Genomic DNA, 285,573 nt, shown 5'->3' with positions numbered 1-285,573 from the left:
CAGCAGTTTGTGTTTTGTCAAGCGTCAAGTGTTTCTGGTTCACATGCTGCGAAAAACTCTTTATGCACGAGTGCCTCAACTGTTTATTAAATGATCTGACCTCAGATCTGCTGACTATCTGCTAATTCATCACTTGTACAGACACCAGTGACAGAAGAGGACACAAGCAGTGTCTTCTGATGCGCATCGGGGTCAACAAGTTATGGATTTTAAACATCCTAAGAAGTCACATGAACCCCTCTATTACTGCTGAGCCTCCCCCCTAAAAATACATGTTGACAAACACCAGAGTCCTGCAATTAAAAGGCCTCTGAGACACCGTGACTGCTGCAGACGAGGTTCAGTAATTGTTCCCCTGTCATATAAACCTTGTAATTACCTCATTGAGATGGAGGCATCTTCTCTCCACAAGGATGTCAGCACTGTGCAGAAATAGTCCTTCCTCCTCCTCCTCCTCCTCCTCCTCCTCCTCCTCCTCCTCCAACAGCTGCAGCTCTCCAGAGAAACACCGGAGTCATGATCCTGCTCTGCGGCTGGAGCCCTTTTCCTGACACTTTGTCTCAAATGTAAACAGGAAGTAGGAGCTGCGTGGCAGAAATTGTGCCAGGAAGTATGCTGTGAAGGTTAAGGGGAAATGTCGAGGCGACCTTGATGTGGTTGGGATCAGAGGATGTGGCTGCTCTACATGGTGGATAAGTGGATAATAGAGATGTTGTAATAGTCTTTTTATTCTTTGAACATCATCTAAAGAGACATGGATTGTTATAAAAAATGGCCTCTGCATTGGCCTGATTGATAATTGTTGCCGCAGTAGGTTACAGAGTAGATTTTTATGTCTGGAGGGTTGCCAGTTTGGATGTACTGAAAGATCCTGGCAGCAAAGGCGTTTTTGAGTTAATTAGTGTACCTAATACTTTCACATTTAACAAGATGAGTCTTGTGCATGGACTCTTTCATTGTGTACCGCTCTTTTACGCAACGCATCGACATGATACTGTCAGATCAGTGTAATCTGTTAAAGTTGAAGGTTGACTAACAAAAGCGTCATGCTAATCAAAGGTGTGTTCAGCCAGGTGTGTTCTGATCCTCTTCTAGCCACAGCATAGTTTTCAGCTTGTGCTACTGACACAAATTTGACAACTGGACTATATGTGCAGTCTGTGTTTATTCCCCCCAAAACAGTCAACGGAGCAACTGTACAGACATTAGCTGTAACTAGCTAGCAAAAGTACACATTAGCCAGGTTTGCATCCACATTTTAAACCAATTTCCAGAAAATCTGCAAAAGAAAATGGGAATTTTGCCAAAGTATAAACTGCTTCACAAAAGAGACATATGTAGTTATGAGATAGAAGTACAAATACGTCTTTTAATTAAAATATGAATAGCTAGTTAGCTTTCTTTTTAACTTGGTTAACAGTTGGTGACTGTTAGCAAGCTCACTTGCTCAAAGACATTATGTACAATTGAATGGAGACAAAATGTCAGGGGGAAGTCAAAAGCACAGTTCAAATAAAAAGAAGCAAAGGGACGCTAATGTAACTAGCGCTAACATGTTAGTGGCTGCTAGTGTGTTAGCAACTAGCAACTAGGGACTTTAAGTCAGGATATCTCAGTTTCTGCTTCATGGATTCTTGTTTTGTTCTTTTACCACAACTTTATGTTCACTAAATCACTAATGTACTCATTTAAGCTAATATATATATATATATATATATATATATATATATATATATATATATATATATGTCCTGATGGTTGGCCGCTTCTCAATAACTGTAGATATTAACCTAAGAACAGCATACCTGACGTGTTTCAGATCTGGACTTTGATTTGTCCGTTTTAATTAATTTACTAGGATATTCCCAGCCATGATTGGAGGGACTTTATTGGAGAATTCAGACTTTTTCTGTAATGACATTGTGTTTTTGGTGGGGATTTTTATGCTAAAGGTTTAAAAACTTGATGATGTCTTAGACTTCAGCGTTTTGTCGCTCGTATTCATGTTAAAGTAGAAGTAATGTTACCGGCTAAAGGCCAAAACAACCTGTCAGAACTGGTTGGAGAAAAACGCTTTGATGCCACATCTGACTGTGCAAACATAATAACACCACACGCATGCCGATTATGCAAAGCGCTTAGGGGCAACGCTACTAGTCCCCCATCATTATGTAACCGCTGTAACTGGTGCTCATAAATAACATATCCATTCTATGGCATTTTGTTTCTGCAGCAGTTGAGCAAATTTGTTTTGATTACCATATAATGATCTTCTACACGCAGCCTTATTCATATGAGCTCAACCTGAAGTGACTCATGTTAACCCTGACTAGCAGAAGAGACTTAACCTTCACAGAGACATGAAGGCTCGTTGCTCCATACTCTGACCCGGCTGTAATCTGGCTGTAATCTGGCTGTTATCTGGCTGTTATCTGGCTGTTTGTAGTGAGCTTCTGTTCTTCAAGAGCCTCAGATATCAGCTCTTATGGGTAGGACATACAATTCTGTCAAACTCACACAATGTCAATCTCTTAATCAGCTTTGAAGACTCTCAGAGACCTGACAGGACCTCACCAGAGATGGATATTTATTCCATCGCTGTACTTAAGTAAAAGTATTCCACTTCACTTCATGTAAAAAGGTAAATATTGTATTTATTTTTGTAGAGGACTCCAATACATGTATCTGAGAGCTTTATTTACTAGATACTTTGCAAATGAAGATGTTACTGACAAAGGATATGATACAATAAGCTTATCAAATATAATATATTGTTAAAGAGATTAAACCAGTGGTCACAAAAATTGGATCATTTAAATAGCTGTTGGAGCCAGAAAGAGGTAAAATTTGCCAAATTTTCACAACAAAACTAAAGAAAAATAAAGAAATACAGTTTAACCAGAACTTCGTTTTTTTCTTTCCTTCCCCATAAATCATTTTATAACCCTTTTTTATACATTTAAGAAAGTAAATATTGTTACTTTTACACCTTGGAGCTAACAACATGACAGACAAACTAAGGATGGACACAAGGATTAATTTGCAGCATAAAGTTATCACTCGTCACATTTTAGGCTCAGACAAACGCCAAACGCCTAACCCACATCCCGTCCCTTCCTTTTTCTATTCATTCATTTCCTGTGAAGAGATTTAATACGTACAAAACTCGATCGTAAATGTCTAAACAAACACGCACACTCCCAAGCTCATTCTGCTGACCTGTGATAATGTTCACATTTGTGGGTGGGTTTCATGTGTTAGTTGAGGGACTTTTCAGGACCGGATGTGTGTTTGGCATCAGGTGACGCACTCCAAAACAAGCCATCAGATCTGTGGAAACGACTGCACCGCTCATCGAGTTCAGTTTAATGTTTTGAGATTTAAACCTCATGTCAGTCTGTCATCACACCGACGCAAACCACAAAGCACACATAGGAGTGCATCAACACCTTTTCACTTCAGATTAACATTGACATTCCTCCATTTTAAATCGTTTACATAAAGCCCATTAAATGTGATGTATCCCCAACGATAAAGAATATATGGATTAGATTTGGAAACTGTTTTAGGGTTAGTTTCCTTCTTGCACGAGTCAAACATTGAATTTATTATTCTTTAAATGAACCTCTGCTCTGATGGGATCTCTCTCTGCTTCGGCCCGTATCCTGAACTAGCCGGCACGCTGCAAACCTAGCCAGTATATTCTCCTGTGTTTATACTTCAGGGAGTATTTGCTGCTATTTTAGTATCCTGCATACGGCGAAAGAAAGACGTCTGCATCCAGGCGAAGACAGGAGGCAGAGTTTTCTCTCTGGCATGACCACAACGGTTTCCTGAAAATGTACCTGCTGCAGACTGTATTGGAGACACAACAACCAACCTTTGTGTTCATTCTTTATTTCTGTTTGTATCACCATGTAATTATCTGACCTGTGAGGAAGTGACACACAGCTCATAGATGTAAATAGGGGTGAGCAGAGGGCGGTGTTTGTGGAAGAAAAAAATAATTTGGGGGACTGTAATAATGGTGGAGAAACAATTAGTCACTAAACAGTCACAGTCTGATGGATGGAACCATGAAGAAAGAGGTATTATGGCTGCAATATGGCGCCAGACGAGAGCGTGAGTCATGAAGGTTAAAAAAAAGGTGAATTTAAAGGTTTCCAATTTGTTCAGGTAAAAACAAATACAGTTTATTCTGAATCACTTTGAATGTGACTTAACTATTCTGCTAAGTTTGATGCATTTCCAATGGAAGGGCATGACGTTTGTGTTTGATAACAAATATTTGTTTCATATGTTAAAGGAAAATTTATTTTAAAAATGATAATTGATCAAATAATCAAGTTTGTAGAAACACAAGCATGTACCAAATAGTGTTTAAAACATTTGTATTTCAGTGATTTTTTTATATTTTTGCTGTGTAAACATTTTCTCCTACATTTGCTACTCCATTTATATCATGAAATCTGATTCAAATTAAAATATATTCTTTTAATTTTGCATTGACCCCATGACATTCACGTAAATAAGGTAACTCCAGAACATTTTTATAGCAACAAACAAGCAGATTTAGACTTTCTGCATGGTATAGCCATTTTTGTTTTCAAACTAAGCAGAACAATTGGTCCAAGTCAAACGATGGTGTACAATATCTTTAAAATGATGATAAACTATTAAAGAGTTGAACATTTTTAATTAGCTTAAAAACAAGGTAATTAACACGATTTTATCCATTTGCAGTGCATGAAAGATTCTCCTCTGTTGACTTTATATTTTGAATCAATTTCCCAATCTGCTGAGCATATGGAGGACTTGATTAATTCACGAGGTTTTGAGCTTTAGACAGTTGCTATAGTAGAAATTTTAATACTTAATTTGAGACCAACTGGACTGATCTGCTAAATGTTGGAAGTTCTTGTACATGAAAAGGAAAGTTTTAGAAGGAAGGAAAACAGACAGAAAGAACAAAACTCATTGTCCCAGTCTCCTGATTATCTCCACCAGCATTTCAGATTGATGAATAAATCATCGTTGCGAGCCCAAACAGAGGAATCTCAATCTCTTCATCTCCTTTAATGGTTTTAATGGTCTAACCACACGGAGAACACTGAGGGGACACAGCGGCTCAGAGAACAAGTGCTGCCTTGTTAAACGCTCAAACTCGCACCTCGCTGGCGTCCAGTAGCTCAGAGAGCGAGGGCCGGATCATATAACACTGCCTTGTTTTTCTCATGGATTTTTGTGGTTTGAGCAAAAAACCCTCTCGGCCACTGGCCCGGGGATTTAAATAATACAAAAAAAGGCCTCAATCCAAAAATGTCTCTGTGTCGTCCTACATACTGAAGAGTCGCTCGATTCTTATAAAATAAAACTTTCAAGGCGATGAGGCTTTTTGCCAATTAAGCTGACATAATTCATCATTTGTTGGAGGAGGCCCCCCCCCCATTACCATTATGAGATTCAATGAAATATGAAGTTGCCAAAATGGAAATCCAACTGATTTATGCTGAGAAACAGATGAATTTGGAAATAGGAGTGTGGGAAAGCAGGCTGCACGACGCCGAGGTGGAAAATATGAGCAGAAAAGACACGCTATGGTCATTTCTCTACCAAAGACCGTGGTGGACAGTAACAACGTACAATTATTCAACTACTGCACGTTAGTACAGTTGAGTATCTCCATTTTATGCTTCTTTATACTTCTTCTACCTCTTCTTTATTTGGAGATAAATGTTACTCCACAACATTTATCTGTAGCTGTTGTTACTTTTCAGGTTAACATTTTACATTAAAACAACATAAAATAACATTGTAAAATAAAATGCATTAAAAAAAAAACAAGTGGAATTAACAGCTAAATATTGTACTTTTCACTCACAGCTAAAGTTACTAGTTTCCTTGATTTCACACATGAACACAGGCTCCACACAGGTGTGTCCAGTTATGTGGCTGATTAGACCTGCACAGGTAAGAGAAGAAACATGACAGGAGCTCCCCAAAGATAATGCAGTATCTGTACATTGTACTACTGCCACTTTTACTCGTAAGTAAAGGATCTACTTCTTTCACTCCTGACTGTAAAGCTTGTGCCTGGTAATGTCATCGAGCTCCTCTGTAGATTGGGATTGTTCTTCATCTCATTTATCAAACAAACAAATATTCTAGACATATTGTTCATCTTTATTTGGTAACTTTGAAAAACTAAAATTCTATACAAAGTTCTGTGGGTATAAGGGTTTTTAAGTAAAAATAAAAGGTTGTTTTTTTAAGAATTACATGCATTTGGAGGACATGCTTGTCCCAGACAGGTTCCATTATTCACACTTTCTCTGATCCCAACAAACTGGCTCAATGTAAATAGTGAAATGTCAGCATGCAGCTACATTTTTATCCATTTTGAGAGTCAGAACAGCAGCTCATGATTGATGTGGAAAACAGACGGGAAGGTGAGTGAAGGTAAATAATGAAACCCAGCACTCTGCAAGATCGTGTGCCAGTTGGCTTGAGACGGATCTGCAGCAGCAAAGAAATTTACATAAACAGCTTGATGTATAGTGCGCCAATGGTGTTTGTAGGGATTAAACTGGAATTTTAACAATGGGTTGATGTTTTATTAATGAAGGTTTAAAATGTTACTCTTTTCTTTTAAATGAATTTAATGCAGGTTGAATTTAAGTCATAGCTACAACCTTTTAATTTTTTAACAAATTTAGTCAGTATAAAGATGTGTTTTTAAATTATGTTTAGTTTGGTGGGATCTACAGCAGCTCTGTGAGGCACTGTGGTAATTTTGAGCTGAATGCTAATGTTAGCATGCTAACATGCTCACACAGAGTAATTAGAATTGTAGCAAAAATTTCAGGGCAATCCATGCAAGTTTCGCCAAGATATCTTCACTCTGAACTGCCAACATCAACCTCGTGGTGGCGCTAAAGTTAAAGTCAGGAGATCACCAAAGTCAGCAGGATTCATCGTTTGGGATCCATTAATGTCTGAACAAAATGTTATGGAAATCCATCGAAAAGTTGTTGAAATATTTCAGTCTGGACCAAAGTGCTGGACCATCCAGAATTCCAGCATTCCTCCATCGCTGCAAACACTTCAAAACTTTCCTGCTGAAAGTGAAAACAAGGACAATAGAGAACCACATGGAGCAGAGCGAGCTAAATGAACGAGAACAGAAACCACTAAACGCAGCGACGGGGCCATCTGCCTTCACTTTACATCTTAGGAACATAAAAACAGCCGACTGCCCATCCAGAGCTGATGAATCTACACGGCTGATAAATCAAAGCCAGGCTGCATCTGCTCATTGTTTTGCATGCACACACACACACACACACACACACACACACTAACACATACATTACAATGTCACTGCTCTGAACTGTCAGAAGGGCCTGCAGCGGGCCGGTACAGCAGTGGGGAATCCCCTCCAGAACACCTTCCACCTCCTCTCCACCCTCGGGGAGATTAAACCTCTGCTAAACAGAGCGAGAGCAGAAGGCAGTCACTGATTAGAGATCCACTCCAGAGACCGGCTCCCCTCTGAATCCAGGGGGAGAAACACCACTTAGGAGGGAGGATGTAAGTCCCACATAGGAAACGTGGAATCCCCAGGAGAACAGATTAACTGTAGCTTTACATTTGCTACAACACACATTATTAAGTGCCACTGTAAATGTCCTGTCACCTGCTCCGTAAAGAGTAGCGCTGTGATAAACTGGTGGCCCTGCAGCTGTTTTATGCTTTTCTTTTTTAATCTTCTATTTTATTCTACTCTTTTTAAATCCTGTTTGAATGTCTTTTTTATACTGCCTCACGTTTCTTCTTTTAATGCTCTTTTTTTTTATGTCTTATGTAAAATAACTTTGAATTACTTTGTTGTTGAAACTTGCAACACATAACTTCCCTTCTAGTTTGAACATGAACTAAAAAGAGTGCAAGAGGGACATCTGCTGGCGCCGACTGGAGCTCTTTATAATATAATTCAATTTATCTCATATTGCTATCGTTTAAACTATATAATGTACATAATGTTTATTGTCCTGTTTATTAAATAATCTGAATTATCATATTTACATTGTTCATTTTGTTCAACCTGCTTACAACTTAATGAAAGTCATGTTTATTAAACAAAATCTTAATTATTTTGTTTGCAGCTACAACAGTAAAATACTGCCTACACAGTGATGCATCAGTATTAGATACAATCTAATAATATATAAAAAAAAATATATGTATTGGGGACTATTTTTTCTGCAAAGGGAAGTTATGTTACTTATATTTAATGTACATTATTCTTACATACTTTTACTTAAGTAGAATTTGATTGCAGGATTTTAACTTGTATTAGTAATGAGATAATGATGACTTCTACTTGGAGTACTGTTACATCGCTGTACTAGTATTATCATTGCAAAGGATCTGAACACTTCTACCACTGCTGCAGTATATTCTGTGTACTAATATGAAATGTTTCTCCAAATATCTGATATTAAATTTTTCAGGATGTTTCTGGAACCGTTTTCAGCACGGTCTACAATTAAAACATTTGTACTATTTGTATTAATGAATATAAATACAGGACGTGCATATTTGTTCCAGTTAAATATCGTATGTAACACACGTGAGACCATTTTCAGAGTTAACCGTTTATTCAAAAGAGATGTTCAAACAATAAAAGGAGCTCAGGCGCCTCAGAGTAAAGTGTGAATGCTACAAGCCGTTAATAGTGGTCGGGTGAAAGAAAAAAACAACCTCTTTCAACCGTCTCCTAAATGAGTAATCAGCTTTTTTGGAATCAACAGCAACAAATCAATAAATCAAAGTCTATACCAGTCATTAGCCTAATCAAAACGGCAGAGTGAAATGTGTATTAAAAACAGTGGTCGCACACACACAGACACACTTCGCCTTTTTGCTTTACAAGACTGAAATGGATACAGGCTGAAAATTAGAGTGGCATTAATATTTAAAGAATACACTTAAGAGTGAAAATTTGATCAAGATCTCAATGAGAAAACAATGTACAAAGAATATCACTTATTTTGGTTAATTAACCTAAAGAAATCAGGTTTAATCTGACATTTTGTTCCAAAAAAACAAAGTCCAAAACACAAGGCTGAATTATTCCTCTCTTTGTTGAGCCGAGTTTCATTCTGCTCCTCTTACTGTTCAGACTGCAACCGTTCAGAAAAGGGCGTCCCCAAATTGTTTCCTCTCTTTAATTATATTACATGCAAATACTGTTCTGTAGACCTGCGGACTAGTCAACAACACATCTGGGTTATTTAAGTAAACGCCCTTAAATAATTAGAGAATCACAAGTAAACATTAGTAACACAAAATAGAACATCCGGTTGGCTGATTGTGTGAAACGTTATGGGGATGTACAGCATCTACAGAACAGCTACAGCCTTTTACTTGGAGTGAATATGGTTCCTTTTTTTTAACATCAGCATCTATCTAGAGTTTCTACAAACTGGCAAGTGTGCTGCTCCGTTAAAAATAAACGTTTTGGTGTGATTGCTGAGTACAGCATAAAACGCCATGTGGAAGGTTCCTGCCCCATAACGTACCTGTACCTGGAAAATCACAGGGTTGAGATTTAAAAGGTACAGTCCTTTAATTTCTCACTAAATTAAACCGTTTTTAATATCTTTCATTGTCTGCATTTTTTCTGCAATTGCCATTTAATGCATTTAGATTCAGCAATGACTTTTCAGTGTGGTAGTATTTATTATTTGTGTATATTTGAGTCGGCATTTACAGCGCTGGATGTAAATTGCCTTCATTGTTTGTTCTCCTACATCGGAGCTGTTTTCAGTTGCTGCTTTAGCACCAATGCATGTCCTACTGCTGTGACTTCACATTAAAAGCATTCAAGTGGAGAAACTCAGGGTGGCTTTATTGTGAAGGAGTCAGAGGAGACGCAATGTGTTGAGGTCAGCACTGACAGCTTTTGTTCAAGAATAGCCAGTAGCTATTGTTTCCCTTCCGGATTAGTTTTAGTATATTTTAAGAACATATAGGTAGTAATTAAACAAGTTGTGAGCTGTCTGTTGCCACGGTTACCACGGGTGTCGCCAATTTGACCAGGAACGGAAATTTAAGGATGATAATTAACACTTGGGAGACATTTCTGTTTCACGCTTCACTTTACATCCCGAAATGAGGAATGTGTGAACATTGGTACGTTGGGTTGAACTATCAGGGTTTGTAAAATATATATGAAACATAAAATAACATGTATACATTAGCTGAGAAGTAATAAAATTCAACAAAATAAACCTCAAACACAAGCCTGGTATAATAATTCTGAGATAAACATATAATAAACACGCATATATTAAAAAAAAAATGATGCATAGCATAAACAACATTGCAAAATCCAGCTCTACTGCACTTCATACCTAAAACCTCAGCCGGGCGCTTTGACGCCACAATTGGAGAACAGGTGTCAGGAGTGTTTTTTTTTTTTTGCTTTTTCCAGGTGGAGCTTGCTGCTCAGGCGGAGAGAGAGAGAGTCTAAAGCGCTCCTGTTAAAAAACAAGGGAGGGAGAAGAAAAGAAGCGAGGTGTTTCTGGGGGCCCAGAGGAGGAGGAGAAGGGGAGGTGAGGAGGAGGAGGGGGTTTAAAGGCTCCCTGCTGTAAACACTGCTGCTGCTGCTGCTGCTGCTGCTGCTGCTGCTGCTGCTCGGGACCGAGGCTCCTCGCACTCTGCCGACTCCATGACGCTCTTTCTCAAACGAGTAGCAACCATGTGACTCTCTAGGTGTCTTCCTCCTCATCGTGGTTGCCCACCACCCTCTTCCTCAGAGCTTCGTCAAAACCCTGTCCCTTTGGTTCTGGGCGGCCCTCTGGGGACCCTCTCCTCCTCCGCCTCCAGACGTCATCCTGGTCGTCTTCTTCCTCGTCGTCATCGTCGTCTTCCTCGCCGTCAGCCTCATGCTCGTCCTCCTGTCGCTGGATTAACCTCGCCTGCTCCATGGTCTGTTTCTCTGCAGAACAACAGAATTACAACAGTCAGTCACCATTAACAAAACCTGAGCTCTGTTTCTGTATCGTGCATATAAAATAACCGTATAATAAAACAGCATTTATTATGATCTAGTGAAAAACTCACTCTGGTAGTAATCTGAAGAGGAGAAGCGTCGAGAGGGGAAGGCAAAATCTGCTATGAACACCAGTAACTGCGGAGACAATACAGCCATAACCATTAATCCACTGGAAACACAGGCGTTTGTACTATATCGTTTTTGTGTTTGTTTGTTTTTTAATCATGAATAGGTGCTGCACAAATACTCACCAGTCCCAATGCAAGGCCAGAGAACAGAGTGGCCAAGCCAAAGATAACGTACGACCCCCAAACAGGAATCCCCAGCTGATCTGTCATGTAGTTATGACAACGCTGGAAAAGACAAAAATAGTATTACTTGAAGCTGTTAATGGACGGTCAATAATAGCCAAAATCTAGTGCAAAATACATCAAAAAGCCACAAGGTTGGTAGTTTTTTTTTGACTCGATCTCACATATATTGTCCAGCTGCCAGAAATACTCAGTAGAGAACAAAATGTGTATTAATCTGCAGCTGAAAATAGTCTGCAATAATTTCCTCCTCTTCAGTGTAATGTTTGCTAAAAAAAAAAATAAAGAAAATTATACTCATGGACTGTTTTATAAAAAAATAAAAAAATAAATAAAAAAAAAAGGTTTGCTAGGCAGAGAGCCACAGAGACTAACACACTGCTGGTTTTGGTTCTTTTCATGAGATTTGCTGAGAATTAAATAATACCAGACTTTTCTTTTTAAATGGAAATATCTACCAGAATATGTCAGACTAGTATTTTGCTTTGTTAAAGAAAAAAAAAAAAAAAAAAACTAAGACACTGAGGATGATTCACTTCAACAGCTTTGTGTCCTCTAAGTTTAGTTATTGTCTGTGCTAAATGTGGGGTCAGTAACAGTGTTAATGTGTCAACCGTGTATTGTGTAAAAACCTGTCATTATTTTTTTTTTCTTCATCTAAAAGCCTGTCGGATTTCCTCATGCAATTTCACACTGAGCTGCAATTTCTTCTTTAATGGATTGTGGGAGATGAAATAAACACCTTCCGACATATAACTGCCTACATGTTGACAGACAGCACTACCGGAGAGTAAAATCCTCACTTACCCGGATAAACATGGAGAGCTTGAACAGAGCAGACATTGAATTCATTCTGAGGAAAAGGAGGAGGAAAACAACATCATTTAATTTAATACGGATTTGTCAAACTGTAACATCACTTCAGAACCAAAACATACAAATAACAAGTAGAAGAGGGGAGGAGGGTGTTTGTGGTTCTGTGTTTAAGCCAACAGAGAGGACACTAAGAATAGAACAAACAGGCTGGTATCTGATGTTGTTTTCTGTTATTTCAAAAACAGGTTTTTTGGTATCACTGTGTGTCCTTAGGGCTGGGCGATATCAATCTGAATACATTTTACAATAACCAGAGGAGCTTATTTTGATATTGATGTACAACGTTTATCATCATGTTTGTAGGGAAGTGGAAAATAAGCCCTGTGTAACCACATAATCAAACTTTATCATCATCACCATCATGATTACTCACAGAATCGAAGATGGCCCGAACCAAGAGGAAATCGGCTCGACCGCTTTCCATTTCTGCTCATCCACAAAGCTGAGGAAGTCTTCTTTGGTGCGAGCGCCCTGGTACTTCCTGAAGACGCCATCCTTACAGCTAAAACACAATCATTGACACAAAACGTTTTTAGGAACATACAGTGTTTTCACCAACAAAACCTCAGGGAGATGACTACAAAAAGGGCCCTCTTGACCACCACCACCACCACCATCCTGTTTTAACAACTCCGTCACTGATTAGATTCTTTTAGATTTGTAGTTTTGAAAAGTCAAGTATTTTGGGATTATCATTATTTTTCACAACTTCTTGGTATAGATTGAATGGTTAATCAGAATAAAGCATAGATAGATGACCCCATAGAGATTAGCATCACCCCTTGATTGAATAAAATTGATATATATATATATTATGCTATATTGTGACACGTTGTATTTATGCTAACAAATTTGATTTATTTCCTCTTAATGATTATGTTAAAGCAAACAACAAGATGTAGTCTTGTGAATCTTAAATTGACATCTGATGGGCTAAAAGAACATGAGATTCTAAAATTTGTTACACCCACGATGATGTTGATACACATCCGTGTTACATACATCTCACGCAGCCACACACGAGAGGAAGGAATTAAAAAAAAAAGAAGAAGAAGAAAAAAAAACACAGCAGAACTAAGAACTTACTGGTAGATAGTAGGAAGTGAAGTAATGATGAATCGCCCGCTCAGACCTTACAGAGAGATTAGACAGAGTACAGTCAGTGAGCAGGAAGGAAATGTTTGACTCAAAACTAAACTGAAAGAAATTTCAGACTTGGCAGACATACAGAATGAATGTTTGATATCAGTTCAACTGCCACTGGCTTGCATGAATAGTTTCCACAGAGCTGGGGAAAAAAACATTACCACACGATACACTGTGAAATAAAGCAGCCCTGAGGTGAATACAGATCTTTCTAAAGGCGTCTTTTTTTACGGATGTTATTTGATACCCAAAATAACCGGTCTTTGAGACAATATGTTTGAGAGTCAGCATGTGACCACTGTTCCTTCTGGTATTTTCAGACATTTCAACAGTTAATCACTTATGCATCTACATATCTGGTAGCAACTATCTGGCGTTCTTGTACCTCAGCAAGTGGCCTTATGTTGCCTTTACAACTAATAAAATGTGCCTCTAACACCTGAACCATACTGACATTATAAACTAAATAAATTAAATTACATCACATTACAGTCATTTAGCAGACGCTTTTATCCAAAGCGACATACAGGAAGTGTATTCAACATAGGTATTCAAGAGAACTACTAGTCACCAGAAGTCATAAGTGCATCTCCTTTCTTAAACAAGCATCTAAAAGCATAAATAAATAAATCGAAACTGTCCCTTTGATATTCCTGTCTCTTTTTAGATAATTGAGGACAATGCTGCAAAATCAATGAGCAGGACAATATTGATTTTTGCATCAAATTTTTTGGTTTTTCTTTAGCAAATGCTGCAAAATCACACACTCAGTTGCACGTTTATTAAGTCCACAGCTTTGCCATAAATCCCCCTTCATGAAGGCGATAGTGAAGCTTTTAGTTGACTGTTTCAGAGAGGTGTTGACCAAACTATAAGGCCATGTTAAAAGGCTTTACTTTGTAATGCTGTTGAGTTATTTTGCCACACACTTCTTACATGTTACATCTATTTTGTGTTTTCTGCAGAGCTGCTGTGAGGTACTATACAGTACCAGTCAAAAGTTTGGACACACCTTCTCATTCAACTACTTTGAAGAATCTAAAATATAAAACATATTCTGGTTTGTTGAGCATTTGTTTGTTTACCACATAATTCCATATGTGTTCCTTCATAGTTTGGAGAAAAAAATAAAAATAAAAGTAAAGAAAAACCATTGAATGAGAGGTGTGTCCAAACTTATGACTGGTACTGTGTGTGTGTGTGTGTGTGTGTGTATATATATATATATATATATATATATATATATATATATATATATATACCATCTTGTCACTACTAGTGTACAAACAAGTCCTGTCTATTCTTTGTTGTCCTTGTCCATAGCTGGTATTTCTATTTCTGTCTAAGTATATTAAGAAAGATGCAAAAAAAAATAAAAAAGTGGTCATATCCTTGTATGTAATCACATACTTGGCCAAAAGGGTAATTCTGAGCTGTCAGACAAATGCAATGGAGTAAAAAGTACAACGTTTCAGTCTGTCTTCAATATTAATCTACAATGTAGAAAAAAATTAAAATTAAAATAAAGAAAAAACTTTTAATGAGAAGGTGTGTCCAAACTTTTGACTGGTACTGTACATTACTAATTCTTTATTTATTTATTTATTTGAGTAGGATCCTGCCACATTTTTTGTTGTTGTGAGCGATAAGATGTGGGCAGGATGAATGAGGCCTTTCCATCAAAATACCAAACTGCAACTGTAAAGGAACTTAAAATAGAGATAAAATAAGATTAAAAAAGATTATCAGAGCAGGAGATTTACAAGAGGCATTCATATTACAATAAAAGCCATTTCCCTTTTGACAGAATGAGATTGCTCAATTAAATGCAATTGCTCTCCACTGGTAGCTCATATTGAATAAAGATTTATATCAAAATATGAAGTCATAACGTCTGTTAACAGCTATCAAAATACAGAATATAATTCTGGTTAAAACGTTTGTTACTTTAACAAAAATAAAGAAAAATAAAGAAAAACCATTGAAATGAGAAGGTGTGTCCAAACTTTTGACTGGTACTGTATATATATATATAAATATAAAAAATAAAAATATATATAAAATAAAAATAAAAATAAAGAAAAACCATTGAATGAGAAGGTGTGTCCAAACTTTTGACTGGTACTGTACATGTTCTGTCCTGCTGTACTGGTTTGACAGCTGTTTTTTTTCATGCATGTTTTGTTTCATGCATGTTTGTTTCATGCATGTTTTGTTTCATGCATGTTTTGTTTCATGCATGTAGCAGTCAGTGTAGCTGTCAGCTGCCAGAGGTCATTCAAACCTACCGGGTTGCTCCGTCACGTCCACCTTGGCGATGTTGACCCCCATGTCCTCCCCCAGTCCGCAAACTCCTTCCACGCCGCCTGGAGCTGCTGACACGCCGGACACCAGGGCGCATAGCTGCAGGGGAGGGAGGGAGAGAGAGATCAAGTTTCACTAGAGTCAGACCCACTTCATCAACACATATATGATCACACACACACACACACACACACACACACACACACACACAGACAGACACAGTAACACACAGACAGACACACAACACACAGACACAACACACACACAGTAACACACACACACACACACACACACACAGTAACACACACACACACACAGTAACACACAGACACACACACAGTACACACACACACACACACACACACACACAGTAACACACACATAGTAACACACAGACACAGTAACACACACACACAGTAACACACACACACACACAACACACACACAGTAACACACACACACACATAGTAACACACACACACACACACACACAGTAACACACACACACACACAGTAACACACACACAGTAACACACACACACAGTAACACACACACAGTAACACACACACACACATAGTAACACACACACAGTAAGTAACACACACACACACACACACACACACACACACACGACCAGATGGTGCACGTCACTAGCGTACAAGTTAGCTTAGCATGTTAGCATCACGTCAGGACTACATCAGATGCTACTGAGACACCGCAGGAGGACCGAGGCTCCAACATGCCCCGCTACTACTAAAGCTAATGCTAATGCTAACGCTAGCTAGCTGGTTAGCCTTTAGCAACACACTGACAATTCGATCATCCATTCCCCGGTCAGGATCTCCTCCCACGTCCCGTCCGTCACTTCTCTCAGGCTGTCACGTTTGGCGGAGACCGGCAGCGACGTCAAACACACCGCCAGGAACAGACAGCGCGTCCACGAGCCGCGTTGTGACCGCCGTGCTGGGAAAAACATTGTTGAGTTTGTGCTGCAACCGGACAGCGAGCACGCCATGTCTGATAGAGAGAGAGAGAGAGAGAGAGAGAGAGAGAGAGAGAGAGGGAGAGAGGGGACGCGCTCACTTCCGCTTTGCGCGCAACGTCGGTGTCAGGTGGGTGCGTCACTGACTGTTTTTAAAATGAATTTATATGTAGAAAATATGAATACAATGAGTAGTTATCAAGTGTTTGTTTGCTATTAAACAGAAAATATAAAATAAGATAATCTATTTACAGCAATTTATAGGAAACGGTCAAAAGTCACCATATATAAGATATATATATATATTCTCAATCATGGTTTTTCTTTATTTTTATTTTATATATATTTATCAATGGATGTATATACAGTATTTGGACATTATTAATGCTATATATATATATTTTTATTTTATATATATATACACAGTCAAAAAGTTTGGACACACCTTCTCAATCAATGGTTTTTCTTTATTTTTATTTTATTATTTTTATTTTATATTATATATATATATATATATACAGTACCAGTCAAAAGTTTGGACACACCTTCTCAATCAATGGTTTTTTTTTTATTTTTATTTTATATATATTTTTATTTTATATATATATATATTTTATATATATACAGTACCAGTCAAAAGTTTGGACACACCTTCTCAATCAATGGTTTTTCTTTATTTTTATTTTATATATATTTTTATTTTATATATATATATATACACAGTACCAGTCAAAAGTTTGGACACACCTTCTCAATCAATGGTTTTTCTTTATTTTTATTTTATATATATTTTTATTTTATATATATATATATACAGTACCAGTCAAAAGTTTGGACACACCTTTTCAATCAATGGTTTTTCTTTATTTTTATTTTATATATATTTTTATTTTATATATATACAGTACCAGTCAAAAGTTTGGACACACCTTCTCATTCAATGGTTTTTCTTTATTTTTATTTTATATATTTTTTTATTTTATATATATACAGTACCAGTCAAAAGTTTGGACACACCTTCTCAATCAATGGTTTTTCTTTATTTTTATTTTATATATATTTTTATTTTATATACATATATACAGTACCAGTCAAAAGTCTGGACACAGACTATAAAAAAATATATATATATAAAATAAAAATAAAGAAAAACCATTGATTGAGAAGGTGTGTCCAAACTTTTGACTGGTACTGTAGATCAGAGTAATCATTATATTATTTCTTCTTTCATTCATTGAATATGGTGTTAATGTTCCGTTTGGATATTATTCAAGGTCCCCAGAGGATAAACTCTCAGATTTTGGTAATGCCTTTTTTTTTAAAATCTAGAACCATTTATTTCTTATTTATTTCATTATGTTTCAATGCTATTTAGCAAATGTTGGCCTGCTAAAAAGCTAAATTCTAGTCACCATATATACATATATGTACAGTACCAGTCAAAGGTTTGGACACACCTTCTCATTCAACTGCCTGACAATATTGATTTTTGCATCAAATTTTTTGGTTTTTCTTTAGCAAATGCTGCAAAAATCACACACTCAGTTGCACGTTTATTAAGTCCACAGCTTTGCCATAAATCCCCCTTCATGAAGGCGATAGTGAAGCTTTTAGTTGACTGTTTCAGAGAGGTGTTGACCAAACTATAAGGCCATGTTAAAAGGCTTTACTTTGTAATGCTGTTGAGTTATTTTGCCACACACTTCTTACATGTTACATCTATTTTGTGTTTTCTGCAGAGCTGCTGTGAGGTACTATACAGTACCAGTCAAAAGTCTGGACACACCTTCTCATTCAACTACTTTGAAGAATCTAAAATATAAAACATATTCTGGCTTGTTGAGCATTTGTTTGTTTACCACATAATTCCATATGTGTTCCTTCATAGTTTGGATGTCTTCAATATTAATCTACAATGTAGAATTATTTTTAAATAAAAATAAAGAAAAACCATTGAATGAGAAGGTGTGTCCAAACTTTTGACTGGTACTGTAGGTTATAGTGCAAACAAGAGACATAGTAAAAAAACAAGATCAAAAATAAGTATTATAAATAAGCAAATGAGCAATAAAAAAAACAGTAAAAAACAGTAAAGAATCCACAGTAACTGAAATATTATATATTATATATACAGACAGAAACTATTATAACTATTGTATTGCACAGAATAAGATAAGATAAGATAATCATTTATTAGCCCCGCAGCGGGGACATTTACAGGATTACAGCAGCATAGATGTAGTGCAAACAAGGTACATAGTAGAAAAAACTAACAAGTATTTTAAATAAGTAAGTAAGAAAAATAAAAAATCCACAATAACAAAAAAAAAATCTTATAAATACAGACAGAATAATTATAGTTATAGTATTGCACAGTGTATTTGTATTGCACAGATGTATTAGTGTTTTGTTCTGTGGTCTACTGGGATGGCAGACAGCTGGTTGTGCAGCCTGATTGCAGCAGGAATGAAGGACTTGCGAAAAGAAGGCAAAGTTGGATTTGCAAATGTTGCATAAATGTGTGCAAGTAGACGTGCACATTTACTTGGACAGGTTTTTCCTGTATAATGCTGACTTATATAACCAAAGGCAATAAAGTAAAGTAAAGTAGCCTGTCAAGTCTATAAAATAATAAGTACTTTGTTATTCTTATTTATTGTACACGTGTTTGACCAGCAGGTGGCGTTATTGTCTCTAAAATAGCTGAGGAAGGAGGTAGATGGAGCTGTTGCACATGAGAGAAAACGTGGGCCTGTAAATTAATGTATGTAATATATTATAGACAGTGATGGAAAAAGTATTCAGATATTTTACTGAAGTAAAAGTAGCAATACCACAGTGTCAAGATACTCTGATGCAAGCAAAAGTCCTGCTTTCAAACTCCTACTTTAGTAAAAGTACAAAAGTATTAGCATTAAGAAATGTACTTTAAAAAAGGTAAAGTATGCATTATGCAGAGTAGCCCATTTCAGAGTAATATTTATTATGATATTGTATTATAATTATTGACACATTAATGTGTACTTTACTTTAATGTTGCAGCTGGTAAAGGTGGGGGTGAGTTTATCTTCATTATATACTGCTGGGTAAAGTAACCTATACAAATATATCATCATTTATTAGTTGATTTATATTTTGTATTGATAGTCTAAATCTGCAAAGTGATTGGCTAAAGCTATCAATGTTGTGGAGTAGACTTATTAAGTAGCAGGAAAGAAGAGTGTGTTAAAATAAAGTAATAAAATACGCATTAACAACATATTAAAACTTCTGAGAGCTGAAGGTGACATCTGCAAATGTCTTGTTTATCAGTTCACAGTGATAAAACAGAGATAAGCAGCAGATTTCCACTTGAGAAGCTTTAACCGGCAAATTTGGAGAATTTTTGCTTGAAGACACATCAAATTTGACCATATATCAATCTCTAAATGAAGCTTTCAAAGTGCAGATTAATAGGTTTATGCTCCTGAAAAATTCTGATAGCAAGAGGTAATCAATGATTTGATCCAAGAGGAACTGTGTCCTCTGCTCAGTATCTTCAAAGCTGCATGATCAAAGAGTTTTGCATTTTTGCATCTGCACATGCAAACCCCCCCCCACTGAGAGCAGAGTGAAATCCATTTGATTTGACCTAGAGGTGAAGTGCAATCCTGTTAAGACCCTGCCTTCTAAGTCACGTCAAGCTATATTCTCCTCAGCATTTTTGTTTGTCCCAAAAACTTTTAACTGTTAAGAAAATGCCCTCGCTGCCAGATCCATCCATCAAACCATTCATTCCCTGTCCACTTGTACTCCTTTTAAATGTGAAAGAGCGGAGGGTCAACTTGTGCTTTTCCAGAGTTCTTTAGCGGGTAGATTTAGACTCTTTTTAAATCTATCTTATTACAGTCCGAGTTCTCCTTTAACCGCTTCATGGCTAGAATATAAGAATAACAACAGCTGTGAATAACCTCTATTGCTTGGCATGTGATCCTTTGACCCCGTGCTTCACAACCTTTATAGCTTCTGACCCCTTAAAACAAAACAATTTCTACTTGCAACCCCTCTCATTGTGTGCGAATGTCTACCAGTTGTACCAAAGAGAGATTCTTTTTACCCTTGTTTTATTAGAGTAATGTTTAGAGTTGCAAAGAAGTGAAATCAGTGAGAAATTTACAAGAAAAAGGCAAAGATTGGAGGTTAAGACTCCTTGTGGAGGCTTGGAACAAATGCTTTAACCTGTTCCTGAGGGAGATCGCAGACACCCTGCAAAAAAGCCTGAAAGATAACCTCAATAAGCCTCTTTCTCAGTAGGGTCCCTGGGTATCTCACACTCTTTTTATTAGAGAAAATACTGAAAGTAAATTTCAATTTGAGAACAGACCAGGCAGACATTTTGCTCCCAAAACATTCTCTATAACTACAAATCTGTTGTTGACTCTCATATCACTCATGAGCTTCCATATTTTCTGCCAGTGTGTAAGAGAGGGAGAGAGTCAATCATCCTGCCTGTGTTTCTCTGCGTGAGAAGGCTTCACTCTGAGTGAATCTGCAGAATGAGAGCAGTTATTATTGCTGGGAACCTGCAGGCAGATTGCAATGGCAGCCAGTTATCAGAGCACCTCACGCTCTAAAAATACCCTGCAGATGACATCCTTTTGTGCCCCTAACATCGCCCCCTTTCTCCAGCCATCAGCTCTGCTCCACTTACAGAGCAAAATGAATCTCCTTCCTGCTCGGCAGTCATCTGCCCTCCTCCTTCAAACATAATGTGGCAGTGAGGGAAATAAGTGGCAGTGAGGAGAGTTGTAGTGCCATTATGTGTTGTTCTTTCAAACTCCATTACTGCGCTCAGGCTGCTGCCGGTTTTTCAAACAGGAAGTGTGTGACATTTTCTCTCCTTTTTTAGTCATGTTGTTTGGTCAATCAGTCGGTCCAACACTTGGGTCCAAAGAAAAATATCTTGACAATCACTGGATGAATTGGTATGAAATTTAGCACAGACATTCACAGTCCTGTATGAAATGTTCACCGATAACACCCTGACTTTTCATCAGATTTTTCATGCCTCTAACACTGACGGTGCCTTCAAGTGGGCTAGTCTTAAGAGTTTATCTGATGCGATAAGATGTTGCTCCCATCAACTCTGCTGTGGAAGATTTTTCTAATTTTACATTTAATTTGCTGCTGATTAAACTGTCGATAGCTGACCAGAGGCTGATTGTTTCCATGGTTACTGGTTACTCAGCTACAGTACAGCCTGTGGATGGCAGTTACAGACAGCAATGTAAAACAATTTTTCTTTTTTAATATTTTTCTTTGAGTGTGAGTTTATACAATGCCTAAAGGTGCAATATACGGGTTAATATCCAGCAAACAGTGTGAAGATATAGAGGAGTAATGTCTACTTGAGCAGAGAATGAAGTCTCTTTCCCATGAAGCGTAATATGATCAACAAATCTGACCTGACAAAAAAGCAATACACAATACATCTCATTTTACAAATGTTACACACTGACAACATTAGGTTAGCATAGTCAGATATTTCCCACTCATTCTAAACTGCATTTGTAATACCAGCTCTGAAACACACCCACACTGCAAATCTATTGTATATATAAATATAAAAGCAAAAGAATGCCCACATTTATAGAGGATTCTGAGGTAAGTTTAATTTTTAGCCAGCCCTCATCATTTTTATTTTTGGGAAGTTCAGTGCTGCATCGATTTGCTGTTATACACAGCTAGTTGCTTTGGATTGGCTAATACTACACTTATGGAAACATCTAAAACTGCCCCTTTTTGTCAACTCCTGTTTCCAAGCTCAACTTTGCATCTCAATTTGTAATATGACCATCTCAAATATCTAACATTCCAGTGTCAAATGTCAAACTAAGTGAAGTTTATTTGTGTTACTTAATATCACAATAAACATCTGAACAAAATCCAGCTTAATCTCTCTTAACAGACAAAACTCATAGCGCAAAATGAAGAAAAATGTAGAAACTTAAGTATAGGAAATTTTAAAAAAACATCTCCACTATAGTACAAAATATTACAATGGAATTATAATATAAGAATAGGATTACACTGCAGTTTGTTCAATATTAAAGTAACAAATCCAGCGCAAGATGTTCAGTAAAACTAGTCCAAGAAATAAGCCCAGTGCATTAAGTTCAATGGAATAAGTCCACTTTATAAGTCCATATGAGTTCTGCTTTGGTGTGTAGCCACGATTGGGATAATGTTGAGATTCACAGTAGTAACTGCAAATTAAAATCCATCAGGGTGATTATTGTAGAAGCAGAAAGTAATGCAAGGGTCTTTAGAGCAGCACAAGTAGAGAATAGTTGAAGATATTGATGCCACAGCAGGTGTTTTCCATTAGAGGTCTTTGGCTACACACCTGTTGTGACTTCACTGATTAGGCTGATCCCAGAATGCAACAGAGCAGCACAGCAGAGTTGTTATGCTGTAGTGTTGATTTTCTTTTTAAAGCAGGCACACATACGGGTGTCTCCCAAGTGGTTTCCACAAATATCTGCTCAAACGGCACAATGAAAAATCAAAGTACTACATTTGTTCCGTGTATACACTAAATTTCAAATCATCGTGTGTGTGTGTGTGTGTGTGTGTGGGCGGTTGTATGAGCTGTGTGAGTACAAGAAGCTGATGTGACCTATTAGCTGTGGTAAACACATGGATGTTGAATTATTGATGCTTTATATTCTAAACAAAGGACTCAGCTCTTTTACAAGGATGATGTGCACATATTTACTGTAGGTTAGTATCTTGAAAATTAGACTTTTTTCTTGTTAGAGCTGCATTCAATAATGTTTTTTTTTAAGATTTATTGCAAAGATGTTAGCAAACAGTTGCTTTTTTTTACACGCACAGCTGATAGCTACATTATTGTTAATTTAGAGTCTTGTTTTTGTCCACCACATGAATCTAAGCTTAAAGCTCTTTTTCCTTTTAGCTCGGTTTTGGTCTCAACCTACCCTAATTTAGCTGCTAAATGCTCCACTATTTTCCCCAGTTAGTCACTAACTTTGTCTGGTTTGATTTCTAGCCCTGGGCAGTTATTGTACAGTTGGTTTATCAAAACAAATTGACACAAAACAGCTGCTTCTAATGCAAACAAGAATGATTGTGCAGAAATTGAACCAAAATAATACATTTGATGACCGTAAATCTAAAAAATAAGCTCAAAGATGCTAAAATAATCCATATTTCAGTTTGGGTTCATATGAGTAAAGACTTTTCAGCACTCTTGCACTCTTTGTAGCACACCAGGTGTAGATTCTTGTTTCTTTCTGGTAGCAATACATCTTTCCGCTCAAACATATATATTCTTCAAGTGTTTCAAGGTTTCTTGCCTCACCACAGCTCAGAGACTCAACTCTCTCTCTTACAGCAGACCTGGCAGCTGAAACGTGAAGACCATCATATTGTCGTACAGCTCTCAGAGACTGATAACATCCATGTGACAGCTGATGGTAATTTTCAAGAGTGATGAGTGAGAAGTGGCACAACGTGGGAGTGAAGAGGTAGAGCATGCACTCCAATCACAGGGGAGCCTCTCACACAGGCTGCACAACATAACACTGTTCAATCAGTCTCTCTGGGTTTTTGTCCCTGATCTCTCCCTTAAAAATACATACTGTAGTGATAGTATAGAAGTATCATATAGAAATGTAATTATCCTGCTTGTCTCTCTCTTTAACTCATTGTCTGCCTATATAACATACAATTTCTTGTTCTTTTCTCCCTTTATATGGTAACCAAGTGTTAAGATCCTCATAATTTCCACCAGCAGCAGGCAGTTATTTTTCAGCCATAAATCTACATTTTGATAAACACAATGTCCATTACCTTTCCAGCACCAAACAGCCGACAGACAAATTTAGAGACTTGCTGGTGAAAAAAAGATAAAACATCAAGCAGCTAAAGAGACAGGTATTTTTCTCTGCAATTGGTAGAGACCAAAACAGAGCTAAAGGGAGAGTGATTTTTTGGGATTTATCTGTCAGAAAGCTCCGATGGGATCCAAAGTGAACAGTTATGCTCGATAAACACATCTAGCAGGCAGTTGTTATAAACTGTGTGTCGCTATACCTATTAAAAGCAATGCACTTTAATTTGTATGTATCCCACAAAATCTATTTCTATGTAATCCATGTAATGGTGAACCAGAAAGTATAAAGAGTGAGAAACTCTGCATAGGGGTGGCTGGGGTGAATAGGGCATCTTAAAGCACCAGACTTTCACCCAGGAGGCCGCTGTTCATGTTAGTGTGAAACCAGAAGTCAACATTGATTTAAATTGTCATGTAACTTCAATTTTTCCCAAATCTTACCAAGTAGTTTTGTTGCATAAAAGTAACCACGTTGTTTCCTGTTAAGGTGGAACTTTATTTTGAAAAGACGCATGTAACGAGCGGTTTCTGACAGATGTAGCTGTACACTCGTAGGAGAATGCAAGAAAAAGAATGAGGAATAACAACGCAAGATATCATAGGAACTGTTGTATGAGGATACGATGAACCAAGTAACTGTTTTTTAGCACACAGTTCTTTATCAATAGTGTCTCTAGTGGCCATAAATTGATAAATGCCCCTTTAAGATTAATTTGCACATCTCAATCTATTTAATCTGTATTAATGAGAGTTTGAGTGAGTTTGTTGTCGTTCTCTCATTAAAATGGTGTTGCGTCAGCAGAGATGGAGAAGCTGAGTGACGCAGACAAGATGTTTCCCCAGTGGAGCGACGAACTACTCCAGACATACCTGAGAGCAGAAAAGCCCACAGCGTGGCAATAACCGCTAAATACCAGCTGTTCCAGGATCCCCATCAACATCTGGAAGCCACCGGAGCGGTCCTCATTACCTGTGAGATTTCATATTTCTATTGCCCTGTGTCCTCTCATACGTCTTACTCATTCTCACAATGAGGGCTTCCTGTGGTTCAGACTCTCCGGAGAGATTCACTGCCAACTGCTCGCACATTACAGGCTTCAGTTTACTGTCCATCTGTTGCTGTAACACACAGCATCATAACGTCACCATTCAGTGTGGATAACTAAATTTGATATTAATTATGCGATAATATGTCTAGTGTTGATTAATGCATTTTCAAGCGTTGATTTATTTGAAGTCTGATTTTTTTGGACAGTTTCTATTAAAATAGAAAAACTTGGAATCTGCATACAACCTTAAAAATGATTAAATATATATATATTTTTAAAATCCAAAGCCTTAGGAGTAATTCCAGATTTAGACAGACGCTTTAAATTTCATTTTAGAGGTTTTTAAAATCTTTGCAAGATTGGGTTTGGGAATTTCTGCAGTGACATTTTTCTGTTTTTATTCTAAATGGCTTTTCAAGGTCCTAAAATCTTAAACTTCTTAAAACTCTCGTTTTATGAACAGTGTCATCAGCGAGCAGAGTGTGAAATATGAGCGGGGTACACGGACGTAAAAAGTTGATCTTTACAGAAATGTTCAGTATTTTATTGCTTTCTACCAATCTTCTCTCATTCTACATTACACTGTTATGACTTTTTGTCTCCAGTGTAAAATCCAAACTTCAGTAATTGCCTCTGTAATAGGAGCAAGACCTCCTGCATGTCTCGTAAAAACTATAAATCACTCTGCACCACCAAACCACATTAGGGATTCTGAAACATAATGCCTTTTCTCATTTGGGAAGTCAGTGCAAACAGTATCTGTAGTCTTCAGCTCTGCAGCCTGCAGAAGTGTCACAGTGTCAAGCTATTGAACCCTCTGGTCACTGATTAATGAGTCTCCCTCAGCCCTCTTAAAGGTCCCACCGAGTTGTTACTTGTTTTCCTGTCTGAGTCACCTGAGGGGACGATGTTGGATTCAACCCATATGCCACGTTTGGATGTGTTGCACACCGGATTAAAAAGGGTTTGTTTCCTGTTAGTATGCATTAATTATGCTCCTCAGACAGACACAACTAATCGCCAAACACTTCTCTGAAAAACAATCTTTGCTCAAATGTGGCAAAAAGCAGAATTCAACAATTGCAACATGGTTAACCCCTAAAAAAATGGTCTCAAATGAAGCAAATTAATACATGTTTAATTTTAAGTGTGGTCATTTTAGGGATGGGATATCCGACAATTTCAGTCACGATACAGATAACAATACCTCGTCTTTATTATTCTTTGTATGGCAACATCAGGTTTGACTGAAACATTAGCTCTGTAAAACAAATGTAACAAATAAATACATAGAATAAGTATACGGATTTGTAAACTATTATTTAAATAATAAATTGTGCACCAGCAAAGCAGGAATTACATTCATCTTATTGATGCAGCAACAAATTAGTCCAAAAAAATTTACACTAATTAAAATTCTGGTATATTATTTATATAGTATATAAACATAGAATTGCATTAAATCAATCAGCCCCATTTTCACCAATATCCAATCCGGCTATTTGAGTCGGTGATATTTGGTCTGATATCCGTATTTATATTGATACATCCCTAGTTATGTTAAATTCTTTCAACCAAGACAGCTCTTAAAAAATGAATTAGGATTCCCGATGTTCAACCCACTTTAGTAAGTCTTTTTCTTATTCAGTACTTAGAAAAACTTGTCACAAAAAACTTTAGGATAGATTTACGGATAGCTAGTGTAACCCAATCCTGCACAGCATGAAACTGTTCCTCAATGTGATGTACGACCCTAAATTCAAGCACTAAAGAACCATGCAAGATGGTGAACGCGCCACTGCAATATGTGAAATTATTTTATATTACGCTGCCGGCCATGCAGGCAGAGACAAGGATGGAGGAATCCATCACTTACAGGGGTAGAAAATAAAGTTTTACCAACTATCTAACATGATTTTGGCTACAGTGAGATTAGCTGAAAAAGTCCTTACTGTAGGTCGCTGCCACAGCTGAGCATAGGTCAGTGTTATACTTGATTTAGTTTAATCCTCCCAAACAGTATTAAATGCATCCATCTCATGGGGGAAAATGTAAGTTACATGCAAAAGCTGGCTTATGAAACGTCTTAGAATCTCCTTTTGGCTGTTTGCACCTGTGCATTTGTCTCTCCAAGCCTCTTTGTGGCTGCATTTTTCCTACACGGTCATCTGTTTTGTTAATAATCGTATAAATAGTGCTTTTGTGTTGCTTTTTATACATATGTGTGTGTCTGAGTCCAGTGAGGCGCTGCAATAAGTGATTCTCCCAGCTTGTCACTGCAGAGCTCTAAAGGTTTATGGGCAGCAGCGGTCGTGTCGCAGTGAGGCGTGCAATGGAAAAGAGAGAGGGAGGAGGGGGGGATGCACTGAGCAACGTAAGAGCAGGAGGCGTGGTGGTTGAAACTGGATTAGTCGGACAGTGGGTCAGTGGGCCTCTGACTCTGCTGACACCTTGACTCATCATGGGAGAAACAGTTTTCAGATTTAGGAGTCCTAATCTTTATTGACACTTTATGACTTCCAAAGGCCATAAATAACCGCGTCAGAAGTAATGAACTGAGTCCGTTTCTCAAGATTAACTCGGAGGGTTCTTTAGACTTAATTTACTTTTATTCCATTATGTTTGACAGCTTGAATCTTCTAATGGTTTGCCTCATTGGCTTTTTTGATGCCAGATAAACTTGAGAATATTTCCCAGCTCTTAACATTTTTGCAGACTTTTCTTATGTTGCTGTTATATTTCAGTAACATAGAGCCCATCCAGTGCTGAAAAACAACAACACAGACATGTCTAGCAGTCGGGAAAGGAGGTCAGCAATATTCAAATGAGACTGACTTCATCTGTTACCCTGGTTGTATTTGTTTTAATTGTACTCTGTGTAGAGAAAGTGCGCTAAATTTAAAGCAAATCTGCAGTGATATATATTTTCATTTAATGAAAAACACACAAGTGCATTTTTTTTTTGCATATTCTGTTTGGTTTTTGCAAAGCAGCAGGGACATGATCACTGGGGTTTTGCATGCTGTCGATTAGTTCAGGAGCGTACGTGGTTAATAGTGTGCCGCCTCGGATGCCTCATTATGAGCCTCTGTAAATGTGTCAGGCAGCAGCAGGGGAAAGCCAACTCTTCTGGTCCCTCTAATTGGATTTCCATGTGTGGAAGGAAGAAGGCCGGGATTCATTTGGAACAAAAGACTTTGCCAAGAATGGGCTGATAAACATGTCAGGGAAGAGGACAGTGTAGTTTTGAAAAACTCTGCAGCATGAAGGGGAAAGAAAATCAACAAACAGCCAATATTAGAGATGGTTCTGACATTTATCACAATACAAGCAAGAAGGTTGTTCACCACCCACAGAAAGTTTATATCATTAAACATGTGCATGCAGGATGAGAAACCCCCGCTGCACTATAGAGGCTGTCAGAGCTTCCCCATTCAATCAACACTGACACATTTGTTTTGTGTTGGCTTTGTACGCCTCCACATTCATATTAGAAGGAAACAAGTGAAGACTCTCAGCTTTAATTTGAAGGGGTGTTTACATCCCAAACTGGTGGCATTGATCAAGGGATGGTAACGTCAGCTGGTGGGTCCACCAGACGAAAATATCTCAACAGCTATGTCATGAAATTGGTTACAGATATTCATGTCCCCCTCTCGATAAAATGCAATAACTTTGGTGATCCCTTCATTTTTAACTAATCACATTCTCGAAATTATTTCTTTGCATTTAACCCATCCCGGAGGAGCAGTGGGCTGCAATCAGAGGGTCGGTGCGCCCGGGGAGCAACTTGGGGTTAGGTGTCTCGCTCAAGGACACCTCGGCATGTTGCTGAATGTTAGAGGGTTTGAACACCAACCTTCATCAGTGTTAATGGGACAATGATATGCTATACTACTGATGTGCCACAGCATTTTTAACTAATCACATTCTCGTCAACAGTACTTCGTTTAGTGCTAATTAGCAAATGTTAGCATGCTAACACGCTAAACATAAATGGCGAACTTGGTAAATATTACCTGCTAAACACCGTTGTGTTAGCGTTCTCACTGTGAACATGTTAGCATGCTAACGCCGTGTCTACATACAGCCTCACAGAGCTGCTAGCGTAGTGGTAGACTCTAAGGCTTGTTATTTGTGTTTGCTTAAAAAACATTTAGATTTTCACTCAAAAGAATTACACAGAAACAAGAAACATGGAAACAAACATAAAAGCGTAGAGCTCTCCGCTTCTTTCTGGCCGCACATCAGAACGCAGTAGGTTTTATTTTGAATGTGCTGAGGCTCAATTGATTCTCCTCTCCTCCTGTTTTTTTTAGTAAAACGCTGTTTCTACCTGAATCCTCTGTGATCCCCTGAGGAGGACACATGCAACAAAACACCAAATAACCCATTTATCTCTGCTCACAATGTAGCTGAACATTCATCCAATCTAATTTAAAAGCAGCAGAGATTACAACAAAAACTACAAACATTAAGGAACACAGCTTTCTGCCTCTCCCTCGAATCTTCAGTTCAAATGCATCAACACTAAGAGCCCTGATGAGGCCATTAACTGCACACATGCTCACATTAACGCCGGCACTCCTCGGCGCCGATCCGAAGGTGAAGGCGAGACACGTTGAACATGTGTGACACATTCATAATCAGTGAAACAAATGGCATCTTGTGGTATCTCATTTGCTGCTAATGGCATATTTAATGACAAGGCTTCTGAAACACACAGAACCCTGTTTTTCGTCTGTCGAGGCATAATGGAGCCGACAAACTCTCTCCTTCAAAATTTGCTTTAAAAAAATAAGCTGCTTTGTGTCTGTGAGGGGTTATTGTTATGTGTGCGTACACCAGCACAAAGGCTGTTTTCGACTGGCCTATAGTCTATCGATTTATCTACATTCGGGTTATTTGATTGGTCAGACTTTTATTTATGGAGCTCTTCTCACAGGCTTTCCTTTCCTGGAGTGAAATTAAATTTGTGGATGATATCTTCCAGATGCTGCAGTGACTTCAAAGTTAATATTTCAGGCGTTATCAATGGTGGAAAATACATTTACCCAAGTAATTGTAATTGTCTTTTACTGCATGTCAGAGGGAAATAAAGTCGTTTTTACTCCACCACTTAAATTTAGCAGGAAGGACTCTGTCTCATACTGTAAAGAAGTATTTCTACATTACTATAAATACTGCTTTCAGATCTCTGATGCTCTCTCTTACGCTGTTTGTTTTCCCTGCAGGCCTGTGCTGCTAAAATACCATCAATCCTGCTCATAGTCATCCGTAACCAGAGCGAGGCGCTTACATAAGGTGGATTTCCTTATTGCTAAGAATGCGCCATGCCCATGTAAGTAAAACCATTGATGATTCACTGACAAATGATGCTCATGCAGGCCTCTGCTGGTGTCTGAGAGGCAGCAAGGATTGTCGGAAGCAGTGGGAGGACGGGACGGAGAAGTGTGAGGAAACAGCCTGAAAAGCAAGAGGTGGGAAGCACTCAATGGAGTATCATTCACAGACGGACACCCACGCAGACACACACTCATCTAAAAACCTTTAAAAAGATATTCATGTAATGAGCTTCCTGCCCGGAGCAATGTGCATGAGTAGGTCCTATTCCGTGACAAAAATAAACACGACACCTCTTTTGGATGTGACGTAAAAGGTTTCTCTTTTCATGATGTTAGTCTCAGTATACTGACCGTTAACATCGCTGTCAGGATGCCAAATACCTTTACACAAAGTAATTCATTGATTCATGCAGACACTGGCTTAGAAGAAAACTGCCCATTCGTTTTTCTCGACAGGCTTTTCAGAAAATCCCCAAATATGAAGACTTTTATGCTTAGAAATGAGCCAACCAGCTTCCAAATTAATCATGAGCTTGTTTCAAAAGATTCAGAAATAATTTATGAAATCCAAAACAGAAAAGACAACATCCCAACTCTATACTCACTATTTCTGCTACTGTTATGGTAGATAGCGTAGAAGAAATTGAAGTACTGCCCCATTCTTTGTTGACACAGAAATTGGTGCAGCTTACAGATACAATCGAGGAATGACTTCAGACTTATTAGGATTTAAATGAACTTCACAACACCTTGTTCATTTATTTCCCCCCAAGATTTGTTAGTTTGTTTTGTTTGTTTTTTATTGTTGTCACTCTCAGGCACCAGAGCTTCTTTTTTTTTTTACACCATCCATCGTTTATTTATGGTTTCTAGATGTGAATAGTTCCACTATATGTTCGGTTTTGAAAGGATATAATTCATAACTGTGCACAGCAAAAGGGCCCTCTTGAATTCCTCAATGTAGACAAAATATGATTAAGAGCCCACTACGGTGCCACATGCTACAAAACTTCAGTGCCCTCCGGCTGGGGCACCATTGCATACAGCTTTAAAAAAAAAAAAAATTCAAACAGCCTGAATTATTATTTTATTGGATGAAAAACATAAACTACACTCTGGTCTTGACTATTTACTTGGGCGCAAATGGTAACATTGGTGTTGTTAGTAAGTCACTGACGATTGTGGGCAGCGCTGTAGTTTTCAAACAATTTCTTAACAATTTCTCATATTTGAGCCTCATATTATCATCACAAACAACAGGGTGGTTTTCTTTTCAAAGACTTCTATTCCTTTTGTCAGACTGGACGTGCAGCTACACCCTGCAGTCTGCACTTCAATGCAATCTAGTGGGGGAAAAAAAATCTTATCCTTATTCAGTACAACAAAAGGCACGCAATGTTTGAGCCAAAGCCAACATGAAGCTTCTGCAGTCTCTCTTTTCTCTTTCTTTTTTTTCCCTCTTTGCTGCAATCTGTTGCAATCCTAGTTCCTCACAGACACACAAACCTCAACTATTCATGTTTTAAAAAATCCAGTTAAAGCCACAATGCACTGTGTTGTCAGGGTAGCTTTTGGTGAATCAATGTGCTTTTTGTTTTTGCTGTTGGAAAAAGGATTGTGGATTCGTCCCCCCATTAGTTGTACTGAACCCCAGATAGAAAGCATGAGCTCCCAGTGCATATGCAGGTGTATATTATAGAAATGTATGTACAGATGTACACAAATGAACTGTTCCTTTAAACTTTTCTTTTAAGTCTTATAAAATAACATTTAAGCAAAATAAACAAACAGCTAGATGAGTGAAAAATAAATGAGAATAGTTTACTTCCGTTGAAAGAAACAAACATCCACAGCCTTTAGAGATATATTGTATATATATTGGTTCTTTCTTGTTCTTCAGTCTCTCCCTGTAGTACAGTATGAGGGGTCTAATATTCGATCAGGGGAGACCTACTGTACGATCACATTTTAAAGCTTTCAGTGACGGTCTTTGTTGTAGTTTGAAGTGCATTAACTCTGCCACCTTTGGCCCAACTTTTTTCGGACCACTTTGCCTCTCTTAAAGGTCGGGAAAAGCACCTTGTGTTTAAAGGTAAACTCGACCTGTGTGGCTCAGCGTTTTAAAGGAACATTCCAGTATTTTTAACCCCTGGTATTTCGTTTATATTGTATTTCTTAGTGCTGTAAAAGCTGCTCACATCAGCAGCAAGCGACATATTAATGCATGAATAAAAATAGCACTGGATATTAGGCTCAAAATGTGATTGGAATGTGATTAATGTGTCTTCATGCAAGTGTTTTTTTGTGTGCATTTACATAAATCAAATGCTTCCCATAAAACACACTGCTTTCCAAGAAAAATTCAATTCAATCACGACCCTTCACCGTGATTTATCCAGCAAGGCCAATGTCCGCACTTGACTGTTGGCTTTCTGATGTCCTTTGCTGTCGGAGCTGGTGTTCACCTACTTATTGCTCCCGGGGGGGGGCTGCTGCTGCTGCTGAGATGGGGGAAGCATCAATGAGCAAACTAGTGGATCAATGGTCACCAAGCCAACCTCTGTATCCTCATCTAGTGCCGGTGGGAGGTCAACTCTCAATGGCAGAAAGGAGAGATTTACAAGGACACCTGGGTGTGGATGTGAGGGGAATTTAAGTAAAGATGGAAGGAAGGTGGAGGAAACAAAGGAAACAAAGGAACAAGGAAACCAGAGGATAGGCTGGGCAAATAAATGAATCTACAGCCCAGGATTGCATAGAAAATGTATTATTATTTTCTATTTTTACTAAAAGTCTTACTTGAATTTCCCAATTTCAAGAGGAATATGCTGAAGTGCATGCTTTAAAACGTGCTGATTTAAAAATCCGGAGCATATCTATGATTGAGAGATTGCCTCAAAACAGCTCTCAAACTTGGTGACGTCTAAGCCAGCTGCTAGAGGCTAACGGTGCTTACAGCGCTAACATTGCAAACAAAGGCACCAGTGCTGACGGAGTTAACATTATTTACCTGAACACAAACATGCACTGGAAGCAGATTTCAACACACACAGAAGGAAAGTTAAATTCTGCTCAGGAGCAAATAGTTCATTCTATATTAATGCTCTGAATGTTGCGTCGAGAACCTTTCATTTATTTTGTGGATGTGTAATCGCTGCTGCTTTTTGTATTTTGAGAACCAGCGGGTTGAGTCTCTAGCCTGGCTTTATTGTTTGGACCCATGAATTGGTTGTCGTACATCGGAGATCTAGGAATACGTCTAGATCTTTTTCCAAGTCTGTCATCAACAAGTCTCACTTCTTGCAACAAAGTTTTCCTGAGGTGTGTTCCTTCAAAAGTAAGACAGCGACACAAATGGTTACTGTGGGTAATACAGCACAGTTTGGACTCTATATTACATTACATGTTCAATCATTTTTCCCAAACAGTAAAACCGCTTCCTCCATCACCCTCAGATTTGAAATTACATCACTAGCTCATGAATTACTAATCCCTGAGGTTTCACTGTGTGGAGAAAGAGGGGAGTCGTCTTTCACCAGCTGCTGTAAATGGCTCTTCATATTTGATCAAAATGTTTAATGGGTTTGAATCCCTCGGCCAATATCTGTAGCTTGAGGGCATTTCCTTCGTTCTCCACAACTCCCAATGGACTTCCAATGCTTTATGTCCACTGATGGATATCGCTAACAGTCATTGGGCCAGAATGTATATATTTGTTTATAATCAGAGTCAGTAAAAGCAGCACACCGAACCTCCTCTAGTTACCTGGCATATTTCTCTAAGAAAGAAACGCTAGCATTGGTTGTAACATCATACAGTTGGGTTTATTTCTATTATTTTTCTCCATTTGTCTGCACCTGTTCTGTTTTCATTAAAAAAAATCGTAGGTAAACAGAGGAGTCCTCAGGCCAGTAACAAAGCCTGCAGTAACAAGAGCTGACTCCATTAGTGGGGAGTCCCTGTTGGATGCTGGGTGGGGGGTTGGGGGTTGGGAGATTGAATGAATGTATGGATGGAGGCTTGTGAAGCACATTGTAACAATAGGGAATCCATTCGTACATTGCCCGACACTATAACTCTTAATTTCCGTGACATTTCTGGGTTACTGGGAGTATTTAGTCAGAGTAAGTCTTTGGAGGAGAAGGGGAGAAATGGATCTGATCAATAAAAAGGTCTCTACAGTGACGCCTTGTTGAGCTGCACAACTATATTATTCAAATATATGATCCCTAAAGACACTCATTTCAAACTGCATGTCACATAATTTGTCTGCTTAAGTCAATATGTTTTTTGTTTTTTTATTGTTTTTTGGTGAGATGCCTGAAATAAAGTCTGTGGGAAAAAAAAATATTTTACCGTTTTGTTCTACGAGTTAAAATATGTCAGTAAATACCCCAAGAGTGAATTTTGACGCTTCTATGTGCTAACAAGTGCCTAAATGAGAGTAAAAATGTCATCACACAGACTATTCCTCCGTCACAGCCTCTTTGTGTTTATACTTTAGCTAATGCGACCAGGTCGTGGTTTGTTGTTTTGACTATTGCATTCACACTTCAGAAGTGGTGTTCATTTGTGACAATTATCGTTCTGAATAATCCCAAATTCAATGGAAAAATCCTAACTTCCGGGTTGGCCTACCAAAAAATCTTCATCCCTGCAGCACTCTATAATCAATATTCTACATTCTGTGTCTAACCCTCAGGTTTCTTTGGGTTAGGAGAACATTGTGTCAGTGCAACAGCAGAGCTGGGTTTTAGCAACAAATCCCCATCCTACTTAGAATTTAAAAAATCATTAGGCTATTAATTGCAGCATCATTTCCCCAGCAGAGCCTGAACGTGATGCTGCACGTGGAGGCCATTACCTGCTCACAAGTCTCTTCATGCAGCCCACACATACAGAAAATGATTATTGCACTTTTGTTAATGGTGTTTTCTATTTGCGATCCAGCAGTGCATTTTTCTATCGCTTGTTTTGTGGGAATTCACGATAACTCTGACCCTGGCCCCTCTTATAGGAACGCAGTGTGCAGAGAGAAAGAGAAGGAGCCACCCAGCACACAATGGAGCACTTACATTTATTTCAGTTGCAGTTTGAGCTGCTTTTGCTGTGTCTTTACTGACTACATGGCACTGAGAGGCAATCCAAGTCCGTGGCTAAGAAACACATCATTATGGCATTCCTCTCGTGCTGATTCCCTGCAGAAGACTGCAATTCTTAAACTCAGCATGCTAGAAGATGAACAAACAGGCCAGTACAGTGTTTTCTTTCACTTGATCAGTCATTCCCTGATGTCAGTAATTATGCATGTCTTGGCTCTACGAATTGAAAATTAGTGTTGTGCACTCGCCAAAGGAACAGTAAAATGAATCTATACTGTAATCCTTGATTTTATTTTTATTTTACTTACATCAGAGATGTGAGGAAAAAAGGTTAAGTACTGAATCTGAAAAATCTTCTCTAGAAATTGAGAATTCAAGAGGTTTTCTTTACAAATACACACAACAAGCTGCAGAATATTTCTATAATATCCTTGAATGAAGGTCAGACTGCAAAACGCCCACGTGACCTGTGTTTTCCTTTAGGCCATGTTTGTAAAACATCTTTTCTTACATTCACTCTCTTTACTTTCCCACTTTTTCTTCAAGATACATATCGATCTTGTGACCAAAATGACCCTTTAACAACCACAGAAAAGAAAAAAACATCCTCATGTTGTGTTTACTGTCATTAATTCTGGAGCACTTTGAGTTCAGAAATAATAATCATAAATACGAGGCACCTCTCCCATTTTCTCCCTGAAGGCCTAATTTACAAAAATTGCATCAGGAAAAAAAATGCATTTTTCGGGTCACTGTGAAGGGCACAGATGGTGCTGAATCCATAAACATGAGTTCCTTCGAGGTTGTTGAAGATGCTGTCAGGAAGTCAGCACAGTGACTTTGGGCTTTTGTTCGCCAAGTTGCTCATTCTGCTGCAGAGAGCCGTAACAGCAGATGGAGATAATGTGAGAACTGTTCCATAAGGAAAGGTTACAGGAGATGAATGTGCAAGTGATGTACACGCAGCACTTCCATAAGTTTGATTCACTACTTTCTGAAGGTTAGATAAAGCCATGAAGTCTGTCAACTGTAAATGATCTATATAAAGAGCCCAATATCTCTGGGGATTATGTCCATATTGGAAGATTCTGCACATCTCGATTTATGTCCAATGCCAACGATTAAAAAGTAAAGTTTGTATGAGCAAGTCGGACATGTAGGAAACCACATCTGCATTTAAGTTAACCATAACCATGATCTTTCTCAAATTTTAAGTTGTTCAGTTTCCTAACCTAAACCACAATCATATTTCATTTGAGAATTCATCAGTCTTTTTCAAATGTTTACGTTCAGGTGACAAAGACTTCTAGCGGTCGTACTAATTATAACGGGAGAAAAGGATGAAGCCAGGTGACGTTGTTAAAAAGCGACAAAGTCCATGCAGGGAGGAGGTCGTGGTGAATGAATAGGTCAACAAAACAATTGTACTTCATCACAAGAGACGTCTGTTCTTTTCCTGTTTCTGACCAACAGTCAATGTTTGTCTTTTTACCTTGTCCACGTTGTTCCTAAACCTTAATCATTCTTTTTTGTCGCTCCCATGGTGACAAAGGTCCCCTAACCTTAACTAAATACTTTACTTAACCATGAGCTTTCCCTAAACCTAACCATAGTGTTATCACATGATAAAATGTATTTATTTTTTGGCAGTGATTTTGTAACAGTTTTGAAAAGCACAAACAAATGATGTTGTCCTGTTGATACAGGCGTCAGCTCAGAAAACACCTTTATGTGTCGTTCTAAAGGACATCAACAACAAAAACGTAATTTGACATTCAGTTTGGAGGGCTTTCGTGTGCCATTAACCACAATCTTTAACCATACTTTATTGCAGAAAGCAAGAGATATGTCTAGAAAGTAAGTTTCCTTCACCGTGTTCAATTTTGGACCCAGTAGAACCATCCAATCTCCAAAGTTACAGTAGCTTTGTCCTTTACAGAGTTATAGAACCACAACTTTTCTTAAGCCAGAGCTCAGTAACAAAAGCACTTTCTGTTCATATCTTGGCGATATCAGCGCTGCGTCCCAAAGAGATTCATATCTAGTCTGAGCTGTGTGCTGCAAAGCTCCTGCAGTCTGTGCACTTCTTTACCCGAGCGGTCCGACGCCTCCGGGGCTGCAGAGGAAGTCTGTGCTGAGAAGAGTTTATAGACTCAGTGCAACACACAAAGGAGACTTGATCCCTTATCGATGGAGGGGAGGACTCCGATAGATCACATGAGCTCTTGGCGGGACGATCGAATTGTTGGTTGAATACTACTTTAAATGACAATGGGGGCTTTTTTTCCTCTGGTATGTTAGAGATCCAGATATTGAAGGTGTTGTGGTGCCTTCATGAGCATTTAAAGAGCAGATATGTCTGCAATTTTTTTTCAAATCTAACGCTTAAACTAGCTGCCAGAAACAAACATCTATTAACCACTGTCCGTTTGATAATCCAATCATCCTTTCTAAAATGAGCTGTGGTGAAAAGTAGCATATTCTGTTATATCCAATCCGATTGTCTCAGTAGAAGTGGCGCCAGCAATAATACCACTTGGAAACGCTGAGGGGTGGATGGTTGTCTGTTGCCAGACTGTAATATATTATCTATAATAAAATATCATAATGTATTATTGATTTATATTCTGTATTAATAATCTAAATCTGCAAAGTAACTAGTAATTAATTTCAAATAAATGCAGTGGTGTAAAAAGTACAATTACGTAGCATAGTGGAGTAGCCTATGTAAAGTACAAATACCTCAAAACTGAATTATGTGACGTGAATATAAACCCAGTATACAAGCCATTCTTTAAAGTATAGCAGATTAAGTTTTCCTTTAATTAGACCTTGTGTGTTTGCTGAAACTGTTGCCAGTTAGCAGCTTTTTTACATTTGTCCTCATGACGCCTCTTCTATCGTTAGTGCACAACCGATCACCAAAAAACAACTTAATCACAGACTTGAGTAGCATTCTGGGATGTGATCACCGATAAGTAAAAAAGAAATCTGTGAAGATTTTCCTTTTGGAGCCTGCCTGGTGTGTCTGCCCTGGCAGCAGGAGACAGTTGGCACTGACACCCAAAAAAAAAAAAAAAAAATCCCACTTTTCTTCTCGAAGGCGGTAAACAGGAAGATGCAGTGTGGCCCCAAACTGAGGAGATTACACAGAGAACAATGTCATCATGCTGGAGGCGGCAGCAAGCACGCATCCAAAAATAGCTGATGGTCTCCTTACAAACATTTGGGTTGGATCAACGCTGTATTTGGTTATATCCGGGGGAATATTTACATGGATAAACTTGCCATTTGTTGTATATTTTCCTCAAATTTTATGAGAATTAGGCACAGAAGCACCATCAGCACAGAAGGCTCTGATAGAAATGAAACACCTAATTCTTATATTGTGTTGCAGAAATGAGAATCAGGAGCACATCTTGAGTTCAGAGATTATCATATCGAACGATGGTGGAAATATGAATGAAAACACGAGATCATGCCTTTTGCAGTATTGTCTTTTGATTTCCTTCATTTGCTATTGATTATTACGGATCTCAATGAGATTATTCACATTTCCACTTTGATATGTTTATCAGCCAGCCTTTAATCTGATGCATTGGACACGTCTCTGAGTGATTATCTTTATGAGACAAAGACGTCTATATTAATGATCTACCCCATTCTCAAACTGCTTTACAAAATTATGCAAATGTAATCACACTGAGCGGCCTCGCGTTGCCCTCTGTGGGTCTGAGAAAGCCTTCCGTAAAATGGGATTATTTCATCTAATTTCCCCGTCAACAGCCTCGCTGGGAGCTCACGTTGCCATGGACGTCTCGGAGAAGACCGAGGTATTTGGCCATAGGAATGGAGAGGCTCTGGATACTGAAAGAGAAACTCTCTTTTGAGAGCGGCTGCTTTATCTTATCTCACAAGGTGTCAGTTTCCATGTTTTCAATCTCCCCCAGGAGTGATCTTTGCTCCCTCAGCAGCTAAGAGGAGAAGCTTTTCAAATAAGAAACAACCCAAATCCTACAAGTTTATACGGTACAGCTGCTCTGCAAAGCTGCAACGGTTTTATTATTCAGATCCTGGCTTAAGAAATATTTCGATTGTCTGTCCTGTTTCTGTCAGTCAGAAACATCACATGTGGAAAGTAGAATGTTGCGTATCGGTACCTAAAGAATCTACTTTTACATTAATACTCCACTGCATTTCAGAGGGAAATATTGTTCTTTTTAATCCAATGTATTTAATTGACAGCTCTAAAATGCTGAAAATGCAATCAATTAGCCAGTTTTAAAAATAGATAACTCATTAAGTCTTTCATCAAACTAAATATCAAACACACACAGGCTCCAGCTTCTCAAATATGAAGATTTGATGCCTATTTTCCTCCATTATATCATATTTAAATAGATAATTAAGACAATTAACCCTGGGTTTTCAGCTTGTGATGGACATTTTTCATTATTTTTTGAGATTCCATCTACAAAACAACCAATTGATTTATCAATAATGCAAATTAATAGTACAACATGTAATTATTTGCAGCCCCACAGCGGTACAAGTAAATTTGCTGAGTAAGATTTGGCATAAAACATGTGCTGAGCCTTAAAAAACATGATGCATTGCTATGGAAGAACTACCTGTATGAATCAGTTTAAATCCTGCTCACATTTACGTATCTGTAAAAATATTATACTATCTAATCATGAGTGATTTTACTTTTCATACAGATCAGCAAGATACTGCTTTTGCTTTAGCAACAGTTTAAATGCATGCTTTGTACTTAATCATTGAATAAGTTTACATTGTTGTTCTGCTGCTCTTTCTTTAAGTAAATTCACTAATCCGCTTAAAGAGGGCATCTTCTCCTCAGCATTGTCTTTGCTTGTCTTAATAGAACTAACATAAATGATCTATTATTTCTGCATGAGCACATTTTAATAACTGTTCTGCATTGAACGCATAGTATCTCGTTGTTCTCCTAATAATGCCCTAAACAATTATTATATTCCTTTATTGATCCCCATGGGGGAAATTCAAGTGTTGCAGCAGCTCAACTACAGACACAGACAATAAATACACATACTATACAACTACACAGACAATAAATACACATACTATACAACTACACAGACAATAAATACACATACTATACAACTACACAGACAATAAATACACATACTATACAACTACACAGACAATAAATACACATACTATACAACTACACAGACACAGACAATAAATACACATACTATACAACTACACAGACACAGACAATAAATACACATACTATACAACTACACAGACAATAAATACACATACTATACAACTACACAGACAATAAATACACATACTATACAACTACACAGACAATAAATACACATACTATACAACTACACAGACAAATGAGCTTACATGTGCAGTGAGAGGCCATATATCTGCTGTTCCATCCCTCTGTAAAGCTCATTAACAGACCCCTCTCCTCACTGACAGCTGACTCATCCAATGCTTGTTTGGGATCCACTGGTTATCCAATGGCAGCCCGTTCTGAGGCGATGCCGCTCGCCTATTGGTTAGGACGTGTGTGTGTGTGTGTTACTGTGTGTGTATCAGTTAGTCTGCCTTCCCTTTCCTCCGGTCAAGGTTGCACCGGCAGAGCGCATCGCAGTAGGACCGTGAACCGGAGCTCCCAGCACTCTCTGCGGTAACTTCTCCCCTCTCTGCAGCCGTGGATCCTCTCACCTCTCCGAGAGCCGTCATGGACGAGATGGAGGAAGAGTTGAAATGCCCCGTGTGCGGCTCTTTCTTCCGGGAGCCCATCATCCTGCCGTGCTCCCACAACATCTGCCAGGCGTGTGCCCGGAATATTCTCGTCCAGACCCCGGACGCGGAGTCCCCGCAGAGCAGCCGAGCCTCCGGATCCGGCGTCTCCGACTACGACTACCTGGATTTGGATAAAATGAGTTTGTACAGCGAGGCGGACAGTGGGTACGGTTCCTACGGGGGCTTCGTGAGCGCACCGACCACCCCGTGTCAGAAATCACCTAACGGGGTGCGGGTCTTCCCCCCGTCCGTCCTGCAGCAGCCTCCCCATCCTCCTCCTCCTCCTCCTCCTCCTCCTCAGCACCAGCAGCTCCTTCTTCTCCCGCAGCCCGGCTCTCTGCCCCCGATCCCCCGCAACTCCTGCATCACTTGCCCGCAGTGTCACCGCAGCCTCATCCTGGACGAGCGGGGTCTCCGTGGATTCCCCAAGAACCGTGTCCTGGAGGGGGTGGTGGACAGGTACCAGCAGAGCAAAGCGGCCGCTCTCAAGTGCCAGCTGTGCGAGAAGAGCCCGAAGGAGGCCACGGTGATGTGCGAGCAGTGCGACGTCTTCTACTGCGAGCCGTGCCGCCTCCGGTGCCACCCTCCCCGCGGTCCCCTCGCCAAGCATCGCCTGGTGCCGCCGGCGCAGGGGCGGATCAGTCGGCGCACCAGTCCGCGGAAAACCTCCACGTGCACGGAGCATGAGCTGGAGAACCTGAGCATGTACTGCGTGCAGTGCAAGATGCCCGTGTGTTACCAGTGTCTGGAGGAGGGCAAGCACGGCACGCACGAAGTCAAAGCTCTGGGCGCCATGTGGAAGCTGCACAAGGTACGTGCGTAAAGAAGAGGAAGATGGGAAAGATGCAAATGTGTATGTGCTGTTCTACCAGTGCGTCTTTTTCTGTGTGTGTGTGTGTGTGTGTGTGTGTGTGTGTGTGTGTGTGTGTGTGTGTGTGTGTGTGTGTGTGTGTGCAGCTTTTATTCACAGTGATTCATCAGCCTCTGAGCTGAGCAACAAGTCCGCCTTGAATATAATGTGCGCTGTATCTTGTCAGTTCTGCTTCGCATCCAGCAGATTATATATATATATATACTGCTTCTCATCCAGCTGTATATATATATATATATATATATATATATATATATATATATATATATATATATATATATATATATATATATATATACATACAGAGGGATGTATTCTCTCTATATATATATGATATGTATATATATATATATGTATGTATATATATATATATATATATATATATATATATATATATATATATACATACAGAGAGGATGTATTCTCTCTGTATATGTATATGTATATATATATATATATATATATATATATATATATATATATATATATATACATATACATACAGAGAGGATGTATTCTCTCAGTCACATTGGATTTAAATGAAAAAAACGCCTTATAATACACAATATAGTAGGTAGATGAATTTGCCCCCCCTCCCCTCACAATCCTACAGCTCACATTTCAGCCAGCTTCATAAAAATGCGCAGGTCTCCACACTGGGATACTCTGCTGTCCTTTGGTGCGCAAAGCTGTCAGGAAGCAGCTCTATTACACATTCTGTTCACGAGAGGACAACCAGGAGCAGGCCTCCTTTATCAACGGGACACTGCTGCTTCTCCTCCTTTCAACATTATGCACTGAAGCTGTGCAGTGATTCTGACATGATTTCAGCTCTTGACCATTTGTCTCCTGAGCGTCCATACTGCAGATTCCTTCACTCTATATATATATATATATATATATGTATGTATGTATGTTCCACTCCCCCTCTGTGCTCTGACAGCTCAACAGGCGCCCCCAGAGATCATTAGGCACGGCTAATATTGGAGCTACGCTGCAGTGAAGCAGGCCTTTTCGGTGTGGATTGAGGTGCTATTTCGGAAGCCGAGTTGTTGTTGTTGTTGTTGTTGTTGTGGGCAGGGAGGTGTTTCGGAGGGCTGCAGTGAATCTACGCCTCTGCAGCCGCAACCCTCGCCTCCACAGCTTCCAGTTGCAGAGGGTGGATGTCGAGCTAGATATAGATGCTCTTCAATACTCTCTCACACACAAATACAAAGAAGGGTGATGGTGTTGCCTGGTTTCCATGAGAAAACCATAAATAAATATATAGTGGTGAATGCATGTGAGTTTTTGTGCACACACACCTCGTAGAGCAGCTGTCCTTGTCATCTGCAGTCAGAATTGGACCTGTGTGTCTCCAAAACAGCCATTTAACAGACCTCCAGTGCAATCATCTCCTCTGGATGGTGGTGGAGATAGAGTGTCACCTCAGATGTATGAGGCAATTGTGAAATTGATGGAAAAATCAGAGGGGGGTTGATCATTTCACTCACATCAGATTGCCATCACTTGAGAAGTTGCCGACCTTTTCTGCCTCATCTTTCTTGGATCCAAACTCAAAAAACTCAACAAAAAAAAAAAGGGAGCATTTTTAGAAACCCATCGATGGCAACAGTAACATTGGTGCCAATATGCAGCCTGTCCTCCTGTTTTGTTTTTGGCTTCTACCATGGCACCTGCTCATTTCTGACCTGATATCTGAAGCTGCCGCCTGCAGAACTGTGACAGATGGCGTGGAGTTTGGAGCTGGCGGCGTTGAGGATGGGCATCTTTCAGAGCTTCGGGTTGTTCCTCACATAATTCACCAGGGGAGATATGAAACAGTTTTCCATATCCTGCAGGCACACTGTAGATTCTCACGTGTCACTTGTACTTAAGTATAATGTAGAAAGTGTAGAAACTCAGGAGAGTGGATTCCTCTGAAATCGAATCGGCCTCTACTCAGAGTTGCTTGGCGTTTAACTCTGATGGACATTGAAATTACCTGAAATATAATGTTTTGTGGCTTCACCCACATTCTTTCAATTAAACACTGTTAGAAAATAGTAAAACTAAAGTTTTCAAATAGCTTGTTGCATAAGTCCAAACTCCCCAAAATATTAGTCCTCACATTTAAGAAGCTGGACCCAGAAAACATTTGATACTTTTTCTCTCAATCAACTTCTCAATAATGTTTTCTAATTGATTCATCACTTTAACTGGTCAAAGTATTATCTTTGCAGACACAAGATCTACTTTGTGTAATACATGTTTGCATCCATGTCACATAATAAGTTGTACTTTAATCACCCTGATTTCAATGTTCACCATTGTTCACAGATACAACATATATAGTGTGCACATGCTGCAGCTGTAAGCTACGTGTCTTTGGTAGATGACGCTAGCCACAAAACGTACACTGTCAGTTGTGTTTATTTTCTTGACTTGTACATCTTTAAAGCAGCATCCATTGATAATTCCTGAACACTTAATGTCAAGATGTAAACACAACACTGACATATTAACACAAGTAGTCGAACAGTTGCTTATTTAAACACCCAGCAGACACAAAGCAACATTGACATTTTGAGTCGTGCTTCTTGTCCATCACGCACAAGTTTCTTTTAGCTCTATTTTGTCTCCTCCAACTCCTGAAGAAAACCAACATACCTGGCTAGTTAGCTGTTAAATGCTCCACTTTGTTCACCAGCTAGTCACTAACTGTGTCTGTCAGCTGTTTGTCGTTGGGTAGGTAGCAAACAGAGGATTTAAAGAGCGTTTCTGCTAGAAACCACCGTCTGCTGAGAGTGAATCCAAACAGTAGAGACAATGAGCTGAAAGACGCTAAAACGCTGACAGAGCTGAAGAGACGGATGAGGATTCGGTCTGTGTTCATCACTACGAGCGACATCTTTCTTTAAAACATGGTCATTTAATCCATTTAATATATGAAAATAAAGGCTTGTGCAACTTTAAGTTTTTGCTTTAGCCATATGCAAAACCATTTAGTCTTCTAATACACGTTCTCTCACAGATAATCTCATACAACCAGCAAATAAATGCACATAAACACAAACATCTGTCTTTTCCCTTAAAACTGATCAAAGCTGTTGGTTGTTTGATCTTGTGACTGGGTTGCCGCATGTTTCAGCATCGCTGTCTAATGTTGATGCAAGTACAAATCACTAAGAAACTTGTTACTTTGCGACAAAATCTAAAATCCACACCTGCAGCATTTACATTTGCGAGCAGAAACACGCTGATATCATTTAATAAGATCTCTTCTATTTTCCAACTGGTATTTTTTACTTCAAGGTTTTTTAATCTGAACCACCATCATCATCATCATCATCGTTGGCGTGTGACGCTGGGACAAACTGTGCTTTCTCTCTTTATCTTTGTGAAACATTTCTCTCTTTGTGGAGACGGAGTTGAACCACCTGCCGTCATGGCAACCAAATCCCTCTTGATGTGCGGAGCAGCGGAGGTCTCCAAGATACCGGACCTCTCAAGGGATCCATCCCAGAAGCCTTGCAGCCTTTCCCTCCTCCCTCTACAGAACATTTGTGACTAAATGAACGTGGCTCCAGATCATTACTCTCGCTTTTTTCCTCAGACGTCTTACAGGCAATAAAAAACACCATGTTTTATCGCCAACCCTCCCCTTTTGGACTGCGTGACCGTGTCTAAACCGCGATGGTAATCAATTTCATGACTCCAAAGTCAATTTCAGTCACCAAAGGCGAGAAGAAATCTAAGAGCTCCATCGTGTGTATCGCCCCCAAACCTCGTCTGCCTCTTCACATTTGTGTCAGAGGGTTTTATGTGGTGACAGGACGTCTCTGCTAATCTCTGTAAATCACATTAAAAAGAGCAAAGGGGCATCGTCGGAGCGTCAAACCCCCGACATGGTGAGCGGTCCTCTGCTCTTCACGGATGTCACAAGAGGTCGCCCAGGACCCTGAATGCAAACTAGGTCAACCCTCTGTCGCCTCAGTGTGTTTAGAGGCAATTAAAGGTGATTAATCACACGGAAGCTTATGTACAAGAAGATGTGGGGGGTTACAGAAAATAAGTAGCAGACTGTAGCATAAAATTAGCAATTTGCCCTCTTGCCACGAACCGAGAGATAAATCAGAGGCTGCAAGGGAGATTTGATCTCCGACGTCCCTGAAAATTTCCCTTTGAGCTCTACATGCAAGAAGAAAAAACCTTGTAGAAGTAGAAGTGAGTCATTTCAGGAATTCACAAGTGATTTAAGGATTTTTTTTTTTTTTTTCCATTCTAGTGTGCACATATGCTCCCCTTTAATGTCACCATGTGTTTGATCCTGACTGGAACAGACGCCCTTGCACACCTTGATACCAAGTCAACACAGATGCTCTCAGCCAAGATGCCCCAAAAAGCAGGCTAACGAGTGCAGACAGAGCAGGCACGGGGACGAATACTAAAAGACTCGTCTCAATCTTGAGGCCGATTCGTGTCTGGATGAGCGGCCTGCAGCTCAGCGGGAGCAGCGAAGGAAAAGCCTTGAAGAGTCAGACTCTGGCGGCGGGATTCCACATCTATCTCTCCTGCTTTAACTCCTGTCTGCTGGTAGTAATGAGGCTGGATGTCAGTCTGAATCTGCTCCCCCGCTGTGCTGCTGCTCCACACCCAGGACACCCAGACAAAGACCAGCATGCGACTGTCCCGTCCAGATTATTAATGAACCTCAATGGTTCAATGTGCCATGCAACTATTTGTCCAGATGCAAAATACAGTGTGACGGCTTTATCATAAATAACAGCATGGCAACCGCGAGTGTGAACTAATGATCTATATCACAGAAATTGGTTAAATCATTAGCAACACAAATATTTGTAGGCACAGTACAGCCGCCATTTGCAGATACTGAGGTTAGAAGCCGTGGACCAAAGTGATAATGCTAATGTTAGCTGTCACATGCTTCAAACGCGAGTTTCTGCAACTTCAAACAAAACAAAGCATCAATACTTTCAACCATTCTGTCCTGTTTGTAGTGGAACAGCTTTGTTAAACCGACTGTACAGCAGACGGAGACAGTTAGCGACCAGCTTGCGAACAAAGACGAGCATTTGGTGGCTGAAGAGACAGATTTTACCTCTGAGATTAGACAAGGAAAAGATAAGGAGAGTGATTATTGGATTTGGTTATGGGTGATAAATATGTCGATGTTGTGTTTACCGCTTGTTCCGCTGTCCCCAAATGGCCAATAGATTTATTAATGCTGCTTTGACGTACAAGATTTAAAACATGGTCTTTCAACAGATTATATGACGCAGACTAGTGAGCCCTGTTGATAGTTAAAAATGACATTTTTACAACATATTTAGAATAAAGAGAAGATAGTATCATCCACTCTAATATCACAATTAAGTGTTTAATTTACCTTTATGGTAATAATAGTAAGAATATCTATTTTCTGTCACTTTTCTTGGCTAAACGTTTGCCCTGGTTAATAACAGTTTGAACAGTATTGGGTTCTGGACTTTTTTTTGACTGTGGACTGTGGACTTTCATGAGTAAACAAGGATGTAAACATTTCCAAAATGTTCGTTAGTTTATACATTATGATACAGATCTTTGGCCATATCACCCAACTTTGCTCCGAGACAGCAAGTCATGACTACTGTGTTCGGTTCTGAGTCCTCCTGAGTCCAAGTTGTTTACATCGAGTCAGCCAGCATCCTGTGGTGGCAACGTGGACTAAATCTTTAAGTACATAGTCTTTGCCAAAGTCAGACATTCCCAAACTTTTCAGACTATGTACTACATTGTACCAAATAAGTAGTACTTCCCATTGCAGATACCAACAAACTCACCTCTACAGCATTTTTTTACATTATGGTAATGTGATGTGTATATGTAAAACTATTGGTCTGTAATAAAATAAAATGACATTCTTTTGGTTTAAAGTTAAGGACTTGTTGGAGTGCAGTTGTTCGGCCTTTTAGAAAGGCTCCTGCGTACCACCATTGGTATGTGAGCCACAGTTTGTGAATCACTGCAGTATAAGTGATCGTGTTCAGATAAAATGATGATCATGACAGCAGACTGTGATCCACAGATATGGGGATGAGACGGAGGACAGAGGCGGGACAGACGTCTGTAGAGAATGAGATTTCACAGTGGGGTCTCAAAGCCATTTAGGTTGACGCCGCTCCATTACAGACGGTGATATTTACCCCTCGAGCTGCCATGTTAAGAGATTAGCTGTGTAAATGTTAATGAAAGAGGGAGATGAAGAAAAGGGAAAATGAAAGCGACAGAATGACCCAGAATGCCCGAAAAAGAGAGGAAGTGAAACAGGGACTGAGCAGCAAAGAGAGGCAGAGCGGTGCTGAACGTCTCACCGAGTTTGACGAGGTACTCTACAGAATACTTCATGTTTAGTCTGAGTCATCTTGTCATCCTCGGGCCACACAGAAAAAACTTAAGCACTGAAGGTATTTTTCAGTTTGACATATTTTTATATAACTTCTCAGGGTGGGAACACAGACCAGCTGAATATTTCAACTTGCTCCAGGCGAGGAACTGGAGAGAGATAAATGCCTCAAACTCCAATGTGCCAGTTTCCATCTGTGGCCCAACTTGGGAAATACATTTTTTTTTCTTTCTTATTTTCTCTACATAAATGAGTCCAAACCAAAAGGAAGTTATCAGATTGGTAGGAGGATTTTAACAAAGAATAATTAATCATGCTCCGTCACATCTGGGTGCCCTAACACCGTCAGCCCACATTTAATTAGGACATAAGTAAGACATTAAGCTCAACCTGAATTCTGTGCAGGACAGGTTACGGCTTGCAGTGACCCCGTTTTCATCATCGTCATAATTATCATCATCAGTGACTTAAAAGACTTTACGGAGCAGAAATCTGATTTGATCCAAAATGATCAGAGCTTCATCTGATTGAGTTAAATGTTGTTGGGATTAGATCAAAATCCAGGATGCCACAAAGAAAATAGACAGACATCAAAAAAGAGCTGGTCACATGGACAGTTGTAGCTACAGAATGTAGCCTGATTCACCATGGCAACAGAAAACTCCTGTTTCCTGATTGGCTGACAGGAATCTTTTAAAAGTGCATGCTGGGACACCTCATTCATTGTTTCTATCTAATCAAGTCCTCAGCTCCCCCTTTTATATTAGACTGCAGGTAACCATAGCAACATTATTGACACACTTACCTTACAGTTAATGATGGTTGAACGAGATAGATGAGATGATCATGTTTGAGCATATAAAGGATTCTGAGCATAATGACCAAATTGTGTCCACCTTGTTTATTCATTTCTTAAATTGAGGCTACTTGTCATGTGTTTGGACATATATCTGACTAAAATCTCTCCCGAATTCTAATTATTAATATTCGTATTCCTTCTAATTTAACCTGTTCTCAGCTTCTCCACGGATATATTCATTTGCCTGGCCATAAACAATATGCTATGTACCCTGCAGCAATGACCGATCAAAATACAGCCCAAAATATCATCATGATGGCCCCTGAGTCGGTGAGATTATGTCAGACTTTGCTTTTAACATCACAGACTACCTGACATAAGCAGCACATTCTACTATTAATATCCACATTAATTTAATCCATGCATGTCTGGAACTGCGTAACTCCTCATTTTGAAATTAGTTCAGCCTCAGACCTTCAAAGCTCTCACACACACACCTACTCACACACACACACACACCACACACACACACACACACACACACACACACACACCTCGCACATCCACACAGGTGTTTTTACTTATGTTGCCTGTTTGGACATCTCTCAAACGCGTGGGCATGAACAAACCGCACACCACTGACAGCTCTCTCACTCTCCTGTTTCACCTGTTTTTAGGGCAAGACAACTAACAGCTTTATAATTATCAGCACACGGCAGAGGATATTGTTTATCCTCCATTTTGTCCGACCTTGTGTGAATCAAATTATGTTGGAAAAAGCAACTTCCGTCTGATTAAAGGTCAAATCAACCATGGTGATTTAAAACAGCTGTGTCTGTGAAAGGGCCTTTAAAACAGAAGCTTTTAGCCACTCTACACGCATGAAGAGGATTTAATGAAGTAATGTCTGACCCAGAAAACAAAGCAGAAAAGACAATTTCGCAATCTTTATGAGAAAATCAACAAATCAACAAATCGACCTACAGCAGGAATTTAAAGGTGTAAAGCCCAAATGCTGAATCCCAAAAGTGGCAAAAACATCATTTTTTAAAGTGATGTTCGAGAGAATTTTATGCCTTTATTTGACAGCCAACGAAGTGACGGACATCAAATGTTGCTGTTTCAATAATTTTACTAAAAAGATGCTCTACTAAAAGAAGAGAGTAATTGACGACTGACTGAACGACCTGACGGGACCTTTTAAACACCTTCCTCTCCCTCTTCCTCCTCCACAGCTTTAACAGCATACAATCTCCATTTCACTCTTTCTCTGGACTCGATTGGTTCTTTTCGAGACATTCAGACAAGATCGACATGTTCAGGCGACACGATGATCTGCAGAAGACGCCGCCATCGCCTGATAATTCCATCTCTGACAAGAATAGATCACTTCTGCCCCACATCCTACTGTGCCGTCCCAGGTGTCCGTCAAATAAGGACTCTGTTTCCGACATGATAAAACTGTGGCAACTTTTTTAACACCCTAGTTTCATTGCCGTTTCTCATCAGTGTGTGTGGATAGCTAACGACTTCTCCTGCATTATTGATGACGGCAGATATAAGCGATGAATAATGCACCAGCCACTTAGGTTCTGCCCGTGGAAGACGGGTTTCATATGGGATCTTGTTAAACACGGAGGAGTGTCACAATCTGGCCAACTCTCAACTCTCTCTAGCATGTTGGAGGATGTTAGAGCTTAATTTTTAACAACAGAGAGGTTCCCAAGGCGGTAAATATCATCAAGTCGCCTTGCTTAATATTTCAAACTGTATTCTCTGAGGGCTGCGGCGGTGCGTGTAAACAACCACAACCTTTCATGTTGGAGTCTCTGGTTACTGATAACTGTAGGGGGAAACACAATCAGTTATCAAGCTGTGCAAAATCACATTAATTTTCAATTTCTTTCATAGTTTGTTTTCAGTGTGAGCTGTGTGTTTGATGTCTTCTGTCACCAGAAGTTGACCTCACCCCTCTGTTTACGCCTGTTTACAGTGTGCAACCAAAAGACTGTGTATTAGGCTGCACACAGGATTAAGTGAGGCTAAAGAGACTGTTGACAGAACACCAGAGAAAGTACTTAACCCTGAAGCTCTGAGAAAAGAGCAGGGCATTTAAAACATTTCTCTGAGAGGTATCGAGCTTTTTCAAAGTAGGTTATGGGAACTCGAAATCCTCTTTTTTACCGTGGACACATTTTATGTACATATATGTGTGTTTTTTAATTAGCTTCAGGAGTTCTGCTTTTCCTCCGCTGCGGCTTTAAGAGCTTAGCAGTGACATTACACCTACCTCCTTCTTTCCTTGCACTTCCCACTTCCTAGCGGGGGCTTTAATCCAAATTGGCTCTGATGCTTCTCTGACATCGGCGCTTTCCTGTGACAGATTGGCGAGTTTGCTCGGCCGCAGAGAGAGAAAAAAATAAATAAAAAATGAAACGCACCGAATGGCCCCCGAAGCCGCTTGTGAATTATTCATGCCATGCACGTGTTCCCACTCGGCTTAATTACCGAGATGATTAGTGCACCCAAATAGCAGGGACTATCCTAACCCCCCCACCACCTCAACAAATCCTCCATAGCTCATTGCAAACATTCCAGCATCCTCCTCTTTACACTAATGTTGCATGATGATTTTACTTCTACTGCCCCTGAACCAGCTTGAATGTGCTTTGCATTGATGTAAGCGTTGTTGAGCACAAACTCTTATTAGCCTAGTAATAGTTCTCATCAATCACCTTAGAAATTATGGAAATCTCTTCATGTCGGCCACAATTCACCGTTAGCCAAGAGTTTGGAGGGTGGTTTTTTTGTAGCCTTTCCTGAGATAAAACATTAAAGCAAAAGTGTCAGGGATTAATTAAACAATGTGTTTCTCTGCTCTAACATAACCTGCAAACGTTAGCATGCCCGGTTAACTAGCTTACTACCAACAGCATTACCAAGCAAAGCAAAGGGTGATAATACGTAGGGCCTAAGGGCTTGGAGGGTAAAACACAAGAGCAAAATCAGCGACAGCTTTTTTACAGGCTATTTGCTAAACAAAGGACCACGTTAAATGCAAACAGAAGACCATGTAAAATGTAAATTATGTGCATAATTCTACAATATATAACACGATATATAAAGAGAACACAAGTAAATAATGATAAATGAATGATAAGTATATACGAAAGTGGGCATCAAACACTTAAAACACACAACCAGTGCAAAACAAGCAGGCAAAAAATGAAGAGATGTCTATTAAGTGTGTAAAATATAAATGCAAAAATAGTATAATAAGAGATAAATACGAATATCCCTTGAAATATATAGTATAAATGGTAAGAGTAAGAAGAAGCTCGTTTTTCTACCTGTCTGAAATCAAGAATTCTTGAAAAATGACTATGAATTTTTACGGTTACACTTGATAAAAGAAACTACACCTGTCAAATCTGTCAAACTGTGATACTTTTGGATTCCGTCCCATAGAGCTCCATTTTTTTCTAAAGCCTGTCTTTCCATATGCCCGACCTGCCGGCCATGGCACTGTTGTCTCCACCAGGCAGGAAGTAGCCGTAGGCTGTGCAGAAACAGCCTCTGTTTTCATGGCACGGTTTGACCTGGTTTCTAGGAGCGAGCTCTGTGGAAAAACGCCTCCAGACAATCAAGTGCTTTTCATTTCATCTGCTCTGTCACTGAACGCACGCTGACTGTTAACTGGGCGAGGCGAAAGCATGAGCTCCCTCAACGTCCATCGCTGTGAGATGTACGGAGAGGGAAAATGAGAAAGCTGAACGAGAAAATGAACTCCAATTTAGGACAAGCTGAATGGGGCAGGTGTGAGTGACTCGGCTGGTGTGTAATGAAACCGCCAGAGTCTGAGGGAGCGTTTTGGATGACTTGAGTTTGATCGGCAGGATTTTAAAACGATGAAGTGAAATGGAGGTTGATCTTCAGAGAATCAGAAGTAGTCTCATATCAGAAAACAAGGCTGAACCTGAACAGACTAACACATCAGGAGGCATTTTAAAATGCCTTACATCATCATTTTTTTTTATCCTCCTAGGTAAAATATAAATACCCTAAAAGAATAGTGTGACCTTTTGTGAAATACGCTTATTTGCTTTCTCACCGAGATTTAGATGAGAGGATCAATACCATGTGTTTCCAGTCTTTATGCTAAATTAAGGCTGCTGGCCATAGCTGCATATTTAATAGACAGACATGATGATATTTTCTTTTCTAGAAAGGTTTAACATATTATATTGATTGATTTTCCCTACACTTGGATTGGAATCAGTTCTTTTAGTGTTCAAATGATTTGATTGATTGACAAATATTTTCACAATATATTTTGTTTCATCCTGTTCCCAAAGTTTGAGAATGAGCTTCCATACTCAAACTTTGGTAATCAATTAATTGTTTAAGCCATTTAGCGAGCAAGATTGTGAAACATTGGTTTTTGCTTTGTTAAAGTGAGAAATGACTACATTTATCTGTTTAAGGTTGTTTTTATTCGAATATATTTTAGTTTTAGATGGTTTGTCAGACAGAAAAAAGCAATTCAAAGATATCACCATGAACATTTTTCATTATTATTTAACATTTCATTTTTTTTAAGTAGTGAAGACCTCATTGGATCCTTAAAGGCCCATTTGTCCTCTGAAGTCTGTACATAGGTTGTAAATTTCCTTGAGACAAACAAACTAACTTGGGAGAGAACGTACAGTTCATATGCAGGTCTCTGGAGATAGTTGAAATAAGAGTCCCAAGTTAACAAAGAGGAAGTTTCCTACAGAAAAGTTTACATTCCAGTCTTTGCTCAGCTGTTACCGGCTCAGACTGTCCCTTTGGTGCAGTAGTCTCATGTTAGCGGCAGCTGTCATGGTTTCCCAAACTCTGAGGTCAAAGGTCAGCTGCTGGCCCCCGCAGACAGATTCCCATTCGACCGGCTCACGTCAGATGCCGGGAGCTGCGTTGACACAGAGTTGTTTTCACAGTGTTTTTCACTGTATCAGCTTGTTCCAGGTTTTATTGCTCTCATCCGAACTGGAAGTGATTTTTTTTTCTTTCCCTTTTTGCCCGATTCCCTCTTTTCCTCCCAGGAGACAATACGCTCCCCAAGTTGACGGTTGTTCACTCAACCGTACGAGTTTCCCACAGGGTCGCGGCCGCGTCCTCTCGCTCTGCCACCTCCTTGTTCACACAACCGCGCTTCACATACATGAACGACTCGTCTCTTCCCCCCCCCGCTATCCAAACAGGAGCATTTGTGTGTCATCGCACAATGGTATTTCCCGTCACATGTACGGAGAGCTCTGCTCCACATGACCAGGGACTGTAATCCAATAATAAAACCATGCAAAAGTCAAGCGCTTTATTGAACATAAATCATCTTAGTTTGAGCTGTAAATGTCATTTTGTGTGTGAGAATAAAGCTGACGGTTCATTTTGTCTCCGGGGTGAAAACTTTGACTCTTTAAAATGTCAGTTTCGCAGAAGCCATGAAAAGCAGCTTTGTTTGTGAATAAACCATTTTGAGTTCATCCAAAACTTAAAAACGGACAAATTTAGAGTGAGGAGATTTTCACAACATGCCGGCTGTATATAAGTTGTTTATACGCCTAACATTTCTGAACTTAACAGACCACACTGGCCCAGGAATCTGCATCTAAAATAACTTTAGCTGTTTGGAATGTCGTGCTGTTGCGGCCTCCATGTGTCTTTCCTGTCAATCTCAAAGGACCCTATTAATATATGTTTCTTACACATGCATGGAACAAGATGTAGGGTTTATTACTTATGTTGAGAAATAGAAAGTAAAAACTACAAACCTACAAAACCCTCCATCACCACTTACAAAGGATTGATTAAATTTTGTGCGTCAAGCTACATATTCCAGCCTTTGAAGAGAGCTTCTGCAATGATTATTGTCATTATCGGTTAAGTCGCAAGTTTTTTCTTGATTGATTGATAATAATTCATAATTGATTATTCAAACATTAAGTAAAAAATGCCTAGATTCATTTCCTAAACTGGTTTTGTCCAACCAGCTGTCCAAATCCCAGCGTTACTCAATTTTCTATCATATTAAACAAATAAACAACAGCAAAAACCTTAACAATTCAGAAGCTTGAATGAGAGAATCTTCAACGATAAATCAGTAATAAAAATAGCCATCTTAACTCAAGGTTTTATATGATTAAAGAGCTTGACTGAATAGCCCTAAATATAAGATAATTTATTAGATTCAATATTTGTATTTATACCTGAGTGCAAGATTAACAGCAATTTAACAAATTACATTTTTTACAGAAGATGAAAAGGGGGGATTTATTTTTGTTTTGCAACAGATAGCAGAACAATAAACTCATATATGTGTTTAGAACTTGGAAAATCTATTGTTGTTTCTCAGTGTGTCACTTAGTGTGGGTTCTGTCCCTGTTGCAGTATGTCACATAGACATACATGTTGCTAGTTTGCATCCTCCAGAAAGAAAACATCCATGCATGAGTAGATGTTGTCTGTGAGGATTCAGTACCTACTTATATATTATGGATTGTTAATTTATTGTTATTTAAATGCCGTACAAACCCATATACCTGCAGTGCTGCTGCTGCATCTCTAACGTCGCCTCTCTTTACTCTCTACAGGGTCAGCTGTCTCAAGCTCTCAACGGCCTGTCGGACCGAGCCACTGAGGCCAAAGAGTTCCTGGTTCAGCTGAGAAACATGGTGCAGCACATCCAGGTACTTAAATACACACAAAGACACACAGACATGGACTACTTTACACACTGCATCCTCATCCTTGACCCCAGGAGCAAAACACTGACTCTTCTTGGCAGTTTGTTTCCGTCTCTCATCCCCCCTCTGTGATCCCAGACTGTCCACCACGGCACGCCGCCGCAGTAATCCACAGAAACAAAAAGGCTTATCGTATTAATTCACTGCCTGGAATTTGGTCATTGTCCAGCCATAGTGCTGCATATGACAGGTGGAAAATTATACTATTTACATGCACAGTAGGACATCAAAGTCCTCTCTTTCATGTTCATTTATAAATATCAACCCTCAAATTAGAGTCAGTAATGGATGATTTAGCGTGAAGCATGATAAACTCTAAAGCTGTACTCAATATATGCATGATGAATATGATTTAATATGTAGACACAGACTGTCAGGATGTAAAGAACACTGCAATTAATAAAGAAAGCTACATTCAATGAAACTAAAGTATCACCATAGTAACAACTGCGGCGTATTTCTCTGCTGCAGGTGTGAGCGAGGGTATTGATTTGAGCGCACATTGAGTGGTATCACATGTACAGTACTTAGTTTAAGCACAATGTATTGACCAGGAATAGATTAACATGCTGGACAACCTTCTGCTGTGCCGTGGAGACGGAGCTGCATGTGGTCAGCTTTAGAGGCCGATTAGAGCAGGAAGGTGGGATTAAAAAGCCCTCGCTGCTGATTATCAACACACACAGGCAGATGAAGCTCCAGGGAAACCCTTCATGGTGGGAGATGCAGGATCGGAAATGAGGCAAAGGGAGGAGGAGGAGGAGGAGGGGAGGAAATTTGGGATGTGTGAAAACAAACTCTACAATGCATAATTGTCATACATTGAGTCATTTCATGATGCTGACGCTTCAATGATGCTTTTATCCACCCACCTCATTGGATGGCGAGCTCCTGGAGGAGACGTGTTGAATGAAGATGCATTTTTATATTAACTATACCTAACACTATTATAATCTCTCTATATGTCCATGTGCTGCTATTAAATTGGATTGCATAAGGGATTCACTCATTCATTTCTCCTGTGCTTTTCGTTTTGTATACTCTGTATATTTTGAAAGTTACTATCAATATTTCGTCTTTTAGATGCGTTATTCTTTTCAGCCTTTGCCTGTTGTCTTGCAGGAGAACGGCGTGGAGTTCGAGGCCTGTTTGGTGGCGCAGTGCGACGCCCTCATCGACGCCCTGAACCGACGCAAGGCCCAGCTGCTGTCTCGAGTCAACAAAGAGCACGAACACAAACTGAAGGTGAGTGAGCATGAACAGACAAAGAAAAATATACCATCTCAAAATGTCAGGGATGGAAATTAAGCTTTTCAGAACTGTATGGGGTGGTGCGTTTGCTATCTGAAGGAAGGTAGTGTCAATATGGCTGTTTGTGCATTAAACATTTGGAAACTGGAGCTGGATTTTCAAATTTGATAAATATTATGCAACAGCAGCTTTGGCAAAAATAAATGCATCAATATTTGGGATGGATGAGGTATTTCAGACAACTGGTGGCTTCTTGATTGGTAAGAAAATCACATTAATACTGGCTCTACTGATCTGAACTGAAACCATTTGCTGCCTGTGAGGACGGAGATTAATCTAAATATTAATGGTATGTTTTAAAAATGGTAAGCTGTTTCTGCAACTCTCCAATTTAGAAGATTAACTCAATGCATGTTTAAGGTTTTAGCACCAGAACTGAAACTCGATTCCACATAAAGTGCCACATTTAGTCTTTACACTGTCTTCAACACCTTAAACGGGGGGATATAATGGAGAGATGGAGTCAACAGGAGGAGGAGGAGGAGGAGGGAGAGATACATTTGTGCTGTACACCATCCAATTTCACACTTGGACGCTCTGTAGAATCAAGGTTTCACACGTGTAGGTGGTTTGAGAAACACAGCCTGTGCATGGCTTCATGTGAGCACGCTCACACATTGACACGCTTTTTTTTCCATCTATGAAATATTAAGATGTGAAATATTGCATGGAAGGGCCTCATAAATCACTGACAAAAGAAAACATTTCATTTAAATCACATTTAGTTCCTTACAAGGAGGACCGGCCCCTTTTTCTTTGTGTTTTTGAGGTTTACGACTTGTCTTTTCAGAAGTTTTTTAACTGAATGTATCTTTTATTTTTCCTTTTAACATTTACAAACGGGACTGTAGCATTACAGCAAAAATGTAATATTTGGGTAATTGTGCTTGTCCCCTTTCTTGGCAAAGAGTTAGATAAGAAAACAAATACCTCGGTTATATCTTCCTGGAGACTGACACATAAACCCTGGTAAAAACTATTCGTATTTTGCAGCAATTAAACAACATATTACCATATTAGAGGTGGTAGTTGGCAGATTTACTAGAGCCATATCTGTTTCCAGTCTTCATGCTAAGATAAGCTAACTAGCTGCTGGCTGTAGCTTTATAAGTGGTGCACAGACATGAGAGTGGTGTCGATCATCAGCTTACTCTTAACAACAGAGAAAACAAATAGATGTATTTCCATAGACTGTATATAAGAAGTGGACGTATTCATCGTGACGTCACTAATTGGTTCATGGACTGCCATTTTGAAGCCATGAGTTCATTGATTTGGCCGTCGCCATCTTGGATTACGGTGGTCACCATGTTTTTTTGCTGCCAATGAACAGAAGTTACCATATTTGGAATGCAGAAGAGTGCCGTAAATACATAAAACATCCCAGCAATCCCGCCCTAAAGCATACTACGCTTTATGGTCTATTTTACTCTAAATGAACCATTACTGTCAGCCAACAGATCGGTGCCTCCGTGTGTCGTCCGCTGAATCTTAATGTCGCACATTTCTCCATGAAGGATCTGATATTCTTTTTAATGTGCTGCTCGCTCACCTGGGGACACGGCTTCCATCATAGGAGTTTCCCACAGGGTCAGTGATGCAAGAAACTCTCACTTTCACATGTTCTGTGCACCTGGAGGGCGGCATGGATCATTTGAGGTAGATATCAGCCGCAGTAAAACTGGAGAACATCACTGGAGGCATCGCTTGTTGCTCTAATTGGACGTGGCCAGTCGGCGGGATGCTTTCTGCTTCATTAGCATGTAGCTCAGTGGCAGAAGTCGTCTTGCATGCCGTAATTGAATGAGACACACTTCTGTCCCTCTGCACTCCTGATGTTAATGTAGCCCCTATCTGTATTTCCCACATGTAGCATCTCAGATATGATTTATTTACATATGAAAAGCAGATTGTTGCATGAAACAAAATGCCAGCTATGCATTTTATACGTGTCCAATTAAGAAACTAACGAAGTGCCCTGATTAATCCTGCTGATTCAGTCACACAAAGCTCTAATTATGTGAAGAAACCATTAAAACAAAATCAATTAATAACAATTTAAACTGCTGCAGCTGACTCTGCATCTCCTTCCTGCTGCTCTCTCCTCTGGTCCTGCACGCTGACACCAAAGCCCTGTCGCCATGGTGACCGGGACATGGTGAGCTTGTTGGTTTGAAGCTGTGGAGGCGAGACAAGTAGTCCTTAACAACGTGAGTCAGCTTCCCTTTTTGTCCGGCCCATCAGGAGGACTGACCCGTGTGTGTGTTTGGAGAGACGGCAGAGGAGGAAGGTGGTTTCATGGCAAGTTTGTCACACTGAGCGGTTACAAAACCTCCTTCACTCAAACGTCTGTACGGCGGTACCATGCGGTTTATAGCCAGGGCAAACCACCAAATACCTTAGAGGCCCTGATAATAAATCTCTTTTTATATAGGAACTTAACTTTATATATTTGGTAAAAAAACAAAAACATTTGACATGTTTTCAGTCTAAGTAACATATATATCAGCCTGAACATCCAGCTATATGTTATATGTGTGTAACAGTCGAATTTAAAGACATACTATATGTACTGAGGTCATGACCTCTCTGACCTCATTTGTAGCCCCGTTCATAGCTATTATTTGTTTTGCTATGTTAGCTATTTTCCAAAGTTTTTAGACTGATTTTCTTCCTTTCAAACAGCCGATTTTCTCACTTTATGTCAGTAAGATATGGAAATCAACTAACAAAGACATAACGCTTGTTTTATTAATAATTCATCACAGTGAACTTTTTACAGCTTTCTTTATCTTGTTAAAAGTTTGCCACAAAGAGCAACGACATTCAGCAGCATGTTTGAAACAGAAAAGCTTTGGATTTACAATCAAGCACATAATAATCACAATCAGTATGACTTTTCTCGCATTTTAAAGTTGCATTGTGCAGCAGACTCTGAACTCTGTTTTTTTTGTGGGGAGGTAATACACTTACTTATTAGCTTTCTTACCAAGCATTAGTTCAGAAGATGAGAAAACTCTGTTCATTTTTAAATTACAGCCAGGGGACGGTTAGCTTAGTTTAGCATCAAGACTAGGATCATAGGGAAACCGCTAGCTTCTAAGATTCACTTATTTACACGCTATATCTGATTTCTTTATTCTACAAAAATGGTTTTATATGGGGGATATGTGCCGGATTATTCCTTCCTCTTGTTTTTTGTGTAGATAATTCTTTAATCTGTTAGAACTTCAGAGATATATGAGTATAGGCAGATTTTGTTGCCTTTAGACAGACCCAGGCTAGCTGTCTTTATGCTAAGCTGTTTTTACTTGGAGAATGTATTAAATATGATCAAACCGAGCCTTTGCTGTCAGTCCCTTTCACTATACTTGATCTGGGAGTCAGCAGTGAACCGATGAGGAATTCTTCTGAGGTCTTATTAGACAAACACGAAGTGAATCAGAAACTAAGCGTCTTCTGCGTCTTCGTCCTCTGAACACCCAGCGCTGGTCGTTTCATGAGTACAGCTGCATTGAGGCTATTTTTATGTCAGCTGTAGTGATTTGCTGACCTCCCTGTTGACTCCTCGTCATCTGTGTTGCTCCAGGGGATCCCTGATTCCCGGATTCCTCCTCGTTCAAGCACTCAAACATGCGGAACGGTTTGGACTGTATAGAGATGAACACAGGAAATATAAAAATAAAACCACCGAAGGCAAATATCGAATGATTAACTCTCTCATGAAGAACTGTTTTTATGGCTGCAGAGGGATCTTCAGCAGAGAGGATGAGCATGAAATATTAAGAATGCTGCTGAATTCAGTATGAGTATTATTCATCAGTATTTATGCTTTTTATAAAGTACTTTTCGATGATCCACAGAACACTTTTTAAGGCTGCACCTACATCATTGATTAATAATTCATAATTTAGTCTTAGTAATGATTAACAGTGTCCATACAAGTTTTACTAGACTCCATGGGGACGTCTTTAACGTCTTCTTCTTTGTCTATACTATAACTATACAAAACTTTTCGTGTCATTTGTACTTGAAAATGACTGACAATAGTTGCTGATTATTTTCCAGTCTATTGACATTGATTAATCGTTTCAGCTCTAATCATTTTAGCCATTTGTTATCGAGCTAAAAATGCAAAACATTCTTTAGCTCAAGCTTCTACAATGTGAGAATTTTGCTGCTTGTCTTCGTTTTACATTATTGTAAATTGAATGTATTTGGGCTTTGGAGTGTTTGTCGGACTAAATACCAATTTTATGACATTTTACAGACTAAACAATTAAACAATTAAATGAACTAATAACTGACAGGGATTAAAATAAAAATAGCTTTTACATATCTGACATTTTGGAGGTGAAGCTCATCTTTCGGTTGCGTTTTCTGTGCATCCGTCTGAGTAAGAGACACATCAATGCTGAGCAGGAAGCGCTTCCATCCTCGCTGACAGTTGAGTGTTTGTGGAAGTGGCACTTGTCACTTTCTCTGACCGTCACTGCAGCGTGTAACATACAGGAAGCAAAGCAGGAAGGGATTTGAATCCCTTTGATCTCCTTCTTTCCTTTCGTCTTGTAACAGTTTGATTTAATGTTTCCCATCACAATCCCTCTTGTCTCCCTTTTTGTCTTCCTCCTCTCCTCTCTCTTACTATTCCCTCTTTCCTAAACCTCCTCTCATCCTCTCCTCTTGCCCTCCATCCATTTCCCTTCTCATTCTTCTCCTCACGTTCCTCTCCTCCTTTCACCACATGTCAGTTTCATTACATCACATCCTCCTCATGCACATAATGTCAAACTCTCATAGATTTTATGCCAGGCTGCTGGCTGACTGTACACCAGCCTGTGCTGCTGCTGCTGTAAAGGGACAGGTTAGGTCAGGTGACTGCAGCCTCGCTATCTCACAAGGCCAAATGTGCCGCAGTGGCCTAATAATTGCAACAGAAACAGATAGAAGTAGGTAATTTATTTCACAAAGAGGCAGCAGGGCCTGCTGACTCACAGTACAATATGTAGCAGCTGATGAGATACTGGATATTATTGGCCCCTTTATGAAATATCCTGCCACGTTTGGTTGTTGTCGGTGCCGCTGCACGAGTTTCATTAACTCTTTTAGATTTTACGACCCACAACTGTACTGTTTTGGTTCAGTCTCCCCAGCAGGCAACTGTTTTCAACACAAAAAGCACTAAAAACCCTCTGTACACTACCTGATCAGCATCTAGACTAGCTGTTGTACATAGTGGAGCATTTAGCAGCTAAAGACAAAGATATTTCCCTCAGGAGTTGGTGGAAACCAAAAACTAAGCCAAAAAAAAGATTAAATATCGGACTTACATTCATCAGTTGGCCAGAAACAAGACTCCAAATGAAAGATTATATTGCTCTGTTTTGCTAAAAAGTTTGCCTTTTGTTGTGTCCACTGCCCCCAAGTGGCCCAAAAAATGAACGGTTACTGTATGTTTTAAATAGAAAAACTACCATTTAAGAATCGATTGTCATGTTTAAGCAGCTCCTTTTATAACAAAGAATAGTTACATGTTTTAACAAGTAAGAGTACTCTTCTCACCTGAGGCCTTGGATGAAGAAATGTAAGAAAAACCTGCTGTTCCAAACATGACTAATATGTGTAAAGTAAAGTATGTTTTCAGCGCCCTGAGCACCAGTTTGCATTTATTTGCCACCTCGTTGTTTGGGATTGTTTTAGCATCGCTGTGACTCTGTGTGAGTATGTGTTTTAATCACCATACTATGAAAGCAAATGATGTCATGAGAGGACAAGGTTTGTTTCCGCCCGTGAGCTTCTTTCATCTCTGCTGCTGCTGCAGAGACTGTGTTCCACTTCCCTCTACCACTGTCCTGCACTGACCCCTCTCTCTCCCCCTTTAATTCATTACTCCCACATCTCTTCCCTCTCAGGATGCTCAGCTTCCTCCCACCTCAAGCTGCTGCTGTCCCTTCGTTTTGTGTTTAACTCAGGTGAATGAATCTTCCTTACACTGATTTATCCGCTGATCAGCCTGCAGAGCCGGGTTGCCGCTTGCAGCTTTTTTATATCTAATTCCAAAGTTGAATAACAGCAGATTTCAGGAAAAGATGACTGGAATGCTGAGAGAAAGCTGCTCAGTAGGCAGTGAGTGTCGAAGGATGGACCAGGGAGAAGGACAAGATTTGATAAAAGTCGTCTGCAAAATCCCTCCACGCGTATTGTCCTCTATGAATTAAGAGATTGTGATTCCAGCTGCGTGTGGAGCAGCGACAGCGAGTCCTGATTGTTAAACAGGCAGCGACAGCAGCGAGAAACTCTTCCTGGAGGCCTGCCAGGACACTGCAGGGGTGGGGATGTTCCAGGCGTGACACAGCAGGGAGGGTTTGGCCCCCATCCAGAGAAATATAGACCCAATCATCAGAGCTCCAGTGAGATTTCCTCCACTCACTGTATGAGGAAGAGGGGTTAAACACGGTCCTCCTCTGATTGATTACGGCACTAAAAGGGGGAATAATTTGAAATGATTAGCTGTGTCTCTGTAAATATTAATTTACGTTAATGTATTCTTTTTGAAGTTAATATTTAATCCTCTTGAAGTCCCATCAGACCTGCAATTTGTTTTAGTTGGTCTCAACAAATTGAGAAGTTGCACTTATATGTTCGGTTCATATCAGTTTACGCTGTCTTACTGTGAATTGACTGAAGCTTTTCAAGTATTCAGTCATTTTTGCAGCCTTTTACTGCAGAGTGAAGGTTTAAGACACATATCCAGAGTCTGTAACTTCAGTTAAACATGATTAAATTAGTTGAAGATAAATGTACCTTCCCTGGTGTTTGCAGCAGATGAGATAATAGAGGAGATGAGAAGGTCTATAGTGGTTCAGAAGAGGTCAATTCAAATTGTTTTTTCAGCTGCTGAACAAACCAAACTGGGAACAAAAGTTTTGAATTCTCTGAGGTTTGAATGACGCACGTCAAACACGCTGCGGTGCCCTCAACCATAAACTGAACAAAACAAAGTGATTATCACACCTCATTACAAACTCACGCTGTGCAGCCAAACAAGGTCATTTGAAATGAAAGTAAACTGGATGTTTAGCGGTTAAAACACGCATCACGCTGTGTTAGTGACACCGGTAGCCTAAAGATGATGCTGCCATTTTGGCCACAATCAATGTTATATTTGAGGAAGAGTGATACAACAATATATAGCAGGATTTTGCTGAATGTTGAGATAGATGTCGTTTTTGTATTTGTGGTTGATTTGGACGTTCAATATGCAGGACTGCTTTATGTGTATTTGGTTAAAGGGATTTTTTGTCAGATGTAATTAAAGAACTGTGATTTGTCATGTTTTTATTTCAGTATATCAGCCAAAAAACTGCATTCACATCGATTTTTCTGATTACATTTCCAGAAAAATGAGACATGATAATATATATAGCTACTGTCTTATAAAAAGTATATACTGTATTTTATCTACATTGCCCACCCATACTTCTTTGATGTAAAAACTTGCTATATGTGTCTTACAGTAATGCTACATACAGTATAGTGAATAATCTATTACTGTGTGAAAGTCTTCACTGTTTGTTGAGTGTCTGTGCTGCAACACTTGCATACTGATGCTGTGACTGCAGTCATCAGTAAATCATCTTCATGTACTGTCGGTCTGCAGAAAGGATTTTCCTCTCCATTCAGCCTCAGAGCCCCTCAGATAGCAACAGTGAAGTTTCTGTTACCTAGCAACCCTCGGTCCAGCACCTCCGTTTATTTCACACTGTTGCGAGGAGGCTCTGTGGACATCAGTAGTGTCAGCTGTGTTGGGGGGGGAATCTCCCAAATCTGTCAAATATCCAATCAAATCAATAGAATATCTTGGTTTATGTGAGATAAAGAGGGATTCTCGTGTTGATTTAAAACTGCTCCTCATCATTCAGATCACGTTATAGGAAGATGAATTATGAATACGGGGGAGGGCTGCAGTAAAAAAGCGTTTAAAGGACTCATTTCTCTGCGTTTTCGGAGGCAAAAAATCTACAACTGAGCGCAGAGAATTCAAAAAACTTCATCATGTTTTTAGTGCGTAGCTGCTCAGAAAGAGAGAAAGATATTTGAGAGCAGCCTCCTCTCATCTCTGATGCAGCCGGTGATGCTTCCGGCCGTTTATACGTGTGAAAACAAAATGTCACTTTCCTCCCGTTAGCGTCAATAACAGGTCGCCGATGTCCCCTACGGCCTCCTCTTCCTCTTCCTCCCTCAATCTGTGTGCGAGTCTCAGGAGGGGAGAAATTACTCGATCAATCAGTTTGACAATCCTGCTGCTAATCTCATTATTGGTATTCCTGCTGCTCGCCTCATCCAGCTCCTCATCTTCGGACTTGTTTAATCTGTGTTCTCCTTCCATCCTTCCTCTTTTCTTTTTTTTGTTCTGTCGTCACAATTGTTTTCTTTTTGAGCTCTCTCTTTATCCATCTTTCTTCTCCTCTTCTCTCTTTTGTCTCTCTTCCTTCCTCATTTATCAACATTTCTGCCATCTTCTGCATATTTACTCCCCTGGAATATCTCCACATCTCCAATCTTTCCTCTTTTTTTTCTGTCCTATTTATACTCCACAGCTCTCGCACACTTTATTAAACCCTCTCTGAGCATTTTATTCATGTCCCACTCGAGAGTAATTACATGAAAAAGGGTGATTATTAACATATGATTATCTTCCGTCTATGCTTGTTGTTCTTGTATTATACTTGCAAAACTTGATTTTCCTCGTGGGTGTTTTCTTCTTTTTTCCTCCATAATCCTCTCATCTTTTTTTTTTATTTCAACCCTTTTTTTCCCCAGGTGGTTCGGGATCAGATCTCCCACTGTACGGTGAAGCTGCGTCAGACCACGGGGCTGATGGAGTACTGTCTGGAGGTCATCAAGGAGAATGACCCCAGTGGCTTCCTGCAGGTACGATGCATAACAAGTCTCTATTTCTGCTAGAAGCTACAGCCTAAGCTTTTTTATTTCCCAATTTAAATGAATAAACTTCAGCAGAATTAAATTTAGAGAATTAGATTAGAATTAGATTTATAACCTTTTTTGGTTCGTGACCCCTTAAAACGAAGTCATGTTACCTTACGACCCCTTATTACTGGTTGCATTTTGTTGTAAACTGAACTAAGTGGACCCAATGTGGACATCTGCATGAAGCCCAATCATTTCTGACCCATCAAACATTACACATAGCAAGTGCACCAACTTTGCTTGCTCAAGTTTCATTCCACACTTCAGTCCTACTGGTAGCATATGCACCTCTAGCTGGTTCGCCAAGAAGAAGGAGATAACAAAAAATGGATGTTTGTTCTGAAGAGAGACCATGTGAGGAGATCCATGGTAACCCTAACCCCACATTTAAAGGAATACAAAGACGTTGAACTCCTGGCAAACAACTCTGTGGTGCATTGCAATACCAACTGGAATGGAAAAAGTGCATGCGTTGAATGCCAGACCAACTGTAGTATAAATGGAACCATGTTTATGTCTGTGCGACCATTACAAATACGCAGCTGTCCGTGGAACGTGGAAAATGTGTCTGAAGCTTAAGAACCGAAGAGTGGATCAAATCAGTCCAGTACTTTTAATCCACATACATTTTCAATTTGGGCATTCAAAAATTAAAAATGATCTTGTAATATCTTAACAAAAGATTAACGCTTGGCTGAGGTGGAAAAGCTGCTGTATCAATAAAAACAAAATATGTCGAAGTACAATGGAGACAAGCAATCATTCGCATTTTCTTTTGACGATTTTCTTGAAATTCAGTTAACATTTGAAATATATTTGGATGGAGACCTGGCTACTGAATTGACTTTAAAATGCAGCTGTTTGTTATCTATTATGTTTATTATATTTGGTTTTTAAAGCACTGATTGGTTGAGGGCCAAAACACAAGTCTGATCTGCTGCTCCATTATGACCCATCCAGACCTCTCAGATCGTCTTCAAAACCAAACAGGGGGAAGCATCATTCAGTTTTTATGCATCAGATATCTGGAACAAACTCACAGAAAACCTGATGTGAAGTAAATGTAACGTGATCTATTTTGAATGTTGCGCTTTCGAAGCTGCAATTTTCACCTATTTTGCTACTTGTAGTGATAAGTCTAGTGACATTTCTCTAGGGAGGAAAACGTAAGTTAGAAAAAGAGAAATCCCGCCTAGAAACTGGTAAATTGCTATTTGGGAATTTGACTCACTTTAGATTAAAATGACTTTACTTCAAAGTGAAAAATAAGAACAACCAAATCTGAACTGATAGATGACGTAGAGTTACAGTTTGTTTGCTGACAGAAGATGTTTTCACTGCCTAGGATGGGCAATTTCACCTTATTAAAATCAAACTTACTTGATATCAGTAGTTTTCTGGCTTCCATGTTCAGTTTTTGTGATTGACAGTATCACATTATATCAATGCATGTGCTTGATAGTAGCATGAGTGGCGAGAACTTTTAGAGTGTAATTTAAATTATTTACCAAGTCTTTTTTAGCTTGGCCCCCAATTTTTTTTTACCTATTTTAGTAAAATATTAATAGTGGAAATACAAATTTGGTGTTTATGTCAGTAACATTTATTTTAAACAAGGTTTCCCAATAATATCATAATCATATCCTTGGAGGTTTCCTGGAAAAAGGCACTTTATTTGAAAAAACAGCTCCTTTTTTATTATTACAAGATATTATTCTTTATATATGTTGAATTGTTTGCTTGCAGATATCTTCATATCTTCTTTTACATCATTGCATCTTCAGCTAATCTGCTTTTATTTCCCTGTTAAAGTTTTCTGGTTCCCGGTACAGTTTTTTGTTATTGATAAGTAACAGTTAATTCATTCTTTTCTTCGCAGATCTCCGACGCTTTGATCCGAAGGGTCCACATGACAGAGGGCCAGTGGGGGAAGGGAACCCTCACCCCCAGGATGACCAGCGACTTCGACCTCACTCTGGACAGCGGACCCCTCCTGCAGACGATCCACCAGCTGGACTTTGTCCAGATGAAAGGTAAAAGAGAGATAAGGAGTACAGACACCTGAGGGATTTATACCAGAGTGGGCTGCAGGAGAGCTACTTTTTTTAAACTCAAAGAGTAAAGTTCAAGCCTTCATGAGAGCTGATGTCTTCTCTACTGAAGACAGTAAATCTTTACCAGCCTGTGAGGGAAATATTTTTTGATCAGACCGATTTCTGTTCTGATAATTCACTATAATATACCGGCAGTGTTTGCAGTTCTGAATTGTTGGTTCATAGTAAAGTATTTTTAAACACATTGTTGTATACCTAATCAAAATGTATTGTGAACACTAATGTTTTTTTTGTAAAAAAAGAAGTTCTCATATATCAGTCGTGTTAGTTTGCATAAGTGATTTAGAGACCGCTTGTTTTGCATATGACCTCTTAATCTTTTCAAATTATTTAATGAGTAAATGTGAAAATATATTCAGAAGCAGTTTGAGTTGGGGAATTTGTTAGATGTGTACTTTTACATTTGTGTTTCTGTTTGTTACCTGATAACCAGTATGGTATCTCTAACACACTATCTGTGTTTGCTAAAATATTATGTAAAATACTCAGAAAGTCCAAGACGTTGGTGGGTTTATATTTGTGATTCGGAAGCTTTTGATTCTGGATTCATATATTCATAATTGAATTTATAAATGATAAATATTAAACAGATCTCGGTGCACTGCAGAGTAGAATCTGTTTGTGAGCGGCCGTCCTTTCATATCTCACTGAGGCTGTAATCTTGTCTGGGTTTCTCCCCTCCTCAGTCCCAGCTGCTCCCATGCTCCAGCTGGAGGAATGCTGCACCCAGAACAACAGCGCCACGTTGTCATGGAAACAGCCGCCGCTCTCCACCATCGCCGTGGAGGGATACATCCTGGAGCTGGACGATGGAAACATGGGGCCGTTCAGGGTAGGTTCCCCCCTCTGCAGGTACTCTTTATGTCTCCACCAGTTTGGATTTATCTGTCGACTTTATTAGACCACAAACTTGTTACTTGTGAAAGCTCAACAGAAAGGGGGGGGGTTGTTGGATTTACATTTAGATTACAAGACACAGAGTGAAAAACAGAACCAGTTAGAGTAATAATTCACCTTTACAGAACAACGCCCGCCTCTTTCTCAACAAAGACGCCTTCATTTGGTGCCGGGGAGGACACCAGCTCAGCCAGTGGAATGTGAAAGCAACGCTCTGTCGCTGAGGTTTGCTCTCTCGTACCGCACAGCTCTGAGTGATATGAGAGCAGGTCATGTGACACACTGTAGCGGGGCATTGAATGACACAACGCCAGGAGAAAATGGTCCGTAATGCAGCTGCCAGATGGGATGATCCCACAGGAAGTGTGATCTGGGATCAAAGCCGTATTCATTCCCTCTCTGAGGTTCACCGTGTAATCCATCCAGCTAAGACCCTCCCGAGTTCTCTATACATTGAGGCCGCTGCTTTGTTATGATGGCAACTTAAACCCCCTGAACAATACCTTCAGTACAATGGCAGAGGATATCTGTGTCCGACCTCTAAACCTGCTCCTCCATACAGTACAGAAGGCCTGTTGTCTCTTTTAACAATCAATCCGGAAGATCTTTCCACTTTCTTAAAGTGATGTTAAACGCCCTGCAAAGCAGTTAAGATTATCTCAGAAAAAGAGAGTGAAAAGAAGGCAAAAACTGCTTTTGGTTTAAAGGGTTATTAGATCCCTGAAACACACAAAAATATTTCAACCTCAGCCTTTTCCTAAACTGTTGCCGTCTTCTCAAAGCTCCTAAACATGTCCATCAGATTCATGTAAACAGCTGGTTACACATAATTAAAGTGGTTGATTTCATTTAAATGCTCAATATGCACACACACAAACACTCATCCAACATTAGTTACCAGATCCTTTCACTTAAAAATGACAAAACTTGAGATAATTATCTAAATATCTGTCTTTTTGGTTCATGGTGTACCCAGTTCTGTTTGAATATCCATCTTATTTACTTCTAAACTTAATACAACTGTTAATAAATGTCACACTTTAGTGCTTTGTGAGGAGCCTGAAATGGGACTACAGATGCTAGATGCTAACTCTCTTCCAGCAGCTGTTCTTAGAGGCATCCTGTGTTTTAATTTAGAAAAATCAGCCATTGACCTTCAGCCTCTCGTCTCTGAAGCCAGCTGTCTGTTTGTGTGAGCCTTCATCCATCTGTCTCAATCACAACTGTTGCATAAGAGGGTGATCGTTTACATCCAATCTGCCAACAAATCACCAACTGCATCACTATATGCTGATTGTGCACAATCAATTCCAGCTTGTCAATAGTACAGCATGTACCAGGATGGCCGAGTGGTTAAGGCGTTGGACTTAAGATCCAATGGACAATAGTCCTCGTGGGTTCGAACCCCACTCCTGGTAGAATGTGAGTGTTTTAATCCAATAATGAGTTGTGGAAAATGAACATTAGTGACTTCGGAAGTACTTACAACTGTCATGCAAATATTGTGTTGACAGATAGAAGTATCCACTGGCATTATGAAGGTGTATGTAGCTAAAAACATTGAATGGTTGTCCACCAATTGTAGGATTCTCCTGTCAGCATTTTCACGGCAAGATACAAAACTTGTAATTGCTCTTAAAGACTGTCTTTACTGTGAAAGAGGATTATGTTTTCCTGAAGAACAGTTGAATGTTAGTGTGTGAATGGATGAATGTTGGCATATACTGTAAAGCTATTTGAGCAATAAAAAGACTAGAACGGCGCTATATAAACAAGTTCAATTTAGTTTGGAGACATTTGACTTTAACAGTTTTAACAGAAATATGTGTAGAGAATCTAGGAGCCGATATTGGAATTCAACATATGTGTTGTTGTGTGTTTCATTCATCCAGCTCTTCAACTTAAATCATTGTATCTCATACCTTTATCCAGAGCTGCATTTTGCCAAACAACTATTTACTTTTCCAAATTGCGAGGGAAGTTTTCTATTTCTCCTCTGACTCAGTGAGGCTCGCCAACGCAGCGCCACACTGGGCTTGGCGAGTTGTGTGTCCCTGTGTCTATTTATACTCCTACGTGGGCTGCATCGCCCACGCTCGGTTGTACAAACTCTCACTCTGGCCTATTACACTCACCGACACAAATCCAAAAGGGACGCTGCTTCAGAGGCTGAAAAAAAAGAAAAAAAAGAAGCAGGACCCTCTGTGTCATAATTACGCACTTGATGTGTCCGTCAGTTTAACAGGAAGCTCTGTGTGTCTTTACAGGAAGTGTACGTGGGGTCGGAGACCATCTGCACAGTGGACGGGCTCCACTTCAACAGCACATACAAGTCCAGAGTGAAGGCCTTTAATGCCAGTGGAGTGGGCCAGTACAGCAAGACTCTGATCATGCAGACCTCTGAGAGTACGTGAAGCATCATCTCCTCCTCACTTTTGCTACTAATGTGACTGTATGTCTTTAAGGAAAACACACTCTCAAAACAGAATTCATTCATTTATTCCTCTGATCTTGGATCGTTCAGTCAGTATTTGGAATACAAATTGTCAGTTTCCACAAAGTTGGAATCCAGAAAGAGCTGAAACTCAAGTCTGTGTCGCCATGACAATAGATGCATTAGTGCTTCTTTAATGGCAGTAGTGCTGTTATTAATCAAGAAAACTTTATCGACTGTAATTATCTACGACAGCTGACATTATAGTTTGTCCACCAGAGAGCGCTGACACGTTTATCTTTGCACTGTTAAATATCACGCTTACTATTTATCTTAGTCACAATTCTTTGAAATAACAAATCTAAGGAATCTGTATTCAGATGAAAAAAACAAATGTGACTTAATATACATCTCTACTGCCAACTCTAAAATCTGTTTGTCACTCGTTACTTTTCAGCACTTTTGCTTCTCCAAATGCCTGCCACATGTTTGCAGATTAGATTCACCAACTGACTGCTAATTGTGCGCAATCAATTCCAGCATTGCAAGGTCATAAAGTGAACCAGGATGGCCGAGTGGTTAAGGCGTTGGACTTAAGATCCAATGGACAATAGTCCTCGTGGGTTCAAACCCCACTCCTGGTAGAATGTGCGTGTTTAAATCTAGACATGAGCTGTGGGAAATTATCAATAGTTTGATGAACAATTACTCTAGTTCTATATAATGGTATTATAAAAGACAAATGTTAATTAATATACATCAATTCTAAAATCAGTTTGTTATTTTTCAACACTTTTGCTTCTTCAAATGCCTGCCACATGTTTGCTACTGTATCCATGTGTTTCTTAAGTAGTTTTTTTGTTTTGTTTTTGCATGATCAGATCTTCAAAATGTTTCTTGGTTACAGTTCTATCACGATGAATCCAATCTGACTGACCATGATGTTGTGTTCTAGCAAACAGCTGGCAGGTATTTAATCACAGGTCTGATAACGGTTAATAACGTAGTTTTGTAGTTATTGTCACTTCTTAAGATCACAGACTTGAGACGCAGTTCAGTTTCCTTCTTTTGGGATCGAAGCGTTCATTAAAAGCAATAAATCTTGACTGAGCTCATAAAGATCTTAAGAATAATAAATAGTTGCTGCCAGACTAAAGCCTTGCATCTTCAGAAAGACAACTGCTTAAAAATCTAAAGGAAAGGAAAACTTACTTGCGTCCCTTCTGTTGCAATTTCTTATTTCAGATTAAAAAAAAATCTATTTGAGGTTTTAATTATGTGTTTTCAAAAGGATTTTCAATGACATCAAACCACCTCATTCTCTTTTATCTCTTATATAACACAAAAATAATAACACTAAAAGCCTTTCCAAAATGCCAGTTGCAAGGTTTTACCCCAAAAGCAGCAGCAGGATGTGAATTCTGTCTGACGATGTTTTTGAGCTTTTAAACCAGGTACGTCCGGCAGCAGCTGCTTTAATGTATAATCCACTCATGTGCTCGCTGTTTCCCATTTAGTTAAATGCTGCTCTGCACACAGGGACGCTTGTCATCCATCAGTCGACTCTAAAAGGCCCAGACAGCTTCCATACCTGCCAGACAGAGCACTCAACAGCTGTTTGGGGGTTCTGCACAAAGTGATCTTACCACTCAGTGTTTTTTTTGCAGAGATCTGACATCCTTCACCCAGACCGGACTGTGCTTTGAATTTTTATTTCCTGCAGCGGAAGTTCCTCCAACATCTGTGTTTCCATGCTTGTTAGTTTTAAGTCTAACCTGATTTGTTTCTAGGAATTCTTTGCTTTTGTTTTTTTAAGGATCTCTTCTGTGTTTTTTTGGGCCGTTGAGTTGAACCAGCTTTCCTGATCAAACCTGCTTTTTTACCCTCCATCCCTCCCCAACCCGCTCTACACTGTCTGCTCCACTGCTTCGCTACGCTCTCCTCCTCTTTTCTTTCTCCCCTCTTCCTCCTCCCCCTTCATTTCACATTTCAGCTGGACTCCCCCATGTGATATTCAGTCTATAGGCACAGGTATGGGCGACTGTTTCCACTCTAACCCCCGCTCGTTGCCATTTCCTGTGTCATCAGTTCAGTGCTTCACTCTCAAGGTGGGCAGTTTGCTGCTCTGTGGGCTGCACTTATTAAACGTCCAATACAGGCTTCTAATGAATGTCTTTGTTTTATTTCCTTTGGGAAATAAAGCAATGTAATGAAACGTTACTGCACGTAGCGTCACCAGTGAATGATGGTGGAAAAGCAAGTCCTGTGGAGCCCATATATATATATATATATATATATATATATATATATATATATATAGAGCACAAACCTCTCATCTGTTAGACTCTCATGTTTCTCTGTATAGAGTATAGAGCCTTTAAAACCCTCTGAGTCAAACAGTTTGCAAAGATATTAGCATTTGATTTAGCCGGCTTGCAGTGGGATGTGTTTAAAGAGCTTACAGAAAGTTAAAGGGTCAGCTCACCCAAATTACAAAAAACATGCAATTAACATGAAGGGAACTTTGTTTGTGGTGCATAAATCAAAGCAGTATTAAATGTTATTTCTTTTAATTGCCACTCGGGGGCAGCGCACCATTGACATATTGTCATCCTATAAAGTTTAAGTGGCAAAACAATTATCACTTTCAGTGGACATAGAACAGGGTCATCTGGCAAGGAAAATCTCCCCTTTGACAGGAAGAATTTGAGTTTCCAGTTTATTTCTTTGATTTACCCTTCTTCTTTTTTTTTCGATGTCAGGCCGCTTTAAATTTAAAATCCTGTCCCAGCCAAGACTGAGGCATACAAGTTTAACATAAAATCACAAATAAAAGACTTTTAAACAAAACAGCCAAAAGTTAAAAACAACATGAAATTTCTTATAAAAGACACAAGTAACAGACTTAAAACAAACTGAATCTGTCAATAACAGGATATGTGCATTCAGTGTTTAAATAGTCCTTAATCCTGTTTTGAAAATTGGGCATGCTTTTAAAATAATCAAGTTTAAAGTGACTATTGCAGGTTAATGCAGGTCCATTATAATTAACCACCTCACTCAAGAGGATTTTAAGATGCAGCTGAAAGCTCCACAAACAGCTAGTTTGGATTTTGAGTTAAGATTATTTATATTTTCTGAAAATATCTACTTTCAAGGTTTTTTCACAATGTTTTTCTTATTGTATTTTGGGTGATCAGAGTCTTTAGGATCATAGAGAAACTAAGAAATGATTAAAAGATGTATTTTAGAGTCAATTTATTAACAGTTGACTTATTATCCAGATGTCATAAAACCCACACAAATGGGGATCCAAGCCGGTGAAAACAAACGCTAATTATCATTTGCAGACTGTCTGATACAGGTTTGATTTTATAATAAAGATTATAAGATTTTAGGAATAAGTTATAAATTAAGTTATAGAATATGATGCTAAGAATGATTAATCATAATAGTTTTTCTTCTCATCTCCTTTCATCTAGTCTTTCCTCCTTTCATGAAGTTACAGTGTAACCTCACCTCATCTGACCTCCAGCCTCTAGATCCATGTCACCTTCATAAAGTCATGACCAACATGTTGCAGTTAGTGATGTCACTGATGACATGTGTAACTCTTCCCGTGTGTGTGTGTGTGTGTGTGTGTGAACAGTCGCGTGGTTCACCTTTGACCCGGCCTCGGCTCACCAGGACATCGTCCTCTCCAACGACAACCTGACGGTGTCCTGCAACAGCTACGACGACAGGGTGGTCATGGGAAACTCCGCCTTCTCCCGCGGCGTTCACTACTGGGAGATGACCGTCGATCGCTATGACAACCACCCGGACCCGGCCTTCGGGATCGCCCGGGGCGACGTGCTGAAGGACGTGATGCTGGGGAAGGACGACAAGGCCTGGGCAATGTACGTGGACAACAACCGCTCTTGGTTCATGCACAACAACTCACACACCAACAGGTGAGGAGTCAGAGTGATGTGTGTGCGTGTCCACGACTAATGCAGAGTTCAGAAGCATACAGGTGTTTGGAAATGTCACAGGGATGGAATAATTATTCAGATCCTTTATTAAACTTAAAAGAACCAATACAACACTTTAGGAATACTCCTAAATACACAAATCAAAGTCCTGCATTCAATTAAATAATTAAATGAATGTAAATTGATTTGTGTTTGTGACCTTTATTAAAGACCCTTAGATGCAGCTGAAAGCTCCAGAAACACCTACTGAGTTTAAACTTTAAGTTTTTTTTTTCAAATGATTAGTTCCAATAAACTCTGACGCACATGTTTTCATTTTTTGTTTTGGGTAAACTGATCCAAACTAAGAACTTATTCAAAGAGTATTAATAAAAACACAACTAGTAAAAGAACCAATAGGCTACAACAATTAAATTAGCATTTTACTGTTGTAGCTATTTTATATAGAGTTCATTAGTTTTGTCCAGCGGCTCCCAACCTATGGGTCGGGCTAGAAAAAAGAAAAAACAAAGTTGTGCTCCATAAATTTCCATATATGTTTTAATGTAATATCTTAAACTGAAAAGTAACTAGTACCTCAAGATATCAAATAAATGTGGTGAAGCTAAAAGTAACATTTTTGTCTCCTAAAAGTAGTGAAGTTGAAGTACAAAGAAGCCAAAAATCATGATACTCAAGTAAAGTACAAGTAGCTCAAAATTGTACCAAAGTACAGAATTTTGAGTAAATGTATTTAAAAAGGGAGGACAAATATTCTGCAGGATGTTACTTAAGAAACACCAGATTATCCATCATATCTCCAGTTGGTTTCTCTCTGTTGGTCGTGCAGGACGGACGGCGGCATCGGTAAAGGAGCTACAATAGGAATTCTACTGGACTTCACACGCGGGATCCTCATCTTCCTCATCAATGACGAGCAGCAGGGTCCAGTAGCTTTTGAAGCCTTGGAGGGCGTTTATTACCCCGCTATCAGCCTCAACAGAAATGTCCAGGTACAGAATCATATTGTAATATACTGTATATATATTTGAAATGTGGCTACACCTTTAATTTATACTGATTCCATTTCTGAATTGGAAGACTGAGAAATGAATTCCTTAACATACAGATTTATCCTTTTGTGGTCCCTCAAGTAGCTTTATAAAGAATAGTTTGCTTTTAAAGATTGATACCACTCTCATGTCTGTGTTTGTGGAGTTGAAATACTGTACGGGGAGCCAGCCAAATATTTCAGGTCCCAGCCAAGAGAGGATCCTGCATAATACAGCAAATTGTATTTTTTACACTTTGGTTTTTGTAGAAATGAAACACATTTTTCTTCATTCCTACGGGTGCAGTTTCATAGCTGTCCCTGTCTCTCCGTCCCTGAGCAGTGCTGCAGGCCAAAACACAGGTTTTTTTACTTGTAGATCAACAAAATATCAAATGAGTACAGTTATTATTCATTAAAAACTGCTTTTTCCGAGTTATACAAATATGGGCTCAGAAGATTAAACCTTGAAAGAGGAAGCTTCAAAGGCTCAATAACAGTTAGTAGCTTTGACTTTCTTATTGCTCTCAGCCAGTTTTTCTCATATTTAATGCTGTCTCTAGGTGATGAAAGCAAAGCGCCTCCAGGACAAAACATTTCACTCACTGGGGAAATAGTTCAACAGCTCCACCTGCAGGCAGAACAATAAAGCTAACCTCTTTACCATGATTTATTAACCCATATGTATGTTAATGTGTTTTTTCCCCCCAGATCACACTGCACACTGGTTTACCCATCCCTGATTTCTACACCACTGGGGAGGCAGATCCCACTGATTCTGTGTGCTAAAGACTCACACACCTGGGTGGGGAAAACCTCTCCAGGATTTCCCAGGGTTCATCCTGCCAGTCAATAACTATGATCCAACCCTCCCCCCCCCCTCCTCCCCCCCACCTCCCCTTGGCCCCCTGACCCACAGACCCCCTGACTCTCTGCAGGAGGCCCCATCCAGTGCTGAGCCATGCCTTTATCATGCCTAAACCTTTGACACTTGGATCATCCGACGTGTTACGGAGAAGGTGAAATCCTGCTAGGAAATAATCTCAAACTCATGGATTTAGAATTAAGTGAAATATCTGCTTAAATCTATAGTTTGACATTTTGGGAAAATACAGTTATTTACTTTCTTCCTGAGAATTTGATGAGAAGATTGACATTCTTCTTGTGTTTTTGAGATAGATGTGAAGCAACAAGTCAGTTAGCTTAGTTTAGCACAAAGACTGGAATTGGGAGGAAACAGCAAGCATGGCTATGTCAGAAGTTTTAAAATATGTCTACCAGCTCATTTATAAAACCATTATATCTCATTTGTTTAATCTGTACATTGAGGGCACAACAAAATAGTCACACAACAGCCTATAAAACCACAGCGTCTTATTTTTACATTTAGATTTTAGACAAACAAGATATAATGTGTTAATGCGTGAGCTTTAGAGGTGCTGGAAGTTGGATTGTATAACTTTTGGAGAGAGCCAGGCTAGCTGTTTCCACCTGTTTCTACTCATTAAGCTAAGCTAAGCTAAGCTAACTGCCTGCTAGCTATAGCTTCATATTGAGCATACAGCCATAACTCCTTGCAATAAAGAAAAATAAGCGGAATTCCAAACATATTTAACTATTCCTTTAAAGGAAGGAGTTTGTTTTGTGAATGAGTTGAATTAGAGAAAGTAGTTTTCCAACATACAGCTGAGTACATGTTATTATTCATTCTTTTTTTTTTTTTTTTTTTTTACAAAATATCCTGTATGTTTCTTTTCCGGCCATCAACAATGAACATATTCACACATTTAAACAACCAGAGGGACAATGAGAGGTCGTCTCCTGCGTGTTTGTGCGAATGCGTGTGAGGTGGAGGTGGATGGGTGGATGGGTGGAGACTGGTCAGCAGCTGCAATGATCCCTGGACGAGAGCAATAGTCTGTCGTATCCTCATCCGTCAACATGAGACGCTTTTTCTTAGTGGCTTAGCTCGTGTGATCCTTCTGTATTGTCTGTAAAAAAAAAGAAACATGCAGCCTTTCTCTGCATAGCAGCTCTAAAGACAGGCGGGGTTGGATTTTTGGGTGTAATGTATCATAAAAACGGGCGATTCTGTGCGTTGAAGTGTGTTGTAAATGGTTTAAAGATGATGACTGAGAAGCTCTTTGAATAAGGTGCTACAGCAGCTTCGCTTCATTCTGGCTTTTTTTACTGTAGGTGACTGAATCCTGGTAGTTTTGTAATATTGTTATTGAAATGATCTATTGCAAAGAGGTGTATAGCTAAATAAGTTATTGATGTTCAGAGCTTTTTTCAATGAGAATTCATCATTGCTCCTTTATTTGATGTATAGTTATTACAGAGGGAAAGAAACTGAATCTTTTTTTGGTCGCTTTAAAAAATGTATTTTGGAGTTTGTTCTCAGACCAGTTTATGTCCCGCTAAAGCAACAGGAAAGGTGATGATGTACTGGGATGTTGCTGTGGCGTCACATTTGGGCAACAGCTTCCTCAACAGGCAACAACTTAGCCATGCAAGCATCTCTGTGAAGCTGAACTTTGGCACAGCAGTGCTTTGAGCTAAATGCTAACATGATGATGTTTAGCAAGTAAAATGTTTACCATGTTCACCATTTTATTTTAGCGAGTTAGCATGTTAACATATATCAATTTGCATTTTACACAAAGCACAGTTGTGGTTGGTGGGAGTGTCTTTAGTTTTGCAGGTATTGGATCATAAATCAAAGTATTGAAAGTAAATTATATTTATCCCTAAAGTTATTACAACACAACCTGCGGGGGACATGAATGTGTGTACTAAATGTCACGGAAATCCAACCAACAGTTGTTGAGACATTTCACTCAAAACCACAAATGTGAGCTTCATGGTGGCACAAGAAAAATAGTCAGGTATCACCAAAGTCATAAGGATTCTTCCTCTGGGGACCACGAACGTCAGTCAGTACAACATGTTTTAGCTGATCCAACAAGTAGTTGTTGAGATATTTCTCAGGATAAGTGACAACTTCGACCTGCTGGTGGCTCTAGAAGAAAAGTCAGGGGATGAGGAAAAGTCTGTAGGATTTATCCTCTGGGAAAAATGATTATCACTATAAATAGTATGTCAATATGTTAAATAGTTGTCACTAAAAACCAAAAATGTTTAAGTTGTGGTGGCGCTAGAGAAAAAAAATCTGAGTACCCCTAAAGTCATTACGAAACATCCTCTGGGCACCATGAATGTCAGCCAAAATACTAAGCAATCTGTCCAGAAGTTGTTGCACGGCTAAAAAAGTAGCTGAAGTCAAATTGTTGAGAGGCCAGGTTGAGGGAACTGTTGCCCTTAAAGTTGCCTATAAACTTTCCCCAGTGCATTGTCTCCGTGGGAAGTACCGTACATGTTTAGCATACACATAAGGTGCTATCCTGTGTTTGAGCTTCATGGGTGTGCCTTCTCCTCTCTTCAGTACCAACAAGAGTTATAAAAACTTTGCTACAAACTAGATTCATTGCTTCAGCAGAGTCGACTGTAACATCTGTGATGCCTGACTTCACCTGCTGCTACGTATTTTTTTCTAACAGCAAAAAGGGCAAATTCAACAATAACCATGTTTGTTATGGATATAATAACCACAGTGTCAAGATTACAGTCAGGTGTCTTTCTTAACTTTATAAAAAAGTGATTTTTATTTTCTCTTCCCCAGGATTAATATTGATTGTAAATAATCTAATAGTGATATATGGCTGATAAAATGGCTGCACATAGTAAACTATATCATTTTTCAGAATGATTTGTGCATGTGTGCTGACAGGGATAAACCAAAATACTTCAGTGTTCAGCAAGTTGCACGGCCTTTGCCGCAAGGCTGGATTCAAGCTTTGATTTATGCAACATTTAATTGGTGGTTTTTCAAGGCAAGCCTTTTGTCCGGCCGTAATTATAATAATAAACTACAAAAGCAGCCCGCTCAGCAGAAGGTCACTGAGCTCTGCCTCGTACGGAGACAAGTGCAGCCATTATCACAGCATTACACAACCTCAGATTTCAGGACGAATAATCAAAATGACTCTAATTCAGCCAAACAGTTCATTAAAGGGATTGTCCACATGTCCAGTAGATGACACACACACAAGTCTGTTACTTTTCAACACAAATTGTCTTCTCTAAGTGGTCATATCTTTTGATAAATAACATAAATTTGTGTTTCTTTACTGGACAAATGAGGGTGATGATGTTAAAAAGTGTGTGATTGTAACATTTATTATTTCTAAACCAGCCAAATACACTTTATAGATATTAAACTTAGACCTGGGGATGATTTAAAGTCCATCAAACAGCCTCGTCAAACTTTTATGGATTAATCAAAACTTACACACAGTCGCTGGGCGACACTGGGTGTTATATATCCAAATGTACATACATAAATGTGTGTGTGTGGGTGTGAGTGTGTGTGTTACCTGCATTATAACCTCATTTAACTCCAAAGTGATTATTTTTGTTCTGTTTGATCCGAGCTGGAATGTCATCACTCGCCAATATTATTTACAAAGATGCTTAAATATGTCTATGGAGAATTTTATGAATATGAAATGAACATTGTTATAACTATGATTTTAGCACAGTATGATTATTATGATTGTTATGATTATATGTCTACCATTACCATATTACTGCTATTATTATGATGAACTGAAGTGTAATATGAGCCTCTGTGTTTTTTTTTGTATGTGTGAATATTCAATAAATAGGTGTCAACAAGGTCCTATTTGTCTGTCTGATTGTATTTTACCGTCAGTGAATCAAAGTATATTTAATGTGGATTTTCAATTGAAACCCCTTCCACACACAGGTGATCCCCATTTTATCTAATTATGGGGATTTACTTTACCTGTGATGATATCTATCTATCTATCTATCTATCTATCTATCTATCTATCTATCTATCTATCTATCTATCTATCTATCTATCTATCTATCTATATCTATCTACCTAACTATCTCTATCTATCTATCTATCTATCTATCTATCTATCTATCTATCTATCTATCTACCTAACTATCTATCTATCTATCTATCTATCTATCTATCTATCTATCTATCTATCTATCTATCTCCATCTATCTATCTATCTATCTATCTATCTATCTATCTATCTATCTATCTATCTATCTATCTATCTGTTCATATTTAAAAATATGGGCAAAGAAAACATTTTTATTTTGACAATAACATTGTTTTTTTTTGTTCTAATACAACTGTTTTTGATTGAACTTGTAATAAAATATGACTCATACGTATGAAAAATAAAGATTTGTTTCTCACTTTACCTGCAGAAAACTGTCATTCCTTCTTATCAGTAGTCTCTCTGTGCACCTCTTCCTGCTGCTCAGCATGGGCAGGCCTGTGGAAACACCCTCCCCCTGCACTCACCAATGAAAAGCAGCAAAAGGAGGAGACTTCTGCATGAAAGTCTTCCACCATCTTACCTTTCAACTTCACTTTCCAGACCAGGACAACTTGACAGTGAGACACAGGACAGACCTGCTGGCCCAGAAGCATGGCAACACCACTCACCGACCAGGAGAAGCGCAAGCAGATCAGCATCAGGGGGATTGTGGGAGTGGAGAATGTTGCAGAGCTGAAGAAGGGCTTCAATCGTCACCTGCACTTCACCCTGGTGAAAGACAGAAACATTGCAACACCCAGGGATTATTACTTTGCCCTGGCTCACACAGTGAGAGATCACCTGGTGGGGAGATGGATCAGAACACAGCAGTTCTACTATGAAGCAGACCCAAAGGTAAAGATCAGATCCAGCTAAACTACATCTAATGCTGTAAATATACAGTGTGTATGATTCAAGTGCAAAACAACTACAAAGAATCTCAAAATACAAGAATACAGAAAATAAGTGCAAAGGTTTGAGAAATGTTGAAACCTACACTGCAAAAAATATATTCCACATACACTAAGCTTTGATATGTGTGTGAGACTGTCCAAAAACTGACCAAAAATGTAAATATTTCACATGTAGATGAGATTTGAACTACCTTTTTTATAACACATATATTTTCAAGTACAAATAAAATATATTCTGCTCGCCTACAGGACATTTCAAATCATCTTAACCATACATTAATTCTTAAGAGCATATTTTTAAGAACATATTTTGTATTTATTTATAGGAAGTAGTATTGCACAATGTTTTTTCTGTTCCATAAAACTTTCCATACTTTCAAGAGGTTCACTGTTTGTAAGTCATTGCATCATGTTCACACCGCAGGAAAATGTTTGCTTGTTCCAGTTTCATTCATTTGCTGCTCAGCTCTAAACTTTATTTTCTGCACCTTCAAGCCACTCAAACAAAGAATATCAAAAATTTGTAGTTCATTTTAAATGCATAAAATCTATCAAAAGATGCACCCTGTGCAGAGAAACATGTTTCTTTCTTTTCTCCACATGTCCAGAGGGTGTATTATCTGTCTCTGGAGTTCTACATGGGCAGGACGCTCCAGAACACGATGATCAACCTGGGGCTGCAGAACGCCTGCGATGAAGCCATCTACCAGGTCAGACTCAAAGTTTACAGGAAACAGAGGCCAACACAAACACACATTCAACCTCATAATGCCTGGGCTAGTTGTGATAACCTTTTGCTTATTCATAAAAATAAAAAAAGTAAACAGTGGGCTTGTGTGTTCCCCTCTGCTGCAGCTCGGCCTGGACATGGAGGAGCTGGAGGAGATGGAGGAGGATGCAGGTTTGGGGAACGGAGGCCTGGGCAGACTGGCAGGTAAAAAAAGACTGCAGATATTTATACTTGAGGGAGACGGAGAGAAAGAGGGATTATATTTTATTTGGTGTAACTCCTCTAAAACTGAACCTGACAGTAAATGAGTTAAAAACAAATACAAACACTTTTTCCCTTGTACAACAACACTCCATTATCGTTTTCTGGCTATTTTGGCAGTCGTCCATCAAATACCTCTGTGTGCCCGTTGAATGCTTGAAGCAACTTGAAGCCACAGAAACGTTGCAACACAACGTGTAAATGAGCATTACACCACAAACTCATTCCGTGTCTCAATTCAGCCCTGTAGAGTTTGCATTTAGATTTTATGTCTAATAATAAAGTGTTTTTTTGCACACAGCATGTTTCTTGGATTCGATGGCCACCTTGGGTCTTGCGGCGTACGGTTATGGCATTCGATACGAATATGGAATCTTTAACCAGAAGATAAGAGACGGCTGGCAGGTAACTGCAGCTAAAAATTTTATTTTTCTACAAATGTCAGTTCATCAAAACACTATCAGCTGTTAATCAACTGTCTTTAACCTTCAAAACACAGTCTTACTAGCTTTAATATGAACTAAAATGACAATTTATCTTTATGCAAAGGGACCAGTTTCTCTCTCTAGGGTTCATAGATCCGTTCTTATCTTCAACGTTGAAATTCAGGATTGTGTTGTCCACCCATGTTCATGCTGTTAGTTGTCAGAGTGGAGCGGGGGCCAAAGTAGACATGAATTAGGTCAGAATACATCACAAAATAATCATTAACAGTAACTTACACAAGCTCCTGACAAGAGGTGGTGCCGGTTGGTTTGAGGTGAAAAGATGTAATAAATATTGCGTATGTTGTGATAAGAGATCCAAAAACGAAAGACTTTTGCCCTTTTGAATTCTTCTGGTTATTTGCTGTTCAAAACCTCAGTGTAAACATGCACTTCTGAACACTGAACTGGATTTAAGATACGCGTTTTCGCACTAGGGTGGGTGAACCTGTTTAATCCCTGCTGCTAATGGATAGTTAATGAAGCGAAAATTGGTGCTTTTTAATCCAGCACTTTACACAAAATAAAAAATCTAGTCTTGATCCTGATTGGGCTTGGTATAAGTTTGTAACTTTGTTAATTCACTAAAGGGACATACTCTTTTTCTTACCTCAATCTGCTGCATAAGGAGGTCAGAGGTCAGACAAGGTAGACTTCACTACAGTATTACAGTCTTGCTCAATGACTCTTCTTTCTCTCTGGACGCCTGCTACTCCAACATGTTATATCATATTAAATATTTTTCTGTCTGACCTTTTCTAGGTGGAGGAGGCAGATGATTGGCTGAGGCATGGCAACCCTTGGGAGAAAGCCCGTCCAGAGTACATGTTGCCAGTTCACTTCTACGGACATGTAGAGGAGACGAAGGATGGCTCCAAATGGGTCGACACTCAGGTACTGAAGATGAGTTTAGGTGACTAAATGTCTGCAAAAATGACCACGAAGAGACACAAATATCTACACAGAGATGCAAAACGACCACAAAAGCTGTGAAGCGCCTACAAAAAAAGACAAAACCACTACAAGGAGACGTAAAACAACTACAAAGAGACTCAAAATGTCCAAAGCGAGATATGGAACGGCTACATAGAGATGCAAAACAACTACAAAGAGACGCAAAGCAACTACAAACAGAGCCAGAACGACCACAAACAGACCTTAAACAACTATAAACAGACATAAACCAACTATAAAGAGATATAAAACCACTATAAAGAGACATAAAACAACTATAAAGAGACATAAAACCACTAAGAAGAGACCCAAAATGACTACAAAGAGATGCAAAACAACTACAAAGGGACACAAAATTCTACATGTGGCCTGTTGTCTAGCTCTGTCCATGGCTTCGGGATATTTGGAGTTACAAATAGCAGCTATTTATTGATGTTATTTAATGTCCACATTTTTTAAGAAGCTTTTTTTGTTTCGTTTATTATTATCAGGGATTTACATGTGAGTGTTCACACATTTCTACTCTCATTTATTTAATTCCTTCAAAAGTCTCTAAACCCGCCTCTGGGTAAGATAACAGGCTATAATTGTTCTGCTGTGTGTTTCTGCTGACTCACTGTTGACTCACTTTTATTCATGCAGGTAGTTTTGGCGATGCCCTACGACACACCCATCCCCGGCTACATGAACAACACCGTAAACACCATGAGGCTGTGGTCCGCCCGTGCACCAAACGACTTCAACTTGAAAGACTGTGAGTGCTGATCTCTAATGTCTAAACCAACTTTTGCAAAACAGTCTCTGTGTGTTTCCTTTTAGTTTTCAACAGAAACCCTTTAAAAGGAAGAAGGAAACTGCGGCAACACTGGCACCTTGCATAAAGACGTCTGTGTTGCCAAATAGCTCAGATGTTGTGGTTTCTTCTCCTGCAGACTTTTACCTTTGACTTTAGATAATCCTATAATACATAACACATATATATATATATAAAGTATCAATGTTACTAACATGCATTTCACCTGTCTGTAGTTAATGTTGGAGATTACATCGAGGCTGTTCTGGACAGAAATCTGGCGGAGAACATCTCCCGTGTTCTTTATCCCAATGACAATGTAAGTTAAATATGTTTTTCCTGAAGCACATATTGATGTGTTTATGTGCAAAATACATTTTGGGGTTATAGCAAAAATGTCTGTTGTACTTAAGGCCTGTACTACATCTGTGGTTTTTATATGTTGTAGTTCTTTGAAGGAAAAGAACTTCGACTGAAGCAGGAGTACTTTGTTGTGGCGGCCACACTCCAGGACATCATCCGCCGCTTCAAGACCACCAAGAAGGGCTCTCCTGTCCGAACCTCCTTCGAGAGCTTCCCAGACAAAGTAAGCCTTAAAATCACTAATTTATTAATGAATCTAAAAGATAAAAGAGAAGTGAAGGTCAAGAAGTGAGTGTCTGCAATAGAAACATGGTACGTTACTTCACTTCTTCTCTTAACCTCAGTTATTGGCCAAAGATGGTCAGTTGGCAATGGTGCAAGATCTTGACATCTTTTTTGTCTTCTTCTTGTACAAATTTGTGGCACAAGCTCATCTTCCTGATTTAAGGCCTTTAATACTTACTCAAACAAGGAAATTGCCTTTTCAAACTATAAGAGCGTAAACTAGACCCAACAGAAACATCTGGCAAAGAGATAATGCATTACTATGAGAAGTAGTGTGATATTTGCACTTCTTTGTCAAATGCATTGTTGGACTGGTAAAAAAAATGGGTTACAATAACAGCAGACATTAAGTTTCATAGTGCCAAGTTAGAAAACCGTGCAGATATATTATTGTGATTTTTGTGCAAAAGTCTAGCAAATTTCATGCAATTTGTGATTTCATTTCAAAGGTATTTCAGATATTAAACACCTACTTTTTACTTATTCAACAACTATTGTAGGAGATAAAATCAATGAGAAGTTGTTGGTACAGAATGTCGTGTTTTTCCAGGTCGCCATCCAGTTGAACGACACCCATCCGGCCATGGCCATCCCCGAGCTGATGAGGATCTTTCTTGACATTGAGAAACTCGACTGGGACACGGTGGGTGAAAGTCAGATTTGGTAGATTTGAATTCAACCGTTTTGCTCAGTGAGAGTGAGACAAGTGCAGCAGGATTGAATAAGGTAGTCGTAGCACGTAACACAATGGAGGTTTAAAAGCCACAGAGCATGACGAGTGAAACACAAGTCCCTGTGTTGCGTAATGTTCATGTGAAATGAGGAAAGTCGGGCAGGTTAAGAAATAAAACCCAGGTAGTTTGTTGATGCAACATTTGTGAAGGAAAGCAGCTCAGACATGGAGGGAAGGGACGATATCAGGAAAACATTAGACTTCGATTAGGTTGCAAGTAGTTCAAAGCTCAAGTGTGATGTTTAATCAGAGAAAATTAAACTCCGCCTCCGTCTCTGCAGGCCTGGGAGCTCACCAAGCGCACCTTCGCCTACACCAACCACACCGTCCTCCCCGAGGCTCTGGAGCGCTGGCCTGTGGAGCTGCTGGAGAAGCTGCTGCCCAGACACCTGCAGATCATCTACCACATCAACCAGGTCCACCTCGATGTACGTACAGCGGCTCAGACACTGCAGAAACACAAAGACTGTGTTTTAATATGAATCTGATCTCCTGAAGGTTTGTCTGTTTTTTTTTTTGTTACTGCAGAGGATTGCAGCTCTGTATCCAAAGGACATGGACAAACTGAGGAAGATGTCTCTGATTGAAGAGGATGGATGCAAGAGGGTGAACATGGCGCACCTGTGCATCGTGGGATCTCACGCTGTCAACGGAGTTGCTGAGATACACTCCAACATCATCAAGACTGACGTGTAAGCCTCTTCACACACACACACACACACACACACACACACACACACACACACACACACACACACACACACACACACACACACACACACACACTCTAACTTGAAAAAACGTGTGTACAAAATAATGGTGGACTGCATCAACATAGAGAACCAGAGGAAGCTCAGATGGGCAGGCTGCTAAAACAATTGCTAAACACCACAGAGTGTGGCGTAATAGATAACCACGGGATTGAATCATCTCCTCTGTTGCACACTGAGCAATAACTGTTTGATGGCAGCTTGAAGGATAGTACAGTTGTTAGGAAACCAAGACGCAAAGACACAGACCAACAAACTAACAAACATCTGAAAACTTCCTGTGCTTTGAGAAATAAATATTACCTGATGAGTTGGCCATCTTTGTTATTAGAGTAAAGGGCCAACAGTGTTTTTGCATGTTTTAGTGTATTTACTACAAATCACATTTATGTCACAGTTGTCTATTTTTGTAAACAATTCTCCGGTGTTACAAAGGTTAGTAAAAATGAAAACAGCACATCCCTTTATTGATATGGAGAAGTACATGGTGCTGTGACTCTACTACCTGAGACCAGATTAAAGGTACTTCATTATAAAAAAATAAATAAAAGAAAAGTAATGTGCTATATAAACACTATATGTAAATGTGAGTTAGATCAGTTGACAGGAAGTAAATATTGACCCAAGCTGTTGCCTAGCAACGCAATTCCGTTAATACGCTCTAAAAATAAAGTGTTTCAGACCGAGGGTGAATAGAAGTATATTTAGACAGACAGTGTGAGAAAAATACAATGTTTTTGGAACATTAAAGCATGTAAATATGTTCTAGTAGAAACCCTTAACACAAGTATGAACGAGGAAATAAGCATAATATGTCTCCTTTTAAGTTCTTTCTCAGGAACATTTCCCATTTTTCTTCCTCAGATTTCGTGATTTCAGTGATCTAGAACCGGAGAAGTTTCAGAACAAAACCAATGGCATCACTCCCAGACGCTGGCTGCTGCTCTGCAACCCCGGTCTGGCTGAGCTCATCGCTGAGGTCTGTTTGAGCAGTAAATAAAAGATCAAGTGCCAGGAGACGCTGTAGCAAATCCTCAATAATATATTCCCCGGCTGTCGTGTGATCGAATCTTGGCTCAGCTTTTACAGTCAACTTTCCAGATATATATGAGGTGGAGTGGATTAAACACTGTCGGTTTGTTTTTGCCCACGTTTTATTGTGACCTTTAACGTCTCAGGTCATCGGGGAAGATTATGTGAAGGACCTCAGCCAGCTAAAGAAGCTGAATGACTTTGTTGACGATGCTGCCCTCATCCGAGATGTCTCCAGAGTGAAACAGGTAACCAGGTACCTTTTGTACTGAGGTACAATTTTGAGGCACTTGTACTTAAATATTTCCATTTAAAGCTATTGTATACCTTTTTTATTCCACTGTGTATCAATAGATTAAGGAGCTTTATCTGATATGAAAGTAGTTTAACTGTCTTTCATTGCATAGGGGTTCCTGTTTTTATGTAACTCTGATGATTACATCATATTGCCATACATACATACATAGTGGAGGCTTTGCTCTAAATGTCCTGTTACACCACGAATCCACACAATTCAACATGAATAATAAGGAACATTTCCGTGTGCAGTAAAAAAAAAAACATCTCACAGTTGTTTATCATTTCTGTTTGTCATCGCATGCAAAGTGATGACAATCTTGATTTATTTTTGCAGAGCAGCGTTGCATTTCGCAGCTTTTAGTGTCAGTACGTGTCGGTACAGGCCGCACCTGTGATTCAGCAGCTTCACCCAGATGATAAACCCCTTTGGTTGCCAAGTCACGTATTTCAGATTTTTCTTTTTTCTCACAGGACAACAAGGTGAAATTCGCCCAGTACCTGGAGAAAGAGTACAGGGTGAAAATAAACCCGTCCTCCATGTTCGACGTCCACGTGAAGAGAATCCACGAGTACAAGAGGCAGCTCCTCAACTGCCTGCACATCATCGTCATGTACAACCGTATGTGAATGACTCATTACTCAGTGCCAGAAGGTTTCACAAGCCACAGCCGTGAGCGCTGAATTACATGACACAATCTGACATGTTGCACACCTCATCCCCACTGGTGCAACGAGCAAGTTAAAACAAACACCAAGAATGACATGCATCCGCCTTTTAGATCAAGTGTGGGAATTTCCGTTGCAATCATCAGACTGTGATGAACACAAAATCTGTTTTATCGTCAGTCCTGCTTTGTGCAACATACAATATATACTGTTGGCTGACTTTCACTGCATCTGAAACCTTTTACTTCCTTGGCAAATATTTTTATAATATATTTCATAAAAGGGAAATTCAGTGTCCTTAAATTGCAAAAAAAAAACAACTATATAATAAGACAATTAATACTAAAATTATTAAATCAGATCTATCACAAAGCAAGAGTCTTTAGCCACGCTAGCAGCTCTCTGAGGCTGTACCACCTAACATTAGCATGCTCACAATGACAACACTTTTTCCAACACTCACCATTTAAATTTAGCATGTTAGCATGCTAGCATTTGCTAAAAGCAATAAACTGAAAGTAGAGATGAGGCTGATGAGAATTTCATTAGTTTATTTGGACATTTATGTTCCTGAGGGGAACATAGATGTCCGCGATATTTGTTGAGACATTTCACTCCAAAAAAACACAAATATGACAAACTGCTTGTGGTGATAATTGAAAAGTCAGGATATCACCAAAGTCAGTAGGGTTCATCCTCTGTAGACCATGAACGCCTGTACAAAATGCAACTTCCTGGTATTTTGTATCCCAAGTTTTAGTATGTTTAAAATCCAAAAACATTTGTGTAGTCATTGCAGAGACATGAGAAATGGTGCTGTGATATGTTAATATGTCTGTATTATTGTTTTTATTGCATCACTTTTAATGAGTTTGTGTCATTTTCTTTGTTCCCAAGGCATCAGAATGAACCCCACTGCACCTTTTGTCCCACGGACAGTGATCATCGGGGGAAAGGTACCGGCTCAGTCACAGCTCAGATGAAGTCCAGGAAACGGTACAACAGTGGCGTGATGTTTTAGTTTCACAGTGAGTCTGTCTCCTGTCTCCCCCTGCAGGCTGCTCCGGGGTATCACATGGCGAAGATGATCATCAGGCTCATCACCTCAGTGGCTGATGTGGTGAATAATGACTCTGTGGTGGGAAGCAAGCTGAAGGTCATCTTCCTGGAGAACTACAGGGTCTCTCTAGCAGAGAAAGGTACTGAAACCTTTCTTTACACCTGCAACATAAAGTCTTAATGAGAAGGGTAGTTCACTAAAAATGATGATGATCTGCTCTCCCTCAGTGATACCTGCCACAGATCTGTCGGAGCAGATCTCCACCGCTGGCACTGAAGCGTCAGGAACAGGAAACATGAAGTTCATGCTGAACGGCGCTCTGACCATCGGCACCATGGACGGAGCCAACGTGGAGATGGCCGAGGAGGCTGGAGAGGAGAACCTGTTCATCTTCGGCATGAGGGTGGAGGATGTGGCTGAAATGGACAAAATGGGGTAACGGAGTCTGTTTGTTTTTTTTACATTTTATGGCCCTTTTTATGTCAAAACAATATTAACGTGTGTCTTTTTTAGATATGATGCCATGTCTTACTACAAGAGGATCCCAGAGTTGAAACATGTGATGGATCAGATCACAAGTGGATATTTCAGCCCCAAAAATCCAGATCTTTTCAAAGACCTGACTGACATGCTCTTCAAACATGACCGGTGAGCAACACACAGATATATGTTCTTCATTTTCCGGTCCAGTTTCAGTTATGTCAAGTTCATTTATTCCTCCTCTTTTTTTATATGAGAAGCAAAGGTCACATAACTGCTGATACTGTCATGACAACAATATTTTTTCTTCTAATGATGGATGTCAAACCTCTGTAGACTTGTTAAGCTTCTTTGTTTTAGTTCAAGATGTCAGACTTGATGTATTTATTCTCTCTTGTCTCTCTTCAGTTTCAAAGTGTTTGCAGACTTTGAGGACTACGTTAAATCCCAAGAGAAAGTCAGCAAGCTCTATCAGGTAACATTTCCCTCTGACAGACCTGAGGCCTGTGTTTGTCAAAGTTAGATTTGTGGGTTAGACCGCTTTCTTTGGTTTTAACACATCAGGTATCACAAAGCTAAGCCAAGTAAATCACCATTGAATTTAACGTGATTGCAGGATCCTGACATGGACATAAGTAGAGTTCACAAAAGGTTACGAGTATTAAAGAGCAATATTTGGCAGTTAGGTCAGTTGAACAATTATGATCTTCTTTTTCTTCTTGTCTTTAAATGTGTCACTTTGTTTTTTTTTACATATTTACCAACAAACCAAGAAAATTTTCCTTTTCCTTTCTTTAACTTTTTTTATTTATCCTTTTTTTCTTTTTTATTAGTAACTTTTACTTAATTAGTTTTGTTTTTACTTTTTATTTTATTTATTTTTTACTTTTTTGGGTATCCTTTACTGTTATTTTGTTTGATTCTTCCTTTTCTTTTTTCTTCTAGTTTCCTTTTACTTTTTGTTTTGTTCGTTCTTTACAAAGGCAGCATTACATTATCAAAATGAAGAACAAGTAACATCTTTAAAATGTTCGAGCAGGAAAAAAAAGATTACTTAAGGAATTATCCCAAAGACAACAAACCTACAGAAGACGAAATACAACACAGTAGATATAAATCCGATAATACATTTTGCTTTTATTATTCTCTAAAAGAATCCAAAGGAGTGGACAAAGATGGTGATCAGGAACATTGCTGCCACAGGGAAGTTCTCCAGTGACAGAACCATCACAGAGTACGCCACTGAGGTTTGGGGCGTGGAGCCGACCGACCTGAAGATCCCTCCTCCGAATGAGCCCAGAGAGGCCATCGAAGAGACGGCCAGAGCTCTGAAGAAAAAGTGAGGCTGCTTCACAACCAAGAGCTGCTGTTACGTTTACAGATTATTTACTGTTTCTTTCCCCTCAAGCTTTTCACCTACAAGTCACTGAACTATTTTCAAGAACTGTTGCGGTTTCAGAAATCACATCTGCACTTGTTTTCATTTCCTGAACACTTTTTTTTATTGTCAAAGCACTTGCATTACAAAAATGTCTGTTACAGTCTTTCAGCAGCAACACAAACGGAAAACCAACAGTCAGTGTGGACAGCGAGGTCAAATCATTGCTCCATATTTGACATCGCAGGATTTCAGTAGGATGTCAGCAATAGAGCAGCTGAATAAACAGATTTCTTATTACATTCCTGCGACTTCATGCTGTAAGTTCTGAGTGACAAAGCCGGTCTATACTGCAGGCAGAATGACACAAATGTGTATTTCCGTCTGTGTTCAGCATAACTTTGCTAATGAAAGATACTAACCTACTTCATCTGTGATCTGCAGCATTTTGGTCCAGTGTTTTAATTAAAGCATATTTTGTAATGTAATAACTAAATCAGTGCTTTTGTTGTAGAACACACACATGCATTTTATGACAAAAAATAAATATGAATGTTGGAAGCTATTTTTTTTACGTCTCTGGAGGAGGAAAAGACCATCTACTGTCTCAGGTTTTGTAGAAATTTCCTGCAACCAAAACAGAATATTACATTTATTTCAGGTCGTTTTCTGAGGGATTTTGGTTTAATGGACAGTCAACATAATGAAAGACACATTCATTGGGTTTTTTGCACGTTAGCATCATATGCATTAAAAAAAATTGCAAAACGTTATGACAAAACTTACCCAACCACATTTGGCAGATTGGGATCTAAGTAGATGTTGTTGTGGGAGAATCCAAGATTTGCACTGTAGGAGATCATTTCAACCTGAACATCCGTGTTAGATTCCTTCTTGGCCTGGAGTGATATCTCGTACAGCTGGAGACAGAAAAACAAAGTAATTAAACCAGGAAGCAGCAACACATACTAGGAAATGATATAAACAGTCAAAGGACGAATACATAAAGACCTACTGTACCTTCAGACCCATGCGATAAGGTACAACATCATCATCCTCTGAATGCAGGATGAGAAGAGGGCTGGTCAGGGTCTTCACACTGTGAAAATATATATTTACAGTCAGAGATGGATTTCATTAGCTGAATAAAATCTATTAAGAACTATTTTATCATGTTCTTTTGCATGCCGCTCTCGTATTTATTAAAAGAAGGCGAAGGTTGGAAACCCTATGAAATGAATAAACCAAGTATAGTATCTCTTTTTTTAAGTAAGTAAATGTACTTACTTTTTATCGCTAGCAAACACAATGTTGTTCATTTCCACTAGGTTCCTAAGCAAGCGGTCAAATCCTGGGAAGAACGTGTATATCTGGAGTAACACCGGGTACAAAGTGTGTAGAAATATTGAGCAAATCCCTGTGTACTGTATTAACATAGAAATACTTGCACAATATAAAGAGTCATGTGGTTTAACATCAGTGAACTTTGTGGATGTATCTCAGTACGGATTTAGTTAAACTGAAAAGCAGTGGTGTGAAGTGTTAAATGAGCTCTCTTTTTATTTGAGGCCTTATTACTTTACTTATAAATTAAACTTCAAATCCAACCCTCTCTGACTTGTATTGCACTTCATCCCACCTCTCTTTCCCCAGTGTTTCTTATCACTTAGTCTCTGTACAATCTCAACTGACTAATCAAAAAATGCTTTTTACTTTCTCCAATTATTTTCCCACAAACATTTGCTATAGCTGAAAAATCTTAGTATTTGCACCTTCTTCTGAAACAAGATAAAGTGTGTTTTCATGGATTGGAAAATTGCAAAAATGTAACAACTCACCTTAGCGATCGGATAGTTGACTACTACTTCTCCAATAGTTGTGAATGGAGCTTCAAGGATTAAAGCATCAACAGCAGACCCTGATGTGTTGAGGAAAGCAACAAAAACATGATCAAATAACAAAAAATATGGATGGATAAGGTATTACATTTAAATTGCAAGGCTTGCAAATTCAATATTCATCAACTTTATGTTGTAATATATTGTATTGTAGAATAATCTACACATGAAATGCAGCGTACAGTTTGTGATTTTAAGCTAGCTTTGTCATCTCTTATGCAGATGTTTTGAGATATTCTGAGATGTCTAATCAGTCATAATGATTCAAATCACACGTGTGTGTGGGTCCACTGTGATATTTAAAGTCTTTAACCCACCTTGTTCCTGGATTTTCACTGCAGTATTGGTTGCCACTCTTTAGGGGGAAAAAAGAATATGTCTTTCACATTTCTCATCTTTCCAGAAGTCTTTGTTTGCGTCATGGATAGTGGATGTTACTTAAGAGCTACTGACCCAGAGCCTATTGAGTGTCCCCACAGCACCACAGGACCTCCTCTGCTTCGTTTCTTCACCCAGTGGTACAGGAAGAGGGCGTCACTGGTCATCCCGGCTTCAGTTGGCTCCCCAGTGGAGTCTCCAAAACCTTCAAAATCAGCATATACTGACTGACAGGACAATACACCAATAACAGGATACCTGATTTGTTTTAGACTTGAAAAATCTATTGTTGTTAATATTAATAACTATTGCATTCTTTTCTTTTGTCTTCTTTTCTTACAGGCTTGCACATTTGGTGAAGGTGTCAACATACAGAAATTACCATGAGGTATTTTTATAACATCAGGTAAGGAAATATTTCATGTTTTGTATGTTATATTGGCTATGCATCAACAAATAAATAAAGACAAATCCAGGACCGTTAAAAGAACATAAGGGGCTTCATTGAGCAGAAACATGATAACCTGAAGAGCATCTTACCTCTGTAGTCTAAAGATAAGACATGATACCCTGCCGCACTTAAAATCTGCAACACACATAAATCTGAATTGGATCCAAAGCTGAAAGTCAAAACTGATCAAAACTGAAAAAAGCCTTGAAACAGAAGTCGTACCTTCATCAGTTCCACTCTCTGATGTTTGGCCCTGCAGAAATGACAAGAGAGCAATGAATACAAACAAACAAGTGGCTTTCAGACTAATTTACTTTGCGTTGTGTTCATTGTTCCAGTGGATAAACCCAGGGGCCCGAGCAGTCACGTGATGCCAACTAAACCCCATTAGGATCAATTCAAGGGTCCCTATCCTGCCGCTCTCATCCCACCTGGTCCCTGCGTTGCCATGGAGATAGATAATAACAGGGCGACCGTCTCCCAGAGTTTCCCGGTACCACTCAGGGCTTCTCCCCATGGCCTCGTCCCATTGGCTGGCAGGGAGTGTATGCCTAAGAGACACAAAGATAGAGAGCGAGGGAGGAGAAAGAAAAAGAAAAACAAAAACGCTTGTGTTTTCAAACATACAGTCTGGTTTTCTTTTGAGTGGTCTCGTGCAGATTAATGAGTAGATCGAGGTTCTATTCACTCAGGAGCCACCTGGATCGAATATGCACATGCTCGTGGTATTTTCAAGTACTGATGCACTTCAAAGGACAAAGCAGGAGGCCGCAAACGACCTACCAGACACCCACTGAGACGCCCTCCTCTGTGTTGAGGTAGAAGTTGCATGTGTGGTTCAGCACGGCTTCAGGTCTGCCAAGGTCCACGAAATATGGAAGCCTTACTGCAGCAGGCGAGAGCACACAAGGTCAGTATGTTTATTTTGTATTAAAGTAGTATATCATCATGTCCTATTTAAGTGTACCACATCATATTCCATTGTATCATCATTGTAATGTATTGTATTGTATTGTATCGTAACCAATAATGTCTTATTGTATTGTATTGTATCGTATCCAATCATTTCATATTGCCTTGTATCATATTGTTTTGTATCAGAGTGCTTCATATGCAATCATATCGTCTTTCTTTGTATCGTATAGAATCATATATTATTGCACTTTATCCTAATATATTTTTCATCCGATAGTATCGCCATGAATCACATCGTACTGCATTGTATCAAGTTAAATATTATAAATAAATATTTTCATAAATGAAATATTTGGGAAATGTAAGGACCAATCTCAGGCCACCACTTGTTTAGCTATATTTGAAATATAAATATATTTCTGACTCCAGTGTAATATATCAAATCAAAGAGTCTTATCTATTTATTGAACCTTTACACATATAAATAAGTACAATTTTCAAAAGGAGAATAGTAAATGGTGAATGGACCCCTCAAAAAAGACAAGTCATCATTCACCCATTCACACACACATGCATACACTGATGGCAGATATAGTGTGCAATAGTGTGTGCTAATATATACAAATTACATCATCTTCACTGCAACCACAACACATAACATAAGCTATTTCCCTTTAACACACTGTGTGTTTCTGCATAGACATTAGATACATTACATCTGTATCTGTACATCTCTATGTCACCCCGTTTGGTCACCTCGGTAATATGTTGCAGCTTATTTCCTATCAATCCTGTAGTGACTGTTAAGAATGCAGCATTACTTACACAAGTGACAAAAGATGACATGGCCCATTATCCATGGGAATAGGCGGAAGATGACAGGCGCTGTGGCGTAGACTGCGATCAGAAACACCGCAGCTCTCTTCATTCCTGCGTCAGGATAAAGTAGTTCCTCTCCGCTGCGGCAGGTCCAGTGATCTCCCTTTAACTGGTCTGAGTGGAGGACTGGGAGAGACAGAGAACCCAGCAGCGTTGATGTTGTGCAATCCAGAAGAGAGAAAAAAAAAAAAAAAGAGATCAATGTTCAACTGGAACTAATAGAAAAAAAGAAAAAAAGAAAACGGACCACATCCATCTGAGAGGTCACCGCTGCACTGCAAGGCATTGTGGGTATTGGAGTTCTTTGAGCCGCTGCACTGGTTGTAGTGGTGCCACATGTGAGAATGCTCTGTTATTTCCTGAATTCAGAAGTTTACTGAAGTGAAAGCACTGCTGTATTATCAAATAATGTCAAAGATGAAAGTGCTCTTAATCAAGAGTGGTCCTTAATTGGAGTTATGTTATTATATTTTTGTATTATATATTATTGTGCATTGCTATAGAGCTAAACAAGATTTGAAATTTTATATATTTTCTCATATTTCTTTATAAGAGCAACTGCAAGGAACAAATCCCCCCCCCAGGGATCAAACAAGTATTCTGATTCTGATTTTTGCTGGTGGTGGTGGGGTTCATTTTAAGTACTGTATTTACTTCTGGGTGATCTGATATATTACAATACACTGTCATCAGTGTATGAATGGGTGTGAATGGGTGATTGATTGGTAATGTCAAAGCGCTTTGAGTGGTCGGAAGACTAGAAAAGCGCTATACAAGTACAATCAATTATTATTATTATTGTTGTTATTATTACAATGCATATTTCATTTTATTTATCATGTGTCTTGTGTTTAAAATCTTTATTTGACAAGTAGTTGAATGAAGTGAAGTATAAAGTAATCCATTTCTTTCTGAAATGTACATTAGTGGAGTAGAATTGTACAGGAGCAGATAATGGAAATACTCAGGTAGGCTTAGAATGCCACTACATCACTGGATTTATGGTTTTATTGTTTTATTGTTGCGCTCCCTAGGTCCAGAGAGTTCATTTGGAAACAGTGGGCCAGGGAGATAAAAATGACACTAAAGAGGGATTCTTGACAAAAACTTTCTCAAAGTCATGTCTGTTGTCCTACCCGAAAAGATAAAACTGTGTGCATTGTGTGATGTTTTCAGTAAATAGCCTTCAGGTTATTTGGAAGAATTGTTTAGAGTGTAAACTGTGTTCTGTCATGGGACCACATCAGTATTTCCCCTTCCTTGTGCAGGATATTGCAAAACATAGGTGTAGCTATCAGTGGTGGAATTCCTACATTTATTTGAGTACTGTACTTAACTACAAATTCAAGGTTCTTTTAATAATCGATTAGTTGATTGACAGCTCTTTTGATGGTCATTTTTCATGTAAAAACATCTCATGATTCCAGTTTCATGGGAAGATTTGCTGCTTTACCTTTTAATTATGTTAATTTAGTTTCTATAATGTTGAGGTTTGGACTGTTACATTTTAAAGGTCACACTTTGGACTTGCTCATTAGTCTTTTTTTCCCCTATTTTGAGATTTTTTTTTTGCAAACCACACAATCAGTCGATTAATAGAGAATATAAATACAGATTAAGCCACAATTTAAATCATTATTAGGGGCAGTCCTATACAAAATAGTAGGCTTTTAAAACTTTAAGTAGCCTAAATTTTCCTGAATTTACTTACATACTTTAACTTAATATACATATTCAATACATTACTTACAAAGGAGTATTTTTTACAATGTAGTTTAAGTACTTAAGTTACTTCCTTCATCACTTGACCAAGTTTGGTTGGATGCCAGTTTAAACTTCAACAAAAATACCTAAAATACCAGTCGAGTAACACAATAATAATGGGGACACGTTGTTATATTTAACATTATAGTATAATCACATTATTGTATAGTATGTGTATTTATTATTTGTGTCTGTGTAGTTGTATAGTATGTGTATTTATTGTCTGTGTAGTTGTATAGTATGTGTATTTATTGTCTGTGTAGTTGTATAGTATGTGTATTTGTTGTCTGTGTAGTTGTATAGTATGTGTATTTATTGTCTGTGTAGTTGTATAGTATGTGTATTTATTGTCTGTGTAGTTGTATAGTATGTGTATTTATTGTCTGTGTAGTTGTATAGTATGTGTATTTATTGTCTGTGTAGTATAGTATGTGTATTTATTGTCTGTGTAGTTGTATAGTATGTGTATTTATTGTCTGTGTCTGTGTAGTTGTATAGTATGTGTATTTATTGTCTGTGTAGTTGTATAGTATGTGTATTTATTGTCTGTGTAGTATAGTATGTGTATTTATTGTCTGTGTAGTTGTATAGTATGTGTATTTATTGTCTGTGGGGATCAATAAATGAATATAATTGTAATATGTGTAGTAATGTATAATATGTGTATTTATTGTCTGTGTCTGTGTAGTTGTATAGTATATATTTATTGTAATATAATATAATATAATATGGGGATAATATAATATAATATAATATAATATAATAATAATCAGTATTTAGCGGTGTGTTGTCCACAGGGGGCCGCACTGTGTCCACTCAGGCCCGCCTCAGGCTCCCGGTCACCGCCCCTTCCTCTTCCAGCCGCTTTTTCAAACCCCGCTACCAGCCGGAGGAGGAGGATGAAACAGGGCGAGCACACAAAGCCTCCACCGCACTCCCGATGCTTTGCTTTTAGGAAATAACTCGTTGGAAAACTAACTGCTCAATTAATCTCTCTAGGAAAAAAAAAGAAAAAAAAAAAAGGATATTTAGTTTTAACTGCGAGGAAACCGCGACGCTCCAGCGGCAGAAACATTGTTGCGTTTATTCCCCAGCAGCGGTCCTTAAGTTAATAACTTTAATCACCAAACAGCAGCTGCACAAGGAGCCGAGTGTCCAGGTTCAGAGACTGTGGTGAGTTTTTTTTTTTTGGTTGCTTTTATAACAATATTAAAAATGTTGCTTCCTCTTTCTGTGTTCTCTGATATTTGAACAAACATTTGGGGTGGCTTTGGAGCCAGCAGCAGCCCCGACAGAGCCGTTTCCTCCCGGCATGCCTGCTGAGACTTTAGCCCGGTTAGCGTAGCTTCACCTCCTCCTCCTCCTCCTCCTCCTGCACTCACTAGTTTAACTTGTTAAGAAAACTACTTCTCTGGTTATTTACTCGGGTGTAGTAACTGCATGAAGGCATTGCTAAGACCACCGTAGACAGGCTTTCCCATCAGTGATTCATTTACTAGGTAACTGGACATTTCACTGCACTTTTGCTGACTTGAAAATTTCTTAAAAGTTTGTGACCACTCCTGTGACTTGTCTTATAAATTAAATGTGGCCTTCAAAAGTGTTTATTTTGAACTTTCAGACATTGTTTTCACGTCCCTTTTTAAAAAGCGTTTGATATATGAATCAGTCTCAGTTAAAAAGATAAAATAGTACTATACCAGATTTTTGAGGTGTCCATTTTTGATTTGCGTCCCAGCATGCCTCTAAAAGTTGCAAATGTCTCCTCCAATTTCATCTTCTTGTACCATGAAAGTGCTGAAAGTGAATAGATGTGATACAGATGCAAAATAATAGCATCCTGTACATTAATAAGTGATGTAGATTTAATAAGTTACTTTGTACAATGTTCTTTGCAAAGAAGTTAATACATTAGTTTTAGTGGTACCTTTGCAAAGTAAAGCAAAAGATAATCATAATGCTAAATGATTACAAATATGTTGCATGCTGATATTGGATAGGTAACCGGTCAAAGACAAGGACAAGAATTTTGCACTGAAAAGTACCTAAAAAGTTGGTGAAATAAAGCAATCAAAGACCTAAAGAACCTATGTTAAAGTAGTATGGTGTTTGTGGGCCATGGACACAATACATTTTAAAATATCTGTAAAACATGTGCTAAATAAAATGTAAATATTCCCAAATTATTCCCTTGAAAACATTTTCTGATTCCATTTTGTAATCTTTAGTAAGTTCTTCTTTTACTTTCACTTTACATTGAGAAGTTAATATATAACTGCTGTAGCTAATAAGGGATATTTCGTCATGGTGTCATATTTTCCACATAGAGACAATATTTTGCTCATAAAAATGCAGGAAACTTTCTTTTATTCCGTAGTTATGATCATCTCCTGACCAAAAATGACCAATAAAACCTTAGTTCAACCATCGGAGTGCCAACTTTACTGATGTTGAAGAATAACTTCTGAGATTTTTACTTTTCCAGATTGGCATCTGTTAGTGGTAATGACCAGAATCAGTGAATGCTGGGCTGGTGTGAAGGATTAACCTCCTTGTTGTGACCTGGTCCAGAGTGATTCTTTGGCCACAGCAGCTGTCAAACCTCGGCCACGGTGCGCCACTGTGGACAGGCAGGACGGCGAGCAGGGTAATTGGCTCAGAGGCTGCTTTAACACAAGCAATGTGTGTTTAGTGAAACTTACTTAGTGAAGATATGAATTAAGGTCAGGCCAGTGCTGTTATGAATGAAAGCATTATCATTTTTTTTTCTACATTTTTTTTTTTTTTTTTTTTTTGTCTTTCCCATATTTACACGCCACCATAGTTTGAGAAAAGCTGCCATACTGCTAGGCCATGGTTTTCTTGCATTTCATAAGCCTCTCAAATGTGCAGATGCAGAATACTCATTTGTTTTTTTGGCTCTATTGTCCGTGGTGAATGGGTACCCCGAGTCTGGGGTGTGGGGGACACCTGGCCGAGTGCTTGATGATCTCACAGAGAGCAGCTGGAAAAGCAGGGGTCAGGAGGGTTCTCTTTGTATCGACATTTAGGCACAAACTGAGAGGTTTCAACTTATTAAATGTATGTTATGCACTTAGTTTCAAACTGCATTCACAAGGTCTTATACACAGCATGTATATAATGTTTGTGATGGGGAAAAAAGTTAATTTTGGATCTTTATTGTCCCAAAAGAGGAAATAAATTTTGAGAAAAACATAAAACATAACTAAAACATAACTACGACAGACATCTGAAGACATTAAAAATTGCTGTACTAGGTACAGCAATTTAGAATAAAACAAAGAGTTTATGATTAAAAAGCAACAAAAGCTGCAACACAAAGAATAAATATAAGAAAAATCAAGGGCTAAGCTGTACGGAGAACCAAGAGACAGGAGGATGTGCATAAAGTGAGGGAAGTAAGCTAAGTAAGTAAGTTATTTATTCACTGTACAGAAAGAGATTTAAGCCGCTCCAACAGCATTAAGTGCAGGATTTAACATGAAGGGAAGTTAAAAGTGCATTAATATTAGTTGAACTCAGGAACAGCAAACGAATATATAAACAATGGAAGCACTATATGATCATACGACTGGTGCCAACGGTCCTCTTTCACAGCGTACAGAGAGGTGTTGCAATGCTCAGACAACCAATTTGTGGAAAGCATTTCTAAAAATAGAAGTTGATGAATGTTTTACTCTGCTCAGCTCTCCATCGCTATTTCCATTCATGTTGACATTTACCTTCCCTAAGCCTCAGGTGGATGATCTGGGCTGTTGCGTCTATAAGTTATGTCATTACTTAAGTTGGCCACATGATTAGGTCTCCCATTCATCTCTATTTAAAATGAAAAAGCAGCTTCTTCAATAATTACCCAAGATCCAATGTTTGCATTTCTATTGTTGCTTGAGACAAACCTGGATAAATCCTTCTGAACTGGACTCCAGGCTTCTCTCTTTTTCCTTCGTCTTTATCACCAGTTTGAAGAATTTGAAGAAGTATTAAGTCTTAAAAAAAAAAAATCTAGGTGAGCTTTCCCTTTTGACTCGTACCTCAGATTGAAGATTGAGATTACACGGGTCATTTAAAAGAGAGTCATGGTCAGTGTCAGACTTGCTGCGTCCATCATTTCACCTGATTGTCTAATCATTCTAAGTGGATTAGCCAAAGCCTCCACCACAAATGACGCTGGAGCGGTGTGTTGGTAGCTCAGTCGCTCAGCGGCACCGTCAGATGAAGGAGCTGTTAGTAACACATGCTGTTGATATAGATGTTCCCAACCTGTTTGTGAGTATATGTTGATGATGATTGGACATATAATCCTGTTCATTTAGGGTGAAGAGATTTAGATTTAGAATTTTTGCTTTGTTACAGTGATTGAAGTTGAATTTGCTATTGATATCACTCTGACTAAACAAAGTATCTCAAATGTGATAGAAAGCATTATGACACAAGTATTTCCCTTTCCTTGTCTTTCAGGGCAGGGTGCTGTCCTGTGGGATGGATGACACCCAAGAGCAGGACCAGTACGAGGAGCGCCTAAAAGAAGTTTTTAACAGTTTCGATGCCAGCGGCTCCGGCTCTCTGTGCCCGGAGGAACTCTCCGACCTCTGCCTGTCGCTGCAGCTGGACGATGCCACCCCAGCTCTCCTCCACACACTGCTGCAGAACCAGGACCGCCTCACTGCCAGGGTAAGTCTTGGCCTTTTGGCTTTCCCCTGTGCAGAGCGTCCCTCTGCACCCTTTTGAATCTGGCAGACCCCTGTGTTGAGCCACTCCAGCTCTCAGGTCTTTGTGTCTCCAGGCTTTTTGGCCCTTTGTTAGCTGTCTTGTTGAGGAGAAAATGTGCCCCCCTCATCCCAGGTGTCTGTCGTCAGGGCAACTGAGCCGGCTGATCACAATTCACAAATGCATTTCTTTAAGGGCGCTCCATGTGGAAATGTATGAAATAAAAAAAAAAGACACTGGTCTGATCTGGGTAATTGGACTTCACTTTGCATAACATGGATTGTACATTCAGAGGATCTCCAGTATGAAGTTTTCCACCCTGCTTACCTCCACGTGTAAGTGTGTGGACAGACGGATGGCTATTGTCTTGCATGTGTGGGTGTGTGGGCGTGGGGGGGGGGAATGTTAGCAAAGGGCAAGTGAACTGATTGCCTATCCATGGCATCCAACAATAACGTCAAAAGAAGAAAAAAAAAAACACGTAAAGCCGGCAGCCGCCAGCCTCGACGCACAAAGAAAATCAACATATTCAGGGTTAGCAGCTGTTGATTCTTCAAGTGTGACCTCGCTGCTTCTGCTCAGCAAAACCCTCCTCCACCCAGACACCCAGGGACATCCAGCCTCCACCCGGCACACTGGGAATTACATCCAGTCTGAGGAATTTCACTTTTTTCTTTTACTGCGCTTCACATACTCAGCATTGCTGGCATATTCTCACTTTTATGTAAGATTACTTTTTCTTGTTTCAGGTCGATTTCGACCAGTTCAAGAATGCACTGATTCTGGTGTTGTCATCGACTCTGGAGCCACGGCAAGAAGAACAGGAGACGTTGCCAAAGCCAGGTAAAGTCTGGATTCTGCTGTTGTGGGACTTTAAAGAAATCTCACACAGACAATGTCTTTAACATGCACACAGTGACAGTCTGAAAACAAACTCAAGGTTTGTCTGCGGCTCAGGAGGCAGAGCGAGTCGTCCTTTTAATCACACGGTGGTTCCATCCCCGGCTTCTTCTGTCCTGTCCTTTTACATTTTTCAAGCATGAAGCCGTATTGATAACAGAATCTATAATTCATGACAGCATCGGTTTAAGAGTGAAAGGACACCTTTTCCACTCAACAAGTCAACCAAAAGTGGAGAAGGTGACTGTAAAGGCTTAATAGGTGGAACAGCCCACATGCTGACTCAGCTGTAAATCTACATACAGAGGTACAGAGCCAAAAGCCCAGGCCCAAAGCCAATTAGCTGACAGTTGAACTATTTGCACCATCATGGTTGGACCACAGGCATGGTTTGTTATATTATGGATGTAGTTAAAGGAAAGAGTGGCTTAATACTTAGGGAGTTCTTGGAAACATTTGTTTATACTCCTTAGTATGTTTTTGTGAATTCATATTTCAGACACATCTTTTCAGCTCCGTTATTCTATTTCTTTAAGGGGACATCTCCAACGAGTGATCACAAAAGAGTGAAAGACTCACCCTGTGTGGTAATAAGTATATGAACAACCAAAGCCTTACTATACCATTCCTCTGTATGATGCTTGCATTAAGAGATAAAAATGAAGTCTGATTCTTGTCAAAGCAAATACTTCACTGTCAATATTTATTATTCCTTTTAAGTTAATGAGTTTTGGTAAATTTCTTAAGTTTGCACCTAAAAAATCATCGACGTGTAGTTTCACTTCAGTTAAGTAGGAACATGTGGCTTTAAAAAATTCTGTTGTTACCACTTTTGGAGAAGTTCTACATTTTGGAGAAGTAGCTGCTGAAGGTTACGGTCCAGATTAGTCATCGATCACATTTATTTCTGTATTTAAATTCAGTTTATTTTGTATAGCGAATCATCTGATGTGCAGGCATTACTACAGGAAAAACTCCCCTAAAAAACCCCTTTAACAGGGACTTGGGAGAACGGATGGACAAATAATCATGACTCTTCTTATTTGTTTTTAAATTGCCTTTGTCATTGTATCCCCCCCCTCAGAATCTCCTGAGATCCAACCAAAGTTCGTGAAGGGCAGTAAACGTTATGGTCGCCGCTCCACCCCGGAGTTCATGGAGCCCATTTCAGACTTCTCTGACGTAACAAATGCAAACACGGTGGAGGAGGAAGATCTGGAGGACAACTATGACTCGGCCGTTCCCCGGAAGCGTGAGGTAACGGTGTTCTCTGAGTTATTCCAGCACCTCTCTGAACCTCCAGACGCTCCGACGCTGCTCTTATCACCTCCTGTCCTGGCACGTACTGTGTTCCTTAGCAGATCCAGGCCGTCAGCGAGGCGTTATTCTTAGCTAATCAGCTTAGTGGCATGCAGGGCAGATCCCGAAATGTAATATAGACACTCAAACGCAGGATTCACAAGGCCTTGTTCATTGCACAACAACGCAGCTCAGTCTGTAAATAACACTGTGAGCATAATTGTTGTTTAAACAGCCTCCTGTTGTCGAGGTGTAACTGCAATGTTTGCGTAACGTCATACAGTTTGGTCGGTCTAATGTGTCATGATGAGATTCTGTGTGAGTTGAACTTTGCCCTGACTGTATATGCTGGCGGTGATTTGGTTGTCAAGGCAACAGCACAGTGATTTTAGGAATTTTACATCTCCATGTCCAAACACATCAGAGTTTTCAGCAGATAAAAAGAGAAACCAAAGCTTATATTTGCGTTTATGGCTGTGGATATTTTCCCACATTTGCTGTCAAGTTCTTCTTCTTTATTTGAGATTGCCAGTAGGCTCCTCCCGTTGTCTCTGCACAGGACAGTAGTTCAGTCATGGCCACGCACAGCTGAACACTCTGCATGGTTCCTCTGGCTGATCTTCCAGATCCTTCTCATGGATTATCCTGCTTTCTCTGCTGGCTTAGAGAGTTGTTTGACATGTACGGAGGTCTAAACTCACACTTTGTGCGCCAGTGGCCTGCACGAAATAATGGGGAATTTACATAAACAGTCCCATTTCTGTTCTGAAAATGTATGTGGCTGTAAGTAAAGGGGCTGTGCTGTCAATTTATTAGTTTATGTAATTCATCACTTAAGCTGTTTAAACATTCACTAGTGTTAGCTTCTCAAATGTGAGAAAATGCAGGTTTTTCTTTGTTTTATATAATTTTTTAATAGCATATCTTTTTAGTTTGGTCTATTTGGTTGCACAAAACAAACAATTTATGGACACCACCTTGGGCTCATAGAAACTGTGATCATTATTCTCTGACATCTAATAGACTAAACTATTAATTGATTATTTGAAAAGATTAGCAAACCACTTTAAAATATGAAAATAATGGTTAGATGTCTTAGTTTTGGTAGCTGCCAGCTGTGGTCTTTTGACAACAGGTTGATTTTTCATTCTCATGAATGTGCAAGCATGGATGTGCTGCAGGAGGATAAATCATCACAAAGAAAAGCCCCGAACTGGACACCAAAATGCAATAATGATGGCCAGTTCAGCTTGTGCACGGATGGATGTGTTAATATTCAGTGTATTGTCTGCGCTCCCGACTCCACCCCAGATGCCTGCCAGCCTCAAGACAAACACCGCTCGAGACACTGAACTGAAGCGTGTCTCGGCATTGACTAATCTGAGTTGCAACAATGCTACAATGTCCGGCCCGGGGACCAGCAGATGGGGATGGGTCAGGGGGCTTTGCCACAGAGACGGCAGGCCTGGGAGGAGGAGGGTATAGGCCTGTGACAGAGGAACAATGAGCCCCACTACCCCCACCCTCGTGGATGCCTATACACCATGTATCAAAATGCCACTTGCAGAATCCCATCTGGTCTTCAGTCCCTCACTGTTTGCTTCCTGAACAATAGACGGTCACGCTGGGGTCGGGCTGGAGCACGGAGGGACACACCCACATAAAGCCCTCATCCTCAAATATTTCTTGACAAGCACAAAAGACGCAACCGTGTTTACGTTAAAATCTTACCTCTACTGGTAGTACAATTAGAGTTTAAGAGTAAGAAAAAGACGTTTGGATTTTAAACTGGGAAATGTCCTAATTTGTAGTTTCAAAAAGCATTTTAATAACATAATTTTTTTGAAAGTGAGCGTTTCATTTTCAGAAACAACTTCTCAATCATGTGATTTTTAACAAAAAGAGCATACTATTAACATGTTTGAAAAGATAAAGAAAATACAGAAAAGTGGGTCTCTCTGTGACACATTTCTGTATTATTACCACCATTCCCAATTTTGCAAGCTGACCATCCCTGATGCCCTCGTGCCATCACAAAAGCTCTTTTATGCTTTTTCTTTTTCCACCAGATGCTCCTCCTCCCCCCCCCATCCCCCCCGTCCCTTTGCATCCAAACTCCACCTCTCCTAATTTAAAAGCATGTTTAGACTTATAAACAGCTGATTATCACGTCAGAACATCAGGTTTTAATGTGGTGATTTTTCTCACAAATGAGTTTCTATTTCTTTTATTCTTTCCAAAAAGAAAGATATGTCAGAAAAGTAGGTCATTGAAAGCCTCTTTGTGATATTAATCTCAAACAAACTGTTTTTGTCTCTAACAGCGCTGGAATGCTCACGAAACAAGCACAGAGGAGTACGAGGCGGAAGGTACGTCAAAGTAGCAGTATTTTAAGAAGATTCACTCTATAGATGTTGTCACTCAATGATCACAGTCTCTTCTTACCTTGCGTTCAGGCCAGATGCATCTCTGGAACCCCGATGAGCCGAGCACGCCTCGGGGATCCGTCTATCCTCTGTCGACCTGCTCAGAGGAGAGGCTGCGTGACGCCTGTGAGGAGCTGCAGATACCGTGGGACGGATGTGCCGGTCACGCCGAACTGCTGGCGCTCTGTGAGCACCTCGGCCTGGAGGTGAGGTTTTAAAGTTAATGGCGGAACATTTTTATTTCAGGGCAGATTTTCAAATCACATTATCAATCACTGAAATAATATAATATCGACTTTTTTTTAAAATAACACTTTATTTGAATGCACTCTGGCGCATGTTAAATAAAGTTTTGCCAAAAAAAGGCTAATAGATCTAAACGAATGTGGTTATAATTAGATAATGATAGGAGAGTAAGGTGACTTTTCTTGTTTTGTCCAACTTGTACTTAAAACACCCAAAAACTATTTAATTCCCCAATTTTTGATGCTTGAATCTTTGCTTCGTAGCTAGAGAAAAATGCTTCATGATGATTAATTGATTACCAAAATTGTTGCTGGTTTGTTTTCTGTCGATTACTAATCATAACAGCCCTACATACAGGTAATATTTGGTTTGGTTTTTGCTCGTTAATGAGACATTCTATACAAATCAACCTGAGGGAATTGCATGATAAAATAAATCGCTTACTCGCGTACACAAACAGTGTAAATAAATCATATAGTTTTTCTAGCAACTGTTGCTACAAAAGTACATGCATTTATTTTTCAGATACGTTTTGATGTGCTCCAGAGTCTCACCGGCAACGGAGTGCTGAATGTTCAGGAGTTTGTCTCCAGGGTTGTAAACCACAACAAGCCCCCGACACCGTCCTCCTCCACGCCCTACAGACAGCTCAAACGACACCACTCCACTCAGGTATTTGTTTGTTTAGCTCTACGAGGTAACAGGATGTGGGATATTTCCCTTGTTGTCAAATCATTTTCTTTTAATATGTTATTTTTTTTTCTCTTTATCTGTCCCAGCCTTTTTTAAAGAAATTACCTATCATATCATGCATAGGACAAATTGTTGTTAAATAAAAAAAATTTAATTCATAGTTCCTCTGTAGTAGAATAATTTAAATCCATATCTCAGGTTACATTTGTTGTAATTTTGGGGATATAAATTGTTTTAGTAAAAAAGGTAATATTTCCTCCCTTACAGCCCTTTGATGAGGGAGGACGGAGGATAGCCACTCCTTCTGCTCTGACCAGCACCATCGGCATGCGTCTCTTCTCCACCCTTGACGACGGTAGCGGTTTCACTCCAGTCGAATACATCCTGGATGCCTGGATGGATGAGGGAATAGAAAACAGCACCGAGATCCTTCAGGTACTTGTTGGCTATTAGTGTTTATTGGTATCGGCACTTTGACTGTTTTAAAGTGTACGATTAATTCATTCAGACAGCTGATGACATAAAGGAAGTCAGATTAGTGAACTTTGAAGAGAAAACCAAACTTTGAAATACTTTTTTTTGTATTAACCCGTGATTTAATTTGGTATAAAATAAAATAGATATTTGAAAAAAGGACAAATAGATAATAATGACTTTTTTTGCAGGCTTTGAATTTCAACCTCGATGGTAAACTGAGTCTTGGTGATCTCACCATGGCACTTGAGAATGAGCTACTCGTTACCAAGAACGGGATTCACCAGGCGGCACTGGCGAGCTTCAGAGCCGAGATCAGATATCTTCTGTGAGTATAAGTCACAACTTTAATGCAGCTCATTCAGATCTTAATACTCTTTGTTCATTTTAAATAAAAAACATTTGGAATCAATTTGAACGTTTGTCTCCGTTTTTCTCTTTTCAGAGAGCATGTAGACAGAGAACTCCGGGAGAAAGAGAAAATACGATCTGACCTGGAAAAAGCAGAGAAACTAAAAACTCAACTCGCCACTGAGGTGGATGAACGTCACGCTGCCATTGAACATACGAACAACCTCAATCTCAGGTAACTTATCCTTCTGATAAATGTTTCCCTTTTCTCTCTTTGTCCTCGAATTTGATCAAAAACTATATCTACTGAGTTGTTCTGAATAGTTTGACTGATTTGTTTGTCAATTTTTAATTCAATGTGACTTTATTGGCATGAAAGTTTCAGAAAAACAATGTTGCAAAAGCATAAAAATATAAAGGTACATAATAATAATAATTATATGAATATTAATTCAACATTAACACAATAAAAATACTGAGGGATTGAATCTTTCACTCTTTGTCTTTATGTTGTCCATTCCTAAAGCACAATAAGCTTCATATGTTATCACCGGCTAAACTCGAATCAAAGTCTTCCGACCATTCCTGCTCAATCCAGCTTCTTCCTAGCATTTGTTACACTCAGTATTGAAGTCTTCTTTGTAAGTGTTACACCCTGTTTTCTGTGTACCTGAATGTCTTCAGGAAGCTTGAAAAGGAACACAAAGAGAAGCTGGCAACAGTGCGATCTGAGCTGATGAAGGAGATGGACCAGATGCAGCTGCAGGCCGGCCTGCAGCGCGAGGAACTGGAAGCAGAGGTCGACAAGATCAGGGAGGATGAATCTTTTCTCAGAGACCACCTCTCCATCTCTGTGAAGGTACCCTCTTTTTTTTTTTTCTCTAATGTGTTTTTATATCAATTATTAAGTCCCAAAGTACTCATGAAACTTGACATGACTTCATTTTTCTGTGTTCTTTTTTTTATTTTAGGAAAACAGACGCCTTGAAATGGAGTTGCTAGACAGCTCCGACAAACTAGTGGAGGCACAAAGCCAAAATACAAAACTCCAGACAATTTTGGACAACGTTATGAAAGAGAAGGTACAGAGACATTTCAAGGCTCTCCGTGATTTCAATACTGACTTTCTCTGTTACTTGCGCACATATTTATTGTTATTTTTCTTCGATTTTAGTGTTTTTTCTGCCTGCCTTTTTGTTTATGTTTGTTGATTTTTTTCTTATTTCCTCTAGTCTGGAGACTTGGACCCTGGCAGTGCAGACTTCTTACTCCAAGAGGACCGTATTAAGGAACTACGCAGCAGCTACGAAGCTCATTACAGGGTAACTGCATCAAAAACTGCCAACCTTTTTCTTTCATTTTCTTTTTTACGCTTGCTTGTCCGTAAATGCATAGACATGTAGGAAATCGTGACAGTAATATTGTCCTCACAGACATGTAGACTTTTAACTCGTAGTGCTCTCATTTTGGTAGGAGCTGCAGGATCGTATTGACGAGCTGCAGTCAGAGTTGCAGGAGTTCCACAGTCTTGGGCGAGTTCATCAGCACTGCAACAAGCCTCTCTCTGAAGAGCTGGAGAGTAAAAGCCCCGGCATGGAGTCTGATCCAGGTAACGCATCAACTGTACAGTCCTCGGAGAGCTAATTAGAGAGCCCTAACTACATCTACATCAATGACAACAATCCGAAAATAGATATTTTGCATAGAAAGGTGGACCCTGTGTCAAATGTCATCAGCTTCACCAACTTGTAACTTGACTTCCTGCAGGTATTGGTTCAGAGGAGGTTCAGCCCTTCAGCATGAGCCTCGAGGCAGAGATGATGTTGGAGCAGCTGAAGGAGCAACACCTTCAGGAAATGGAGGATTTGCAAAACCAGCTGGAAAGCAAGGTTCGTGTAGAATATTTCAGTGTATTAAATGTGTGTTTTTGTAATAAAACCTATAGCTGGGAAGAGCAGGGAGATGTATAGATGTAATAAAAATTTTATAGATTGAGGTTTTTAGTTGTTAAAATGTACTTTCATTGGTCTTCACCTTGTCTTGTTGGCTGCACTGCGGTTCTGAACATACTTGAGAGTTAAGTAGAGTGAAACAATTTATTCCTTGTGCCTTTTTTAAAGGATAAGTTCGACATATTTGTCAATACGCTTATTTCCTTCTTTTGCTAAGAGTTAAACTTGAAGATCGATATCACTGTTGCCTACAAATGATAGGATTAGCTTAGCTTAGCTTGGATGAAAGACTGGAAACACAGGTAAATAGCTAACTAGTAAACAGATTTAGCAGATTTTGACATCTTTTTTACGTCGCCTCAGATCAATGAATTTGATAAGATGGTAGGAAAGCAGAGGGCGACACTTGAAGACCAGAAGGCTGCCATAGCCCTCCAGTACCAGCAGGAGGTCCAGGCTTTGAGGGAGGAGATGGCCAGCGTTCAGAGCCACAGACAGGAGCTCCAGAGCCAGCTAGAGCAGGCGGAGCTGGAGCGGCCTCGTGTGGAGCAGAAGCAGGCCGAGGAGAGGGAAGAGATGGAGAACGTGCAAGAGGAGGAAGTGGGAAATCTCAGACAACAACTGCTAGAGGCCCACACCTACGCTGCAGACCTGGAGGAGCAGCTGAAGACCCTCGAAGCCCAGCAGACAGAGACGGATGAAGATCTTGTTAAAGAGATGGACGAGCTGAAGAAACAACACGCCATTGAGGTTAAGAAACTGGTGGAAGAGCAGGAAGAGCTTTTTGCAGCCAGACTGGAAGAGGAGAGAAAGAAGGCGCAGGCTGAGTCAGAGAAGAGATTGTTAGATGACTGCGAACGGGAGAAAGAGCTTTTGCGACAAAGCCATGAGGACGAGCTGAAGGCCAGACTAGAGGAGGCAAAGGTGAGGTTTGAGGGAGAGCGTGAGGAGATTGTCCAGAGGCTGACGGAGCAGTGGCAGAAGGAGAGGGCTCAGCTGGATGAGCAGAATAATGAGGCTCTGCAGATGGTGCTGGAGGAAGAGATGCTGAGACTTGTCAGGGAACAAGAAGACAAGGAGGGCAAGCTCAGGGAGCAGTGGGAGAGTGAACGGGCCCAGCTTCAGGAGCGTCAGGAGGAGGCTCTGCTCGATGGAATACTTCAGGAAAGGCTGCAGGTGCAAGAGAAGTTTGAGCAGAGGGAGAGAAAGCTGCGGGAGGAGTGGGAGAGGGAGAGACTGCAGCTGGAGGAGGACTACGAAGGGATGCTGCAGGAGAGGCTGAGTGAAGAGAGGGAGAAGCTTGAGACCGAGAAAGAGGAGGAGGAGAAGAGAGGAGAACGCTTAATGGCAGAGGAGAGGGCTCGTCTAGAGGAGAGCCATCGAGAGGCCGTGAAGGAGCTGACGGTCAAGCACTCTGGAGAGAGGGACGCTCTCAGCACCATGTTGGATAAACTACGAGATGACATCGCTCAGGAGAGGTGAGAAATTTGGCTTTTATCATAGTAACTTATTCATAAATGAAACTTGCTTTGTCCTTTACATCCCTAACATCCTTGTAAATGATCTAATATGCTTAAAAAAATGTATGTTTTTTTTAACTTGTACTATTAAGAGTTCAAAACAGTTGCTGTAACAGTCATTACATAACCGTGTACAGGAGGGAAATCGAGATCAGCTTCACCCAGAGAATCAAGGAAGTGGAGAGTCGTTTCTCAGGTGACCAAGAGTCGGTTGCGGAGCGTTTTCAGGCTGACGTTTTGAGACTTGAACAGCATTACCAAAGCGAGCTGAAGGCTCTTTCCGAAGGGCACGTCGAGCAGAAGCTCCACTGGGAGGCAGAAACACAGGAGGCGCTGGAGAACGCAGAGGAACAAAGGATAATAATGCAGGAGGCCATGGAGCAGGAAAAAGAGGAACTGGATCAAGAGGGGACAAAACGACGACATGAGATAGAAAGTCTTCATAAACAAGAAATGGAAGAACTTTTGATGAAAAACCAGCAACTGCAAAATGAGCTTGATGACTTCATCAGTTCGGCTCAGAGTAAAGAGATAGCGCTGAGTAGGCAGCTGAATGACCTCCACAACCGGCTTCAAGGGAGCCTGGAAACCAAAGACGAGCTTCTGGCTCAGTCTGAGAGGAAAGCGCTGGAGACCGAGCTCCTGCTAAATCAAACCGTGGAGGACTTTAAACAGGAGAGGGAGGAACTTCTGAGCAGCCAGTCAGAACTTCAGGAAAAATACAAGGAGATGCTTTCCATCTCTGAGAGGCAGATTGCCGAGAGGATTGAACTGTTAACTGAGCGCGACGATTTGAGGATGAAGATGGAGGAGCTGGAGACGCTGCTTAAACAGGCGGCCGTGGACTTTGAGCTCGAGAGGAGGGAGCTCCAGGAACATGCGTCCATCCTTGAGGGAAAGTTAGAAGATAATCGAGAGAATGACAGAGAAGAGCTACTTGCAGAAATAGATGCGCTTAAAATCAGAATTAAAGAGCTAGAGTTATTATTCAGTCAGGTTTTGTCTTCTGCAGAAAATGCTAAGGAAGAAGGAATTGTAGAATCAAATGAAATAAACACTTTAAAGGAGGAAGAATGTATTTCATTCTCTGGAAAAGAACCGGAAACATGTTTGGCGCCTCCTGTCATTTGTCTCAATGATGACATTCTTGCAGAGTCCTTTAATCAGGATCTAGTTTGTTTGTCACAATATCTGGTTGAACAAGACGTTGATGTGGAGAACACTGAGGCCCCTGATGCACAGATAAAAAGTGATAATGAATACGATGAAAATGTCACTTCTACCGGTGATGATCAAGGAGCTAAAATGCCAGAAGTTAATCGAGATGTTGCTGTTCATGAAGATTTCCAAATCGGAGATTTGAGTCCCAAGAAAGTTGAAGGAGACCCTGAAGTAGACTGCTGCTCTGCAGAAATTGGAAATGAAGACCCTGAATCAACGTCCTGTGACGGCCTCCGCCCAGATGTTCACAACGACAATCATTCAACTGTTGAATCCAAAAATGAGGCCGTTTCCCCAGAGATGCCGTGTGAGGCGATCTCATCCCCTGAGGCGTTTGAAGGTGTCGATGCCGGCGAAGTCAGTGAGGACAAAGAATCATGTGAGACGGAGAACAAACCTCAAGATGTACAAACTTTGCTCGATGAAATCCCTTCCCATGGAGATGAGCCATGTCACGAGACTGTGGTGGATCCCTCAGTGCTGGAGGAGACGGATGAACTGTCTCCAGAGGATGCTGAGGTTAGGTGTTTACCAAATGACTCTCACGACAGTACACAGGAGGGTGAACTTGTTTCAGACTGCGGACATTTAACCGCTAAAATACAGGATGAATGCGCACATGATAGTCAGGATGAAGATGATGACTGTGAGGACGGGGAATGCTCTCTCCTCAAACTACAGGCTTTGTACAACACTGCCACCGAGGAGAACATCCTCCTGCATGATAAGATTTCTCTGCTTCAACAGAAGACAGAGATACTAGTGAACCTTCTGGCTCATAACACTGAAAAGATCAAAACTGGCCAACAGATACTTGAGGAAAACTACGGCCTCAAAGTGAAAGTGCTGCTTTTAGTGGAGCATGTCAAAGCGCTGGAGGTGAAGGCCTTAAAGATGACAGATTTCCAGATTAGATATGAGGATTGCATGTGTGAAAATGCCAAACTGAAGGACCAAAACAGTGAACTTGAAAAGCAAGTTTGGAGCCTCGAAAGTCGGACGGATATTCCCAACGATTTCCAAGATCAGCAGATTGCACTGGTGGATGAGATCAGCCGGATGAGAGCGGAGAACAGCGAGCTCTCCAAGCTGTTCGGTGACTTGGAGAGGCAGGGTGAGGTTCTGTCTGACGCCGGGCAATCCGAGGAGTCTCTCGGGGATGAAGTTCAGACAGCGATCGATCTGGAGGACAGCTGTGACGAGTTTGAGAAGCAGAACACCAAACTTCGCAGAGCCATCACAGCGCTACAGGACAAGTCGCAGTCCCTAAATGCAACAACGCAGGCTCATAGGTAACGTGGAGAAAAACACCACTAGGATCCCGCCCCGCTGTGTCTCCTGTGGCTTCTCGTTGTCTCATCCCCGTGGTGCGTAGATCTTTAGGAGCCCTCCTCCTTTTCGTTCCTCAGCTCAACGTCGTGCTGTTTGTCCATCCCGTCATTAGGTTCCTTTTACGAGATGCAACAGATCTTTAACTCTTGTGCTGCTTTGATCCCTGTAGATCACCAGTGCAATAGCAAAAAGAATTGCAAGTTCAATGTGTGTAGATGCGAGAGCAAGATAAATACGTTGCAAGTGAAATATAAACGTGCATTCTGACATGTTTGGGTTTTATTATAGCTAGATTCTAGTTTGTTAATGTGGTTTTGTCTGTCTGCAGCTCTGAGGCCAGTCGTCTTGCTGAAGAAAACGTCGTCCTCAGACAGAAGATCTCTGCGTTGAAGGAAGGGGACTTGAAAGAGGTCCAGGAGGAGCTGATGTAAGAAACAACACATTTATTTTAAAGACATGTTTAATAATGATCTCTGTTCATTGTTCATTTGTCACCCAGACTGACAATTTATTCTAATGTTTGATTTCAGACAAACACTGGAGCACTTGAAAAAAGGGAAGATTGAGGATCAAACGGCAACAGAGAATTTCAAGAAACAGGTACTGAAGTAACTTTTTATGTCTCCATACATGCTTTCAGATCTGTGAGGCTGCACATAAGGCACAGTGGGGCTGTGAGCTAAACGCTAATGTCAGCAAAGACATGCTAACAGGCATCAATGTCTGTACCAAATTCATGACAATGAATGCAATGGTAGTCGAGACATTTCTGTATAAAACACAACAACTGTCAGCCTCCTGGTGGTGCTAGAGAGACAATCCAATTAGGATGCATCCTCTGGGAACAATTTCATGGCAACACATGCTTATTTTTCAGTCTGGACCAAAGTGAAAGACCAACTGACTGACTAACTTTGCCATCCATTGGAAAAAAACTGGCAGAAACAAATTTTGTCTCCACACAATTAATTCCTCTTTCATTCTGAAGCAGCCAGTAACATATGTTATCTTCTCTGCAGATTTCAGAGCTGCATCTGCAGAGCCAGCACCTCGAGGACTATAATGAGAAGCTGTCTGAGAAAAATACCCAACACCTTTGTGACATGGAGAGTCTACGGCAGCAGCTGGCAGAGCTGATAAAGGAGAACGAGAGGAGGGAGGCGTTCACTGCTGAAGAGAGGAACAAGGTAAACAGAGTTTTTATGACGGACTGATGGTCGTCGTGGTGTCGTGCTGGTCGTAGCTGGTAGTTAATCGGTGGCTGTTTTGTGTTAGCTGGCAGCTTGTGTGTCTGCTCTGGAGGCAGAGCTGACCAAAGCTCTGGAGGACTCTGCACAGCTAGAGCAGAGGAATACCCAGCTGTCCCAGCAGCTCTCTGGCCTCAGAGAGAAGGTGAGCAACCGGCCCTCCACTCTTTGATGGGGTTAATGTGAGATCCATTAAAGCATGACACGGACATAAAGTCATAAAGCATCAACACAACCTACTGTTGATATGAAATGACTCGGAAAATCTAAGTGAATACAAGTATGTGAATCATTTTAACATAAATGAGAAAAGTACAACAGAAAGTTCTAAATAAATACTTTCTATCCTTTAGGCAACCTGTGATCTTCAGAGGTGTTGTGCTGTTGTCTAGCTTTCGCAGTAAAGGCACACATACAGGATTGTTTATTTATGACTGTAGTTGTGTTTCTGTTCTCAGGCGGGTAAAGTAGACGTGATGGAGAATCAGCTCAGCAACCTGGTAGAGGAGCGGATGAGCGCGAACAAGGAGACTCTGGGCCTCCACAGCCAGCTAGCCAAAGCTCAAGAGAGGGTAAGAGTCTGCTGTAACCCACAGAAAGCATCTGTATTAATCAATTGATGTTGTGTTTTATTTCACAGTAATTAAACAGATTTGTAACCCAATGGGAACAAGTTAAAACCCCCCAGAACAGTGTTATTCTGGCCCTAATCCTTCCCTTTCTCTTCTCTAGGTCAAGACAGTGGATGAAACTCTTCAGACTGTGAACCATCAAAGTTCTCGTCTCAAGTCAGACCTCCGTGTTACGCAGAAGGAGAGGGATTCCCTTAAACATGAAGTTGCAATGCTACAAAAGAAGCTGCAAAATGTCAACGATAAAGTAAGATATATTTTTTTATGTTTTATCATTGGCAAGAAAAGTAGGAGTAAAACAAAACAACACTTAATTGGATTTACTCACCAGTTTGGAAAACACACAGGAGCACAAGAGCAAAGCAATGCAGGAAAAATCCCCAACTGGGATGTTAGGAAAAATGTTTTATAGCAACCTAAAAATATTGATATCAGTTTAAGTTTATACTATATTTACAATATTTTCACTGCTTTACATTGCTTTCTTTCGGGGAACTGATTTCGTTATCTATGCTCTCTTTAAAGCCACCAAAGACTCATTGACAAAAACAGTACGTTCACCTTGCTAACACATAAGTTGCTGGTCTACCGCTGCCTCGATAAGTTAGCTTGTGTTATTAAGTGACTTTGATAAATCCAGACTAACCATTAAAAACACCAAAGTCACACAATAACACAAACTGATCAAGGCAGCAAATAGACTGCTTCCGTGTCCAGTGGCGTAAAAATAAATATTTTTCTCTATGGCCTTGTGACCTAGATAAAGGCTTCATTTCCTGATCAGAAAAGGCTGTCTGATTGCAAGGCAGAGAGGTGAAAGTAGTGTAAATATAGCGTACACTTAAACTGATATTGATTTGACCGCCATCTACTGTAGGTTACACACTCACTATGGTAGTATCTAATCTAATACAACCCCACTTTAAAAGAAGAAAGACAAAGATTATTTGGCTTATTTTTCAAGTGATGTTTGAGGATTTTCAAATGCAGAGACAACGAAGCACAATTTGGAACATATTTTTCTCATCACAGAACCACGTTTTGGAGATGGCCCTTCACTCCAGTGGTCTCCAGAGTCGGAGCAAGAAGCTGTTCAGAGAGGAGATGTCTCGGCTGGTGGACCAGGAGCAGCAACTGCTGAGGCAGGAAAACGAGAAGCTTCAGTCTGAAGTCCGCAACGTCAAAGGAGACCTCGCCCAGTCCAGAGAAAAGGTTAATGAACATTTAAAATCTACAGTCATGTAAGTGTTCCGGTTTCTCACTCTGTCGCTAATCTATAAGCTCTTTATTTTATGTCTGCAGCTCCGTCAGCTTGATGCGTCCATGGTGTCCCTGAAGCAGCACAAACAGACTCAGTCCTCCCTGGTGGAGGCCTTGGAGCAGGAGAACGCCTCCGTGAAGCAGGAGCTGGAGGCACAGAAGGAGCTCACCAAGGTAAACTGAATATATATAACCAGATTTTATTTTTTTTTTTTTCTAAACATGCTGATTATGTGGCTTCAATTCTTATTTCATGTGCTTTGTGTGTCTCAGGGCCGTGAAGCAGGACAAGGACACGCGGAGCTGGAGGGCCTTCAACGGGAGAATGAGGCGCTTAGAGCCCAAATGGCTCGACTGTCCACACAGCTGCTAGAGGTACCAACGTTCCTCCTCTCATTCTAGTGCCTTCGTTTGTTTTTAAATTGAGAATTATTATTTTTATATATATATATATATATATATATATACATACATATATTTCATATTGGTTTTGATTTCAGTTTTGTTTAAGTTAGTTTCAGGTGTGCATGAGTGGTTGTGTTTTTATTTAGAGGAATTTACTGGTTTGAGTTAAGTTTTAGTTTAGTTTTTGAAGTATTATGAGAAATCGATTTACAGTTGCTAAAAAAGATAGAAACAAAGAATGCATGACATCAAAAAGTAATACAAGGTTTTATGGAAGCAGGCATCTGGAGCATCACCTCGTTGAACTAGTTACTGTGTCATGAAGAAGTCAAATTCATCAGGACAAAGTGCAAACGGAGGGACCAAAGAAAACAGATTACAATTATATTTTGTTTTAGATTGTGTAGCCTTGTTAATTCCAGTTTTGCAGTTTCTTTTTTTTTTTTTTTTTTTTTTTAAACACTTCTAGCTTTAGTCTTAGTTTTCGTACACAAAACCTGCAAACATACTATTTTGCCAGGTTTACATTGGAAAAATTGAATAAAGTTGTGATTAAATTATTGTCAGATAAAATGACCTCATACTGTATGTGAGGGACCGTACTGTGTGTTTCTGTTCTGACCGTGTTCCTGTCTTCTCTTACTTATTTTTCTACTTTTTTCCAGACGTTTCAGGCTCAGTTGGTGGGACTTCTGCCTCCATCACCTCACCGGATGCCCAGAGGACAGCATCGCGGTGACGATCCGGACAACATGCAGGTACGCTCCAACATCAGCCTCCCCTGATGGCAGACCCGGGGAAAATACATGCATGAAAACAAAAACACAAACAGACTTTTTACATTCAACTCTAGTAGGCTTGCAAATTAAATGAACACTTACAGGATAAACAAATGAATCCTTTTCAAGCTACATTTTTCCCCGAGTCTGCTTTGAGATCTTAGAGCAAAAAAACCTGAACAAGTAGTTTAGTATCTGAACGTTTAGTGTCTCTGCATCATTGCACGGTATGGTTTTACATTCATCTCCTTTCTTTCTTTCACTGTCAGCATTTTTTTTTTGTCACATTACAGCCATCTGTTGTTGTTGGTATTATCATAAATTCATCATGAATGGCTATACAAACTATTTTGGGATTTATTGGGAGTTAAATGTTAAACACACCCTTTAATATTTATTTCACTCTCACGTTGGTGTAGAAATGTGCCCACTCAAATAAATCACTCAATTCAGGTGTTGACCAATTTAAATTATGCTTTTTTTTATTTTTATTTTTGTCTGGAAATTCAAATATAATTGATAGCTAACTAAAATGCTCAGCATTGAATATTAATAAGTAATTTCTTTTTAAAGTGTCATTTCACCTGAGCTGAGTGCTATTTGTTGTAATATTCCTCCTTTATTTTTATTTTCCATTACCTTTTTGTCTGAATGCTGAGTTTGCGTTGCTCTTTATTTTGGTGCCTGTCACGGATCCATGTCAACACCTGTCTGTCTTCACCTCCTTATGTCATGTGTGTGTGTGTAGTGTTTACTTTTTGGGTTTGGTGTTCAGTCTGTGGTGCCTGTGTGTTTCTGAACTCACTGTCTTTATTTAATGTTCTCTCTGGGGACTAGTAGCGGCAGTGGTGTGATCATCTGGGTGTGGTCCTGGTGGATGTTTTTCCATTTGTCATATTGCACAAACCTCCGTCTCACCCCAACTAGATAGATGTAGTTTGTTCTGGTTTATATGTTGATGGCGTTTTAATAATGTAGTACAATTGTGTATACTATACATTTATGATTCATGTCAGTTTATTAGTTTTATTTTAATATCTGCTATATACATAACCCCATAAGATTATTTAGATTATTGATCATTTACCTACCAGAAGTAACAACTCATACACATTTGAACAGTCTACATGATGTTCAACGCTGCCTCACAAAAATACAAATATAAACAAACAGAACCAAACATTTTTGCCAGTATATCTTGACTTTTAGTCTCTACTATGTAATGTAAGCATTTCCCATACTACATATGATTTGTTTCTTTCGGTTGCCCCCCCAGCCCCCTAAATCCCTCCTCTCTCAAAGCCCACGACTCAGTTTGTACCGTGCGCCTTGTTATAAATAAGTCTCAAATCCTGGAGCCACAGCAGACATTTAACAAACAGTAAAAGAATAGTACTCTTTTACTAAACTTTTTGTAAAATTGGTGAAGTGGCCCTTTAACAATATAGATGTAAAGTATACACAGCTGTTGTATAAAGTGGAATCTTGTGATGAAATCATCTTTTAGAACTGATGTTTATGTTCATGGTGGTTATGTGATGATCATAGTTTACTCAACTCTTTGTGGTTTACTGGCTGGGGTAACTATGGAAGACATTTGTCACTATGGAGACCGAAAAGCAGTCAGTATTAGATAAATTAAAATGATTAAATACATGTAATATTGGCTTGAAATTAGGTCTTCTCATTATTTGATAATGATTAAAAAAAATTAAATTAGATCTATTATTGTTTTGTAAAAAGAAGCAGTTTGAAATAACACTTCATGATACAGTTTTGAAATCTTAGTTGGTTATTACATAATATAATGGTTATATTTTGTGTGTTTATTCATATGACACTTATTTATTTATGTAATATTGGTCACATGTTTCAATACGTAATTTCCATAGAAACCAGTGTTAAGGCGTGTTAACTGACCAGCCCTGTGTAGGTTTTTAGGGTTAGAGGAGAGGGTGGAGCCGTGGTGAAGTGTTCCTGCCTTTTCTCTCCAGGGGCCGGTGCCGGAGCAGCGGGCGGCTCACGCAGACAGCTACCGGCGGATCGGTGGATTGTAACACCAGCGTCTTTCCCTGCTCTTCACTTCCGCATCTTTCTGCCTCTCAAAGACTGCTCCCCCTTTTTCCGTCCTGCTCCTCTTCCTCTGCTATGTTTGGAACCTAAAATCTGACTGTGGCTCCTGATGCCATCCTTTCTGCATCCTTATAGGAGATTGTGAACAAATGTGGTGCCTGATTGAAAAGGCATGAATGTGTAATTGTATTTCCCTGCTGCTAGGTGGCAGGAAAACACAGAAGAAAAAAATCTCCTGAGATTTTTTTTCCCAATGGGATTTTGATTAAAATGACATTGCAATTTTAAAGTTTGTCAGACATGCCATATGAAAATGTAACATCTACAAACACAGAGCTGTTTGTCGACCGTATTTGACTTTTATAAGGGTCCAATCCTTTTTGTGCATTTAAAACGTTTTGTGGTTTTAATACAGGGAATCTTTTTAAAGCAGGGTGTGTTTTCTGGGAATGTTCTGTTGTGCACTTGTACCATTTATCATTGTCTGAGACAGGGTGTATACATCCTCAGAGGCTAAATCTTGCCTTATGATCATCGAGGAGCGTTAAGTTGAGGTCAGGTTAGAGCCCGACAGCCTTCTGAGCCTTTTTCCAACAATCAAGCAACGTGTAATTGTCAGGTGACGTTACTGTCTGCGTCCAGTATGAGATTTCTTAATGACGGTACTGCGTTTTCACTGTTTGTCTTTTGTTGTTTATGCCTGTATTTCTTATCTGACACTACACATAGTTGAATGTTTCTTCATGCTACCTGTTTATGTTGCGTTTTTGTGTGTGTTGCTGTTTATGTTGCTGCTGCTGCTGCACAACCAAAGTGAATCACATCTTTCTGGGTTACGTTTTTTTTTGTTTTTTTCTTTTGTTTTTTTTGTTCCTAAACAAGGACCGTTCAAACACGTCACACAACCTTGAATGTTTTTCTGGTATTTATTATTACATACCAAATCATTGTTTGTCCCCAGCAGTGAACAATTAATGTCATATCTGTGTTTTGAGTTATTTAACGAGTCTTCCTTTTTTGCACCATGTATACACTCAAATGTATTTAATTTGTTTTATTGTTTTGTTATTTATTTTAATAGGAATCATGTAAGGATTTATTTTATTTATGCATTAATTTATTTTTGTAGAGGTATCTGGAATACATGGCATCATTTTATACCTATTTATATTTTATTTTATTTTTTTAGTGCATTGTCCTCTCGTTTAGAAATGTACCAGGACTCATTTAATGCTGAATTTATGATTAAATAAAGCTTCTAGCTCATTAGTATTTGGTCTGCATGTTGTTTGATTTTTCTCAGTTTACATCAGCTCAGATGAAAGAAAATTCAAAATTCCTTATTACATTCGCAGCAGTTTGTTGACATCCCTCACTGTCTTCTCACCAGGATGAAAGGGAGAGGATGATGAAGCATATGGAGGAGCGTATGAGGGAAATTGAACTGTCGCTGCGTAACGTCAAACTGCTGCTCAAAGAGAAGGTTGCTCAGCTGAAAGACCAGGTTAGTTTAAAAATGTATGATTGTTTTTAGTTTAAAAAATCATCATAAATAACTCGGTGTTAAAAAAACATCGTTGAGAAAACAAATCATATATAATTTGGGATTTTTAAAAAAAAAGATGCAGACAAATAAAAAATGGGGAACATACCAACAAGATGTCAAAGCATCTCAAGAATTACTAAGTTATCAGAGTAAAGTGTGGATCTAGTAAGTTTCCTTTCTTTTAAAAAGTACGTCATGATTATCGTGTCATATTTAAACAATTCAAATAAGCTTCAATAGTATGACTTGCATCAATGCCAAAGCTAAATTACATATTCATTAATAATTACACCAAAAAACTAAATGGTTAATCACAAGATAACAAATTCACATTGCAGCCTGTTAGAATATATATATATACACCAAAAAAAATCCTTATTTTAAACGGCTGTTTTGTGGTTTTCTGTCAGGACTTTCTCTCTCCTCTGGGAGGAAGATAACTTTTTTTTATAGCCACAAAAACAGAAAAAAACTGTTTGATAAACGTACTTTAAATGTGGTTAATAAATAATTGTGAACAAGATCCTCTAAGTACTGAGAGGAACATTTTATAGTAAAAAAAACCCAACTCTTTAATAGTGACCTTGTTTTTAAATTACTGGGGACACATCTCCTTCTGTAATGCAATTTCTTTCCTACATATCAGCTGACGTGCATTATGTGTCAATTTCCAGAATTTTTTTTCTTCTGACTCTCGTAGCCGTCATCAAACGAGATAAATTATGGAATAATTAAAAGCCTTCATCATGTTCTTTCTCTTGACTTTTCTAGCTGCACAGGAATGGCAAAGCAGACGTGCTGATCAAAGACCTGTATGAGGAGAACACCGAGCTGCTGAAAGCTCTGGAGAGAACTGAGCAGCGGCAGAAAATCACAGAGAAGAAGAACTACCTGCTGGAAGAGAAGATCTCCAGCCTGAACAAGATAGTGCGAGACCTAAACCCCTCGCCGCTTCAATCACTACCATACCACTATTAATGCACACAAAGTAGTATTTATTTGTGCATTGATGCATTCTAATGCACAAGAAAAAGTATTTCCGTTGCATTTCATCTGGCATGTTTTATCTCCTTTAAGCCTAAAATGTTACTATTTAAATATGCAATATTTTTATTTGTTTATTTTTTTTTCTAAGTTTCTGTTACATTGGAACTATGAAGAACCAAATGTGAAGGAAAACTAAAGAAAACAGGATATTTTACAGTAATTTAAAGCAGTAGCTGTTATTGGTAAATGAGTAAATATTTTACTATGACACTATTTCTCTTCTGAGAAAAAGAGAAAAGCGACGCTGAAGTGCACTTTTTATATAAGGGTTCTTTTGTCTATGTTGTCAAAGAGATGAATTATGTCAATCCGTCTCTCCTTTGCTTCTTAAGCCTTTATGTAAAGAAGAAACAAACCTGTCAGCGGTTAAAATCATGTGTACAGAACAGTCAAATAATCCGATGACATTTTCAGAGTGTTTGCTTTCGTGTAACAAGACCTGAAGTCACACGAGTGAATGTCAAGTGGCAACACTTGCTATTTAAATACATTTGATTGAAATCCTCTAAACTGTTGCAATATGTAAAGTTTCCTATAAACTGTGCCATTATGAATGTTTTATATTGAAAACAAGTGTCTTTATAATGAAGCATGAGCACTAAAGCTGAAAACAGGGTCATGTTTTGTGTTTCCGGTATAAATAAAATATATGGATCATCTGATATTAACTCTTACTGGATTGATTCTTTTGTCTTTGCTACTGTTTGGAGATAATCTTCTCAGTGTCCTGCAGGTCTTTCAGTCTATAGATGGTTATGGTAAAGTATATTTTACTAGTACTGTATTTAGGTGCAATTTTAAGGCACTTATACATTTCTAAAGTACTTTTTACTCCACTTAATTTACTTAAAAGATAATTATTTTTTTACATTAATATTTTACACATGTATAAAATATAATGCCCTGCTCCAACAAAATAATCTACAATGTTAAAGTTCTGCTTATGTGTAATTGCAGGAACAATAATGATGTAAATATATTTATTGATGGGATCCAGTCTGCAAAGTGTGCACTTTATTATTTTTGATGATTTTGTTACATTCTGTTACCATTATTTACTTCAGTGTTTTGTTATTGCCACTTTGGATACTTGCATACTTCTGTTTCTATGTTACTTTGTACTTTATACTCCCTTACATGTATTTTTCACAATAATATTTTGTATACATACACTGATCATTAGCACCATCTAGGGTTTAAGTTCTGTTTAAATGCAGATGCATTAACAAAAATGATGTAAACATATTTACACTGACACGGACCATTCTGCAAAGTGTGTTGTTTTGCTTTTGATACTTTTATTACATTTTTATTGTAATAGTTATGTGATTTTATGTGACATTTTTTTAATGTAGGCATCTTAGTTATAAATAAGTAATGTATTGCCAAATTGAATACTTTTTCAGCTTTTTTCTTTTCTTTATGTATTTATTTATTTTTAACTGTTTATTGTTATTTTACAGAACTTTTACACCCCTACAAACATAAATACACACATCTATGTTTGGACATTAAAACAAGGAATAACATTAATGTAAAACCAAAACATACAATAAATAGTTAATTAAAATAAAGTGGGAGTGGGAGATTTAAAAAAAAAAAAAAAAAAAAATCATACAATAAATAGTTAATTAAAATAAAGTGATCTCATAGGAGTGGGAGATTTAAAAAAAAAAAAAAATAAAATAAAATAAATAAATGTATTCTAAACACGTGCATGTTAAAGATATTTGCAATATAAACTTTATCTCATAGGTTTGATTTTTTTAAATTTAACATTTTTTTGGACATTAAAACATTTATGGTAAATTGTATGCTTTTTTAAAGATTTTAAACTTTCTCATGTTTATTTATTTATTTTTACACTGTGACATTTTTTAATTGTATTTATTTATTTTTAACTTTTTATTCCCCTGCACACATACATACACACATCTAATTAAAATAAAGTTTGAGTGGAAGATTTAAAAAAATAAATAAAAGATCAAATAAAAATAAATAAATATATTCTAAACACGTGCATGTTAAAGATATATGCAACATAAACTTGATCTCATAGGTTTAATTTAATTTAACATTTTTTTTGTATGTATTTATTTATTTTTAACTGTGTTTATTGTCATTTTACAGAACTTTTAAACCCCTACACACATCTATGTTTGGACATTAACACAAGGAATAACAACAACCTTAATGTAAAACCAAAACATACAATAAATAGTTAATAAAGATTAAAGTTTGAGTGGGAGATAAAAAATAAAAAAAACAGAACTTTTAAACCCCTACACACATCTATGATCAAATAAAATAAATAAATGTATTCTAAACACGTGCATGTTAAAGATTTAATTTAATTTAACAGTTTTTTTACATTTATGGTAAATTGTATGCTTTTTTAATGTAGGCGTCTTAGTTGTAAATAAATAATGTATTGCCATATGCAATATAAACTTGATCTCATAGGTTTAATTTAATTTAACTTTTTTTTTACATTTATGGTAAATTGTATGCTTTTATGTGACATTTTTTAATGTAGGTGTTTTAGTTATAAATAAGTAATGTATTGCCACATTGAATACTTTTTCAGCTTTTTTCTTTTCTTTATGTATTTATTTATTTTTAACTGTGTTTATTGTCATTTTACAGAACTTTTAAACCCCTGCACACATACATACACACATATATAAATAAATAAAAAAAAAAAAAAAAAAAAAAAAAAAAAAGATCAAATAAAAATAAATAAATATATTCTAAACATGTGCATGTTAAAGATATATGCAACATAAACTTGATCTCATAGATTTAATATAAAAAAAAAATTCCTACATTAATGCAAAGGCTTGATCCTAACATGCTGTGTGTCAGTGGTGTGTCATTGACTGGTGGGCAGGTCTGTGCAGTGAGCCTTCCCGGGGAGGAGGCCCTGCGGTGGGAGTGGAGCTCACAGCGGACCGGACCTCTGGAGGAAACACTCTCTCCCAGCAGCCCCCCCTAAGCTAGCTAGCATGCTAACCTGCTGCTAGCTTCACCTCAAGTTTTCCCACAATGTTTCCCCAGACGGATCGGGATGGTTGCAGGGTCGACATTCGTTGTTGATAACCCCCCTGCGAGCCCTGAGTTATGCTCTCGCGAAAGAAAAGTAAAAAAGAAGCGTCGAAACCAGCCGAGGTCCACGGGAAGTATGTGAAGAAGGAGACGTCGCCGCTCCTGAGAAGTAAGCGCAGCCAAGCTAGCATGCTAGCTCAGGGTTAGCATGCTAGCTGGTTAGCATTAGCATCTGTTCGCCTTGCTGGTTGTGACAACAAACTTTATTTACAACAACTAGAAAAGTATATAATATCCAACATGTATAAGTATATGTGTCACAGTATACAGTGTCACATTAATGTGTTTATTTATATATTAATACACTTTATATCAGGGTTTTTTTACACCGTAAACAAATAGCTAACTTTGAAGTTTTTTGGTGCTAGCTAGCTAGCTAAGTGGTCTTCTAGCTTCTTTAACATCAGCTGCAGTGTCAACAGAAGTGTACAGATAACACTTATTACTCATATTGATAGTGAGAACACACAACTGCTCATTAAAGGAAGTATTTGACTCTTTATTGCCTTTGTTTGTAACTGTTTCCTGGAGCTACATCCAGAGTTGTCTTCTGAAAAGTCAGATTTGTTGCTCGTTAGTTTGTTTGTGTCCTTTGGTTGTAATTTAAATGAAGTTGTCATCAGCTGTTGACTTGTTGAGTTGATCTTGATGTTAAATATTCTGTTATTATAGAAAGTGGTTCATCCATTAGTATCATTACTTAGTACATCAGTCTAAACATGTACTTCAAGTAGAGATTCTATGTAATGTAAAATACTTCATTGAGATTAAAGGCACTTTATTACATATTTTTATAAGCAACAACATTTATGAAAGTATACATGAGTCATCTTTATTATAAAGTAAAAATACTCATGCAGACAGAATGGCATCTGTCCATGTATGAATGTGTTTTATTACTGATTAATAAAAGTGTAAGTAGAGTTTTAATGTTGTTGTTAAAGGGGGAGCTAATTTGAACTACTACGGTATGTATGGTTGGGTAATTAAATAGTCATATTTAATTGTCATAGTGTCATTTACACTGTGACAATAAATTATATTCTATTACATGACCGTTGTTTTGTAATGCAGTGGAGTAAAAGTACAATATTTTACCCTGAAATATAGTGGAGTAAATACTTAAGTATATTGCAAGTATCCTCAAACTGTACGCAAGCAAAGTATTTGATTACTACGTAACATGACATTACATTCTTCACTGTCTATTGATACTACCTCTGTGTTGACTGATATTAACAGATGCACTTGCCTTGTTTACCCGCTTGCAGATCTTATGCCCTCATTCATCCGTCATGGACCCACTATTCCCAGACGCACGGAGGTCCCTCTGCCAGACATGGGGCCCTCTTCCTACCCTGTGCCGCCCACCCGGGAGCCCGTTGTGTCCCGCAACAAGAGTTTTCTCCGTGCCCCCGTGCAGAGGCCTCCTCAAGAGGTGGCCCGCAGAGAGAGCCACCGAATGTCTGCACCTCCGTACCTGCCTCGCAGTCTGGGAGACCTGCCTCACGAGTACGGAGGCTCCTCACAGTCTTTTCTCACAGACGTGATCCCCATGTCTGAGAATGGAGACGCTGCCCGGTATTACTACCCCTCTGAACCTTATTATGACAACCAGCAGCAGCAGCAGCAGCAGCAGCAGCAGCAGCAGCAGCAGCATCAGCAGCAGCAGCAGCGCCAGCCCAGGAGGGTCCCGGACCGATTTCCTGAGGACTATAGATACTATGAGCACAATGAACACAACTTCCAAAGACTTCCACCACAACACACTCCCCCAGCTCCAAGCAGACCCCCTTCAGGTAAACATGAAATGTTTGATAATGTATGAAATGTTTAGATATTTCCTCTTTTTTGGAAAGTAAACAAGAGGATGGGACAAGAAATTGGAAGCAAGGAAAAGTTAAAAATGGGACAAAGATCATGAATAGCATTCTTGAACTGTACACACGGTTTCGGAAAGTACACGGCAGGCAGTCATAGTCTCTTGATGGAGGAAAAAACAACATGGCTTTTTACTTTACTTTACTTGCAAGTTCTGAGACATGAAATTGAAGTGATCACAACAACAAGTCTACAATGTTTCAGATATGTCTGTTGGGGAAAATGTTAAGAAAACATTGACAACTTAAGGGTCCCAAGTAAATGTTAGAAGCTGTACTTATGTATGATTGTTGTTTTGAAGTATAAAAGTATTATGGACTGGTTTTGGACCATACATAGGCCACTGGGAAAAGAATGCAAGCCGTTGGTTGTTACTGAAGAACTCAAAAGAGCAATTTTATTTCAATTTTCCTGAGGGATTGAATATTTTTTAAATTGCTGCTCTACATTGTTAACATTAGTATGATGTAAGTGTGTAATTTTACAAGATTAAATGTTTATGGGGTCGCAGGAATTTTCCACCCCACTCCAAACGATAGAGAACCTTTTATTATGTGGCTGACTTGTCAGCGTCGTGGATATGGTTTAGCATTATGTCGGGCCCGCCTATCGCATATCACAGAGCCTTGTTTGGAGGGAAGTTAAACAAGCATTAGGGGGCTCTGCATTTTTCACCTCTCTGTTTGCTGAATACTTCGGCCAACAAACTAGCAATTTGCAGGCCGCCCCAAGTCAAATGTCTCAGCTTCAGACTGCTCTCTTCTATGAATCATCTTTGTACATCAGTTCTGTTTTTCTGTACAGCTGAACTGCACACGTAAGGGTGATGCATAATGCACTGAGTAGTAATCAGAGTTGTTTTGAAGGAGCCATCTATCCACAATCCGCTGACGCCTCCTTTTTTTTTAACAGGAATGGCATTATTCTGTACTGTAAAAATTCAAATTTTTCACAGAAAATGGCATTGAAGGCAGTTTGAAATGATACTTATTATATTCATTTTCACCAAGAAAATCTGGCCCTTTACTGGTGTCTATTTTGAGTTAAAATGGGTGCACACCATTTCACACTACGTAGTTTTATTATTTGTTCTTTAATTGTTGTTCACACAAGATCATCATGAGCATTATCCTTTTACTTTCCATTACCAGAAACATTTTTTTAAAATGTGCTCATCGTGTTCGCTGGTTTTGGACACAGCAGGGAAGAACTTCAAACTTGCTCTTGGATGCAGGGAAACATTAAAACAGATATATTTCTGGTCCTTTAAAAAAAAAAAAATCTGTGTTCATTTTAAGGGAAAAGGTTGGTAAGAATGTAGGATCAGATAACCATGCATATTGTATTGTGAAAATATGTGGTTGGTGATTCATACTTTAGTTGATCACTGACTCTATTTATATGAGTTTACTTCACTTCTTCAGTAAATTCTGCATCAGCAGTTGTTAAAATAATGGTCTGCGCTCGACTGACTTCAGTGGAATTCCTGTAATGCATTAAGCTGTAGGTTTGCAGTGAGTGTGGCTCTCTGCCATTTTTCTGAGGAAAAGGGCAGAGATGATGATGATGATGATGATGAAGTGGAGGAGGAGGAGTGCATTTCTGCAGAGCGCTCGCACATTCCGTCCCTTCACTCAGCAGTTGGCAAAGAGTTCCAGCTCTGTTGCTGTCACTCTCGTGCAGAATTTATCAGATTGTAGCCGCCATTTTGCTCGAGATACTTCATTTGCTGCACATTCTGGTGTCTTTTCTCAACCCTTTCTGGTTCCCTCCAGTCATTTGGTTTTGAGTCACGATATGAGTCTAACTCATCCACACAGCTGTTGGCTCAACATTCCTCGCCGGCATTATTCACCAATTTAAAACACTGGACCTGTTGAGTGAACCCACTCTGCTGTCTGCTCTCACAGAGAGTGTTTTTGGGGAGTTCAGTGGTTTGTTCTCTTCCGGTGAAAGCTCCAGTGCGTATATGTTTGGCCGTGCAGAGATCTCTGCCTTCCTGTCCAAACCTAACAACTATCCCATTTCCTACCATTCATCAAATGATGTCGCTCAGAATAAGATGCTCCGTCACAACCGAGTCAATGCAATCACACTGCAATACGTATAAGGTGTATCATGCTTTAAGTGGTGATTCATTGCATTCCTCCGTTATCCCGATCTATGTTCAGTTTCCACATTTAAATGACCTTTTTTTAAATGCTGTACATCCCTTTCCCACACATGCTGTTTTAAAGGAATTTCCCAAAAATACGTTTTTCTTTCCCAGCGGCGCTGTTGGCTAACAGCTGCTCTGCTGTGATGGTCGGTCAGAAATATCTCCCTCTTGGTTTTCTAAAAAGAAATGTTTGTTTTCCCTCAGGCATAGGTCGAATACAGGCCAAGTCCCTGGGGAACCTCTCCAATCTAACGGGAGAGGACATCCCCCTCCCGGGCGGCTGGACCGTTGACTGGACCATCCGTGGCAGGAAGTACTACATCGACCACAACACGAACACTACACACTGGAGCCACCCTCTGGAGAGGGAGGGGCTCCCTCCGGGCTGGGAGAAGGTGGAGTCGGCCGAGTTCGGGGTCTACTACGTGGATCACATCAACAAGAGGGCACAGTATCGGCACCCCTGTGCTCCGAGGTACGTCATCAGAGTGGAAAGAGAAAGATGTTGTGTGGCTCTTTATTCCCCCTCACAGCCCCTAATGCTCACTGGAACATTTACAAATTTGACCTTGGTTATGAGCACAGACTTTTAAGATGAAACCGATGAAATATGGTATAAATACTATATAACCTCTGTCTGTTCCAGTGTGCCTCGCTATGATCAGCCTCCGCCATTACCACCTCCTGTGACCTATCAGCCACGTCCTGCAGAGAGGAACCAGCCGGTGCTGGTGCCAGCCAACCCGTACCACACAGCCGAGATCCCAGACTGGCTGCAGGTTTACGCCCGCGCCCCTCTCAAGTGAGTTCTGTTATTATCTTCACCAGGAGGATTATGCGATATGTCGCGTCCGTCTGTCCGCGATTGTGTGTGTGTGTGTGTGTGCACCTCTGTGTCTGTCAACGGCTAATCTCACATTCTGCTGCAGCAGCAAACTGCGTAATATTTTGGGTGGCTAGTTTTGGCTGCATGCTCAAGGACCACTCGTGGTTTCAGAGCTGCTAGTGATAACACACTTGAGTGCATCGCCAACCCGCGGCAGCTACTTTTCGCTCGGAGACACAGTGGGGGGGGGGAAACTATTTGCTCACTTTGAGTGTTTTGGACGGTGTGTTTGGTTAACAGCTAGGTTAGGTTTATTTAGTTTTTTTGCAAGATTGTATGAAATATCTTTTAAGATAACTTTGAGCCGATTGCCTGCATACATCATCGCTTGTTTTTGAGTTTGAATGGAGTGTGTTGTACGACGCCTTAAAGGCCATACGTGTGTTGTATTCATTCAATCAAAAAATACAGCAGTGGTTGTTGCAGACACACCTGGCGGAGATCTGAACTCTACTGAGTGCTATTTTTGGTTATGGCAGAAATAAGTTATTTTTATGATTGACTTATTGTTTGTACTATAAAACAATAAGTCCCCAAACAGAAATATAAACACCTTGCAAACTACTCAAAAGCTCTTCTGTGGTCGTTCCCACTATAGTGGGCGTCTCAAGGACCAAATTTAGCCATGATCACACACACACACACACACACACACACACACACACACACACACACACACACACACACACACACACACACACACAAACACACACACACACAAACGTGAAAACGATACAAGCCACATGCTATGGTGCTGTGAGAAACAAATAGTACCCAGTAGAGTTTTTATTGTTGGCAAATACAGATTTGTTTCTCACCAAAATGCAAAGCACATTGTCTGTATTCTTAAGTCCTTAAACATGTGTTAAGGACTTACATAACACATGTGCATCACCTTTTATTTTGACTATCAGCATGTGTTCTTCTTCTTCTTCTCATCCTTTTTTTGGAATCTTTCTATCTTTAGTACCAAATATTGATATGCATTAGTGACTCCTGAAGTCAGTTGAAATGTGTATTGAGCGTATGTCAGCGTCCTTATGTAGGTTTTTGATAGTACAGCTTGACGCATCGTATATAGTAGCCGATATTAGCTTATTACATATATATTGGTATTGGTGTATCAGTCATTGGATGACTTAACAAGAAATTGCTGTATCAGCAAATATTACTCAGATATAGCTTCATCCAATTTTTTTAATTCCCACATATTAATATCAGCTTCAGTCTCAACAATGCAGCAACGGTCGGCCTCTTGTTGGTAATATTGGCCGTGGTCGTCCAAAACATCCCAAAGAACCTGTTTAAAGTAGCATGAATATCTTCCCTTCTACATCAGGTACGACCACATCCTGAAGTGGGAGTTGTTCCAGCTGGCAGACCTGGACACGTATCAGGGCATGCTGAAGCTGCTTTTCATGAAGGAGCTCGAACACATCGTCAAATCCTACGAGGCGTACCGGCAGGCGCTGCTGTCGGAGGTGGAGGCCCGCAAACAGCGGCAGCAGTGGTACGCCCAACAACCCAACAAGAACTTCATTGGGAACATGTGATGATGTGTGTGTGTGTGTGTGCGTGTGCGTACAGCCCGTACAGCCCGTACGGGGGGGGGCGTTCCCGCTGCCACTCCTCTCTGAGGTCGCCACAGTTTGGGAGCGGTCACGGTTTCCTTTTTGAAATCACGATTGACTCTTAATTGCCTCTTTACCAAACACATCTGTGCCTTCGCTTGATCCAAATATATCAGCCAGGAAGTCAAGACACACCCCCTATGTGACACTCAATTTATGAATGACCATGTGACTGAAAAACACTCCAATGAAGAAGAAGAAGAACCTATAATGTGCTACATCTGGGGAGACTCGCGGTGCCGTTTACAGCCACTGCCCTGAGAACTGAATGCTGTTTGGATTTCTGTTTTTAAGATGGAGGAGAACGGAGTCTGAGAAACTACGGATATTTGTTCAAAAACATCCTGAGATTGTGCCTTCTTTTTTTTTATATATATAAAATAAAACGCAGCAATTTTAATACACCAGCTACTCCGTCATTATTTCCTGTTGGAGAAAATGACAGGCAGCTTCATCTAATTTGTTTCTATATGAAATACTTCTCTTGACTATTTTTTTTTTCTTTGTTTGATGCCTTCATAAACTGAAACCACACTTTTACATAAAATAAAAAGTGCATTTTTTTCTCTTTTTTTATGACATATCCTTAATAAGACAATCCGACAAAACTTTCACAGATATTTAAGTTTTGATATGAAACGAGTCTTTATTTAAAGACGTTTTGTTGGATGAAGCATAACATTTGATGCAGTGGTTTAAGCATCTCGTGGCTCTTGGCATTACTGTAAGTCAGGAATATTCTTGTGTGCGTGTGTGTTTGTATGTGTGTGTGCATAATGAAACATAAATAAGCTACTGGAACTTTATAAAACACTACAGAAGACACACCAAGTTTGCCAAACGAGTGCAATTCAGCTTCTCCTTGTTCTGTTCTTTTGGGATATTTCTTGCCTTGGTAATGCCTTATTTTATGGACTGACACGTCTCTTCTGTGGAAGAAATGCAGCCTCTTGGAAACAAATTCCTTTGATCACTAATAAATCAGCTTAAGCTGTTTTAAGACACTCAGAAATGTGTTTATCCTGGAGGTTTTGTCGAGTAGAAACGGGTACTACCTTCTAATCAATTCACTCGACGGGTGAAAATAAGGGGTTAAATGGGAATCTGTTTACGACGATGACTAGCAATCCAAACATTTCTGAATGTCCTAAAGGGGTTTCTGATAAGTGAAATGTGGAATGGGTTTTGTGAGAACCGCTCTTCAATGAGTCCTTCACTATGCAAGAAGGTATCATCGCTTCTTTTCAGAACGGTGTCATCACTCTGTACATATCTGATTTTGTGAATTGCAAATACAGAACATAAGCAATAAAGTCTGCAGTGAAGAAAAAAACACTTCTGAATGTTTAGTTGTTTACTTTCACTTTGATCCTTAAACAATGTCGAGACTTCTTCTGTCGTAAAACTGAAAAATATGACGTGATATAAAAAACAAACAAGCATTTTTTTTTTAAAGAAATAACTCCTCTAGATTCATTAATTTGGTCCAACTTTATTATTTCCTTGTAACTGCAATTTTGCAAATGCGTGTGTGGAAACTTGACTTTAAAGAGGTTGACTCATTTTGACCTTTCAGTACACTTGAGGCTCCCACGACATCCGGAGATGATTTAAGTGTTCAGGAATGAATTGTTAAATCCCCCAAAATAACATCTTGTGATACATTCGCTTTTTTTTTTTTTTTTTTCACGGATAAAATCTTCAATTTATTATTTAGAGCGTAAACGCAAACACAATAATGCTACTTTTCTGACTCATGAATGGAGAAAGCCGAGAAGGAAATGGGATTTTAAAACCTCACGAGTCTTTAACTGGATTCGACGGTTCTTTTTGCGTGAAGGCCTCACTCATGTTGATTATACATTGTGGAAGACTCAAGAAGCCACTCTGCTGCAGTGCCTTTAAATTTCCCAACCCTTGAGGTCAAACCTCAGCATAAACTTGCTAAATATGCATAACAGAGTTCCTGTACTGTCGGTGACCATAAAAAAAAAAAAAAAAAAAACATTTCAATGCTGCAGCTGTATGTGATGCAGATGTTTTACCAGTGAGCTCTGGGTTCTTCAGTGAGCTAAAAACAATAACCACAGTTATACAAATGTACGGTAACAGTCTACGAAGCCCAACATTTCAAACACCATTACAAGCCTTTTGTTTACTAATGCAAGCTGTTTTTGATAGAAAAAAAACCCCAAATCAGGGCCTGGCTTCTTTCACTATGATCCAACTAAAGTGTGTGAAGATGATGAAAGAGATGTGGAATGAGGATTCTTTTTTTTTTTTTTGTCGCCCCCGCCCTAATAACAACATGTTTGATTCCTCAGTGGCCACAGTGTAGCTACATTCCTCGGATTTGCTCGAACATTCAGTGAGAAACACAACAATGATTTTTTTTCGCCTCCCCAACCTCCACATCACAATGGAAACCAAGCGCGCCCTTTTACACACCCCCCCACCCCTCAACCTCAAAGACCAAACGCACATATAGAGAGGATCACCGCGTAAATACAACACTGCAAGCGGACTACAAAGTGAGAGATAAATGTCAGCTATGTTGTGTAAACTTTGAACTATTCTGTATTTCTCTTTCCACCCGGTGCTGTTTTTTTTTTTTTAAAGCACAAACTCCCTGATGCAGAAATCAACCTCCAAAACTAAATATACAACTAATAAATGTGCCGTTTTGTGCCTGCATGTAACCAAGCTGCAGTAGATGTGAAATCATTTTTACATGTTATTATGGCACAATACCACTTTGTCACAACTATTAAAACTTCTTTTTTTACAAAGTATACCTGGTTTTAAGAGCTTAAAGATGACAGACATTAACCACTTACCATGCTGATGATGCTCGTAACGCTTCATTAATTAACATACAGTACATATTTTGGCTTTCAAACATCGCAGAGATCATAAATATTGTTTCTTATAAACAGCACTAAACTTCAAAGAACGGAACAATCGTCACAAAATGGGGATTTCACAGATTCGGCTATACTTTTGAGAATCAACGTCGGTGACAAATGATGGAGAAAAACGAAACAAAAACAAAAAAACCCTGTCTGAAATTAAATCGGCAGCTGACTGGAGGTCGGATATGCCGAGTCTGCAGTATCTGTACAGGTGATTCTTTATCACAGACAGAAAGTGAGAGACACTGATGAATGGCGTCCATCGCTTGAAGACAGGCACCCACTGAGAGGATGCTCTGACCGATACATGAACATTAAAGAGTCCCTTATTAGGTTTAAAGTAGTGGGTGTATTGGTGGGCAGCACCAGCCAATAACAGAATAAAAGAGTGCCTGATGGGTGAGGATGTCCCTCCTCCTCCTCCTGTCCATCACCAGGAAGTCCCTGCTGTACTCCGACTCGTCTAATCAGTCTCTCTTCTTGTCCTGCTCCTCTGGCTCCTCCTCCATCTGAGGGCCGCCGGGAAAGGCGTGGTGGTACAGGTGCCTGTGATTGGCCGCTACACTGTACAGCTTGTAGAGAGCCTGTGGAGCAGAGACGAGAATATTGACAACCCTTTCCAACAGGGAACTGAAGCTGTCGTATCCATCTATGCTCTCTTCAAAGCCGCCAGACTCCTTTGACAAAAACAGTAATTTAACCTCGCAGAACACGGGAGTGACGGATGCAACTCTGCCTGGATATGTAAGTTTGTTTGTGTGATTGTGTGGATTTGGTGACTCAAAACTAACACATGAGTCACACAATAACACAAACAAACTAACTGATAGAGGCAGCAGTAGACCAGCAGTTCATCCGTTCTGCAAAGTAAAATTACTGTTTTTGTCAATGGAGTCTGGTGGCTTTGAAGAGACGATGGATAAATACGTCACACGACCTGAACTATCCCTTTAAGATAATGTCAGCGTAAATATCCATTTGAGCACATGCATGAGAGCATTATTGTTGGATAATGGTGACAAAAATAGCCAAAGGGACATCAAATACATATTTATTTGCATATGTCACTGTGAGTATTTAAATGAATGATCAACAAATATGAGAAAAATTAAGCCTGTCCATATGCTCTTGCTAGTTTGTGTAAATATTCCCATATTTATATTGCTCTACTTACCTCGTTTGTGCTCCCCTGAAGAGGCATTAAAAAGAAAACAAAAAGTAAAGTGAGCACATACATATATTAACATAAAGCACGTTCAATAACATTTATTATCTCTGTAAATAGATCTGACTTTATTGTCTCTCCCAATGATTTAAAGGGGATTGTTGCCATCTGGTGGTTTGAAGATACTGTATCAACTAAATTATTGATTTACTGATAATATGGGAACGGTATTTGTCTCTGCTGTTCATACGGCCATTTTCATACGAAAATGAATCCAATTAAATAAAAGAAACTAATTCTTTAAGATTTTCTTCAGAAAAACTTGCAAAGGTTCTTTGTTCTGAGCCTCTTGAATGTAAGATTTTCTAGTTTTTTAATCATCTATAGCTGTACCTACTGCAATATGTTTGGGTTTAATTACAATATCCTCGACTTAATCATAAACTTTAATGGCTCCGTTATTTAATTTTCAAGTTGGACTATTTACAATTTGTTAACAGTATTTGATTCCTCTTCATCCATTATGAGTAAATCTGATTTCTTCCATCAATGATAAACAGGCAGGATTTGTTCCAGACAGATTAATCAATAAATAAATAATTGTTAGTAACAGCTGATTGTCGAGAACAGATATTTTCCTTTAATGACACCTTGAAACTTAACTTAACTTTTTATTTGGTTCAAAATGCAGCTGCCAGACTCCTAAAGCAGATGTTTGAACATTCAAGATAAATGTTTTTTAAGCACCCAATTCACACCAGAGGGAATTTTAAAGATCTCAATCTGAACTACGAAACCCTTAACTAACTGATATTAAACCATATATCTTCATAAGTGCTATATATGTGACATTATGTAGTGATTTGGGCTCAATTAAGAATTTTAAATCAAGGCACATATTTTCCCTTTTACTCCAGCTCTTGTTATTTTAAATTGTTTTACAAACATACAGTATTTCTGTAAACTTATTTTTATTGTCAGTCAGTAAATCAGTGTCACTTATTCCTTAAATTCAGTTTTTATCGTCCTGTTTTGTGTGCAAAGACTCTTTCTGTTGATTTTGCATTATTAATACAGTGAACTTGAACCTGGTGACTATTGATTCAGATATTGATTAAGTTAGACAGCCAGATTTATTCTTAACTTAATTAAAAGGTTGAATTACCTGGTCCCACAATGCACCGGCCACCTGGTCGATGACGGCGCCGAGTTCTCGGTACTCCCCGGAGTAGCGGATGTAGGCCCAGGTGCAGAGGGTGATCAGCGTCAGACCCAGGATCATGTTACACAAGCTGGCAATGATGTCCACGCCCACAAAGCCTGTGATGCCCGCGGCCACGTACATGACAAAGATGACCACGAACAGGGTGGCCGGCGTCCGGGCCGCGTGGAAAATGTTCTTGGAGTCATTGTGCTTGATGTACTGGACAAACACCTCGTCGATCTCTCCCTCCAGCTGCATCAGGTAGCGGCGGCTGAACTCCTCGCCGCCCATCTTCTTCACGCCCCGAAACACCTGCAGGGCCTCCTCTCTGATGGTGCTGTGTCGGGCCTGCAGCTCGCCGGGAGCCAGGAAGGGCCGGTCGCCCCCGCAGACCTGGGATCAGAATGGAGAGAGTCAATGATGATGGATGAGACAGTTTTGGTTCTACTTGAAAACCATGTTTTCACCACCTACCCCCTCCATTTTCTTGTTGTACAGATCCTTTGCGGCCGCTACTGCTGCCAGATTATTCGCCTCTGCTGTGGCCTGAGAGGAAGCAGATGAGAATATAGTGATCATTTATTTTAATATAAAATAAGACTAGATTCATTTAATTGAACTTTAAAACCTTAAAACAAAAATATAATTCTAACTACATTATACAAATGCAGCATTAAAATTAAAACTCAATACTATATACACTGACATTAGCAGTAACTTTAAAGTATATTGACACAGAGTAGTTAAGGAAGTTGCGATAAAATATTAAAGGGACAGTGTGTAGGATTAGGAAGTCATGCTGCGGCTGGCGGTACCAAGGTTTTGCACTCTGCGACTCACGTTAACACAGTTTGATAAGAGCTTTGGAGAACTGTGATGGCATTCAGAGATATCGTAAAAACATGAAAGGCTCTCTCTAGAGCTAATATTTGATTTGTCCGTTCTGGGCTACTGTAGAAACATGGCGGACTCTGTGAAGAGGAACTACTCCATATGTGGATATGAAGGGCTCATTTTAAGTTAACAATAACAAAACCAAAAAATTGATTTAGGTCACACAAATATTTTAATCCATTTCTGCTGATAAATTCCCCGAAATGCTACACACTGGCCCTTTCAGACGTTTGGGGAAATGTACCTGCAGCATGGACTTTGGATGCGGCAGCTCCTCGCCTTGGTAAATTTTGATGTATGCCTGAAATAAATGACAAAAAGCATTAAAAGTAACAGAACTGGTTTCATTAAGTAAAATACATATGTTGGATTTAAAAACATGCTCAGTTTAAAAGTGACTTACACACATGATAAAAGTAAACATGATGTAATGCCAAGTGAATGGGGATAGCACAGACTGTTTGATTTAACCAAAAAGTTAAAAGTAGAGTTTTAGAGTTAAAAACAATATTCAGAATAAAGTTCAGGTTTGGTTGGTTTGTGTATTTCACATTAACATGTCTCTTTGTTCCGACCTTGAAGTACTCCAACAGGCCTCTGCAGGTGATTTTGCTGCCGTTGATCTCCTTCACGTCGATGTTAAGAGGACTGAGGAGCCACGGGATCAGAACCTTCAGGTTGTTTATGAACTCGCCGTCGATCTCTAGACGGGTGAGGAGAGAGAGTTTACATTAGTGCTGACATTCGACATCGTTTGCTCTGTTATATTCAGTTTCTGGCGCCATGTGTGGTAGTCCAGGAAATAAGTGGGAAAGATCCAACAATTCAGAGCAGCAAACAGCTTTTTTCTCCCAGAGCGCTGTGCACCACCTGCTCCTGCACAATATGTAAATACTCTGCACCTGTTTCACCTCTAGAATCTCTTTGCACAAATGCCTTACATATTTTGCAGTTTGTCAGGTCCTGTCTCAGAGCCAAGTTGTATTTATAAAACGTTTCACCATATACAGAAATTTGAGAAAAAGTAGTATCGTAAATATGTAAATAAAGTCACCTATTCCCTAATTTAATTAATTTATACATATCTACAGCCATTCTAACATGCTAATGTTTACCAGGTATGTATCTTAATTTCAAATGTTATCATGCTAAAATTGCTAATTAGCACTAAAGACAAAGTACAGCTGAGGCTGATGGGAATGTCTTTAGTTTTTGCAAGAATATAGTCATAAACCAAGGTAGTGGACAATATAAAATGAAGACCTGAGAGATGAAAAGTCATGGGGAAAAGTGAAGTTATTACTTTTGATCCTAAGAGGAACATTAACGCACTTGCCAACTATCTCAGCAATCCTTCCAAGAAATTTCCCCAAAAAACAAAAATGTCAACCTCATGGCAGTGATAGAGGAAAAGTCAGCAGAATGCATCCTCTGGGAAACACGAATGTCTGTAAAAAGTTTCACAGCAATCCATCCAAACGTTGTCCAGATATTTCACTATGAATCAAAGTGGTGGATTGACTGATTGAAAGACTTTGCAATCCCTACTGTGACTAAAACAGTTTAATGTTAATTATCTTTAATTATCATGCGAGTTGCTTGTGCACGCCTCCACTTCAAACATGACTTTGATGATTGCTCAAGGTCAGAAACGTTTAACAGGAACCGCGATGATTCTGAAACACTGAATGAAATATTCACATCTAATAAGACAGAAGAGACGTACCTATAATTCTTCCATCAAAGCGTGGGTTGGTTGCCACTTTGAGGCCGGGGTGAGGCATCAGGAAACAGGAGATGTTGGTGAAGCAGGAGTGGATGTGTTTACGTACGTTCTGCAGCTCTTCGTGCTGGTTCTCTGAGATCTGTACCATAAAACACGACCACATGTGTCAGGTTTTAGACGTGTATGAGTTTGGTTTAAACCACCTCACGAGGATCTGTACAATCTTAACTAACCTTCAGTCTCTTCTCGAGGAACTTCATGCCTCCTTCTTGTCCGTAGGGGAACTCGTATGGAAAGCTCCAGTCTCGGACGAGGAAAATCATGGACTAAGACCAAAAATAGAAACTCTTGTCAGTGACATCTTGCACAGTACATTATAAATATCTATTCAAATAGTATATTAAAATAAATCACTAGAGGAGCAGACAATTGGTTACTTTCAAAAGCTTTTCAGTTGTCAACTTAATCATTACATGTCTTACATAACAAACCTCAATCTAATATTTTAAGTTGCTTAAAGCAAACACCAATGATATTTTGTAAATGTCATTTCCTGACATTTGGATGCAGTCATCGTATCGTTGCAAATCCATCCAGCGAGTAAAATAGATTGACTTTCAAACTTGAAATGAATGAAATTAGACCTCTGCATTTAACCCATCCTAAGCAATAATGAGCTGCTGTAGAGTTGATGTTACCTGGAATGGTTTGAGGAAAGTCTCCTCCATAGCTAGTCTGCCGTACTCAGTGAAAAGCTGAAATAAGACGGATAAGACAAAATGAGTGAGGATTTGTGAATTGTTGTCTTCAAGTACCACAGTTACTTTTTTTTTATAAAAGATGAACATGAATGTTTGGACTATGTTTGGATGCTTAAAAATTCTATGTGAGCACATTCATTCAGAACTCGGGTTCAAAGTGCATCATGTCTGACTGGGGATGGATTTCTCTCTCTCTTTCATCTCTCATTAGTGTCGACACCAGACAGTGTTACCTGTAAGTGCTGCAGGTCGTCCTCTTGTACATTCTGTGAGATGTTGTAAACCTGCAAAAAAACATTCATTTATAGTTTCATTTCTTACACATTGAGGTAGAGAGTCCATTTATTTCATAAAATCATTTTGGTGTGTGCAACCAAACGAACGTAACAGTCAAAGAACAAACAAGACTGTGAGGCTGTTCTTGGGCAAAAGGGTGTTTTGAGCTAAATGCTAACATCAGCATGCTAACATGCACACAAAGACAACAGCATGCTGATGCTAAGCAGCAGGTAGAATGTTTACTGCCTTTGCTATGTGTGTTTGCATGCTAACATTTGCAGATTAGGGCTAAACACACAAAGTGCAGCTGGCTGACGGGAATGTTGTTATTTTTGATATATTTATATTTAATCATAAACCAAAGTATTGGACAACATCAAAATGATAACCTAAAGATGGAGCTAAATGAAAAATAAAGGGATCAACACAGTTATTACAATTCATCCTAAAGCGGGAAATAAATGTGTGTACAAAAAGGGCTGAATATCTTTGAAAAAATATCCAATTGCCATTATTTTGACTGATATGGCTGATATATATATATATATATATATATATATATATATATATATATATATATATATATATATATATATATATGAATGGCTATATAAGAGGGAATTATAATTTTTATACCATTATTTATTGCAAAACATTAGAATGACTATGGTGAGACTTTTGCAGTGATCCGTACCAAACAAAGTTGTTTTCTTAAATCTAAAATATGATATGTGGGGAGCACGAAAATATTTAATAAAAAAAATAAAGAAATAAAGAAATTTCACACATTTACTCTTTAACAAATATTGTACCTCCTGCGATTTGAGAATTGCAGTAGGCCATATTGCAATTTTGATAAAACTTTGACTAATTATGCAGCACTGGTACCTTGTTTCATGGAAATTCATCTAGTATTTATTGAGACATTTCACCCAAAGCTACAAATGTCATTTTGTGACGATCCATTCAACGGTTCAAATACTTCAGTCCAGACCAAAGTGGTGTACAGACCAATCACCACTAGAACCACGCTGCTAGATTGGCTAAATAAACAAACCTGCATTCATCCATTCACACACTTTTACACAGCGGTCAGACGGATGAGAGTACCTGCATGGAGCTTATCATGGTGCTCAGAGCAAACACAGTGGCTGAATCCCTCAGCGTCGACTGGCTGTCAAACGTGCCTTGTGTGTCCATCAACAACACCGCCACCTGTGAAATGAAACAGACGAGGACATTGACCGGTGCTGCGAGGTATTCTTAACGCTTCTCACGCCTCTACTGCGCCGAGGAAAGTGTGTGTGAGGGATTAGAGGAGCGCTGGAAGTCCTTTAGCAGCAGGAAACTCGTTGGCAAGAAAAAATGAGTGAGGAGCCAAATGGTTGGTCTGGTTTTGAGTGGAAATTTAAATGGAGAAAATATCTTGAAAAGGCCAAAACCTACTCTGATTTAAATATAAATATATAAAGAATACAATAAATAAGGATGCAATTTAAAGCTGACAACCAGTAGCACTCTGGCTTGTGCTGCCTTCTTTGCAGACTAAAAGTGGGAGACATTTGGCTGATGCAGGCGTTAAAGAAGCTATTTATGCAAAAATGGCTTCCTTCGAGTGTGGTTTAACTGGGCAGCTGTTACTCTGAATGTTTTTCTCTGTAGAGATATGGAGCAGACATGATGCCTTTTCTAAAAAGGTTGTGTAAAAAAAGGTTAATAAAGTATCTGTGTCATATTTAATTATGTCTCATAATACCTTGTTGCATTGTAATAATGTACTCTAGACTCTCTAGAGAATGGCATACAGTCACAGGACTTCACCTTTCTTCCGTCGGGCTTGTCCACCAGGAAGACCTCGCTCCAGATCTGGATCCCGGTGGTCTCCCTCTCTGAGCCGCCCCTCCAGGAGAAGCCGGTCAGAGGCTCCTCTGCATCTCCGAGCCAGCTTTCAGATGCCTGAGCACAGTGGGATCCGAAGTGAGATGTAAATGGTTTGAATGTTGTTTTTAATGAAGTGAAGGTTAGTTGGTCAGAATGGTGCCTGCTGCTTTTTCTTTACTGCATCTACCTTGATTATGTAGCATTTCTTTTTATTTCCTAACTATATAGTTTTTTTCTTCATTTAATTACTTATTCTTTTCTTATTGATGATTGAATATATATTGGCATGCACGTATGAACTGCATCCTACTGTTTTGCCACCCTTTTAAAATGAAATCACTGAAAACATGTATATTTTTTATACATCCAATAATGAGCTAAATCACAGACTTTTCCACCCTGATGAGAGTGAATTCCTTTGTGAGAAGAATTCATTTTTATTTTCATTTGCATCAGTTAAATATCACATATTTGCAGCCTCAATAGAATATTACTGGTACTGCTTTTGGTCAAAGCCCAATATGCAAAAGTCAAACCTCCTCTACTACATTTTAAGTTTACCTTTTAACTGCAGACAACACAAATTAGTTACATTTTTGAGGTAGGTGGACCAAAGTAAAACTCCAGAATCAAAAGGCTCAGCTCTTTCACCTGCACAGACCCAGACACTTACGTGTTTGTACATGTAGCGCAGCATGAAGTCCATGAGGAAGGACTTGCCCTTTCGGAAAGCTCCTGCCACAGAGATGGCCACCACCTCTCGGTCTCTGACCTCCTCCGCCAGCAGGATGCGGCTCAGCGCCGCCTCGTCCAGCTCGAAGGTGTGGTCGTCTTTGACCAGCAGCACCTGTATGGGCCGGGCTCGTCCATCCGGCTCCTCCTCCTCTGAGCTCCAGTCGTAGGCATTTTTGTCACTGAGGGACCCTGAAATACGAGACAGAGAGAGGGGAAAAGATGCAGATAATGGAGTAGTGCTCTTAAGAATGACCCTGAAAGAAGGAAACATGAACCTTAACTAAACATATCATCATCTTTGAATATGGTTTGCTGCAGAGAAATGAGAATGTTGCTGCTGCTGCTGCAGTTTTGTCTTACATCATTACTTATTATAAGCTCTGGAAAATAAATGTTATTATATGAGCGAGTGATCATCCAGAACTTATTCACTTTGATGAGAAGCAAACTTAGTGGTCCATTAAGGCGAGGAAACAGGAAAGTTGAGTCCATTACTCCTTCCTGTTAGCGCCGGATCAATAGCATCGCCTTCAAGCTTGTTATAACTAATAATGAATCATGCCATCTTATCCATCCCATCTGTTTGCGTCCAATGAGATCATGAGCGTTGAGAGCTGTTTCTGGCTTTTTCCCAGCAGTGACTCAGTGTGTTTCCAATCTCTGCTGCCTCATGTAGAGTGTGCAAGCTGCATGACCGTCCCCCGTGCACAGGTTTAGGCTTCCAAATCCCATTCATGTAATATATGCTTTATATTACAAATACAAACTTGTGTCTGACTATGTACGTTCTGCAAGAGCACAAAAGGATTTCTGATGTTAAAAATAAAAAGAAGAAATCCACACACAAGTCACTCAATGCAACCTGTGTGGCTGTGAGGTTCTTTTCGAGGATGTAATTACAAATGAAACATGCATTTAAGTCTGACAAGGGCACTGTGAAGAGATTAAGGAGTAGCAGGCAAAATTTGTGAGCATGCTAAAAGATGAATGCAGGGTGCCAAGAATGCACGGTGAATAATTTAAGGAAGAATCAGCCTAGACTGTCAGTTTGACTTCACGTCTCCTGCAAAGGCCTCACTCGGGCCCGGCACGAGCCCCTTTTTTTTTTTTTTTTCCTGGTTAACCAGATCTCCTTGCTGCTGCTCTTACAAACAACCCAAAGACGTCAGAAGCACTCTCTGCTTAAAGTGGGTCAAACCAGATAAACTCTCCAATGACAAACCTCCTTTTTCCCCTCAACCTTTAAACAGTCATGCAATCCATTTTCTCTCCCATCTCAGGCCTGTATTTAAAGTTAACCCGAGCCATAGAGGGATGTCAGTGACCATTAGGATGCTGGTTATCATCAGAATAACATGGGTGGAGGTGATAATGATTATAGCAGTAATGATTAGTCTAAAGATGATGGTGATAATGGTGACTAGCTATGCACTGATGCAATATTACATAATTTGATGCGAGATGCATCACAGAGCATCATAAGAGGCTCAGTGTGATAATCACAGTAGAAATCAGAAGGTTATTTTCAGGTCTTTTCGGGGCCTGGTCCGCCCCAACACATTATTCCCTGTATGCTGAGTAGTGACAACCTTTTTTTTTTTTCACCACAGGATTACATGATAAAAAATGACCGACATCGATGCAATGATAAATATAACAAAATGTGTATTTTTAATAAGACATAATAAATACACACTGTTCCCCTAATTGTGTCGACACAAAAACAAGCCCTTCATGGTGGAGACTGGAATAAAGATCTAATTGGCTGCATTGCTTACACCCTCGCCTCTGCAGGAATAAGAAAAAAGATGTATGTGCGTCAAGGAAAGCATTAAAATATAAAATATTGTTACATACACTCACCCCAGCTGTCTCTCTCTTTACGGTGCTTTGCCATAATACTGTCCTTATATCCCTCTGTGTGTCCGGTAATGAGCGACCCTAGTCGGTAGTCATGGGTGTAGAAGGGTGGGGAGGATGCCCTATCTCCACCGAAACGACGCTCGTATCGCAGGAGGATGATGGAGCTTTTTATTCCCAGGGAGATGCGGGACTCGAACCTGCAGCCAGGGGGCGCTGTTGTCTGTTGTTCCTACTAAATGTAATGTAGCAGCTTAATAATGTGAAAAAAAAAAAAAAAAAAAAAAAAAAAAAAAATGTCAGAAGACATTGTGTGGTTGCAACCATTGGGAATGTTAAGTATGGCTTTTGTAATTTAATTTAAGTGTCTTTCATTGAGCCTGCTGTGATAAGACAGTTGCAGGTTTCTGTCGGTAGGGGGCAGTAACTGCACAGAGAATGGAACACGTGCTGCCTTCGCGTACTCTCGTAAATATGTGTACAGAAACGACCCTACACAGTATGACTAGCAGTGGTGGAAGAAGGGTCCTTTACTCATATACAAAAGTCATGAATTCAAAATGTTAATTAAGTAAAAGTACAAAAGTACTCTTAGCTAAATGTACTCAAAGTATCAAAAACAAAAGTACTATAATATTGTTCTGTTTTTATCACTGACACATTTAAGAGCGTTTTAATGTTGTAGTTCTGCAATGTTGAGCCAATTCTAGATACTTTATATACTACTAGGTATATTAGTAGTATAGCACTGCATCATATAAAACACGTAACCACTCGCTTAACGTGGGACAAAGTCTGCAAATTAGTTATGGCTAGAAGTCAAATGTATTGGAGTTAAAGTACAGTTTACAAGTAGAAGCCCTGCATTCAAAATGTTTACTTGGATTAAACTACAGAAGAAATTCCCACTATGCAGGCAAAACAGTCCCTGTCAAACTTACATGCCACTACATTTTACAATGCCAACCTTGGTTCTGCAAATTAACTAGTAGCTGAAGTGGAGTAAAAAGGCCTATAGTACACCTTTTAAATGTAGAGGAGTCAAAGGAGCCAGCACTTAATAATTGTACTTTAGTAAATGAAGTTAATTATTGTCCACCACAAGGACTTGACTAGAAAGAAAACCCTTAACAGTAACTGGAGCAAAAAAAAAAAATTAATGCAAAATAATAATAATAATAATAATAATAACTTTATTTATATAGCACCTTTTAAAAACAAGGTTTACAAAGTGCTTTGACAGACAAGCCAGCAAAACATTAAGAACAATCGTTAGGATAAAACTGAACAAAGAAACAAAATGAAATAACAAGTGACAATCAAATAAACAAACAAAATTTAAAAAAATAACTTACATTTAATCAAATGAATGTGTCATCTTGTTATGCTCCTGCCTATCTACAAAGCAATTCTCTCGATTTATTATGATAACTGCCATTGTAATGTGCTCCATATTGTAATTATTTCACTCTTTTGCCACCAGACGTTTTTTTATATTGTGATGCTTTTACCCTGTTGAGTGTTAGATTTTCCAAGGAGCTCTTAGTCATGTACCAGCACTTAATAATTGTACTTTAGTAAATTAAGTTAATTATTGTCCACCACAAGGACTTGACTAGAAAGAAAACCCTTAACAGTAACTGGAGCAAAACAAAATGGATTTAATCAAATTAATAAAATAAAATAAGATAAATAAATAAGACATAGTAGAAAAAACAAACAAGTATTTTAAATAAGTAAGTAAGTAAGTAAGTAAGTAAACAAGTAAGTTAAATAAGTAAGTAAGTAAGTAATGTGTTATCTGTGTTATCTTGTTATGCTCCTGCCGAACTACAAAGCAATTCTCTCGATTTATTATGATAACTGCTCCATATTGTATATTATTATAATCTTAATCTGCAAAGTGGAGTAAAAAAGGCCTATAGTACACCTTTTAAATGTAGAGGAGTCAAAGTACAATGTCAAAAGAGTCATGTACCAGCACTTAATAATGGTAACTGCCATTTATTATGATAAATGCCATTGCAATGTGCTCTATATTGTAATTATTTCACTCTTTTGCCACCAGACCAAAATTTATTATGATAACTGCCATTGCAATAAGATAAGATAAGATAAGATAAGATAAGATAAGATAATCCTTTATAGTCCCGCAGCGGGGAAATTTGCAGGTTTACAGCAGCAGAGAGTAAAGAAAGACAAGATAAAAATAAAAAAAAAAAAATAAAAAATAAAAAAAAAAACCCCAAGTATTATAAATAAGCAATAAAAACAGTAGAAAATGTGCTCCATATTGTAATTATTTCACTCTTTTGCCACCAGACCTTTTTATAAAAAATATATATATATATTGTGACACTTTTACTCTGTTGAGTGTTATAATTTCCAAGGAGCCCCTGAACGCACCACCCGGATCCTGTAACTGCGTCTCCTCAGAGATTAGCATCAGACTGTTGCTTCTTTTTTTTCCTTCTTTTTATTATTACAAAGAGAATAAAAAAAAGAGTAATACTTTAATATTATTACTGTATAGTTTTGCTGTTTATGCTTTGACACATGCGTGTGAGACGTGAGCTGACAGCAGAGGGAGATGACATGCTGGAGGCTGGACGCGTCGCTGGAGAGCAGAGCTCGTCTGTCACGTCCTGAAGCGGAGACAGCGGAGTGAGCAGCAGCAGCGGACCCAACTTTACTCCTCTTCCTCCGCAACAAAGAGGACGCTTTCCCCCCTGTCCTTTCTTTCCAGCTATCATTCGACGCCATCGTACGAGTGAATGACCTCGAAAATATTTCAAATGCAACATGTATTCATCCGCTGTGTTTGCATTGTAAAAGGTGAGTTGAGGCACAGTTGAAGTTAGCGTTAGCTCGCTAGTTAGCATTAGCTGTTAGCATTAGCTGTTAGCAGGCTGGACGCTAAGCCCCGCCCCCTAACTCTCCCTGCTCAATAGCAGTGCTAGACCCTGGCTGATTATTATCATTATTTATGTTTTTATCTCTGAGTTACTTTAATTTATCTTCTAAACTGCTTAATGCTGTGTGTTTTAATATAAATAAAATAAATTATTATTATTATTATTATTGTTATTATTATTAATGGAAGTTTAAGGGAAATTAAATGCATCTGTGACAGAATATTTTCATATTTTCTGTTGATATTCAAGCACATAACTTAGTTAAAATGAATTAAACATACCCACATAATGTAACATAAAGGTTGTTTTTTTTAAAAAACACTTTCCTTCCAATACTTTCTCTGTGCAGGGCTATAATAACTCTGTCTGTATATTCAATATTTTTTTAGTTATTGTTGATTTTATTTAATTTGTTTTTACTTATTTAATAATTCTTGTGTTTAGTACTTTTATTACTTATTTATAATACAGTTTTTACAATGTCTCTATGCTGCTGTAATCCTGTAAATTTCCCCACTGCAGGACTAATAAAGGATTATCTTATTTTATCTTATCTTGTCTAATGTCTCTCTATCAGGACATGGAGCACGGAGGAGGACCGTCTGAGTAACTGTGATTGACTTGTATATTCAGGAGCTTCGCTTCATTTAAAACCTCCGCCACCAGGTTTGATCAACTAGATGTGAAGGAATCGTTTGGTTCAAAGCTACCATGGATATCTATCCCCGGCCAAGCGGTGAGATCCAGAGGAGGAACCCTCAGCATGACTTTGAGCTCATTCAGAGGGTGGGAAGCGGCACATATGGAGACGTGTACAAGGTATAGTGAAGTTACTGGTTCCCACAGCCTGTCATTAGTGCTGGAGATGTCTGGGTTTACTATCACATGACTTATTAATTGAAGTAAAGCCAGAGTGTTGTTTGTTTTGTGAGTCATTATAACATGTGGCCAACACATTTGGCGGTAGCTTTTGAATGAGGGCCAAGCTTGGCATCCCTCCCTATAGTCTTCTTCAGCTACTAAAATACACTAATCGACAGGAGTAACTGTAGCTGGTACCGCATTAGGTAATGGGCTAAGACAACAATACTGATAACAATACTGTCACATGAAACAAGCTAGATGATATATTCATTGTGAGCGGTAAGACAAGGATTAGGTGATTAATTAACTAGTAGATCAAAAGATAATTAATCTGCAAAAAAAGCCACGTTTGCTGGTTCCAGCTTCTCCAATGTGAGACTTTTCTACATTGATTTGATCAGATATAAATGCAATATATTTTGGACTGTTGGTCATACAAAACAAGCAATTTGAAGATGTCACTATGAGAAGCTGTGATAAGCATTTTTCACTGTTTTTTTTTTTTTTTTTTTTAATCTGACAGACTAAACTATAAATAAATTGATCAAGAATAAAGTCTGCAGATTAATCAGTTATAGAAATGATCGTTGCCCCAGTTTTGTTTTCCTGGTTGTGCAAGTTGCATCACAGTTAACTGAAATAATTACCTGAACCCGTTTGACTGTTGACTAAGTGAGATGAAGGGTGAATGCTTGTACCTGCTTGTCCAATTTATCCAGATCACTTTTTCATTTAATGACGGAGACCATGTCACCCATCCCTAGTCCAAAGAAGCAGTATTAAAGCAGAAGTATTTCCTCAAAATGGATATATTTGCTGCCTTTAGAAGCCTTACTGCTTTCTCCCAGTTATTTCTAGTTAACTCGCATGAAGTCATTACTATCTATCATTCATGAGTCAAACATGCAGAGTGACTGCACTGCCAAAAACGGGACTGTCCCAGAGTTAAAAACGTTTAGTTGTAAAGGAAGGACACATCTTTGTCGTAGAGCAGCTCAAAACTTTTCAAACAGTGCAAAGAAAATTAAAATCAGCAAATTATACGAAGGGTTTTACTGCATAGAATCCAAAGAAAATATTGCTTTATGGTTGTACGAGTATAAAGTGGATGCTGTTTTGGAAAGTTACTGAAGGAATGATTGTACATTCTTAAATGGCATGTACTGGAGAAATAGATGGCCCTGTGCTCTCTGCAAAGAACAAAAACAATCCAATGCGATATGAGAAAATGAATTTAGTCTCTGTTGAAACTGTCCTGCTAAACAAGGTAATCTAACCACATGTGCCCACCCTCTGTTGGCTGTGGTGAGGTGCGTTTTGCCGCAGATTTTTCTTGCTTATCTATCAGCCACAGATAGAAACAGACGACCCATCTGATCCAGAGTGTGATAGTTCAGGCAGCCTGTCCTCCATACAAAGCCTCTCTGGCCAGCCCCCACCCCCAGACAGGCCACCGGTGGAATGCTGCGCCTGGTATTCTCCCACAGCTCGCAGGCTGAGGGCTGCATGTGCTGAAATATGATCAGGCCCCTGTCTAAACACGCGCTTTCGCTGGGTGTGTTCTGGGCGGCACTGATGGCAGAAACACCTCAAATAGTGAAAAGTCCTCCCTTGGCCTGGTGTGAGCAGTTGCCCTTTATTGGACACAGCAATCCTCGCCTTGGATGGTTTATTACATCTGATTACATACATTTGAGAAACACATACTGCTCTTTTTGTTATTACTAGTGATAATGATTCATTTATCTTCATCATAATGTCACACACTTATCTCTCAGTGTAGTTTGTTGCTCTTAATATCTCTTTATATGCTGGAATATTGTCTAGAATCAGTACTTCTTAAAGGTTAACTCCACATTATGTACCCAAATCTTAACTGTATTTACTCGTACAAGGAAATACATTTTTTGTTCATGAAATGCCAGTAACAGTATCTACGAAAGGTCAATAATGTAGGTCAGTGCATTGATACTAGCTCTGCCTCTTTCGGTGCTTGTGTCAATGTTTGATGACAAAGATAGAAACCAATGAGTCCTGCACACTGCCGGTCCCTTATCCTCACTTTATAAACAATGTGTGGGTTAAGAGATTTTATTCTACATCTTCAGTATAGTGCGCATAGAATAACTTAAAGTTGTTGGATGTAAGGAACTATGTTTTTTAGGTTTATTTTTAAGTCAGTTTCAACATTTTCACTACTGTTAGCTGAACCTTAGACATATGTAGACTTCAGGCACACCTGGACAATCCCTGGACACGGGGATTGATCTGGTGTCACAGCTTGTTTCTTAAGAGGTCTGTTACGTGTCAGACTGCTCCTTTCCTCCTGTCAAAGGTTGTTTAAGGATGTTAAAGCACGTGGTGTCTGCTGCATCACATATGTGAACGGTCAGTGCAGAACTTCCCCTTTCTGGGTTTAGTTCTTGGGTTGACGTTTAGCTATTTCAGGAAATGTAAAGATAAGACACACAGATTGTTAACAAGTATTTGGTCATTACTTTAACAGGCTTTTTAAGCAGCAGAGCCCCATGTGAAAAACATTTATTTTATAGAATTGTTTTTTGTTTGTATGGATGCTCTTGAGGTATCAACTGGAGAACAAGTATAGTAGTTTAGTGTGGTATTCTGTTTATGTGTGTGAATCACCAGGACATTCCCTGTGTTGAAAGATGGCCTTGCTGGAGGGTTTTATGGTTTACGGTTGATTTAGCTGCTTGTCCCATCACTGACACTCCCACGGATTAGGGAGCATCACGTCTTGACCTGGATTTGGAAGACACTGCCACCTAGTTTAAGATATACACATTTTTACAAATGATGGACGGATATGTATTTAAAGCTGAGGCCATTTGAGATGTAGCCGCTAGCAAAATACAATATAAAACTGTGAAGATGGCACTACACAAATATTAAGAAGAAGCAAAAAGGATGTCAAGAGAAAGTATGCTACACCAAGATCCACTAATTCTTAATTCATCTACATGAGGGATATGTAAAGGTTTACACTGTCCAGAGTGACCTCTGGTGATGATGCCTGTTTAAGTAGAGTCAGGGTTTAATTGTACTCAAGAATGTATTGATGTTGAGTTTGACTGATGGAGGTGGGGGTTGTGCACAGTTGAATGTTTCCACCCCGCTGCTCTCAGCGCAGAGAGGATCATTCAAATGGCTTAGTTATGTGGGCCAAAACTGTGACTGGTGTCACATCAGAATACAGTCTCATGTAATCTAATATCCATGGTTGCAACTGACTCATTTTTGATTAATCTATTGATTTATTCCCCCCAATCACATGTTTGGCTTAGAAATAGTAGTGAAAACCCCAGAAAATGGTGCAAAACCCCAATCGCAAGTTCCAAGAGTTCATCTGCAGATTGCTTGTTTTGTCCCAAACATTCCCAGCAGATTATTTTCCTCAATCAATCGACTCATCATTTTATCTATAAAATGTCAGAAAGAACAGTCCAAAATCCCCAAATGTTCAATTTAGTATCAAATAAGTCAAACAAAAAGTGATCAAAGTAGTTGGTACTAGTGAATGTTTAGCATTCTTCATGGAAACTTGTTTTTTGTAGGTAGACAAATCAAACCAGTAGTTTTGCCATGAAAAGTTGTAACAGTAGTTCTGATTAAAGCAGTAATATTTAATGCATTGTGATATTTGTAGCCTTTCTGATCTTTGTGCTGTTCTGTCTTTCAGGCTCGAAACATACAAACTGGGGAGCTTGCTGCTGTGAAGATCATAAAGTTGGAACCAGGTAAGAAGGATGTTCTTATTATCTCAGTTTGTCAGAGCTTAAAAAAAAACAAAAAACGGGATGTTTTCATATGTTTTGCATTTTTTATGTGAAATCATGAGATTTGGTCCATTTCCAAAATAATGTTATGTAGAGTGCAGAACGGTAAATAAACCAACTTTTGGCCTAGGGATGGGACAGTAAAGCATTTTATATAAACATTTTTATTTTTTATTTATCCTTTATTTATGCAAAGGAGCTTATGTTTTATGAATACCATATTAATTATTATTTGTTTACTATTATTCTTTGTTTTTTATTATTTCTTTGTTTGATTGTTTGTTTCCCAATTGAAAAGATGTTTTCTAAAAATAGATGTGTGTCCTAACTGATGCAACAGTATTATTCGTTACTTAACAAAATGTAAGGTTTTAAGCATTTCTGATAATTATTGGGATAGAATCTAGAATCACAATTATTCTGACGAGGATAATCGTGACATGAAATTTTAATATCGTCCCGTATCTCGTCTGGTGAACAGCATTTGTTCCCAGCTCTGGTGTCTGTGCCGGTGATGACCTAGTGACAGAGTTAGTGCGATCCAGATTAGTGGGATTATGATGAGGGCTTTGTACCACCAGCGACCAGACTGAGCTCAGATGATTACCAGTCAGTAAAGGAGGAGATTCACTCCTGTTTGTTTTCGCTTTCATTCAACATGTCACTGTTCGTTTGTGTTCTTCTTTGAGTGAGAGGATGTGGGTATGTTTTTGTATGAAGTTGACAGGTGTCTTTTTTTCTTCAGGTTTCATCTTGTCCTGTATTTGAGCATTCATTTCATAATAATCGCTCTGGAATTTTTGCTATCAATTTGATAAGCCTGTAGAGGTTTTGAGCTCTTATTTAAGGCATAGATATATTCTGCTGGAATATAAGAGGAGGGGGGATGTGTGTGCGTGTCTGTGTACGTGGCAGAGGATCAGGGGGCTTAGCTGTAACTTGGGGGGAAAAAGTGGGGAAAAGGAAAGTGAAGAATTCTTTATCGCTGTCATGACTTTTGACTTTTAGGAATATAAATACATCTTGTAAATTTAAAATAATGAGCTAAATCTGCACTCTGGGGCTGCAAATTACCATCATTTTCATTCTTGATGAATCTGCCCAATTTCTTCCTTGAACAATCACTTAAAACCCAAAGTGATTTAAATACATTAAATGTAGAGTGAATGAAAAAAAAAAACTGAGAAAGGCCCAAGCTTTTCTGGTTGAAAAGTGACCCAAACTATTCATTCTTAAGCACTCACTGATCTACATTCTTAGTTAATGTAATTTGCACAAACTTAAATGGTAAAAGATAAATGAAAAGTGCAGAAATATTACAGAGATAAAGAGTGAAAACAGGCCTTTGGTACAGCTAATGCTTAAGTCATGTTAAATGGTTTGGAGCAGTGTTACAGCTCAACACAGGATTTTATGGGTTTCATAGCATCATAAGCATCTTAAAAAAACAAAACAGGATTAACCCAGCCCAGGTCGTCCTGTTTTAGCAAGACTCTCTTTTCTTCGCTCCCCTCCTTTTTTTTTTTTTTTTTTTTTTTTTGCGAGAGTCATTCCTTTCTGTGCTTCAGGTAAACAGCTTTGGGCGGACCACAGAATCAAACAGGTTTGACCAGGAGGAGTGACGCTGCTTTTAAGTAAGGGACAGACAGACAGACAGACAGACAGACAGACAGACAGACAGACAGACAGACAGACAGACGGAGAGGAGATAGGAGTGGTGAACCCCTCTGGCTGCGGGGGCTGTCGGCCACAGAGCAGGTTAATCTGATTAGTTAGACGGTAAACAACTATATGAAACCAAATTAGTTTTGGTTGCAAACACAGATTAAGGACAGATTCATTCTTTGTTTCAATTTTCTCTCTGCAGTGTACTCACACTTAGTCGTCATTTATTTTTAACACTATCATTACACCCCTCACTAAACCTCTTTCCCTCTTATGACACTTCATTTTTTCTTGTCAACTCTCCCTGAGAAGTTGTCAGCAGCCTCCTGGTTGTTTCCATTAGAAATTCAGCTGGGGTGCTCTTTTTTGAAAACCAATATTACATTTTTTATTTAAAGATAAACTTTTTTTTTAACATTGAATACCTGATACATTGAACACGCTGAATTGAAACTTGAGCAAGGATGCGTGTATTCAGAGAGCAGTGGGAAGCGCTCAGCTTGAGAGGAAGTGGCTACACACTTATATTTTTCTTGTTATATATATATATATATATATTTTATTTTTTTTATAACCAAGCTCACAGTGTTGTCACTGAAATGACCCTTGCTCAAGTTTTTGTGGCTTCTTTTAACGTTCATCATCATTAAAACTGTGTGTTGAAGCACCAGCTAGTGTGAGACGCCGGCATTCATTACTGTTTGTCTTTATCATTCTACAGAAAGACAATATACAAGGAGGAGGAAACATTCTTGGCATACTAGATGTATTCTTGTTACAGACTTTTAAAGCAAGAACAAAAAAAACATCCTGTTTTAAAAAAAGTATCTGCTGCAGTAAGAGCTCTGAACTCTTCTCCCTAACCCTGACAGATGTACTGCACTTATCACTCTTATGATGGGCTACTATCTGGGAATTTCATTTTGTGGTAATATGTCAGTAATGTCTCTAATATGATGTTGATGTCTGTATTGACTTTACCCAGGATGCTATACCGAAAGCAAATCCCACCACCTTGGTTGTGTGGTCATTAATGATTGATTGAAAAATAATATGACGTGATTAGCTTGTAGGCTGGACTGTGGCAGGGTGCTGAGCAAATGAGGAGAGGATTTAAGTAGGAAGTTGAATCAAGCTAATCAATGTCATATATTGATATAAGAATCCCAAGCTACCATGTAAAACCAGTTGGATGTACACTCCACTTACACTGTCCATATACAGCACGTTACATGTTTGTAATACATCTCCCACTGGGATCTTTCACTTCCTTTTGAACGAACAACTCAGCTATGTAAAAGCAAAATCCCTTGATTTAAGGATAAGGTTATTCAAATACATTTTGTTTTTGTTATTGTCAACAAATTTCACAAAAAGTCCAAAGTCATCAGTTAGTCCTTCTCTGAATATCTTTGGACTTTCCTACTCTGTGTGTTGCACTCGACCCTCAGCCCATTGGTTCATACTTAGGACGTTAATCTGTAAAAGTAACAGATGCATATTTACGTTTAGAAAAGGCTCAGTCATTTCCTAAAACAGCTAGACACTATCATTTTATGTTAACGTTACTCAGACAGTAGTTAACAGCGTATTTGTTCAGGGCTATTTTCAGCTGTGGATTAAAACACCTTTGGAGACTAGAGTGTATTTAGAGCAGCAAGACGATATTTGAGAGATCGACTCAACATAAACAACGTATCCAGCAATGGACAACGATTAAGGTCTATTAAACAGTTGAAAAAAAAAAAAGTAAATCAGGTTTGGTTAAAACAAAAATACTTTGTCCGATTGCTTCATTACCGATGTTGGTCTCTGCATGTGATTTGATTTTCCCCCTTTATGATTTCACAAGTTTTCTTTGTGAGATTGTAAAGAGATACCACCTGACACTCGATTAATCCGATGAGTCAGTTTCATGTGACAACACTGCAAGGGGTGCAGTTACATACCGGTACTTGTTGTTATTTTTAAGTCGTTTAGACAACTAATAGTTACATTATCTTAAATCCTTCTGATGTAACTAAATACCCAAATCAGTCGACGTTGGTAAGTTCAAAGATAATGGAAATTCACTGGTTTGTTGTTTATCAGATGGATTACTATGCACGTGTTGACATTCCAGCCTCCTTTAATTCAGACACTCACGTGAGAGAGCCCAACCCTCCCAGACAGACGGAAAACACGTTGTTTGTGTGCTCCAAAAAAAGGCCTCTGTGGTGCAGCATGTATCTCCAGAGATGTTTTTCTTCCAGAGTTCAAATGCCCACTGTATCATTTTAATTAGGCAGCTAGACCACAAGCCACCCGGTACAGTGTCTGGAGCTACGTGTTGTAGTAAAGTGCAGGTCAACAGCTTCTCTTTGTCTTCAGGCCACAGCTGGTGTTCGTCGCCAAAGCTCGACGCTATTTTGTGAGACAGCTGATTGTTATAACAGAATTTAGACATCAAAATACCTTCGTTGACATGCAACACAGGCAGAATTTAAACACTTGACCATATGCAGAAAAAAATTTGTTTGTTGACAGTAATGTCCTCTACAAGTAATGTGTGTTTTTTTTAAAAAATTTGGCAGAGATTGTATCCATTAAATGAGCTTAATCTGGATTGATGCCTTTTAATGACAGTCTGTTGATAGAGCACTGAGGCTGGCAGAGTCTGGCAGACCTTAACCTCCTGTTAATGTATTCCAGGACCATGTCTCTGCACAATTGGGAGCAGATGGGCTTACATATTTTAGTCTTCTTACTTCCTACTGGTCGGATGTGTTAAGAGTGCTTTGCCTAACTGGAAAGCCGCCCATACTACAAAAACTTTAAAAAGTACAAGGTGTTCCTTCTATTGGTATTGGCTGGTAAATAACGTGCTGTTTTCATACAGTTAAACAATATTGAAACCTATCGTGTGAGCGGAAATAGCGGAAGGTTTTGTTCTGTGGTTTTGAGTTTGGCAACCTGGTGTGGAAAGTGGTTTTTAAAACCCCAATGTTTATGCTGTGCAAAAGCTTTGTGTCACTCGAAAAATGTTACAAATTCAAGGTCCTTTCTTGCGTCAACAACATCCATTTTATTCTGACGTTTTTGTAGATGATTCATAAACCAAATTGTTGTAATGTCATTTACCACAATCATTTTGTAAAGTGTTCCAATTATTTGGAAAGGAAACAGTTCCCTTAAGCAGAAAATGAAAAACTAACTTTTTATCCATGTGTGATTTCTCCTTCTGTTTCCAGGGGATGACTTTTCCATCATTCAGCAGGAAATCTTCATGGTGAAGGAATGCATGCACCACAATATTGTGGCCTACTTTGGGAGCTACCTCTGGTAAGAGCCTTCTTAAAATACTCCTGCTTAGTCATTTTACACTCAGTATTTCCTCCTCTTTTCCAGACAGTCCACGGTAGAACGTTTGCGAAATTCATACATTACTGTCAAAAGGATTATGCGAGCCGTTGCCTGAAAGTCACATGACGTATTCAGTTACTTAGTCACACCTGTGTGTGAAAGTTTGACTCGTACCTTTTAGGTTGGTGCTGACTAGGCCCTTCAGGACGCAGCTCTTGTGTTTAAACGGAGCCTATGTTTTGTGGCTCTATTCTGAAAGGAAGTAAAGCTGGTCCGCCCACCACTGCCTCCGACATCCAGCAGGTTTAACTGGAATATGAGCCTCTGATGTGTTTTATATGGCTGTTAGTCCCGAGAGATGCACGTCTTATCACAGCAGGCATGTCTTGTACAGTCTCGCCACACAGAGCACAAACGGTTACTGTAAATTGTTAATGAGCAACCCACCATGCGTTAATTATTATAAAACTAGATTAATTGTATTAGAGGAACCACAGTTTTATTTGGGGGAATTCAAGTTTCCGCCAGACCTGTTTCCTGGCCTAAAATCATTTCCATGTCCAGTTAAAATGTACAGTATGCTCGCCTCCGGTGGCCAAGTGTCCCAGTTTGAGAACAGTCAAACTAGTTTTTCTTTGTTGCTTTGTATCAAAGGCTTGACACAATTTTTCTACTCACCCCTCTCCTAGATATCCAGTTCACCAACAGAAACACTAATAATTGTTTATGTTTCACCTTTTTGCATAAAGTTTATTAACTTGTTGTTTCAGGAACGTTTGCTAATTTGCACAGTTTAACTTGTTCAACAATACACCTTTTGTAGAATGCTTGTGCTTCTTAATTATGTTTAACCACTTGTCAAAGTGTTTGTATACTGAGCTAGACACACTTATTATATAATTTACTAGCAGAGAAGCAGTTTCTAAATTTATATTTTTCTCTGATTTCATCAGTCGAGAGAAACTTTGGATATGTATGGAGTACTGTGGTGGAGGATCTCTGCAGGACATTTATCATGGTGAGTTTTTTGTCCTATTCATAACACGTAAGATGCAGTCATACAGTGGTTTTAAATACTGTACATACATTGTGAAATCTTTACTCTGCAAACATGGAATAACATTGTGTTGTTATAGTGACTGGACCTCTCTCGGAAATTCAGATAGCGTATGTCTGCAGAGAGACTATACAGGTAATTGCACTTTTAAATATTTCTTTAAAAGAAAATTTAAATGTTTTAAATTTCAGTTGAACTCATTACATACGTTCTCTTCACAGGGTTTGGGATATCTGCACACCAAGGGCAAGATGCACCGTGACATTAAGGTATCATATCTTTTCGACTTTGTTTGCTCTCTTTTAGAGTTAGATTTTTCCGGGTCAGGCCCATTCTTATGAGGCACATACAGAAATCTTAATACACAAATCTCAAAACATGAGAGAAGAGGAAAAAAGAAAGAGAGAGTTGCGAGATTGACAAAAAGAAGCAGCAGTTTCACAGCTTGAAGAAACTTCACTATAAATGCATCTGTTGTCGCCTAAAGCAGGTCTGACTTCTCTCTGAAGCTGCACCGCAGCAAAGGTGTGAACTGAAGTCCCAGAAAAAGCATAGTCGGTGATGTGCTTACACGAAAGCATGTGACGAATGCTGAATGCTGTCACTTTGAGTGGTTTTGAGGTTGAGCTGAACTTGATCACGCCTGGTGCATGCACACAGACTGGAGCCTCAGTTTCTTGTGTTATCACAGAAGGTCAGGGTTGGACCTATTATCTTTACTCTGCGCTACGCAGCGAGCACTTCCTGTTTCCTCTACTCTCACCGCAGGATGCCACCAGCGAGACTGTCAGTCACAGCCAACAGAAACACCGTCAGTGGGACTGTCAGAAAGCTGTGATACTGGTGCAACTTTACTGGCAGTCTGATCAGTAGAAGACTCCGCAGTTAATATTTCAACTACACCACATGTTACTGAGAATGTGTAACACATAATTGGCACTTTATTATGAATTTGGCAACACATCAGCTCAGCTCAGTATTTTCAGCGTCAGTGTCATGATGCTAAAATATAATCATGGTCTCTTGAATGTATTTTCTCAAAGTAAAATAAATGTTTATGGGATTTTTTTTTTTCCACAGGGTGCCAACATACTTCTTACAGACAACGGAGATGTGAAGTTAGGTAAGTCGCTCTTTAGCGTCTTAATGCTCGAGGACTTGAACAGCTCTGTGGCTTTCAGTCCTATGGGGGTTACATAATCTGAAAAAAACCTGTCAATCCTTGTTACAGCTGACTTTGGAGTTGCAGCCAAAATAACAGCCACCATTGCCAAAAGGAAGTCCTTCATTGGAACACCTTATTGGTGAGTGTGGCACCGTTATTAAATGAACCAGTGGGGCTCTGACTATGGTTGAATAGGTTGAAGAACTGTGGGAGGTTCTTTTTTTTATATTCTAAGAAACATAGCCTGTTAACTACGTTTTATCAGATACTAGAACATTTTCTGGTCAACTGTCTGTGTCATGTTTTATCTAACAGATAAAAATTAGTACAAATTCTCACAGTTTTTGAGTAAAACGATGAATCCACAGCCGTTGTTCTGTCACTGACCCTGACTCTAAACACACCGTAAAAGGGGGGAAAGTTTTCACTTTTTTTCACTTCTTGTCCTGAATTTGTGTAGGATGGCTCCAGAAGTAGCAGCAGTGGAGAAGAACGGTGGCTACAACCAGCTGTGTGATATCTGGGCCGTCGGTATCACGTCCATAGAGCTGGCCGAGCTTCAGCCTCCAATGTTTGACCTACACCCGATGAGGCATGTCTGACTTTCCTCAAAAAAATTATCAGTCAGAGCTTCTTCACATGATTCTTCAAACTACTTTTGTCCTTTCGTTTTACTGTCATGTGTCATCAGTCTTTTCAGTACTTCAGTGGTCTAAGTCAAAATACTTTAAGGCTGTTATTAAAATAGGATGCAGGCTTAGTAAAGTATATTTCCCTCTTAAATTCTGTCTAAACCACTCTTAACTCAAGTTTTTTATTTTTCCTTAGGGCCTTGTTTTTGATGTCGAAGAGCAGCTTCCAGCCTCCGAAGCTAAAAGACAAAAACAAATGGTGACTGCCTCCAGAATATTCAGTGTGCTGTTCCATGATTGCTTCATGATACCTCACACTTTGATCTTAGAAGGATAATACTGACGAACATTGCATTAAATTAAAATAATTTTGTTCCCCAGGTCCACCGCCTTCCATAACTTTGTCAAAGTGTCTCTGACAAAGAACCCAAAGAAGAGGCCCACTGCAGAAAAACTTCTATCGGTAATGTTTCTCATCGGTCCCGTAGTTCTAATGTATGGTAGACTTTATACAGTAGGAGAATAAAGTGTTTGCAACAAAGAATGTATTGCAGTTTTTTAGCCATAAACCAATTCACAATGGAAATTGAGCATGTTAGCCAAAAGTCTGTCTGTGTTTTATTCTTTACGGCTTACAGATATATTGAGATTAGATTAATGAGCTTCTGTGTGGTTTGGCTGCATTTCTAGCTTTGTGGGTCAGAGTCAGATCATAGCCTGTAGAGATTTAGTTCCAGCACTCGCATTCTTAAATATTCTCAGCAAAGCTTCAGTCCAGAGGAAAAAAGTTTGTTTTCCAGCCTGTTTACATATTGTAAGAAGAACTATCTTTTAAGAAGCCCACAGTTCTGCTGCTTCTTAAAAGAGATCATCATTACCTGTTAGCATGGCCCTTATGTGTGAGGTTAAGGATGTCAGACCACAAGTATAAGCTATTATTCTCAGATGATGCACCAGGTCTTAATAACTTTCAATCCTGTCCTTATTTTCCTGCAGCATGTGTATGTAGCCCAGCCGGGTTTGACTAGGAGGCTTGCTGTTGATCTGCTAGATAAGATGAACAACCCAGACAACCACCAGCATTACAGCGAGGTGGATGATGATGACCTTGAGGTAATATTGGATTCCACACATCTAAAAATAGCACCAATACTGTGAGAAATTTGCAAATGATTTGAGAAACTTAAGAAGGAAATTGAAACTCTACACAGCCTACAAAGAAGTGATGAAAGATATAGACATATTGACAACTTTTTCAACACTATATGATCGGAAATATGAAAAACAAATTGTCCCCTAGTTGTTGTCTTGTTGCATGTAAGTTTAAAAAAAACAGTATGTTTGAAAAATCAACCATTCCTTGTCCAATTTCAACAGATCTTGTTGCAAAAACAGACATTCATGCAAACACTGAAAGTCTCTATCAGCAGTGGATGTAAATATTAGCACAGCATGTTTATTCAGCAACTTGGTAGAAAAGGTAGAAGTCTGCTTTCATGTTCCCTTAAAGCTTCCCTTCCCCCCCTTCTTCTTGATACTCTGTCCATCATCATTATTATTCCAACTGGAATCAACATCACATCTACGTGGCAGCCAAAGAGGTGGTACGAGTGCCTTTTAAAAGACCATTGTGCTTTTCTCCCCCTGACAGCAGTAGCACTGTCTTGACCACCATGAATGAAAAAAAAAAAAAAAAAAAACCCTGAGGGCTATTGACTGCAAGCAATGGAGCTTGTGCAAACAGCCAGCCGCTGGGATGCATAATAATGTGATGTTGCATAGACGCAGTACAGAAAGTAGCTCTCGGTTCTCCTAAAGCTCGATGTGCAAGTTTCATTTGTTTCTACAGATTATTTCACAAGATAAATGTCATAATTGTTCTAAATGACTCCAGGCTATGCAGCGTTGGTGTTGTATAACTTTATAGCACTTTACCCTACTCTCTGCACTTGTCTTGTCAAGTGTTGCTCCCTCTGTCAAACTATTTTTTTTTTTCTTCTCTTTAAATCTTTGTGTCTCCCACTCTTTGCTTCAGCCCCTCTCTGCAGTCAGACACACCATCCGCTCCACCAACAAACAAGCCAGAGCCGAGAGGACGCGCTCAGAGATAGACTGTAAGTAAACAAAAAGCCCAAACCCATCACCAAAATAAAAGGCCAACCCCCCTGCGATGAATCTATCCCGTCATTGGTCGGCATGTCAGTCAGCCTGGCTGTGTAGGTTGATGGAGGTCCGTCGGCTTGTCAGAGGGTCATCCCACTAATCCTGCAACTTTTCCAGACCACAGCATGTGGTAGTGTGTTTAAAAATAGCCTGGGGATTCACGGCAGAGAGAGTGGATGTCGTAGAGTCCATTAAGTCAACTGTCCCTCATTTTTATTTCAATGAATAATGTGAAATAGCTTGTCTGAAGGGGTCATAATGGTTTCTTCAGGAATTTGGTTCTCAGTCAACAAGTGTTGGTACTGAATTTGGCAGAGGATCAAGATGAATATTTTCAGTAAATATATTATTTTGCAACCCTTCAGGGAAGTTGTTGTGTGTCATTGTCGTCTCATCGTCAGTAGTTGTAGATAAAGTTGTTGTCTCTGTCATGTCGGAAGTGTGACTGTTTCTCATTTCATCATTTTTGGTTTGATGTGGTGAGATATGTGTGCCCTTGTTGGAGGCTTGTCGTATTTATCTGCAGCGATGCGTGCCGTGCCTCATTGTGTTTTGTGCTTGTTCGTACTGTGATTGTACCAGATGCACTTCCTGTTTAGCCGTATCTTTATTTCTCACAATTACATCTGACTTTCCCTCCTACATGAAGCAAACAATGGGAAAGACCAAGGAGGGCCATGCTCAAGTCCTAGCTTCACTGAGGGCCACAGGGGGCATGCAGGTCAGTGACAGTGTAGTGAGACAGTGTGTGTTTGCTTCATTCCCAAGACTCCCTGAGAATTAGGATAATGTCGTAGCACATAACAGAACACTCTGTTTGAGCTTTAAGTGGCACTAATGAGGTGAGTTGATCTGCATGTGGTGGCTACTTACAGTTCCTTCAAGCTTGAATAAAGTTTGGACGTTGTGATATCATGGCCCCGATGCAGACGAACTGAAATAATAATATCACATAGTAGATGATCAGATCCTAACAAGGAAGTAAACTCGTACGTCTCACCTGATTCCTCAACTTCACTTTCCCAAACGTATCGCCGTCTTTAAGTGACTCACATCCTCGCTGTTATCTGTATTTTAAATACTGCAGCACCTCCACATTATCAGCATACCTCAAGTAGAAAAACACACCAGGAAAGAAAAAAAAAATCTGTGGTCTGAATTCTTTGAATACAAAGTTTCTTTGTTAATGAGAAGCCGATTATGTGGGAGTATTTATTGGCAGGTTAGTTGATGGTAGATTTCTTTCACCTTCTTACCTACAGCAGGATCACGCCATGTTTATACTGGACACTAAACCAGTCTCTACTGGATCAACTGTTTGACAGAATGTGACCTCAAATCTAAACCAAGAGGAATCCGTTCCATGATTTATTTGTATTTCTTGCTCTCTCACCAATATGTCCCCAAAGTGAACAGATCTGGTTAGTCTCAAGTGTAATCCGTGTTTGTCTCTGGTCACCGACAAGTCTTCAGGCTCTAGACCAAATATTCACATAGTATCATAATAAATCAGTGGAGGAGCTCTGTGGTGTTTTGGCAGGTACATTGAAATGGAAGCAGTAGATCAGTTCTCCGTTCATTCCTTCTTACACGTGATTTTGAGTGTTTTTCTAAGGCTCCTTCTACTAATGCACTTGAGTACTACTCCCAAGGCTTTGTGTGTCTTGAAGTGTTGGGCACTGATGCCCTCTAGTGCCAAAGGTGTGTGCAAGAAAAAAACAAAACAAAACTGAACACATTTTTTGTCATTTACAGTTGACAAGCTCCAGTTTGAACCTCCTCTCCGGAAGGAAACCGAGGCTCATTCTGAAATGGTGATAATCATATTCAGTTTAATCAACTTCTCCAAAAAAACTACTTTCTGTTTCTGTTTGTTAACAGTTATTTTTTAAGTGCATGTAGAAAAAACAATATCTACAAATGAAAAGAAAAAAAGAAAACTTTTTAAAATTTCTATTTTTGTGCATGTGCGTTTCCACAGGATGTGAGTAAAGATAATGACTTCCCTTCCCCCTGGAGTCCCTTCGCAGAGGGAGGAATAACAACCAGGTAATCCATGGAGACTGTTGTCACGGGAACTGCTCCTGTTTATCCCTCCTCTCTCTTTCACTCTCTCTCTTGACCTGGCTTATATATTAGATGGATGCATCCCTAGATTCATCAAGAGAAAGGAAACCAATGCATTGTTGAAGTTTTGGTTTTTTTGGAATCTTTTAATGTTGAAAACAAAATGCAAGGATACACTTTAATAGTGCCAGTGTTGAGTAGCAACATATAGTTCTAGAAAGCACGACTTCTTCTGATGAAAAGACTGACTAAAGCATATTAGTTATGCTCTGTAATCTGAGTTTGAATTGATTTTCTTATTGATGCTCCTCACTGTCTGCTTGTTCACCAGAGCTAACCTCTGTCTGTGCATGAACTCACTCTCCCCGTCTCCAGTTTGAAATGTTGCTTTGGGCTGTAAGCTCCTTCTCACTTGTTCAATGTGCTTTGACTGTTTTTTCCTTCCACTTCTCTCTGTCCTGTTTTTGGCTCTCGGTCTCTCTCTCTCTCTCTCTCTCTCTCGTCTTGTCCCACGAAGAAGCCTCCTCAAAAGCGTTGAGGACGAATTGTTCCAACGGTAACACTAACACTGTGTGTGTGCTGTAGTATCCTACCTACGTCATCCACTCCACCCCTCGCTCGTTCCCTATTTTTTTGCAGTGACCCCCATCCATTCACAATGCGTGGTATAATGTGATATTAGCTGTAGATCCAAACTGTGCATAATGCTGCCTACATGAGTGTGAGACAACCAGGCAGGTAGAACAGTGTGATGTACAAAGAGACCGGGAAATATTGCAGCATTCAAACAAAAAGACTTGTTTGCTCAGATTTAACCCTGCATGGACAGGGCTGTACTATAATGTACCACCAAAGGACTTTGTAAAAGTTGCATTATTTTGTCTTGTCTCTAGTTTTATGGATAATATAGAGTCTGCATCTAAAATTCTTAATTTTTCAAACTATTGCCATAGTAAACATATTAAGGGATGACCGACCTCAGAGATTTTTGTTTGGAAGTGAAACTCTCTAGGGTTGGATCGAATACACCCAACTTAATTTCCTTAGAGTCATACTCACTTTATCTCTAAGGAGGGAGTTTACGTAAATATTTGCTCCATCAACACCTCTCCTGAGCTCCTGAGTCTTATTTTCCACACTGATCGCTGTGTTTGTTTCCTGCAGGGGACACATCGCCCATCTTCAAGATGCCTTTGAAGAGGTGGAGCTGTGAGTGATTTCATTACGTAAAGATTTACACACAGAAAATCGGTAACCCTTTCTTTAACGGCCATGTCTATAATGCATTATAGACATAATGTTAATAGCACTGTATAAATAAAGTTGGAAGCAGTCATGAATATTCATAAGGCCTTTTAACAATAATCATTACACACGATAAGGAATTTTATAATAACTTGTAAGGTATCGTATCACTTTTGGAAGTATCATAATTAATTGTAATTCCCATAGTTGTAATCAATTATAATTATATACTATATGCAGTATAATCATTTAACACATAAGTACGTTTGTAATGCATCATAGACATAGACGTTGCTACCAAAACTTTTATTGCTGTAGTTTACATCTTTCTAAAAAGAATCCCTCCATTTCAGGTCAACTCTCAAGCCAGGTGTTCCTCCTCCTCTGCCTCCGAAGGTGAGCCCCAAATAAATATATATTTATTTTTTTACTGTCTGGATTTTTCACAATAAGAATCCATGTTAGACCCGTATGTAGTGCTTTGCATTAACATCAAACTGTTTTTCCTCTCTCAGCCACGATTAGACAGCTCGTCAGAGGAGCTCGGCCTTAATGATGAGAGATCTCTGACGGTTCGGAGGTTCCCCAACTCTGAGAACGGACCGAGCCAGGTGGTCCGCATACAGAGCACACCTGAGCACCTGGGCAACAAGGTGGAGCACTCTCCTCCAGATTTCCTCTCCGTCAGCGTCAGCAGCCCCGGCCTTTTGTCTCATGCCTCTGATCCAGGTGAGTCTTAGGGTCTGAATTTACACATATTTATGCGCAATAACCTTGTTCATATGTCTTTTATTGGTGTTTTGAATCAAGCGGGTGTCTAAATGAGAACTTATTTCATTTATTACAAGCTCTCAGTAAATCTGAATGTAAAGGTAAGGGAGCCTGATGTATTTTGGGTATTTGATGGTAGGATTAAGAGTTATGCTACAAATATGATTTTCATCTATCTGCTCTCTCATGACAGATAATGATTCGGACGACAGTGCGGATGGAGGAAGTCCCAAGGGGCCACCCAACCGGCAGCACCGGAAGGAGAAAAAGGAATTCCCTGTGAGTCTGGAGATACTCCGCAATATATTACGTTGCAACATGTATTTTAATCACGACCAGCCACACTTCTAATCGTTAGTTTCATGGGGTTTTAGGAGTGAAATGTCATCCGTGGTTTCAGAGCCTATATTTTATATGTGGAGTGTCTCCAACTCGCTGGCTGGCCTCGCACTGAAACCTCAAATATGATGTTTTTCCCTTCGTCCGATCCAAACACTAACAGTTAAAGAGGCAATTTTGGCATCGGCTCATGTTGAACATTAATTCATTTTGACAGGACACGCACAAAAGAAAACACTCCATGTTGTTGTTTGTTCGGCTCATTGTTGAGGCTGAAGCTAAATTAAGCCGCTAAATTAAAAGTAATTGTTGCTGTGTCGTCTGTGTGTTTATCATCTACATTCTTTTTATTTTTGTTTTTTCATTTTGTCTCCTCTTCTCCTCGTTAGAAACCAGCCATCAACGGTCTTCCACCCACTCCTAAAGTTCTGGTGAGTGAATCCTCTTCGTGGTCCCTTGCAGCCTTCACTCTCCCCTGCTGGCCTGGTTTCATGGGCATTGTCATTAAACTCTTCTCTGAGCAGCTGCTGTACATTCTGTAGATATTTTGCGTCCACAGAGCTTTTTGCTTTGTGGTTGCTTCAGCTCAGCTCAGCTCAGCTCCAGCTCATTAAACCCTGGCTGACATTTCAGCGCTCCACTGATCCAGAGGCTGCCTGTTCTGAGCCATGTTGCTTTTTCTTTTTTCATTTCAGATGGGAGCCTGTTTCTCTAAAGTGTTTGATGGCTGTCCACTGAAAATCAACTGTGCCACATCATGGATTCATCCAGACACCAAAGGTACAGCTCCCTTTAACAAGTGTGGTACGCAAACATGTTTGAATTAGGCCAAAGCTTAATTAAAAAAACATGTTGTTTCTAATAGATCAATACCTAATCTTTGGGACGGAGGATGGAATCTATACGCTGAACCTTAATGAGCTGCATGAAGCCACAATGGAGCAGGTAACAGGATCTAGAATCAATCGTAAAACCAGGATTAGTTAAAAGAATTGCTGACTTTGTATAGGTGCTATATATTTTTCGCTAAGTAAATGTACTAGTTGTTAATAGGGCTTTTTTTAAACATGAAATGTAACCCCACAAAGTAATGTAGTTAGTAAATGATGCTCTCCTTGGCCTTTTTTAGGAAGTTGTTGCTAGCAGCAAGCCAGAAAAACTGCTCATACTAATGACCTCACTGTTCTATCCGTTCTTGACACATTAAAGCGGATGCTTGTGGTTTTAAAAGAGCTCCATATTCTTTGGATACAGAGATCTGCTCGCATCACAAAGTGCCTCCACTGTAACTACGTACAGCTGTGATTGGACAGTTGCTGTTGAGAGGAGGGGAGCGATCATTCAATTGATGTTCTTCCTCCTCGTCTCGCTCCCCTTGTTGAGAACTAATGTCCAACTATTTGGTGACTGTACCACTTTTGTTTTAATTCCTTATTTAGCTGTTCCCGAGGAAATGTACATGGCTGTACGTTATCAACAACAACCTGATGTCTTTATCTGGTAAGTGACGGACTCATTCCGGCCTCCTGCTTCACTGACCACTGTCATAACCTGCTGCCTCTTTGTTCTGTGTTACCCTGCTGCCCCTGCGGGCGAGACGGTCACTCCATATCTGCAGCCCTGAAATAACTGTTTCTTTTGTTCGACATCAGAGCCTCTATGAACTGTGTCCTTGTAGCACAGTGACTCATGAGTGACACATCTGGCTTTACAGCCTGTTCCACTCAGACATATTGGTCTCTGTAGTCTACCATGTATAAAAGCTACACTAGCAAGTATAGTTTGTTTCGTATATTCAAACAGACGTGTGATCTATCATTTGAAACCAAACCGTCTGTGTTTGGCTGTCCTAGTCGCTGAAGTCTTTTCAGCTTAACAGTTGAAGATGAGATTAGAAAGTTTTGGTTTTACCTTTGCCTCTTGGTATACTTAACCTCTGTTCTCTTCTCCTCTTCCCTTGGACACTGTCCATCCTCCTCCTCTCGCCTGGCTTGATTTGATATTCTACTAACTGACTTCATCAGAAGGTAAAATCATGCTTCACATCATCATCACACTTCAGTTTTTACCCCTGCTCACATCTAACCTTTCTACATGTGAAAGCTGCTTCATGGATCCAGAATGTGTGAAGGAAAATCAGAAATGATGTTTAAACTACGTGTAGAAAAGTTTACCCGTTTCTTGTCTGTCATTTAAAATGAGCATGTTTTAACTCCTAAATTACTGCTTCACTACTGACTGCTTTTCCTCATGAAGCTGACGATTGAATATTCTGTGTTCTGCTGCAGGAAAAACCTTCCAGCTGTACTCTCACAATCTCATCGGGCTGTTTGAGCAGCTGAAGAAGCCCGGCCTGGCTGCTCAGTTCCAGACTCATCGCTTCCCAGACAAAATCTTACCCAGGTGAGAACAACATGTCTCAGAGTTTATGGTCTGTTACCTAACATTCTCTCATAAGGTCACAACTCAGCTTTTTTAATAACTCCAAACATGTTGCCACACTCATGCCGTGCAGTCTTTTTGTTCATGATAAGCTGCTGCGGTGGTAGAACCACTGGCCGACTTCCCTGACTCTAGACGTCATCAGCTCTTTTAAATCACAACAACTTGACTGTTTTCTCTCCTCAGGAGGTTCGCCCTGACAACTAAGATCCCCGACACAAAGGGCTGTCACAAGTGCTGCATTGGTGAGTGGCCTTTGCCTCCCAACCACTCTGTTTTATTTACTCACCCTTTCATCATATTAAATTATGTCAATAAAAGAGGAACTTCTCTGTTCTGGGCATGTCGCCCTTTACACTGCTGCAGTGTTTTTCTTCTGTAAGCCCTTAGGCTTTTCATATTGTGCATTAAAGTGAGTGTGGTTTGAATATATTTAATTTTTTTAATATTATGAGTTTTTCTAGACCATTTTTTAAACCACATACTGTGATATAAACTGTTATAAACCTACGTAGCACAATCACAAGCACTTCTTGACAGTCTTCTCTATTTCACAGTGAGAAATCCATATACAGGCCACAAGTACTTGTGTGGAGCGCTGCAGTCTGGGATTGTCTTGTTGCAGTGGTATGAGCCCATGCAGAGGTTTATGCTTATCAAGGTAAGTTTGCTATTTTATTTTCTCATCTTAAACTTAAATTATCCTCCCAAAATTTCCCTAGTACAACTTTATGTTTTTACCCTAAGGTTGTTTTATGTAGCCTTCAGGAGCACATCTGTTTTGACATTGTAAAATCTAGCTGTGCATGGAAAGACTGAGCAGGATAACTTGAATGAGCTTCAAATGTCCACTGCTCCTGTTCTCTGAAACACAAATTATTCATGTTCCCAGGGATTTTTTTTAATAGACAAAATATTAAAATGCCACAAGCTTTACTCTCCAGCATAAAGCATCATTACAAATCAAAACATCATTGACATGAAACCCCCTGTGTTGGTGCTCTCTTTCTGCTGCAGCACTTCGACTTCCCTCTTCCCAGCCCACTGAAAGTGTTTGAGATGCTGGTGGTCCCGGAGCAGGAGTATCCTCTGGTGTGTGTGGCCATCAGCCAAGGCAGCGAGCCGGGACAGGTGGTCCGCTTCGAGACCATCAACCTAAACTCCTGCTCCTCCTGGTTCACAGAGATCGGAACAAGTAGGTCAACCATGTGCTCTGTTGTGGAGACAAAATCCCATGAGATCAATACAAAGACAGGTTGTCTATTGACAGGAGCCTTCACAGAATATAATGCAGCCTCACGTCTTTGTGGATTCATAAGTAGTGATGGGCTTTGTGCAGTTTGAACAACTAGTTTCATAACAAATGATGACGTGGCTTTCTGTTTACTCTCTAAAGGATGCTTCCTCTGCACATAAACAATACAAACAACCTTCTTAGTAAAGAGAAAACTAGTGAAAGACAGTGAAACGGGTTGATTAAAAGTAGTTGTACTAAACTGCAATGTGTAATTATAATACAGGTAATACAGTTATGAAGATGGTGCATCCAAGAACTCATTTTATATCAAACAGATATATATTTTTTGGATCACCTGTAAGAAATACTTTCTTTATGGTACGGTATTGATCAAGAACAGGATTATTAATCTTCCTTTCCTTCCCACAGCTCATCAGCAGGTGGATGCCATCCATGTCACCCAGCTGGAGAGAGACACAGTGTTGGTGTGTTTGGACCGTAAGTGCGATCTCTTTTCCTCAGCTTGCACCAGAATCTGTACAAGCAGCTTAAGTACGGTCCAAATCCAAGTATCTATGATCTGCAGCATTATTCATACAGTCTCTTATTTGTTTCTCCCCCAGAAAATTTGAAGATTGTTAATCTCCAGGGCAGACTGAAGTCCAACAAGAAGCTGGCATCTGAGCTCAGCTTTGATTTCTGTATCGGCTCTGTTGGTAAGCTTTCAGACAGAAGGTCTTGGATTTTACACTCTGTCTAAAGAAATAGAGCTACATATAATGTTTTTTTTATCCAGCAAAGTTGCATGTTACATTTAAAAAGGGCTTTGTGTAAACTCCAAATTAATTGCAATGTTCCTCTTAGTGAAGCTGGCTGTGTTTCAGTTGCTTCCTTGACCGTTGTGCGCTCACACATGGCCTCTTACCTTTCTCTTCTGACAGTGTGCCTTCAGGACAGCGTCCTGGCCTTCTGGAAACATGGCATGCAGGGAAAGAGCTTCAAGTCTAATGAGGTAAAAAAAAAAAAATTCACTCCATATAACAAATTAAGTCTCATTTTAATACTGTACCATTTTATTGTGTGTCTGTAGTCAAATATATTATTTTCACCTCTAAGCTTGTACAGCATTTCAGTCTTAAGGGGAGGAACCGCAGGTGAATAGGGTCAAATATTTAAACTAATAGATGGCACTGGGAAACTTCCCCCGTTGATTACTATAATTAAGACAAGTGTAATTTGTTCTACAAGTTTTAAGGAATTTTATGTTCACTTATTCAAATGAAGCATTATCTAGTTATAACTTTTGGTGAATTCAAGAACAGACAATGTAGTAAACAAAACACCTAAATGTGAATTCTGGATGTTTTGTTTCTACTAGTCTGAAAGAAGACATGTTATGGAAGCAAAATAGCCCAAAATCTCAAAATTTAACATTGCATGACAAACAAATTTCTTTACTGAAATATCCGTTTTAGTTTTCATGGGTTTCCAACGAATAAAGAGGAGAAACTGTTGTCACATCCCTGAATACAAGTGTGTTTGTTCAACACGTGAAAACACCTCTGAATCTGGTCTACAAAGACCCCGAGTGCTGGCCGTTTATATGCTGTAGGTGATCCCAGGAGATTAGAGCTCAGGCGAAGCCAGACAAAGTGTCTTTGTGTCGGGCCCAGGTAATGAATTTGTCCTCCTTTCAGGGAGGGATTTCTATGTTAACCTGATCACTGTGTGGCGCTCAGCAGCAGAATAAAAGTTCAAGAGATCGCGGGGAGGTGAAGCATTCTGTTTTTATGAAAAGTGATACGGGCTTATGAAAGCTGGCCGTGTCAGACGTGGTCCTGAGGCACTCGGGTGAAACAGAAGGGCCGTTTGCCGAGTCCGCGCCCAGCCCGGCTTAACGGTTCTCCCACAGCAAGGATTATTTTTTTTTTTTAAATGTCAGCTGCCATGCAAAATTCATGCTCAATCATAAACGAAACCCGTCACACGACAGGGAGCAGCACTAAATAATTCAGCCTTTGTCCCGTTATGATTCCTCTCAAAAGCGAAGGCATTCAGGGCGGGGAAAGGGGGGGGGGGGCCTGTGAGCCTGTTGATCCGTGCCCGCTTCGGTGGGTGCTCCTCTGAACACCCGAGACCTTGTTCTCGTTTAGACCTTAACAGATCAGATCTCTCCCGAGGCCAAGGACTTACACCTAGCAGGTGTCACACGCCGACTATCTCGCATCTGTCGACAAGTTATCATGACATGTCAACACGTGAGAGAGTGTTTTAAAGGCGCCCTTGTTCTCTACGCTGCAGAGTGTCGGGCTACATCTTGTGACTCAGACGAGTACGCTCGGGGATTGTACACAGTAAGACAGAGTCCCTAGAGACGGCACTCAGTTACCTGCAGTCTGTCTCAAAAAACATATAGACAGTTTGTTGTTGAAGACACAATAAGTGATCCCAATGTAAACAGTCACCCAACCACCAACATTCAAAACACAGGACGGGAACTCTCTGCCTCTGGAATGGATTCACAGGTCTTTCAATACACAGACTGACACAAAACAACAACTAGATAATAATAATAATAATGTTTTGGGATGCCAATAAAGGTTCATATCAGCAATGTTTGTTTGTTAGAAGCAGGACACCTTTACTAATTATAATCATCTTTTTATTTAGTTAAGATCAACTAAAATAATATATTACATTATCTTTATAGTTGAAAACACAGACTGGGTCTTAAGAATATGTTCACAGAAAATAACAACCTTAATTGCAAATGTTTATTTCACTCTTCTATATAGCCTAGTAAGTAGCGCATCGCTCTGGAACTGGGCAGACACCGTACGGATTAAGCTGAATTTTAATCCTGGATTGGTCACCCTAGACTCATTTTAGTGCAGTTTAAAGAGGACAACTTTCTGGTTGTGTGAATGATTAAACGCTGTTGGATGACAGGATATTTTTCTTGAAGGTCTGCTGTCTTGCAACTTCAGCGATTCCACAATTTAATTTCCCAAAATGCTGATGTCAAAAAACAAAAAATGATGAACTGAAGTCAGCTTTTACTATTTTACATGTTGAGGACCTCTTTGTCTGTAACTTCCCAGCTTTCTGCTGCTTTCTGCTTTCATAATACAATTGTACAAAGTAATGCAGCCTCGCTATTTTTGTAAATATGGTTGAGGGCGTGGTCATCTTGATTAAATAATCTTTATTAGAGTTGTCGGTGGGCACGTTTATAGTGTGAGGACCCACATTTGAACTTGTCTGTTGATCTGTACAGTGTGAGCATAGAAGTCATCTGTTTTGTCTCTGCAGAAAGGCCAACTAATAAGTGCAGTGTCAGTAAACATAATGTATAAGATTTAAATATTCACTCTTGTGGAGGTCTGTCTGTGGAAAACACGCTTGAGTAAAACAACACTTGTTGATTCATGCGTCTTAATCCCCCCCCTCGGCACCACCACTACGTCAGATTCTCAGAAAACCAGTTGTCAGTTCCACTCAGTTGTGTTTTTTTCATTCCCCAGGTGACCCAGGAGATTTGTGATCCAAGCAGAGTCTTCCGCCTCCTCGGATCTGACAGGTTGGTACAGAGATATTTCCATCTTGAGCTTCGTCAGTGCAGGCGAGCGATCAAACGCATCGAGTGGATGAGCACCACCAAAACCTCAAAGGACTTCTACAACACTCCACCTCATAAACAAACAGGATTACAGATAGCGTCACACTCTACCTCCTCTCTTACTCTGTTTTATCTGTCTTTTCATCAATACCACTGTTGGTATAATTTATCAGCCCCCATGAGCTCCATAATATTAGCTGCTCATGTCATGGCCGTACTCCCTCAGGTCTTATTACCTGGAAACCACCAAACAACTGGCTCACCTGCTGTGTTGTGAGCCCACAGCTCTCATCACCTGCTGCCTCCGGTGCTTCTCTCACTCTGCTGGTCTCTACCTGCCTCTCATCGCCCCATTTTCTCTTTTGAATTCTCTTCATCTGGTCTTGTTCTTAGGTTTTACTTTCAGATGTCTGTAAACCCAACTGTCCCTGAATGCACCACTGACATCATCCTTTAATGTCCTCTCTCTCTCTCTCTCTCTCTCTCTCTCTCTCTCTCTCTCTGTTTCATGTTTGCTGCTTCAGTAGCTCTGGTGGCTGAAACCTGAAGGCCAAGTTAAATGTTAGACACCTCACTAACAGTCACATCCCTGTTTATACGTTTAAGATACCCCAATCAATTGTTGCAAGTATTTTCAGACCAGGAATTCTAAAATCAATAATGTAAAAGAGAGAAAAGCAGAAAGTTATTACACTTTTAAAAGCTGGAACCAGACAGTCTTTTGAAGTTTTGCTTGTTAAATTACTTGAGCAGTTATCAACAATAAGAACATAATAATTATAATCAATATAATGATAAATTACTAAGATTCCCTGAAGTCCAATTAGATGTCATCAAATTAGTTTCGTCTGACCAATAGTCCAAAACCCTGAGTTAAACAGTTAACCATCACACAAGATGAAGCAAAACAACCAATCTTCACACCACAGAAGCTTGAACTTTACTCTACATCCACTGATGCAGGGCTGCAACTGACGATTACCTTCTTTCTCGATTAATCAGATGGTTACACTCTTAATTAATAGATCAATGGTCAAAACAGACGAGCAGTAAATCCTCACATTTGAGAAACCAGGACCAACTTTCTGCTTTAAAAGAAATGGCTTAAATGATTTAACCACTACAGAATAGTTGCAGATAAAGTTTCTATTAACCGAGTAATTGTTCCAGCTCTTGACTGATGTCATGACGGTTGGTTTGAGCTACGGACACTGTAGGATGTGATTTAGCTGCCCAGCTCACACACACACACACACACACACACACACACACACACACACACACACACACACACACACACACACACACACACACACACACACACACACACACACACACACACACACACACACACACACACGCTCAGTGGTTGATGACTCCTGATGAAGCCAGCCTGCCTGTGGCGCCGGAGCACCCCCCCCATGTTTTATTCACCGCCGCCCGGGCACTGCCAGCCTGGTTTGAGTGTCTCTCCGTGCCTCTGTAATTTCATCTGATGGAACCGACAGTATGGACTGCAGCTTCCCTGCTCAGCTGTCACGGCAACGTGGCATCTGAAAATGCAGCCGCTGACGTCCTGATCCGACTGTGACAGTTTGATCAGGACGGTTAACGTGCCGTTTATCATGACCTGTCGGTACGCTGTCCTCTGAGTAGATCGATACCGATAACATGAGGCTTTGAGTTTTGTCATTGGTTGTTAATGCAGCTTAATTTGCAGCAATTCTTTCTCTATTCACTAAAAGTGAGCTTTACATTTCATTGACAAAAGTCAGTTTTCTAACCTCATAGTTGTTTCTCAACATCTGTCATTCCTGGAGAGACAAGTCTTGTTTTATTTGGCAATCAGTCTAATCTTTAAAGGATAAAACTCTGATAAATTGTTTTCCATTAATTAGCAAACAAAGTCACATTGACATAATATTCAGCATGTCAGGTGAAAAAAACAACTTTCTACTATCCTAAAAGTTATGGTATGGTATGAAAACGGTCCCTAGTAAAGATATAGTTTGACACTTAAGAGAATATGCTTATTCTCTGTCTCACGGACTGTAAGATTAAATGATTGATACCAAATTATACAATATTATATATCGTTATATTACTGTTTGATCTGTAGAAACACCAAAGTGTAAAAGTTTTAAGCAGTTTTAAAATACTGGTTGTTACATTTGAACAAAACAATGCTAACTGTTTCCACCTGTTTCCAGTCTTTATGCTAAGCTAACCGTCTGCTCGGTTCCATACTTTCAGCACACGTATGACTGGTATCAATCTTCTCATTGAACTCTCAGCAAGAATACAAATAATTTTATTTCCCTTGAAGCATTTCTTAATGTGATTTATAGTAAATGATGAAACACTTCACCTTACTTGTTACAATAAACTTAAGTTACAGCTTTAGTTTTACGTTCCACACGGTACCACGGACGCCATCATTAAGTGTTTTTGTGTGATGTTCTGTTCTGTTTTTTGCAGGGTGGTGGTTTTGCAGAGCCGACCCACAGACAACCCGACGGCCCTGAGCAACCTCTACATTTTAGCCGGTCATGAGAACAGTTACTGAGCCTCCCCCGCAGGAGAAAAGTGGATACGATGCCTCCGTTTTTATTTGGGAGAAAACTCCAGACCTTCACCTCAGGTTCTGTGTCGAGGGAAACGCCTGGTTTTAAAACAGCTATCGGGAGCTTTTTGTTACTGATCACGGGATCGACAGGTCAGTAAAAAAAGAGGAGCCTCTTCAGTCTGGATTCATGAGTAGCCTTACACCAGCAACACGTTCACCACAAACGACAAGGAAACCATTATGAGCAGAAAGAGGAGAGCCAATAAAAGCTGTAATGGACATTTTGTTACTTAGCAATTTTTCTCACTTTTCCGTACTGTGGACTGAGTTACAAACACGTTATCTAGAGGTATTATTGACAAAAGTGCCATTAAAATTCACAAGAATTTGTGATTGTATTAGCAAAACCAGTGGGAGATTTATTGTGTTATTGTCTGTAACATGTCACTCATTAATCACCACCAGTAGGCTAGAGAGGAGATTGTACAAGCTCTGTAGTCAAACTAAAAGCTCAGTTTAAACAGAAACCCAAGAGCATTGTGGGTTATTTAAGCAATATTTATTAACCTCATGTTAAGTAGGGTATGTTTGATTTACAGGCCGTTTTAGCAGGCAGTGACAGCGCAGTCCTGCTGTGTGACGATTAACTACCTAGTGAAGCTTTGGGTTATTTTTTACTGCTCTGTAATATAAGTCGCATCTCTCCCGCTCTGCTGCAGTTTTTAGAAGTTGGATATAATGTACATTTTTGTTTTCTTTACCTTCCTCTTTTATAGACCTTTTACTTCTCATTATTTGCACCATGTAAGCACTTTTGTACATTTTTTTATTTAAAAATAAAATGACAAAATGAGGGACAATGCTAGGTTTTGCTAACATCTTTGCATTCCCTTCGCAAAATGTTTAATGTATGCTGTTTTTTTTGTAATAAAAAAAGCTGTTGTTAACAAGATGACATGAATGGACTCTGGTTTATTTCTGTGGTTTGTTTTGTGAGATTGGATTGATGCAACAGAGCTGATGAGTGATGAGAGGAACGGAGGATTACAGGTGAGTATTTGTTTCCATTATTTCACCGTTTAGTCTGCCATTCCTCTGACATCACCATCCTTCACTAATTAGTCTCAGTGCAACAGGACAACATGATACGTTTACATTTAACTCGTCAAATGATGTCAGAATTTGGTTGTCTTGGTCATCACCAAATACATGAAATGGACTCGAGTGAAAGAAAATAAATCCTAGAATGATAAATCTGCAGCATAAACTCATCTACTACAATCTTTAATTGAGCAGGTTTTTTAAGGACAGGAGCATCACTGAGTTCCCCTCTGAGAGTAGAAAGTTGTTACCTGTGTGGGTGTTTCCCCTGATTTTAATTGACTGGAGGAGGCTGTCAATTACCGGCTTCTATTTTTAAAAACATCTCTGACACTCAGTTTTTCAGGTGTGAAAATCTACAAATCTATAATAAAAAATTAAAAAATAACAACATGCTTTCCCCATTTCGTTAGTGGAGGTGGAGTCAGTCAGCTGTTCCTATGGGAACTGAGGTGGAAAAGTGAAAAATTAGTCAATTTGAGTCAGAGGACAGTACCGGATGTTAGGTGATTTCACCTTCACAATAAGATCAAGGAACAAAACTGCCAGGTTTGCTCAAATGGAGATTATTCACAAAAAGCAGATGATCATGTGGTTACACTATTTATACTAAGTTTTCTTATTTTGTTTTTTTATTGTCTCTTATCATTTGTTTTGGTATCTGTTATATGGTGTATTTTTACATTTCATTTCAATATAACATGCTTTAACACTAAAGCCTTAACAAGCAGTTATCTACTTTGGGTATTTTAAAGCTTCTGAACTGCCCTGGTTGTGAGCTGAATTATATATATTATATTTAAAATAATAACTTGTGGGTTGAAAAGAACAACAGTGGTGGAAAGTAACAAAATACATTCACTCAACTATTGTTCGTATGTACAACTATGAGGTACTTGCACCTTACTTGAGTATACATTTTCTGCTTCATTATTTTGTACTCGTACTACTCTATTTGAGAGGCAAATATTTAACTTTTCACTCCACAACAAATATCTGATAACTGTTTCATTTTAAGATTGAGATTTATTATACAGGTTGTAATGAAATAAATAGGGTTAATAAAATACAACTTTATTGATTCCTGAGTGACAAATTCACAAGCTACCAAGCCGCATGTAGAAATTAGTTTAAAATAATCAAATAATTAAAACTAGTTCCACAGTTAACCAGCTGCACATTTATGCACCAGTGACTGTCATCCAGCCAATACTTTTCTACTTTTACTTAAATTGACTTTTTTGAAAGCAGGACTTTTACTTGCATCACAATACTTATACTTTTAAGTCAAATATCTGAGTACTGCAGAACAACAAAAAACACATTTGATAGTTGATTAGCTTGGCTCAGGTCGCATACACTACATTTAAACTCTTTAAGCAGGTTATCACCCACAAGTCAAGGAACCAAAGAAGGTGATGAAACTTCATTTTGTGTTTTATTTTGAAGGGCAAAGCCAGATATTGTAGTTAGTTATATGCGCTTGACTCTTTAAAAGCTGAAGCTCCTTGTGTCTGCAGGGACAGTTGATCTGTGGTCGTCCAGCTCTGCGTGTGTGGGAGAAGCTTCTGACTGAAGAACATCTGAGAACATTTCCACTGAAAGTAAGTAAGTAACAGGAAGTGCTTTTACTGAAATATGACTTATATAAATATTGAAATGTGACCACTTTTATGATCATCTAGTTTGATGGGGAAACTTTGCTCATGCTGCAGGATGATAGTAACTATTTTTTCATCACAAACAAACATCCAGTGTCATTTACAAACCTGCAGCCTGAGCTGTTCATTCATGCTTTTTTATTTTTTTTTATAATATTTAATGTTCACATAAGTGCAGCACTTTGATTTTATTCCCCTGGCTGTTCACTTGCTCTCTGTGTTATTTGTTTTTGCTCTTTATCCCCCTCAGGGAAATGACTCAATATACTTTGCATTGCAAATGTTTTCGTAATGCAGTCTTGGCTGTGGGCAGACAGGTGTAATGTTGCCTCTAAGCAATTAAATCTATTTACTGGAGGCGGTTTAGGAGGTTAATCTGAACATTTTGATCCCCATATCCAAGATCTTATACACTGAATGTATTTATAGTTTTGATTAAATTAGTAAATGCATCTAAACATCTTTGTGTTTTTAAGTTAAATTCAGATAATAATGCATGACATGTTTTTGTGCCATCAGCTCTGTTTTTCATCATAATGATGCAGAGATCAATCAAAATGTCTTGATATCACAACATTAAAAGCCACAAAAAAATACATAAATCTATTTAATGTTTAAGTGAAGCATTATTGTATCTTTTCCAGAAAATGCCCAACCCTCATACGACCCAGTTTGGATGCTTATTATGGATGTATTCCAGCTTTAATTGAGTGAACTATTCATAAAAGCACCAGGTGGTCTCTCTTCTTCTCTGCATCCTTGCTGATGAACCTCCCTGTGTCTCTTCTCGCCCTCTTTAAAGGCTGCACAGACAGTCCTGCCTCTTTGGATCCTCCTGGAAAAAAACTATATATTTACCTTCGGATGTCTGCTGGTGCAGCCTAAAGGATGGAGAAGTACGAGAAGATTGGAAAGATCGGAGAAGGCTCCTACGGTGTCGTCTTCAAGTGCAGAAACAAAGACACGGGGCAGATCGTCGCCATCAAGAAGTTTGTGGAGTCAGAGGACGATCCCATCATCAAGAAGATCGCTCTGAGGGAGATCAGGATGCTGAAGGTGACGGCACATTAATATCTTTAACATCCTCCTGGTATTCTCACAAAAACCTTGACTGACATTCAAACTGATGAAGCAGCAATCCAGGTTTACCGGTCTATGCAAGCGCATTTCTGCCAGGAAAGGTTTATTTAAGATAAAATGCTCAATATTTGTTACAATTATAATATAAAAAAAAGTCAAAGATTTAGATTTAGTAAGTTAAACTTTGAGAAAGTACATTCAAATTTTGGGAGAAAATAAATGCTGTGATATAGAAAGTCAAAATATTGACATACTAAGTAGAACATAATGAAATGGTGAGCAAACTTTTGGTTTATCAAGTTAAAACTATGATATAATGAATCTGAATTATGAGATTAAAAAATAAAGTAAAAGCGATGAAATACTAAGTCAAACTTTGTCTAATCGCAAAGTCGCAACTAGCTTTTTATTCATTTTTTTCCTTTTCCTGGCTTCAAAACAATTTCTTATCATACTTTAAATGAATGCAAACTAGTCCAAATATAAACTGTAACACAAATGTGTTATTATACTAAATCATATCACATCTGTATTTATCAAAGAAGCTAACCTTTAACTTTTTAAGCCTTTATTCTTTGTTGTTGTCAGAGTTCTGTCTATTATTATTTTTATTCATATACTACTTTATATTCTACCCTGGAAATACAATGAATTATAACGAACAGTGAAACTAAAACCCATTAAAGTTTATGGTGCAATACATCATTTTGACATTTTTTATATTTGACCTTTTAAAGATGCAAATCCTGTTTATAGTGTCTTCGTTCTCAGCCAACAGCCAGCAGGAGTGACAGCATGCAGTTAATTCTGCAGACAGAGGGGAAGCGTTTTTGTAGCTGCTGCACAGAGAAAAGAGCAGCGTTCAAAAGAGGTTTAGAGGGTCGTAATCAAATGAAGCAAAAGCTCTGCAGGGTCCGGACCGACTGAAGCACTTAAATTAAGATGTGAAATGTCTGTTAAATTTAACAGGAAATGAAGAATTGAAAAGATTTAATCAACAGGTTAGCACACTTGTTCTGGTTTGTCCAAGTGTGTTTTTAGCTGTTTGGCTATAAAATGCAGGTTTAGACTTTGGATGCAAGATACATTTTCATGTCAATTAATTCATCTTAAATCAGTAAATGATTAGAGATTAAATCAACTTGGAAAAAAAACAACAGAAACTCAATTTATTCATCTTAAATCATTAAGTGATAAGAGACTTAATCAGCTTGGAAATAAACAACAGAAACATCAGTGACAGTTAGTTCTTAGACTCTTTTTCTTTCTTTTTTTGGCAAGTTTTGTTTCAACCAAAGCCTAAAAGCTGTCTGTTTTAATGTTGCATAATGATTATCAAAGATGCACTGGTACAATTGTTGGTGGTTTAATTAGTCATGCGTTGGGTGGGAGTGTTAGTGGCCTGCTGGACACCAGGAGCTCATAAATAGGACAGGATGGAGACAGGTTGTCAGGGGCAACAGCATGTTTATTACCATCTGTTCAGAGTTTACTGTGTTTGATAAGAGCAAACCAGAGATGGGGCAGTTCTCTAACCAGCAGGCTTTACTGGTTTAATGGTTTTTATTTGAGTGTATTTGAGTTTCCGTTACTGTTATTCTCTGATACTTTACTGAGACGTCTTCTTCTGCGTTTCGTTTCTCTGCAGCAACTGAAACACGCCAACCTGGTGAATCTGATCGAGGTGTTTCGGCGTAAACGGAAGCTCCACCTCGTGTTCGAGTACTGCGACCACACGGTCCTCAACGAGCTGGACCGACATCCCAGAGGGTGGGTGTGTCTCTAGGAGTAAAAGTATTCAGATCTTTTACTAGTACCACATTGTAGAAACACTGTGTTACAAGTAAAAACACATTCAAAATTTGACGTAAGTAAAACAATAAAGGTCTTTGCATAAAATATATTTAAAGTACAAAAGTAAAAGCTAAACATTTTAGCTCTATTGATTCTATGTGCGGAAATTTACATTTGTAAAGCAACTAAAGCTGTGAAATATATGTAGTGTAAGTACAATATGAAGAAGAACATGCATGAGAAAACAATACTCAAGTACCTCAAAGGTGTACTTTAGTACAGTACTTATACTTAGGTACATTCTACCACCGGAGAGTAATATCCTGTCACACTTTCTATGAACACCCATATCTGTAATGCATCATAAACACACTTATGAAGCATGATATACATATTCAAAATGCTTTATAACAATAATCATAACCAGTTCAAAGCTTTTTATGATGACTTATAAGGTTGAGTATCATAATACTTCATAATTCCTGATAGGTCACTGACATTTGTTTCAAGGATCATAGTGTATTATGATTATCATAGTTGTCACACATAATTACTTTAAAATGCATTCTAATTCTCTTATAATGTGAATATTCTAAGTGGTCATCATGTGTACAAGTGAAGAAAGGAAATTTCTGAGGCACAGGCAGATTTAATACATTACAAGCTGGTTATAAGTCTATAAGTGTTCATTATTTTCTTAAAGTGAAGTGAAAAACAAATCATTAAATCTACGCATCAACAACAACAAAAACAACAACACACAAACCATATAAAAGTGCATAACCAGCAATAATTAAGTATCATGATACTTGACCTTATAAATCATTATAAAATGCTTTAAAATGTGTTATGATTACTGTTATAAAGCATTATGAATATTTATGAGTGCTTATAACTATAATTAAACAGTGCTATAAGCAGATTTTAACACATTACATGTATGTTTATAATGCATTAGTCACAGAAAGTGTCAACAAATATTCTTACTAGTGTCATGATAATGTTTTAAAGCGCTCAGCTCCATCTGTAAAGCACTAAGAGCTTTAGAAGCTCGTATTAGTAATGCAATAAAAAGAACATATTTCTCTATTGCAGGACTTTTTCTTCTATGAAATGAGCACACAGCTCCGTCACACTGAGATAATGAGAGAATAAATCTGAGTAAGGCTGCTTTTGATTAAACAACGCGCTGTGTACTTTCTATTATCTCTACACTACATATACACCACACCGTACACGCTGCTTTGTCCGGCTCAGACGGGCACAACGCTCCTCTCCCTGGGACGCTGACCTGCTGGCTGTGGAATGTTTACAGTGATGCTCTCTCCCAGAATGCATTGCTGGCAGTGGGGCTGGCGAGACTCTTTAGGCCGGGGGCACATTTTACGCGGAGTGTTTTTGCTGTCTGGTTTGCCCCCCCGCTCTGGTCCTGGCCTGCAGCCTCCTGGACACAGAGGGTTCAAAAGAAGAGACAACAAAGTAGGGGAGAAAAGGGGGCGGAGTTTGTCGTTAATTGCCGGTCACAAGGCTCGATTTAGCCATTTCCCCGGCAACACTGATGGATGACGGTCCCCGAACCAACAAAGGCTCAGTGTTGAGCAGTGGTAACAGGACGGCTCACTGTCCTCCTCAGAGACGTCTGAGGGAGGACAGATGTCTGAACAACTAGAGATGACAGCAAGAGTAGACTGAAAACGCTCTGTAACGAACCAAGAGCAAAGTTATGTTTTCATCCATGCTTCTGTTATTAGATTAATAATCTCATATATGTCAAGGTTCCTCAAACTCAAACAAACTAATTGTTAGATTTAAGGACAGTAACGTTGTTCTATTCGTCAGTCCCGACTGAAATATCTCAACGAATATTGAATCTATTGCCATGAAACTTTTGTTCAGACAATCATGTTCCCCAGAAGATAAATCCCACTGACCCTCGGTGACCCTCTGTTTTTTCCTCTTGCGTCACCATAATGTTCACATCTGTGTTTTTGTTAGTGGAACTCAACATCTATTTTATGGAATACCTTGAAGTTTGATGCAGACATTATGTTCATCCTCAGGATGGATTGTTAGAAATTTGGTGATCCTCTGACTTTTTCTTCTGCTCTATCATCAGGTCAAAATGACATTACTATTGTCCAATAGTTTGGTTTATGATCCTCAGCTGTAGGTTAATGGTGTTAAGTGCTTATTAGCAAACTGAGATGAAGACGCTAAGCATTACCTGCTAAGTATCAGCATGTTAGCATTGTCTCTGCTAGTATATTAGCACTCTGATGTTAGCATTTAGCTCAAAGTTGTTAATCATTTCAATTACTTGAAATTCTCATTAGCTCTAGTAAGTAATAATCTAGTAATTGTCTATATTTCCCACTCATTCATCCTTCCACAAGACCCACTAACTGGACATTCTGGAGCTTTCAGCCACATTTCATGGCCTTCATCAACAGGTGGTGTCTGCTCAGCTGAGGAGAATAATCAGTTGTTACTTGGTCGGTTAAGCTACCATTTCCAACGTCAATACTGAACCTTTGGACTCAAGTTTGAACCGATTGTTTTCTATTGATCAGTTAAGCGATTAATCGACTAATCAGCCGAACATGTTGACTTCCTTCTTGTCTTCCAGAGTGCCGGAGCACCTTGTAAAGAGTATAACGTGGCAGACACTTCAAGCTGTCAACTTCTGTCACAAACAAAATGTGAGTATCTTGACTCATTCCCGTCCCTGTCTCTCAATGAAGCTTAGAGTTTGTGTTCCAGTTGTCAAAGCTTTCCCCTTCAGCTTGTTTTTGAATTCCTCTGGTCTCCTCCCACCAAACCCTTCTGCTTTATGGCTCTCTTTATAACAAGAATTCCTTCCCCTTGGCTGAGCAGCAGTTAATGTATCACCTAGACACAACAAATGCTACAGGGGCCCCGTTTAACAGCACTGTCTCTCTCTCTTCTTTTTACTGTTTCTCTCACAAGGCCCCCTTTTTTTTTATTCTACACATCTCACAAGTATCCGAGCTCTCAGTTTAGTGATTGAATCTGACCGTGTCTGTTCCTGCAGTGCATTCACAGAGACGTCAAGCCGGAAAATATTCTCATCACCAAACACCAAGTCATCAAGCTCTGTGACTTTGGGTTTGCACGGATTCTCAGTAAGTTTTTAAGACTCACTCAGCTTTTGCAAACAGTGCCACCTGGTGGACACTTACATGTGGCATTCATTAGTGCTGGCTGCGTAGTATTTAAAGCCTCAGTCAGTAAATGCTGTTTGTTCTAGGTGTGCAAGTGCAAAAGTTGAACTCTACTACAGCAGCACTAAATAATCAATGTTTTAAAACTCAGAAATAGTTTCTTGTTTGGGTAGAAATGTCTCAGTCTGGACCAAACATTTTGTTCACTGTATACAGATGGAGTCTCAGAGTGACGTATTGATTTATTAAATACATTTTCTAATTTATAAAAGTGAATGATTATTATTTGTGTATCATTCATAAATAAAAAAAATAATAGAAAGGTTTCTCAAACTCAAAGTCTCGTTACAATTGGATAACTCTCTCAGATGAAAGTTAAGAACCAGATAGATTAGAGATTAGTTGTTTTTTAACCTGGAGTCAGAATATTTATCTCCCCAAGATACATCTGAGCGGTCACAAGATGATTAAAACATTGGAAGGAAGAAAAAACATTTTTTTTTTTCTGCTCTTTCTTTTTCTAGGAAATCTGTATATTGAGCCAGATAAAAATATTGAAATGTAACGATTTGCAAAGGGCAAATTACAGCTGATTAGTATCATATGCACCCTGATAGAAGGATTCATTTTGCTAAAGAGTTTGCGAGCCATTTATTTAGAATAAATTGGACATTAATATGATATTGATCATTAATAGTGGAAACAGAATATGTACAAAGGATTCACAGTGTTATTTAATAGTTGTTATCATTGTATGAGAGGCTATGCTGACATAAAAACCAGTATATTAGACTAATCTTTATTTCTTCAACACAAAAGTAAACAGAGTACTTATGTCATAGATAAATAGTTGGTCAGGTCATTACACATCTCTCCCTTATGTCATGTGTGTCTGTGTTTCCTGCCTCCAGCTGGTCCATGTGACTACTACACGGACTACGTGGCGACTCGTTGGTACCGCGCCCCGGAGCTGCTGGTGGGAGACACTCAGTACGGCCCTCCGGTGGACGTCTGGGCCATCGGCTGTGTGTTCTCCGAGCTGCTGTCCGGGATGCCACTGTGGCCCGGCAAGTCTGACATGGATCAGCTGTACCTGATCAGAAAGACTCTCGGTAAATCAAGAAAAAGAAAATGCTGCTGTTCTGAAACCTGCAAATACAAACTGTACAGTGAGAAATATTTAAGGATGAAAACAATAATACCAAGATATAAAGGATGTATAATGACAACAATGTCATTTATTGTCTTTTATTGGAACTTAAGTGTTTTTAAAGGATGAAAAATAGTTCTCAGACAGTTTACATAATTAAAAAAAACAATATTAAACATAAAAACATTGAGCATTATAATAATTTACTGTATTTACACATTGCTCTTTGCAATCAATCAAATACAAAACATAAAGCATCCAATTTATCACTAATCAAGGGTTAACAGATACATTAGAGATGTACATTTTAAAATATTTAATACAGATTATCAGGATATAAATTGTCACATATGTGAGAATTAAAGATGATAGAGCAAGAAAAACATCTTTCCACTGTCCTGAAATTCTTGAGACATTTATGGTGGAAGTTGGAAATGTTTCCCAGGACAGGAAGAAATTGTAAAATATCTACAAACTTTTGAACAAATGATAACACAGAGCTTGAATACATCCACTGGAGTAATTTGAGACCTATTATGTCTATCTTTTTTGTCCTCTGCAGGAGATCTGATCCCTCGACACCAGCAGGTCTTCAGCAACAACCAGTTCTTCTGTGGAGTTTCCATCCCAGAGCCACAGGAGATGGTGAGACACACAGATGTTCTCCATCTGCCGACATAAACTGATCTTCATTAGCTGTATTCTGATGGTTCTTTATGTAAATTTGGTATTCAGGGAGTTTTTTCAAGGACACAATGGTTAAATAATCAAATAGTCGGTTGAGGGATCACAAGAAAAATGTGAACATAAACTTATTCAAAGCAGTGCAAAACTGAATCTTTGTCCTTTTTTCTTTCTGCAGGAAGCTTTGGAGCAGAAATATCCAAATCTCTCACATCAAGCTCTGAGTCTCATGAAGGTAATGATGTCACGACTGCAGTATTATAATCTAGTTCATGTTTTTTAGCCTGCTTTAATACATTCAATTTCTATTTATTTACACATTCAAATCCAGTTTACTGTGTGAAGACATGTATGTCAAAGAAAGTCTTACTTACATTTTGAAACGCTTTCATTCATTCATGTGACAACGAATCAGAAACTATGTGTTCTTTGTTGCTCTTGTTGGTGGTTTTAATGGTTTTGATGGTTTAGGGCTGTCTGAGGATGGACCCGTCCGAGCGGCTGACCTGTGAGCAGCTCCTCCAGCATCCGTACTTCGACAGCCTGCGAGAAAAGAGCTCCAGCACCTCTCGAGAGCAGGACCGCTCCAGCAACAAGAGGACACGTTTACCTCGCAAACACCTTCCTCCCGGGGTCAGTAAGCCTTCTGTACCGAGAGTAACGATCCGACCTAGAACACCAATGAGCTGATATATTCAGGGCTGCTGTCAGTGTTTGAAATACTGCAGTCTATTGTAAAAATCTGCAAGCAAAATTGTGTTTTCTCTGAAAGAAAATTCTGGGATAAGCAATGGAGTTATATGTACATTTGTAAGTAAAAAAGGAAAGAAAATGTTATGTATGATAAGCTAAAATTTATTTACCCACAAAATTCAAATTCTAAAAAATTTAAATTATGGAATTTACTTTATTGGCAGATTATCTTGTAATGATAGAAGTTAGAAAAGTAGGATTATTTTTACCAATATGAATAATAATAATAATACATTAAGAGTCTCTAAAAACTCTAAGAAAAAGCACTACAACAGTGCAGTGCTACTTATTGTGTACTTTGAATGTAGGCCCTATTTAACCTAGCTGATGGACTAGAATTTAACATTTTCCCAACTTTAAGCTGTTTAAGTAAGATGTGTCGTTGTAAAATACATTATATGAATGAATGAAACTACTTCTGGAGCAGCATTCTCCCAATAAGTGTCTTAAAATTATCAAATTGAAGAAAGTCTCCAATACATGTCTCAATTAAGTTACATTTTACAACCAGAAGGAACATGATACATTCACTAGATCTCAAATAATTGTCCATCTTCTCTCAAAATGCTCTGAAAACCGTCCCTGACACTGTATTTATTTTCCCTCTTTGCAGTATTTGCCTCAGCTGACAGGCAGCAGCATCTTCCCAGTTTTGGACAATAAGAAATACTACAACAACCTGCGCAAATTCAACTATCATCTACCGAACATCTAGACCGGAGCTGGATCAAACCCTCCCAACACCGTCGATGAGCAGCGTTTCCTGAAAACTCCACCTTCTGGTAGCACCTTGTTTTTTAAGGAGAGGATTCAACCACTTTTTTTAACGTTTTTGTTAATCACGTCGGGTGTGTCGGGTGTCTCTTGATACTGATGTCAGTCTATGCACTATTCCCCAACATGTGGACTCGACACATGTTGGTTTATGTATGTTGCCTACGTTTCAAGCTGATTTTATAAAGACAAGGAGCGGTGTGCTCTGCTCGTAGTCTCTTAGTAGACTGAAGGTAAAACTACGACGTACTGCCTTTCCTGGTTTGCCAAATGTATTTTTTATATAACAACGGACTATTTAAAGAAGAGTGACATGTTTTTGGTAGTGAGTTTATGTCTCATGTAAGTTAGAATGTAGGACACAAGCTTTGACTCACGAGCATTTCTGAAACTATTTATTGACGTCAGGAGTGAATATTCCTTTAACCCACATTTTCTAGCATAACGCAGTAACAATACACATATTGTACTTATCGTCTCTGGAACTTTGGTGCTAAGAATGTTCACAGCCATCTGTCTGTCCTCAGATATTGTACAAATGCCAAAACAATCTAAAGAAAAAATGATTTCAAGGACTCAGAGTCCTTTGCATTTAAACAAGTTGTTTTTTCTCTTTGTACCCACATATGAAGTTACCTTTAATATCTTGAGAATATAATAAACTACAATATAGTTAAATCTATGGAGAAAAAGTGGTGTCAACTATATAAAGTGCTTTAATTTTCCTCTTTGCTGGTCTGTTTCTTCATCAAAGCTTGATTATCTCAAGCAGAAAGGTGACACGACTCCACACGACTTAATGATTAATGAAATAAACACATTCTGAACAAAATAAGCTCATCAGCCTCTGGGTCCTTTGAAAATAAAATAAAAAGGGCGTCCATACTTTTACGACTATGACTAACAGGGAGTTGTTTCTCAATCAGTCAAGGTCAAGTGATACGTCCAGACGTGGGAGTGCCGTCTTCAGTCTGTCGACTGTCGTCTGTCTGTCTTGGATCCCCGGAAGATCACTGAGAAACAGATACTCCAGATTCCTGTGTGGAATTAAAAGCATTAATTAATATTTATAAACTAAATCAACAAAATAAAAATAATAATTTCTACTTAAACATCATTGATGTTTACATTTTAACCTCTTTTTTTTATTGATAAAGACTCACTTGAGCTGGTGCAGGGCGATGAGGCCCTTGTCGGTCACATTTCCACACGACACCACCTCCATCGTGTTCATACTCTCCTGCAGATTCTCTAAGGAGCTCAGCCTCTCCAGACAGGTGTCCTCGATGTAGCTACACTTGTTGAACTTGATTTCCTCCAAATGTTTCAAACCATCTAGAAAACAAAACACAACATCAGTACTATCTTTACTGTTTACATTAACATAAGTAGAGAATAGACTTCACTTAAATAAATGTGCGTGGATTTTGGCACCAAAGTGTGTGAAGTCAGCGACGGTGTAAAACACCCCGGTCTCTTGCGTCACTTTTGGGTAATCAGTCTGGTAGAGACGCACTTTCACAAGCGCTTTCCCTTTCTTGTTAACAAAGAGGGGAATCACTTTCAGGTCAGCAGTCGAGGTCAAGCTCATGTTCACATAGTTAATGCAAAATTTACTCTTTCTGAGCCGAGCTTTTAATCTTTGATTTGAGCAGGCTCTTTAGTCTGGTAATCCAACATTGAAGGGCCTGGAAACTTGATACTGTTTTGGTTCTGACTGAAATATTTACACAAAGAATCGAAAGCTGGCCTCAAATGTTTGGTCAGATTGTTGCGTTTCCTTATTCTTTGATCAAATAGTTCTAGATGCAAATAACTATTTTGCCGAATTTTAAGGCTCTGTTATTGTACAGCTGCTTGTATTTAGATATGGAGAAATTTGTTAAATGAAAAATGGATTTTATGGATAAATATTCTTATACTATATCTTAAAATAAGGTATCAGAAAACCCACTATGTCAAATCAAAACCTAGGTAAAGCCACTGTAAGGCACTAGTATTAAAAAAATGGCAAATTATTCTCCATCTTAAACCATAAAAATGAATGACTGAATTTTTTTAAAGCATAAATGCTAACGTTAGCATGTTAGACTGAGATGCTAAAGGGAAACAAGTTACTGCAAACTACCTGCATGCTAGATGTTGGTATGTTAACTTGCTAACAATAGCATGCTAATTCACTAAATATTACATGCCACCAGTCAGTCTCCTCAAATCTCTTATGTATTTGTCAAACAACAGGCTTTTCAATAGTTATTATTCTAAGGTTAGCTGTAAAATGTTGTAGTTTTTTTAATAGTAGCATGTTAAGATGCTGATTAGGCTAAATGCACAGACAAGCCTGGCTAAGTATCTGACGAAGGAAGTGGACCTGAGGTTAACAAAATAAACTCAAACTGCTTAAAGTTGATCTAAATCTGACAATGTAACTTTAAGCTGAGTCTGAAAATCTGAAATTTCAGAAAAGTTTTCTCTTAATGTTTCCATTCATTTTGTTTTCTGGTTTTAGTCGTGTTAAATCTATGACCAAATGGACTGAAATGGAAATGAGAGCGGGACGATTCACAAGGACAGGAAGATAATATTCTCGACACTGAAACACTGACCCAGGTGGTCAAACCCTCTGTACATGATGCAGGACTCAGTGGCGTCAATCGCCTGGATCTTGTATCGGCCCAGAGGCCCAGTTGGCAGTCCGTTGTAGTCGTGCTGCCAGCGATCGAAACCCTGAAACCTCACTTTGGCACCACATCTCAGCAGCCACTCTGCTGCGGCTCGGTCCGGACCAACAGCTTTGATCCTTTCGTAGTCCACCCTGAGTGAAGATCAACACTGACACTCAAGGTACGAAACAAGTTCATGATATGCAAAGTGATGGGTCACAACAAGAGAGGACAAGAGGGCTGCACTGTTAAAACCTGAGAAAACCAACCACTATTTGTTTATTTATCCAGTAAAATACCATACTGGCTGGTTGTAACTTTAAAAATGTGAAGCTTTGCTTGTGTGTTCCTACATTTTATAGACTATGGGGTTAATAAATAAAATAAAAAATGGCGTTATAGAAATAATTTCTAGTGTCAACCCTGCATTTTTTTATATCTTAGGTCACAAAAACTTGAAATTCTCTGACAATAATACATTCAGCACCACAGAGCTGGAGAAGATGTCAATATTGTGAATTGAAATTGTGTTTATAATAATCTGGTAATATAACTTGAATGTTTTCTGGTTCTAAAGGCATCAAACAGTGGTATGGTTGTACATTTGTTTCTGAGTCAAATAATTAGTGTATTGTCTACTGTATGTTTGGCTATCACACCCATATTAGTAATGGTTATTTAGCTAAAATAAATGCCTGTAAAGCATCTATCAATATTGACATAATCTTATAGTCAAAATTAAATATTGTTTTATCATTACTGACAAAACAAATACAACGTTTTATGATACAAATAGTCTGCACAACATATTAGAAACACTATTCAATATAACGCAGTTAACAGCCTCCACATGATCACACAGTTAAATCAACACATTTTTTAAACAGTCTCAACAAAAACTGAACATTGCAAACTTCATGAAGCCAGGATTTGTTGCAGGACTGTTGTATTAGACTGTATTAGTCAGCTATGTGTACCTACTGTACTGGTAACTGAGTGTAAAGAGTATAAACATACAAACATACTTACAACATACAGTACCAGTCAACAGTCTAAAGTTTGGACACACCTTCTCATTCAACTACTGTGAAGAATCTAAAATATAAAACATATTCTGGTTTGTTGAGTATTTGTTTGTTTACCACATAATTCCATATGTGTTCCTTCATAGTTTGGATGTCTTCAATATTAATCTACAATGTAGAAAAAAAAAAAAATACTTAAATAAAAATATCATTGAATGAGAAGGTGTGTCCAAACTTTTGACTGGTACTGTATGTCAAATAAAAAGGTGACCAGGTTTACATATATGTTTATGTGTTGGGTGCTTTGTCATTATATATATATATATATATATATATATATATAATATATATATATATATATATATATAACATTAATGTTATTAACATGTCTGTCCATGCATTGCTGTGCAGACATTAACTAGCACACATAGCTCCATCATTAACCATGCATACTGTTGTCTCACTTGTTGAACACTGCATTGAGCCAGCCCCAGAAGTGTCTGCGGCTCCACTCCCTCTGACCCACAGCAGACTGCACTGCTCTGGATAGAAGCTTCATATCTATAAAAAAAAACCACATAAAATATAAAAGATACATCATACTACTATTATATTTACTAGTAAACTATTGTTTGAGTCAGTTAAACAAACGAGTTAAAACTGTGACGCAGCACAAACTGATAAAACATCCTCACCTGCCCTCCAAACGAGCAGCACTGTTTACGTTTGAGACGCGTCCATCGCTGTGACCTTTGACCCGGTGACGTAAAGAAAAACGTGCCCTCTCATTGGCTGGAGCGGAGCGTAACAAATGAGGGGGGCGTGGCCACGTCAGGAGCAGCAGAGTGTGAGGTTTGTCGACACAGCAGGGAGGAGGAAACACCAGATACAACTCGAGGAAGTCTTTCTGACATTTATAAGAATGAAGAGGCGGATGTGAGGTGTTTTTAAACGCGGTGACAATGATCCGGACTCTCAGCCGGGCGAGCTTTAAGGCTGTGAGGGCAGCGCAGCCGGTAAAGGACATTACAAGCAGTCGGCTGCACAGGTGAGACTCACATTACAGAGAAACAGAAAGCAACCTAACGCTCACTCAATGTGGCTGTATTCAGACACACGAGATACATTAAACTAAATAGGCTTGCATGTTAATTGGGGGTTAATTTCACTCACTAACAGAGTTCAGAAAAGCTGCAGTCAAGCCTCTACCTGCTTGGATAATCAACATTGAGGTGATCCGAGTCATTGCCAAGGACATTCTGCACCAACAACCAGATTGCATAACGTTTCTTGTTTCTGCAGAACCTGATCCCTCCACCACATTGTTTATGCACACAAAACATGCATGTCTGCACTGTGCCTCCCTAAACACTGCTGCTCCATCCACATTTGCATGCCTTTGAACATTTTCTCAAAGCTCCTGCAGTCTGACTTTAAACTTCAGAAGTCCTGCTGTCAGTCACTAGTTTGCTGTGAAAGTTTCCTCTTGAAAGACATTCCTGAAAGCATGTGTTTCCTATTAGACTCTTTATCAACAGAGTACTCCCCCCCCATCTTATGTAACAGTTAACTGTGAATCCCAGATGTTTCATAACAATTGGGTGACTCCTCCTCTGGGTTAAGAGTCCAGCAAAATATCAGAACCCAGTTTAATCACAGAGTAGTTAACAAAAAACTTGTAAACACAGATAAGACGCTTCCAAATATTTTTTTCTTCACTTTGATTTATTGTTTCCTCCCCTTAAAACACTTTGCCAGGCTCCAGATGTTGCCTTCTCCCAGTGCGGCCATTAACAATTGAACATTGTGTTCTTCCAACCCTTTTGCAACATGTCCTTGTGTGAAACATTGTGGTGAATTGAGGAGAGAAGTTTTTTTGCACTCTGAGCTCACCCACGAGACAGTAGTTTGTGGTTTTTAGATTTGTGAAAAGATTAACTTGATGTGACAAAGGTGGATTTATTCTCTTTGTAGATCCAAATAGTCTGTTAACTGCAACACTTTGGTTATCAGTCTCAAAGGTCAATCAACTCCTAATACAGTCATTCAAAGTTGGACATTGAACCAATGGCCCAATTATTCTGTTCTGGTTAAAACATCTTACAGCCTGTACAGTCGGCTAACCATTTTAAATGTAAACTGTCAGTGACCTTCGCTGTCGTCTGTATTTCAGCACGTATGATGTGGCCGTGGTGGGGGGCGGCATCGTCGGCCTGGCAACCGTCAGAGAGCTTCTTCTGCGACACCCGTCCCTCAGCTTCATCCTGCTGGAGAAAGAAAAAGAGCTCGGTGGGTGGAGTCTTGAAAGATGTCGTTGTAGGAAGGAAGACTTCAATGTGTTTAGAAATGGAAAAATGATGATTTAACCCAGTTACACAGTGAGGTCAGTGAGTATTTGGAAAGTGGCTCTGAGCTCCGGCACTTTTGATCTGAAACTGAACAACGACAGTGAGGGTAAATAGTCAAGGAGCTTTAATTACAGATAAGGAATTGTAACCCTGGCATTGTGCTGCACTGGTCGCACCATTAAACGCCCACAAACGCCCTTAAACCTAAAACCTCAGCCACGTAACCTTGTTGCAGCGCTGGAAGAAAATTACAATGCTCTTGGTTAAAGTACTACTATAAAAATGTGAGTTATAAACTGAGATCCACTATTCAACTTTTATCCAAAATAATGTTAGTTTCTCTTGGTTTTGCACCAATGAGAACCCGAAACAATGTGTCCATTCTGAATTAGAGTAGCTTTGATGAAGCGATCAGAAAAATCCCTCCTTGAATATATGGAATATTACAGCTTGATAAAACAGAGTGGAAAAGCCTGATGACATTTCTGTCTTTCTTCTTCTTCTTCTTCTTCTTCTTCTTCTTCTTCTTCTTCTTCTTCTTTTCTTCTTCCTTTATTTGTCGGTCACTTTCTCCCTCACCAGCTGTGCACCAGAGTGGGCACAACAGTGGAGTCATTCACAGCGGCATCTACTACACGCCGGGGTCGCTGAAGGCCCGCCTGTGTGTGAAAGGAGCCACTTTAGCCTACGAGTACTGCGACAAGAAAGGACTCCCTTACAAGAGATGTGGAAAGGTCTGTCTTAGCATTTTCAAACCAGATCAAATACCATCCACATAACACCACAATATACATACGTCATACAAACCCTGCAGTTTGGATCATTGTGTTTTGTCTGTCTTGGTATTGATTGGTGTGTTTCTGCAGCTTATCGTGGCTTGCGAGCAGGAGGAGATACCCAGACTCAAAGCTCTATATGAGCGCGGCATGAAGAACAACGTGCGTGACCTCAGCATTGTCGACGCCAAGGGAATCCGAGAGCGAGAGCCATTCTGCAGGGTAAGAGTCTGAGAGACGCTGTTGTTGTTCCTGTAAAACAAAAGATGGCTTATAGTCTATCTGTATGTCGTCCTTGCAGGGTATTATGGCCTTGGACTCGCCCTACACCGGCATTGTGGACTGGAGGATGGTGGCTCTCAGGTATGGGCAGGACTTTGAGGAGGCGGGCGGCACGGTGGTTACTGAATGTGAGGTTGATGACATTTCCATGGTCAAAGAGAGCCCAGCTGGGAGTACTGAAGGTAATAAACAGCTTCTGTACATCGATGTGTCAACACAGTCTCCATTAAACGACAGCTGTGGAGTTATTTAAAGTTTATCTCAATACGAATCCCTTTTTTTTTGGTTTGTTTGCAGGAATGAAATATCCAATTGTAATCAGAGACAAAAAGGTAAGACACAAACGGATAAAAGCATCACAGCGTTTTAGATTGAGTTCTATTGTTTCCATCGTTTGCATGTTTGGTTTTTTTTGCAGGGTAAAGAGGTTCGGTGCCGTTACGTCCTGACCTGCGGAGGCCTGTACTCGGACCGCCTGTCACAGATATCTGGATGCAGTCCGGAGCCTCGGATCGTCCCCTTCAGAGGAGATTATCTGGTGTTAAAGCCGGAGAAACACTATCTGGTCAGGGGGAATATCTATCCTGTAAGTCTGCTCTGCTGAATAACCTCATGTGCAACTCTCTAAGTTATGTAATCCTCATTAATCATGTGATCTGCAGATGTGTATCATCACATTCCAGTGCTGTGTAAAAGCTCTACTCCCTCACAGATGTGCTATGTGCCTTTTAAATTGTAGCGGCACCAAGTGGCCGAAAGAAAATATTATTTGAGTTGTTACTCTTCAAAAGTTTGAAGGAATTCACAACCGAGGAGTCCAGCTTTCTCTGGAAATGGCATCCATTCTCTGCCAGTTGTAACAAGTTTTGAATTCCCATTTATGTGTGTTAAAGATTCGTAAAGTCATCCCAAACCTGTCTGCTGAAAAAAAAATGAAACCATGTCTTTAACATTTTCTGTACCACTGAATCATTTAGGCTAAAGAACTTCACAAATCCAGACCTCAGACCTCGCAGCAGGCTTCACCTACAGAGATTTATAAAACATTAGATTATACCGCTCTTATAGGAGTAGAGTTAGTCAAAAAAACCAACAACATTCAAACTTTTACTTTAAAATCATAGTCAGAAGCAGGTAGAGGCAACTAAGAACTAAAGTTGCTTACATGACGTTGAGTGTTGACATGTATCCATGGTTAATTTAACAGACAGATTCATTGATGCAACTGAGCAATCAGATGGCACATCTGGTGTTTACTATTTGTTAGTTTATTATCACCTCGATCTGCTCCTGATGAGGGTTTAAATGTAGAATAAATAGACCTTTTTTGGGAGTCAGTGGATCTCCCGCTACATCTACGACAGATAATGCATGCATGCTTCATTGTTGCTACTTCATTTTGTTTCTGTAAACTATATACCTTTAGGTCCCTGACCCTCGTTTCCCGTTCCTTGGAGTTCACTTCACCCCGAGGATGGATGGAAGTGTTTGGCTCGGCCCCAACGCAGTCCTCGCCTTCAAGAGGGAAGGTTACAAAGTGTACGACTTCAACCTTCGAGACTTTGCAGACGCTCTCTCATTCAGGTACCGCAGAGAATTTTTTATCTGATCTTATTTCGGTCTTTGTGTAGTGTACTGGAATTTAGTGTTTAATCTTAATCTTTGTCTTTTTTTTATTCTGCAGGGGCCTTCAGAGGCTGATAATGAAGAACATACCGTACGGGATGGGAGAAATGTATAGAGGGGTTTTCATTGGTGCACAGGTTAAAATCCTGCAGAAGTACATCCCTGAACTCTCAAGGAGCGACGTGCTCAGGTAGAGCAAGAATGCAAAACCTATAATAATGCATGAACACTAAACTATACGTATCAGGTGTTTGTTACTATGTGCACATGAGTTAAATGGTTCTGTGATGGTTAACCAGCACAAGAAAGAGGATGAATGATGTGATTTAAATATATTTTTCTGTAACCCTGGTTGTTTCCTCTTCAGGGGTCCTGCAGGAGTTCGAGCTCAGGCTCTCGACCGAGACGGAAACCTCGTTGACGACTTTGTGTTTGACGGCGGCGTCGGGGACATGGGCAGTCGGGTGCTCCATGTGCGTAACGCTCCCTCGCCGGCGGCCACCTCCTCCCTCGCCATCGCTGAAATGGTTGCAGACGAGGTGGAGAGTCGCTTCGCGCTGTAGAGTGATCGCAGAAGGAAAAATGAGAAACCCCAAATATTCCAGCTTGAAGGAAGTGGCAAAGTCAAGCTGTCACTACCTCAGCATCGATGTCGTCATGGAGACATTTTATATCAAGTCAAGCCTTAAATTAGGGGGAGAAAGAAACATAACTTTAACTTGATCATATTTTTAAGACAGTTTTTACTTCGGTACTGTTTTAAGATGAATCTTGAATCTTTTTTTTTTTTTTTTTCTGCACTACAATACTGTAAACATAAGTGCATCTTGAGCTACTTTTAAAGAAGATGTTATGAAAAAATATTATCAGTTTGAACATAATGTTTTGAATGTGAACATAAACTTTTTTAGAGATTGACCATTTTAAATGAGAGATTTTAAGTATACCTCAAGTTTGGAATTTTTACCTTTACTTTTGGAAGCCATAGGTCTTTTTTTCTGTGTTTTAACTGTCATTTGAATATTGTGAAGCCTGCTGGTTTCAATCCAAATGCTTTTTTTTTACCATTTTTGGATAAATAAATCCCCCATAAATGTATTTGACACCAAAAAGGATTGCTTTTTTTTTTTAAAAATTGGATATTTTAATGTTAACAAATTGATAATTGTTGATCGTTTTGTGCCAACAATCATTCTTATTAAGGTTGGTGTCAGGTTTTTTTTTTTTTAAATTGTTGAATAGCGCATAGTTTATGAAGACATGGGTTGTTTTTTGGACCTAAACATTTTAACATTAAAAACAGTTTGAATTCAAATCAACCGCAAATATTTTAGTCCTGTGTCACATTTACATTGAGGTGAACTGGAAACACTCAGATGTTTGATAAGTTGTTTTTGTGGGTACTGATTTCATATCATTCTGCTTTTATTTACACCTTCAGGGGCTTCACATGTTGCTTAAATGTGTCCAGATAATAAGCCTATAATATTGCATGCCATTTATTGACAAATAAATGTTAAAATATTTCTTTTTTTTACCATGAATACATATTTTTGAATAGCAAATGAGCTAATATTTCTTCTTTGTACCATTTGACTTTTAAATATTGCCAAAGATGGGATTGTTGGAACAGATTCTCCTTATGCCATTGGAGAAGGTGAAATATTGAATTGAAAACTGTATTGAGTTTTCTGTGGTCCCCTATACTACATTTTTTTTGGTACTGTTTGATTAAACAGTTGTTTGCAGAAGTTCCATTATTTCCTTAATGAAGCACTTATTCAGTTTGTCCACAAGGAGGCAGAATCACAGCAACTAAAATACTGTATAAGCCACAATGTACACTCAAAACATGTCTTAATAAATGGTATTGCTAAAGCTGGTTATTTTTACAATTTATACCTGAAATGATTGTGATATTATGGAAATAAAGGATATTTTTGCATCTACTTGTTTCATAAAATTATTTCTTTAGTAAACTGTTACACCATTGAAGTCGTCCCGGTTGATTAAATGATCCATCTGTATTTCTTTACATTTTTTTTTATGCCACCACATTTCAAGTAAAAACATTTTTTCTGCACTACAATACTGTAAAACATAAGTGCATCTTGAGCTACTTTTAAAGAAAATATTATAAAAAAATATTAATTTGAATATTGTGAAGCCTGCTGGTTTCAGTCCAAATACTTTTTAACCATTTTTGGGGAAATAAATCAGTAAGTCAAGCTGGTTTATTTTTGGTGTGGTATTATGGAAATAAAGGATATTTTTGCATCTACTTGTTTCATAAAATTATTAGTATTTTTTTAGTAAACTATTCCACCAGCCAAGTCATCCTGGTTGATTAAACGATCCATCTGTATTTTAAAAAAAAATTATGCCATCACATTTCTTTTCAACATTTTTTTCTGCACTACAATACTGTAAAACATAAGTGCATCTTGAGCTACTTTTAAAGAATATTAATTTTCTTTAAATTTAAATATTAATTTGAATATTGTGAAGCCTGCTGGTTTCAGTCCAAATACTTTTTAACCATTTTTTTTATGGGGGATTAGCAGTATTGCTAAAGCTGGTTTATTTTTGGTGTGGTATTATGGAAATAAAGGATATTTTTGCATCTACTTGTTTCATAAAATTAGTAGTATTTTTTTAGTAAACTATTCCACCAGCCAAGTTGTCCCGATTGATTAAATGATCCATCTGTATTTCTTTACATTTTTTTTTATGCCACCACATTTCAAGTAAAAACTGTTTTTCTGCACTACAATACTGTAAAACATAAGTGCATCTTGAGCTACTTTTAAATGAAAATTCTTTACATTATAATTTTATGAAACAAGTAGATGCAAAAATATCCTTTATTTCCATAATATCACATTCATTTCAGGTATAAATTGTAAAAATAACCAGCTTTAGCAATACTGATTTATTTCCCCAAAAATATTTTTTTATAATATTTTCTTTAAAAGTAGCTCAAGATGCACTTATGTTTTACAGTATTGTAGTGCAGAAAAACTGTTTTTACTTGAAATGTGGTGGCATAAAAAAAAGAAAAAAATACAGATGGGTCTTTTAATCAACCAGGACGACTTGGCTGGTGGAATAGTTTACTAAAGAAATACTAATAATTTTATGAAACAAGTAGATGCAAAAATATCCTTGGTTAAAAAGTATTTGGACTGAAACCAGCAGGCTTCACAATATTCAAATTAATATTTAAATTGAAAGAAAATGAATATTCTTTGAAAGTAGCTCAAGATGCACTTAAAAAATGTTTTTACTTGAAATGTGATGGCATCATTTTTTTTTTTTAAATACAGATGGATCATTTAATCAACCAGGACGACTTGGCTGGTGGAATAGTTTACTAAAAAAATACTAATAATTTTATGAAACAAGTAGATGCAAAAATATCCTTGGTTAAAAAGTATCTGGACTGAAACCAGCAGGCTTCACAATATTCAAATGAATATTTTTTATAACATTTTCTTTAAAAGTAGCTCAAGATGCACTTATGTTTTACAGTATTGTAGTGCAGAAAAAATGTTTCTACTTTTTTTTAAATACAGATGGGTCTTTTAATCAACCAGGACGACTTGGCTGGTGGAATAGTTTACTAAAAAAATACTAATAATTTTATGAAACAAGTAGATGCAAAAATATCCTTTATTTCCATAATATCACAATCATTTCAGGTATACATTTTAAAATAACCAGCTTTAGCAATACTGATTTGTTTCTCCAAAAATGGTTTAAAAGTATTTGGACTGAAACCAGTATGATTATTTCCATAATATCACATTCATTTCAGGTATAAATTGTAAAAATAATATAAAGAAAAAAATACAGATGGGTCTTTTAATCAACCAGGACGACTTGGCTGGTGGAATAGTTTACTAAAGAAATACTAATAATTTTATGAAACAAGTAGATAAGTAGCAAAGATATCCTTGGTTAAAAAGTATTTGGACTGAAACCAGCAGGCTTCACAATACTCAAATTAATATTTTTTTATAATATTTTCTTTAAAAGTAGCTCAAGATGCACTTATGTTTTACAGTATTGTAGTGCAGATAGTTTACTAAAAAAATACTAATAATTTTATGAAACAAGTAGATGCAAAAATATCCTTGGTTAAAAAGTATTTGGACTGAAACCAGCAGGCTTCACAATATTCAAATTAATATTTAAATTTAAAGAAAATTAATATTCTTTAAAAGTAGCTCAAGATGCACTTAAAAAATGTTTTTACTTGAAATGTGATGGCATCATTTTTTTTTTTTAAATACAGATGGATCATTTAATCAACCAGGACGACTTGGCTGGTGGAATAGTTTACTAAAAAAATACTAATCATTTTATGAAACAAGTAGATAAGTAGCAAAATTATCCTTGGTTAAAAAGTATTTGGACTGAAACCAGCAGGCTTCACAATATTCAAATGAATATTTTTTATAACATTTTCTTTAAAAGTAGCTCAAGATGCACTTATGTTTTACAGTATTGTAGTGCAGAAAAACTGTTTTTACTTGAAATGTGATGGCATAAAAAAAAATGTAAAGAAATATAGATGGATCATTTAATCAACCAGGACGACTTGGCTGGTGGAATAGTTTACTAAAAAAATTCTAAAAATACTAATTTTATGAAACAAGTAGATGCAAAAATATCCTTTATTTCCATAATATCACATTAATTTCAGGTATAAATTGTAAAAATAATATAAAGAAAAAAATACAGATGGGTCTTTTAATCAACCAGGACGACTTATGGTGGAATAGTTTACTAAAAAATACTAATTTTATGAAACAAGTAGATGTCTTTTAATCAACCAGGACGACTTGGCTGGTGGAATAGTTTACTAAAAAAATACTAATCATTTTATGAAACAAGTAGATAAGTAGCAAAATTATCCTTGGTTAAAAAGTATTTGGACTGAAACCAGCAGGCTTCACAATATTCAAATTAATATTTTTTATAACATTTTTCTTTAAAAGTAGCTGAAGATGCACTTATGTTTTACAGTATTGTAGTGCAGAAAAACTGTTTATACTTGAAATGTGGTGGCATAAAACAAAAACAAAAAAATACAGATGGGTCTTTTAATCAACCAGGATGACTTGGCTGGTGGAATAGTTTACTAAAAAAATACTAATAATTTTATGAAACAAGTAGATGCAAAAATATCCTTTATTTCCATAATATCACATTAATTTCAGGTATAAATTGTAAAAATAATATAAAGAAAAAAATACAGATGGGTCTTTTAATCAACCAGGACGACTTGGCTGGTGGAATAGTTTACTAAAAAATACTAATAATTTTATGAAACAAGTAGATGCAAAAAAAAAAAAGTATGTGGACTGAAACCAGCAGGCTTCACAATACTCAAATGAATATTTTTTAAACAATTTCTTTAAAAGTAGCTCAAGATGCACTTATGTTTTACAGTATTGTAGTGCAGAAAAAAACTGTTTTTACTTGCAGGCTTCACAATACTCAGTATTAAAACACTATTAATATTCAGTCCAACACAAGACTCTCATAATGTAACAACACAGAAGTCCAGCCTTGTTTTTTTTCCTGTCCAATAAAATGTGAAATTACGCAGCGTGCGCGCGTGACAGCGGGCGGGCGCGCGGCTCAGAGAGCAGACAGGCGGCGGAGTTGTGGTAGAAACATCTCCGACTCCAACCAACAAGAAAGAGAAAAAAAAAAAAAAAAAAAAAAAAAAAAAAACACCACCTCGACTGCTCTCCGGCTGCGCTGCTCCGCAGAAACATGCCCCGGACTCATCGCTGTTTTTGGGCGGATTTACGTTTGGATTCAGGGTCCGATCCCTCCGGACCAAGATGAAGTGAACCGCGCGGGAGAAAGTGTTCCGTGTTTTGGAGCCGAACGGGCCGTGTGGACGGCGTAGAACTCCGGGCGCATCAAGGCCAGCGGCAGCCTGTAGCACTGGTTAGCTCCGCGGCTAACGCTAGCCTGCTAACGCTAGCCTGCTAACGCTAGCCTGCTAACGTCACAGGTGTTTTAAGCAGCAAGATAAAAACCAAACATGTGTAGCTGTAGTTAGCTGGCGACAAGCCGAGCGCACACATTGTGAGTTAATACAGAACTAAATGTGTGTGTAAAATAACGTTTAAGCAAATGCAAAGAGGCAAGTATGACGCTTAGCAACATTGTTGTTAGCCGTTAGCTCCTCAGCTAGCCGCGGCGCCGTGTTTACAGCAGCGGCGGGCTAACGTCGCTAGCATCCGAGCTAACGAGTGAACTTCACAGCTACATGTGCTTCTGTTACAGCTGCTTTTTCCCTCCGTTGGACTGAACTCCACTGCGGGCTTGCAGTGTTATTTAGTGACACTCTTCGTATTTTGCAAGCGAGGCAGTTTGACTTTTTTTTTTGTTGTTTTGTTGTTGTGGTTCCTCCTCCTCCTCCTCCTCCTCCTCCGCCGTGCCTGCCCTGGACTGACCCACCCTCAAGGACTCTCTACCCGGGGCCGATGCTGACAGTTCAGCCCGGATCACGGCAACGCCAGGAGCCGCTACAGCGATGCAGCCCCAGCAGATATACGACTTTTCAAGTGACGAGAACAGCCACAAATGGAGAGGCCTCTTCGTGCAAGCTCTGCGGAAGGTAAGGACATGATTACTGCACTCACTGGTCCTCACAAAGTAGACCCCAATACATGCACTGGTGATGTCACTGTGCTGGTTTCCTTAAGAACCTAAACTTTTCTCACAAGTTGCCAACTTGGTCTTAAGAAATCCACAGCCCCCCCCAAAAAAAAGTATGCATTTTCATATTATTAACATTGTGATGTGCAATTTAACTCTTCAAGAAGTACCACCCTGAGCCTTCCTCTTAGCACTTATTGTATTCCTATTAGTTTGTTGCACTTATTGTATTCCTATTAGTTTGTTGCACTTATTATATTTGTATTAGTTTGTTGCACTTATTGTATTCGTATTAGTTTGTTGCACTTATTGTATTCATATTAGTTTGTTGCACTTATTGTATTCAGGTTAGTTTGTTGCACTTGTGTATTCGTATTAGTTTATTGCACTTATTGTATTTGTATTAGTTTGTTGCACTTATTGTATTCATATTAGTTTGTTGCACTTATTATATTTGTATTAGTTTGTTGCACTTATTGTATTCATATTAGTTTGTTGCACTTACTTATTGTATTTGTATTAGTTTGTTGCACTTATTGTATTCATATTAGTTTGTTGCACTTATTGTATTCGTATAAGTTTGTTGCACTTATTGTATTCATATTAGTTTGTTGCACTTATTGTATTCAGGTTAGTTTGTTGCACTTATTGTATTTGTATTAGTTAGTTGTTGCACTTATTGTATTCATATTAGTTTGTTGCACTTATTATATTTGTATTAGTTTGTTGCACTTATTGTATTCATATTAGTTTGTTGCACTTATTGTATTCATATTAGTTTGTTGCATTAGTTTGTTGCACTTATTGTATTTGTTGCATTATTGTATTCATATTAGTTTGTTGCACTTATTGTATTCATATTAGTTTGTTGCACTTATTGTTTTAGTTGCACTTGTGTATTCAGATTAGTTTGTTGCACTTATTGTATTCGTATTAGTTTGTTTCTGTACTTTTGCTCTGGTTTATGCTCTTAGATGCTTGTTTAAGAAAGGAGATGCACTTATGACTTCTGGTGACTAGTAGTTCTCTAGAATACCTATGTTGAAAACACTTGTTCTAAGTCGCTTTGGATAAAAGCGTCTGCTAAATGACTGTAATGTAATGTAACCTAATAGTTATGTAATGTCCCTGTTTAAAGGAAAGTATTTCATGTTTGTAGATCTCACAACATCACAGCAGTCATTTTTCAATGTGGCAAACTGCTTTCCTCATCTTCTGTGGCTGTTGACATGTCCTACAGTATGTTCATATAACAATTCTCTCATCCAAGTTCCCCATATTGACAATGTTTTTGAAGAAGTTGTTCAATTTTGACCCGTTCCTACAGCGTCTTGATCTGTTTATAGTGTCCCATAGTGTTGAGGGTAAATAGTCTTCGCTCATAACTTGCAGGATGCTGGTGTTACCTCTTAAGTTAAACACGACTGAATCCGCCCTCAAACTGCTGCCTTGTTACTGGAAGTCTGTCTCAGTTGCTTCCAACCTCTTTTTATTTGTTCCTCATTTGGTCTAACAGCAAAGATGTCTCATCCTCGCAGAGCAGAGACATCAAGCTGATTTGGTTTTTTTTAATGCTGCTTGCATTTCAAGTTGCCCTCCTTTTTTTCCCAAGAAATGTGACTTAATTCTCATAAACCTAATTGAAACTTTCAGCACAGGAAACATTTTAATTTTAATGTCCTTGGTCAGCAGGATCAACGCGTATCAGTTCCTTTTTGACTGTCCCTCTCTTTCTCTTTTTCTTGCATCATCTTGGCTTCTCCCTGTCATGACCAGGTTTATTTTCTGTGTGTTTTCTGACCCCCTCGACTCCCAAAGCCTGTTTTCTGCAAACTCATGAAAGTCTGATACTCCGTGCAAACTGAAAACACAAAGTTATCATAGCCTTTATTGTTTCAATCTAAAGTTTTTTGTGCTTATTGTTCTATATGTTACATGCAGAGCCACACAGTTTAGATACTGGAAAACGCACAAAGCCTTGCATATTGCTTTCGCTTTGATATAGGCCTGTTGTGGAAACCCACAAGGTCCTGTCAAGGTCCCTTCATATGTTTACGTTTCCTGAGGTGTTCCGCGCTCAGAAGAGTCACTATGTGGTTAAAAGAGGGACATAGACTGTTGCGGTAATGCTGTGTTCTTTTGCTAAGTTTCCATACCTGTGCTGTGCTTTGAGCAACTAATACAAGCTCATAATGCAATGGCTCACTATGATCGCACAGTAAAAAGAGCTGCTTGGAGACCTGAAGGAGGTTCAAGTTCACCTAAACGGCAGCAAGAACTTAAGACCTGCGCCTCGTAATCCAACCAGTTACTGTTCATGTTATATCGTTTATGATGCATCACCTCATGCGTACAACTAATCCTCTGACAAAAAATGAAACACTAGAAAATGCACATTTGTCACTGTAGATCAATATTCTTAACAAGGTTTTACCAGTGAGTAGTTGACCTTAAGGCGACATGTGGATGTCTTTGATAATACAGTACTATTGTAGGAACTTCTCAGCCTGTTTGGACAAATTTGGAAAGACGTTCGTGTAATGTATTGCAATATTTGAGTTCCTGAAATAGATAAAGAAAGACCGCAAACAAGTTCATTTTCAAAGCATGAAAGATGCATGTCTGTCCTCCAAAATAGACGTCTCAGTGTCACTAACTTCTCGTGCTGTGCTTTGCTGAAGTCGTTGAACTACCCTCTTACTTTTGACTTTTGCTCTGAGATCAGTTATGGAGACACGCAATCTGCTCCTCCTTCCTCTTTGTAGTTAATTATGACATAGACTTTTAATACTTTAATTTTAGAAACACAACGTGTCTATAGAAACCTGTCATGGCTTTAACCATGTAGCAACAGCGTGTTTATAAATAACACAACCTTTTCTTTTTTTCTGTCACTTATCCATAGCACACTAGAGATGGTGTGATGATCAGGTGAAACTGAGCGAGCAGGTGGTGGGTCGTGGTGCCGCGGTATCATTGTCTCAACTTGTTACACAACTGCCGGAGGGAAAGCTTGTCAGAGGTTGACGCAAGAGAAGTTTGTTATGGTTTTGACGGACTGTGACTCGCCGTTTTACACAGCTGTCCGATGGGGGGGGTGGTTCGTTGTCAGAAGGAGCCATGGATGACTTCATCACTGAGAATGATCTGGATTATTGTTTAGAGGAAAGATTAAAGAAAACCTGTTGATAGGTAGACTCCTCAGAGCCGGAGTAGGGAAGTAAGTTTGTGATCAAAAAGGGAGGTAGTTTAAGAAGTGTCCCCTTCAGCTGATGGTGGGGTCACTTGAAGAATCGCCTCATGTATGAGACAGACTTATCCATCTACAGTCTATATTTAATAGATTGCTGTGAAATCAGACCGATAATTGTAGGAATGAAACAATTACTCCATTGACAGAAAATTAATCGCCAACTATTTTGATGCTCACTTAGTCTCTTGTCTAGTTTAACAAGCAGAAATGTGAAATTTGAAGATTTGCTGCCCTAAAATTAAATCATAAGTGGGATATTTTTTGGATTTAGGATTGTAGGACAGTGACGGCAATAAATGCAATTTGAGGAAAATCCCCTTTGCCTTTTGGAAGTTAAAGTCTTAATGATTCATTGATAATGAAAGCAGGCATTAGTTACAGGCATGGATGATAGTACTTATGAAGCAGTGTGATTTCTTTACTTTTAAGAAAAGTAAGCTTAACTGCATATCTTGAATAATGAACAGCCTATTAAAGGTGTGAACATAAGAAAAGAGTATAACGGACATTCATATTCAAATCAACGTAGCAGAATGGTCACAGTGGCAGTGTCTACCGTTGACATCTCGACTTTTGTAGCGGGTTAACCCTTTGGAAACCGACATGCGGCTAGTCGTGTTATCGCGTGTGTGTGCGTGTGTGGTCCCTTTAACTAGTAGGTAAGAAAGAAAGTCTGACTTGGCTTTAGTAGACGTTGATTCAGCTCTGTGATGACCTCTGCACACTTTACGACCAGACTGACGTGGTTTGTGTTCATAACATCTAACAACAATTGCCATCTTCTTTTGTATTAGTCAAACATCCTATTTCATCTTTTATGGGTGTGAAGCACCCGAGACTTGAACTTGTTGTGGGCTAATACATTGACCGTTAACCGCAACATCCCAGTTTGGCTGTGGACCTTTCTCTATCTTGTTTCCTGTCATCTCTCCGGTATTGTTGCCTAAAGAAGATACTGAAAAAATAAGTTTGCATGACCACATGGAGCTGGATATTAACATGACATTTCACCATGGTGGAGTTCAGCGTTTGTCTCTGGGTGTCCCTGCTATTCCTGATCACTGCGGCTCGTGCACCGATGATATGCACGAACGGCGTTTAGCCTCCGACATGCCGGTGTTGATAATAACCGTGCGTTCCGCGGGTCGGCTCTTTCACTGGCATCGAGAGAAAGGCCAGAGCTCTGCTGGCTACAGTTTCATTCCATTGCCATGTTGAGTTAGCGCAGCGCGATGCCGCTGAGTTCACGGGGCTCCACAGGCCAACAGTTAAAGCTGAGATCGGTCGGGTTACAAGCATGCTTTGTTGTTGTTGTTGTGTGTGTGTGGGTGTGGGTGTGTGTGGCCTCTTTAATCTTCTCAGCCTGAGTAGTTGCTTAAAATTCTGACAGGGTGACTTCACAACAGGCCAAAAGTTACAGCTGAGGTCTCTTTTTATTTTAGTCCATTTGATCTTAACTGAGCTTTCTTGCAGACTAGACAGAACTGTTGTCACTTCAAAATTAGACAGGTCGACTTATTTAAAGCCTCCGCTGCGTCGCTCTACTGTATAAAGTTCAAGCTCAAGAGTTCCCACAGATCTAGAAAATCTAGAGGTGAGAAAGTATTTATGACATTTATAAAGAGCCCGGTATCAGAAACAGGTCCTGCCATGTCACAAACATTTTGTTAGTTTATCTTTATCACCTCATATCTATCTCATCTTTTGATCTGTCGTCAGGCTGGATAAAAGAAACTTTCACTCAAAGGAGTAACTGACCTGGTGACCTGAAGCGACTCTGCTGTGAGCCACTCTGGCAGTATGTTACACTAAATTAGATTACATTCTTACTGCTGCCACTATAAAAATACCAGTATTGTCTCTGCAACTCTATTAAATTGGATCCTTGTAAGAGAAAGGATAAACTTCACGGTGGCTTGCGAGGTCTTCAAACAGAAAGTAAATACATAGGTATTCTAAATAATGTGACTTTATACATGTACCCTGCAACTACTTTTAGTTCCCTTTTTCTGCAAGAATTTTTTGAGCAGCGTTGTATTTTATAAATTATTTTATTATTTGCTATTTGTTCTTATGCAGTTATTACAAGGTTGAAAGTTAAGAGGTGACAGGAAATGAGAGGATGAAGAGATAAGCTATGATATAACGCAACAAGTTACTTAACTAGTAGGGCATGGCTATTCAAATATAAACTAAAAAATTTAAATATAATACTGGTCATTTGTCATGTATGGTGATCTGCAGGGTCAAGGGTGGAGAATAAGCAAGACCAAATACTGTCTACACAGTATATTGAATTAATGGTCAGTTTGGCAAATGACCTTCACATTTTACTGGTTTATTGGTACGTTGTGAATGTTAATTTCTGCTTTTCTGAAGACATGTTGACGTGTTTCTCTGTCTTTGCTGAATACAAGTCACATCAAAGACAATAAATATTATATAATAAAGAAATTAAAGCAGCAGGAGACCGCTGGTGCTTCACTCTTAGGACTCGATGACGTCTTTAATTAAAGTTGGAGCGACATAAACTGCAGCTCATTTGTTTTATGCAGCACGTCGTCACCTCTTTCAGATGAGCGTTGTGTGTCGATGGGACAGGAGGCTGCTTGGTAACAGGTTGCACTTCCTGTGTCTACAGAGTCGGGCTCATTCGCACACACGTTCTCCACCCTTCCTAGAATATTGAATCAAGTCTGCGAACGTCAGTTTGTCCTCGAGACGGAGGCGTTAAGACGGAGGATGGGTGGATGAAGGCAGGCGGAGGTCACTGGACCGGGGTCATGGCGAGGCCGTGTGCGTGTGTGCGTGTGCGTGTGTGTGTGTGTGTGTGTGTTATTTCCTTGTTTTGTACATTTGTGCTTTTGTTATACGTCTTGCCACAAGTGTCGGTTTTTGTGTGTCCCAAGATTACCTGTGTTTATGTCTCTTTTTGTTTGTGTGTGTGCGCCTGTTGTCTCAGAGTTGATCTCTACAGTTCCCCAGACAGTCTGGTTGTAATGGCAGATGATGTCATGGCATGAATCACAAACAGTGACACATGCTCGGGTATAATAACAAGCCCCACCCCCACCTCGCCACCACACACACACACGCGCACTAGCAAGCCACATTACCTGCAACCTGAGCCTGATGCAGCCCCTTATACACAGCCAGGAGAATAATCAATTGAATTAGAAATGTTAACCCTGTATTAACACCGTCCGGCCTCTATTATTACCTCCAACTTTTCTGTTCTTTTGCCACCGGCACACACAACAACACCTGATCCCTGTGTGTGTCTGTATGGGTGTGTGTTACAGTTGAACTGTGCAGGTTTTTTGTTTTTTTTACTACAGTGCAAGCTGAGTAAAATGGTGACCTGTCTCTCTTCCATGAACGTACGACAATGAGTAACTACATAGTTCCTGAGCTACTCTTTCTATATTTTTGTATCAGCTTCTTGCTACAGTTTCCATGACTAGCCTAATACTTTTGATGATGTTGCACTTTTGGGGTAATAAAATCTTCTTTTGAGGTAAAATGTCCACGGTTCGGAGATTTGGAGAAATGCTGCGTGTGCTTTTTCCGTTTGAACGATTAGATTTTCCCCCTTAACTTAACTTTCACTTGTGAGCTGCACAGTCTGCTCCATTGTTTTCTGTCTGATCTCATTATTTCAGCGTGTTGTGGCAGAGCATGTTACAGTGTTATGTTTAAGATACTGTGCGAATGTGGGCTACAATTTGCATGATACTATACATTTGATACACTATGTTGTCGGAAGATAGATGGTGCAGTGACATGGTTCTGTTCTTTAAGCAAAGTCCTGTGTTTTATCCTTCTGACAGTTTAGAAAGTTGTTTGATCCGTTTTGGAAAATGACATTTCACCACTTCTGCACTGTGTGTGGTCCGCTTTATGCTCTCTTGCTTCAAACACTCGTATAGGGCTGCAATTAAACCTGTAGCATCAATTAACCTGTTGGTTTTTTTCCAGTTATTCAGTTTATGGTTAAAATAAAAAAAATAAAATTCCCCAAAATATATAAATAAATGGGCTAGTGACATCTTCAAAATGCTTGTGTCTGATCATCGATCAAAAACGTAAATTTATTTAATTCACTACAATATAAAAGTGGAAGAAAAACCTCAAATTAAAGCTGCAACAATTATTTGATTATTTGCTGAGTCAAGTATTGTGATAAAGAATTAACTGTTTATTATATTTCAAGCAAAAACATTTATTATTCTCTGGTTCCAGCTTCTCCAATGGAACAAATTTCTATTATTGTAAATTTAATATCTTCTCTTGATTGGTTTTAGATCGTTAGATCTGACAAAACAAGACACTTGCTACTATTTTCTGACATTCATTTGATTAAAATTAAAACGATGAAACAATTGAACAAGAAAACATTTTTATTTTATTCATTTCTTTGACAGGGATTATTCATGACATTGTTAAAAATATAATAAAATGCAACCAATGGAACTAAATAGGATTTCTAGCTGTAGCTAATTTAAAGTCCAGGCTTTTAAGGCATAAAACACTAAATATAAAACCTTTAATACATGCACAGAGACAAACAATAAAACAAACAGACAAACAACCACTACAAATACATCTGCAGATTATTGATAATTGAAATGATCAAAGTTGCAGCCCTATATTGAATTCTAACGATTATGAAGCTATTTCTAAGCATGACTTTAACAATTAAATAATATCAAAGTTGTTATTAGTAAATCAATTAATTAGGTAATTGTTTCTGAGCTTTTGGTCCATTTTTTTTTTTAGTAAAGCCCTGTGGGTAATTTAACCAACAATGGCAGTCAGTTCATTCATGGATCAGTTTCTCCTCAGTAGGTGGTCTTCTTGCTAGAAATGGATATACTTATGTTTCTGTGAGACTCTGAGGTTAAACATCAGCCAGTTGGATTTTTTCTTTTTTCTCCTGGTAGTTTTTTTTTGTCCGTTAGTGAATCCTGGTTTTCCCTCCTCTGTCTTTGGCTCTGCTCCAGTCGGTGTGTAGTACTCGTACTGCTGCTGCCTCCTCGTACGTTTACACACATCAATACCTCTCAGTCTGCTGCTATGATCTGATCTCCCCCGGGGGCTTCGCTCTGTGTGGGTAGAGAGCAAGGCAGAAGGGGGGATGGATGGATGGTGGGGGGGAGTAAGCAAGCGATGGGACTTCCTGTACGGCAGCCTTTTCCCTTCTTAATGGAGCTGACCCATGAAACTGAACACGGCACAGGAGGATGAGCATGAAAGTTTACATATGATCGAGATACTGCTCGTTTTAACGTCTTTGTATACATGCAGTGGAAGAGTGGGAAATATTAAATATATATCCACTTATTTATTGGATTTATAGAATATCACAATTTGCCAATTGTTCAAGGAGATTTCTATAAAGTGTTTGTTTTGTCTGATAAACAGCTACGACATTTACAATCAGGTGGCAGATGAAAGTTTATACCATAAGACACTTTTACATACATACAAATATAAATGTGTCGACTCTGAAAGATTTATGCCAGCAAATAATTATTTTCATTATCGAATAGTTTGCCCATTATTTTCTAGATTTGAAAAGTTAACCTTTTTTTGGTAAAATGTAAGAAAAGAGGGAAATATGCTACAGATCATTATGATATGTGAAATCAGAGAATCGGTAAATCGTCTTAATTGAGAAACTAGAACCAGCAAATATTTTGGGATTTTTAATTTTTTTTTAATCCACCTGCTGACGTGCTTCTGCATGTGACAAATCTCTTGTTGTCTCTAATGTTTTCAGTGCTTTTCACATTCAGGAGTTCCCCTGCTGTTTTTCCATTCTGTTGCTTTCACTTTGTTTGCGCTTACTTCAGTGTCCGCCGCCAACTATATTAGACCACGCTGCATCCATCACCCATTAGGGTCAAGTTTCAGTGGTACTGTAAATACTCTGAGCAGTAGTCATACCTGCACATGTTCCCGCTCTGCTTTCAGTCCTCGATTTAGACGTGGTCATTTAGACGTTTTTTTATCAGTGCACGCAAATGTTGCAGCTAATAATTATTTTATTATTGATTTGTCTGATAATTATTTGAATTGTTTGGTCTACATAAAAATGACATTCTCATTACAATTTCCAGTCCAAAGTGTTATGTTTAAATGTATTTATGTTCAAACAACACTCAAAAACACAAAGATATTCAGCTTATCATTGTATAAGGCTAAGACACCTATACATTATTTACATTTTAGAAACTTAAACAACTCAATTTTTGTCACATTTACCCCCAAAATATACTTAAATGGTTACATGAATCCAAATCCCAAACATATTCAGTTTATTATTATAAAAGACTGAGAAATTCATAAAATATTGGCATGTTAAAAGCTGGAACTAGTGATTTTTGGGACTTTTTTGCTTGAAAATTTTGCAATCAGAAACGCTCAAACTTGCTGTAGATTCATTTTCTATTAATGTATTAATTGTTTCAGCTCTACAAGCAGAAACAAAGTACATACTGTATTGTGATGTAGCACACCTACTGTTCAGCAGCTCATTTGGTTCCCTTGTAACGGTTGTATGTGTCGTATTTGAATTCACTTTCAATTGTGTTTTTCATTCAAATAACATCCATATTAGTGTATTTTCGTTGCTCCGTGTCTCATCCTGACATTGTTGCCGATGGACGACACTTGTTGGACGTGGGCCTCTCAGAAACGGGGCCAACTATTCTGTGAATGGAGCCGAGGGAAACCCGTAGTTTCAGTGTGGTGACTCACAGCTCCTGGTGTCCTGTGGAATTTGGTCAAGTGCCTATTTGCGGTTGAGAGAATATATATCTCATAACCTACTTCTGCTTTGATGTAAAACTTTTTCCGCGTGGAGTGTATACTTGTGGCTTTATTTATAACTGTTAAGTCTTGTGAGTGTGCATCAAAACAGGAATGACGTAAACGAGACCAAAGAGCCGCAGATTTTCCAGCTCCTCTTGTTTTCAGAAGGCATCTGATTGCAGTTAATGAATCCTATCAGAACTAGGGGTCTTTTTTATAAACCCCTTAAGTGAGAAATTCACCTTCAAATTCAACAAATTAACTTAAACTTGAGACAGAGGGGGACATCCTCTCCCGTCGCTGCGTCTCTGTTATGTCAGAGCACAAGAATGCGTAAAGCTCGGCCTGCGTTGACCTTTTTAACTCTCCTCTCACATTCCTAAATCCGGGGGCAACGTTTTGTCATCATAATGCCCCACTTTACTGTATGCCAGGGTAATTCCATCACTAGCATGTGAACAGGGCCGGGCTTTTGTTTGAGTGGAGAGTAAATGTGAGGCTGTCTTTCGATCCACCTCTCTCCTCTCGTTCTCTCCCAGCCTTTTCTCTCTCTCTCGCTCTCTCTCTCCCCCTCTAAGTCTGCTTTGGTGCTATAATAGTATCTCAACTGACAGCATTCCTGCAAGAGGGCACGGCCCGAATGACGACAACTTTTGGGAGGTTGGAGGCTGGTTGGGTGGGAGGAGGTGGGGGGGGGGGGGGTGTTCTTGTCTTCCACTTGTAGACCTGGTGAAGCCACACCTTCTCTGCTGTCTGCACCTTAAACGACACCTTCTGTGTCTGCCTGGTTCCACCCTCAGGGAAAAAGCCTGGATGACTTAATAAATCAGCAGAGGAGAACTTTTAAACGCACATCTTATTGCATTTATATGGAGATCATATTTGCTGACAGATTTATGGGCTGGAAATGTCTTTCAGCTTAAATTGAGGCTGAATAATTGCCGCGATGGAGAGGAGATTTATCTGTCCTGTGCAGCCAGATTTCACACGTGTTTCATATGTTTCCTATTATTTTCCTACATTCCAGGCATCCACTTTTACTCACTTTACCTACTGAAGTAAAACAAAATTGGCTGAAACATGCAAAAAAACACCACTGTATCCAAGATCAGGTGTTTTCGCTTCCTATTAGTCATTGCCTGTACTTGCTGCTTTGACGTCAATAAATGTGACCTGAGCGTCATTCGGGTGCATCATACCAGGTGTTGTGAATGGTTTCACGTATTGCACAGTCTCAGGTGAGATCATGTGAGCAGTGCAGACCAAAGTGTTTTTATTCATTTAAACACCAGTTTTGAAGCTACAGGATGCTCTTTCATCATTCGTGCCGTCTCTCATCTCTTCGCACATGTTTGTGTCTGACATTCAGGTACAGAAGCAGGTCCACCCGAACCTCATGGCAAAGGAGGACGCCCTGCAGCACATCGAGGAGCTGATCCTGCAGCTGCTCAACATGCTGTGTGTGGCCCAGCCTCGCTCCGTGCAGGACGTAGAGGTGAGGCACTCTAAATTTAAATTCATAATGTGTTGCAAATTGACAAAAATGCAATTTAGGAAAACACGTGCTACCACAGCAACATTCCGCATAACTAATTGAATGCTTGCAGCTTTCAATCACCTTAATGCTTCCAAACTTATCAAGTGTTAAGAGAGTCGTTTTCTTTTTTCCAGGAACGTGTCCAGAAAACTTTCCCCCACCCGATAGATAAGTGGGCGATTGCTGACGCACAGTCAGCTATTGAGAAACGCAAGAGGAGGAACCCGCTCCTTCTCCCTGTGGACAAGATACACCCACTGCTTAAGGTAAGGACTCCTGAAGACCCCACCAGTCTCTCTATCAGTCACATAAAGCTTTACACTCCCAAAATCCTGCTTTTTTAGCGCTACATTATTGTCATTAAGGTTGAAAGGCATGTTTCCGTTCACAGAATCTGGACGGTAGCAGGTTTCACGTTCTCATTAGACGTCGCCAACTCTGACGCAAGTGCCAGAAAGTCACGGCAGTTGCTGGGAAATATTTAATATATTTAATCCAATTTAGCTCGCTGTTTTGACAGCTTGGTCCTGCATGGGTCTTATTTTCTAGACCCTTCTCCTGCCCCAGCACCGCGACATGCAATACCTCACCCAACCCAAGCCACACGCACATATGACCAATTAGTTCTGCAACCCAACACGAGATCCATGGGCCGACATGAAAATCCTATAATAACCATTCGCTGTTCAAATAATTTGATCAGGCGGCACGTTTTGAAGTGATCATTTTGGCCGTCTTACATGAGAAACAAATATATATATATATATATATATATATATATATATGTATGTATTTTTTTAAAACAAAGTTAGTTCAGGGAATACTTTTGTGTTAGTAACACACCTGATTGAAGCGACTCTCATATTTCAGGTGGCGCAGAATAGAGGGCTGACACACGAGAAATCAGAGGATTAAAACATTGAATTATTGATATTTTAGTTATTTATTTTGATTTAACCTGCATGTTTAACCCAGAACTGAGCCTGTAAATATAATTAATACAAAAATATCACCCTCGAATCACCTTTTTTTGCGGTTTACCTGGCAGGTAACTGAGCCGATGCGGCACTCAGATAATTGAATTACCCTGAACAGGTCTGGTCCATCATGCAGGTTCAGACCGATGCTAGGTATAATTTTGACCCACTGTTTAACTCATGTTTAATACTTAATATGTTGTTTTTCTGGATTTTTTCCCAACAGGAGGTTTTGGGCTATAAAGTGGACTACCATGTTTCCCTTTACATCGTGGCCGTGCTTGAATACATATCAGCAGACATACTGAAACTGGCGGGAAACTACGTCGGCAACATTCGGCACTATGAAATCAGCCAGCAGGACATCAAGGTGTCCATGTGTGCAGACAAGGTGAGAATATGTGAGGAAAGGAAAAGCTCACACCCACTTTGATGGATGCAGGTTTCGAGCATGTGTGAAACATCATACATAACAATTGTCTTTGACTCTTGATTTATCGTTTCCATCGTTTGTTTTCCAGGTGTTGATGGACATGTTCGACCAGGAGGAGGACATCGGCTTGATGTCTCAGTGCACCGAGGAGCCGTCGTCCTCCGGCGAGCTCACGTACGACGATATGGTCCGGCTTGAAATCGCAGAAGAGCGGCAATACCTGCGAGAGCTCGACCTCATCATCAAAGTGTTCCGCCAGCACTTCCTGTCCAACCCCAAAATCTTCACGCCTCAGGTGAGCAATTGTTTTATAATACCTGGAATACGGACTAAACTTTAATCATTGCCATCCTAATTTCACACACTTTTTTTCCCCATGTGCTCAAGAGCAATTTCACAAACTACTCAAACCACTAGTTGGCACACTGGACAGTAGTCAACTGTGAAACACAAATGTCAGAGTATATTTACACAAGATTTATTGACGTTATTCATGATGTTGTTCCACGTCAATCCCCGTGCATCATTTTGCCTCATTAATTGTCACAGTAGGAGCCCAATTACGAAACTATTCCATAGCTGCAATAAGTTTAATTTAACTTACAAAGCTACTGTTGATAATAATGCTGCACTTTCTGTATATATTTAATAAAAAGTGTTTTTTCTTGGGAAGGGAGATGTGGGTTACTGTGAAACAGCCACAGGAAATGGCGTCAATGCATGCACAGTTAGCTGATATAAGCTTGACTTGTCACCCTGTAAAGTTTATCTGAAAATATATATTTTTCATAGGGACTATTGCTTGAAACATGTTGTGGATACAGTGGAATTGTTATCACCTCTTTGACAAAGCTTGATAAAGGAGAGCAGATCAGAAAACAACGATGAACTTTTCACTTTTTACAACGGTTCAACACTATATAAAGGACTTGTGTATCACAAGACTGGTAGTATACAACATCTGAGCCGCTATATGTTGCTTACTAAACATAAACACAAAATAATGGCTGATCCACAATGTAAGCATTGGATTATAAATAGATTTTTAAAAAAAGACCGGTTTTATTCACCTAAAGGTGCCGGATACTTGTCTCAAAGACGTCCACAAACTCTTGTTGTGCTGAATACAGTAGCTGCTGCCAGCTCACTCTAAAGGCAGCTTATAAACAACAAGTTAAGTTTCCAACTAACTGTGAACCTAATTACAAAGCAATTTCAGCCAAATTCAGCGTAAGAACATTTAGGGATTACAACTGAAACTCTGTAATCGGCTAACTGGTAATCGGCATCAGGAAGCACTTTGAAACACCCACACAGATTTGAAAGTGTTGAACTTTGTTACTGAACCTGGAGAGAAGAGACAACCTGACAAGTTACTTTCCCACTTTCCCTTTAAGTGCTTTGAATATTGCTTTGATACGACTGAAACTTCTCGGTCTGAGGTTCCTCCACACTGCAGACAGAACAAATGCAAAATTAAAACTCACATTTTCTGAGATTAAGGACATTTGTCTTTTCTAATCGAGGACCAGACAGTCAGAGAAATCATCCTGTATGCAGAAAGTTGGACCAGCCAATATGTCCATGCCTGATGGGGGAAAAAAAGGCTCGAACTACTGTGTACCATCTCGTGAGACTCCACCCATGCTCTCTGACCCCTCCAGTAAATAGACATTCATCTGTCACAGCAGGGTAACCAAAGAAACAAATTACCAATTAAATTTTGCCTAATATGGTAATTAAATGCTCCAAGTTCTCGTACGAGTAAGGAGTTGAACGGTGGGTCTATGGGTTAACAGGAAGTGAATGGAAATTTGAGTTTAATGGGTCGCTGCGGCGTTGCATATTTTGGGTTGGGTAATTTGTGGTATCATTTGGGTGAGGAGGATAAACCTTTAGTGAGGCCCGGTGGAATGCAGAACATGTAATTATGTTGAGACAGGAACAACATCTGCAGCCCTCGCCAAAATAACCTCAATTATGTCTGTTGAAACGCAGCGTGAAATGACTCGGGAGATGTCGAGAAAGTGTTACGGTCAAATGATGACAGGACTGAACTTCTATTCAGACGTGAGCAGCCGATAATCACTCAGGGTTATTTTAGGGATCTCGTCTGCCTGAAAAAAATATTTCCTAAAAGCATGTTGTTGATTAATGCTCACTCCCGGCTCAATTTCTTTTAGCATTTGTTTATCTAAGCGAGTTAGGCCATGTTTAGTGCTCACTCCCACCATTATTATTTTTTTAGCTTTTGTTTATCTAAGGGACGAAGGCCAAGAATGAGAGCTCTTTCAGCAACACTCTCCTTTGGTTAAACACCTTCAGTGTGTTTACATGCACTCAACTAACCTGGTTATTGTCAGTGTAAAGGAAAATAGCTGCACATTTTTACCCACAATGCAAAACATATTTAAATTATTTACCAACATTTTGAGACATGGCCATGGCCGCGTTTTTAGATTATTAAATATCTTAAACATTTCTGGTAGCACTTTACATTACTGCTCAATAATGACAATAATTTTCACCTTTTTTATTATCAAACTGTTTTCCAACTATTACCATGTTATTACCGAGCTGTAATGTAAAGTGTAAGTCTGACACAGTGCAGACCGCTTTTTACAAGTATGTTTATGCTTGAGTCAGGCTCGAGTAGACAAGAAGATTATTTCTGTGCAAACAGTTTGGTGGGATGAAAAGAAAATTTCTCATTCAGAGGAATTCATCCATTGATCCATATAATTATTTCCTTGTGTTCCCCGTTATTGCAACATTATGTTCATCCAATCTCTGATTTTGTGTGATACTGAGTTGTTTGCATGTGAACGCATTCTTTCTGGAAACAATAAGTCTGTAATCACAAAAAAAAGATCAGAAATGTAGTCTTTTTTTTTCTCCACATTTTCTTTATCCTGACACCTATATTTCCCACAATGCAACTCAAATCAAATTCAAGGCTTGTAAAAAGAAAGAAGTGTTAAATCAATGGAGTTCCCCCTTTTTAAGAGTAGAAAGAGGTAAGTAGGGTAATTAATCCCTCTGCCTGCAGCAGACTTTCCTAGCTGGTTTAAGGATTCATTCCTTCCTCTCCAACCTTTTTAATTAACTTTCCTCTTGTTGTGCAGGACGTGGAGGTGATCTTCAGTAACATCCTGGACATCCACGAGCTGACTGTGAAGCTGCTCGGACTCATCGAGGATGCCGTGGAGATGACAGCTGATGGCAGTCCTCATCCGCTGGTGGGCAGCTGCTTTGAAGATCTAGCAGAGGTATGAAGCTTTTCTGACCCGAAAACCTTAAAACTCACTAGTTCAAGATGTGTGTTGCCAAATATATTAACCGAATTTGAATTGTGAATTGATGAAATGCATGCAAATTACACAGATGCTCCACAGGTTGAGATTTTATTTGTGACGACTAAAAAAAAAACATAACCCATAGGTTTTAAAGTTGCATTCCTGAACTAAAACACTGTTCACAATGTGATATCTGATGTCTGACTTGCAATTTATTAATGCAGTACATTTGTTTGCTGTCAATCAAAGAAGCCTTGCTGCACCTCTTACATTCACCCGAGTGACATAAACAAACAACCTTAAGCCCTAGTTTTTCTACTAACCTAACAATAAACCACCACCTCACCCGGAACAGAAAGAGAAAATATGTCCTCTGTTAATATATAAAGCATCTAACATTTTTATATCGCGTCCTAGGACCTCTGACAAAGGTTATACAGTCAGCACTTTTACCATGTTTGCAGCATGAACTGTCTGTACGTTCTATTAAAAGCAACATGTTCATTACTGTAAATTAGCAGCTCATTAACTAATACTTCTTAAATACAGGCAGCTAATGTTTAGCATGGGATATTAGCTTGTATCTGAGCATCCTTATCTAACGAGTAGGAATACTGTCAGGAATACTGTCAGGTGTCAACACTCACTGTTGAGTTATTCTGTCCTCGTCTACAGGAGCAGGCGTTTGACCCCTACGAGACCTTGTCTCAGGATATCCTCAGTAAGGATTTCCACGAGCACTTCAACAACCTGATGGCACGGTCGACCGCCGGCTTCTACTTCCAGGTAAGATGTTCGGTCGTCTGGGCTTGTTTTCGGAAATACAATACAGAAACTCGGATAAAGAGAAAGTTTGTTATCAGTATTAGTAGTAATTATTCAAATCATGATTTTTCATATTTGGGTAAAGAGTTATCTTAAAGAACAGGGTGTATATATAACCTGAATTATTTATTTTGTCCATTGCACTTGTAGTTTTATTGTCGTTAATGAGAAGGCAGTTATGTTAGCTAATTTGGACTGAATATTTCCGTTATTCACATTCAATTAAACTCAATAACGATGTAAACTGTAGTCTAGCTTGTCAATCTCTTTAAGAGGAATAATAAAGGTCTTAAAAGTCATTAAATATAAAAAAAAATGTTGTCTAGAAACTCCATTTCTGATGTGTGATTTAAAGTAATTAAGACCTCTCTTGTTGAATAGATGGTCGATATTCAGTTATTATAAATAGTTTATCATTTTTTAGTATTAAAGTATATGTCTTGGTATCATCGTTAATTGTTATCTTTAAATCAACAACATTTAATTGCCATGCTATGACTTTAAAATGATGCACTCCACTCTTTCTCTCTATCATAAACTTTCTTAAAAAGCACAAAAAATGCCATTAACCTGAAAAGAGAAAAAAAAAAGTTTGTTTTTAAACATGAAGGTGCAAGTAGGTCACTTATGTGTTTACACCGAGCAAACAGCGCCTGAATATTTGTTCCTGTTTTGCTTTGAAGTGAACCTGGTGGAATTCCTCCCGATATCGTTTGAGGGCATGTCATGACATATCCAGCGTCCTGTGTACAGTTTATTCGCTGCTGCCGCATTGTTTTATTTGGACATTCTTCACAAGAATAGCATTGAATTATACTCAATGGGGGTTTCAGCCCGGTGGCCTTTGAAGATGAAATATTTGCTGGTGTTTTCTCAGGCCAAAGACCAGCGAGTCCAACCGTTCACATGGAGCAGAGTTTCACACAGTATTTACTGTACGAGGTGGTTTTCTTATGTTCCAAACACCAATCTGGCATTTTGTGGAACGGATATTAAGATACATTGTCAATAGACCTACCTTACGTTTTATAGTTGCATCACAAACTCTGCTGCTGTCGGACCGTCCTGCAGCCCTTACTGTACCTCAGGTTGGGGCCTCGCTGTGTTTACCCTCAAACCTCCAGTCTAACCCCAGTTAGATCAACACTGATGGCACTGTCCTCTGATTGCCCACACCCAATGTTTATTTTCACATACTCATTGTACGAGAGTGGGGGAAAGGGCACGAGAGTTAAAAACACAGCTTTATTTTTGCACTTTATGGGTAGCACAAAAACACCTTGCATTGTTTCACTTGATATTTTCCTTGCAGGCCATGAAGGTGTATAACCTGAAGGAGACATGTTGTGTCAGCTTGCTCAATATGACTGTCTTTGAGTACCAATATTTATGTTTATTTATTCTACATACAGCTGATGAATTGATTAGTTGATCGACAGAAAATAATCAAAACATCAGTGTTGAAAATAGGTCAATCCTTTCAGTCAGTTTTAAGGAAACACTTATTGGTTCCATCTTAAGTTTACAGATTTGTAGCTTTTAACTGAACGTCTTTGAGGTTTGGACGATGGTTCAGACAAAACAATTAATGCTTCTCCTCTAGAATGCAACAAAGACATTGTCATATAGTTTTAATATAAGAAACCCATCAAGAAGTCACATTTGAGAAACTCGCACCACTGATCCTCTCCCCTTTTGTTACTTAAAAGGAAACTCGGTTAACTAATCAGCTGTACAATCCACAGATTTTGATTCGTCCTGGTCAAAATAATATATTTATTGTTGTGCTTTTATATAAATCAATTTTGTGTGTGTGTGTGTGTGTGTGTGTGTGTGTGTGTGTGTGTGTGTGTGTGTGTGTGTGTGTGTGTGTGTGTGTGTGTGTGTGTGTGTGTGTGTGTGTGTGTGTGTGTGTGTGTGTGTGTGTGTGTGTGTGTGTGTGTGTGTGTGTGTGTGTCCCAGGGGCAGATGGTGTAATGGTGTCTCTCCACCAGCCTCCCCTCTAACCTCCCCACCCCCCCTCACACACCTTCCACCCTCTTCATCAAACTGACCCTGTTTCTGCACCGTTGCCTAATCTTATTTAAGCATCTCTCACTTTGTGTTTCATCTCTGACCCGACGGCTGTTCGTCTCCTCGTCTCTCCATAGTCTGTTTTTTTTTTTTACAACATGAACCATCACGTGTTCTTCTTCACCCGGTATAAACGCATACATACGGATTGAACCCCTTGGTGTTATCATCAGCAGCTCTTCTGCTCTGCCTCTTCAGCTTTTGTCTCGTTTGCACGTACTTCATCTTCCTCCCTCCATCCTTCTTGACTTCCTCCGCCCCCCCGCTCTCTGTCAGATGGATGTGTCTGTCGAGCACTCAGCCCCCTTGCACTCTGCAGCGTCTGGTATTGTGGGTAAATTACATCGCCTTTTAAAAATAGAACAGGCAGCCACACTGCGGGCCATTTTTCTCCTGGGGTGGGGGGAGCTGGTGGCCCAAGGCGCATTTAATGTAGAAAATAAGCCGTGAATTAAGACGGCAAAAGACCCTCGACTTGGGTTCAAGCCGCCCTGTGCCTGTGTGAGACGGGAACATGTTGTTCTCAGAGCCGCTCTGTACCGTTCTCTTTGCTGCACTGTGTGTTTATATTTAGGCTGCCGCCACAATGGTGCGTGCTCTCCTGTAGAGACTCGTTTTAACACGCTATCCAACACAATATCAACTTTATTTCCAGTTCACCTGCTCGGATCAGATGTAAAAAAGAAAGCCCTTCACAATAAGTCTGTGAAGTTTGGGATCTTAAAGCGGATTATTGTAGCGGAAAATAAGCTACATTGGCTCATATTGCATTTTTTACTTGAACACCATTTTTGGCAAGGACAACTCAAATTTAGCTGGTAAACAGCTATTGATATTTATATATATATATATATATATATATATATATATATATTTAAAAAATACACTTGAAAGGATGAAGTCACTTGCAAATGACAAGGTAGTACACAATGTAAACATTACTTTTACTTCTTTGCTTAAGATTTTATTGAACTTATGTTTTTTTCTTTTTACAAAGCGAGGAAGATCTTGGGTAGATAATAATGGGAATAAATATGGAACAAAATTTGAATCATACCCTCTAAACTAAAAAGAAATCTGGTTTGAATTTGGCAAGAACAACTCAAATTTAGCTGTTAAACATTATTATTACATATTTTGTCAGTTTTTACATATGAGATTGCTGGCAAACCTCCAAAACAAAACTTAACAAAAATGACTTTCATGTCACAAGCGTCACATCAATACATCGCTATATTTGTCCATCTTTAGGAACAGAATAGTTTTGATTGTTTCAAATTGAAAGAAAACAACCTTTAATTTCACAATATACTTTATTAGTCATTCAGCGTTCAATCTAAAACTATAGTTAGACATTTTTGGAAATTTGCAGATTCTCTTTTCTTGTTGAGAGTTTAGATGAGAAGATGAAAACCACCCTAAAATATGCCGTATGATCATATTAAACTGGTGCTATCAGCAGGTAAACTTAGCATAAACACTTGAAGCTAATTTTTGGAACATTGTTTTGTTGATTTCCTGTGTTTAAAAAAACGTTATCACCCTCTAAAACCGGCTCCATTTTATAAACAGTCTCAACTTAATCACGGCTTGTTTGAAACAAACGATTACTCTGCTTGTCTATCAGGAGCGCTTGATTTGTTGCATGAAAGCGCACACTTTAAAATGCATTGCACCAGTATTGCACCCTATCAAGCTAAATACATAGTGCTGCTGGTTATGATGCATCTAAACGTGTAGCTCTAACGCACGTAGACCATTCGTAAACCCGCAGGATGCTGACGTATCAATAACGTGATATCAATAACATGATCTAAACTTAGGTCATTGTTCCCCCGGCTGTCCATCAGTGTGCGTCAGGCAGCTGATGTCTTTTTTTTTTTTCCGTGCACGCGGACCCTCCTCCCCTCCCCACACAGACAGCATGGCCGCTGCTGTGGAGTCTGAGTAGTAGCATATTGATTCTGAGTCGTCTATCAGGGGAACGGGAGATTTAAATGGATACTATGACGGCCTCCTCTCCGGTTACCCAGAAGCCTTTACTCGGTCAACCGCTTCTCCCTCCTCCATCCCTCCTCCATCATTCTGCAGCCTCTTCAGTCTCATTTATGTTCTGAAACGAACCCATTTTAATTAACCTCGTCTTCACACTTCTCTTTTTATCATTTGCAGTATTTTGTAATATTGTATTGTAGTATTTTGTTCAATTCTGAATAGCTTTATTTTGTGGTTATTTTACAATCTGGGATATATTTCTGTAGTTTTTATTATTGTGCCTGACAGTTGTGTTCACATTGTACTTGCTGGCATCATGCTGGATGTTGTGAACATGTGAAGAAAACAAGAAACATCTTTATAATGGCTTCTTCAGGAGCCACAATACTCACTCATCAGACAAAAACATGTTTTTTAAAATCCCAATAAAATTAGAGAATGGGAACATTAGTAAATTTGTGTGTATCCGCTCCATGATTCGGATCAGCTCCAAAATTGACTAGTTCTTTTCTTGGCCCGTTCTACACCCTTTCACCAAGTTTCATTCAAATCCGGCCAGAAGTTTTTTCCGTAATCCCGCTGACAAACCAATAAACTGAACCGAAAACATGACCCCCCCTTGGCGGAGGTGATAAGTAAAATAAATTCCCTCTCTGTCACATGCTGGTTGTTTAAAATCTGTCCATATGTCCATCACTAACAGTTCTTCTGTCTCTGTGTCTCCAGTCAGTTGCAGAAGGCTTCAAAGAAGCAGTCCAGTATGTCCTTCCACAGCTGATGATGGTCCCAGTATACCACTGTATGCACTACTTTGAGCTGCTACAGGTATGTCCTGACGCACGGAGCGGTTCTGAGAAAAGATGAGGATGTTTTTCACTATTGTTTCCTTTTGATTGACTTTTTGTGGCATCATCATGCCACAAATGTTATGAACCAGAACTCTTAAATTGTCTCAGCTTTATATAATGCCGTAATTAATGATAATATTTGAAGCACCTGTGCAGTCCCCTGCTATGACACATCTATAAACTTCTGCATTATGAAATACAGCAACATATCTGATCTGTTTGTTTTCTGGCATTTTTTTGCAGCAACTTCAGGAGCGCAGTCAAGACCAAGATGACCGAGAATGTCTGAAACAGGCGATCACAGCGCTGCTCAATCTTCAGTGTAGCGTGGAGCGCATCTATGCCAAGCACCAGCCTCGCCGCAAACCCGGGTACGCCTCCTCTTCTAAAACTAATAATGATTCATATTCACTCAGTCATTCTGTCTACATGTTATTGACCAAATGGCAGAAAGTAGTTCTCAGTTAAAGAGTTGTATCACAGTCATGTTAGTTGTGATATTTCAGTGGTTTTTGTTTGATGTCATGCATTGAGCTCTTTGGTTTTCTCATTGAATCTTCCCTCCTCCTCACAGTGAGCCCATGTACCGCCTGTACAGCAGGCAGGTTCGTAGCAAACAACTAGCCATCAAACGCATGAACGAGATTCAGAAGAGCATCGACGGCTGGGAGGGGAAAGACATCGGCCAGTGCTGCAGCGAGTTCATCCTGGAGGGCCCTCTTTTACGAGCCGGCGCCAAGCACGAGAGACACAACTTCCTGTTTGACGGCCTGATGATAAGTTGCAAGGCCAATCAGAGCTCGCGGCTCCCGGGTTCGGGCAGCGGGGCGGAGTACCGTCTGAAGGAGAAGTTTGTGCTGAGGAAGATCCGCATCGTGGATCGCGAGGACTCGTCGGAGCTGCGGCACGCCTTTGAACTGATAGGAAAAGATGAAAACTGTGCTGTTTTCTGTGCACGGACAGCAGAGGAGAAGGCGGCGTGGATGGCGGGGCTGGTCACTCTGCAGTACCGCTCCACTCTGGATCGCATGTTGGACACAGTGCTGCAGCACGAGGAACAGGCGCATCCTCTAAGGCTGCCCTCGCCGGAGGTTTACCGCTTCGCCGTGCAGGACTCTGAGGAGAACATTGTGTTTGAGGACAAAGTGCAGAGCAAAACAGGCATCCCCATCATCAAGGCCGGCACGGTGGTCAAGCTCATAGAGAGGCTCACCTACCATATGTATGCTGGTAAGATGCTGCAATAGATCTTCTAGATATAGACGTTTAAAATATTTCTGTTTCTCTTTGCTAACTCAAATGTTTATTATGCAAAGAGACATTGTGATGATTATTGTCTGTGTCTGGTATCTAATCGGTTTCATCTCTTCGTAGATCCTAACTTTGTGCGCACGTTTCTTACAACATACCGATCATTCTGCAAACCACAGGAGCTTCTCGCCCTGCTGATAGACAGGTACAGTTAAAGAGCGCTACTTTCATCGCTGTGGCTGTTTTGATGTAGCCATAAGAACAATCTGTCTTCCTTTGGAGAATATGTATATTTCAGCGATGTGGTGTTATGGGTGCCATGACATCTTGAAATATCATATGTCTGATTTGTTATTTTCCTCAGGATTGAGATCCCTGAGCCAGAACCGACTGAGGAGGACCGACAGGCTCTCTGGAACGGCGACCAGCCGATGGCGGCTGAACTCCAGAGATTCCGGAAGGAATACGTGCAGCCAGTCCAGCTCAGGTACGACAGCCGTACGATCACAGCTGATTGTTTTCTGTAAGGCTCCTCAGCGACGAAGAGAAAACCGCAAAAGTGCAAAACCGTGGTAACGCCATGCTTCCTTATCAGGACCTTTGCCTCGCCTACTTTAGGAGCAACCTTACCACGGGTTTGCAGCTAACTTTACTGCAGTTTCACAGATGTGTTGGAGAACTACGGTGGCCTTTAGGTAACGTAAAAAACACAAAAGGCGCTCCCTAGAGCCAGTGTTTGGTTTGTCCGTTCTGGGCTACTGTAGAAACATGGCTCCTTATTCAAATATAAACGCCTTGTTCTAAGCAAAGAAAACACAATGATTCTTGGTTTTAGCTGATTATAGACTAATAATCTTTTTTTTTAATGAATTTTATATTCAATTTCTGCCAATAAATCTCCAAAATCCGACAAACTGGCCCTTTTGTTAATTATAATTAAAATAAGCATCACAGTCCAAAGTTACTTAGAACAAAAAAGGCGCCATGAGACAAAAAGTACAAAATAAGAGCATGAAATGTGCGGGTTTCTTGCTTGGCTCATCTTAAATCTGCGGTGGTCAACTTGAATTGCGTTGTCAAAAGTTACTTCTACAGGTGGAGTTATACAGCCGGTTACATAATAATGTTTTTGTTTTAAAAACTGTATTCCCTTGAGTCTCTAAATGATGTAATGTAAAAAGTTTAGCTGCTTTCTTTTTTATTTCCCAGCAAGGCCTTTTCAAAATGCCACAAAAGATCTCGTGTGTCTTTGTCTCCTGTTGTTGTTTGGCTCTTTTCACATTCTCCTGTTAAGGCCTGAACGTTCTCACTGAGCCACAGAATTACTTTTGCATTAGACTCTGTGTCCTTATAAGGAGCAACAGAGTCAGGAATAGTCCCGTAAGTACCATAAAAAAACTCCAAGCTTCTCAGTATCAGACTGCAGTTAAGAGCAGCTGCAGTAAAATCCTTTAAACTTAAGTCATAGAAACCATTAGCACACAAGTGGGCAGTTTGCACATTGTGATGTACGAGTCTTCTGGTCACGCAATGTTTTGTGAAACATCAAAAGATGGCAGCAAGTCGGTTATGAGATGTCTGCGTAAGGGAACAGACATGCATTATAAACACTGATATTAATAATCCTTCAGCTGGTGAGCACAGATTGGGACAAAAATGAAAGGACCTATTCTTGGAGTCTGGGTGGTCTATTGTTATTAACATTAACATGTGGTCCAGCAGTGTACTTTAAATCCAGGACACTCAAAGTACATGAAAATACCTCTTCAGGCACGACTTTTCCCCTTGAAATCATAAAACCTTCCCGCTGTGTCTATTTTTAAATACCCACTCTTTAAAAAAAGTTAACTGACAGGGTGAAGATAAACACTGGCCACCAGCCAAAAACTGTTCAGTTAAGGACTTTGTTTGCTAAATGTCTCTATTCTACCAACCTCCCTGTCAGTTCATCTACTATTTGGGGAAAAAAATTGGTTGGTAGAGCTCCTTGGCAGTTTAATGGTTGCAGTGCAGGCCACACAATAGGGGGTCTCTGTGGCTCAGTGTGTAGAGCGGGTCGTCCTTTTAAACACAAGGTTGGCGGTTTGATCCCCAGCTCTTACTGTCCACATGTTGACGTGTCCTCGAGCAAGATCCTGAACCTCACGTTGCTCCCAAGGCCACCTCTTTTAATGCTGGGGATGGGTTGAATGCAAAGGTCAAATTTCATGTATATATTTTACAATTATAATAAAGTTTATGTTTTTTATGTTATTTTATGTTTTTGACAACCACAACAAGTATAGTGGTATTTCTAGCCACGGACATGTTGGATGTCTTTCTATTCCCCACAAACTGTCCAATAAAGGCAAAAAGGTCAAAAATGATTTTTGCGAAAAATTCAAAACAGTAAAAAAAAGTCCTGCACCTTGACGTGGTGAACATGTTTGTTTCCTATTTTCTTGTCAGTTGTACATAAATGGAAACATATTTTCAGTGTGCTCAGTTAACTTAAGTTCCTTACAAATACTTGTAATTGAAAGTGTATTTTACGTACGTGTGGAGTACGATACATATGATGAGTTAATACTGTAAACGTGTCTTTGCCTCTCAGAGTTCTCAACGTTTTCCGTCAGTGGGTCGAACATCATTTCTACGACTTTGAGAACGATCCAGAGCTGAGGAGTCGGTTAGAGGAGTACATCACCAGCAGGATCCAGCTGAGAGGTCAGAGAGATGTTCAGACATCAGTATTCAAGTTTCATTGACATCATTCAAATATCTGTGCATAAGCGTACTTTGCTAAAAGTTACATTTTGAGCATAAAAAAAGTGTCAAAAAATATTTAAATAAAATTGGATTTAATCACGATGAACTATGAATAAAAGCCTAATTTATGCAGTCATCTGTCAGATAATTATGTTTAGTGATTAAAACACATCTTATTTTTGTGAGGCAACATTAAACAACAACACATGATGATTTTTTTTTTTTGAGCCTGTGTGTACAAATACATCCCAAATCAGAATTGAGACTAAATCCAGTGGGTTTTAAGATGCTCTGTCATCTTTACTAAGCAAAACACAGTGATTCAAGACACTTGAAATCTGTGTTTGTGTGGGGGGAAAGCTTTGACCTACAACGGATGTTTAAAACATTGTGTTTTCTTCTTTTTAGGGAAGTCCATGAGAAAGTGGGTTGAGTCCATCAATAAGATCATCAAGAGGAAGCTGCAGACTCAGTCAAATGGTGTCAGCCACAACATCACCTTCGAGAGCCCGCCTCCTCCCATCGAGTGGCACATCTGCCGAGCGGGCCAAGTGGACTCGTTTGACCTCATGACCCTTCATCCCATAGAGATCGCCCGCCAGCTGACTCTGCTCGAGTCAGAGCTGTACAGGTGAGCAGTGGATGAAGACTTAAATTAGTTTGTTTCCACAGATAAATAATATATTTGCTAGAGTGAGAGTATAAACGTATTCAGGGTTTGGATCAAATTGTTCTTTCCTTGCTTGTCGGGAAAAAAATGAAAACTGTCTTCTTCAACAGAGCCGTCCGGCCGTCAGAGCTGGTCGGCAGCGTCTGGACCAAAGAGGACAAAGAGAAGAACTCGCCCAACTTGCTCCGCATGATCCGCCACACCACCAACCTCACACTGTGGTTCGAGAAGTGAGTCTAATGATGCAAATATTTTATTCACAATAAAATGCAGAATTGGTTTTAAAGTCTTCGAAAGAGAAAAAATGTAATAATTAGATTTAACTCTGTGCGTTTGTGTGTGTCGTTCTCAGGTGCATAGTAGAGACGATGAACCTGGAGGAGAGGGTGGCTGTGCTGTCGAGGGTCATTGAGATTCTGCAGGTTTTCCAGGAGCTCAACAACTTTAACGGTGTGCTGGAGGTGGTCAGTGCCATCAACTCCGTCCCAGTCTACAGGCTGGACCACACCTTTGAGGTGAGGGAAACTATTAAAGCAATCAGATTAGTCTTCGTTAGAAAAAAATTCACTTTATGGTTTTAATTCACTTTTACTTTTAAACCCCTGAAGATGAACTAGAAAATCCCACCAATGAATCAAAGAGACTAGGAGTTAATAGACAAACTGGATCTTATGAAGCTGCAATTGTCATTACACAACAGGAAATGACAATTAACTAGAAACTAGAGATGACATTCTGCTATTTTTAGATCCTTACTACAGTACTAGTGTGGCTATAAATATTTGATCTATCTACAGCGGAAAATCCATTGTTTACAACTAACAAAAATAATAGTTTTTATCCAGCTGCTGAATGATGCCTTTATGATTGTTGCTACATTCTTTTTTTAATTTAAAACACGCACACAGTTAAGATGCTGTCATTTTTATTAAGCCAGCCGCAACAGTTATCTTATGAGAAACATGTTAATCTTTATTGTTTTAATATGCTTTTTAACCAAATACTGAACTCAGAACATCATTATGTGACTTTCCCTCCCTCCTGCACCCACACAGGCAATACCAGAGAGGAAAAAGAAAATCCTGGAAGAGGCTGTGGAGCTGAGCCAGGACCACTTTAAGAAATACTTGCTTAAACTCAAGTCAATAAACCCACCCTGTGTGCCTTTTTTTGGTAAGTCTTTTATGGTGTCACTATGAATAAAATGACCTGAGAGTTTAAATAATATGTATAGATATAACTGTCAATTTCCATTATTTGTATTAAACCCAGTAAGAGTTTTTTAGTTTCTTTATTCCTATATTTCAAACTGTGTTCTTCTCCTGACCACCATTCGACTCATCTTCATCCTCAGGTATCTATTTAACCAACATCCTGAAGACGGAGGAAGGCAACCCAGACTTCCTCAAGCGCCACGGCAAGGAGCTGATCAACTTCAGCAAGAGGAGGAAAGTGGCTGAGATCACAGGAGAGATCCAGCAGTATCAGAACCAGCCCTACTGTCTGAAGGTGGAGCACGAAATCAGGGTGAGTGTCACTCTTATCATTTTCTCTCTCAACATGTTTGGCAGATCCTGAGCTCAAAACATGTCTCTTTTTTTTTTTTTGTTGCACAGAGGTTCTTCGAGAACCTGAACCCGATGGGTAACAGGAGTGAGAAGGAGTTTTCCGACTACCTGTTCAAGATGTCTCTGGATATTGAGCCACGGACCTGCAAGCAGGCTCCTCGATTTGTAAGTGTCCGGACTGCAGTGTTTCAGTATTAGTGAAGGTCTTCAGGTTCAGTTCTAGTGTTCTGTTCTCGTCCCAAATACACTTTTTCTGCAAATGGGACTGTTAATACATTCCGTTACTGTGATATCAGTAAAATCGACTCATGTTTCTGTAGTTTAGAGTCAGTTAACCCCCCCCAAAAAAAGAAATTCTCACTTACCTTCAGTGTCATTTATCCATGCAAATTCTTTCCACCTTCATGCAGAAAAATCTGCATGACTTTTGCTTAAAGAATTCAACAACAACAACATCTCTTTGCAGAGATGATGTCCCATCACTGAAAAGAATCCACAGATCTCACACATAGGGATGTTTTTTTTAGTAATAAGTTGTTCTAGGTGACAATTTAGGAAACTGGTTATTTTTTATTGCAAGTTTCAACAAGCTTCTTGTAGACAGAGATGTGGATAAACCCTAAAGTAGGCATGAACAGTGACTCTACAGGATACTCCTTTCATCAAAGTAGATGGCCTATCAGTCTTATTTTTGTTTGGTAAAACATTACTTTGAGTGAAGGAGACATTTGAATGCAAAAAATTTAAGTGGGCAGTTTTCAAGAAGGCACTAAGTTCTGTCTCAGAGAAAGAGAGTGTGTTGTATTGGTGATGATGTTCTCACTGTTGTGTTTTTGGTTTCTTGTCCTGCAGCCCAGGAAGACCATGTACACTCTTAAATCCCCGGGGATCCGGCCCGTGCGAACGTCTACCTCTGGCACCCTGAAGGGCCACCCCGTCCCCCTGGAGAGGGAGCCCCCGCATAAGATCACCTTCCGGAGTATCGCCGAGACCGAGCCGGAGACGATGGCGTCGGCCTCGGTGCCCACCTCCCCGAACACGCCGACCCCTCCACAGTCGGCCTCCTCCGACCTCAGCTCAGTCTTCATGGATCACGACTTCAGCAGCTCGTATGGCGGTGAGTTCAGCTGATGCTCCAATTCAGCGGAAATCTTTTGTTTCCCTTCTTGAGAAGAGGAAGTCTTTTTAGGTTTGGTCATGAGAGGAAATGTTTTTATTTTCAATTGCCAAGAATAACTTTAACTGTGGCTAAGTGAACAGTCGTATTGCCGAGTAAGAGCATGAACCTTTCTCGTGAAATCAATCATCTTCTCCGTCTTTAAATTTTACAGGAAGCAACTCCATATTTGCTCCTGTCCTTCTTCCGCCTTCAAGTGAGTGTTGGCTTTTCTGTTGTCAATGAAGTCGTTTTTACCTGATTGCTTTCTGCCTGACTATCCCATGAATCATTCTTACAACCACTTTGTGATCCGTGTTTTGTGACAGTGAGCAGGGCCTTCCGGTTCTTGATCTCTTATCCATCCCGTTTTGTTTTTTTTACTCCACGAGTGTCTTTTTTTCTTTTTCTCAGAGTTCCAGTCTGTGTCTTGCGGCAGCCTCCACCAGCTCGGGGAGGAGCTGCTGAGGCCTCCTCCTCTGCCGCCACGAAGGAAAGACGCAATGTCTGAAGCCAAAGTAAGAGCGGAGCATCATTTCCCACCAATTATACACATAATTACAACACCTTAAAGCTGGAGTGAGAGACTTTTACATATAAATGAACGTCCGTTACATTTAAGCCCTTGCCAAACGAGTTGACACAATGCTGATTAACCTGTCGCCACCAAGGAAAGCTCTCTGTATTTAGAAGTATTTACTTCCTGTAAGTAAAGGTGGCTGTGGCACATGAGGTAGAGCGCTTGTCCCGTAACCACAAGGTTGGTGGTTCAAACCCCTCTACCGGCAACATGCCGAGGTGTCCTTGAGCAAGACACCTAACCCCAAGTTGCTCCCCGGGCGCTTCATTGCAGCCCACTGCTCCTCCGGGATGGGTTAAATGCAGAGAAATAATTTCCCCATTGTGGGACTAATAAAGGCTTAATTACTATTATTATTATTAGAAATTACAAAAAGAGGAAAAATTTAGAAGGAAGTCTAAAACAAATAGGTTTTTATGTTTGTCTATTTTTTTTTTTTTCTTTCCTTTCCTCTTAATAATCTGTCATGGGGGGTCACAACCCTCAGGAGTGGAACCACTACCGTACATGATTTTCTAACCTTCATCACTTCACGGAGACGTGTTTAGTAATGCTTAATTGTTTTTCATAATATAATCATCTTTTGACACTATTCTGATCTGCATGTGTCTCTCTGTCTCAGCTGAGCTCCAGGTCCGACAGCCCCCAGCCATCCCCCCGGCTGCCCCCTCCTCTGCCCAGGATCCAACCTCGGCCGCTGGTCTACAACGGCCCCCCCATGGACGGCCCCCTGCCCAGCCCTCCACCGCCGCCGCCCCGCGACCCTCTGCCCGACACGCCTCCCCCGGTGCCCCAGCGGCCCCCAGAGATCTTCATCAACTACCCGGTCAACATGCAGCCTTCCCCCGTGGGCCGATACCACTGGGACTTCAGCAGCTCCCCCAGCTCCCCCAACACCCCGCCCAGCACGCCGTCACCCCGCATCCCAAGGCGGAGCTGCCCGCTCAGCGCCAGCCAGAACAGCCTCTACCCTCTCCCTGTTCCCATCACTGCTCCGCCTGTCCCCCCACGCCACAACTCCAGCCCACAACTCCCCAAACTCCCACCAAAGACATACAAAAGGGAGCTGCTGCTGCAGCCGCCGCTACAAGGCCTCTCATTGGTGGAGAACACCGACAGCAGCCAGTGAGTTTGCGTTGTTTTGTTTTTTTTGTTGTTGTTTTTTTAAACACCAAGATGTGATCTTGAAATGCAAACTTCAAACTGTCTCCTGCAAACTACGACACAGTGGACTCAAAGCTACTGATCAGAAAGAATAAACACTGCTCCACACACTCTTAACTCCACCCACCCGCCCTCTGCATCGACCAATCACAACCCCCCGCTGTGCCTCTCAGGGGATCAGTAGCTCCGCCTTCATCATAAACCCTCTGTGCCAATGAGAAACCCTCACCGGTGTGCCAGCTAATAACAACAAGGAGTTGAGTGTTTGTGTCTTTTTGTTCTTTATGGAGCGGGACTGTTGCTCCTGATGAAAGTTCTCACCCCTCACACTCTTTACTTACACTTACCCCACGTCCCACTCTTCTGTCAGGGTGGGGTGAATGTGGGGGGGCCTTGGACTTTGTAGCCTCAAATGTCATGCTTTGTTTCTTTGGGCATTGACATCATCTGGAGTCGTGCTGCAGCTCACAGATTTTTAAGACCTCTCTCCTCCTCAATGATCCACTCGGACGTAGCTCTTTCACAGTGGCTGTGAGCAGCAAACATTTCCATTGATTTGTTTTTTCCTACGAACTGATAAACAAACAGTTGCCAAAGTCTTATTTTATGCAGGGGGAAAAGGGATTTTCTTTTTTTCTTTTTTTTTTCTTTTTTTTAAACAAATGTGACATTGAAAGAAATGCATAGCGGAGGTGACACTGAATCCCCCACCTTGTATCTCAAACTGTACACTGTGACTGTATAGACGTGAGTCAAACTGTCTTGACTGTTTTTTTTATCTGAAGACAGGCCTCTCCGCAGCCACAAATTGTTGCCTTTAAAAATCCAACAGCGGTGACCTCTGACCCCAGGCTCCAGTCCTCCCTCGGCCCGGATGGGACAGCGAGAGCCGAGAACACTCCATTTGCACATCGAGTTCGGGCTAAGTCAGCAGGTTTTCGATCAGACTATTGAAAATATCCCTCAGCGGTGTGCGACATGCGGGAGGTCTGCCACGATATCAAACAGCACCGATCCAGGACGAAGACGGGGAGAGTCACACGTTTGTCTCTCTCCAACTCTTCCACAGCTGATGTCTTAACCGATCCCCTTATAGACGTGCGCTGCTGTCTTGACACTGTGCTCTTCTCCAAAAGTCCCCCCCCCCATGACCAACTCTTCTTCATTGGTATTAAAACTCAGCCCTGGAAGCACGCAACCTCCTACCAGAGCTGGGTGAGCTCCCCCCAGTGGCTGCTCGTAATACCTATAAACCCATGAAAAAGAGGAACCTTATAACCCAACTTCTTCTTTCTTTCTTTCTTTCTTTCTGTCTCTTTTTCTTTTTTCTTCTGCTTGAAAACATTTTGTTTCACTTTGGAAAGACTGAAATAATCCATGCATCATGCTCAGATGTGCCTTTTATTTTATTTTCTACTTTACAGAAATAAGCAAATGGTGTCTAAAATGCTAAAAAATAAAGTTGCCTATGTAATGTTTAGAACAAAGCTATACACTATGAAATTGTACATGTTTGTGGATACTGTGTATATATAACATGTATACACTAACTAAATAATTTGTATAAAGTGGCAAGTTTTTTCCCGTTGTATTGTACCCTCATCCGCATCTGTTCAGTCGAATATTGCCTAATAATCCAATGCTGCTACAGTCGGATAAAAAAAACTAAAAAAAACAAAAACAAAACAAGAAAAAAACAGGTCACTGTCACTAACTTACTTACAGACAATCTCCAGTTGAAACACTGGGAGTATTAACTGAGGAAAGCCATTTTTTCTTCCCTGCCCCTTAGCTGTTTTAAAGCAATGAAAAAAAATATACAGTTCAGTATGCCAAGCACTTACTTAGACGTGTGCTTCACTTTGTACATCCTACTAATTGCCTTTTTCTCCTTTTCAAAGATTTTTTAATGCTAACATTCATTAAACAGAGGTTGGGATTGTATTAAAGTTGCAGTTGAATATACAAAGACCTATATTCATTTGCAAGTATTTTGAGCATAGTGAGGAATTGGACTTTTTTTTTTCTGAGAAACACACTTTGTGCACTTTAGGCTGTACTGTTGAAGAGCCACAGTTGTTAATAGGTCATGTTTGTAAATGCAATGGTCCTATGCAACTGTTCAAACTCACTTTCTACATGGATAAGGATAGAAAAAACAAGTCTACCACCTGTCTTTTATCCACATGATGTGTATAAAAAAAAAAACACAAACTCCTGAGGATGTCTGACAAGCAGGATTTCAGCGGAATATTAAAAACAAAAAAATCTCGTGCCCTTTTTTCCTCCTCGTCTCGCTGTATCTTGAGCACGATGGTGGATGATTAAACTTCTGAACAAACTAGAGTTAAAAGGGGAGTTTTGGAGGATTTTTAATCGACAGCTGAAGTCAAATCACTTCACTGTCTTCACTCATGTTCTGTCCATTTTCCAAGTTTCCCAAGCCAGTATTGGTGGGGTTAATTTTTGCCAAATTTGTCTTTTTGTTTTCTATGTTTGTTTGTTTTTGTTTTTTTTAACCCCAGCCCAGACAGAATAACAGATTGGTTTTCCTCCAGTGGCACTGTAACAGCTTGATCCAGCAGTCGGTTTATTTGATGGTATGTGGCCTTTTAACTGCTTTGTATTAATGGTCTTCATGAGATTAATAAATCACCCAGTCTTATTTTGTACTGAACTACTCATTTCTCTCCTCGTTTTTTTCTTTTACTGAAAATTCAGCTTTTTTGCAGAAACATTTGTTGTTAAATTAAAAGGATTGAATTTATAAAGGAGTAGTTTCAGACTTTTGGGAAATATAATATTTGCTTTCAGTTGGAGAGTTAGATTACATTCTTTTTTAAATAAGATATATATCCTTTTTGTTTATTCTCGAGGAAAAAACCAAGTGTAAACAACAATTTGCAGTTTTACGGGCGGTACAAACGTATTGGCGTTATATTTCCTAGCTCTGAGTCGTTGAGGCTGGTTGCCTGGCAACTACTCGGAAAAATAGCCTTTTAATGTGACTTTACTGCTTTTATTGGATTTTATAATATATTAATTTTCAAGTAAAATTCTGTAATATTTATTAGTAACAGTAGCTTACGTTAGACATTGTGTCATCATATATCACCACCTACAGTTTAAAAAAAAAAAACAATATAGTCGGAATTTATTTATTTTTCTAATGCAGCGTTTCTGCGAGGAAATTCTTCAGACTAACCTTTGTTTCAAAATTGAAATAATTTTCTAAGATTGATCTCTCTTATCCCACATTTAAAAAAATGGCGCTAAACAAAAACCTATTTCAGTCACTTATTCATCATTCATGCAGCTCGCTGTCATGACAATATGGGGAAATGTCTCAATCCAGGAAATCTCATTTTGGGCTTACGTTTGTGACCTCAAAGTTTTGTGTGGAACAGTTTATTTTATTTTATTGATAGTCCTCTCTGCGGGGGTCAAACGGGGGTCAAACGGTGCTGCAGGGACCCTCGCTGTCCTCACTGTCCTCCCACAATCCTCCACCGCTCAGGCCTGCTGCGTGGTTTCCTCTCTGCACAGACAGGCCTGGTCTGAAGAGATGAGAGGTAAAAGTACATTTATCTAATGACAGCAGTTTTAATATTTATATTGTATCATTAATAGCCCCGATGCAAGTGTGAATTTGGTTGTTTCCATGTTTTAGTGCAAGCAGAGTGTTAAGTCATATTTCTCTTACCTCAGATTTTCTCTGCTCGGGTTGAAATTCTGATAGTTTTGCCTCGCTGGAGCTTGAATCGGTATGAAGCCTTGTCTGCTGTCTTTCTCTGGAGCTGCATCAGCCTGGTACATGAAGAGATGTTGATATACAAAGAACAGGTTTCAGTGAGTTGTATTAATAAGGACTGCACAGAGCTCTCAGGAAAATATGGGATCAATTGATTGAAGAAATGCTCCTCCAATTATTATTTTTACATTTAAATCATTTCACTAGTCATTGGAGATACTACTTTGTCCTCTGGAAGAGCTTTGTCAAGACTGTGAAAATAACCCTGATGTTTTAATTTGCATAACAATCTGGAGATGTTTAGTTTGAATACATTTTAATAGATTTAATAGATCCACTTTATGCATATTTTATTATGCACGTATAGTATGTTTTAAATGCTCTGATGGCACATGTTTTGCTGTACAAGTCAACTTCGAGGAAGTGCAATAGCAACATTTTCAAATTCTGCTTTCAAAGGACGCTGTTCCTGTAATATACCAACAGTAGGCACATTTACAGAGCTTGGTGCTTATGTAACAAAAAGCTAAATACCTGTTTGGATGGATCGTCCCAGATGGGCCTGAAGGCACTTTTTAGGTGTAAAGGAGGCGACCCCTTCCTGACATTGACCAGCCTCTTCCCGTAGGAGCTGACGAGGCACGGCGTCGGCCCGTCCCCACACGGCCCTGCACTGCTTCTCAGAGGAGGGTGAGGGGTCAACCTGGGAATCTGCCACCTCAGACACACAGTCCTCTCCCTGTGTGCCTCCCGTGACTGCTGCTGCTGCTGGCTGTATGAGGGCTTCAACAGCACCGGCACCTGGCTGTCCTCCTCCTCCTCCTCCTCCTCCTCCTCCTCCTCCTCATCCTCATCCTCCTCCTCACCACTGTTGCTGCCCGTCGTCTCCCTGCGCAGGGTGGGGTCGGGGCTGCAGGAGGAGACGGAGGAGTAGTCGAAGGCCGAGGTGTCGTCCTGGTCCGTCTCGCAGTCCACAAGGCCGCGGTGGCCGTGAGGTGGTGCCTCCAGCCCGTTGGTGCCTTTCCCGGTGAGCTGGCTGTAGGTGCCCTGGCCCGAGTCGCTGTGCTCTCCCCATGCTGCGGCGTCGGGGGTGAGGAGGGAGCAGCGGGCGTGTCCACAGTCTCGGGCCGGCTGGTTCAGGAGGGTCAGGTCTCTGCCACAGCCCTTCCTCCTCACCGGGCTGCAGGACCAGCACTCCAGACGCATCGAGTGACATCCGTCGACTCCGTTACTGAGCGCCTGCTGGTCGTCTCTGTGGGGAGGAGGGTGGAGGTTATTATACCAGGAGCCCCACATCAACTGAGACTGTGAGGGGCAGTGTCATGAAGGATGTAGAAATCTTTATTTTCTAACCTCCTCTTCCTCTTCCCATCCTTTTCCTGTCCTTCTACTGTCATTTTTTTCTTTTCCTACTTTCTTTTGCTCCTACTTTCATTCTTTACTTTCTTCTTTCAATTCAAACCAGATTAATTTTTTAGTTTACAGGGTATGATTTAAATTTTGTTTTATATTTATTCTCATTATTATCTACCCTAGAGATTCCCTGTTGCCAGTGTTTTGGTACATTTTGCAAAAAGAAAAACAAATAAGTTTAATGAACTCTTAAGTAAAGAGGGAAATATGGTATGGTTTACATTTTGCACTACCTTGTCATACCTTCATCATTTCAAGTGTTGATTTTAAAAATAAATGTTATGTGCAAATATGATGTTATTTTTATATAAATGTGGATACTTGAATCCCTCTTCCTGCCAACACTTATGTATGTGTTCTTGCCCTACAGTGTTTTCTTGATTGTAGGGCTCCTTCCACATGTTTGCGCTGCAGGTGTTCCCTCTCTTGCCGTTCTGACTTCAGCCAGCAGAGGGCGACACTCACCTCTGAGCTGCAGTGTTGGCCTGACGCTGAGCCTCTCTGGTCTGTTGGCTCTTTGTGCAGCACTTTGCAGAGGATCCACCTGCCACTGCATCAGAGCAGCTGCTGTCATGGAAATAGAATGAATATAAAAAATAACATGCAGGCAATAAAAAATCTACATAAACATTGAATCTGATTTAAAAGGCATTAACCTGAGTGTTAACTATTACAGATCATCTGTGTATAAACTAATCATTACATTACATTACATTACAGTCATTTAGCAGATCTGACTTACAATCAGTAGTATATTACATATCATTCACCCATTCACACACTGATGACAGGCTACCATGCAAGGTGCCACCATCAGACTCTAACTACATTCATCATCCAGTCCACACCGATGGCAAGCCTTCAGGAGCAACTTGGGGTTAAGTGTCTTGCCCAAGGACACATCGACTGATTGGGTATCAAACCACCGACCCTCTGAATGGAGAACTACCTTGCTCCCACTACGCCACAGCCGCCCAATCATTCTCTGGATACCCTGACCTTTGCTCAGCTTCTTCTCCTTCCTCCCACCGGACGTCTTCCTCCAGCATCACATGACAACGGGACAAAAGGCTCCTCAGAGCTCGCTCGGTTCCCAGCAGGAGGCTGCAGTCAGGATGCTCTTTACCCGTCCACTGCAGCAGGCTCTAGAGCAGGAACATGGAGAAATATTAAACAACAAAATAAGAGCTAGAGTCAGTTAACTCTAACTTTTTGAAATAATCTGTTAACTATATGTATTTTGATCTATAACAGTGTTTCTTAATCTACATATGCTTTCATAAGGCCTTTAATATTTCTGAAGATTTGTGTATTCTGTCATCTATAAATCTCTGTCCTTCTACTGTCCTTCAAGAAAACATCCTCATTGGTTTATTTCCTGCTCTGAATCATTGTTTTTGTGTTTTTTTTTTTTTAGATGTTCTAATTTTAGACTCCCTCTACACAACCCCCCCTCTATCTCTATAGGTTGAGTGTTGACCTGCAGTGTCACATCTTATGTAGCTGCAGCTCTACAAACTGGACTCCCTGTGGCTGCTGACTCACCTGAATGTGGCTCAGGTAGCCGTGGATACGTGACACAGGTGCCAACAGCAGGGAGAGCAGCTTCATTTCCTCTCTCTCCATCTGGCCGCTCTGTTAAATGCAGACAGGAAAAAAAAAATCCATCAGCGTGTGTGGTTCCTCAGGTACATGGTGACTGAATGATGTTGACGCTTATCACTTAACGTACCTGCGTTTTCTGCATTTTCTCAGAATTATTTATTCTGTTGAACTCCAGCGAGAGGAATGATGCCAGGGTGGTTGTGTATCCAAGGTACATGTCTGAAAAGGCTGTCTGGACGACCAAAGTCAAAGCAGTCATGAGTACTGTCAGAATTCAGTGTACTGGACTGAAATCATTTTTAAAAAGAGCATTTACTTACATCGTTTTGTCCGATAAGCTGCACCAGGATGTCTCCAACCAGAGACTTCCAGTGTTCAGCGGTTAATCTCTCCTGCAGAGTGTTTCTGAACAGCAGGTGTCGCTGTAACAGCTGCTCCACAAACTTCAGATATGTCTGACTGGATCAAATGGAAAATTAAAGCAAAGATGGTCCAATTAGAAAGTTTGCATCTGTGTTGTAGAATATAAAACAACTATTCATCACTTACTACGGCTCCACAGTCATCTGGTGAGCTGGCGGTGTTTTGTATTTATCATACAGCTGGTTTAAATATGACACGTACTCCCACTCAGAATGTAGAAGCTGCATCGCCACCTGATGTCGTGCATCTGTACAAAAAAAAAAGAAGACTTGCTTTTAACTCGTAATGTTCATATTTCAACAAATAATGTGACAGTTTCTGAATGGGCATCAAGTTTAATCCCCAATGTGATAATCTAATCGAGCTAACAGAAATAAAGTGCTTTAAAGTGGCAATTTCAAAGATTGTTATTTAAATATATATTATATATAATCTCATTACTTTTTACGGCCAAAAGAGGTAACAAGTATTGTAATTAATATTAATATATTTGCAGCATTACAATCCATGTACACAATTCTGAAAACCTGAAGCTTGTGTATCAGCAAAAGACTCCAGACTGCTAAACTCACTGTTTTTTCTCTAAAAGAAGTTCTACATCAACCAGGATTGAAATTTAAAAGCATTGCCAAAGAAATCCCACAAATTTATATCACTCAAGTTGCTAAGTTTTAAAATGTTTTACTGTTTAAAAAAGCCAAGTGAGAAAATTGGGAACAGTTAAAAACTTCTTCCTGACAGCATGATGTCATCTTTGAATGTAATGTAATGTAATGTAATGTAATGTAATGTAACTAAACTGCTCACCTGTGCCTTCGCTCAGTCCTGCTTTGAGGCCCTGCAGGAAACAGTGGAGGAGCAGCTTCCCTCTGGACAGACAGGCGGGTGGAGCAGAAGAACAGTCACACTGCCTCCACCCACAGGCCGGTTCTGCTGGATCGCTGCTGCACGACAGCGGACAGATTGCAGGTTTTACATGTTTGTTATAAAAATGTCATATCGCCTGGTGCCTCAGTGTAAACAACTCTTTATGAGTAATTGTTTGCTTTGTGCCAATGAGAAATGTGACAACATTAATATGAACACATATACAAACAAACAAGACTTTCATGTTCTATTCTGTTGCACTGGTGTCTAAGAACAAAGGACATACAAAATGAAAATTGATTAATTCTGTTTCTGTACTATACTTAACATTTGAGCTGTCACTCTTGCACAATACGTTTTGGTATTTACAGTATTTTTTTTATTTAATTTGAGAAATTCCCTTCATGTGTGCACTTCATTTCTTGTAGAGATAGAATTAGAGCTGAAAGCTTTCAGTTTCAAGTATATTCAGATGAAGGAATGAGTTAAGTCTGATGATAAATCCAGGTGAAAATATTCTTCTATAAAGGGGAAAAAGTTTGATGAATGAGAAATCTGGTCTTCATTTTGAGAAAGAGGTTTGTCACCAGTCCTCTGAACTATGATCTGATTTGTTTCAATATTTCTAATGCTTTAATTTATTTTCTGTAGTTTTTTAATGTTTTTTATTTTTTTACCTCTCTCTGTGTTTGGATGAGGAGCTCTTTCCATCCTGCTGAGGTCTCTGTCTGTTACTGTACAGCTGCAAGACCTGACACCTCATCACTCCAAGCTCTTCCTACAGGAAGACAAGACGCCGGGTTAAAGCTACGGAAGTATAATTTCACTGTAACGCACACTTATCACATTTGTTATTCCTCAATAGTTAAAATAATCTGAGTCTCACCCTCAGAGACTCCACCAGCGCCTCCAGACGGAGAGCTTTCTTCTGGCAGCTCCTCCTGTTGTCCTCCAGCTCCTCCCTCAGGTACGTGTCTCCATGTTGGATCTGACTGAGCTCCAGCAGAGCGCTGGTGAACCCCGTCTTCAGCTCCGAGACCATGCATTGCAACTGAGGAGACAGCAGGAGTCATATATAATAGTCCAAAAATACAATTAGATTCAATAGCAAGACCACAACAGCATTGACTTTTACCCTTCTGGAGTTTTGATCATTGTGAGCAGATCTAGATCATATTAATGTTTAGACTACTTTGATCCTGGATTCCACTCTGAGGTTAGAGGTGGTTTTAAATGATAAGAGCTTCAAATATAATGTGAACTGTCTCTTTAACAAAGCCAGGCTGGCTGATGAGGAAAGGTGCAGAATACCTTGGAGATTTCAGTGACGAGCTCAGTCTCTTGAGGCTTCATGACCTGAGCAGAGAGAGAGACACAAACAAGGCTGTTTGCAAACACCCAGTTAATAACCTGCTCAAACCATCACACACTGTTTGCTATTTCTAGCTGATGAACTGTAAAGAGTACAGAGTGAGTTTGGTATTTGTGTGTAATGTACTCTTGTGTAATTCCCTCCAAACAAAGATCAGCATTCACACAACAGGGACAAAGAAGTCAGTTTCTTGTTCCATAAAGTGAATCTGTAACCTCTTCCTGACCAAATGCACGTCATTTATTACTTCTTACCTATATACTAAAGCATATGCATTTACTACAAGAGTTAAAATAACATGCATAACCAGATTTAATGACTTTCGTGACCATATTCTTGTTTGTTTTGTGGTACCTGCTCAGATGTTGCCCCTGCCAGCAGCCCCTCTGCTAAGGAAGTGGCCAGCCAGCCAAAGAGCTCAGCCCTGCAGGGGAAATGGCTGCAGGAGCCAAGATCCCTCCTTATAAGTCTGCTGACAGAAGGGCAGGCACGGATCAGCATAAAGAAAATGGAAAATGGAATATGTGATAGCCTCATGTTCTAAACTACAAATACATCATATAAAATCAGTTTTAAACCAATTAAAAACATAATTTGTATCATTTTTAAACACTTTTAAAATATGCAGAAATCATCTTTTTTTTAAATTGTAGATTGCAATAATATGACAGTCTTAGCAACTTATAATCATGATTTAATATCTCTAAACAAAATCATAACATCAGTGATTTCCAAATATCAAAGAATTCAACAAAATCATGAGAGAAGCAATGACTGCTGAAGCAAAAGGTGTAAAATAAATCCAAAGGACACTCACCTCAGTTACAGCTCTCTAATAGTGTTTCTCCAGACATCTAAAAAAGATGCAGTGAATCCACAAAAGGCTTTAAATATCCAGTGTTTCCTGTTCTGTGGAGGAACTTGGTGTCAGTAGTATGCGGTGTCTGAAGGCGGGTGTCTCTGTTGAGCTGTGAGCTGCTCTGTGCGGACAGCAGATGTCCCACATGACGCTCAGTGAGGAGGAAGTCAGTTCAGTGTGAGCCATGGAGATGCCCCAATGGAACTATTGCTTTATGATAGTTACTATATATGACTATTTTATTTTACATTAAAATCATATTATACTCTACTGGTATTTTATAACACATTTTTTAAATTTTATTTAATTTATTCACCTAACACTTGAAATGGTGCTCATAAAGTTATTCAAATTTCCAATATGGAAATATGACTTTTTTGGGGGAATTTCCTACAAAACATTACTTTATGTGATTTCTTATGAAGTGAAATATTAATAATATTAAAAAAATTATAATAATAGATAAGAGATGGCATTATACAAAGTGCAATGCCTTCGATTATGTGAATTATTAGGATAAATAATTTTGGGAAATAAATCAATAAATCAAGTAATTCAACTCCATGATGTGTGTAATATATCCTACATAATGTAAATATATTTATAGGTATGAATAACATATATAATATACATACACATATATTTAAACTTTAAATATATAGTAACATATGTATGTGCAGTATAATTTACACACACATATTTTTATAATATAAAATTATAAATAAATATAAATATAAAAAATATAATATAATTTTAAATATAAAATCAAATATATATACAAAAGAATATGAATATAAATATATGCATAATATATTTATATTCATATTTTTGTATATATATATTTGATTTTATATTTAAAATTATATTATTTTTATATAATCAAATATATATATACAAAAAATATGAATATAAATATATGCATAATATATTTATATTCATATTTTTGTATATATATATTTGATTTTATATTTAAAATTATATTATTTTTATATAATCAAATATATATACAAAAAATATGAATATAAATATATGCATAATATATTTATATTCATATTTTTGTATATATATATTTGATTTTATATCTAAAATTATATTATTTTTATATAATCAAATATATATACAAAAAAATATGAATATAAATATATGCATAATATATTTATATTTATTTTTATATATATATATATTTTGATTTTATATTTAAAACAAGTTTCGGCTGCTTAATTTTTTTAAAAAAATCTAAACACCTTGAATATCAAACTGATCATAAAAAAAAAAAACTAATAAAACAAATGTTTCTCATAATAAAAAATTCGATTATTGACTTCACTCCGCCCCTGTGTATAAGTCCGCAGAACAAATCGAGCGCACACTAGCCTCACTTGTTTCGCAGAGGGGGCGTGGTTAAGGGACGGTGCTTGAATCTGATTGGCTGCTGAGCTCAATGAGTTTTCAAAATCGGAGCAGCAGCTGACGGAGCTGTCAAAACAGCCGACAGGAGGAGAACGAGACCGGTGAGAAACGAGACAAAGACTGCTGTGAATGTAGCCAAACATGTGCATATCTGTGATAATATACAGCTCTATCTTATTTCAATACCAGTTATATGAATGTTTGAGGTAATTGTTCTCTGTGGAGCGATTCGTTCTGACAGATAAGTTGCACAGCTAACGTTAGCTACAATTAGCAAACACATGTCTCTCCAAGCAACATTCAGATACATGTATCAGTCTGGATTATGTGCTGCCTCAGAGGGAGTCATAAAACCTTTGGTAGTGGAGATAAAGCTGGCTCCTAGTCAGGGTTTAGCATGTTTAATTCATAGTTTAAGGCTGGTGTGTAGCCTAGCTCCTTGCTTCCATGGTCGCTTATTTAAAGGGACATACCAGCATGTGTAAGCATGTGTAAGCATGTGTAAGCATGTGTAAGCATGTGTAAGCATGTGTAAGCATGTTTGAGTTCAGGGGACAGCACACAGTGAGATACAGACCTGCACAATATAACAAAAGTTCTAAAACAAATACTTTTTTGTGTGAAGTAATCAAAACAAAAAAATCATCACCTCAAGAGTAAAAACTGAACATTATAAGCTTTATTATGGTAGTATTTATTGTTCTTATGCATTGTATTGTGACATACAGTACCAGTCAAAAGTTTGGACACACCTTCTCATTCAACTACTGTGAAGAATGTAAAATATAAAACATATTCTGGTTTGTTGAGCATTTGTTTGTTTACCACATAATTCCATATGTGTTCCTTCATAGTTTGGATGTCTTCAATATTAATCTACAATGTAGAAAAAAATAAAAATAAAGAAAAACCATTGAATGAGAAGGTGTGTCCAAACTTTTGACTGGTAGTATACATTTTACTTTTTTTTTTTTTTTTTTTCATGTCCTGCACTTCACAAATGCCCATAATTGCATATTATGCCATACAGTAGTTTGGGCCGAAAATCAGCTTGCACAACCTCGAAATTTGCTTGAAAGTAATCCATCCCATCAAACATTTTGTACCTTCCTGCTGTCTCCACAGTCTGCTGGGCTGGAGCCATGAGGACTAGTGAGTTTGACTCTTCATCTGAAGAGGAGGATGTTGGAGAGGAGCAGCTGACGCCCTTCCACGTCTCCTGGTAAGTTTGAAGCAGTTTTCCTTTTTGCCTTGGGCCGCCCAAAAAGTTTGTGCATTATTGAAAGTCAGTTTGCATGTAAATGACGACATGTAAACGTTATATTCTGATTGTCTTTAAGGTTACCTCTGTCCATAGTGGAGTGCTCACAGTTTCTTGGGATATGCGCACTACCAGGTAAAATTCTAGCTTATCATCTTTTTTTGTATCTCTGCATGTTGCTTAATTTACTTTATTGTAAGTTTTTTGTGCAACTGACAATAAAATAATGTTTTCCTCATTTGACTTCAGGTTGCAAATACAAAGACATCCGCAGGAGTCTGGAAAGAGATGTTGGTAAGACAACCTTGTTCCTTACTGGTGCTGGAAATAAATACTCTGGAAACAACTATATTAACATTCACATGTAGATCTTTTATTTTACTTTGTTTTAAATACTTTGTTACATTCAATTTGGGAAATGTTTGTGGGAAAAATATAAAAAATGGCATACTGTAACTGCAGGCTGCAACCAAGAATTGTTTTCATTGATAGTTAATTTCATTCTTTTCTTTTATTTATGAAATAATTTGGTCTATAAATTGTTTCTCGTAGGAAATGGAGAAAAAGTACAAATGTACACATTGTCATTTAAACCAGCCTTGTCAGAGAAAAAGGCTGTAACTTTAAGAACCTGATGGCAGCAGTGTGTAAGTTGTTTTGCTTCATTCTCGTGAACAGAGGAGCTCCAGAACCAGGGGGTGCAGGAGGTGTTTGTGTTCTGCACCAGAGGAGAGCTTAACAAGTACAGGGTTCCCTCCCTGCTGGAGGTCTACCGGCAGCGAGGCTTCACAGTTCACCACACGCCCTTCCAGGACGGAGACGCTCCGGAGCTGGAACAGTGCTGCCAGATCCTCCAGGAGCTGCGGGTCAGCCTCGAGAACAACAGGAGGACTGTGATCCAGTAAGTGACCCGCTGAGATTCTGAATTTGGAGACATGTCTCAAAAAGTTGCATCTTAAACAAACCAAAAAAAATTACACAAAATGAAACTTTTAATCACGTAGCATATTTTACATTTCCCTATTTGTCTTCCTCTTTCTTCTGTATAAAAATGGAACAGAAAATAGCTTCTAACAACGAAGTACTCAAAGTGTGTTTAATTTATTTTAACTGGCAGTCTCAAGTTGCTGTGAAAAGAGGTCATACTGGTTGTCGTATTTATGCTGTATGATACAGATGCTTATTTTCCTCCCAGTTGGCTTAATGTTTACCCGAAACTATACATGTTAATATTTCTAAAATCCGTTGACTGTAGATGATCAACCTTATTTTCTTGGTCGCATTTTTTATTTGTTGTATTTTTTATATATAAGAGCACATTCAAACTTACGATGCGGAAGGAAAGCCTTCTTTTCTTTTTAAACAAAATATAAAACATTTGTTCAAAAGATGGGTTTTCCTTGGCAAGATGTAAAACTGGTTGAGAGAGAGCATTCATAAATCATAAACGTCTTCAGTCATGCTGATCTACATGAACAAGAGGATTCATGAAGTAGAAAGTAATGAAAAAGAGTGATTATGTGACAAATTGTGATCCTTCTTGTTTTACTGGATATGGCAGCATGTCACTATAACTAGTAATGTGTCTTGTTATATGATGTTTTGAGGAATTACAAGTCGGTGCTGTGATATGACAACATACAATTTTATTTTAACCAGAAGAGTTTGTCGCAGAAATTTAATAATCTGTTATCTAGAAGTGATGGGAAAATGTGTCATTATTATATGAAAGATATCTTGTTAAAATTTGAAAAGGTTTTTGTTCAACAACATCTTTTAAAAGATTTAATAAGAAAATGTGCAAATATGTTTTGCGTCATGGTGGCAGCAACACTCTGTAATAAGAAATACTGACAGCAGCCTCAACAGAGGAGAGCAGTGAAAGGAAAAATTGCAGGTTCAGGTGTCACTTTGTAAAATCTGCTGAAAGGCCCCTGACAGGATCTTTAATCCTGAATGATGATGATGATGAAGCTGCTCATCAGGAACAAACTGGTTGTACTGGTCTAGCCTAATGTATGAGAGAGTTTAACTATGTAAATGTGAAGCAGGGTATCCCTACCCGAGCATGCAAATGTAGTAACCGGGTCAGTGAAGGTTAAACATGGACATTGAGACAGCCATCCTGTCTGCAACTGTTCTACCTTTTATGTTCTGTAATATTTGAAGGATTTTTAAACCTTTTATGAAGCGCCAAACAGCCCTGGAGAACCAGAGATCTATTTTCTGTAACACAGTCGCCCTCGGGACACCTTCTCATTACACAACTGAGAGATTTGCTTCCAGCTTTTTGCATTTGATGGGATTTTGCGCTTTTTTTTTCTCCCTCCCCTTCAGCTGCTACGGAGGACTGGGACGCTCCGGATTGAGTAAGAATATTTAACTTTTACTTTGAAAATCATTCTTTATGTCATTAATCATGATAACCAAGATCAATGTGTTCTTTTTCTTTATACGTCAGTTAATGTTGAAAAGTTTGACCTTTTAGTTAAATTACTTCATTTCACTGATCACATGGATGTCCCATGTTTCAGTCGCTGCCTGTCTGCTGCTTCAGCTCTCTCTAACAATGACGGCAAACAAAGCCATCGAAATCCTCAGAGAGCACCGAGGAGGAGGAGCCATACAAACCGTGAAGGTGAGAGCGCTCTTCTCTCCCTCTGAAATCTGTTGTATTCAAGGAACCGTAGACTGCTGTAGCTTTTGCATGTTTGCCTCATTAAACATTTAGATATTTTGCATCCATGCTGACCATATTCTTCTGCATATCATAAGTATTGAAGTTGATTTCCTACCCTTTTTTAAAGTTGCCATTTTTAAACCCAGCCCTTATTCACTTACTCAAAAAGTGCCCAAGATATTTTTTTAATAATTATTGTTGAGTTTAATGTAAATTGTAAGCAGGGACTATTTTTGAATGTTCCTCCCTAAAATTCTTTCTTCTATTTTAGTTCCTCCTCAGTATATTCTTGTTCATAATAGTAATAAATATGGTCCATTATCAAAATTAAGTGACTCTCAATTGGCCTCTAAATGGTTTATTGGATAACCAGCCAGTCCAGTTAGTTTTCTTGAATTTGCAACTAATTCTCATTAATATATTATATATGTAAAAAAAAATAAATAATTTGAAAGTCAACAGTAAGCAAGACCCAAGATCACAGATATATCTGTAATGCTTTACATGTCTGCTGATAAATAATTAGAAATGGTGAATACAGAAGATGTTTGTTTGCTGTAATTTAGAAATGGTGACCCTGTTACATAGTTGGTCCAGTAGAGTGTTAAAATGTTAGAATTGTAAATGGTTCTATGGTCCTACTTAACTTAGTCAGAGTTCTTTTAATAACCTTATTTAAAGGACCAGTGTGTAGCATTTAAGGGGATTTATTAGCAGAAATGGAATATATTATTCATGACTATATTTTTATTTGTGTATTATCACCTAAAACTAAGAATCTTGAATCATATCCTTAGAGATCTTTTAAAAATCTCAAACATTGATACTGGCGTTTGCTTACAAAATACAGTACTGGTCAGACTCTGATGTGAATGTTGTAGCTTCTTCCATTAAAAACGACCCATACTATTACTGTGCACTGATAGCGTAACGTTTTATGAAATTGTAAAAATATAAATGACAATATTACACTCAGTTTAGAAGTCTTATTATAACTCCAAACAGAAAAGTCTGCCTGTGAGGTGGGAATGTAAAATATAACTGAAATGTTTTGGAAAATGGTCAGCAGTAGTGTGAAATGTGTTTATTTGACTGAAACTTTCAAAACCACCAATATGCTCCTTTTTTAATGTTTTGTAATCAGTTTTGAAAGCTGCACATTCTGTGAAATATTGCTTTTTGCTGTACCATTTTTTTTTTTTAAATTAACAAACATGTCTTCTAACAATTTTTCTGTAGCAATACAACTTCCTCCATGAGTTTCGGGAAAAGTACACAGCCTTCCAAGAAAGCAGGGAGGTTTCCACAGAGCGCTCAGTGTCCCGGTGATCACTTCTCTACAAATCTGTGAGCTGTGAAAATATTCATCTCATTTGTTCAGCGATCCTCTCCTGATTGTGTGTGATATGTAATTGTATTCTCGATTGATTGCACTTTAACAGAATACTCTAATATATTGCTTTTTTTCTCCTCCTCATTATAATCAAATGAAAGACTTGAGGATAACCTGGTGGGGTGTTTATTAGCAGGTTTACAACATGTATGCATTGATATTACATTTAAAACATAATGGAGGTGTTTGTCATGATTGTTGAGGATGTCAACTGAGAAAAGGTCTTCTTTTGTGTCTGTACTCTATTTTTATGTCCAATGAACTGCATTTTCTGAAATACCGTCTTCTCTCAATCTGTACTACAAATCAGTACTTTCCTACTCAACATTATTCATCCTAACATTTTTTTATTAGCCACATCGCTAGCATGGCTAATAAAATATGTATTTTTGCCACTCATGAACTCATGTCCGTTAAAAGGTTTTGATTTAAAACAACATTCCAGTCCTTTATAACAGAGTGGGATAGTTTTATTTAGATTCAAATAAACTCAAGTTGTCGTTTCCTAGATGTGACATGATGGGATCTAATACATAAGACTTTTGATGTTATCTGTGACAAATGACCATAGCTTCCCCTGATAAATGTACACATTTGAAAAATGGCAATAAATACTCTAGTATTTATGAAAATCTCAGTCTAATGTCTTTTGATTCTATTGAGAAAACAAACATTTCCAGATTCCATTACTGGAAATGAGTCACTGCGTGGAGTGCTTTGATATCTTGGACATAAAAAATAAAATTAAAAAAACGTTGAATAAATAAACACTGGAGTTTGCTAATGTGGAATAGTTTGTGGTGAAATGAACAAAACGCACAAATGACAGTCTTAAGAAATCTCAAAAGGTACATTCAACAGTATGGCATACTCGCAGTTTCCAAAGTAATGAGGAGAATAACAAGTACTGTTGCTTCATAATTGCTTGGATATATTATTGTACTGTTGAGTCTACCTTCTATTTATCGATAGCTGCGAGGGGCGATTCTACAGAAATACAGGTCACACATTGCTGGCTACTCTGGATTCACACACAACAAATATTGCCATTGATTTCAACAGGGATTACATAATGGAAATGCGATGATGGATGAGTCTGAAGTATGGAAAGAATACATCAGATAGTTTCTAAAAACTGATGTGACAACCAGATAGTGATTGTCCCTGTGCAACATGTTCCACTAAGTGATAACAACCCATGCACTTCAGCCCTCACTGTACAAAACGGCTCCTTCAAATCCCAAAACGTCCATTTTAAAAGAGCTTATGCATCTGTGAGCAATAACATTAGTGTAGTTTGCATTTAACCATTTGTTTTAGTGATGATAATGACTCACGCTGCAGAGTAATAAATTAGCTGTTAAAGCCCAGAATGTAATTCACAGGAAAAAACTAATGCAGTTCACTAAACAGCTCAGATTCTCACAGATAACGCACACCTGAAAATGTCTACCTAAATCTGTAAACACTCAAAAGTTGGGAGCCAAGATTGAAAAAAAAAAAAAAAAAAAAAAAAAATAACTTTATTCAAATCACAAGCATCAAAATCACAGCATTAAAAAAAAAAGGGAAAAAACAACATGTCCATTAGGGTTTGTCCTCATTTTCCATAAAATTTAAACTATAGTGCTGTGAGAGGAACGCTGCGACCGAGATTTTCTTAAAGCGGGCTAAATGTTTCCAAAATGACACTCTGCGCTGCGTAGTGGAGGGGGTTGAAAGTTTGTCCGCTTGAAATGGCGTTTTGAGTTGCTGAACGGTGTTTTTTTCCCAGCAGGCCCAGTGTTCCAGCACTAAGATCATAGTGTCTGGTCGTCTTCTGTACATGCAGGTCCTTTTCCTTCATCGTCCAGTTTAAGAGCTCACCAGAACATAAATCATCCTGTTAGAAATCAGAGGAGAAAGTGGGACGAGTTAAATACTACAAATGTAACGCAGTAATATCACGCATCTCCATGTTGGATTTTTATGTCTTCTCTGGTTGTTAAAAAGGTCATTATGACCTCCTGTAAAATACAGCTGAAGTTATATTGCGAAACGCCACAAGTGTGGTAATTATGAAGTAACATTAATGAGACGGTTAGCTTGGCATAGTGTAGCTTAGCTTAGCGACTGGGGGTGAAACAGCTAGCTAGGCTCTATCCAAATGTAACAAAATATAACTTCCAGCACCTGAAAAGCTCATTATTTAACACATCTTGAATTACTGAAATAGAATATGTTAATAACTGAGCTTTAGAGTTTCTAACAGATGGATTTTGCTACTTTTGGGCAGAACGAGGCTAGCTTCCAGTTTTTTTAATGCTAAACTAGCTAAACTGATTTCCCAAAATGTCTAAATATTCATTTAATGATAAAAGGGTTGGCACACGATTAGTCTTATCAGGAGACTTACCATATTTATTGTAAATTTTAAATGCTTAATTTGCTCTAGACTTATGCTTTACAAACGTGGCAGATGATAGCAAAGGATTAAGTTAACCATCTACCCATTTGTCACAAAGTGGTTTTTCCCCCAGACTATACATACAATCCCTGTGCAAATAACATAAAAATTAAAAACAAGCAGAAAAAAAAGAATCCGTACCCGTAGAGATAGTAGAAGAATGACAGCAGGTAGAAAGCCAGTTTGCACCAGCCTTCTTTTTGACAGAACGCCAGGATGTCGGCGTTCATGATGGTCGTTGGGTCGTAGAGTCCTGGACAGCTCATCACAGGTCTGCTCATATACCTGAGTCACAGTAACAAAGCGGTGCGTTAAATCAAATTGTACCGTAAGACTAAGCACTATAATGAGTAGTTTATTCTATGTGAGACACTCACCTCCAGACATGATAAGCCAGCAGTGGTAGGTTGAGACAGAGGGTGAGCCACTCGGCCGCACAGAAGAACATCACGCAGAAGAAGAAATGGATGAGATATTCTGGGAGAACCAGCTGGAAAGAACAAAATGTAAAGAAAATGTCAGAATCCAAACTCAGTAAACAGACAGTCATGTTGTTGTGAGCCTGTTTGCTGATTTACTATCAGTGATAAACAGACAAATACTTTAACTGTCCCCACTAAATTCTTAATTACTAGTAAGTAAGGAGCCACATGGATTAAATGTAAAAGTTAAAGTCGGTCAGGAGACAAAACCTTATCAAGTTACAGAGCCCCAAAAGCCTTTTTATAAAAAGGAAAGCTGAGCTATTTAAAGAGCCAGATATCTAAAAATTGCAATCAGCTCCACAGAGTCAAAGACAGGAGCGAAATACTAATTAGCTGCAGTGAAATGCTTCTTTTAACAATGCATTTAATAGATATATAAAGCCTATTGAGTCACTATCTGGCCCTGTTAATGTCTAATTACTACATGTGAAGTAAAATGTCACATGTTAGCCGTCGTGCTTCATCATGCACTTATGACACAATGTGTAACGATAAACAGGGTGAAGAATTAAGCAAAATTACAGTGATTTGAAAAATTACATGTTATACCCCGAAAGACCCAACGTGGCCGACTTAAATCTCCCCAATGAGGCTCACGCAATACCTTCAGATCTCCTCTATATAATTTGGTAAAACAATATGCAACTGTTTTTAGCGATGCAGCCAAGTCATGTATCACATTTAGCCTCTACTAATGACTTATAAATGCTGTAAATCATGCAAGATGCTGTTGAAATTTTGAAAATCTACTAAACATTGGATACGTGGATAGAAAAGGTTAATTTCCCACCCTGGTTATGTGTCATGCATCATCAAATCGGACCACAAGTAAAAAAGGGGAAACCCTTCCACAACTTGCTCTGGAGAATATTTGTGCGTTTAAACATCAATAATCTTTTTGCAGTGAGGACAAACCTACAGATCATAACACTTTCCTGACAAACAGAGACACACTGGAGTAGGACCATGCTGTGAGCACTAGCAGTGTTGATGCAGCAGACTGCATCGGGTCGACATAGTTCGATGTGGTGCGTGGTAGAGTGGGGGGGGGCAGATGGATGCACCACATGGAAGCCATGCATTAAAAAAGAGCAGAGAGCGGAAGGGTGGTGGGGCAACCCACAAACAGCCCACAGATGGAAAGGTGAAGGGCGTGTAGGAGGAGGAAGGTGAGGGGGGAGGGGCTATAATGTGTTGAAATCCTGCACTGTGCTGCCAAATACAAAAAACAACTGATCACGGCACAAAAACCTGCCAAACTGAGCCGACAATCCACATGCAAAGACTGTCCATGGTCAAAAAACTGCAGATTGTACTGTGTGGAAGGCATCATGAGGAATCTCTCTCTCTTCTTTTTTTCCCCCCACAAAAATAACTCCTCCTACCGCTGAAATCACTAACCAATCAGTGGCCCCAAATAATTGCTGAGCTGGCTTTGTGTTGGGATTCTGCAGCCATCTGTTGTAAACCACAGGTGATGTCGGTCAGAGCCAACACTGAGCTCATATATACGGTAGCTCTGCTCTGCTAATGCCTGAAACTGAAACTGCAGCCTGCGCCTCATAGGAAAGTGAAATTGCGTAATAATAAAAGTTTAATTTGAAGCTGGAACATTTAATCAGTTTCCTCCAAAACCAGCCAAGAATCAACCAATACAAAGTTCTCACTACTCAAAAAGCTTTGATACAAAATCCAGCTACCTGATCTGACTTTACATGAATACTGTTGTGTAGAAGCTGTCAGGACGGTGTATGTGCCTGGTGTCATGTTACTGCTGTATAATACTCAAGACAAGTTTCATGACTCTCTGAGTCAACTGGGAATTTACTGTACCAGTAACTTAGACACTATTTGCAAACAAAGGGTAGGTTGTAATAAAGATCATGCATGTTTTGAGCATTTGCAAGTCTTTTCAGTTAACAGCTACACTTTATCAATATTCATCCCAGCTAATATTTTCCACTACTAGACGCAACGTGGCTCCTTTACCTGAATGAGCAGCTTAACGTAGTCAATTTAATTGGTTAGATGAGGTATTACAAGCATAATAGAAAGCAAAACTATTATTCCAGTTAATGCTCTGCACTCTAAAGGTCAGGAAGAATAGAAATAATAATAATCCACAACAGTCAAAAAATGCTCACAAAAGTATAAAAAAAGAAAAATGTATAAAAACGATATACTACATGACAGTAAAAACCCCGAGGCACAGGTGGCATGTTGTCTAATCCCAAACTAAACTCTGGTTCAACTCTTGAGATTAGTTAACTGAAAAGACGTTTGCAAACACTTCTCCGTGCAAAATGACAAGACTGCAGACTGAGTTGAACTGAGCGGGCATTTTAAAGATTGGTACAAACCTTTATTGCAATTTTGACCCTTCTAATCTTTTTGACCTTTTCAACTGTCTTTTTGCCGTTAACAAAAGTGTAAAAAAACAAAAAAAGCAGATTAGGAAAAACAAAACAACAAAAGGCGTTAGAGTTTGACAGCTGACAAGATCTCTGAATTCATAACAGGCAGGTTATTTAGCATAACAGTGCAGAGAAATGATTGAAAAAGACAGATAGGCGGATAAAGTTATCCTAAAATAAATGAAAGACCTTTCAACAGAGCATTTCTGCATGCAGCAAAAGGATGGTGCGTCAGGTACGGTGGTGTCACTTACCGGATTTAAAGTGTTACACTGATCTATAGGATTCTTGTAATCAGTCTTCAGCTCATCAAATGCTATTATCTGGGGGAAAAAGATGACAAAAATGTCACAATGTAGAAAGAGCAGCTCAATAGTAATGTCCATTTAATAAACATGCATCAACTGATTTTTTTCCCCCCCAATTGTAATTTATTCTACAAAATATGACAAACAACGCACAATATACGTTCCAAGAGCCAAAAAGGGATTCAAAACTGTTCAAAACTTGGCTATTTGCAAAAACATAAACCAGCTCAAGCAGCAAATCCTCACATTTCAAAGAATGCTTGGAAAAGATAATCAAAATTGACTGAATTGACTTATCAAATCAACTATTAATCAACTTAATGTTTAAGTATCACTGCCATAATAATGCACTCTCTGTAGTCTTGTTGTTTACCCATGATTTGTTTTGTTACATATATTTAAATTGTTTACAGTTTTATTCCATGTAATGTATTTTATTCTAAAGAGACAATAGCACATTATAATCGCAACTATACAGTACCAGTCAAAAGTTTGGACACACCTTCTCATTCAACTACTTTGAAGAATCTAAAATATAAAACATATTCTGGTTTGTTGAGCATTTGTTTGTTTACCACATAATTCCATATGTGTTCCTTCATAGTTTGGATGTCTTCAATATTAATCTACAATGTAGAATAAAAATAAAAATAAAGAAAAACCATTGAATGAGAAGGTGTGTCCAAACTTTTGACTGGTACTGTATTTCCAATCGGTATTTAGTTATTTGCATTATTTTCTATTGTTTACAACTTACAGAAAACTTTGTACAAAAAGTTTTACAGAGATGCTGTATTTCTTTTTTTAAAGTTGGTCATTGGTGCCTTTTAATTATATCATATTTATGTAAACACCTATTTTTTCAATACTTATGTACATGCCAGTCCTGTCTATTTGTCCAGGTTTGTTATTAATGTTACTAGCTGTTAGTTTATTTGCATCTATTTTGATGTGCTTACACAGACAATGAAATGACAGCTAGTAACATTAATCAAATTAATTTGACATAAGTCAAAGTCATTGTTTAGGCACACCCTTCTTAGCAAATATGTTATTTTGATTCTGATTATCTAAGCAGTTTTATGATAAATTAAATCACAAAATGTTAAAAAAAAAAAGAAAAGAAAAACCATTGAATGAGAAGGTGTGTCCAAACTTTTGACTGGTACTGTACATATTGGGTAAACATAAGTAACATAAACAATATAAGTCTTTGGGCTCATGGATACGTTACCTAAATGTTTACATTCTGCACCTCTGATGTTTACATATTTATTTGCAATATATTTTTTTAAATATATATTATATATATATATTTTTTTATATTTATATACAGTACCAGTCAAGTGTGGACACACCTTCTCATTTAATGTTTTATTTTTTTCTACATTGTAGATTAATATTGAAGACATCCAAACTATGAAGGAACACATATGGAATTATGTGGTAAACAAACAAATGCTCAACAAACCAGAATATGTTTTATATTTTAGATTCTTCAAAGTAGTTGAATGAGAAGGTGTGTCCAAACTTTTGACTGGTACTGTAAGTAACATAAACAATATAAGTCTTTGGGCTCATGGATACGTTACCTAAATGTTTACATTCTGAAACTTGCAAATAAATATATTTATTTGCAATATATTTATTTTTATTATATATATTTTTTATATATATATATATATATATATATATATTTTTTTATATATATATTTTTTTTATATATTACATATATTCTTTTTATATTTATATATATATTATATTTATATATATTACATATATTATTTTCATATATATTATATATTTATATATATTACATATATTATTTTTATATTATATATATTTTATATATATATATATATTTATATATATTACATATACCTTTTATATTTATATATATTATATATATTTTATATTTATATATATTACATATATATTATATATATATATATATATATATATATTAAAAAATATATATATATTTATTAAAATTAAACTGAAACATGTGTCAGCAGCATCACTGAGCGGTTTGTAGTTCCGGGATTGGACGGTGATGCTAGCTAAACCTGCTAACAAGCTGGAGGGCTAATAGCGGGACTCCAAGTCACGTGACAAGCCTGCTATATACATTTGACTTATTTGCTATCATCAGACAACAGTCAATACAGGTGACCAACAAAGTATAATTAAGATAAAACGAGAAAAACAGTATTTGTTTTGGTGATACGTTAGCTAGCTTTAGCTCCTAGCCAGCGGCTGCGTGTGTGCGTGTGTGTGTCATTCATTCTAGAACGTATGTAGCGCTCGGCTGTAACTATGGCGTTGGCATGGAGACGTTCTGCTCAGCCGTTAAAAGCCCGAACACGGCCCGGCTATGGCGCCACAACGCTGGCCTTAGAGTCAGCCCGGTCCACGTCCAGCCCTCACCGCTCTTTCGCCTACTTTATTATTATTTTATTTTTTATTAAATCAGCGCAGAAATAGTCCACATTTGTACTTACATGCCAGATAGCGAAGAAGATAAGCGCCGCCGTGAGCAGCAGCGCCAGCATGTAACAAAAGGCCGCGAATGTGAACGCCATTTTTTTTTCTTTCTCGGGGTTCTGCTCGTCGGCTCCTGGCTCTGCTGCAGATGATGCAGGCAGCTTCGCAACCGATGTGTCAGCTCTTCTTCTTCGGTGGTGTTTGGCCACCTGGTGTCCTTTTTTTGACGCATTACTGCCACCTTCTGGCGGAATGTATGTACTGCAGTGGGTTTTATAAATCCTGTTAAAATAAGATAAAATAAGATAATCCTTTATTAGTCCCGCAGCGGGGAAATGTGCAGGATTACAGCAGCAGAGAGTAAAGTGCACACAAGAGACATAGTAGAAGAAGACAAGATAAAAAAAACCCAAAAAAAAACAACCAAGTATTATAAATAAGCAATAAAAAAAAAAAAAAAACAGTAGAAAAAACAACAATAACTGAAATATTATATTTACAGACAGAAAAAAAAAAAAACTATTTTAACTTTTTTAACTATTATTGCACAGTGTAATGTGTAATGTATTGCAAGATAGATATAAGATAAAATAATCCTTTATTAGTCCTTTATTAGGGAAATTTACAGGATTAAAGCAGCAAAGAGGATAGTGCAAACACGAGACATAGTAAATAAACAAGATCAAAAATAAGTATTATAAATGAGCAATAAAAAACAGTAAAGAATCCACAGTAACATGACAATAAAAATATGACAATAAAAACCTGTGTAATACATTACACTGTGCAATAATAGTTAAAATAGTTTTTTCTGTCTGTAAATATAATATTTCAGTTATTGTTGATTTTCTACTGTTTTTTATTGCTAATAATAGGATGGGGAAAATTTACAGGATTAAAGCAGCAAAGAGGATAGTGCAAACACGAGACATAGTAAATTAAAAAAAATAAGATCAAGTAAGTATTATAAATAAGCAAATGAGCAATAAAAAACAGTAAAGAACAGTAGAGAATCCACAGTAACTGAAATATTATATATACAGACAGAAACTAGTATAACTATTGTATTGCACAGTGTATTAGTGTATTAGTGTCATGTGGTCTACTGGGAGCAGAGTTCTACCAGTAATCTCTTTTAAATCACTTCTTAAAACACATTTTTACAGAATGGCTTTTGTGTGATGTCGTCGTTTTAATGTTTCGTTTTATTTGGTTTTACTATTTTATCTTATATTCGTTTACTATTTTATGTTTATCTATTTCACTTGATTTTATTTATTTTGTTCGTTTATTTGATTGTCACTTGTTATTTCATTTTATTTCTTAGTTTAGTTTTATCCTAACGATTGTTTTTAATGTTTCATCTATTGCACTGTTTTGCTGCCTTGTCTGTCGAAGCACTTTGTAAACCTTGTTTTTAAAAGGTGCTATATAAATAAAGTTATTATTATTATTTATTATTACCAATTCCAAGTGAGGTAAAACTCCGAATGAGTGTTTCAATAATTAATATTTCTGCTTGTGTCAATGTTTTTTTCAAGTCCACGCTTTGCTTTGAAAATGCTGTTATTTAACTTAAAAGCTTGAACGTTTTGTGATCTAATTTATCTTAAAACTGCTTAGATAATCAGAATCAAAATAACATATTTGCTAAGAAGGGTGTGCCTAAACAATGACTTTCACTCATGTCAAATTAATTTGATTAATGTTACTAGCTGTTATTTCACTGTCTGTGTAAGCACATCAAAAGAGATGCAAATAAACTAACAGCTAGTAACATTAATAACAAACCTGGACAAATAGACAGGACTGGCATGTACACAAGTATTGTAAAAATAGGTGCTTACATAAATATGATATAATTAAAAGGCACCAATGACCAACATTAAAAAAAGAAATGAAACATTTCTGTACAACTTAGGTTTTCTGTAAGTTGTAAACAATAAAAATAATGCAAATACATAGTCTACTTGTTAAAGAAAATGTGTTAAGACTAATAATGTAATCTGTAGCGACAGCAGTGAATATTTTGGGAGAGTCTTATTGCAGCCACAGCGAGGCGTTCCTGTAGAGCTTTATGTATTTATTTTTGTGTGAATTTTATTTGTAAAATTGTTAACAATGGCCGTAATCAAGTACAGCTATTTTAACATATTTTTATTTATTTGTATATTCTTTTATTTAGTCCTCTTAATATTTCCACATTTATTTTATTTTCCTTTTACAGATTAATTATGGCACTCCTATGACTCCATAAACTACTACCACTACTACAAAAATTCCAACAGCATATTGTATTTTGTCCCTCTTATCCCAAAATATCTACTATACTTACAAATTATAGTTAAATATAATGATTAAAAGCAGGCTGTAAATATAGTCTGTACTGATCCTTGACGTGCATGCATTAGCTTATTTATTTATTCTGAAAAACGGTGTTGCTTTTGCCACATTTGGTCAATTCATACAAACACACACATGCACATCGTACATGTCAGTTTGAAAACAGCAGTCTCCTGAAACCAGAGGGTTAAACATCACTGTCATTTTATTTGAACAATAGGACAATAGACACTTTATAAAGTATGGGAAAATACAAATATCTCAAGTTTCACTGATGCCATGAGGCAGCTGGTAATGATGCATGTCTCAGGTGTGTTTTCATTAAAAAGGAAATAAAATAGAATAGTAAGCATTTGATTAGAGAGGACGCCAAGGACGACACATTTGCAAGTTTAAAGTAAAAGAGTCAAGAAGCCAAATATACAACAACTTCACCACAGAGGAGGGAAAGCTGGACCAGATAAATGGCTCAAAACCAAAGGGAACACTTAGTTAAGTAGACCATATACTGAGGTTGATTTTATTTATTGTTACATGATCAATGGACAGTCCATTACAACCCATTTCTATGAAAAATAGCAGTACAGTTTTTTATTTAAAGAAAGTATGGTCAGTAATATTTCAGATAAAGAGCACAGCTGAGACCGGAAGTTTGAAATGCAAGTGTTTGTGTGCAAATAAATTCAGTCTATTCAAATTAATTGATTAATTCAAAATGCATGCAACAAAGCAGCAGATTCTTGAATATATGGCGTTAGAAAAACCATTCAGACATACGTTGAAGCATGCATTTGTTTTACAGTAGCTCGCCACATTTCAGAGATTTTAAGAATTTAGATTCAGAATATAAGTACATTGCATGTTTCAAAATAAATATAGAGACAGACATCATTGAGTGCAGACTGACTGTGCAATTTAGAGAATTTACAGCGAGATTTGAAAGGGTTTTTGCAGGTCATAGGGTCATAAAACTTCAAAAGAATCATTTACGTTGGAGTCATGTTTTTTTGCCTTATCAGCATAATGACTAATGTCGAGCTGACATTGTAAATCTTAACTTTGATGGTGTCAATGATTACAGTTGAGTCAGATCTGACTTTACAGATCAGAAAATTAGAAGAAAAAATAATCCCCCGACAAAGCTTCTCCAATCACCTTCTATTTTTTCCGCAAAACAAATTTGTGACATGTTTACATTTTGGTCTCAACATTTTTTTTGTTGTTTTTTAAAGAGACGTTTATATGACAAAATAAAAACTTAAGACACGCCATTGGTATGGTAGACTTAGCAGTATGACATCATACATTACTGAAGGTAGGGGGCTTTAAATCAGCCACAACACTCCCTCATCTGTTTTACACACAGTTTCTAATAAGAGCTGATAAGGGAACATTTGGATATCATTTGTGCCTATTATTCTTTATTAAAGTCAGATCAATATACAGAGCTGATATTAAGCTTTTATTATGGATCAGAAATCTGCATAATGGAAGTTTCTCTCTCACCTCTCCCACAAAACCAGCCTGTAGCATCAGTAATACAAGTATTTCTTTACAGATTTTAAGTGCATTTCTTGTAGCTTTAACTATCAGAGGCTGGTCTCCCTGCTGTTAAGAGCCACTAATCCTTAAAGTACTAGCAACTGGTTTAACATTTGAGTGTGTTGGATTGTTTAAATGTTGTTTTTCGAGGATCAACAGCAGAAAACATGGAAGAGCTGTTACTTTTGGGCATGAAAAATAGCCAAATACACACAGAGTGTTTGGAAAGTGACACATTTTATGTTATACTCCAACACATTGGATTTGAAATGTGAAAATCAAAAAATATTTCATGTTAACCTTCAGTATGTGTTTCATTTCATAGTAATGTAATTGTATAAATAGATATTAGATATCAGCTGCTGGCACATTCAATAAGCAAATATCAATATCAGCCTTCATAAAGCTATACTGGTCAAACCTTGTTGTGTATGGAAGATTGGAAATCACCTACAAAGTCTTAATGTGAAGCACAACTGGCATTTGGAAAAGTCACAGCTGTCATTGTCAAGCTGCGACCACCAATAAGCAATCAGAATGAAGCACAACATTCATCAACACTAATAACAGCAATAGCTATGATGCACAATATTAGCTAACAATCTTCCTAAAGACACAGTGACCCACTTAAACAGAGCAGCCCAGTAGATTAAAAAGAGGGCAGGTAATGCCCACCCCCCACCTCCACCCCATGTGTGCAGTGTTTTTATGACTGTCATGGTCTCCGGAGACGGAGGTTTGTTGTTAGTAATAGATTGCTCAGTCTGGAATGTTTCAGTGGAAGAATTGTTTACAGGAGTGTGATATCGTTGTAGCAGATATGCAGGTCAAAGGCAGAATACAGCTTTACAGATTGAGTCACACTGTTTTCTCTCCAAACAGATGAAAAGGTGTGATCTGAGGATGGAGTAACGGACAAATCTGCAGTGTGATAAGCACCACCCGAAAGCGTCTGCCAGCTCGTTCTTGTGCACAGGAGAAGGTACAACACATCACATGTAAGTCTTATGATTGGTCTTCGTGTTATTGTCCTTTCTAGACTTGAGTGATTACAGTTTTTTTAAATCATAATGTAATAAATGAATACTGAAGGAAAAAGACTGAAACTACGTAACTATGGTTGGTCAGATGTTCTGGCAGGAAGTTTGCACCACAAAGGAAATTACTGCTATAAAGTATATGCTTACATTACTCTACAAACACCAGAAACAAAAAACAAAAACTAAGACTCCTTCAAATAATGAATGTTTTTTTAAAAACATAAAAAGTTGAATCAAAAGAGAGAAAAAACGCTAAGTGTAAACTACTGAATGTTTCAGAAACTATTGTCACAATGCCTTTAAAATTCTCCTGGATGAAGATGCTGAGGAAGGGAGGATGAGAACTAATTTAATGAATGTCCTCTTTAAGAGCTACGGGGGTGTTAATTCAATACAGACACATAACTGGCACATTGATGATTTTATGGGAGACTAGAGCAGACCGGAGTCAAATAGTGTTTTTAGTTTTCAGCTGCCAGATGGGTGAGGTTTAGTTAGTGCCACACTGAATTGTAATTTACTATAAACTCTACCAAAGAGGCTTGAAACTGAGTACAGAAGGTATTTTCTAACACTATTTAAATCAGGTCTGGTACAGGGAGGAGGGAAACGTTAACTGTAGTGTGTTCTCCCCAAGAGATATGCAATCTGGATCCTCCTCACATCCCAGACCACCGGATGAGATTAGTTTAGCCGAAGATCACGAGTTTCTCTTTGAGCCATTCCTCCGTTAGGTCCTCTGTGTTTCTGATCTCAAACACCTGGAAAAACAGAAAAAAGGGGTAAAGCTTAAGCTTAATAAACAAGACGAACAGGCTTGTGAGCCTTGCTAGCAGCTCTATGAGGCTGTGCGTAGTTGCAGTGGTGCTTTGAGCTAAATGCTAACCACAGTGTAGGGGCCATTTGTCTAAAAAAAATTGAAATCATACTTAAATCAAAAAGGGCCACTGACGAACCATGGGTGGTTAACGTAGGCAAAAGAGTTCATGTCCATGCAAAATTTCTGTGTATCTTATGTTTTATTTAGCGTTTAGCATGGTAATATTTGCTAATCAGCACTAAACATAATATACGGCGGGGGCTGATGGGAAATTCAAAAATGTTGAGCACTTATCTGGCAGATTGTACAACACTTGATTCCAGTGTTGCATTAATTTCCCCTCAGCACTGCTAAGCTAAGACGTAGCATCAATGCTAGCAGCAGCTCACTAACCTTGGACATTCCAACCGTTTGCACCAGTTGGTTTTTGCTTCCTGCGTACATCATCTGCTGCTCTGGTCTGCAACCTGCAGAACACAAATCAGCCCAAACATTAACGTTAATGTCTGTGATGACAGAACAGTGCAGTGAACAACGCATACCGTTCATTAAGGACAAAACTCTTGAGGGTGTTCTTACCCACTGGACTGGAGAAGATGAAGCAGAGAGGGTAGGAAATGCGTCCATCATCATGGAGGTATTTATAGCTGTAGACGATAAACGTTCCTGGTGCTAAGGACAGTCGACATATTTACATATCGGCCTGCTCAAGTCAGAAAGAACACAAATCAGGACTTGACTTTTTAATTTATTTAACAAGCCAAAACAGAATGATTTAAGATCCAGCATGAATACACAGACAATGTTGCAGGAAGAATATATATTACCAGTTAATCGTAACCTTGAGTAGCTGCTTAAGTGCATTCATTTTAACTTGTGATATACAACATAAAAAAGGCCAAGAAGCGATGAAAATTTATTTAAATACTATTAAAATTAGACAGGTCACTTATTCAAAGGATATCTGGGCTGTCTCTCCGGCAGTTCATCCCTCAGATCATCAGGAGAAATGTCCTGAAAAAAAGACACATTTGTAATCAGCAGTTCATTGAGCAATGTCTTAAATTACACTTAATGTAGAAAAGCAATTATTCATCTATATTTATTAGCTGTACGTCAAAAACTAATTTAACTGCCCAAGGTTCAACAAACTGATGATCACATCATTAAGTTTGGTACATGAACATTTTAAAAGTGAAAGTTAATGAACTTGTTCTGCAAATACAAGAATTAAGAATAACTCATTTACCACATATTCCTCTTCAAGAATAACCAGCTGCTTATCTTTATCAATCTTCACTGAGGGGCAAAAAAGAAAAGAAAAGATTATCAATCACATGCGTTTAGTAGTAAAGGTTACATTCAAAAGTAACACATTTTCATGTTTTTGTCTGGAAAAACAATTAAATACTAAAAAAAGAAGTTGTATAATATTTCTGCTCATATTTCCTAACACGAATATAAAACTGAGTATACCTTAGAGTCAGAGTTCATGCCATGCAAACACACTCTTAATCCAATTTAACTGTGATGACATTTTGATCGACAGATAGCAGAGGATAAAGGTTAAGCTTAATTTGATACTCGACACCGATGCAACACTAAACTCTCTCACCACCTGCTGAATTAAGAGCAGCTCTCCCCTCTGCAGCTGCCCAATCTAGTATCCTTTTACTTTTTCTGTCACTCTGCATTCTGCCAAGGGCTTTGATTCCACAGATACAAATAATCACGTTGGAACACAAAGACTAACAACAATGTCAATAATGCTTAATTAATATTTCCCTATATAGTCCACTTCCACCTGGAAATCCTAAGATTATAAATAGCTGCAGAAACATTTTTTTATTTGTAGGCCACTAGTTCCCTCGACAAATGGCCTACTGGGATTTTTTTCCATTGCATTTTGGATTTTTGCAGAAAATAAGCTCTGTGGCAAATGTTCATGATACTCAGCAAGATAGTCTTTCCAAATGAACACTCCTTTATTGATTTTTGCAGCCTGAATACAATCACCAGCAGTAAAAAGCTAACACTGGGCTGTAAATAAACTACACCGCGATAAAAAATACAGAACGAGGCTGCAAAGGCGGCGTGATGACGTTTTGTAGTCTCATTTAACTTGTTCATTGGAGATGACGGAACCGGAAGAGTTTTAGGACTCATTCCTGCAGCAACTATATTGCTCTTTGACCTTAACACATTATCAAAAGAGATAATGTGTGAGTGGAAGAGAAGAAATTGAAATACTCACTAACGATGGCAGCATTATTAGTCTCCTTCCGCATACGGAACTGCTTCACCTTTTTCACCAGCTCTTCGTCCACATCACACACCACCAGTGATTCACTCTGGTAAAAAACAAACAAACAGGAGAAACATCCACTTACATTTCAAATTCATGAACAAAAACCAGCGGCACAGAACACAGATTAAGCTCCTCTGCATCTGTTGTCTTCTGTCTTTGTACAAAGTTAACAAACTAAAGTCTAGATCTTTGGATTTAAACGTAATTAATTACATTTTTGTCCCCGTCATCACCCACTGAAAAGTATTCATCTCTACATAGAACGTATCTAAAGGCCATGTAGACTAATGTCATTGATATGATGTTAAATGTGCAGATTCCATCGTCTCCATCCATATGTAAACTTGAGAATGTAAAGCATCTGTATTTGTTTCTGTATTTCTGGCAGTATCGTAATGAACTGGGAAAAAAACCCTGAAAAATAACCGTTACAGTATGGATAACTGGCTTAAAGAATATATGGACTTGTTAGCAATGGAGCAAGCCGCTTACGCCCTCCAACAGAATGAATTGTAGGTACAAATAAAGAAATTTACAACAATTAAGTGCTTCAGTGATGTATTTCAACTGTTGTTTTTTATTGCTTATAATCAGAAAAATATGAATAAATATTGAAGCATCTTGAATTTAAATTTTCCCTGTTTTTGAGGATGTTTGCAGAGAGTCTATATGTACGGCAGGCAGCTGCAGAGTCACAGACTGAAGCTTCAAGTGACTTTCATGCATTTTATTGCTAAAATGTAAAATAAATATGTTAGTATCCTGCATTAGCACAAGTAAACACTCATTTAAAAACTATTGTTCTTCTGAGGTCCAATCTGACCCAGAGGCTTAATTCAGACTGACAACATAAACCGGTATCATGAGGATTGTATTGGTCTGAACCTCTGTCCCATCCACACACACAGCATTACATAACTCCAGTACAAAGACACAAACTCCTCAAGAGTCTCTGAATTCTATAATTGCACCTTCCTGAACAGATGGCTGGTGGGAGTTAGGATTTCAATGAGCCCAGAGAGAGATCTCTACAGATTAAGAGGAGACTGGAGAGTGTGTGGTAGGGACTGAGAGAGAGTTTGGGGGGAAAAACAGGATGCAAAGGAAGATCATGCGGAAACAGGCACGACAATAAAAAGCTGTGGGAGGCCACATGTTGACTTCTGGTCACTGACAGCTGGCTCACTGGTTTATTATGATAGTTCATGCAGGGGATAAGAGTCATGACTCTAACTGTACAGGTAATCTAATGCATCTTATTAGAATGTTGTTCGACACTGAAGACAGTCGAGCTGTCAGACCAATCAAACAAAACCTGGAGGTAATCATTGTTCATCAGGATAATCCATCGAGCCAGACTAGTAAAAACACATCACTGCTGAGATGTTAAGCTGACCACACTGAGCCAGCTCGCTCTTCAAAATAAAAGCATACACTACTGGACGTCTGGGGGGAAAAAAGATAAGTGGAGCAAGAATCATATTTGAATATTAGAGCTAAAATGATGAGTCTACTGGGAGAATAATAATGTTCAGACACGAGTATTAAAGGTTGATTTCTGGTCTAAATCCCTCCTACCACTGCAAGCAAGCTTAAATGTGCAATTGTGTTAAATTGTGCAATAATAGTGATAATAGTTATTCTGTCTGTATATATAATATTTCAGTTACTGTGGATTCTTTACTGTTTTTTATTGCTCATTTATGATACTTATTTTTGATCTTGTTTTTTTACTATGTCTCTTGTTTTGCACTATCCTCTATGCTGCTGTAATCCTGTAAATTTCCCGGCTGCGGGACTAATAAAGGATTATCTTATCTCTAAATAACGTGTGTGAGATATAACCTGAAATATTATAGATGCTTTCATTTTATCATATTTGTGTCCAATATTATAATGTCATAACATCATTTTGTACTGGAACTCGTGAGTCACAGCACATTAAAAAAAAATATATTATGGTGTGTGATTTTCACCTCAATGGTTTTTTGTCCCGCCGTTGTTTAACATTTTATTTATTGTCCCACAGCCTGAGTTCTTGATTAAATCATATTTAGTCTTATTAAGATATCCAGTTTAACATTTTATTTATTGTCCCACAGCCTCTATTTATTATTATTAAATCACATGTAGTCTTATTAAAATGTCCAGTTTAACATTTTATTTATTGTCCCACAGCCTCTATTTATTATTAAATCACATTTAATCTTATTAAAATGTCCAGTTTAACATTTTATTTATTGTCCCACAGCCTGAGTTCTTGATTAAATCACATTTAATCTTATTAAAATGTCCAGTTTAACATTTTATTTATTGTCCCACAGCCTCTGTTTATTATTAAATCACATTTAGTCTTATTAAAATATCCTTTTATTTATTGTCACACAGCCTCTATTTATTATTACTAAATGACTGTAATGTAATGTAGTCTTATTAAAATGTCCAGTTTAGTATTTTATTTATTGTGTTTTATTCTGAAATCCTTAACCGGAAGCGCGTCATGTCCTGCTGTGTCCAGCTTGACTCCCACACAATGGACTGAGGGTGGCACTGATGCTAGGCTAGCAGGCTAACGCTGGACAGTCTGTCTGCGGTCTCTCTTTCCCTCACTAGAACCCGGAAGTTCACATTTGTGTAGAGCACACGGTTAAAAAGCAGAACTGTGAATAAAGACATCTAACGACCGACAAACTCACCATTGTCGTAGAGTTAAAACCCTGAAGCTGCAGCTGCTGATCTGAATGGAAGAGACGCCAACAATGTGTTTTTTCCTCTCACTTCACATCATCTTGTGACTGGTTTGACCAATCCCAAACCAGCGCCCCCTGCTGCAGAAGGTGGTCATGAATCTCTCCTCACTATTGTCCCACAGCCTCTATTTATTATTATTAAATCACATTTAGTCTTATTAAAATATCCTTTTATTTATTGTCATTCTATTTATTATTATTAAATCACATTTAGTCTTATTAAAATATCCTTTTATTTATTGTCACACAGCCTCTATTTATTATTATTAAATCACATTTAGTCTTATTAAAATATCCTTTTATTTATTGTCACACAGCCTCTATTTATTATTATTAAATCACATTTAGTCTTATTAAAATTTATTTATTAAATCACATTTAGTCTTATTAAAATGTCCACAGCCTCTATTTATTATTATTAAATCACATTTAGTCTTATTAAAATATCCTTTTATTTATTGTCACACAGCCTCTATTTATTATTATTAAATCACATTTAGTCTTATTAAAATGTCCAGTTTAGTTTTTATTTATTGTCCCACAGCCTCTTTATTATTAAATCACATTTAGTCTTATAAAATATCCAGTTTAATTAAATCATTTTATTTATTGTCCCACAGCCTCTTTATTATTAAATCACATTTAGTCTTATTAAAATGTCCAGTTTAACATTTTATTTATTGTCCCACAGCCTCTATTTATTATTAAATCACATTTAGTCTTATTAAAATGTCCAGTTTAACATTTTATTTATTGTCCCACAGCCTCTATTTATTATTATTAAATCACATTTAATCTTATTAAAATGTCCAGTTTAGTATTTTATTTATTGTCCCACAGCCTCTTTATTATTAAATCACATTTAGTCTTATTAAAATGTCCAGTTTAGTTTTTTATTTATTGTCCCACAGCCTCTTTATTATTAAATCACATTTAGTCTTATTAAAATATCCAGTTTAACATTTTATTTATTGTCCCACAGCCTCTATTATTTATTATTAAATCACATGTAATCTTTACAGGATTTACAGCAGCATAGGGTATAGTGCAAACAAGAGACATAGTAAAAAAAGAAGATGTTACACAGAGACTGGAGGTTTTTTTTGTCTGAGTCTTAAATAAACAGAGATGTCACTTTATAGAATAAAAGGTTGATCTACTAAATGTACGTCTAATCCATTAAAATCTCATTAATCGTCAATTTACAAATTTAGCTGGATGTAAAGGGGAGACTTGAGATATTTGTATTTTCCCATACTTTATAAAGTGTCTATTGTCCTATTGTTCAAATAAAATGACAGTGATGTTTAACCCTCTGGTTTGAGGAGACTGCTGTTTTCAAACTGACATGTATGCATGTGTGTGTTTATATGAATTGACCAAATGTGGCAAAAGCAACACCGTTTTTCAGAATAAATAAACAAGCTAATGGATGCATGTCAAGGATCAGTACAGACTATATTTACAGCCTTCTTTTAATTACTATATTTAATTATAATTTGTAAGTATAATAGATATTTTGGGATAAGAGGGACAAAATACAATATGCTGGTAGCATTTTTGTAGTAGTGGTAGTTTATGGAGTCATAGGAGTGACTTAATAAATCTGTAAAAGAATAAGAAAATAAATGTGGAAATATGAAAAGGGGACTAAATAGAAGAATGTATAAATAAATCCAAAGATTTGTAAATTGACAACTTTTATTTTTATTTTTTTAAATGTGTTACTTTTAAAACATTTCTGTCACAGCTTGTCACGCTATTATTTCCTTTTTACTTTTATATACAGTACCAGTTAAAAGTTTGGACACACCTTCTCATTCAACTACTTTGAAGAATCTAAAATATAAAACATATTCTGGTTTGTTGAGCATTTGTTTGTTTACCACAAAATTCCAAATGTGTTCCTTCATAGTTTGGATGTCTTCAATATTAATCTACAATGTAGAAAAAAATAAAAAAATAAATAAAGAAAAACCATTGAATGAGAAGGTGTGTCCAAACTTTTGACTGGTACTGTATTTCCAATCAGTATTTAGTTATTTGCATTATTTTTATTGTTTACAACTTACAGAAAACTTTGTACAAAAAGTTTTACAGAGATGCTGTATTTCTTTTTTTAAGGTTGGTCATTGGTGCCTTTTAATTATATCATATTTATGTAAACACCTATTTTTTCAATACTTATGTACATGCCAGTCCTGTCTATTTGTCCAGATTTGTTATTAATGTTACTAGCTGTTAGTTTATTTGCATCTCTTTTGATGTGCTTACACAGAAAATGAAATCTACAATGTAGAAAAAAATAAAAATAAAAATAAAGAAAAACTATTGAATGAGAAGGTGTGTCCAAACTTTTGACTGGTACTGTAAATGTACGTCTAATCAATTAAAATCTCATTAATCATAAGAGAGAGATAATCCTTTATTAGTCCCGCAGCGGGGAAATTTGCAGGCTTACAGCAGCATAGAGTAAAGTGCACACAAGAGACATAGTAGAAGAAGACAAGATAAAAAATAAAAAATGAAAATGAAAATGAAAATGAAAATAAAATAAATAAATAAATAAATAAATAAATAAATAAATAAATAAATAAATAAATAAATAAATAAATAAATAAATAAATAAATAAATAAATAAATTAAGCTGAATGTAAAGGGAATTTACTTTTATTTAATTTAATTTTTTTAATGTGTTACTTTTAAACCATTTCTCTCACAGCTTGTCTTATTTCCTTTTCACTTTTATATAACTTGTTTTCAGTGTGTTCGTGTGCGTGTGTTCGTGTTTGCGCACGTCCGCTCCGGAACGCGCCCGCCCTTCAGATACGTCATCAGCGAAGCGCGTGTCCGCTCCTTCCTTCCTCGCCTCAGAGTTGTAGTTGTGAGAGGAGCCGTAGGACGCTAGCTTGTAGTTTCACACCTCGGCAGGCTAAAGTAGCTTTGCTAACTGGCTCCAACAGCTGGAGACACCATCTCTGTTAACACACATACCGTTTGAGAGGAGCTCATCTTCTGCTGAGGTAGAATACAACATAATGTTCACTGTTTATTCTCTTATTACTAGAATAAACAAACGAGCTAAGTGGACTGTTAGCCGCTGTTAGCTAGCTCGGTAGCCAACTATGTGACATCAGTTAACTACTATGTATCTGTAAATAATGCAGCTAAACTCTGGGTATCATCTGTGCAGAATGTAGTAATGATATTTAAGTTATATCTAGATATCTGGACTCTGACCTAATGGGTTTAGTCACCAGTCAGGGATGGAAACATTTACTGTGTTATTACTCAGCCTGTGTGTGACCAGCCCTCTGTGTGTGACAGCTTGTTATAACAACTTCCTTATGAAACTAATCAAAGTTGTGTCTTTTATTATTTTTTTTTAGATCATGGCAGATTTCTCGGTGAGTTTAAATGAAACACCATTGTTATGTGGTTGAACAGATCTTCATTTGTGTTCACAGAGAGTCACGTTTCCTTTCTCTTCTTCCTCTAGCTGTCAGATGCTTTAGGAGACGACTCTCCGAGCCAGGCAAAGAAGATTGGAAACACTAACCCGACCGCTCCGGCCAGTCACCCTCAACCTCCTGCCAATCCAGGATGGCCGGGTTCAGCCCCAGGAGCTCCCACCCAGCCCTCCGCTCCGGGGGACTTTTCTGGTGGATCCTCTGGTCCGGGGGCGCCAGGGCAGTTCCCATATCAATCTGGTCCTGGGGCACCAGGGCAGTACCCGGGACCTCCTTCAGCACCTGGTGGGTTCCCCCCTGGTCCTGGGATACCTGGACAATACCCACCTGCACCAGGAGCTCCAGGCCAGTTTCCCTCCAGCCCCGGAGCCCCTGGGCAGTTCCCAGGCCAGCACCCAGGGCAGCATCCTGGGCAGTACCCCGGGCAGTTCCCTGGGCAGCACCCTGGGCAGTTCCCCGGGCAGTACCCACCTGAAGGAGCTCCAGGACAGCTACCTGGAGGCCCTGTTTCTTACCCAACTGGACCATTTCCTTCTGGCCCCGGAGCTCCCCCTGGGCCTTATCCAAATGTGCCTTACCCAGGAGGTCAGCCAGGAGGAGGCAATGGGATGTACGGACCCGGTGGTCCAGGTGCATTCCCTCCTCCAGCTGGCCCTGGTTCCTTCCCTGCATTCCCTGGTGGAGGCTTCCCCCCAATGCCCACTGGGTCATGGGGACCCCCTGCAGGTGGAGGCTTCCCTCAAGCCCCTGGCCCCTTTGGTCCTGGCCCTGGGCCTATGGGTCCATACGGTGGGCCTGCCGCTCCAGGAGGCATGCTGGTGAGTACTAACAGTGTTTACTAAAACCTTTATGTTGCTTGCTTGCTGCATTTCTTTGCTGATGTGTTTTTCCTTTGGTGCGCAGTGGAGCATCTCTCTTAAGGTGGCAGGTTTTGTTATTTAGGTTGGGATATTACTACCAACTACACTGCTGCCACTTCAGCAGGTCTCCTGCTGACCTCATATGGATATTTAATTCTACTCTAGCACAGGGTTTCTTCTAGAATATTCAATGTGACTGATGTGGTGTCTTCCTATTACTGCTGACGGAGGTAAAGATAGCTAGTTTCCTGCCTTGTTGGGATTTTACTGCATGGTGGTACATTTTCAGTGAAGGCTGCGTTTGGATTATTTCTGTCTTGGGCTCTGCTGGGGTGCAAAGCAAAACATAAAACAGAATCCACAAATATTCAATAGTAGTTATCAAAAATGTATTCTTGTCTTTCAGCCCAGATATAATCCACCATATAATTGAAACCAATGAACTCAACTTTTCAGTCGGACAAGGACATCACTTCCAGAATCAACACATGGTTTGATTAGGCAACATGAACATGTGGAAGGATTATTTACACAGTATAAAGTTAGGATATATGTTCGATCTGCCTGGGCAATGTATTAATTTAATTAAGTGCAATTTACACAGAACTCATGTTTAATTCATGTATGAAGACACGTTTATATTCTCTGATAAAATCACAGTTTGATTAAATCTTGTATGGTCACTTTTGTACATGTTTATTACTCAAAAATATCTTTTTTATCTTCTGTCATTTAAGTCAGAAGTCATTTTGTGCTGTTGATGCCTTGCTTCGGTGAAAACCGATTTAACATTTATTTTTTGTTTTACTTTTTCTGTTCTTGTCTTGACTAGTCATTGTGAATGGCGTAAGAGTGTTGAACTAAATGGAGGGGGTGACTCATGGGGTGTTTCATTAGGAATGTGGGCTGGGTTAAAGTTTTGAATAATGTTGAACTAAAAATTCCCTCACTAGTTTGTGATATTTCGTACTGTGCTGTATATCACCAAGTTCAGAGTATTAGTGATCAAATGTGAACAATTCTACTTTCTGTTCCTTGGGATATTATGAACACAATACAATCTGTTTCCTATTGTGTATTTTTGCCTAATAAACACAGTTAATCATAATTTCTTGTTATGCATTCTTGTTAACTTCATTTTTAAACAGAGCATTGTAAATGTATCGTCACAATATAATCATTTGTGAATATTTCTCACAGATGGTGCCGTATGATCTCCCACTTCATGCTGGAATTATGCCACGACTTGTAATCACGATAGAGGGGGAGGCTTTTCCTGGTGCAGACAAGTACGTTCATCCTCAAATTCTGACGCTGTATCCATCCTTATCCTCCAGATCATGTTTGCAAAATACTTAAACAGGCCCTATTATGCTATTTTCAGGGTGCATATTTTTATCTCAAGTTACAGTTACAACATGTTGACATGCGTTAATGCTCATAATCCTCCTTGTTTTTCTCATCCTGGCTGTCCTGCAGCACCTCTTCTCACCCTCTCTCTGAAATGCTCCGTTGTAGCTTTGCTCCTCCCTCCAGAAAGTAAAGTCTGTTCTGATTGGTCAGCTAGTCCGCTCTATTGTGATTGGTCAACTTTTCACATTTCAAAAAACTCTTCCTCCAGAGCTTCAGCTCCGTCTCTCTTTTGTTGTTTGAGGGCCAAACTAGCTGGAAGGAGTTTTACGTCACTTCTGTAACATTATGACCTCATAAAGTTACAGAAGTGAAGGAGAGAATTCAATGGAGCCGTTTCAGGAGCTTAGGAGCTTCTGAGGGGGAGGGTAACTCCTTTTAGGCGTGGACTTCAGGTTTTACACTCTACAGACCTTTTACATGTACAGAAATATATATAACACACTAAAGAAGAGGGAAAAAGTGGAAAAGCATAATAGGGCCTCTTTAATTAATTATCACTACTATAACTTCTTTTGTTAAAGCCACATATATCTTGTATTTATTGGACAATGGAAAAAATGATTAGTTGTCCGCAGCACTCAGTCCTGATCTTTTTCTTGCAGGTTCCAAATCGACTTCATCAAAGGCTCAGATGTCGTCTTTCACTTAAATCCTCGATTTCATGAGCAAACAGTCGTCAGAAACTCCAACCTCGGCGGCTGTTGGGGTCCAGAGGAGCGGGAAGGGTTTTTCCCATTTGTTCCCGGACGCCGTTTTGAGGTAAAGTGTTTTAGTGATGGAACTGTACTTTAGGCAAATCAGTTGTTATACCTGCAGTCTGAACCTGTATTCGGGTCAACACTTTGCATGTTTTTACATAAACTTCCTATTGCTCCCCCCTGCAGCTGAAGATCCTTATCGAGGAGGACTCGTTTAAAGTGGCGGTGGACAGCAACCACCTGCTGGAGTACGAGCACAGAGTCGGCGGGCTGGAGGAAGTGAACCTGCTGCGAGTGACTGGAGACATCGACCTATACAGCGTAGCCCCCAACATGATCTGAATCACAGCTACTAAACCAGATGCTGTACGGGAGACCCGGCGTTACACCGTATTTGAAACAGTTCAAATACCTTGATGGAGTTTTTGAGGCACAATAGTCAGTAAAAATGCAATCTTTGCCCTCTTGGCACTTTGTCATTTATTACAGAGCAGATGGCAGATTAACAAAGGTCAGCACATTATAATCCTTTTCTCTTATTTGCTGGATGATATCTCTTTTTGTTTTTTGCCTCTCACAATCCAATATATTTAACAACATAACAATATCAAAATAGTGAATGAGCTGAAGTGCAACTAAAACAGGCGTTTTGAGGAAACACTAATTTAAACCTAATGACAAGATTGTGGGCCAAGTGGAACATATTTTCCACTAGTATGCTGTATTTTGTTTACAGTACGTGTATGTTTATTAACCTGTCCTTTATAGCAACATCTTGATGAGCCTTTGTGATGCATGAGAGTGTGATGCTGAAAAATCAACTAGGTCTCCTTTTCCCCTTCCTACATCAGTGCTGGCTGATCCTGCTAAGACTCACTGGCCTGTTAGCATCCATATGCTCATGATGAAGTTTCTTAAAATGTATTTATATACAGACTTTGAGCTCCTCCTTTCTTCAGTATTAATCCTCCTGACCTCTTAGACTGGAGGGTCGTGTTTTACGAATTATGATTTCATGTTGAAGTCAAATGGAATGCTAAAAAAGTGAGGCTCAATTTAAAGTAAGTCGTTGAGGAGAGGGATGAGATCTCTGATTAGTTGCCAAAGATAACAGTGGTAAAATATTTTGAGATTATATGCTTATAAAATAAAGGGCAACAAACAAATAATGACTGATGATGCTGTTTGATTCAGAATGTTGTATACTTTTCTGCCTGTGCACATAATAAATACTAGTTTCCCTGTTCCCATTGTTTATTTTACCCCAAAGTGGAGAAAGCTTTTCCTCTGCTAGCAGTCAAATATCTGAGTTTAATAGGATTTATTTCTGTGCATTTGATGCATCACAGTGGTAAAATGTATATCATCATCATAATTTGATTTATATAAAATAATTCCTTCTCTGACTATAAATAGCTTGAAACAAAAACAAGACTTAAGATTTTGGAAAGTTGAAGTAGATTTATATAACAATTAATTATTTGATTATAGCTCAAAATGCTTGTAACAAAAATAAGACTAAGATTTATGAAACATAAAGTAGATTAATATAACAATTAATTATTTGACTAGCTCAAACTTCTTGAAACTAAAATAAGACGAAGATTTATGAAACATAAAGTAGATAAATATAACAATTCATTATTTGACTATAGCTCAAAATGCTTGAAACAAAAATAAAACATGAATAAAGAGTTATTTCGAGAGAAAAAAGCTAAATAATAAAATATTTAGCTTTTAAAAGAAGACACAGTTGTAGCAGAGCTAAATTCATGTGGTAGAGAATTCCAGAGATAAGGACCATAATGACTGAGATAAGACATCTTGGAAATAAAATAATGTGCTATATTTAATTAAAAACTGAGCAGATTATGTGCAATAAATATTCCAGTGTCCAATCTAGAATCATGTACACTATGTAGAGCTGAGGATTTAACATTAACCCTTTCATGCATGAATTATGACAACCTCAGTCAGGATTTTTTTACCAAGTGTTTTTATTGCTCTTTAAGAGAGATAAGATAAAATAAGATAATCCTTTATTAGTCCCGCAGCGGGGAAATTTGCAGGCTTACAGCAGCATAGAGTAAAGTGCACACAAGAGACATAGTAAAAGAAAGACAAGATAAAAATAAAAAAACAAGTATTATAAATAAGCAATAAGAAACAGTAGAAAAAACAAGGCATGAAAAACAAGATTTGAACTTTTTCAAAGAGATTTTTACATGTCCACTCAGGTGGACAGCATGCATTTTTGTTTTCAACTGAAAAAAATATGTATTTAACAAACAAATTAATAAAATGATATATAAAGATGTGAAAACTATAAAATAATATATGTATATACAAAGAAAATGTGCAGACTATCTTTTATGATAAAAAAATAATAATAAGCACCCAGGGCACAAAGCCACAAGACACTGCATGCAGATGTACTTAGTTCTTCGTGTGCATGCAGCATCATGGCATCTGTTTGCATTGTTTGCTCCAGTGGTTTCCAGAGCCAAACCTGATCTCAGGGGGAGCCTTGGATGTGCAACTATGCCATCAAAACCCATGCATATACAAGAAAACATTTGAATAGCTGTCCACTGTAGTGACCTCTATGCATGAAAGGGTTTTTAAAAGCACAAACATCTTATCTGTAGTACTCTCAGTGGTTCTCAACCTTTTTTCAGTGATGTACCCCCTGTGAAATACTTTTTCAGCCAAGTACCCCCTAACCAGCGCAAAGCATTTTTGGTTGAAAAAAAGATGTAATACACAGCACTGTGCCATCAGTGTCTGATTTATTAAACTGTCAGCCTGTGGAATAAGCTCCCGGAGAAGATCAGGGCCTTAGACTCCCTCACCGCTTTTAAATCAAATCTTAAAACTCACCTGTTCCTCTCTGCCTTCCCCTAAGGTCTTGGTAATTTAGATTGCTTGTGTTTGGGTGGTTGTTCAGTTTTAATAGATATTCTTAGATTTCATTATGATTAAATTAATTCATTTATTTAAATTCTTATTTTATTTTTTTGTTTGTTTTTAGCGCTTTATTATTACATTTGATTATTGTGATTGTTCTACCCTGTGCAGCACCTTGAGATTTCTTTGTATTTTAAAGTGTGCTATATAAATAAAATAAGATAAGATAAGATAAGATAAGATAATCCTTTATTAGTCCCGCAGCGGGGAAATTTGCAGGCTTACAGCAGCATAGAGTAAAGTGCACAGAAGAGACATAGTAAGAAAGACAAGATAAAAAAAAAAAAAGAAAAAAAAAAAAAAAAAAAAAAGTATTATAAATAAGCAATAAAAACAGTAGAAAAACACAGTAACTGAAATATAATATTTACAGACAGAAAAAAACTATTTTAACTATTATTGCACAGTGTTTTTATTGTCATGTGTCAT

General features: G+C 38.8%; 17 protein-coding genes and 2 non-coding genes across 34 annotated transcripts; 12 read left to right on the top strand and 7 right to left on the bottom strand.

Annotated features, from left to right (window-relative positions):
- Positions 1 to 9,441: 9,441 nt before the first annotated feature.
- On the bottom strand, positions 9,442 to 16,748 carry tmx1 (thioredoxin-related transmembrane protein 1). Its single transcript, XM_054614004.1, is given in 9 exon segments — positions 9,442 to 11,005; positions 11,131 to 11,197; positions 11,314 to 11,415; positions 12,181 to 12,226; positions 12,623 to 12,751; positions 13,336 to 13,381; positions 15,684 to 15,731; positions 15,734 to 15,798; positions 16,513 to 16,748. Coding segments are annotated over 9 exon segments (936 nt in total). The 5' UTR covers positions 16,716 to 16,748; the 3' UTR covers positions 9,442 to 10,775.
- A 25,076-nt stretch (positions 16,749 to 41,824) lies between these two features.
- On the top strand, positions 41,825 to 78,269 carry trim9 (tripartite motif containing 9). Of its 7 annotated transcripts, XM_054613982.1 has the most exons (11): positions 41,825 to 42,700; positions 56,577 to 56,672; positions 57,852 to 57,974; positions 66,864 to 66,974; positions 68,911 to 69,064; positions 69,832 to 69,977; positions 72,310 to 72,452; positions 74,470 to 74,507; positions 76,126 to 76,429; positions 77,280 to 77,442; positions 78,192 to 78,269. In XM_054613982.1, exons 1-11 carry the CDS (start codon positions 41,825 to 41,827, stop codon positions 78,267 to 78,269), a joined length of 2,232 nt encoding a protein of 743 aa, XP_054469957.1. The 7 variants fall into 7 exon arrangements, with proteins under 7 accessions (XP_054469957.1, XP_054469960.1, XP_054469961.1 ...); XM_054613985.1 differs by lacking the exon at positions 74,470 to 74,507 and having other exon boundaries at positions 57,855 to 57,974; positions 72,310 to 72,448; XM_054613986.1 differs by lacking the exon at positions 74,470 to 74,507 and having other exon boundaries at positions 72,310 to 72,448; positions 76,126 to 76,375.
- Positions 71,378 to 71,460, top strand: trnal-uaa (transfer RNA leucine (anticodon UAA)). The gene has a single exon. It is a non-coding gene; the product is annotated as a tRNA-Leu (tRNA).
- trnal-uaa (transfer RNA leucine (anticodon UAA)) lies at positions 73,038 to 73,120 on the top strand. The gene has a single exon. It is a non-coding gene; the product is annotated as a tRNA-Leu (tRNA).
- Positions 78,270 to 82,945: 4,676 nt separating the features above from the next.
- pygl (phosphorylase, glycogen, liver) lies at positions 82,946 to 94,170 on the top strand. The gene is made up of 20 exons (XM_054613481.1): positions 82,946 to 83,260; positions 83,928 to 84,029; positions 84,175 to 84,253; positions 84,612 to 84,715; positions 85,558 to 85,689; positions 86,392 to 86,503; positions 86,779 to 86,861; positions 86,991 to 87,128; positions 87,741 to 87,833; positions 88,205 to 88,351; positions 88,452 to 88,615; positions 89,558 to 89,672; positions 89,872 to 89,973; positions 90,497 to 90,644; positions 91,589 to 91,647; positions 91,749 to 91,890; positions 91,979 to 92,186; positions 92,265 to 92,399; positions 92,640 to 92,706; positions 93,386 to 94,170. Exons 1-20 carry the CDS (start codon positions 83,018 to 83,020, stop codon positions 93,572 to 93,574), a joined length of 2,562 nt encoding a protein of 853 aa, XP_054469456.1. The 5' UTR covers positions 82,946 to 83,017; the 3' UTR covers positions 93,575 to 94,170.
- On the bottom strand, positions 94,147 to 98,320 carry LOC129103181 (lysophosphatidylserine lipase ABHD12-like). The gene is made up of 12 exons (XM_054613507.1): positions 98,077 to 98,320; positions 97,120 to 97,222; positions 96,768 to 96,887; positions 96,559 to 96,589; positions 96,426 to 96,471; positions 95,961 to 96,090; positions 95,825 to 95,862; positions 95,448 to 95,527; positions 94,897 to 94,979; positions 94,630 to 94,708; positions 94,396 to 94,529; positions 94,147 to 94,236 (listed from the first exon to the last, which is right to left on the bottom strand). Exons 1-12 carry the CDS (start codon positions 98,177 to 98,179, stop codon positions 94,209 to 94,211), a joined length of 975 nt encoding a protein of 324 aa, XP_054469482.1. The 5' UTR covers positions 98,180 to 98,320; the 3' UTR covers positions 94,147 to 94,208.
- Positions 98,321 to 100,727: 2,407 nt separating this feature from the next.
- Positions 100,728 to 126,654, top strand: nin (ninein (GSK3B interacting protein)). 3 transcript variants are annotated; one of them, XM_054613466.1, is made up of 28 exons: positions 100,728 to 101,067; positions 104,374 to 104,586; positions 105,372 to 105,465; positions 106,607 to 106,779; positions 109,145 to 109,190; positions 109,278 to 109,453; positions 110,019 to 110,165; positions 110,454 to 110,621; positions 110,852 to 110,988; positions 111,106 to 111,246; positions 111,696 to 111,870; positions 111,983 to 112,093; positions 112,244 to 112,333; positions 112,485 to 112,620; positions 112,779 to 112,900; positions 113,327 to 114,441; positions 117,365 to 117,463; positions 117,567 to 117,636; positions 118,056 to 118,223; positions 118,312 to 118,428; positions 118,742 to 118,855; positions 119,016 to 119,162; positions 119,948 to 120,127; positions 120,218 to 120,349; positions 120,449 to 120,550; positions 121,246 to 121,338; positions 124,823 to 124,936; positions 125,750 to 126,654. In XM_054613466.1, exons 2-28 carry the CDS (start codon positions 104,395 to 104,397, stop codon positions 125,954 to 125,956), a joined length of 4,566 nt encoding a protein of 1,521 aa, XP_054469441.1. In that variant the 5' UTR covers positions 100,728 to 101,067; positions 104,374 to 104,394; the 3' UTR covers positions 125,957 to 126,654. The 3 variants fall into 3 exon arrangements, with proteins under 3 accessions (XP_054469441.1, XP_054469442.1, XP_054469443.1); XM_054613467.1 differs by lacking the exon at positions 118,312 to 118,428; XM_054613468.1 differs by lacking the exons at positions 124,823 to 124,936; positions 125,750 to 126,654 and adding an exon at positions 123,354 to 124,622 and having other exon boundaries at positions 100,729 to 101,067.
- Positions 126,655 to 128,894: 2,240 nt separating this feature from the next.
- Positions 128,895 to 135,643, top strand: sav1 (salvador family WW domain containing protein 1). The gene is made up of 5 exons (XM_054613501.1): positions 128,895 to 129,239; positions 130,402 to 130,929; positions 133,374 to 133,644; positions 133,816 to 133,971; positions 135,395 to 135,643. Exons 1-5 carry the CDS (start codon positions 129,146 to 129,148, stop codon positions 135,606 to 135,608), a joined length of 1,263 nt encoding a protein of 420 aa, XP_054469476.1. The 5' UTR covers positions 128,895 to 129,145; the 3' UTR covers positions 135,609 to 135,643.
- A 3,307-nt stretch (positions 135,644 to 138,950) lies between these two features.
- On the bottom strand, positions 138,951 to 149,140 carry atl1 (atlastin GTPase 1). 3 transcript variants are annotated; one of them, XM_054613493.1, is made up of 14 exons: positions 149,101 to 149,140; positions 147,182 to 147,432; positions 146,449 to 146,583; positions 145,738 to 145,842; positions 144,582 to 144,632; positions 144,286 to 144,342; positions 143,821 to 143,913; positions 143,588 to 143,726; positions 142,437 to 142,564; positions 142,106 to 142,162; positions 141,442 to 141,513; positions 140,929 to 141,360; positions 139,773 to 139,787; positions 138,951 to 139,182 (listed from the first exon to the last, which is right to left on the bottom strand). In XM_054613493.1, the coding sequence occupies exons 1-14, from the start codon at positions 149,138 to 149,140 to the stop codon at positions 139,066 to 139,068; spliced, it is 1,692 nt and encodes a 563-aa protein (XP_054469468.1). In that variant the 3' UTR covers positions 138,951 to 139,065. The 3 variants fall into 3 exon arrangements, with proteins under 3 accessions (XP_054469468.1, XP_054469469.1, XP_054469470.1); XM_054613494.1 differs by having other exon boundaries at positions 149,107 to 149,140; XM_054613495.1 differs by lacking the exon at positions 139,773 to 139,787 and having other exon boundaries at positions 149,107 to 149,140.
- A 2,366-nt stretch (positions 149,141 to 151,506) lies between these two features.
- On the top strand, positions 151,507 to 181,939 carry map4k5 (mitogen-activated protein kinase kinase kinase kinase 5). Of its 3 annotated transcripts, none has more exons than XM_054613473.1 (34): positions 151,507 to 151,938; positions 152,685 to 152,837; positions 156,583 to 156,640; positions 161,575 to 161,665; positions 162,640 to 162,704; positions 162,823 to 162,878; positions 162,965 to 163,012; positions 163,824 to 163,866; positions 163,975 to 164,047; positions 164,369 to 164,500; positions 164,737 to 164,799; positions 164,922 to 165,003; positions 165,537 to 165,653; positions 166,576 to 166,654; positions 167,353 to 167,424; positions 168,459 to 168,517; positions 168,685 to 168,752; positions 169,935 to 169,979; positions 170,369 to 170,411; positions 170,531 to 170,744; positions 170,980 to 171,065; positions 171,515 to 171,556; positions 171,821 to 171,905; positions 171,991 to 172,070; positions 172,565 to 172,625; positions 173,414 to 173,528; positions 173,754 to 173,812; positions 174,125 to 174,228; positions 174,585 to 174,762; positions 175,234 to 175,302; positions 175,428 to 175,520; positions 175,746 to 175,816; positions 178,329 to 178,384; positions 180,902 to 181,939. In XM_054613473.1, the coding sequence occupies exons 2-34, from the start codon at positions 152,730 to 152,732 to the stop codon at positions 180,987 to 180,989; spliced, it is 2,703 nt and encodes a 900-aa protein (XP_054469448.1). In that variant the 5' UTR covers positions 151,507 to 151,938; positions 152,685 to 152,729; the 3' UTR covers positions 180,990 to 181,939. The 3 variants fall into 3 exon arrangements, with proteins under 3 accessions (XP_054469448.1, XP_054469447.1, XP_054469449.1); XM_054613472.1 differs by having other exon boundaries at positions 152,596 to 152,837; XM_054613474.1 differs by lacking the exon at positions 167,353 to 167,424 and having other exon boundaries at positions 152,596 to 152,837.
- Positions 181,940 to 181,981: 42 nt separating this feature from the next.
- Positions 181,982 to 193,414, top strand: cdkl1 (cyclin-dependent kinase-like 1 (CDC2-related kinase)). 2 transcript variants are annotated; one of them, XM_054613504.1, is made up of 11 exons: positions 181,982 to 182,039; positions 183,611 to 183,698; positions 184,554 to 184,807; positions 186,480 to 186,601; positions 189,252 to 189,324; positions 189,678 to 189,768; positions 190,719 to 190,919; positions 191,520 to 191,602; positions 191,820 to 191,876; positions 192,113 to 192,274; positions 193,008 to 193,414. In XM_054613504.1, exons 3-11 carry the CDS (start codon positions 184,640 to 184,642, stop codon positions 193,107 to 193,109), a joined length of 1,059 nt encoding a protein of 352 aa, XP_054469479.1. In that variant the 5' UTR covers positions 181,982 to 182,039; positions 183,611 to 183,698; positions 184,554 to 184,639; the 3' UTR covers positions 193,110 to 193,414. The 2 variants fall into 2 exon arrangements, with proteins under 2 accessions (XP_054469479.1, XP_054469480.1); XM_054613505.1 differs by lacking the exon at positions 181,982 to 182,039 and having other exon boundaries at positions 183,654 to 183,694.
- Positions 193,415 to 193,552: 138 nt separating this feature from the next.
- dmac2l (distal membrane arm assembly component 2 like) lies at positions 193,553 to 197,607 on the bottom strand. Its single transcript, XM_054613514.1, has 5 exons — positions 197,552 to 197,607; positions 197,321 to 197,417; positions 195,775 to 195,983; positions 194,332 to 194,503; positions 193,553 to 194,205 (listed from the first exon to the last, which is right to left on the bottom strand). The coding sequence occupies exons 2-5, from the start codon at positions 197,413 to 197,415 to the stop codon at positions 194,091 to 194,093; spliced, it is 591 nt and encodes a 196-aa protein (XP_054469489.1). The 5' UTR covers positions 197,416 to 197,417; positions 197,552 to 197,607; the 3' UTR covers positions 193,553 to 194,090.
- Positions 197,608 to 197,692: 85 nt separating this feature from the next.
- Positions 197,693 to 203,837, top strand: l2hgdh (L-2-hydroxyglutarate dehydrogenase). Its single transcript, XM_054613497.1, has 10 exons — positions 197,693 to 197,904; positions 199,030 to 199,145; positions 199,787 to 199,938; positions 200,071 to 200,202; positions 200,282 to 200,444; positions 200,560 to 200,594; positions 200,681 to 200,848; positions 201,689 to 201,846; positions 201,947 to 202,078; positions 202,256 to 203,837. Exons 1-10 carry the CDS (start codon positions 197,819 to 197,821, stop codon positions 202,449 to 202,451), a joined length of 1,338 nt encoding a protein of 445 aa, XP_054469472.1. The 5' UTR covers positions 197,693 to 197,818; the 3' UTR covers positions 202,452 to 203,837.
- Positions 203,838 to 207,627: 3,790 nt separating this feature from the next.
- On the top strand, positions 207,628 to 240,415 carry sos2 (son of sevenless homolog 2 (Drosophila)). 2 transcript variants are annotated; one of them, XM_054613469.1, is made up of 23 exons: positions 207,628 to 208,531; positions 220,011 to 220,136; positions 220,313 to 220,444; positions 221,382 to 221,546; positions 221,677 to 221,883; positions 224,714 to 224,857; positions 225,560 to 225,670; positions 230,504 to 230,602; positions 230,869 to 230,996; positions 231,200 to 231,855; positions 232,000 to 232,081; positions 232,241 to 232,363; positions 234,470 to 234,582; positions 235,033 to 235,255; positions 235,405 to 235,524; positions 235,647 to 235,809; positions 236,350 to 236,467; positions 236,649 to 236,821; positions 236,911 to 237,027; positions 237,715 to 237,979; positions 238,194 to 238,235; positions 238,433 to 238,536; positions 239,221 to 240,415. In XM_054613469.1, exons 1-23 carry the CDS (start codon positions 208,448 to 208,450, stop codon positions 239,725 to 239,727), a joined length of 4,002 nt encoding a protein of 1,333 aa, XP_054469444.1. In that variant the 5' UTR covers positions 207,628 to 208,447; the 3' UTR covers positions 239,728 to 240,415. The 2 variants fall into 2 exon arrangements, with proteins under 2 accessions (XP_054469444.1, XP_054469445.1); XM_054613470.1 differs by lacking the exon at positions 238,194 to 238,235.
- Positions 240,416 to 243,133: 2,718 nt separating this feature from the next.
- Positions 243,134 to 252,606, bottom strand: LOC129103695 (uncharacterized). The gene is made up of 15 exons (XM_054614281.1): positions 252,569 to 252,606; positions 249,548 to 249,662; positions 249,133 to 249,177; positions 248,708 to 248,872; positions 248,499 to 248,599; positions 247,762 to 247,898; positions 247,081 to 247,201; positions 246,852 to 246,990; positions 246,659 to 246,763; positions 246,472 to 246,561; positions 245,926 to 246,071; positions 245,392 to 245,493; positions 244,048 to 244,765; positions 243,466 to 243,569; positions 243,134 to 243,319 (listed from the first exon to the last, which is right to left on the bottom strand). Exons 1-15 carry the CDS (start codon positions 252,604 to 252,606, stop codon positions 243,217 to 243,219), a joined length of 2,229 nt encoding a protein of 742 aa, XP_054470256.1. The 3' UTR covers positions 243,134 to 243,216.
- Positions 251,514 to 258,317, top strand: cdkn3 (cyclin-dependent kinase inhibitor 3). The gene is made up of 8 exons (XM_054613513.1): positions 251,514 to 251,563; positions 252,588 to 252,684; positions 252,803 to 252,858; positions 252,973 to 253,017; positions 253,402 to 253,624; positions 255,061 to 255,092; positions 255,258 to 255,361; positions 256,643 to 258,317. The coding sequence occupies exons 2-8, from the start codon at positions 252,605 to 252,607 to the stop codon at positions 256,730 to 256,732; spliced, it is 630 nt and encodes a 209-aa protein (XP_054469488.1). The 5' UTR covers positions 251,514 to 251,563; positions 252,588 to 252,604; the 3' UTR covers positions 256,733 to 258,317.
- On the bottom strand, positions 256,810 to 265,104 carry cnih1 (cornichon family AMPA receptor auxiliary protein 1). The gene is made up of 5 exons (XM_054613519.1): positions 264,951 to 265,104; positions 262,396 to 262,464; positions 259,620 to 259,732; positions 259,384 to 259,527; positions 256,810 to 258,678 (listed from the first exon to the last, which is right to left on the bottom strand). Exons 1-5 carry the CDS (start codon positions 265,029 to 265,031, stop codon positions 258,651 to 258,653), a joined length of 435 nt encoding a protein of 144 aa, XP_054469494.1. The 5' UTR covers positions 265,032 to 265,104; the 3' UTR covers positions 256,810 to 258,650.
- Positions 265,105 to 267,481: 2,377 nt separating this feature from the next.
- On the bottom strand, positions 267,482 to 275,800 carry gmfb (glia maturation factor, beta). Its single transcript, XM_054613520.1, has 7 exons — positions 275,683 to 275,800; positions 272,933 to 273,029; positions 271,928 to 271,977; positions 271,643 to 271,692; positions 271,258 to 271,340; positions 271,072 to 271,145; positions 267,482 to 270,619 (listed from the first exon to the last, which is right to left on the bottom strand). The coding sequence occupies exons 1-7, from the start codon at positions 275,683 to 275,685 to the stop codon at positions 270,548 to 270,550; spliced, it is 429 nt and encodes a 142-aa protein (XP_054469495.1). The 5' UTR covers positions 275,686 to 275,800; the 3' UTR covers positions 267,482 to 270,547.
- Positions 275,801 to 278,608: 2,808 nt separating this feature from the next.
- On the top strand, positions 278,609 to 283,423 carry lgals3a (lectin, galactoside binding soluble 3a). Of its 2 annotated transcripts, XM_054613502.1 has the most exons (6): positions 278,609 to 278,759; positions 279,126 to 279,143; positions 279,236 to 280,024; positions 281,267 to 281,355; positions 282,082 to 282,238; positions 282,364 to 283,423. In XM_054613502.1, the coding sequence occupies exons 2-6, from the start codon at positions 279,129 to 279,131 to the stop codon at positions 282,517 to 282,519; spliced, it is 1,206 nt and encodes a 401-aa protein (XP_054469477.1). In that variant the 5' UTR covers positions 278,609 to 278,759; positions 279,126 to 279,128; the 3' UTR covers positions 282,520 to 283,423. The 2 variants fall into 2 exon arrangements, with proteins under 2 accessions (XP_054469477.1, XP_054469478.1); XM_054613503.1 differs by lacking the exons at positions 281,267 to 281,355; positions 282,082 to 282,238; positions 282,364 to 283,423 and adding an exon at positions 280,473 to 280,590.
- The last annotated feature ends 2,150 nt before the right edge of the window (positions 283,424 to 285,573 follow it).

Source organism: Anoplopoma fimbria, chromosome 15 (assembly GCF_027596085.1).
Source record: "Anoplopoma fimbria isolate UVic2021 breed Golden Eagle Sablefish chromosome 15, Afim_UVic_2022, whole genome shotgun sequence".
Taxonomy (NCBI): domain Eukaryota; kingdom Metazoa; phylum Chordata; class Actinopteri; order Perciformes; family Anoplopomatidae; genus Anoplopoma; species Anoplopoma fimbria.
This window is presented reverse-complemented; position numbering and strand designations above follow the sequence as displayed.

What these genes read in the sequence shown, in the direction of transcription:
- trim9 (XM_054613982.1), top strand. Translation starts at nt 41,825, where the DNA reads ATGGACGAGATGGAGGAAGAGTTGAAATGCCCCGTGTGCGGCTCTTTC. An exon ending in ACCCCAGTGGCTTCCTGCAG is followed by an intron (nt 66,975 to 68,910) that starts GTACGATGCATA and finishes TTTTCTTCGCAG; the next exon opens with ATCTCCGACGCTTTGATCCG. An exon ending in GCCTCAACAGAAATGTCCAG is followed by an intron (nt 77,443 to 78,191) that starts GTACAGAATCAT and finishes TTTTCCCCCCAG; the next exon opens with ATCACACTGCACACTGGTTT.
- pygl (XM_054613481.1), top strand. Translation starts at nt 83,018, where the DNA reads ATGGCAACACCACTCACCGACCAGGAGAAGCGCAAGCAGATCAGCATC. An exon ending in ACTATGAAGCAGACCCAAAG is followed by an intron (nt 83,261 to 83,927) that starts GTAAAGATCAGA and finishes CCACATGTCCAG; the next exon opens with AGGGTGTATTATCTGTCTCT. An exon ending in AACATCATCAAGACTGACGT is followed by an intron (nt 88,616 to 89,557) that starts GTAAGCCTCTTC and finishes TTTCTTCCTCAG; the next exon opens with ATTTCGTGATTTCAGTGATC.
- LOC129103181 (XM_054613507.1), bottom strand. Translation starts at nt 98,179, where the DNA reads ATGAAGAGAGCTGCGGTGTTTCTGATCGCAGTCTACGCCACAGCGCCT. An exon ending in CATGGCAACGCAGGGACCAG is followed by an intron (nt 96,590 to 96,767) that starts GTGGGATGAGAG and finishes TCATTTCTGCAG; the next exon opens with GGCCAAACATCAGAGAGTGG. An exon ending in AATCTGCCAAATGTGGTTGG is followed by an intron (nt 94,237 to 94,395) that starts GTAAGTTTTGTC and finishes TTTTGGTTGCAG; the next exon opens with GAAATTTCTACAAAACCTGA.
- nin (XM_054613466.1), top strand. Translation starts at nt 104,395, where the DNA reads ATGGATGACACCCAAGAGCAGGACCAGTACGAGGAGCGCCTAAAAGAA. An exon ending in ACCTCTCCATCTCTGTGAAG is followed by an intron (nt 111,871 to 111,982) that starts GTACCCTCTTTT and finishes TTTTTATTTTAG; the next exon opens with GAAAACAGACGCCTTGAAAT. An exon ending in CGGCATGGAGTCTGATCCAG is followed by an intron (nt 112,621 to 112,778) that starts GTAACGCATCAA and finishes GACTTCCTGCAG; the next exon opens with GTATTGGTTCAGAGGAGGTT.
- sav1 (XM_054613501.1), top strand. Translation starts at nt 129,146, where the DNA reads ATGCTCTCGCGAAAGAAAAGTAAAAAAGAAGCGTCGAAACCAGCCGAG. An exon ending in GACGTCGCCGCTCCTGAGAA is followed by an intron (nt 129,240 to 130,401) that starts GTAAGCGCAGCC and finishes ACCCGCTTGCAG; the next exon opens with ATCTTATGCCCTCATTCATC. An exon ending in TCCAAGCAGACCCCCTTCAG is followed by an intron (nt 130,930 to 133,373) that starts GTAAACATGAAA and finishes GTTTTCCCTCAG; the next exon opens with GCATAGGTCGAATACAGGCC.
- atl1 (XM_054613493.1), bottom strand. Translation starts at nt 149,140, where the DNA reads ATGGCAAAGCACCGTAAAGAGAGAGACAGCTGGGGTGAGT. An exon ending in CCATGATAAGCTCCATGCAG is followed by an intron (nt 144,633 to 145,737) that starts GTACTCTCATCC and finishes GTTTTTTTGCAG; the next exon opens with GTTTACAACATCTCACAGAA. An exon ending in CTTTCCTCAAACCATTCCAG is followed by an intron (nt 143,914 to 144,285) that starts GTAACATCAACT and finishes TTTTGGTCTTAG; the next exon opens with TCCATGATTTTCCTCGTCCG.
- map4k5 (XM_054613473.1), top strand. Translation starts at nt 152,730, where the DNA reads ATGGATATCTATCCCCGGCCAAGCGGTGAGATCCAGAGGAGGAACCCT. An exon ending in CAACGGAGATGTGAAGTTAG is followed by an intron (nt 163,867 to 163,974) that starts GTAAGTCGCTCT and finishes TCCTTGTTACAG; the next exon opens with CTGACTTTGGAGTTGCAGCC. An exon ending in CTAAAAGACAAAAACAAATG is followed by an intron (nt 164,800 to 164,921) that starts GTGACTGCCTCC and finishes TTTGTTCCCCAG; the next exon opens with GTCCACCGCCTTCCATAACT.
- cdkl1 (XM_054613504.1), top strand. Translation starts at nt 184,640, where the DNA reads ATGGAGAAGTACGAGAAGATTGGAAAGATCGGAGAAGGCTCCTACGGT. An exon ending in TCCCAGAGCCACAGGAGATG is followed by an intron (nt 191,603 to 191,819) that starts GTGAGACACACA and finishes TTCTTTCTGCAG; the next exon opens with GAAGCTTTGGAGCAGAAATA. An exon ending in GCAAACACCTTCCTCCCGGG is followed by an intron (nt 192,275 to 193,007) that starts GTCAGTAAGCCT and finishes CCCTCTTTGCAG; the next exon opens with TATTTGCCTCAGCTGACAGG.
- dmac2l (XM_054613514.1), bottom strand. Translation starts at nt 197,415, where the DNA reads ATGAAGCTTCTATCCAGAGCAGTGCAGTCTGCTGTGGGTCAGAGGGAG. An exon ending in CAGAGGGTTTGACCACCTGG is followed by an intron (nt 194,504 to 195,774) that starts GTCAGTGTTTCA and finishes TTTGTTTTCTAG; the next exon opens with ATGGTTTGAAACATTTGGAG. An exon ending in ATCGCCCTGCACCAGCTCAA is followed by an intron (nt 194,206 to 194,331) that starts GTGAGTCTTTAT and finishes AATTCCACACAG; the next exon opens with GAATCTGGAGTATCTGTTTC.
- l2hgdh (XM_054613497.1), top strand. Translation starts at nt 197,819, where the DNA reads ATGATCCGGACTCTCAGCCGGGCGAGCTTTAAGGCTGTGAGGGCAGCG. An exon ending in CCCAGCTGGGAGTACTGAAG is followed by an intron (nt 200,445 to 200,559) that starts GTAATAAACAGC and finishes GTTTGTTTGCAG; the next exon opens with GAATGAAATATCCAATTGTA. An exon ending in TCAAGGAGCGACGTGCTCAG is followed by an intron (nt 202,079 to 202,255) that starts GTAGAGCAAGAA and finishes TTTCCTCTTCAG; the next exon opens with GGGTCCTGCAGGAGTTCGAG.
- sos2 (XM_054613469.1), top strand. Translation starts at nt 208,448, where the DNA reads ATGCAGCCCCAGCAGATATACGACTTTTCAAGTGACGAGAACAGCCAC. An exon ending in TCGTGCAAGCTCTGCGGAAG is followed by an intron (nt 208,532 to 220,010) that starts GTAAGGACATGA and finishes TCTGACATTCAG; the next exon opens with GTACAGAAGCAGGTCCACCC. An exon ending in CCGCCGGCTTCTACTTCCAG is followed by an intron (nt 225,671 to 230,503) that starts GTAAGATGTTCG and finishes CTGTGTCTCCAG; the next exon opens with TCAGTTGCAGAAGGCTTCAA.
- cdkn3 (XM_054613513.1), top strand. Translation starts at nt 252,605, where the DNA reads ATGAGGACTAGTGAGTTTGACTCTTCATCTGAAGAGGAGGATGTTGGA. An exon ending in ACGCCCTTCCACGTCTCCTG is followed by an intron (nt 252,685 to 252,802) that starts GTAAGTTTGAAG and finishes ATTGTCTTTAAG; the next exon opens with GTTACCTCTGTCCATAGTGG. An exon ending in GAGTCTGGAAAGAGATGTTG is followed by an intron (nt 253,018 to 253,401) that starts GTAAGACAACCT and finishes TCTCGTGAACAG; the next exon opens with AGGAGCTCCAGAACCAGGGG.
- LOC129103695 (XM_054614281.1), bottom strand. Translation starts at nt 252,606, where the DNA reads ATGGCTCCAGCCCAGCAGACTGTGGAGACAGCAGGAAG. An exon ending in AGAAAATGCAGAAAACGCAG is followed by an intron (nt 246,562 to 246,658) that starts GTACGTTAAGTG and finishes TGCATTTAACAG; the next exon opens with AGCGGCCAGATGGAGAGAGA. An exon ending in GGGACGATCCATCCAAACAG is followed by an intron (nt 243,570 to 244,047) that starts GTATTTAGCTTT and finishes TTCATGTACCAG; the next exon opens with GCTGATGCAGCTCCAGAGAA.
- cnih1 (XM_054613519.1), bottom strand. Translation starts at nt 265,031, where the DNA reads ATGGCGTTCACATTCGCGGCCTTTTGTTACATGCTGGCGCTGCTGCTC. An exon ending in CTGGCTTATCATGTCTGGAG is followed by an intron (nt 259,528 to 259,619) that starts GTGAGTGTCTCA and finishes ACTGTGACTCAG; the next exon opens with GTATATGAGCAGACCTGTGA. An exon ending in TTCTTCTACTATCTCTACGG is followed by an intron (nt 258,679 to 259,383) that starts GTACGGATTCTT and finishes GATTTCTAACAG; the next exon opens with GATGATTTATGTTCTGGTGA.
- gmfb (XM_054613520.1), bottom strand. An exon ending in TAATAATGCTGCCATCGTTA is followed by an intron (nt 271,978 to 272,932) that starts GTGAGTATTTCA and finishes TTTGCCCCTCAG; the next exon opens with TGAAGATTGATAAAGATAAG. An exon ending in AAACGGTTGGAATGTCCAAG is followed by an intron (nt 270,620 to 271,071) that starts GTTAGTGAGCTG and finishes CTGTTTTTCCAG; the next exon opens with GTGTTTGAGATCAGAAACAC.
- lgals3a (XM_054613502.1), top strand. An exon ending in CCGCTCCAGGAGGCATGCTG is followed by an intron (nt 280,025 to 281,266) that starts GTGAGTACTAAC and finishes TATTTCTCACAG; the next exon opens with ATGGTGCCGTATGATCTCCC. An exon ending in GCTTTTCCTGGTGCAGACAA is followed by an intron (nt 281,356 to 282,081) that starts GTACGTTCATCC and finishes TTTTTCTTGCAG; the next exon opens with GTTCCAAATCGACTTCATCA.